The following is a 243,793-nucleotide window of genomic DNA, read 5'->3' as shown; positions in this document are numbered from 1 at the left end:
ATCGGGATCCCCCCGGAAGAGCTGGAGGAAGTGGCTGGGGAGAGGGAAGTCTGGGCGTCCTTGCTAAAGCTACTGCCCTCGCGACCCGACCTAGGATAAGCGGTAGAAAGTGGATGGATGGATGGACATCAGATTTCGGTTGGACCACTTTTGTTGGATACTTGGGGTGGTGTACTGTCCCACAGAACCGGACTGGTTTTGCGATATCTCATAGATTTTTTTTGGAATGAATATTTGAAATCAGTGGTCGTGACAGTGAAATATACCAATTTCAGGGGACTTTTATTTTGAAATGCCACATCACATTTGGATGGGACCTATTTTGTTGGAGACCTGTGGTGGTCTACTGTCCCCCAGAATTGGACTGGTGTTGCGATATCTCAGATTTTTTTAAATGAATATTTGAAATCAGTGGTAGTGATAGTGAAATATACCAATTTCAAGAGACTTTTATTTTGAAATGCCACATCAGATTTGGATGGGACCTCTTTTGTTGGAGACCTGGGGTGGTGCAGTGTCCCCCAGAACTGGACCGGTGTTGCGATATCTCATTAAAAAGATTGAACAGATTTTGTCCGTCAGGGGTAATGACAGCAAAATATGCAGTTTTCAGAGACTTTTATTTTGAAATACAATATCAGATCTTCATCAACCCTCTTTTCGTGGAGTCCTTGGTGGGCTGTCACACAGATCTGGACTTGTCTTGCGATACCAATGGGGTTTTTTTTAGGGTGGCTTTGGCTCAGTAGGTAGAACAGGTTTGAATCCCGGCTACGACTGTCTGCATGTGGAAGTGTCCTTGGGCAAGACACTGAAGCGCAATTTGCTCCCAGTGGGCCTGGCAGCGCCTCGCATGGCAGCAGTCGCCCATCGGTTCATGAATGTGCGTGTGAATGTGTGGTTTTGTAAAGCGCTTTGGGCACGGTGATGGTGTAGATGCAGCGCTATATAAGTGCAGTCCGTTTACCATTTATTTTTCATAAGATATCGAATAAACTTCATTTTTTAAAAATGCATCTCAAGATTCAAATGAACTTTGCTGGTTGCATTCCGTAACCGAAGAGCATTGACGTCGGTATTATTGGGAGGCTTTTATTTTGAAGGTGGCTTTCGCGGCGAGTTGGCGACTTATTACCGTAATGCCGAGTATGACCAAAATTAGGGGCGGCTGGCTTGACCGCAGTGGAGGGACAAGCCTTGCTTTTGCTCCTCATCAGGAATTTTCTGACGGCTGTCGCTGATTTGTCTCAAGTTTCAAACACAAGGGTCGGACAACGTAGAAATCTCGCAGGAATGCAGTGCGAACTGAACGTTCTGCTGGCTGTCTGATGAACCGCACACAAGAAGCGCGCATCAAATCTAATCACACGGCGCGCTGTAACTTGCCCAGTCTTCACCGAGAGCGTTATGCAGTATAAACATTAATAAGGCGGGATGGATCACAAGTGTTGGGACAGTTGGGACGGAAGGTGAAAGAAAACGTGCGAGGTCGGGCAACGCGTGAGCGTGGACTGGCGAGACCACTGTGGCCTCCGTTCGGCAGCAAGCTGTCGATTGAACACCAAACACACGCGCTTGCGCTTTTCAAAGTAAAGGTCCACCACATTTGATGGACGTCAACAGGCACGCGTACTGTAGGGCTGTTATTTTGGTGTTTGCGTGACAAAACGGGCTCTTAAAGATCAGGTATACAGATTTCATATCGGTAAGGTTATACAGTTTAGTCTAGTCTAGTTTAGGTAATTGTTATTAGGTTTCAAAGTTGTAGAGCCCAAGTGTTTAATTGCAACAACAGCAACAGCAACAACAAAAACAACAACGACATTTTAGACCTGATATGTATGTTTTGGGCCGGTGATAGGAAATCCGAAAGCGTACCTTTATTTTGATAGCAGGCCGGATATAAGTGCGCAACTGCGGACTTGACGTATTTCTAGACTGGAGGATGTGTTGCGGTCTTGTCTCCTCTGTCGTCCCTGATCGCGCGCAGCAAGTGATGGGCTTCCCTTAAAGAACACTTCTCGCTCTTTTTTTCTGGATCGGATTTGCTATCCTCTCACTCAGCCAGGATTCGAGCTCGGCGCACCTGACAGAACCTTTTGGGACTGAAGGCAGGGCAAAAGGTGCGTGTCCATTTCGAGCAATATTCAGTTTAACTTTCACTTTATAACTCATTCACTGGAGATGAATGAGTGCGCCGTGTATACACTTAGGCAACGCAATTAGCGGCATCCGAGCCCACGTGGGACATATTGCGTTATAATATAGACACAAGTAGATAGTAACAGAGCAGCAACTAATATGTATTTCAAGTCAAATCCTCGGATTTCAACCCAGGTTTCAATTAAGTCAACTATGACCGCTGAATGTTAACGAATTGTATTCAAAAATGAGGTGTCTGTAAAATGCTGCACACGTTGTATGTGGATTGTGTCTCACTTCAATTCGGCACGGTGACCGACTGGTGAGAGCGTCTGCCTCACAGTTCTGAGGATGGAGGTTCGAATCCCGGCCCCGCGTCTGTTGCTGCGTGGGTTTTCTCCGGGTACTCCGGTTTCCTCCCACACCCCCAAAAACACGCATCCTAGGTTCATTGATTCTCTCCATATGAACACAAATATTGGCATGTTTAGCTGTCTTTTCGAAACGTGCCGCAAACCCCCCCCCCAAAAAAAACAAAACAAAAAACACATGCATATAGTTATTGCAGCGAGATGTAAGTGGCCTCCATACTCTGTTCAAGTACTTTATGATGTAAACCAGACTTTGATTGGAAAGTCCCACGAGCACCTTATTGCACTATGATTTGACGTAGAAGTATTGTTGTTGTTGTTGTTTTATGTCTATTTATGTGTATATGTGTGCGTGTGTATATGTCTATATGTTGTTTGTCTGCATCATCGGTCCACGCACACCTTTTTTGCCTGTTCCCCCCCCCCCCCCCCCCCCAAAAAAAATCATAAAAAATGTTCTCTTTACAAGTCGTGATCAACGAGTTTTATTAATTTACTCAAACTGGATCATGTGCAAGTAAGTCAAACTCAGGCCCGGGGGCCAAATGTGGCCCACGGTGTCATTATATTTGGCCCGCAAGACCATATCAAATATGTATTCGAGCTGGCCCGCCGGTATATAGCACATGCGCCACTAATATTACAAATCCCAGAATGCTTTGCTCGTGTGTTGGCCCATCAGTCTCGACCGGCGGACGCCCCTTCCCTTTCTGGTGCGGTCGTTAGCAACTGTGCTACCAGTCTCCTCGGGCAAATTTACACGTCCCCTTCCCAAAAATGGCCCAACTAAAAAAGGAAAACAGTTAACGTCCGAGGCAGGTGCGAGGCAGATTATGCCCTTCGTCATCTCCGAGGCAGGGACTGCTAATAGTTGGAAGTTTGGCTTTTTATTGAAGAACATCCTTATTTTCTTTGGGTTGTTTTGTTGTTGGCCTTTGAAAGAAGATTTACATGAGACGGAAGAATTCATGTTATCTATTTAAATACAAAACAGCAAACAAATACCAGGCAGCACTTTGGATGACTGGTTAGAGCGTCTGCCTCACAGTTCTGAGGACCGGGGTTCAATCCCCGGCCCCGCCTGTGTGGAGTTTGCACGTTCTCCCCGTGCCGGCGTGGGTTTTTTTCCGGGCACTCCGGTTTCCTCGCACATCCCAAAAACACGCATGAATTGGAGACTCTAAATTGCCCGTAGGTGCGAATGGTTGTTTGTTTGTACGTGCCCCGCGATGGGCTGGCAACCGGTTCCTGCCCGACGACAGCCGGGATCGGCTCCGGCACGCCCGCGACCCGCGTGCGGAGAAGCGGCTCAGAAAATGGATGGATGGAAACAAATACCACTGATGTCTTTTATCGCAAATCTGATTTCTCATGTGTTTATAACATTCAAGTTTTTTTAATTCCAGATTCAGTGTTTCAGCAAAATTTAAGCTTGTCGTCATATGATAAACTTTAAGGCTACGTTTCTGCATAGAAGGGAAACATGCCCATCGCAGTGATTTCCCATTAAATATAGAATTTGGCCCGCCACAAATCCGCCCTTCCCATTCTTAAGCGATGTGCCTTTGCACCTGCGGGTCTGAGCCTTTGTTGTGAAAAATAAGCTTTGCACACTGCTTTCATTGTCTTTGGTAGACGTTGCTATAACAAGAGTTAAACCGGGAAGATGATTTCAGTTCAAGCATTTTCACGCATCGTAAATCATCCGGTAGTTATGAATTCAAAGGATGACAAGGGGTCATTATTTACATGATCCCCCAGACACGTCTGCGCTGTAATTTAGCCATACGAGTGCTGTCCTTTTGTACTCTTGCGCTTTGCAGGATTATCTCAGCTGCAATATCATTATTTTTAAAAGACGCCTATCGGGGGTCGCATGCTGGATACGTTTGAAAAAAGTCGTCCGGAATAAGAAATGCTGCCTTAAGACATAGCAAATCAGATCTCATGACTTCTAGTAGATCTTGACAAAGAAAAATCATCTGTCCTGTTTTGACATTCTCAAATGTTACTGTGGCAAGTCTGAAAAACTGTCGTCCAGCCCTGCTCTTTGTGAAAAGTAAGACATTCTGTTACAATTTGGAGCTACAGAAATCAAATTCAATTGAAGCCACCGACGAAATTATTCTTTGTCACTGGTTCTCCCAAGGCCATTGTCAATATGTGGGTGAAAAGAGTGAGGCAATTGCAAGTTCACGGGCGTAATCCGATGAAGAAAAAGAAGGATTGGACCGCAGACTTTGGGATAATTACAACAAGGGAACGTAGCTAGTGACACCAAAATGACTTCTTTACCTTAAAATAAGGGATTCGCAAAGTTCACATTCAAAATTCCATTTCTGAATATTCAACTCAAAGGTCCAGAACAATGACTAAGACTACTTTTTGTTGGCAAAACAAGTGCTGGAGCTTTTATGTGGCTATACACACTCCGCACTAATATATTAATAAGTAATACTAATAATACGAACAATTAGTTATTACTGCAAATTTGATCACACTGACAAATTATGAGAAAAGAAATTCAATGTATGTGCACAGGATATTGCCGACACGTATTTGGTCACAAAATAAATGGCTCTTTTTTTCAGCACCAAGCTTTGTTGTTTCTTATTTTGCTTGCGCTTGCTGCGTGACGTTGGCGCGGCGCTCGATCCTCGACAGCGAGGTCGGCAAATTCCGTCACGGACATGAGACTTGCCTTGAAAACTTGCCGTTCGGATGGCTGAACATTTCGTGATTGTTCTTTCTTTTTGTAGCGCTTCACTCCTCATGTCTCCTGTTCCTCTACTGAACTACAGTGACTCGCTGGTGGGCTCTTCCGTCACCCATCTGATGCAACCATCTTGTTGTCCATGTAAAAATGGATAGTGTTGAAAATGAACAAAGCTAATCGGTGTATCCATCCAATTGCAGGGCACATATAAACAAACAACCATTCACACTCACATTCACATACATCCATGGGAAATTTTGTTTTCAATTATCCTGCCATGCATGCTTTCTGGATGCGGGAGGAAACCGGAGTACCCGAAGAAAACCCGTGCAGGCACGGGGAGAACATGCAAATGCCACACAGGTGAGGCCGGATTTGAAGCCGGGTCCTCCGAACTGTGAGGCAGATGAGCTAACCGGTCGACCAATATGCCGCCCTAATCAGTCTAAACACATCCAAAACTGAGAAAATTGGGTGAACCGTGCCAAAAATATGATGCCAAAAATCAGGACATTTAATAAGTGCGAACCTATCATGAACGGATGAGGACTGGACCCAAGAGCAGGCGGAGGCTGAGAGGTTGTGAAGAAAGGTTTATTGAAAAAGGGAACTGTAGATGGTCCTTGAGATGCGCTGGCCGGTTACGGAGGCAGGGAACGCGTGGCAGGCGGCGGGAATGGCGTAGCTTATGTGGAGACTGGGGAGCCGTTGTACCGCTGAAGAAGCTGCAATACTCCGGCAAGGATTTCTGGGATCAGGCAGGCTTGAATGCAGGTGGTAACGGGGGCTGATTGGTGAAAGGCGCGTGGCCGAGGAAGGGGCTGGAAAGAGAGAGAGGGGAGAGCGAGAGGGCGAGATGGCGCAAGGCGCCACCCAGGCTCCAACCGCGGTACTGCAGGATGGCTCATGACAGAAACCGTTAATTAACCCGCTAATTATGAAGACTAAACTGTGTGATTTACGTTGAACATCACTCAATGTCGTGGGAAAAACATCACACAGGAAAACTTTGAAAACTCGATTTTTGAGATGTAATATTGTCTCGATGGTGCCTCAGTAAACATGAAGTATAAATTCAAATCGTCCACGCGTTCTGCGGTCCAGACATTTTTCTGACGAGTGGCCTGAAGTCATCCATCCATCCATTTTCTACACCGCATTTCCTCAGTAGGGTCGCGTGTAAGCTGGAGCTTATCCCGGCGAACTGCGGGCGACGGGCGGGGTACACCCTGAACTGGTTGCCAGCTAATCGCTGGGCCTCATATAAACAAACAACCGTAACCACGAGATGACCATCCCAAACGTATGACATTCATACCATATAAACGCAAAGACGTTTGTTATGGTTAGGTTTAGGGCAAGGATTGGGCCTTACGGCAGTTAAGGGTACAACCAATCATAGTGCAGCGCGCTTGTCCTGCCTTGAAACTCTGTGGGAATCCGAATAACGTGTCATCAATACTAGCTAAGATCATGACCAAAGCATACACAAGAAGTCAGTGATTCCATGTTGCAAGTTGGTCACATGACAGTTCACATGCAGTGGATCGACGAACAATTCCACAGAATCAATCACTTCTTAGTAATCGATTATTATGCTCATTGCTAATACAATCGTTGTTTCAATTGTATTCCAATTGTATCTCAGTTCGAGAATGTGACTGAACCTGTTGTAGTATTCACGCCGATTATAGCTGCTAAAATATGCAGTGTTCAGCGTTGATTGCTGTCTGTTTCCTAATCGCACGTCATACTTTGTTTTCAGATTCCCCACGGAAGTACGAGAGACTTCCGTTGCCTTTGCCAGCATGTACCACAATTGCAATGAAGACATGATGTCCCACCACCCATGTTTAGCGCGCTGAACACCCACTGAAGAGGCTCGTAGTGCAGCGGTTTTCCTGACTTGCCCTGCATGTGTGGCCATATATATACATACATATATATACATAGACACATGTATATATGTGTGCTACAAATATATATACACACGCACACTGTGCTGAAGTCACAAGCACTCTGGAGGTGAGGAATTAAAACCAAGAGTATGGTCCAACGGTTCATCTCAGGCCGCCTGCTGGGAGCCCTCTTGGGTAAGATGCAAAAGAAATCCAAAATAAGATGAAAAATGAGGAACCTTTGATGCTGGGGAGATATATATATATATATATATATATATATATATAATGTTAGGAGATATGGTGACAGCAGAAGTAGGATCCACTGACAAATTGACCTTTGCTGTCCACAATAATGTTGTTTCCATTTATTGAAAGAATGTAGTCTGGAACGTTCATGTGACAGGGAAGCTTATGGCCCAACTGGCTGACAGTGGTCTTCAAACAGTAACTGCATCAAGATAAACGTGGGAATGTTTACATAGGAAGCATACATTGAATGAAGAATTTCATAGCCAGAAATAAGCTATTGCGGTTTCTTGTTTGTTCTGTGCGTCACACGACGCGTGCGTTGCAGCTCGAGCAAAGGCAGTAGATTCGAGCCTCATGGACATGACGTAGAAACTTCTACCTCGGTTTAAAACACAATACGGCTGGACCTTCTCTTGAACCCAATGCCCTGAAGTTATACAAATTGATCTTTATTATAAGCATGCCAGTCAGCAAATATCGGGCCACCACAGCTCAGGAGGCGTGAAAGGCTTTTTCTTTGGCTTTTTGCAGCCTCTATTCCAATCGATGGACGCCAGTCATGGATGTCGATATGTAAGACATTGGCAGAGGCACTAAACTACCCAGGGCATATTTAGCTTTTTCTTTGGCTTTCTGGTGACTTGGTACTTCTTCTACAAGAAGGGCAAGACACAATATTTCACAAAGATTTACAAATGTTTTATATGCCCACCACCTGTGTGCCGCAGGACACACGTTTTCCTTTTTTTTTCCTTTTTTTTTTGTGCCATGTCATAATCTGCTTTCGAGTTAGTGTATTTTTATTGAATTTCCTCAAAAGGCACTTTCTTGTTTGCGTTCAAGCATATTCTAACAAGCACGTTGCCTTTCACTGCCATTGTCATGCTTCACCCTGAAAAACAGAGAACGTAAAACATTGAAGTGACATTTCATTTGTACACGTCATTAAAATGTGCGACTATTTGAGTGAGAATTGGCATTTTTATTAGACGACAAAATGAATTTGATGTTTTGCAACACCCTATATTTCCATTATTCTCTATGGGAAATTCTGCTTTGAAGTCTGAACAAATCAGAGGAATGGATCGCGTTTGAATTGAAGCGGGTCCATTGTGTTGCATTGTTTAGCATGGGCACCACTTTGCATTTGGGATGAAGCGTCCTTGTACGATACAGTGCGTCTTGAAAGCGCAACTCTGCTATTGCAACATTTGGTTTGGTATTACTTACCCTCTATTCTTTGTGTTTACAGAGCTATGCTTATTAGAGAAGATGGCTACAACATAGAGACAGTTTTCTTACGGTCTATCAAATGCAATGTATAACGCATGGTGACATTGACTTGCAAATTACAATCACCCCCACATGTCAAGTACCTGATTTGGAAAATATGAGTTCAGGCAATGAACGTTGTAGTTTAGCATCTGACCGGAGTCGCTGGGCCTTGTGTGCATAAGCTACCATAAGCTACGTTTAATACTTTGGAGTGGTTTTGGACCTGACGTTCTCTTCCTCGTTTGAGAGGTACACGGGTGGTCACGGTCGCACTGTTGTTAAACATTTAAGAATTGAAATCCATAACATCAGTTACCACTATAGAGCATGAGAAGACGAAAGACACGTCTCATCACTAGTGCTGTTTTTTTGAGAGACGTTGTTGACAAAACTGACTGTTGTAGAAAGGCCAATTGCTGAGTTGTTTTCTATCTTTCCAGATAGAAACCAGTCAATTCTTTTTGTCTGGATCTGACAAGTCTTGATATACTTTTAGAGTGGATATAAAACGTCTACTCACCCTAGTTCAAATGCCAGGTTTTTGTCATGTAAAAAGGGAGACCAAAGTAATCCTTTTCAAACCTTTCCCACCATTATTGTGTTCTAACCTACACTATACAACTTAATTTGAAAACAAAAAATGAACTGCTTTGCCACAAACAACTGCGATATTGTGGATGCACAAGTGTGCACACCCTCTTAGAACTGGGGATGAGGCTGTGTTCTGAATGAACCAATCACATTTAAACTCATGTCAAATTAGAGTCAGGACACACCTACCGGAATTTAAAATGTGTCTGATTAACCCCCAACACAATTCAGCTCCACAACAGTCCTCCTAATCCTATGAACGTGTGATTTTTGATGCCCAAATCAAGGTACATTTTCATCTTTGTCAGGACCAAAGAAAATCTCGTCTCAATTGAAAACTTCAAAAACAAGGCGGTAAAGGGATTTCCCAACAACGTCACTGGGAAAAAAAACAAGGATTACCTTGCGTTAAACAATGAGAAAACACTATTTAGTGCACCTCCCTTAAATCCAAGTGCCGGATATCCGGCACAGCGAAATGGAAAGAAAATGGCGGCTGGTTTTCTAGATTTAGTAACATACCTAGCAGAGGTGAGAATATGTCACCTATGTGCAAGTCCCAAACAAGTCTCAAGCAATAACCTTCAAGTCTCAAGCAAGTCCCACATCACTATGGGGAAACAAAATCAAGGAAGTCAAGTCGAGTCGCCACTAAATTTCAAGCAAATCCAGTCAAGTCAAATATCTCTCTTTCTTTCAAAACATGGCAAACTGTTTTAATTGAAATTTAATTTCCAACTCTAAACGAGATGACTTGTCAAGTCATGTAGTTGAAGTCAAAGTCAAAGTCAAGTCTCTTGGCTACCAAGTCTAAAGTCAAGTGTTAAGAATTTGAGAAGCAATTCGCCAATCATAAAACTGGCAACCCCCCATCTCTTGATAACTAGATTATGTGAAAAGCATGAAATGCGAGCATCAGTACAATTTGCCAGCGCTCCCGCGACCCTTGTGAGGATAAGCGGCTCAGATAATGGATGGATGGATGGATGGAGGGATGGAGGGATGGATGTTGCCAAAAGCATGTACATGCCGCTACATATGTGCTAATGCTGCGTAGCAAACTCGCTGGAAATAGCTCTCATGTAGTACAGCCACACAGGAAAAAGACAGGTTCGATGGGCAATGGAAAAGGGCTCAAGTCTTTCCCGAATTATCCAGGACCATCTCTCATGATGGAGTCACTTGGACAACGTTGGTGTCTAGGGGAGTAACGATTCGTCTATCCATTTATTTTCTTATTAGGGTCCCCAGTGAGGATATCCCAGCTATCTTCAGGCGCGAGGCGGGGTACACTCTGAACTGGTCGCCAGCCAATTTGAACCCCAGTTCCCAGAACTGTGAGGCAGGTGTGCTAACCAGTCGTCCACCGTGCAGGCGTAACGATTCGTTCGATCAACAATTCAATTCGCATCACAATTTGTGACGTGTGATTTGTGTCAACCGTCGAGACCTTCAAGTTCCTGGGAATTACAGTCTCTCAGTGCCTGAAGTGGGCGACCAACATCAACTCGGTCCTTAAAAAGGCCCAGCAGAGGATGGACTTCCTGCGGCTTCTGAGAAAGCACGGCCTGCCACAGGAGCTGCTGAGGCAGTTCTACACAGCGGCCATCGAATCGGTCCTGCGTTCTTCCGTCACAGTCTGGTTTGGTGTTGCTACAAAAAAGAACAAACTCCGACTGCGACAGACAATCAAAACTGCTGAAAGGATTGTCGGTACCCCCCTGCCCACCCTTGAGGACTTGCACGCTGCCAGAACTAAGACAAGAGCGTGCCAAATCCTCTCGGACCCTCCGCATCCCGGTCACCGGCTCTTTCCCTCAGGTAGGCGCTACCGATCAATGCAAACTAGAACTAGCAGACATTCCAACAGCTTCTGCCCTCTTGCGATCAACGTCTTAAACAGCTAACCTACAATTCCATTGCAACGTGCTGGCAATTTTTTGTCTTGAGTTTGTCGTCACATTTCTGTCGGGCCAATGATACATTACTCGTGCACTCACTGTAGTCGTCTCGCCACGCTGCACTATTTGCATATCTGTTGTTGACCAATACTGGCCACTCATGCCAGAGTAGCTTCTGCTCCATTTGCATACTGATTGAGGAGTATCTGCAACATTTGCACCATCAACATTGTCCCAGATGATCGTCTCGGCGCCCTTTGCACAATGGTAATTTGCACCGGACTATTGCAATATTAGTCTTTCGAACTGCTCTAAGTTCTAGAGGACTCTGCATCTTTTTGTACAATTGTCAAAAAAAATAAATAAAATGTACCGGCATTACCAGATAACTATTAACCCTTTATTGCTCAGTGACCGTTTTTGTCAATGACTTGATGTCTCCAAAGTGTTCTCTGTCAATTGACTGTCTGTTGTCGAACGAGAGCGGCTCCGACTACCGGAGACAAATTGCTTGTGTGTTTTTTGGACATACTTGGCAAATGAAGATGATTCTGATTCTGATTTGTGGTTGCCGAATCGATTCAAGGACGATAATGGTTCATTTAGGACAATACGATCCGAAACGATTCAGTGGCTGGAAATTGATTCAGTAACTCTTTAGCCAAAAATCACCCAGTGTGACTGTGAAATAATTACCTGTACACTGGACAGTGCAGTTGAAATTTCATGTTCAGATTGATGTTTCTTGTCAGGGAATCAGATCAAATTAGTTACGGTCATTAAATATGAAGATATTCCTGGTTTATTTGTATTGCTTTGCAATAAAACAAAGGGGAAGACAGCAACTTGTTGTTATTTATATTATTTAAGCGACTTGTTCGGCCATTTTTGTCTTCAAAAAGAGATATTTAATTGGTGTTAGAATTATGAGGGGATCCTTTGAAAAATGTCTCCACTGTAAGGAGTCCCCAGCTGGACCCAAAGTTTGAAAATACCTGTTCTGTCATCCAAACATAAGTTTGCTGTTTTTTCTTTGCCAGCGGTGTACAGTGAAAGGGAGTACAATGAAATGCTCTTCCACTGGATGGCAAAACGTACAATACACATGTATCCACCTGCTGCAATCCATACAACAGAAGATGTCATGGCGATGTGCTTGGATTCATGCGTACTCACAGATTCGTACATCTGAATATTTTGGTGCGTACCACGTTTCGTGGATTTGAGCGTACGCCATGTTTTAGTAGGAAATCCACGCAAGTCTTTGTACATGAGGCCCATGAAGCCTAGGCTCTCTGAAAGGAAAACACTACCCCCCGGACTAATAACCAGGCAATCACATGGTACTAATGAATGGGGCATTGAGTCGAATTTACCCCCGATTTTTTTCACCACGACAATATATATAGACAGAGCGAGAGAGAGAGAGAGAGAGAGAGATTCACTTCCAGGTGTTGTTTAGACTTTTACCTTGCAACAGTCCTGTCTCTTGCTCTTTGGTTGTCGCTCTGATCTTCTTTGTCAATGGCAGCACGGTAGCCGACGGGTTAGCACATCCACCTTACAGTTCTAAGGGCTCAGGTTCAAATCCGGCGTCGCCTATGTTGAGTTTGCATGTTCTCCCCGTATCCCTGCGTGGGTTTTCTCCAGGTACTCCAAAAACATGCATGGTAGGTGAACTGAGGACTCTATAAATTGTCCATAGTTATGAATGTGAGGGCTAATGGTTGTTTGTTTATATGTGCCCTGCGATTGGCTGAGGGTGTTCCCTACCTCTTGCCCAAAGTCAGCTGGGTTAGGCGCCAGCACACCCTTGTGAGGAGAAGCGGTCAAGAGAATGGATCGATGCTTTGTCAACCTTTCTAACTCATCCATCCATCCATCCAGCCATACATTGTCTATTACGAATCCAGTTCAGAAATCAGGCGAGCTTATTTCCGCTAACTTGGGCGAGAGGTGGGGTACACCCTACCACAACACAAAGACCAAAAAGATGTGGTCAGAAAACATTCTCTTCATGAAATGAAGCTGAGTTGTCCAAATCATGTTATTGAAAGTATACCCCTTAGATCTCGACATGTGGGAAGGGTTACATTGAAATTGGATCTGAGGATGTTCAGAATCAATGTCTTGCGGACATCACCAAGTGATTGTTACTCTTGATCTTAGGAATGGCATTCGGCCGCATTTCATCTGCACACGATTGGTAGTTGGGCTTTGTACCTTTTCTAACGAGGCTTCTGAGAAGCAATACACCAGGGATCTTGTTTGATTTGCGCCCCACATCTGGGACGCACAAAGATTAGCAGGAACACATGAAGCATATTCATTCTACGCCGGTAGACGTATGGTTTAACACCCATCGTATGCGTGCGTGTTTGTGTGTGTTACACGTACAGCCACACACACACAAACACACCACATATGGGAACGTTAACTGTTTAATAAACCATAACCACAAATGCACATGATATCAGAATTCAGGCAGTAGTTGACTTCAACAAACTCATTTTCAGCGTCATTGGATTGACAGGAAAGGGTCTCACATTACAATTAGAGCAGCTCGAGGGTGGCCCTTATTTTACATTTTATTCATCCTTTATTTATTCAGGTCAAAGATTATTGAGAGATACTACTTTTTTTTCTCAAAAGCCAAGATGCAGCAGCAATTATACAGTACATAACACAACAGCATTCATACAATAAATAAAAATAAAGACCAAAAAAACAACAACAGCGATGTTAAAATGTATGGCATCTGATTTAAAAACAGTGACAAAGCCCAAATGCTGTTGAGTACGTACATGGTGTTTTTGTTTTTTTAAATTCAAATTTGTCAGGCTTGAAGACATTTTTGGGCTTCTTTAGTGGGTTAATGACTTCATACCTACTGTATGTGTCAAATATTTCATAATTGTTTAAGTGCAGTTTTTACGGACAGAGCCTGAGTCTGATTTATTTAGATTTTTTACCTAAGATATTTTATTTATTTTTCTACAGTACAATGTTCAATGTTCTTTAAAATTGAAAGTCAACTGTTCTTTAAAAGGATGTACATGAATTATTATCCTCTATATGAGTGGCATAAAAAACAACATCAACGATGCTATTGTTTAGCTTGATAGTTTTTGAGAAAAGATATCGTTTTTTTCAATTTTCTTTTTCAATTTTTTCAAATTCCAGAGGATCTGTATTCTGTGATGATAAAGACTTATTGTTCCAGGGCTAGGACTCATTGTTTCCAGGCATGCGCATCCCGGGACTCACATAGTCTCTCAAGTGTAAAATGATCTATGATATAGTTGTCCAAATCTGGCGGCAGGAATTGACATTTGATCGTTAAAAGGACTCTCAGTTTAATATAACCAGTCCTAAGTAGTACATCCATACAAACGTTGAATGACAGATAATTTGGCAATACAGATGTGGTACACACACAGCGTACATTGTTATTAGGCTGGAGGTTGTTTCTGGAAAGACAGTGACAGTTTCCAAGGAAACTTCAAAAGGTTAAAGGCTTTCGGCTTGGATGGGGCTGGAAGCAAATAGATTACGCTTGCGTGAAGCCACCACGGGTTGATTTATCAATGACTGTTTGCTGATGTGTCTGTGTTGGCGCTGCTTACCTTTTGGACGTCATGAAAATGGCGGCTCTTCTGCCAGCCTACCTTCCAGGTCGTGGGTGGAGAAACACGATGTGGGGGTGGTGGGGTTGTGTAAATTGAATGTACAATTCCTCAAAATTCAGTCAACAAAAGCTTTAGTCGGTTGTTTGATTTCACACTTGATGGTTTGGTAAGGCACTCCAGAGAGCCAACTATTTGTATACAAGCAATTAAAATGTAGCATTTCCAAATGTTCCATTTGGTGTCTGTCAAAAATGCAAGCCACTAAACTTCCTCTGCTCGCGCTTGAGGCCTCCAAGTCTTGCGGCCTTTAACAGCAAAAGGGATTTCGTAAAGATCTCCTCTTAAAAGTTACGTTTTTAAAAGGTCCCTTTCTGTCGGAACAACATTTTTGTACTGTTTAATGTATAACATCGGTCAAACATGAGTCTGGGACATGCTTTAAGTTTGACATGTACGCAATTTGTCGACTGAATGCAAAAAGCAATAAACGGTATAAGGCTTACAAGACGGGTGGGTTTGAAATCACCGTCATTGTGACGTCCATCCATCCATGGGTGACACATCACACTGCCAGTTGGAAAAGACGAACTAGAATAGCTTGAAAAAAGGACATTTTGGGCATTTCCAAGGCAAATTATCTTGCAAACCCCACAAAAGGACATCAAAGATTCTAAAAGTCACACACAAAAATGGATGGATGGGGGCCTTTCATTGGAATAAGTTGATTTCTTGAGATTCTGATAAGGATTGATTTGCCACTCTTCGCATTGTATCTGTTCATGTTGTCCTCATAGGCCTGTTTCTGCTGATGCCTGTTCTGATGGCACCAACACCACCAAGCATGTGTACTCCTTTGAGGACGCTCGATGACAATCTGAGCCACAGGCGACGATACATGGTAAGAGAATAATGGCATGTTTATGACCGTGTGACATGAACTATGGAGTGGAAGGATTCCCAACTGAGGTGGCCAGGTTTAGTTTTCCGGCCCCTTCAACTTTTCACTCTTTGTTATATTTCTTAAAATCATTTAAGTTCATTTTTTTCCTTATTAATGTACACACGGCACCCCATATTGACAAAAAAAAAACCCAACTAAAACGTAATTGTTGACATTTTTGCTGATTTATTCAAAAAGGAAAACTGAAATATCACACAGCCATAAGTAGTCAGTCCCTTTGCGGTGACACTCGTATATTTAACTCGGGTGCTGTCCGTTTCTTCTGATCATCCTTGAGATGGTTCTACACCTTCATTGGAGTCCAGCTGTGTTTGATTTTACTGATTGGATTAGGAAAAGCCACACAAATGGCTTACAGCTCACAGTGCGTGTCAGAGCTAATGAGAATCATGAGGTCAAAGGAACTGCCTAAAGAGCTCAGAGACAGAATTGTGGCAACGCTCAGAACTGCCCAAGGTTACAAAAAAATTTCTGATGCACTTAAGGTTCCTAAGAGCACAGTGGCCTCCGTAATCCTTAAATGGAAGACGTTTGGGTCGATCAGAACCCTCCCTAGACCTGGCCGTCCGGCCAAACTGAGCAATCGGGGGAGAAGAGCCTTGGTGAGAGAGGTAAAGAAGAACCCAAAGAAGACCGTGGCTGAGCTCCAGAGATGCAGTCGGGAGATGGGAGAAAGTTCTAGAAAGTCAACCGTCACTGTAGCCCTCCACCAGTCGGGGCTTTATGGCGGAGTGGCCTGACGGAAGGAAGGCTCTCCTCAGTGCAAGACACATGAAAGTTTGCTAAAAAAAACACCTGAAGGACTCCAAGATGGTGAGAAATAAGATTCTATGGTCTGATGAGACCAAGATAGAAATTGTTGGTGTTAATTCTAAGCGGCATGTGTGGAGAAAACCAGGCACTGCTCATCACCTGTCCAATACAGTCCCAGCAGTGACGCACGGTGGTGGCAGCATCAGGCCGTGGGGGTGTTTTTCAGCTGCAGGGACAGGACGACCGGTTGCAATCGAAGGGAAGATGAAGGCGGCCAGGTACAAGGATATCCTGGACGAAAACCTTCTCCAGAGTGCTCGGTCCTCAGACTGGGCTGAAGGTTCACCTTCCAACAAGACAATGACCCGAAGCACACAGCTAAAATAACGGAGTGGCTTCAGAACAACCTCCGTGACTGATCTTGAATGGCCCGGCCAGAGCCCTGACTTAAACCCAATTGAGCATCTCTGGAGAGACCTGAAAATGGCTGTCCACCAACGTTGACCATCCAACCTGACAGAGCTGGAGAGGATCTGCAAGGAGGAGCGGCAGAGGATCCCCAAATGCAGGTGTGAAAAACTTGTTGCATCATTCCCAAAAAGACTCATGGCCGTATTGGCTCAAAAAGGGTGCTTCGACTAAATACTCAGCAAAGGGTCTGTGTAATATTTCAGTTTGTCTTTTTTATTCAATCTGCAAACATGTCAACAATTCATGTTTTTTTTCTGCCAATATGGGGTGCTCTCTGTACATGCGTGTGGGAAAAAATGAACTTAAACGATTTTAGCAAACGGCTACAATATAAAAAAGAGTGAAAAATTTAAGGGGATCTGAATACTTTCTGTACGACAGACTTTGGCGTGGATGAACTTGACTGGCCTGCACACAGAGTCCTGACATCAACCTGATAAAACACCTTTTGGATGAATTAGAGTGCATACTGAGAGCCAGGCCTTCTCGTCCAACATCACTGTGTGACCTCACAAATACATTTCTAGAAGAGTGAAGAGTGATGAATAATCTTGGTTCTCGTATTGTTCATGTCTTCATTTTTCTTATCCTACTTTTGCTGTGTTTATACTCAAAATGTTAAATCAACCTGCTGAGGGACTACAGATGGAAACTAGCCTACGGCTATATGCTGGCATATTTCCATGCAAATGTTTATTCATGTCCGTTTTTGAACGAACGAATGAATGAATCAACAGATAGCACTGGAATGCCGTCTTTACATAACTTAAGTCATCTTTCATTTTAACGTCCGTAAATGATCTACAGAGGAGAGGCAATTCCAAAGGAGGCATTTATTCAGGGCCCCAGGACAGCATGAGACCAGACAAAGTGTATGAACAAAGTCATATCTTTCACTTCAATTTGTGGAAAATGTGTGCGCAAACAGAAGTTGAAAGAAGAACTGTAAATCTGCTCAGTGTAGTTTGTTGTCTAATACTCACCGCACACCAAGGCAGTCATTGTTGCCGGTCTGTCAATCTGACCACCTCCTTAGTTGAATGTCAAAGCAAAACAAAGAGTAGAGCCAGGAACCTGTGGTGGAACAGTCTTTAATCATCACAAAGACATGCTCTACAAAAGTGTTCCCCAGCCTTCTTTGCACCGCAGACCGTTTAGGAGTCGGCATTTTTCTCACGGACCGGCTACGGTGGCGTGCGTACGTACTTACGCACACGCGCGCGCCACGGGATGTCTGAGACGTTTGAGGGTCGTGCACCTGTAGAGAACGGGGGTACTCGCGTGGCTTCAGCAGGAGACGTCGGGTGTCTGAGATGGTCGACGATCTGGAAAAAAAAGGATTATTTGTGTTTTCTCTGACCACAGGGTTGGGCACCATCAGTGTGGAAAATCCCCTCGCACTGAACAAGCCCAGACATGTTCTTATTATCATATCGAAAACCATGTCCGACATCCAAACAACATGTCCAAAACAACATCAGGATTAGATGGGAAATGAACAGTACGAGACCTTTAAATACTATTTTAAATCCAAACTTGAATTTCCGTGGATATAGTAATTACACAAACACAAGGGAGGAATAATTCCATGAAATGTTAAGCCTGTAATATTGAAGATAATAAAGAAAAGGTATGATTTGCAATAATCGAGTTACTGTCAATTACACAGTTTCATAAAAACATGTCATTGTTTGTATCAATGACAATGTTCGTGTTCTTTATGTGTTGCAGAAACACAACTTCCCTGTCAACTACACCATCAAGGTTCATCGCGAGGAAGTTTTTAAACTATCAAACATCAGCAGAATGGTAAGCGCGTGACTACGTTGCTCGAGTGAACTTTTCATTCCGGTTTGTTTCTTTCTGCTGAATAGTGCGGTCCTCTTCCCCCTCTTCTTTTAGAGGTTAAACGTGGACAACTTAGAAGAGTTTCATTTCCAGAGGATGTGGTTCCTTGTTAACCACGGCGTGTTAAAAAGGGTAAGCGCTAATTATTATTATTTTTTTTTGGGAGCTAACTGTCACATCGATGGCTTTACCGCCACCTGCTTGTGCTTGCGAAAGGTAAAAATAAAGCGGTCCCTACCCGGAAGTTCCCAAACCTTGAAGCCGAGCAGTCATCGTATGTGACGTCATCTGAGCCGACGGTGCGCCGCACCCGACCTCAATTTAGCCACGAGGTGTTTTTCGGGGGGCTTTTTGCGGTACTTTTCTCTGAAGTAGGCCAGTGCAAAGAAAAGAACTTGACGTGCCTTCTAAGCAGAAAAGACTGTTGGTATTCAAGTTCTTTTCCCCAGTGTCAGTATCAATCAATGAGGCGATCGAAACGTTATTCATACAGCACTCTTCGTGCATGTTAAATGCAGCACAAAGTGCTGTACATAATACAAAAGGAACACAACAGACCAAATCTTGTAAGCATACGCACACATATGTGCACACACAAACGCTATTGTGCATTTACACACCCGCCGGACGATAAAATGCAAGAGAATGACAGGAAAGTGAAATAAGGAATTTTACGATCAGCTCTTTAGAGTGAGGAGATACCAGTTTCTCGAATAAATAAAAGCAACTAGACAAAAATAACAGTGGAGAGGACATGAGAATATGAGGTTCAAATCAATAAATATGCAAGAACAGTTCAAATCAATACATGAAATAAAAATATAACTAAAAGGATAGAATCTACTAAAACAAGCAAAACAATATGTCTTAAGTTTACTTGACTAAAACCACCAGACTCTCAGCTGCTCTCAGGTCTTCAGACAGGCTGTTCCGCAGGCAAAAGCTGTGTCACCGTGTGTTTTTGGAATTGTTCAAATGCCTCTATTTGAAGATCTGGGAGTTCTGGAATGATCATAGTTTAAAAGCAGATCAGATAACCATTCCCGTAGACAATGCCGTCCTGAATAGCATCCTTTCATTTCAAGCTCACACAAATAACATCCCATGCTCCGCGTATCGCCATCATTTCATGGTCATTTCCCGACAATTAAATTCAATTTTTGGTATCCCTCACAACTTCCTCAATACACTTCAACTGGATGTTGAAGTGTATTAGATGCTCGGATTATGACAAGAAACTCCTCCTTCCACCGCATCACCCCAGATTTACAACACCCCCCCTGGCTAAGCGCACAAGTGGCCCGGGGGCCAGATCCGGCCCGCCACGTCATTTTAGGTGGCCCGCGAGAGTGTGCATCGACTTTGTGTTTCCTGCTAAAAGATCTGTAAAGAAATAAGCTCTGTGCTCCCCTTCTGCTTTGCTATTAGTTTTACATTTCCCCATTGTGATTTTCAAAGTAGTGCTGGAAGACCAGTGACAACAAGCCATGTGCTGGGTGCCATGATGCGAGTGATATATGAGTCTCATCGAGGCGGCCAAAAGGCGCGTGCGGCTCGGCTCGTGGGCCAGGTGTTGACTGCACCTGAGCTAAGAGAAACGTATTATTGTTTTGTCCCAAAACTGTAACTAATTGGATGAATGGTCTTGTGACACCCAGGATGGGTGGGGTTTGACTTGATGGGGTTTTTTTTGTCAGACGCGTAAAATGTTCTTTTCTCTCAAAATGAATAATTCATTCCAGATCATCTTGAAAGTAAGTTTCCCTTGGTGGACCACAACAAATAGGATACGAATGACGTACAGTCAGCAGTACAGTCAGTGGGCGTGTGTCAACACGCAGATGTTGACTGATATGGAGTGCGAGGTGCATTGAAGGGACACTGTGTAACATTTTCCGTTGTTTGCTCGCCAAAATCGATGTCTGCGTTTGTATGTTATCATTGGTTTATTCTAACCTCTGCTGATAATCTGATGCATTCTTGTAAACGAAAAAATTTTAGATTTATTTATACATAAGAGTGGTGACCCAGTTGGGGAGCGCCATGACAGTCTGCCGTCTTGAAACTGAAGTTGCCAGGTTTCTCCTTGACAAGTAAGTCAACACTGCCTCAATCAGCCGAAAGCTAACTTTTTGTCATTTGTTTTGTTAGACAGTGTTGTTGTTGTTCTTCGAGGTTTTTGGATATATGACGGCTACGGTTGTTGCAACACGTGTTTGAAAAACCGAGGGTCAATAGGGCAGTATTGGTTTGGATGCAATACACAATTCCAACGCTAGATGGGAGTAATTCATACACAGTGTCCCTTAAAATCACTTTTTCATTTGGGGCTGATAAAAAGAAAAGTCCTCTTGCTCTTTTTGATCAGATCTGCTAATGTTCATATTTTGGTTGGAAACACACGATTGTTCAAATTCAAAGTGCTAAATTCCAACCAAGTCGTGGACTTAGAAAGATACATAGTCGCCTCCTCTGCTAAAGTCTTGGGCCACAAATAGATCTTTTTCCTTTTTTCCCCGTGTATCTGGGCCACACCGAGGTGAGAAAAAGCAACGTTGCAAAGCGAATGTTGTAATCCAAACCGGAGTGCCCGGAGAAAACCCACGCAGGCACGGGGAGAACATGCAAACTCCGCACAGGCGGGGCCGGGGGATTGAACCCCGTTCCTCGGAACTGCGAGGCGATGCTACAGTGGCCCTATACTCTGTTGCATGCTGTAATGTATAACATCCTTGTGGAATGTCACTCCGTAATTGAAATCTATCTAAATGATCTACCCATCTATCAGTCCATCCATGTTGGCGGCAACAACCTGCTAGCACACAAACAAACAAGTTGCGCGTGTGCCTGGGGAGGTTACAGATATGCCTGAAAGGTTACGAATCGCTCAAATATATTGACTGAATGTTTGCATGTATCAAAGTAGTGTCTTCTGTCCAAATTCAATTCCCAGATAATCCGAGTGATGCCAGAGAGACATCCTTCGCGTCCCTACACCGCAGAGTTGGAGAAACGCCTCCAAGACGCAGAGGGAGTCTTCGTGCAGTCCCATCCTCCGGAGGTAAGGCGGAGTTGCTGCTTATTTACCACGTCTGTATTAAGTTGCTCCTCGATTGAAGGAATTTCACCCATAATTGAGTTTGTCCCGGAACGCAAGGCTCCGATGACATTTGGAAGAACACGGATGTCACATTGATCCTATTTATGATTATTTGGAAGGAGTAGAGGAAAGGACCCGTGGAATAATTAGAGTACGACAGGCATTAAAGGAAGATAGAAATTGGCCTTTTTTATGATAATATTGGCGTCCAGTGTAGGCGAGCTTGTAAAGTGGTAACTGGGGGAGATTTGTTCAGGATAATGGGACTGAGATAGTCTTCCAATAAGAATCTCAAAACGGATACTTGACTGATACCCAGGCCTGGGACTTCTGAAGTCACAGACCATTTCGGGAGTATTACGTTCAAATTGTGCATTTCCTCTTGCAACATTTATCTATCGATCTATCGATCTATCGATCTAGCTATCGAAAATGAGACTTTTCTCATACTTATGGTATTCTCGTAACATGGCTTTAATAATTCCTTATCATTATTCTTTGGTAATAATTCTTTGCCATATATAAACTTGATGGGTTTGCAATGACCAATTATTTCAAAATTGTAGTTTATACAAGCTCATTTAACTTCAAATCAATGCAGTTTTACATATTTAAAATACAACTTTTCAAAGTCTTGCTACTTCTCCTAGGGCGGACACCTGCAGTGCATACAGTACACCTGGAGCTTCAAATTTGATCTAATCCGATATCGTGAAAATAATGTCGCTGACTGTTAATATGTTTTATTTAGTTTGGATGAGAAGGTGAGGATTTGTATTGAATTTGTCGTACAACGAGCTTGCAATGTCGATGTGTTTCTCATGAGGTATGATGCAAACGAATGGCTCAATACCGTGTGTCTGTGTGCAGGTGTTCCAGCAGGAGCTTCCAGATGCAGTCCAGGACATTTGGGATGGTTTAACAGAAGAGTCAGACAGAGTGCCAGAGTCCAGCTGGAGGTTTGCTTCTCCAAAATCCCTTTTGGACAATTTCTGCCACACGATGTACTGCCTCTTCAGGGAATGCTTTGCCACCCCAGAAACACTGGACTGTGAGTATCAGACGACTTAGTCCATCAGTGACAGCCTACAATTGAATGTCAATTGCGTTTCACCGTATTTGTAGGCATGATGAAAAAATGTCGATGTTGATGTCAATGAAGTCATCCTATTTTTTTTAAATATATATATATATATGTCTATCACTGGCGACCTCAGCTCAGTGCGCCGTGTGAGATATGCTAAAGCAGACTTCAACAATGCCGTTGGATGCTGTACGTGCCGTATATTGTACTCGATCACATTTATTAAACTATCAAAAGATAGATTAATCGTGAAGGAAGATGCAGGTTGCTTAAGAGAGTGGACATGGGCGAGACTAAACGCGAATGTGTGGATATTTTGTAATGGGCTTGCTCGCTCCCATTCATTTGAACTTAAAGACTGCGCGGCAGTGCAGTCCGGTTCAGCCGTGGTGCACTACGAGGCAATGGCAATGGCAATGGCAAAAAGTGTGATGATGGTGACCTTCGAAGAGGGAAAGCGAGGCAAAGCAGCAAAAGCGACGCTTTCAGTTCAATGGGGATAAACTGACAGTCGGTCTACAACAATAACAATAAAAATATATAATAGCGGAACGTAGCAGCAAAGTCGAGGGATGAGTAGTTTGATTGTAATTTAGTTTATTACACAGTGGATAACTTATTTTAACACTTGTATTCCAGTTAAGAATGTTAACTTGTCATTTAAAGCATTGCTTGTTCAGGTGTTCGACGTTTTACGGCGGCGACATTGTGACGCTTAACCGCCACTGTGGGTGTGTTCAGTGCAGTGAAGTTGGACGACTAAAGATTTGCTTGCAAATGGTTTGTTACAGGGCGCCCAAGATGGGCAAATTGGCTATGGAGAAAATAAAGAAGCTGGACAAATACCAGTCCAGTCAGGAATAGTTGTTGTTTTTTTTGGAAAGTTGCTTGATAACATACATTCAATACTGCATCTCAATAGAATGAGTTGAGCAAAGAACGAGCAAAAACCTTGACTGTATCTCAAAGTCAACACGTTCTCCAATTGTTCTTGCTCACAGTCTATGAAAAACACAATCCCACTAATGTTTTGGCAGTGCGCTGGAAAATACACGTGGTATATAGGCCTTTAGTACGAGCTGTCATAGCATTTAATTGATGTAAAAAATTTCCCTCCACATTCCTGATCAAAACTTGAAATTGAAAATAATGAGGCATGCACCACATTTTAGAGCCTTCTATTTGGTTAATTTTGTGCTGGGAACACACTGAGAATTCATGATGAGAAAATAATCGTCTGTGTGGCAAAGACTTTGCAGAACGATTTTAAAAGTCTCCAATTTTCCCCTTGAGCGTGACAATTTAATTGCGCATTCACACTTGGCTCACACTAAAACACACTCAAACCCAGTGAACTGGGGAATATATTTTTTCTGTCATTATTTCTGGGAGAAAAGGCTTCACTTTCAACTCCAGTGACCTATGCAATATGGCTTTGCATTAAACTAAAACATTTGAAATGTGCTTGAGCAAGATTGTCTCTGGAGAAAGGCCCAATTGTTCAAGTGGGCTGTGGTGACGTCTCAGTCAGAGACATGTGACACAACCTAAGGGATATCACCTCACCGCAGAAGCAATCTGCTGAAATTTCTTTTGATGCTTGTTTGGGGCATATTTACACCACATTCTCCAATTCCGATTATTATCATTATTCCCCCCCCCCCCCCCCCCCCCTTTTTTTACTGCTACGAGGCCCAGTTCAGAAATGGGTCATGTTAGCTCCTCAGATTGGAAACAGGCCTGCTATGTATCAGATATCTGCCAATGCGACTGCAACATAAAAAACACGTTGGATAAACCCGATCAATATGAACTGGATGCCAAACCAATGGAAATTGGGGTAGGACACCAGTAGTGGTGTAACCATTCATTCATTATACCGGCGTATCGATTTATATTCCTACGATCGATATGTGCTCGGCAAGTTAGCCTTCCGGACAAAACTATATTGATCGAAATTGTTTTGAAAGGTAATCTAGTGATACTGGGAAATAACGCATTGTATTTACGCACGGCAGACTTTATATGGCGATGTGTGTGTATTGTATTTCCAATTGCTCCGCTTGAATTTTCAGTTAGCACACAGCAGTTAGCACAAGGCTGCTTTCTTTTTTGTCTCTTTTCTTCCCCGTATTCTATTCTACGTCCCACATCTAGCCAAAAAGGCCCGATAGGACTCTTTCTCCAGTTTGACGGCATCCCTGACACCAACGGCTTCGGGGATTGCCGCCACGACAGGCACCGACCACCTTACGGCCTCAGCAATAGAGGCGCGGAACATGGTCCACTCGGACTCGATGTCCCCCGCCTCTCCCGGAATAATACATTTCTGTCGGAGCTGGGAGTTGATACTCCTTCTGACGGGGGATTCTGCCAGACGTTCTCAGCGGACCCTCACAATAAGTTTGGGCCTGCCGCATCAGACCGGCATCTTCCCCCACCATCGGAGCCAACTCACCACCAGGTGGTGATTAGTTGACAGCTCCACTAATCTCTTCACCCGAGCGTCCAAGACATGCGGCCGCAAGTCCGATGACACGACCACAAAGTCGATCGTCGAATTGCGACCTAGGGTGTCCCGGTGCCAAGTGCACGTGTGGACGCCCTTATGCTTGGACATGGTGTTCGTTATGGACAATCTGTGATGAGCACAGAAGTCCAATAACAGAACACCGCTCGGGTTCTGATCGGGTGGGCCGTTCCTCCCAATCACGCCCTTCCGGGTCTCACGTGAGCATTGAAGTCCCCCAGCAGAACGATGGAGTCCCCAGCGGGAGCGCTCTCCAGCACCCCCTCCAAGGACTCCAAAAAGGGTGGGCGCTCTGAACCGCTGACCTCACACACCAGCTCGGGCGCCTTCCCTGCCACTGAGGTGATGTTCCACGGCACTAGAGCCAGCTTCTGTAGCCGGGGATCGGATCGCCAAGGTCCCTGCCTGCGGCCACCGCCCAGCACCCGACCCCTATGGCCCCTCACACAGGCGGTGAGCCCATGGGAAGGGGGACCCACGTTACCCTTTCGAGCTGTGCCCGGCCGGGCCCCATGAGTGCCTTCGACGCCCACCTCCAGGCCTGGTGACCCGCGTCCGGGCAAGGGAAACCTAGATTCATTAATAGGTTTCATCATAGGGGTCTCTTAGCCGTGCTTTGTCCGGTCCCTCACCTAGGACCTGTTTGCCACGGGTGACCCTACCAGGGGCGTGAAGCCCCAGACAACTTAGCTCCTAGGATCATTGGGACACACAAACCCCTCCACCACGATAAGGTGACGGTTTCCTCTCCATGTATTATTAACAAAAAGATTTTCCTCATGAAATCTCACACTGCTTAGTTTCTTGCCATTAGTATTTGACTGTTTAGAACAGGGATTCTCACACTTTGGGTGCAGCTAGGGACCCCTTCATAATTCTAACACCATTGCTAACACCCTCTCTTTTCGAAGAAAAAAATGTCCGAACAAGTGAAATCATACCTGAAATAATATGAATCGCAATAAAGTTGATGTTTTCCCCTTTGTTTGATTGAAAATCAATGCAAGTAAATCAGGAAAATCTTGATATTTAATGACCATAATTAATTTGACCTGATTCCCTTGCAACACAGGTGTCAAAGTCAAGGCCTCTGGGTCCGATCCGGCCGGCCACATCATTTTATGTTGCCTGCGAAAGCAAAGTACGGGTGCCGACTTCCATGATTCTTGTTCAAGTCGTTACCAAAATTTGAAATTGTCATATGTAATAAGTAATAACGTTGAGATATTGCAAGCATTTTGTTTGGTTGCCAAACCCCTATGAATAGTAACTGGAATAATAGTTGAACAAACTATTATGCTTGACTTCTCATTTCAAAACCAGTTATCCCTCAATTGGCTATGTATACTGTATGTAATAATATGATGAGGCAATTCAAAATGTTTATGGTTTCACAGTCACCATGGCCCTCTGAGGAAAACCGTAACTACAATGTGGCCCGCCCGCGACAAAAATGACTTTGACACCCCTGCAACAACAGGAATGTAGGAAATGTCACCTGCACTGTCCTAGACGCAGGAATTTGTTTCACAGTCACACTAGATGAATTTTTGGCTAAAAAAAAAGAAGAAGTGTTTCAGATATCGTTCAAAATGAACCAATATTGTATCGCCGACCACAAATCGTATGACACACCTAGAAACCGGCATTGTGCAAGTAAATCCATCATGAAAGATGGTGCAGGGTAATTTGGGAAAGACCAAAGCCTCTTTTCATTTACCCATTGAAGCTGTCTTTTTCCAACGTGGCTGTACCTTGTGAGAGTTACAGACACAGAACAAGATGGAGGAAGGCGACCCTTCAGTCTCACGGATAGCGTCTGTGTGTAACACCTGACACTGACGACTCCTGCCCTATTTTCCGTCCATCCATTTTTTTTTGATAGCGCTCGTGAAGCTCACAGGTGTGTTGGAGCTGATCCCAACTGACTTTGGGTGAGAGGCAGGCACCGCTGCGATATGTCTTCTTCTTTTGCTTTCGACTTGTCCTTTTAGGGGTCGCCACAGCGTGTCATCCTTTTCCACGTAAAAGCCTATCTCCTGCGAACACCAACCGCCCTCATGTCTTCCCTCACGACATCCATCAAGCTTCTCTTCGGTCTTCCTCTCGCTCTCTTGCCCGGCAGCTCCATCCTCGTCATCCTTCTGCCAATATCCTCACTTTCTCCCCTCCGGACGTGTCCGAACCATCGAACTCTGCTCTCTCTAACTTTGTCTCCAAAACATCGAACCTCGGCCGTCCCTCTGATGAGCTCATTTCTAATTTTTTTTGTATCCACCGCTGCGATATGTAATTTTCCTTTTTGCCATCACCGGTACTCTGAGGTATGATGGCATCACACAATGAAAGACAGTAACGCCCCCCAAAAGAGGAATGTTTTTCCTCCTAATTTTGGTCATTTCAGAATTCGACAGCTTCAGGGGGCATTCAACTTCTCAGATTCCACGTATTCGCAAATACAAACGCACCGTTTCCATTTGAGCTTTTTACATCCATTCGTTACATACAAATCTGAATTTGTTTTGATAAATGTTGTCTTTTATTTTTCAGACTTGGATACCTCCCATTGTCAGAAAGGCAGGAAGAAAGCCTTAAGGGCAAACAGCTGAGAGGAGGCTATAGCGGGGGGAGGTCATGCTAAATAGGTATTATTTCCCTTGACCTTGAGGGAGCTCGAAAGACAATCCATGTCGTCAGCCAAAGCCTGCTGGATGATATGCTACATATCGTTTGGCCCTAATATCTCCTCAAAGAGATTTGCTCATTTTGATGTGTATCAAACTCAATGCATGATCCATGATGTGACTTAAATTATTTGCTAAGCTGGGGTCTTTTTGGAATGGAAGATGTGCCGGACGCTGCCTGATCCGCAGCGAATGGTTAACTTGACCTCTGGAGGACGAGGCTTTCACCAGCCATCTGCCTTGAAAAGACCGCTACGTGCTCTTGTGTGTGCCTGCCTGGTTCATCGCAGATATCTTGATAAAAATGTGCCTCACATTGGAGTTACGATAACTTAAGTAAATAAACCACTGGACAACCACACAAGAATACTCTGCTTAGCAACGCCACCTTCAGTGACTGCAAGTCTGTGGACAACATCTCTAAAGACAGCCTTCGAATTTTCTCTCCCTCCGTTCTGCTGTCAATAGAAGCACATTTGGCTATACATTATGCTTTTATCATACTTTACAGATTTTCCTCCGTGTGTTATCCATGGACTATTTGATTTTGAACATTTGCTGTGCATGAAGAGACTTGGGCACAGATGAAGAATAATAGTTATAAATATGTCCAGCTTTCATGTTTTACCCTGCACTCGCTTTGCATTCGAAGAAGCTTGACCGATAAGAGTGCAAAAATGGCATAACAAGACAGATTCTACACGGATTTATTGCCAGTGTTCAAGCCAATGTTGCATTTTTGAAATATATATGTCACGTATATCAATGTGCACTGGTAATCCAAGTGCTTTTTAAGAACTTCTTTAAATGAATCATCATGCCAAAACTGTATTAGACAAACATAAAAACACACCATATTGCTTTTCATTTATTTTAACTTATGGAATAAAAACAGTATTCTCATTTTTTCCTGTTTAATTCATAGACTATTGATGCTGAAAAAATATATATATATTCCAACTTAAAAGAATTCAAAGTGTAAAAATAAAAGTAGAATGTGATATTGAGAAAAAGCAGGGCACGTCAATTACACTGCAAAGTATGTCGGTTTGTTGAACACTTACTGGTACACCGCAGCGGAATACTTTCATCAGTATTCAGCTGAACCTAAGAAGCCTATGAATAATAACATATCAAATAGAAATTGCTTCTGTCTCATATTAATATGTTGAATATATGACCTTTCCTTTGCGACACCCTAGAGGAGATGAGAGTTTTCAGTCTGAGATAATGCTAGTAGAATGAAGTTGTGTGCATGTTCAAAGAAACATGTTACAAGAATCAGAAGGACACCAGAAGAGTTTATAAAGATTTATTCCAATTGTGTCCATCCATCCATCCATTTTCCGAGCCGCTTCTCCTCACTCGGGTCGCGGTCGCGCCGGAGCCTATCCCAGCTGTCATCGGGCAGGAGGCGGGGTACAGCCTGAACTGAGCAAATAGCTGCAATATAAAAAAAGAGTACAAAATTTAAGGGGGTCCCAACACTTTCTGTACCCACAGCGTATATATGAAGCCATCGTCTGAAGATAGAGAGCAGCAGCGTTGATATCACTGGTTAAAATTACAATTTTAGTTAGGAATATTAAGCCTGTTTTTTTTTTTTTTGTGTAAAATGACAATGCTATTCTTGTAATATTTTTACTTACTTTTTTTCCTAGTAACTTCATTCTCCTAACATGACTTTATTCCCATAATTTACAACCGTATTCATGTAACATTTCACATTATGAGTTTATTTCAGCATTGAGCCAGCGACTTGGAAAATGTCGTGAACTCACCTACAAGTTATTCTACAGTAAATGAAGAAGCTGCCTACCACAGAAATGTAGCATTGTAAGCTACAATAAAGTAACTCAAGTTGCATCAGTTTTTCGTTTTGTTTAACATAGCAAAAACTTCTGCTGAAGTCATTACTATCTCGTGATCAATGAAACTCCGAGACAGGCAGATCAGATGAGTTTTATGAAACTGAGTATTGTTTATTAAACTTTCTCTCTTGACAAACCCTCACAACGGGCCATATTTTCACGTTTGTGCATAACAATGCAACTCTCTTCTCTTCAAAGGATGACTTTTCCCTTGTCAAATTAGAACTTAATTCTCACAACAATATGCCCCTTGTCTCATCCATCCATCCATTTTCTGTACCGCTTCTCCTCACTAGGGTCACGCGCGTGCCGGAGCCTATCCCAGCTATCTTCGGGCGAGAGGCGGGGTACGCCCTGAACTGGTCGCCAGCCAATCGCAGGGCCCGTAGAAACAAACGACCATTCGCACTCGCATTCCCACCCTATGGGCAATTTAGAGTCTTCAATTAACCTGCCACACATGTTTTTGGGATGTGGGAGGAGAAAACCCACGCAGGCACGGGGAGAACATGCAAAGTCCACACAGGCGAGGTTTGTCGTGACAGTGCAAATTATCATTCCCAAAAACTTTGAATGTAAATCTTCACATGGTAAGGACTTGGAGCCCCCCAACCATCCATTTTCTGTACCGCTTATCCACACGAGGGTCACGGACGAGGCAACTAATATAAATCATAAACTGGGCCGAGCCATTGTAACTGGGCCAATGTCATCAAGCTCGGATTAATAGATGATCAATAGATGAATTTATCTTTGCCTAGTCGCATCAAAGGTCACAGTATGTTTGCTGTATTAGACCTTTATAGAAATAACACAAGACATACATTTGAGTGTCAGTTTCAGGAAGTTTCATTTTGATGTGGGGTATTCACTCTTTTAGATGCTGACTTGCTGGTTTAGTCAGTTGGTGGTGTCCTTCTCTTATTTTTCTGTAGTTTCATAGAAATGTTTAAAGTTGGTGTAACAATAGTTGATTGGAGCAACAAATACTGGAAAGTACAATACTCTCCTTGAATGCATATTTAAAAAAAAAAAAACCCTCGATGATTTTTTTGTGGGAAAAAAAGGTCAAACGTTTTTCAAATATTCAGAATTGGCATACAGTGGAAAAAGCATTGAAAGTGCAATGTGTATAATTACATAAGGGTGTGTAAACCTCAGGTACTTTTACCATGCATGTCATAAAGACACATACAGTATTTATTTGTAAAGGCTCACCGAAGGCTTACTTATTTCCAGTTAGCAATCCGAACCTACTTTCATATTTAATGTGTGTTGAAGCCTGAAAGTCAGAGGTGTGTCAGAAAAGTACTATGGCTGGTGTCACAGAAGATATATTGAAAACCCAAACTACGAGTTTTCTTCTTCAACGGGGGCCAGACGTTCAACCAGAAAATGGCTCTATGTGATACCCCACCTCCACCTTTTTTTTTTTAAGCTCACGTAGGTCTTTAAAACAGGTTCAGTTTGAAAGATTTGGATGACATCAAGATGGCAGAGCTGCAGAGGATCCAGGAAGAATCCTTCCATCAGTGCATGACGGTGCAGTAGAGAAGGCTGCGAGTGCATGAGAAACCAGGGGGATCACTTCCAAGGGCAAAACCTGTCGTTAGGATTTGAAATATATATTTTGTGACACCGGGGTGAGAAGCTCGGTCATCCGGGAGGATCTCAGAGTAGAGCCGCTGCTCCTTCACATCGAGAGGAGCCAGACGAGGCGGCCGGGGCATCTGATGCGGATACCTCCCGGACGCCTCCCCGGTGAGGTGTTCCGGGCACGTCCCACCGGGAGGAGACCCCGGGGACGACCCGGGACACGCCGGAGAAACTATATCCTTCGGCTGGCCCGGGAACGCCTCGGGATTCCCCCGGAAGGGCTGGATGAAGTGGCTGGGGAGAGGGAAGTCTGGGCGTCCCTGCTAAAGCTACTGCCCCCGCGACCCGACCTGGGTTAAGCGGTAGAAAATGGGTGGATGGATTTTGTGACACCGGTCCTGGAACTTTCCTGACACAATGTGTCAGTTATTCCATTGACATGGAGTGATGGTCATTGATCATATTTGGGATCTGAAACCAATTCAGTGACACTTTCCATATGTTCGATGGGGTTCAACGCTGCAGAGAAATGTGTACCATGATATAATATAGTAATTGCTGAATTGCGCGTATTTGCATTTCTCTTTGCTCACACAATGAAGCAAATGTAATGATACATGTTTGTAACAACATGAACATTTTAAAAGTGCATCCCCCAAAACAGATTGTCAACATGAAGTGCTATGTGCAACCGCTGAATGACAAAGCACAACAGAAAGATGAGTGCAAATACGTTGATTCTTGCTGTCTGGTTTGAACAGAGATCTTTTTTTTTTTTTTTTTTTTATACACAGGATACTGAATATATTTATTTTTGAAAATGTATAATGCTACTGTATGGGACTACTTTTATGAAAGAAGTATAATAAAATTGCAATTTTATCTGTAGTGCTCTGAATTGATGTCATTGTTTTAATAATATTTCAGTACATAATAAAACGTTGCTCTTTCCACTTTTGATTCTTGTCTAATTTTACATTATTTCATGACAACTACACACTTAGCAGACAGTATTTAGTACTGTGCTTTAAACGTCAGTTTGATGAGCTACTTACAAGATCCATTGACCCAAATATGATACATATTTATAACTGGTGCTGAATGCTAATGCTAAGTATTGTTTCCTTTAAGCACAGTAGGCTGCATACTGTAAGCGTTCACTCCCACAATTGATTTCATATTGACACAGTGAATTTTTCAATGGGTAGTAAAATGTTCATTTTTCTAGAAACTGAAACATGAAAACAATATGTAGCTGCGAAATAACTCGAGTGTACACACACAACTTTTAGCTATCAATACACTCGTAAATAAAGCGAAAGGTATCTGCGCTTTTTTATTTTTACCCTTACGACTCGCCGTGGTAAACCCGGACGTACACAGGAAGTTTAGTTAGGAAACAAAACACATATACATCTATTTTTTAAAGTCATGTAACGTCGGTCACCTATAATTTATTTTGAATTTGTTTTCAAATCATAATGGTATATTTTCCTGTTGCATCCAAACGGCTTGCCAATCACCGTTTTACTTTGAAAATAGGAAGGAGCGAAGCGATTTGACTTCCCGTGACTGGAAAGGCGATTTTGGATATTTGCAACTTAACCTAACTTTGCCAGTGGTGGTACTCGACAACATAAGCATCGCAGGTCACTTTTTGTAGCGTCTAGGTACGACAGCAAGTGTCCTAATCCTTAGAAAAAAATGTCCTCCTTGGGCGGAATGACGGTGCCGAGCCGTCTCCCGTTGCTCCTGTCCCACGAAGGGGTGCTGCTTCCAGGCTCGACCGTCCGCTTCAACGTCGATACTCCTCGGAACATGCACCTGATCAAGCACCGTCTGCTCAAAGGGACCTCGCTCAAAAGCACCATCATCGGAGTGATCCCCAACACCAGGGACCCTGCGAAGGATGCCGATGACCTCCCCACATTGCACAAGTAAAGTTGACAATCACATAGTTGAGACAGGCGTCAGCGACATTGCATTGCATTACAGCTCTTGGCTGAGTACTCGTGACCCCACAAGTAGCTAACTCGAAGTAAATGGACACAACATTAGGTACAGTTGATATCAGTACAAAACAAAACAAATATCTGTCAGTCCTTAGCTAAGAATGATTTGATTGAGAGCTATTCACTGATTCTTTTTGTGACTATTATTATTGCGAGTGCCTGTCCGTCGGCGGGTGGAATCTTTGTAAAGGCTTTGCTTAATGTTGTGACTGGTAAGTGGAGCTGTTCTTTCCGCTCCCAGTCCTAACCCTGAAGGTTAGGATATACACGTATGTAACTGCAGTGCAGGTCTTTGCCATGCAAAACTGCATACCTTCATATCTATTGCAGCCTCTTAAATGTTGTTTTATTGATGTGTTTTCGTTCTGGGGAAATCTAGAGCGGAGTCGTGCAACACAGCCAAGCACACAAAGATGGACTTTAAGCGACCACAAGGCCATTCTGTCGCCCCTCCCTTTTCTACTGGCCTGAACAATCATTCATCCACTTTCTTGAACAATCATTCATCCACTTTCTTGAACAATCATTCATCCACTTTCTTGACTGCTTGTCCTCATGTGGGTCGCGGGGGGCGGGGCGAATCCTCTTGGCGCATCTTTTTATTGAACAGCTAATATATACCAACTTACCTTAATGAGAAACATGCTGTTTTTGAAAGGGCAAATGTTTGTGCAGGTTTTTCCCAGAACACTGAATGATTTCTGCTTGCTTGAAATGGCTAAACTGATTAAATTACACTCATCTTCAAAAGAAGAATCGACACCGCCGACTACCTCGGGCTTGAACTACTTATTGAAGTGGTTGGCCAGTATGTGAAGTGAAGTCTGGATAACATCTCTGGAATCTCATGATGCCGGTCGACTTTGGTCAACTGACAAAAATATTTCCCATTAAGATCAACTAAAGTTGGAATCATTTGTTCCAGAGTTGGGCAGCAAAGCAGTGTTTTGGTGAGCGCACGTGTCGCTGTCTCGGCCTGGGTGGCGTTCGCGTGTTCTTCCCATGTTTGCATACTTTTTTTTCTTTTCCAAAACATTGTTACTGAGGCGATACTCTGGGCTAGTTTGTGTAAGGGGAAACCCTTTAACAAGATGGCGCGCCGGTCAGAGCACAGAGGCGAAGAGACTGGACTCCAATATACACTATATCGCCAAAAGTATTCGCTCACCTGCGTTGCCTCATATGATTTGAAGTGATGTCCCATTCTAAATCCATATGGTGTTGGTCTACCCTTTGCAGCTATAACAGCTTCAACTCTTGGGGAAGTCCTTCAGCAAGGTCGATGGGGATTTTTGCCCATTGTTCCACGAGCATTTTTGTGAGGGGCAAGAAGTGGCAGAGGTCACACTGATGTTGGAAAAGAAGGCCCAGGGCTCAAAGTTAACTTTTTAAACAGTTTAATTTTACAATTTTTGCTTGCCCGTGGCAAACTTGAGCTCGCCCTGTTCGGTCAAATGCACTCAAATGTTTGCTATAGCTCACGGTTCGGTTTTATCACGATATTAATCTCACAGTACGATAATTATTGGGGTATTGTTGGAAAGCTCTCGGTATTGCAGGAAGGTTGACGGTACAGGCGGGGTGAAGAGGTGAAAGCAGGAATACCGAAAAACCTCTTTTTTTTTTTTTTTCTCAATAGGCTTGAGTAGTTTCTGTGCGTTTCCCCACAGGTTTTTTGTGAAAAATACATCTTCACATCATGTATTATTGTGGACTTTTATCCCCGTCCATCCAATGTTTACATTCATATACAGTACCTCCAAACACCTATTGCTGCAGCAATCATCATGCCATGCTCACAATAACAAAACTGAAATTGTCTGTCCACTAATTTAACTGAATTGATTTATTATTATTATTATTATTGTTTTTTTTTTTAAAGTTAGAACATTAGAACTTTCTGTTAGTCACACTAACATGAAAAATGACTGCCTACTAATAGTGATTTATTTGCTTGAGTCCAAAAATTGAAAGGCAGGAACACTTTTAAAGGCTGGATTAGAAACAGCCAAGTAACAATAAATAAAATAATCATGGGACTCTTACGTAGTTTCTTTTCCTCCGCTTAGTGATATTGTAAAATTATTATTTTTCTGAGCAGCCTCTGTGACGTTATGAGCTGAAACGGAACCGCTGAAGCGTTCTGTCACTCACTTATGAATCTTCAGGGAATGACCAATGAGCAGCCAGCCTGCAGGCGGGGCGGGACTTCAATAGATGAAGCAGCCGTTTCTTCAAGCTAACGGCTAATGTTGAGTCAGTCAAGCGCATGAAAACAAGCACACATATTGAAAATAAATCTAAATGAATAATAAATGTATATCCGTACACATACATATCCTTCCCTCTGTGTCTCTAATGCGATTAAAGCTTTTTATATGATAATGATATTATTAATTATAATAATACATTAGCGATTGGCTGGCGACCTCTTCAGCCCGAAGATAGCTGGGATAGGCTCCAGCACGCCCGCGACCCTAGTGAGGAGAAGCGGTACAGAAACTGGATGGATGAGACAAGGGTCAAGCAGGGTCAAGGAAGCACTGGATAGTACTGCCTCAAGGGGACTTTTTATTTTTTTAAATGTTATTTTAGGCTATTTTAAGAAACCATTGATTTATTGTTATAGCTGACCTCCTCTGACTTATATCACCTCTCTCTTTGTGTGCAGGATTGGTACAGCCGGGATCGCAGTGCAGGTCGTGGGCAGTAACTGGCCAAAGCCACACTATACACTACTCATCACTGGATTGTGCCGCTTTAGCGTGTCAAGCCTGTTGACGGAACGGCCCTTTGTTTTGGCAGAGGTGAAAAGATATTAATGGCTTTGTATTACATTTCTATGTCCTGTATCTTTGTAGAAATATAACCAAAGTGTCCTGAGCTGTCGATTAAAATGTCTGTATATTTAACCCAGTGAGGCATGGGAGAGGAGGCTTGTGTTGTACAATGATAGCACACATCCATATGAATGTGATGTGTCTATCAAGAAACAGTTGGTGTCCATCTTGCCTCAAATTTGCAGGTGGAGCATTTGGATAAACTGGAGCATTACACCACCCCGGCAGAGGGTGTCACAGCAGAAGATGGAGAGCTGCAGGAGTTGTCCCAAAAATTCTACCAGACAGCTCTACAGGTGTGTGATGTTTTTAGGACATTGATTTAGTCGTCTTTTATTATTTGAGGGTGTTCTAATTTTGGAATAGCAAGGATGTATTATGATGGACAGTTGAATTGGATTACAGTGGACCTCGCTATTAGCGGGGAGGAGAGACCGAGCCGGACTGCGAAACTGTGGATAATTGACGCCCATTATAATTACATTGAGAGAAAAAAATAAAAACATGTCAACTCCAAATGTTCTTGAATAAGCAAGGATAGATCATCAATGAAAAAAACATTGGGGAAAAATAAGCTACATATAGGTGACCCCCGCAGGTGCTGAACCGCAAGTATGGGGGGGGTCCACTGTATTGGAAAGGGCAACAAATCACGAGTTGAGAAATTTGCAATGACTAATTAAGCATCTTCTTCTGAACAATTGAACCCAATCTTCTGCTCTGAGGTTGTCCACTCATGGATCCAATGTCATTTCTTCCCAAATAGACTCGTGAAGTTGTACAATTTGGCCATTCATCTTGAGAACGTATTCTACCATTTTATTTGTATAATTTCTTAAACCCCTCCTCACTTTCGTGTGGCAGAAGAAAAATAATGCTCAAAGCAGTTACATGTTCAAGGCAAGTAGGACTCCCTGCTGGTTTCATCTGCCCGTAATCGCTGCTTTTGACTCCTTGCCCCCCCAAAAAAAACACAGCATCAGCGAATGTTCAATGGATCACATTCCATAACACCATCACATTACATATTCCTGTGTTTGGATGAAAAGTAATTTATTTAAGGAATACATTTGTCGAAGGTGAACGTTCACTTCCGGGTTGGTTCGATTTACGTTTGAACGTCACAATCGAAGAATGTTTGTCTCGTCAAGGGCACCACGTCTCTTTTTATGTGTGTCAAATTTAGGGAAAAGGCATTCCACGTTTTCAACAGCCGTCCGACTCGCCGTCGGCTTGCTGTGTGAGCCGCGCGCCGGCTCACCACAACAATGACAATTTATCGAGTCCGGAAAAAATATCGCGTCCATTTTATTTATCGAACAATAAGTCGATAACCTGAAAGCCGTAGATACAACCCCAACTCCAATGAATTTGGGACGTTGTGTTAAACATAAATAAAAAGAGAATACAATGATTTGCAAATCATGTTCAAACTATATTTAATGGAATACACTGCAAAGACAAGATATTTCATGTTCAAACTGATCAACTTTATTGATAACAAATAATCATTAACACAGACCAGATTTTTCTCATTTGGTGGTCAGGTGTTCATTAGAAAACATCAACAGGCTCAAAGGTGCATTGCCAGCAGCAACATACAATGATTGATTGGATTATATATTTAAAAAAAAAATGCTTAAAAGTGATACTAATTCTGTTTGCGTGCGTGTAGTTGTTGGGTATGCTGGACATGTCTGTTCCGGTAGTGGCCAAATTCAGACGTCTTTTGGACAGCCTTCCCAAGGAAACTCTGCCCGATGTTGTCGCTTCCATGATCCGCACCTCAAACAAGGAGAAATTACAGGTGAGGTGAAAATTCAAACGCATTACTCCTATCCATCCATTTTCCATAGCACTTGACCTCATTCGGGTCGCCGGTGACTGATTGCCACCCGAGACTGATTGCTAGTCAATCGCAGCGCACGTGTAGACAAATAACCATTTCCGCTCATATTCACGCCTCTTGACAATTTGAAGTCTTCAGTTGTGAGTAAGCAAGAGTAGCGGGAGAAAAACCCACCCAAGCACAGGGAGGCACAGGAGGCAATGTGGCTTAAGTGTCTTGCCTAGGGACACCACGACGACATGTACTCAGGCGGGGATACCAACTGACGACCCTTCGGTGGCGCCACGATGCCAGACAGCTAACCACTCTTCCACAATGCTGACCGTTCTATTCAGTTCTATTTTGGAGTACTCAAAAGTACTTACTTTTTCTAGACTAAAAAACTGATTTCACTGACCCAATGCTTTGCTGAAGTGAGACGAATAGATGGGGTGGCTGGAAAAGAGAGAGCAAGCAGAAGGAAAAATAAAGAAGCAAATTATAACACAGATGTAGAATCATAATTCTGATCATTATCAATGTTTAAATCCTGCCAGTGGTACACGATAACATTTGCAACTGAACTTTAAAGGTCCTGGATGCCGTTAGCTTGGAGGAGCGTTTTAAGAAAACATTGCCCATGCTGACCAGACAGATAGAAGGACTTAAACTGCTGCAGAAAACAAGGAGAATGATGCCTGGCCCAGAAAAGAAGGTAACAAGCATATGAACAGCTGCAGTCAAGAGCATTATTATAGACCACTTGTGTACTGTCTTGGCAGGTGCGCAAAGGGGGGGTGTTTCCAGGCCGTCATTTCAATCTGAACGAGGAAGATGAGGACGAGGATGGTGATGATGCACCCTCCCTGGAGAAGAAAGTTCATGGGGCTAACATGCCAGACGCAGCTCTCAGAGTTTGCTTAAAAGAGCTCAAAAGGTGACTGTCATTATAGCAACCTTTATGCATACTGTGGTTTGTTTAGTTTAGTTTTGGGCAAATAGTGGTGGGACTCTAAAATCGAATTTCGACTTTGAAATGAATCTGGATTTTGGAATACATTTTATTTTATGACTCCAGGATCAATCTATTCTCTACACCACTCATCCTGTTCAGAGTCAGAGGGAGCTGCAGCCTGTTCCAGCTGATTATGGGCAAGAGGGTATCCTCAATACTGAGCACCAGTCAGTAACAGGGCGCATATACAGACCAACCATTTACACTCACATTCACACCTATGGGCAATTTTAAGTCTTCATTTAACCTAACATGCATGTTTTTAGAATCTGGGAGGAAGCAGGAGTAGCTGCAAAAAACCCACACAAGTATAGAAGAATATACACACTCCACACAGGAAGTCCAGAGCCAACAGTCAAACTCTGAACTTCTCGAATATGAGGCAGACAGGCTAATCACTTCTCCACCATGCTACCTGGGGCTCTGGAACAAATGATTCCAAATATCATTGATCTCATTGGCGAATGTTGTTTTGGCAGTCGACCATATCTGAGGTGCGAAAAGTCTCACTTTATAGGAATATTCTTGGGAACAAAGTTGAGATCCAGACTTGACTTAATATGAGTACTCCCAGCAGGAGGCATTTGGTGCTATCCATTTTTCTTTTGATGTATAATTGATTTAGCTGTTTAATAAAAAAAACTAAATGAGGATTTTTCCAGAAATTTGGACAAGTAGAAAAAGGATTAAAAACAAACATGTAACCAAAGCAGCCTGGTGGACTGCCATGATGTCGGCACAAACGTTTGGGGAAAGTCAGTGACGAATTTGTAGGGCCCGGACTCGCCCTCTAAATCCTGATTCGTTATTCGTGTTGACAGTAACTTCCGGATCAAATTGTTCCTCCTTGTTCTATTCCGAAATAGAGATGTCGTAGTCCAACGAGTGAAAAATCCAATCTGTTTATTTGAAGACTATCTATTGAACTGGCGAGAGAGTATGCTGGAGTGTTTTGGCTTCTGCTTCTCCCTCAGGAAAAGTATTTATTTTTCGTTAAAAATGGCTTACTTTAACCAAGATCCCTCGCCTTACCGTGGGCATTGTTGCAAATTTTCATCTTTATATAGACTGAAGAAGATGCCGCAGTCCATGCCTGAATATGCCCTCACGAGAAACTACTTGGACTTGATGGTAGAGCTTCCATGGAACAAAAGCACCAAAGGTAAATAACATTTTTATTCTAGTAATTGCTTCAACGCCTGTCATTTGCTGTTGTAAAAAAATTCTAGAGTGAGAACAGCTTCAAAGTAAGGACTATTAGAAAGAACAGAGGCACCTGTGGTTGGAACCATGTTGCAACAGCTCCACTAATTTTCCTTTTTTTCTACTTGCCACCCTTTTTTACCACTTTTGTATTTGTTTTGGATGGTGCTTTACCGTTTGCACTATTTACAACATTTTAGCCGTGATGTTTTTTGGTCAGAAATATCGGCCCTTGTTGATGTTGTGTGCGCCTGCGAGTCTGCAGCCCGTCATAACAGCTTTGTCCTTTATTTCATCTTTCCAATCTAGTATTCCTTTTTCCTGGTGCTAAACCATCTGGACCATTACAGCGTTTTATTCAAAATATATTTTCGTGGAGATTATCGACGCAAACGGAATGGGGCTGGCAATACAGTAAAGACAGGACTAAATCAAACACGAAATTTGTACTTTTCTCTCCTCAGATCAATATGGGGAATGTTAGGTTGTGCCGTGGACGAACTAGTGGCTGAGGGAAAAACCGCAATGGTTTGTTTAAATTCAACCTTCAGGTTCACGAGATTACAATTTCAGATGGAGGTGCAACAATTGATCAATTAATCAACAACTAATCGATGATCACATTAATCAACAACTATTCTGATCATCAATTACTCGTATAAGACCTTGTTTAAATTTAAATTGTCCAAATCCGCGGAATTTCAGTCTCTCAACCGTAAATATTCTCTGATCTCTTTCGTCCTCCATGAAAGCAGACTATCAGCAGAATATGTGTTATGGTAGTTTGCAGAAGTATGTGTGTCATAAATGTCACAAAGTACAACATAGGTCTTGGACATATGACGAGGACACTGTCCGCCATGTAAACAATCACAAAACAATACGTGTCCATTTCTGCCTAATGGCCAAGGAGGCTGTGTTTTGTGTTATTTGTTGGTGGCAGCATTATTAAGTTTCTTTGGAATGGAGGAAAGGACGGCATTGTAAGTGGGAGAAAGGTGGTGTTGTAAGACACCTCCTTTGTTGAGGGAAGGTCTTTCCACCTTCACATAGATGGCCTCTACCACTCTTTCAAAACATGTCTTCCCTTGACAGAATATGCACATTTGTGTGTGGTTTGGGGCTTGCCTTCTAAGACATCCAGAACAGTCCAGTTGCGATCAATTCAATGCCCTGAGAAATACGCATCCAGACTGACTTTACATTCGGTGAGTCAGCATCACTCACAGCGAGTGTATATCAGTAAGTACGTTATTATTTTGCCATCAAAAACCATTAATAAATGTTGTTTTAGCTGGTTCGAGGATTAAAACACTGCTCAGATGTTTGGAGTAGGGCTGTACCAACATACCAAAGCCACGATTCGATACACGATTTCTGACCCACGGATTGTATTTAGGACACTTAATTATACATAATTGGAATTTTTAAAAAATGTCTCAGAGGCTACAGGTTACTCTGTAATGTTAACTAGAAATTAAATAACCAAATAAACGTTTCTCTTAAAAAATAGCTACTGTTTGAAAAAAATACTCAGAACTAAACTACGCTGTGGAGATCAAACTTGCTGTCTGTTGCATAAACTGCAACATGAAAGTAAACATTGAGGAAAAAAAATAAATCACAAAAGTTTAAAAAAAAAAAAAAAAAAAAAGTTCTATACTGTCTGACTTTGGCGTGTAACCTGCACACCCAGCGCTGTCTGTACAGCCAGGGTAACAGTGCGTGCCAAACATCTCATGTCCATCCACTTCCACAGCATTAGCATTGCATTTTTTAGCATTGTCCGTGGTCACGAACGAACGAGGAGCCAGGACGTCTGACTTTCTGAATTCCCGCTCTTCCACAGGCGCTTACAGTACTTCTGCGACACCACCGAAGAGCTGTGTACACAACGCATGCTGAGAGGACCGGCTTCGGTGTTGTACAATTCTCTGCGATAAAGTGTTCGGTTACGGTCATGGACCTTTGGCACGGAACGTTCATTCATCAGCTGTGATTGCGATTGAGTCAGCCTTTACTTTTACTTTAGCTGTTTTCTTCATGTCTTCCGCTCTCCTCCAGTAGTTGACCTAGCGTTAGTAGCCTCGCTAGCCAGTAAACACAGGCTTGATCATGCACCGGCAAAAGTAGTGCCATGCAGAAGTGGGTAGAAATTACTCAAGTAACATTTTGGAAACATTTTACTTGTCTGAGTGGTTTTAATGAAGCATACTTTTTACTTTTACTCGAGCATTTATGTTCAAAAGAAACATTACTTATACTCCGTTACAATAATCTACATGCCGCTCGCTACTTTCATTTATCAATAATTGCGTGCGCGATCTCGTTTTAAACTTTAGTTTTCGACTTCGCATCAGGCAGCCGTTGCTCCAATCCACCGTGATTACCACAAGGATGTTAGACTCAAGTTCACCAATCAAACGACACGAGAAAGTCACGTCTGCACACAAAGTCTTCTATTGGGCTTCACGGGCCAATCAGAGTAAGTCGTGACAGCCGCGCGCGACTCCTGTTTACATTACAGACTACGAAAAACAACAGCTTTAACATGCATTTATCACTGCCCAAACTTGGATATTTCGGCCCACTTCTAACTTGAGAAACCACCTTGCGCTAAGTTGCAGACATTTTTGCTGTTGTTTTGGCTGTGTATACGGGAACATTAGCACTATTTTATGGTAAAAAGTAACTAACTCTAAAACATGCATCTTCTCTGGTATGTTCTGTGCTCTCTCTCTCTCTATCTCACACACACACAAAATCAATAAGTCTGGTCAGCAAACAGCTTCTTCATTCGGTCATTTTTGTGGATAAATCAAATTATGTTTCTGTTAGGCACGATGCATGTGTTGCTGTTTTTTCACTTAAGATTGAAATGGTGGTAGGTGTGTGTGAGCTCCCATTGAACAGGAGTTTGAATGTGATGCTAGTTGGAAGAGGGAGTGCGTCCTTGTGCAACCAGATTTGATTCATTCATCTTCCGTTCCGCTTCTCCTCACTTGGGTCGCGGGCGTGCTGGAGCCTATCGCAGCCAACTCCGGGCGAGAGGCGGGGTACACCCTGACCTGGTCGCCAGCCAATCGCAGGGCACATATAAACCAACAACCATTCACACTCACATTCATACCTACGGGCAATTTAGAGTCTTCAATTAACCTACCCTGCATGTTTTTGGGATGTGGGAGGAACCCGGATTACCCTGAGAAAACCCACGCAGGCACGGGGAGAACATGCAAACTCCACACAGGCGGGGCCGGGATTCGAACCCCGGTCCTCAGAACTGTGAGGCAGAAGTGCTAACCAGTCGTTCACCGTTCCGCCGGATTGCAATTAATTCGTTAAATTATTATTTTATCAAAATTAAAATGAATTGAATAAAGCAAGTCAAATAAAGCTAAAATACTGTATTTTTTGCTCCGCCAAAGAAAGTGACATAGCCAGAGATCATCAGACAGCGACGTAATGGAGATTACAAACTAGTTGCCAATTGCCGAACGGATTCGGAAGTGAATGGGTTCTTCTTTGGCCCATGATGCTACACCCCTTCACAGGTTTGTGAAAACCACTTTAGCAATTTTCATATCATTCTGGGAATACTCTCCACAGACACAAATATTTGGTTCATTGCGCGGAATTGATTGTTGATTAATCGTGTCTTGAAGCAATTGAGGCAAAATGAAGTGTGCTACTTGGCTGCATTACGAGAATGTCATTGTTCGTTTAAATGTGTGAAAATCTCTATCTTCAACTGAAAAGTATTTACAAATATATTTTGCAGCTCTACAATTCACAAACTGTTTGTGTCATCCTTCCATGAAACGCTACAAACTCCACAGACTGCTTGGATATTCGAGCTGCCCGATTATTGTTGGATAATGACCATTATGCAATGGACAAGCTGAAAAGACGAGTGCTGGAGTACCTGGCTGTTAGACAACTGAGAGCTTCACTGAAGGTTCCTCTAGTAGATGACTTCATACTTGACTGTCTGTTTGAACAGTAAAAACATGACAAGACTTTGGATTTGTCATCAGGGCCCAATCCTGTGCTTTGTGGGACCACCTGGAGTCGGTAAGACCAGTGTGGGGCGCTCCATCGCCAAGACTCTAGGCAGAGAATTCCACCGCATTGCTCTTGGGGGTGTTTGCGACCAGTCGGACATCCGAGGACACAGGTACAGTGGACCCCCACCTTTTCGTTGGGGCTAGGGACCAAGCTTGACCATGAATAATGAATTTGCATGTCTAATTGAGGCTCCCCTAAAAATGATTCTAATTGGTTTTATTAATAGTGTAGACCACAAACATACCTCAAACTATGAGACCAAAACACTTTAGTAGCATTTCAAATGCTTACAAACATTGCTGTATCCTTAAAAATACAGTACAATAAACTGCTCAAAGCTAAGCTACAGTAAGTACACAACCCTACACAACTAACCCGAACTGTAGGTACACGTCCACAAGTCTGGTGATAATGATGAAGAATTACTGTAGTGTAGCAGTCCCGTGTAAATCAATGAGCTTTTGACTGCACAGTAACGCGTAGGAGTTACATTGACTGCAATTTCGGAATCAGCATAAAAGTCTAACTCAACAGAATTTTTTTTTCAAATTGTTCCCCAGTGTTATGGACAAATGTAGTCTTTCTGCTGTGGTGCTACGATTGGTTAGCAACGGCGTTCAAATGGGCTCAACAGTTGACTATTTAATGTATTAAATTGTTGTAACGTCTATTATTACAGTCACAACCTTTTTTTTTTCCTGATTGGAAAACAGAGGCGTTTTCCCATTTGATTTGATGGGTGTTTATTTTTAGATGGCATCCCTCAAATAGATGCCATGCCCCAATTAGTCACCAGGTACAACATGTTAAAAAGTCACAATCATCATAAATTGGAGATTCTGCCTTTTATACAAATAGAATGGATCGAGAAATAATGAAGCAACTCAAATTACTCCGAGTTAAGCCCCGGTCTTTTTATTGAAGTGCATTTCTTAAAAATAATAACAATACTGTCTCTAATATTTATTCTGCCTCCAGACGTACTTATGTAGGCAGCATGCCCGGCCGCATCATCAATGGTTTGAAGACCGTGGGTGTCAATAATCCAGTTTTCCTCCTGGATGAAGTGGACAAACTGGCAAAGAGCCTGCAAGGAGACCCTGCAGCTGCACTGCTGGAGGTCAGCTCTTTTCTTCACATAGCATGTGAATTTGTGTGTCTTTTGTCGCTGCGAATTAAATCCGCAGTAATAACTTCAGACAGCAGTTTTCTCTCGCCTGCCAACATAGCAATGAATGTAATTACACTGTCAAGGTGGGCGGCATGTGTGCGAAACATGTCATGTGCCGAACTTTCAGAACCGCTCTTGCATGGAAGGGATCGTGCAGCATGGGAAGCTCTCAACCGGACAGGATATGAAGATTATAAAGAATGGTCCAACTTCTCTTGAGAGGCTTAATCGGCAGTGCTTGATTTCCTTTTGGCAAACATAAGCAGACTCTTCTTGTTGCTCCTTTAGGTGCTCGACCCGGAGCAGAACCACAGCTTCACAGACCACTATCTCAACGTGGCCTTTGATCTCTCTCAAGTCCTCTTCATCGCCACAGCCAACACCACAGCGACTATCCCCCCCGCCCTGCTGGACAGAATGGAGGTGCTGCAAGTGCCCGGTGAGTTTAACTCCAGAGTCGCTTTTTGGAACACTTTGATCACTTTCCATTGAATGTTGACGGCTCAGTCTTGGCACTGGAAAAGAACTAATATCAAGCAGAGTGCATCAGTACAAATTTGATTGCAGGAACACATGAAATGAACACATGTCCAACCGTGTGTCCAGTCAGCATTAGATACACCAGTTATACATGTATGCGTACAACATGCCACAGCCACTACTGCATGCACTGCAGAGCATTTAGTGTCCATACCATATATTGTCAGAAAATTGTGTTTTGATCATATGGGTAGAAGCAAAATCATGCATTGTAAAAATGCATTATACATCGCTAGAAGGGTTTTCCAGAATTTTGAGGTCAACTTGGAGGGTGCGCATTATACACGGGTGTGCATTATACACGAGAAATTACGGTAATTGCTAGAAGGTATACATTTGGACGCAGGTACAGATTTGGACTTTAACCAGCCAATCGCAATAACGCTTACTGATGACGTCATCGTATCTGTCTCAGTATAAAAATGGCTCATGCACGTCTGTTTCCGGAGCTGGTTAAAAGACCAGTGCATCAACGTACATTACTCCCTGCTTTACCAGCTGCTCAGAAACAAAGGACTGTGGGAATGAATGCTCGCTTGTGTTGGACCAGCCAGCACTGTACGAGCTGCGGCTAGATAGCTAGCGGCGAACACTTTCCTGATCCTCTCGGTGCTGAGCCGCTCCGCTGCCGTGGCTCTGTCCAACTGCGGGGAATGAGGAACTGTTCTGGGAGGGGAAAAAAAAGCTTTTCGTCGAAGAAGGTTACCTAAACTTACCTTTAAACGTTGCTGAGATGGTGTAATACTGCCATGAAAGTGCTGTGTTCACTGGTGCTTAGCAGAGCAGAGTTTATAATGGCATCCTGGTGGGAGAAAGTTCTTGTTCCATGGTGGCCAGTCGGCATCGCTTTCATGAGCCGCAAGGGTAGCGGGCTTCTTTTTCTCACTTGTTACGAATGGATGCCATTGTGAAGGGCTTGACAAAAAAACAACTGTTAAATTTACCAAAATCAGTATAGCATGTTCGGGAGAAATGTACACGACGAGCATCTCAAGTAAATGACAGAGTCTACTTCCGGAAATACGGGTACCAGTCTTTGTCTGTTGATTGCGCCAGTGTGCCACTTCCAAAAATCAGTATAACTGATTTTAAAGTCCTCTCTTATGTAACTGTCTAATTACAAACCCCAATTCGAATGAGGTTGTGTCAAATATAAATAAAAATATTGAAGTGAATACACGACAAAGACAACATATTTAATGTTCAAATTGTTGAACGTGAATATTTTTGCCAATATTCTCTCATTTTGAATTTGGTGCCAGCAACACATTCTCAATCGTTCAAGCAAGCATGGGGCAAGGTTCACCACCTCCACCAACATAGCGCCTTAACGCTTCCCTATCAAAAGACCCGGACTTCAATTCATTTGTGAGGACAGAGTGGGATGATTTTTTGAAATATTTTTTTCACTCGTCACATCTGGGCACATATTCAGGGTTTCTTGGAGGGCTGATGTGGATTCAGGAGGGTGTGGGTGTCGGACCGGGTTTTAGCATGCCGGTGGTGTTTCCCGGTCTAGATGCCCTGCCAACTCCCCAAGATGTTGATGCATTACACACACTCCTCCCCCTTTTTTGTAATGCACCACATACACCCATCTCTGGGAGGCGGCGGGTCTTGGGTGGGTGAGGGTTTGGCCGTGAGGCAGCGGTGCCTGCCGGGTCTCCGGCTGCCAGTCGGGGGACCTGGGAGTCATAGTAACAGGGGGGGTTGTGTCGATTCACTTGCATGCGTTCGCAGTCACACACCCCTGGGAGTTATTCGCTGAGTGTGGGGCCACTCACTCATTGTGACAAATAACCTCTGACAATGTGAATTTCTTGGGTATCCCCTCACTCCCAGTCTGGTCCTATAGACATTTATAATTTACATAGTCACTCCCACCACACTTCAGTTGTACAGCTGGGTCCACGACCCCTGTCCCGCATGCTTCCCCTCCTGTCCTTGTCTTGTCCAGTCCTGTCCTTCCCTCACAGGGTGCAGCACTACAGCCCCATACAACATTCCTATCTAATGTGTCATTGTTCCAGGTATATAATGATTTCCTTTCCTCATCTTGTTTATAGCCAATGCTTTGTCTTTTGTTGTCTTCTTTTACCTCTATTATTTAATCTTTTCACTCTCTCTCTCTCCTTTTTCTTTGTCACTCCCCTCTAAAAACCTTGTTCTGTTCGACTGTGATTCTCAATAAATATCCATCACAATGCAAAGGAAAAAAAAAAAGTGTGCATTTTGAAAGTATGCAATATAATGAGTACTTTAGAAGACATATTATTGACATAGTCTACAAAAACTGACCATGACTTCAAATGAGTGTTTCAGGTTACACGCAGGAGGAGAAGGTGGAGATAAGTCACCGGCACCTGATCGCTAACCAAATGGAGCAGCACGGATTATCACCGCAACAACTGCAAATACCCCCAGATACCACCAAGGATATTATAAACAGGTGCACAGAAGTCCATACAAAAACTCGACAGTATACATACGACATTATGTTTGAAAGTGCATCGGCGTATACGTAGGCTGTTTTCTATGGGAGGATAGATGTAGGCCCCTCTCACAATTACAGCTAGTTGCTCACATCTGTGGCTAACTTGGGATTCCACTATTTGGTATCGGCTGCTATTAAGTTGTCAAGTGCTTGAGTGACTATTTGTTTCACAGCAGAGCTGCAAACATTTGATTTGAACATTTGGAGAGAGCGCCCTTCCAAATAATGACACAGCTTCCATACCCAGTACACATGATTAGGGTAGATTTTGTTTAAAGAAACTGTACAAATTAGAAGGTGTTTTTTGGTGTCCTATTATTATTATTACTATTAGAAGCCACCAGGTCGGCTTAGCCCTTCACTTAGTCGCTGCCCTGCTTACCCGCATGTGGGGTCACACCACGGCAGATAAACTGTAGCCCAAATAACACAAAACACATTACACTTAAGGAAAGTGTATTTTTTTTTCAAGCTGTCGACATAGGTTGATGGCTAACTGCACGCTATAGTGGTTGAACTGGGTAACGTTATTATGAATAAGGAAGTGGTAACTCCACTGAATGGCCACTGCATTGAATATGGATTATATGGATATTTATGGATACAGCTTCTCCATTCTGCTTGACCTAACAGCCGAACAGGACAGGTTTAAAAACAAAACTATGAGGGCGCTTTGTGTTTATTGCTATTGATGTGAATATTTCACCAGATGTTGGGAACAACCCAAGTCATCCCTACATACAAAGAACGTCGAACAAATAAGCTCAGAAATGAAGTTGTGTGTAGAAATGTGAAATGACACAGGGAAAAGTGTGCACATGAAGAAAGGGAGGTGCAAAACAGGCATGGAAAGTCAAGACAACACCTAAAATATATCAATAATCAAACAGCAATTCAGCCCCTTGTCAGTACAAATGAATATCAACTGGTTCAGTCCTCATTGATGGCCAACAAAAAGGTCTCATTGCCAAAATGTGAGTCAAGACACATCTCGTGATGGGTAAGAGCAAAGAGCTGTCTCAAGACCATCGCAGCCTAATTGTTGCAAAACGTAACGAGTAAGTCAGGGGTCGCCGACCTCTTCGAAAGCGAGAGCTACTTCTTGTGTACTGATTAATGCCAAGGTCTGCCCGTTTGATACACACTTCCAGGAAAGACTCATTTGCTCCAATTATTTTGGGGTAAATCTCCCAATCATGGTTGTGCCCGCTAATTAGTCACCACCAACGCTATGGTTGGTTCCTGCGCTACAATTCAGACCTTTGAACTATTTATTTATTTTTTTAGAATAGCAACATAACAAAAAAGTAAAACATATCAGCTATTTTTGTATTGTTTGTATCCCGACAGGTACACGCGTGAGGCCGGTGTGCGCTCGCTGGAGAGGAAGATTGGAGCCATCTGCCGAGCTGTCGCTGTGAAAATCGCTGAAGTCCAAACAGATTCCAAGACTGAAGAGTTGACTCCCGAGGGTCACACACAGCAGGGAGGTAAGACATTGCTGATGACACACACACACACACCAGACGATGGAAAAATACAACACAAAGAAAGGTCCCGATACCGCCTGGAAATAAAAAAAACAACAACCTTTGAATTAATGAAAGAAATCACTTTGTTATTCTAAAATTGCAGACTTGGGAAATGTGGGACACAGCAATAATGTCCGGCCCTTCAGCCTGAGGGAAAATGTTAAAACTGGAAGAACACCGGTGACGTTCATTTGCACGTTACTGTGTATTTTACATTTTTTTACACAAAGACAGCACTGAGCTCCTAAAGACAGCTTGCCACACACCACGTTGTGTAAACAGTTTTCAACAAAATGTGTGCGCGCGCTCGTGCTTGTATGTTGATTTAATTTGTGTTCATTTGATTATTCTTTGAAATTCTTCTGCCGCATACAATAAAAATTAAACAGCAGGTTTGAAATGTACCTGTACAATTAAATTCAAATAAAATTCAAACAACTTGGATTGAAAATGTCAAGGGAAATTCAAATAGATTTGTAACATAAACGAAAACAAGACCAGGCAAAGCAGTTTGGCATCAAATGATCTCCCACGTTGAAGCATATCGCACGACCTTGCGTCAGTGACATTCCCAGAAGATCCTTTTGTCAAATGCACCTTTACCACTGCACATAATGCTGTATTTAGCTCAACGTGGCTCTCTCTACTATTGATTCGCAATATCGCAAATTCATCGCAGTAGCTTTTGTTGACTTGCAGTGACCCTCACATGGTCCAGCAAATGATTCACACGTGCTTCTGGGAATGCTGAATGAATTAATATTCTGCCTGTCATAATTGAATGAAATAATAAAAGCTAATTCCTTTGGTTTGTCTAAATCATGATCATGTGAGATGGGGGTGGTGGGGCTGGCTTCAGGCATGAAGTGGTTCTTTGAAAAAGCAGGGTTTTTTAAATTCAGGTTTATTTTACCCCTCCTTGAGCCGTCACCCTATCGTGGTGGAGGGGTTTGTGTGTCCCAATGATCCGAGGAGCTAAGTTGTCTGGGGCTTTATGCCCCTGGCAGGGTCACCCGTGGCAAACAGGTCCGAGGTGAGGGACCAGACAAAGCACGGCTCCAAAACCCCCTATGACGAGTACAATAAATGGATTCAGGTTTCCCTTGCCCGGACGCGGGACACCGCGGCCCCCCTCTGGAGCCAGGCCCGGAGGTGGGGCTCGAAGGCGAGCGCCCGGTGGCCGGGCCTACACCCATGGGGCCCGGCCGGGCACAGCCCGAAAGGGTAACGTGGGTCCCCCTTCCTATGGGGTCACCACCTGCGGGAGGGGCCACAGGGGTCGGGTGCAGTGCGAGTTGGGCGGTGGCCGAAGGCGGGGACCTTGGCGTTCCGATCCCCGGCTAGAGAAGCTGGCTTTAGGGACGTGGCAGGGAAGCAGCCCGAGCTGCTGTGTGAGGTCGAGAAGTTCCGACTAGATATAGTCGGACTCGCCTCCACGCACAGCTTGGGCTCTGGTACCAGACCTCTCGAGAGGGGTTGGACTCTCTTCCACTCTGGAGTTGACCACGGCCGAGCAGGTGTGGGTATACTTATTGCTCCCCGGCTCGGCGCCCGTACGTTGGGGTTCACCCCGGTGGACGAGAGGGTAGCCTCCCTCCGCCTTCGGGTGGGGGGGGACGTCTCCTGACTGTTGTTTGTGCCTATGCGCCAAACGGCAGTTCAGAGTACCCACCCTTTTTGGAGTCCTTGGAGGGGGTGCTGGAGAGCGCTCCCGCTGGGGACTCCATCGTTCTGCTGGGGGACTTCAATGCTCACGTGGGCAATGACAGTGAGACCCGGAAGGGCGTGATTGGGAGGAACGGCCCCCCCGATCAGAACCCGAGCGGTGTTCTGTTATTGGACTTCTGTGCTCATCACAGATTGTCCATAACGAACACCATGTTCAACCATAAGGGTGTCCACACGTGCACTTGGCACCAGGACACCCTAGGTCGCAGTTCGATGATCGACTTTGTGGTCGTGTCCTCGGACTTGCGGCCGCATGTCTTTGTCACTCGGGTAAAGAGAGGGGCGGAGCTGTCAACTGATCACTACCTGGTGTTGAGTTGGCTCCGATGGTGGGGGAAGATCCCGGTCCGACGTGACCCAAGTGGAGGAGTTCACGAGTGAGGGAAGAATGGAACGGGAGATCGACAGGCGGATCGGTGCGGCGTCTGCAGTGATGCGGACTTTGTATCGGTCCGTTGTGGTAAAGAAGGAGTTAAGCCGAAAGGCGACGCTCTCGATTTACCGGTCGATCTACCTTCCTTCCCTCACCTATGGTCACGAGCTGTGGGTCGTGACCGAAAGAACGTGATCCAGGATACAAGCGGCCGAAATGAGTTTCCTCCGCAGGGTGTCCGGGCTCTCCCTTAGAGAACGGGTGAGAAGCTCGGTCATCCGGGAGGATCTCAGAGTAGAGCTGCTTCTCCTTCACATCGAGAGGAGCCAGACGAGGTGGCCGGGGCATCTGATTCGGATGCCTCCCGGACGCCTCCCCGGCGAGGTGTTCCGGGCACGCTGGAGAGACTACGTCCTTCGGCTGGCCTGGGAACACCTCGGGATCCCCCCGGAAGAGCTAGATGAAGTGGCTGGGGAGAGGTCTGGGCGTCTCTGCTAAAGCTACTGCCCCCGCGACCCGACCTCGGATAAGCGGTAGAAAATGGATGGATGGGTTTATTTTAAGGGATGTTATGATTCTCCTACCCATTGCCCAATCTGTTTACATTTTCATCACAATGTGCATGTACTCCGCCGGCACGGTGTACGACTGGTTAGAGCGTCAGCCTCACAGTTCTGAGGACCGGGGTTCAATCCCCGGCCCCGCCTCTGTGGAGTTTGCATGTTCTCCCGTGCCTCTGTGGGTTTTCTCCGGGCACTCCGGTTTACGAGACATTTTGTTTTCACTTTACTGGTTCTTTAAGCTCATTGCATCAAAAAAAAAAAAAAAAAAAAAAGAGTTCTCTCTCCCAGGTCCCCGATTTGGGAGTTCTCTCAGCTTGCCCTTGATGCATTATTTTTCTGACAACCACTTTGCAATTGGTCAGAAAAATGAAGTGGGCGTGGTTTTGCATGTCACAGTAACGCCACAAAAAAGACAAAGAAAAAGCAATTGCAGAATTAATCCTTTGATGCTCACTAAAAATATATGTTCAAGTCTTGTTTGATTGAAAAACTTCCAAACAGTCCAACGACAGGGACCTTAGACTTAAGAGGTGCCACTGTAGTTATTTTTTGTGGTCATATAAATATAAATCAATATTTGTGTGTGTGGGGGGGGGGGGGGGGGGGAACGTGTAGCACTTCAACGCTGGCACTAGCCACGCTCTCACTTATTCAGCCAGTCACCAGCAGGTGGATACACGGCTTTATTGTACCTTCTGGTATCTGATGGAAGAGCATTTAATTGTTCTGCCTGTAACTATACATCACAGGCATAGACCGATGAAAAAAGATGTAATGGTAATTAATAAATCATATTTTTTGGACAAATTACGTCAATTGGAATCGTTTCCCACTGCAGCCCTGATGATCTGCCACGGCACCCTGGTTTGGAATCACTGACTGCTGTTGGTTATTCAAAGCCTTCAGTTAACTCGACATTCATGTTTTGGTTATGTGAGAGGAAATTTAGATGAACATCCAGAACCTTTGGCTGTGAGGAAGATGTGCTCACCACATGACCCACCTTGATCTGACTGTTTTGTTCTGAGCAGAGAAGGCAGCCCCCCCGGCGATGCCAATCGTGATCGACCACAGGGCCCTAAAAGACATCCTGGGAACTCCCCCCTTCGATATGGAGGTAAGCGGGAGGAAGAGCACATGCAGATCATTACAGTACTCCTAATGCTCCCGGCATGTAGTACATTTTCGAAAACCAGACCTCCACTGATCTTCAAATGTCTCTCATAAGTGGTGGTTCCTGTGAGTCTTTCAGTTTTTACATCTGCTGTCCATCACGTTCATTTCCTCTGTTCCCTTGGTCACATCGTCGTCCTATTCCAAAATCCATCAGCTCCCTTTTGAGACAATGAATTTTGCTCTTGTCCGTGTTCGTGCGCGTGTATGTGTTAGGTGTCGGAGCGGCTTACTCTACCCGGCGTGGCCCTGGGCCTGGCTTGGACCCCTCTGGGTGGCGAGATCATGTTCGTGGAGGCCAGTCGAATGGAGGGTGAAGGTCAGCTGACTCTTACAGGTCAGCTGGGCGACATCATGAAAGAATCAGCACATCTCTCCATCAGCTGGCTGAGAGCCAATGCTAAACGCTACCAGCTCACTAACAGTGAGTCAATCGACCCATACCAAATCATATTCTACCTATATTGTACAGGAATTTTAACATGAAAACTAATGTTGGGAACAGTGGTGGGGGGTCCGGATCCTTTGGAAGGGACAGATATCCATCTTCACTTCCCTGCCGGAGCTGTGACCAAGGATGGTCCTTCTGCTGGTGTTACCATAGTAACCTGCCTGGCCTCTCTGTTCAGTGGACGATTGGTCCGATCTGACGTCGCCATGACTGGAGAGATCACGCTGAGAGGCCTGGTTCTTCCGGTATGTCATCTGCCGCTGGAGCCCCTCGATCCCGTTGCGTTGATTTTATTTATTTATTTTAATGAGCTAAGGTCTTGCTTTACATCATCATTAAAGGTGGTTTTCTACAGAATTTTGGAATTGGACAAACTCAAAAGGGTATTATATATCCATCCATTTTCTTCCGCTTATCCGAGGTCGGAGGAGCAGCGGCTCTACTCTGAGCCCCTCCCGGATGACCGAGCTTCTCACCCGATCTCTAAGGGAGAGCCCGGACACCCTGCGGAGGAAACTCATTCCGGCCCCTTGTATCCGGGATCTCGTTCCTTCGGTCACGACCCACAGCTCGTGACCGTAGGTGAGGGTAGGAACGAAGATCGACCGGTAAATCGAGAGCTTCAATTTAATCGTTGATTTAAACAATTGTGAATGGCTCCTTGGTGGAGTAAATTGAATCACCGTATTAACTAAATTTGAAACAAATTGCCTAATTCAACAAATTAATTTATTTAGCTTTAATCAATAAATTGAATTGAGTTATGATTAGGTAAAAATGCAGCCCTATGGGGGGCACAAGCCAGTGCAAACTGTAGGCCGGTCCCAAGCCCGGATAAATGCAGAGGGTTGCGTCAGGACGGGCATCCGGCTTAAAACTTTGCCAAACAAATATGAGCGTTCATCCAGAGAATTTCATACCGGATCGGTCGTGGCCCGAGCTAACAATGTCCGCCACCGGTGCCGTGAACCTGCAGGGCGCCGTTGGAAATTCAGCTACTGTGGGTCGAAGTCAAAGAAGAAGAGGAGGTGGAAAGCGGGTTCTTCGGCAGAAAGAGAAGAGGAAAGCACAGAGCCTCGAACTGAATGCGGGGACTTTGAATGTCGGGACTATGGCAGGAAAATCTCGGGAGTCGGTTGACACGATGATTTGGAGAAAGGGTGATATATTGTGTGTCCAGGAGAGCTGGTGGAAAGGCCGTAAGGCTAGACGTTTAGGGGCAGGGTTTCAATTATTTGACCAGGGTGTAGATGGGAAGAGAAATGGAGCAATGGTTATTTTAAAGGAAGCATTAGCAACAAATGTCTCGGAGGTGAAAAGAGTATCAGATCGAGCGATGAGGCTGAAACTTGCAATTGAGGGTGTTACGTATCATGTGATTAGTGGCTATGCCCCACAGGTGGGACGTGACCTAGAGGTGAAAGAGAAATTCTGGAAGGAGCTAGACAAAGTGGTTCTGAGCATCCCAGACAGAGAGAGAGTTGTGATTGGTGCAGATTGTAATGGACATGTTGGTGAAGGAAACAGGGGTGATGGAGGAGTGATGGGTAAGGTCGGCATCCATGAAAGGACCCTCGAGGGACAAATGGTGGTAGACTTTGCAACAAGGATGCAAATGGCTGTAGTGAACACTTTTTTCCAGAAGAGGCAGGAACATAGGGTGACCTACAAGAGCGGAGGTAGAAGCACGCAGGTGGATTACATCTTGTGCAGACGATGTAATCTGAAGGAGGTTACCAACTGTAAGGTGGTGGTAGTGGAGAGTGTGGCTAGACAGCATAGGATGGTGGTGTGTAAGATGACTCTGGGGGTGGGGAGGAAGATTAGGAAGACAAAGGCAGAGCAGAGAACCATGTGGTGGAAGCTGAGACAGGACGAGTGTTTTGCAGCTTTTCGGGAAGAGGTGAGACAGGCTCTCGGTGGACCGGAGGAGCTTCCAGAAGACTGGACCACTGCAGCCAAGGTGATCAGAGAGGCAGGTAGGAGAGAAGGAGACTTGGTGGTGGAACCTCAAAGTATAGGCAATCATACAAGGAAAGAGGTTCGCTCAGAAGAAGTGGGACACCGAGAGGACCGAGGAGAGGCGAAAGGAATACATTGAGATGCGACGTAGGGAAAAGGTCGAGGTGGCAAAGGCCAAACGAGGCATATGATGACATGTATGCCAGGTTGGACACTAAAGAAGGAGAAAAGGATCTATACAGGTTGGCCAGAGAGAGGGACAGAGATGGGAAGGATCTGCAGCAGGTTAGGGTGATTAAGGATAGAGATGGAAATATGTCGACTGGGGCCAGTAGTGTGCTAGGTAGATGGAAAGAATACTTTGAGGAGTTGATGAATGAGGAAAATGAGAGAGAAGGGAGAGTAGAAGAGACTAGTGTGGTGGACCAGGAAGTGGCAATGATGAGTAAGGGGGAAGTTAGAAAGGCATAAAAGAGGATGAAAAATGGAAAGGCAGTTGGTCCTGATGACATTCCTGAGGAGGTATGGAAGCATCTAGGAGAGGAGGCTGTGGAGGTTTTGACCAGCTTGTTCAATGGAATTCTAGCATGTGAGAAGATGCCTGAGGAATGGAGGAAAAGTGTGCCGGTGCCCATTTTAAAGAACAAGGGTGATGTGCAGAGCTGTGGTAACTATAGAGGAATAAAGTTGATGAGCCACACAATGAAGTTATGGGAAAGAGTAGCGGAAGCTAGACTCAGGACAGAAGTGAGTATTTGCGAGCAACAGTATGGTTTCATGCCGAGAAAGAGCACCGCGGATGCGTTGTTTGCCTTGAGGATGTTGATGGAAAAGTAAAGAGAAGGTCAGAAGGAGCTACATGGTGTCTTTGTAGATCTAGAGAAAGCCTATGACAGAGTACCCAGAGAGGAAGTATGTTAGAATAATACAGGACATGTCTGCTCGTGGGACACAATTTGTTTGTCGTATCGCGCAACTGTCTGTCCGTTTACATGAAGCGGACTGTGCCGAACCGTGATCAGAAATAAATGCACGTGCCCGCTGAGCCACAATTCCCAAGCAAAATGGAATATTTAACAATGATAAGTCATGATAAATGCACACACAACATTAAACAAAACGTGTTAATCGCAGATATATTTGTGAATTTGAACAACTCGTGCAAATAATTTGCGGGTTTGAAAAAGACACGTGCAAATGATTTCGAGACATATGTCTCCACATGCATTTCAAATTGTTTTGGGAAATCATGGACATCGTGTCCTCCGGGCCAAAGACCACACAACACGCCGAGCGGACGCCACGAGGCGTTGGACCGGGGCGGCCCCACTATTCTCTGGGATAGAATGTATACTTCGCATGCATGTTTTTGCCTTTTATACGAGTAAGGTGACAAGATTTCCCAAAACGACGGTCCGGTTCGAATAGCCACACCACTTCGGCCCGAGTACAGCGCACCAAGAGGTTTTGAAAATCACTCGATGGCTTGTCTGAAAAAGGGGGAAGGTTTTGGTGTGGGTTTCGTAACGTCACCCACCTACCTGAACTCCGGCATTGATTGGTTTACCGTCAAAATTTACTCTACTTTTAGCCAATCATCATTCCTGATACTGAATATCATAGAAGAATTTCATGAGTTGCCCTACAATGGAAAAGTAGTGGAATCACGTTATAACACAAAAGAAAATAACACAAAAGAAAATAATGAATAAAAACAATTCGCTTTTTGTGTTGTAATAAAAACTAAATAAAATCAAATGATTTTTTCATTTCCTATTTGGTAGTTTCGAGCAATCGTATGGCAGATTTTGCACGTATTCACATGTATTTATTTTTTGGCCCACACAATGGTAAGTAATTTTGATACGACCAGCAAGCTTTGATTTATTGAACCATAAAAGATTCATAGCAGAATATACAGACCCTTTTCCAAAAATTTGAATATCATGGAAACGTTTATTTATTTCCATAATTCCATTCAAAATGTTCAACTTTCCTAGATTATAGATTCATGGCCCACAATTGAAATAATTTCAAGTATTTGCTTATTTGTACATGATTTGGGCTTCCAGCTCATAAAACCCACGAAAAAGGAATTCCAAAAATTTGAATACTGTGAAGAAATCAGCCCAAATTATCAGAGTGGAATGAGGCGGGAGTCGCAGCTTCATAAGTATTCTCTTTTTTTTTTTTTTTTTTTTTTTTTTGAATTCCTGATTTTGTGGCTTTTATAAGTTGGAACCCCAAATTATGTAAAAATAAACAAACAAATACTTGTTTCAATTGTGGGACCTCCCTCTATAATCTATGAAAGTTCAACTTTTTGAATGGAATGAGGGAAATAAAACGGTCTGCCGGACCACAGAAATTCCTCTTGCATAAAGTGCACACAACTGTCTCCTCCTTATGTCCTGATCATGTGATCAGTCATCAGAGCCACAACATATTTGTACTCCGCATCACATCGAAGCACATAATCATATAATAAATAGGAAGTTTTAAGTTTTGCCCAAGGGGTTTTCTCTTCATTACGATACAAATCATATAATTATTACAATGAATGTCATGCTACCCCATATCTTGTCCAAAGTAAGCTGGAATAGGCTCCAGCTCGCCTGCAACCTTCGTAAGGATATGCCGTTGAGAAAATGGATGGCCGGATCCTGCTAATTGCAAAAGACTGGTAAACGCAGGAGTCCTGATTCAACTCCTTGAATCATAAAAAAAGTACAGACTCTGAAATTTACTTAGGTGTATAAAGCCAGTTTCGATAATGTGGTACAATGGGAAAAAAAATGACTCACAGATTCAATTAGATGTGTTTGTGGTCATCTTCAGGTGGGCGGTATCAAAGACAAGGTGCTGGCGGCCCACCGGGCGGGGGTCAAGCGAGTCATTGTGCCCAAACGCAACGAGAAGGACCTGGAGGAGCTTCCGGCAAACGTGCGAGACGACCTGGACTTCGTCACCGCCGCCGACCTGGACCAGGTGCTGAACGCCGCCTTCGACGGGGGCTTCCCCGGGGCGGCGCGTATGCGAGAACACCCGCAGATCAGCAGCAAGCTGTAACCGTGTGACGCCGTAGGCCGTGATTAAGGGTTGCGCCTCCAGCACGTGTGTGTCCGCTGCACGTGGCGAATACATGAATCTTCACTCAAAGTGTTTGAAGTGTAGTGCATCAAGAGTTGAAATGCCTTTTTGGGCGCTTATGTTTTTTTCCATCAACTGGTTCATTTTCATGAAACAAGCTAATTTCACAATAAAAGAGGGTAGTTTTACACAATAATGTCACAGACAGGTTATGATGACACCTGGGGCCTCATGTACGACGACTTGCGTGAATTTCCCCCGAAAACGTCGTACGCACAAAAATATTCAGATGTATGAAACTGCGTACTCATGAATCCAAGCACATTTCCTTCGTACATTCCAATCAACGTGGAAATGAGCGCACATGCTGGAGTCGCCGACTCCTCCCTGTCCACGCCCACATTTGAATATGCAAATCACATTTAAATGAACCCTGCCCCTGAGATGCCAAACTCTACGTGAGCAGAAAAAAAGGAAAATGCTGTGGAGACAGAACAGCGCGCGCACGCTGAACTAAAAAAAGAAGTGGTCAGACATTAAGGTGGATGCGAAGCGGGGGACAGCTGCCCACCGCCAAAGTGTGCCCAAAACAGGCGGAAGAACCGCCGCCGAGGCCCCCCATCCTGTTCGAGGAGAGAATCGCTGCGATCGTGGGTGACATTACTCTTTCGGGTGCTGGGAGCACGTGTGGCTGACTCTGTTCACCCCACGAGGTTAATATCATGCATCTTTATGACTCATAACAAATGTGATCATACAGTAACCTACACTCAACCCTGTGAGATAAAGGTTCATGCGTAAATGTTGTATGTGTGGTCCATCCATCCATCCATTTTCTGAGCCGCTTCTCCTCACTAGGGTCGCGGGCGTGCTGGAGCCAATCCCAGCTGTCATCGGGCAGGAGGCGGGGTACACCCTGAACTGGTTGCCAGCCAATCGCAGGGCACACAGAAACAAACAACCATTTTCACTCACATTCACACCTACGGGCAATTTAGAGTCTCCAATTCATGCATGTTTTTGGGATGTGGGAGGAAACCGGAGTGCCCGGAGAAAACCCACGCAGGCACGGGGAGAACATGCAAACTCCACACAGGCGGGGCCGGGGATTGAACCCCGGTCCTGAGAACTGTGAGGCAGACGCTCTAACCGGTCGTCCACTGTGCGGTATTTGTAATAAATATTTTGAATTCAAATAGAAGCACATCACCATATCAAAGAGGATATCAAAAACTTTGACTCCTTTTGGATGACTCACTTTTATTATTTTAATCCACAGGAGTGAACACGCACGCTGAAAAAATTGTGTTTTTTATTTTTTTGAAGAGGGGTGTTTATGTTATTATGTCAATTTAAACACATTTTAATCATGTGCAACGGATGTCCATGTTCAAATTAAGTACATTCAAAGGACTCTTTTTTTTTCAGTGCATGTGCTGGAGACACAAGAAGCGATTATGAGGGCAATAGGCGCCATAAATGATCGCCTTGATCGATTAATAGGTGTCCTCACAAATATCAGTGATTCATTAGATACACTGGTCAACAAATGAATTGTCAGTCCTTACCTCAATTACATTGTTGAAATCAAATGTTGCCGGGCATGAATTGTTCATCAGTGCTAATTATTCATGATTCTCTGGTGTGCAGATTTATGAGAACAGTTTCCCATCATCACCTCTAAGTGTCGCCAAAGCACCAAAAGCTGCAGAAACGTGCGTACGCCGGCCAAGCAGTTGGCGTGAGGCACTTTGCCGTGAAAAAGAACGTACGCCACGTTTCTGTGCGTACGCACCTTTTGTACATGAGGCCCCTGGAGAGGCAGGTTACACCCTGGACTGGTCATCAGGAAATTGTGGGCCGCATATAGTATGAACACATTCGTTAGGAGTTCTTAAAAAAAAAAAAAAAAAAAAAATACATATCATCCTTGCGGGGTGATCATTGTCAGTCACATGTCCTCCCATCACCCCCGAGAGAGCAGCGTCACCCACGATCGCAGCAACTCTCTCCTCGAACGGGGTGAGGCCCTCCGCGCCGGTTCTTCCGCCTGTTTTGGCCACACTTTGGCGGTGGGCAGCTGTCCTCCGCTTCACATCCACCTTTATGTCTGACCACTTCTTTTTTTTTTAGTTGAGCATGCGCGCGCTGTTCCGACCCCACGGCATTGACAGCCGCTCACGCGCTGCCCCATTCGCTCCTCTTTCGCGTGTTGTTAACGCCGGAGGACAGCGTGCCGAAGAGGATTTTCTTGCGCGCCTCCACTTCATTGAGCAACTTCACATTCAGAAAAAATATTTTGCTTCATTACCTTGCTCAGTTTCCTTTTTTTTCTGATCATGCGGAGATCAGCATCTCAGGTGCAGGGTTCATTTAAATGTGATTTGCATATTCAAATGTGGGCGTAGACAGGGAGGGGTCAGCTACTCCAACATGTGCGCTCATTTCCACGTTGAGTGGAACGTATGAAGGAAATGTGCTTGGATTCATGCGTACGCACAGATGCATACATCTGGATATTTTTGTGTGTACGGCGTTTTCTGGATTTGAGCGTACCTCATGTTTCAGGAGGAAATCCACGCAAGTCTTTGTACATGAGGCCCCAGGTCACCTGTGAGTTTAGTGGATAGCATATAGAAATGGATGGTTAAGTGCACAATAAGCATATTGGTAAATTGTCTGACAGTGTCAAGCAAAAAAAAAAAATCACAATTATCTTTGTTAACGGAGAAATTTTGATATATTAAATTGGATGGCATTAGATTGCGCATTTGACTTCTGGTCGTGAATTTCCTTTGCATTACGTGAAAGGTCTCAACTCAGCTTGCCCGCGATGTAATTATATTTGGCCCGCGAGACCGTAACAAATGCGTATTAGAGCTGGCCGGCAAGCGCTCCCACCTCCTTTTCCGTTGCGGTCACGAGCAACTATGTAAACAGTCTCCTTGGGCGAGATGGAAATCCGGAGCTTCCAAAACAGGTGGGAGGCAGATTATATGTTCACGAAAGTAGAGACCTGCTTGTCTTGCGTGCAGTCAACGTGGCTGTAAGAAAATAACACAACATAGCTTGTATGAATGTTTTCTTCACTCACTTTTCTACTCCAAGGAAGGGGCTGTTTATGGTTTAAAGGTTGGATTTTGATTGAAGGACTTTTGCTGTTGGCCTTGTCAGGAAGTCCATTTATCACCTTGTTTTGAGACTGTGACACTTAACATCTTCACTCTGTTTGAATTGGAACAAGAATAAAGCGGCACTCCAGATGTGTGCTGTTAAGAGTGAAATGGAGCGTAAACTACAACGCCGTTTCCTGTGGCTGAAAATAAAGGTTAACAAGGAAATGATTAAGAGCTTTGAGTAGAAGGGGGAAACATCAAATCAAGAAATTGAATAAAAGGTCTAGAATGGATGAAACTGAATGTTGTTGGGCAACTAAGGACATGTGAATTTCATTTAGCACAGAAAAACCTACAACATTCTTCCATCCTTTTCTTTTATAGCAGTTGTCCTTATTAGAGTCACCAGTCAGATGAAGCTTATCCCAGCAGAGTTTGTGCAAAAAAGAAGGGAACGCCCTGGACTGGTCACCAGCCAATCGTAAGGGGCAGACTCTCGTTCGCACAGAGACAATTTCAAACATGGTTTTTGGAATGTGGGAGGAAAGCGGAGTACCTGGAGAGAACGTGCAAACTCCAGACAAGGACTTCACAACTGTGGGGCAGTTGTGCTAAACACTAGGGTACAATGCCGCCTGCGGCTACAACTTAAACCGTGATTAACCCTCAGAGGTATAGAATTAAAAAAAATACGTAACAGGCGGAGACTCTGTATGAAAAAGATAAATTTATTTAATGACATGTTAAAACAGAAAAGGTAAAGGGAGTGACCAGTTGAGGGAGAGCAGCAAGATGACAGAGACTCCACATGAAAATAATGTTTATTAAAAAAAAAAAAAAAAAAAAAAAGGAAAACTTACCACAAGAGGACAGACAAACAAATAGATGAAGGGAGAAAACAATCCAACTGGGTGGAGGAGGAGGAGAGGAGAATACAACTTGCTTTTACCTACAAAAACACTGTTTAGCCACAAGTTTGACCACCGCCTTTTTGTTTTTGGAAATTCATTAGACAAACGATAATGAGGGTGATCGCCATGTAATAACAATAATAATAGCATCCTGCTCACGGAGGAGAAAAGAGTCCTGCTCGGATGCTCAGAGGAGAAAGCGATGGAGGAGGTAAGCAGGCCAGTTTGTTCACCTTTCATTCTCTCTCACACACACGCTGCTAGATTTCAGAAAACCCACAAAGAAAATTTGTCTCAACTGAAACACTGATTTCTTTTTCCGTCCTTCAAAACAAAGTTCTCGGTTACACACACTCGCGCACACGGGCATTCACAACTTATCGGGGAAACCGTCGATCACTTTTTGGGTGGAAAATCACTCGGTGTCATCACACCCATGTGATTAAACACGTGTCCGGCCGACGCACAGTCGCCAGGAATCCACGTTGAGGGAGGCGAGCCGGAGGACGTCCTGAGTTCCGGGGCTTGGGACTCCTAGACAGAACCGGGAGCTACATAACTTCCATCACACCTACACGGTGACGAGGGGTCCAGTCCCACACCTGCGACTGCAGAACTAGAGGTGTCAGTCGCGAGACGGGGGCCCGGGAGGGGCCGTTCCGACGAGACTAGATAGCTTGCCAACTGCCTAGCTTGTTTCAGGGAGCCCGTGATAACGGGTAGTGTGGGCGGTGTGGAAGTGAGAGACTGGGCAGACAGACATGAAAACAAGAACAGAGAAGGAGAAGACACTGACAGATGACGCATTTACGACGAAAGAGGTGAAATCGCAAGCTCGAACCTTACATTTACGTTTGTTTTGTGTGCGATTATAAGGCTATGGCCACCTTGACACAGTTCTATCCTCATGTCCGTCCACCCGCTCCCGGGCCCTCGTGGCTGCCTGACAAGACAGTCCAATTCCACATCTATACCGTCTTCAAGGGGTCCTGCGGAGACTGAGCCGAGCTGCTCCGACCCCCTCAAAATGCCCGCTGAACCAGTCTGGAAACTTGTTGACCCCCCTCGCTTATCCGATGAGTTCTTAACACATGGAGATGGTCACATTGATACCAAGGTTGCCGTTCTCGGCGAAGAGCTGCGCGATGGACGTGTCGAAGACCAGACAGTCGCTGTTCATGATGGCGGTGGCGATGCCCTCGTGGATGGAGCGCGGCGTGGCCTCCCAGGTCAGGCGGCGCCGATGGCCGTTGAGCTCCAGCCGGTACGCAAAGTTTTCCGCTTGCTTGCGTGTCCCAATGAGCTGCACGATGGCAAAGAACTGTTGGTGGCCGTCGTACTTCTCCTGCTTCTCCAGCACCAGCATGAAGTGGAAGCCGAAGCATGACTGCATCATAACCCAGTCCACTGCGCCAGGCAGGTTTATGTCTGTGGCCAAAAACACAATGTCCTCCCCCTGGAAAAGACAACAGGGACGCTCATTATTGGTTCATCAGGGCCGAACAAATAGTATTTGCAATAATGTCATTCAAAAAGTGCCCGATACTAATTTCATGCCTGTATCAGTTCTTCCTTCCATTTCCATATACATTCCCAGTGACGCATATCCGATCCGGTAATATCCGCATTACTCCACTGGCCGCCATCCCTCATGATTGCCACACCTCTCATGTGACATATTTAGACTATATTTAATTGCCTATGCTTTCGCTGTAGTTCACCTCCAAATGGCAATGACATTATACGAAATCAATTTTGCTTCCCCCCCCCCCCAGTAAGTTCCCCCCACCGTTAACTTGGATCAGCTTGGAAAAACAAGTTTTTCTTCATCAATAAGGAGTGATTCCTCTTAAAAAAGGGGTAAATAAATAAAATTATTTTTTTAAAATTCACATTTTAAGGCCCAGACTGTTCATCATGAAGCTCCACGACAAACAGTGTGTCATGAATGAAGCCCATAGTCTGGGATTGGATCCACAGCTACGTATGCGTCCTGGACTGGGCATTTCATTCTTTAATGATGACTCCGCAGCAATTGTCGAAAAACACAGGTCATTTGACAGCGTGAAAGAGCAACTAAGAAAGAAGATCGTCATTTACACGCTGGTCTACCCCACGACACTTAAGATGACAGTTAATGGAACGGAAAAGAGGTTTGATACACCGGAGAATGCCGCGGCTTCGGTGGACCCGCTGGGCTCGAGTGTCTTGCGCAACATAAATCCTAAATCAAAAAGGGATTTCTTCCTCCTCCCCTCGCCAATTACCAGACCGATTCAAGCATACGTAAGTAGGTGTTTATGAGACTCTGTTGACCATTATGGCAGTCTATTCTTCCTCATACATGACACGAACTGAAATTATATCTCCAGGCACTAGATGGAGCCACTGTTACTTTTATGATAAGGTTTGAATGTGTTGTTAGTGGGAGTTGAAAATTGTAATGTCCTGCATGGTTGCTAGGGATGTTCCTCTCGTTTTTGAGGTTTGTTAAAAAAAATATATTTTGGTACCGCTTGTTGTTTCAAACTGCTCATTCATTTTTTTCAGCATTTTAAGGGAATGTGTTCCAGTTAAAACGGTAACTGGATATTGCAATGGCGCAAGAAACTCTCCTCCATGACAGAACATTTAAAACTACAACGGGGTGGTCGGTCAACTATTTTTTTTTTTAAATCTACAACTAGAAATGGGGAGGTCGTTGTGCTTATTAGACGTTCACTACCATTTGTCCTGACTAACAATATTAAAGATCAAAATTGACAATAGGTTATTGTTTACAAGGACAAGAAATTGTAATAATGAATGATATTATCCACCGGCACACCCACCTGATTGTATTACTAAAATATTTTTGGGCCTGACAGGAATTCAATCAGAAACCGTTACTGTCGGAGGAGATTTTAATTACATGTTAAATCCGCTCAATAGATGGGTTTCCCCGTAGTACCATCGCTCCTTCTTCCCAAGCAAAAGCTCTTGCGCTATCTGTAAGGATCTCAGATTGGAGGATGTTTGGAGAAGTCTCCACCCTTCTAACAAGGAATATACTCTCCTCATAAATGTCAGTCAAGAATTGACCATTTCTTTATTCCCAAGCTCAACTGTATTCGCTTTTGTCTTGTGACATAGGTAGTGTAGTTCTATCAGACCAAGCCAATGTGGTTACAGAGCTGCCATCCTATAAAAATTCACTTCGTGAACAATTTGTCCAAATTTCCAGGTTTTCAAAATTTTGTCAAGAACATTACCGCAGGACAGTTATTGCAGTATATTTTGTAATAGGATCAAAAAAAATAAAAAAATAAAACAAATCTGCATAGTGTTCAATAGTGCAACTTAATCATACATTATGGGTTCAATATTTGTTATGTTAATGTGTTTATTGCATCAACCTTCTAATGGTGGATGCAGTCGCAGCCTGAATCAAAGTTATGAGATTTTGACATGCCATCGTCAAAAATTTGCCTATCAATTCTGTTTAACCTTGGTTTAAAAAAAAACAAAAAAAAAAACAGAACAGAACATCTATTAAATCAGATGAATTAGATCTCAAATGTCAAAATTATAACTCAGCACTTAAGAAGATCAGACTGGTTTTATAAAAGGAAGGAACTCTTCCAACAATATTAAGTCAATGTTATCCAGATTTTTGAACAGCAAAACAGAAGGTCTTGTGCTTTCCCTGGACGCTGAAAAAGCGTTTGACAGAGTTGAGTAGTCATTTTTAATTTGCACATGAGAAAAATTTGGTCTTGGGAATAGTTTTGTAAAATGGGAAGTTATAGATACAGTGGGGCAAAAAAAGTATTTAGTAAGCCAACAATTGTGCAGGTTTTCCCACTTAAAACGACGAGGCCTGTAATTTTCATCATAGGTATACCTCACCTATGAGAGACAAAATGAGGAAGAGAGAAAAAAAAATCAAAATACAAAAAAAAATCCAGAGAAATCACACAGTCTGATTCTTAAAGAATTTATGTGCAAATTATGGTGGGAAATAAGTATTTGGTCACCTACAAACAAGATTTCTGGCGCTCACAGACATGTAACAACAAACCAAAATAGAACTTTTTGGTAAAAACTTAAATTGTCGTGTTTGGAGGAGAAAAAATGCAGAGTTGCATCCAAAGAACACCATACCTACTGTGAAGCATGGGGATGGAAACATCATGCTTCGGGGCTGCTTTTATGCAAAGGGACCAGGACGACTGATCCGTGTCAAGGAAAGAATGAAAGGGGCCATGTATGGGGAAATTTTAAGTGAAACCCTCCTTCCATCAGCAAGGGAATTGAAGATGAAACGTGGCTCGGTCTTTCAGCACGACACTGAACCCAAACACACCGCCCGGGCAACGAAGGAGTGGCTTCCTAAGAGACTTTTCAAGGTCCTGCAGTGGCCTAGCCAGTCTCCAGATCTCAACCCCATAGAAAATCTTTGGAGGGAGTTGAAAGTCTGTGTTGCCCAGCGACAGGCCCAAAACATCCACTGCTCTAGAGGAGATCTGCATGGAGGAATGGGCCAAAATACCTGCAACAGTGTGTGAAAACTTACAGAAAACGTTTGACCTCTGTCATTGCCAACAAAGGGTATATAACAAAGTATTGAGATGAACTTTTGTTATTGACCAAATACTTATTTTCCACCATAATTTGCTAATAAATTCTTTAAATATCAGACAATGTGATTTTCTGGATTTCTTTCCTCATTTGGTCTCTCAATACCTATGATGAAAATGACATGGCTCTCTCATCTTTTTAAGTGGGAGAACTTGCATACTTGGCGGCTGACTAAATACTTTTCTGCCCCACTGTAATCCTCAAACTGCATTTGTAACTGTCAGATTAGAATGTTTCCCCATCCGTAAAGGTACAAGACAGGGCTGTCCACTGTCGTGTCACCTGTTTGCACTGGCCATAGATCCTCTGACCGAAGCAATCCGCATGGACCCCACTATACACGGTCTTCAGGTCAGAGAAAGATGTCCTAAAATTAACATTTGAAATAGGGCCCAATCAATTAACCAATATAAAAAAGAAAAAAAAGGAAAATGTTTCAATTGCATATCAAATCCTAATCCCAATATGGGCGCAGGGGGTCAATTGGACCTTTCATAGATTTCCGCCCTAGTTTAGAAATCCATAGCATAATGTTTCACTATCATGTATGAAGTATGATGCTTACAAAGTGAAACATAAGAGATGGTGGTTTACGAGGGATCTGGTTGTATTTTACAAGGCCATGGAACAATAAACGCACTTATTTCATATATTTTCATCTACATGTAATAGTCAATGAAAGAAAGGATAGTTACATGCCTTAAATATTGCAAAACGGCTACTACTTTCATCATGCTAGAAACATGGCATTAAAACATTGACAAAAGCACCACCGTGTGGACGCTCTGCACGATGCAAGCTGAAGGCTGACCTGCAGTGTGGTGATGGACTTGTGTTGGTGCATCAAGTGAGGCATGACGGCGTCCAGGGAGCCCTGCCATTTGCAGGAGGCGCCGGGGCAAGGGCACGAGTACGGCCGAAACTCGCACAGCTCCTCGTGTTCCGTCTTGTCGGTGTGCGGCAGCGTGACTTCGCAGCCCGACGAGGCGTATTTGCATGGGAAGAGCACGGAGTTGGCCACCTTCTCCATAGCCAGATTCCTGATGGAGCCCAGCGGCCCTCGACAAGTGGGACAGCAGGTGAGTTTGGGCCGACAATTGGAGCATACCTGAGAAAGGCAGCGCAGAAAAGGCAATACATGTTATGCATCTAAAAGCTTAGAATTTATTTCTAAGCTTTTTATTTTATGGTTATTAAAAAGGAAGTCTGGTAGTTGGTCAATCGGGCCGGAATACTAAAAACAGTTTATAGAGCAAAATGCTATGCAATATGCATTTTTACACATATTGTGGACAGTTTAAAGATCCCATGTCATATTCCCCCCCCCCCCATCATCTTTTGTCCTTTTATTGGGTTTTCAAAATAATTTGGGTTGAAAATTCCTAGAATGTCCCTATTCAAGCTATTCTAGTTGATGTTTTACACCTGGCAATTGAGACAGCTGGATTTAGCATTAATAATTGATATGTAAATGAGCTTTGCTCTAATTACATCACTGTTATTGTTCATTTAAATATGCAAAATAGCTTTGCTCTAAATGGTACTTGGCGATATCACAGAGTCTTGTGGCCGCCAAGCATTCATAGAGACTTTGCGTTTGGATCCTTGGATTGTGGTCATTGGATTGTTGGCCCGCTTATAGGGAACGTGAGCTGAAAGGGGTTGTGTGTGAAAATAAAAAGAGTGTGGGGTATTTTGAGTAGGTCTGAACAATTAATCAAATTCAAACCGAAATTGCAAAGTATGTTTTCTTTTAAAAAAAAAATAAAAAATAAATAAAAATAAGCGAGTGCGATGGATGGAGGCGTGCGCTGTAAAAACGTTTACCGTACACTTTGTATGGTTATCTTATATTTCCTTCTCACCGCTACTGAGGAGTAGTTCACTTGAGTTTTTCCTCTGAGTGGGGTGGCGCCGCTGCTTGCTGAGGCCTCGGCAGACAGGCTCACTGGCTTTCACACGAGCAGCCATGAGTACCTCACAATTGATTGGTAAAGAGAAGCCAACAGGTTGGGGGAGTCTGTCTATGGGCAGCCCTCGGCGGCCAGGCCCCCACTCTGCGCCAAATTAAAGCATATAACTGCAAAGTAGGTACATTTGAAGCGTCAATGATCATTCTCCACCCTGCAGCAACCGCGCTAGCTAGCTGCCTTCTTCATCAACGCACAAGCAGAGTGAGCCACCATTACACTGTCACAGTTTGGTTATGTGGGCTGGCGGTTGCTGGCTGGGCACAGTGGTGTAACTTGCCACACACGCTTTCCACATCCACATGAACTCAAGTATTATACTTTAGTTCAGTTTTGACAAATGGCAAGTACTGTATATCATTTAGGCCACTTTGTCCTGCTTTGGAAATCTGTTACAATTATCTGAAAGCTGAAGCTACAGTTACTGTACATCACTGTTTTTTATGCTCCCCCAGAATCGTTACCCCCCAAAATTTTGAATATTAATGTTTATTATCAACTAAAAAGTGTGAATGGAAAAATTATATTTCCTGATCTCTATGAAGTCCTTTTAAGACCTTCTTGCAGGTTAGTATCCAACAAGTAAATCATCTTAACACTTCTACTGTAACTGACAAGATCAACATTTAATATAGTCTACCATTTGGACTGCTTGAATTCGCACATCTTTATGAAAAGCATCACTCGTGTCACTATTCATCCTCAGCTGACACGGACTTTACAATTCAACAAAATAAATGTATGCTATTCATATCAATTCATCATAACATTTAGGCCTGACCTAAAAGAAAGACGTGTTTATATGTTGATTGTAAGGTTGTAACGATTTGTTTTACCAACCATTTGATTTATATCATGACTCCTGCTTGCGATTCGACTCAAGGACGATATTGGTTCATTTTTAGAACGATACAATCCAAAACGATTTAATGGCTTCAAATCAATTCAGTAACCTTTTAGCCAAAAATTCAACCAGTGTGACTTTGACATACATATCTGCATTCTGAACACTACAGATGAAATTTCCTTGATTCCTGTTGTTTCTTGTAAGGGAATCAGGTTAAAATTATTTATGCTCATTAAATATACATATTTTCCTGATGTAATTGTATTGCTTTACAATAAAACAAAAGGGGGAAAGGGCAACTTATTATTATTTATATTACTGGTTCGGCTGTTTTTTATTTCCTCCTTGGAAAGAGATGTTTAATTGGAGTTAGAATTAGGAGTGGGTCCTTGGGAAAAATGTCTCCACTCTGGACCCAAAGTTTGAGAATCCATTTTAAACAGTCAAATAATAATTACTAAAAGCGAAGCACCATGAGGTTTCCACGTGGAAAAGCTTTTAGGAATAGTGGTAATAATACACAAGGAAACAAACCTGCTTTTTGTAACAAAAAAAGTGAGGCTTGAAAATAGCGCCTCGTAGTTGACATCGTTCGTTCTCTTTTGTCCAAAGTTCACCTTGTACTCTATCACTTTCAGAATATTTCTTCGATGGCCACACTTGGTCGTGCAATCTGCAAAACTCAGCATTTTTACTCTACACATTTTCAAACAATCACATTCACAACACTTGATACTCAAACTTGATCCCTGCTGAGTGATGTATTATGTTAGCAGCTAGCAAGCTTGAAAGGCTTCAATGTGCATGGCGAGGCGAGTCACACACATGGATCCCTATTGATAATTTTTCGCTCGTTGCCTTCTATCTGCCATCCACTAGACAAGCCGATGTCTTTGTCAATAAAAGTACTGAAAAAAAACAAAAAAAACCCCATACAAACTATGGAGTCTCAGTCCAACCACTGGGGGCACTACAGAAAGGAGTTTCTCGATTTGGGGCTTATATAGGATACGAGGAAAAAAAGATGGGTAAAGAATTGTACCCATCTTACAAATTCTGCGTGGGTAATCAACCATGAGCACAACTGTGTGTTTTCTAATTTATTAAATAAAAGTAGGGCTGTGAATTTCAAAATAGAGCAAGTAAATTTAAAAAAGTATTACGTATTCAAATAAAGTGCTAGGTAGAAGCAAAAGCATGCATTGTAAAAATACATTACACATGGGTAGAAGGGTTTTCCAGAATTTTTAGGTCAACTTTGGGGGTAGGGTATTATACATGAGAAATTACGGTACCTTTGCTTAAAATTTTTTATTTTAATGGCATGGGACCTTTAACAACAAATATCCAAGAAAGTGTTTCCATACCAGGTGTCCCGACTGGCACTGAAGGATAGGGGGGAGGACATAGTCGAAGCACACTGGGCACTCGAACAGACTGGCCAGGTCACTGTTGGAGGCAGTGGTCCCTGATAAGGTGGGCACGCGCTGGGAGGCAGGGCACTTGGAGTTTCCTGTGGGCAGCGCGGTGGCAGTCTGGCGACTCATTTCTGGTCAAGAGACACACAGAGGGAGGAAAGGCATTAGTGAAAGACACGTCTTGATTATTGATTGTCAGCAGGAATATTGTTAGCGTTTTTGTCTTTGTAAACCTAAACCTGTTTTTATCAACTACCTAAAACAAAGTAACCCATTTTTGAGTGCATATTTCCTTTCTGTGTAGAGAACATTCAAACATGTTGATGACCCTTCTAATTTGTAACCATACAGTGGTACCTTGACTTATGTGTGAACAAACTTATGGGTTTTCCAGCTTTTGGAGCACAAATGGTATGAAATGTGACAATTTGTACATCAAGGATGATTCTGATTCGGACAAACAAGAAACACCTGGTTCAGCTAGGAAAAGAAAGGAGGAAAGTAGTACAACTGACTAATTAATCTAATGCACAGTAGTATTTATTTAGTCAAAGGAATTAAAAATGTACAATTAGGTAAAGAAAGGATTAAGAAGGGTGGCACAACTGTGACCCTGCATAGCTCATCCTTTTATAGACCTGCCCCCACTCTGACAACATAAAACAACCCAGAGCACAGCGCAGGGCTGTCAAACTAATTTTTGTCGTGGACCACATTGTTGGTATGGTTTTCCCTCAGAGGGATTTTATGACTGTGAAACCTGTATAAATATTACTGTATACTGTAAATGTTTCATCGCCACATCATAGTATTACACATACACAACAAATTGATGGATAACCAGTTTTGAAATCACAAGTCAATTGTTTAAGTTATTGTAAAAAGGGGGTCAACAAAAAAAATAAGGAAATATCTTAAGGTAATTACTTATTACATATGACGACTTGAAATTTGTTACCAAGAACCATGGAAGTTGATGTAAATGATTTGCTTTCGCGGGCCAAAAAAAGTGGCAGGCTGGATGTGGTCCCCGGTTTGACAACTGTGGCATAGAGCAGTGGTGCCCAATCCCAATCGGTACCAGTCGGTGAGGTATTTGTTACCGGGCCGCATAGAAGGAATGACCAATTTATATAATTTCCGTTGCATTACGTTTTCGCATGTCAAAAAAAAATTACCAGATCTTCTCCGCTGCAACAGCTGCGCGTTATTATTGACACGTCAAGACTGCACAGACCGCTGCAGCAGTTCCGTTTCCGCTCCCGGCCGTCTCGCTCATGGCAGCGGCCAAGCTAGAAGAACGAGTATTTTCATAACCTGATTCAATTCATTATGTTCACTGAAAAGATTTGTTCTTTTGAACAAAACAACACTAGACTGCACGTCGGTCACGTGATGCGTTACTAAAAATAAGTCCGCAAACTAGCAAAAAAAAAACATCTTTGGAGAGATTCTTTTCAAAAGGAAAGGCCACCTGAGGAGCCAGAAGAAGAGCCTACGACAAAGAAAAAGAAAGCTTCTTTTATCTGCTATATTTATGGTGAGTTGTATTTTTCATGCATTTAACATTTGTTTGTAAGCCGGTCCTGTTAATTTATTTTTGCTGTTTATACATGCCATACCTTGACAGCCAGTCCATGGGGGGGGGGGGGGGGGGGGGGGGGGGTATAAATTAAAAATAATAATAATAATAAATGCCTACTCTAAACCGGTCCGTAGTGCAAAAAAGGTTGGGGGACCACTGGCATAGAGGATCAAATATGTGGACATTAGAGGATAATGTGTGGGATGTGAGGACTGAAAATAATTGGGTGATGGCACAGTAACATGGACCATCAGCAAAGCAACCTCAACCTAACCTCAATTCCAACGAAGTAGGGACATTGTGTAAAACAAAATACAGAATACAATAATTCGCAAATCCTTTTCAACCTATATTCAATTTAATACACAACAAGACGATATTTAATGTTCTCACTGACAAACTTTGTTTTTTGCAATGCATGAAATTCATGTTTGACTGATGGTATGATAACAGTCATACATGGTGGTGGTAGTTTTGCTCCTTTCAGGACGTGGACGGCTTGCTGTGATTGATGGACAGTGTTGATAAAGTTCCTTTTCTACGTGAACTAGTTCGAAGTTCGTTACACCATTACAAAAATTTTCGTAGTTCATAAATTTAAATTAAGTTCACTGCTCAAAAAATTAACTAGTTCATAGTTGTTGTTTTTCCCCTCAATATGTTGCTGATGGGCTATGATTGTTGCCACCCATTCAGACTGGTTCTGTAGCAGGACAGTGATCCAAAACACACCAACACACACTTCTGAATGGCTTTAAAAAAAAAACTAAAAGGTTTTGGGGTGGCCTAGTCAAAGTCCGGACTTGAATCCGACTGAAATGTTGTGGCATGACCTTAAAAAGTTTGCTCTGTCAATTGCTAGGAAAAATGAGTCATTTTCGATTGTACATCTTTTTTGGTGTGACAGCAAACATGGAACAGAGGAATGTCGCCGGTCGACACAAAATAAAGATAAAATAATTAAGAACAGAGGATCTTAAGAGGAGCTCATAGGCTTAATCAGCATTGTGTTATTTCTTATAGCAGTGGCTTGGCTGAAAATCACAAACAAAAAAAAAAAAGATATGCATTGCAGCTTTAAAAGATTCTGCTAGCTAGCTGATATAAAAGAGTCTGCTAGCTAGCTGATATAACCAGTCAAGGCAGGTCCTTGCAGGCAATGACTCAGTTGGCGAATCCATTTTAAGGACACTGCTATGACCACATCAAGGATAAGAGTGACAATGAAGGATTAAGCGGACATGCAAGCAACACACCAAAGGCATGAAAAAAAATTACAAAATAAAAAAAAAAACTAATTAAAAACATTGCAAGGGGATCCCCCGGGGCCCCGCAGAGAATTTTTAAAATTATTTTAAAAATGGTGCAATCTGGAAGACTGAAGAGTACAATAAGGCAAAACAAATGTTATTCACACAGAAAAACACCGCTCAAGTACATGTTGTACAAATTTAAGATTAAAATTTGCCTCATTTCTTTGCTTTTTTTGTTTTGGCCTCCAACTTGAGCCAGGCCCATATCCACCTGCACCTGATACCTGCGCCACATGAATAGCATCCTCCTCTTTAAGCATTCTCATTCTGGAAAATAATTGACTGTTTCACTTCATTTTTCACCATTACCAACTTCAAAGGCTAATCCCAAATGCATCCTCCAGGAAAATATTAAGTACAATATATTTCTGTTTTCATTGGCCATTTCAGAATTTGATGTTTGTTCATTCTGTGTTGTGACAGAATCTCTAACATCGCTTCGTCGCTAACAGATTTAACATTAACATCCGTAAACTAATTCGATAATTGTAGGCGCATTTCCTAATTAATTAATGTACTAGCGGAACACCTCGTCGCCGATGTTACGTGTGCTTCGCTGTTCCGCTGGGACCACAACCAGGGCCACGACCCACAGTACTTAAACGCGAAAATACAAAAGAACAGTGCAATAAATACAACACTAGCTGATCTGATGAGCAAAAATGTTGCTTAAACGTAAGAGTAGCAAAAGAGGATGTCCGCTCCAGAGGTGGGTAGAGTAGCCAAACATAGTACTCGAGTAAGATCCTACTTTGCGGTTTTTCACCTTTCGCGGGGTTGTGGTCCCCATTAACCGCGAAAAACAAGGGAACACTGTATATGAAAGCTGTTGTTTTCGTTCATCTAAATGTAAACAAGATTAGCGCGCCGTTGCCTTCATGGTAATGACGACATTCCCAAAATGGTGGCCACGTAGGCCCGACGATCAGCCGGACTGTCTTATCTAGTGTTAATACCCATGCCTGGGAAGACAATAGAAGATGTTGTGTGAGGTCATGTGACTTTGTGTCATTTGATTGGTGAACTAGACTTAAACGTCACTAGTGCTTACATTGGATTGGCGCAAACAGCACACAATGCGGAGGTCGTAGTCTTGCGCACTAAATAGTTAAGCAATAATTGATCAATAAAAGTAGACCGCGACATTTAGATCATTGTAACGGCGTAAAAGTACCATTACTTCTTAACAGCAGAAGTTTTTTCTCTGGTCTTGTCAACTCCTGTGACTTATCCAAAGCAGGTGCCGAGCGCACAGGCGGAACTTCAGGCCAATGCGTTTGCATATTAGTCCGCCTCGGAGTAACATTCACAATTACATTTGTGTGTGGATAATGGATGTGTGGAATGGATCTATCTGCCAGCGTTCAACGAGTACAAAACAGCCTATGACGACACCGACGGCGAGGGTCTTTTGCAGTTTATGTGTGATCGCCAAGCCTCTGGATAACTGCAATGAGGAATGGCACCCTGTAGAGGGCAACAATGCCTTGAGGTGAGTGTCCCTCCCTCAGAGGAAGAAGAAGAAGGAGAAGGTGGTGTGCAAGAAACAATGAGAGAAGGCAAACATAATGGCAGAAAAGAGGGAAGACAAAATAAAAATGAAAAAAAAAAAAACTTTTTGGTGCTAGAAGTTTATTGCGCCAAGGAAAGAAAAATATTCCTGTGACCGACAGGAATGCCGCCTTAGATCATGCGGGGGAATAAAGGATGACGCTCCAAGCCAATCGCATTTGTTGCAAAGTTATTGCGCAAAATGCCGGCCCATAGATATGGCGAGATCCTCTCGGCCGCTCGCCAGCTGATCGTCTGCCGACCAGGATTTGAGTAAATGGGATCCCAAATGATAGAAGTGACGTTCCCTTTTGGGGGACTATTTCTGAATCGCTAGCTGCAAGAGTCTTCTCCTCCATGTCTCCACGCAACAAAAGCTACTGCGGAAGTCTCACGGAAAGACAAGATCTCACAGAGTAGCGAAAAGTACAGAAAATAGAGGAGAGGAGAGGAAGAGGGGGGTGAGGGAGAAAGAGAGAGAATAGAACATACCCCAGAAGTATGTATGTTTTACCGTTCTGGCCATAAAATAGGGCTAATGTTGCCATGTGCAATCTCAGCTGACTTTGGGCGAGAGGCAGGGCACAGCCTGAACTGGTCGCCAGATAATTACAGCAACGGGTTGGACAGTTTTCAAAAACCGTTCCAACCCTACCCAGTATGTACTTTTTTTGCATGTCCCAACTATGAGTGACATTATAGCCAATCACAAGCAACATTATAAGATCTTGACCACGTGATTAACATCTGGGTACCGAAACATGGAGTATATTTTAATACTTTGTACTACTGAAGCATTTCGGTCAGTGCCATAAGCGAACCGAAGTTTATTAATAAGCCCTATGCCAGTGTGTAATTATATGCCTCTATATGGTGAAATTAAGTTCTTAAAAGGGTGCATTAAGTTCTTAAAAGGGTGCACTGGCAACACTTGGGTGACAGTTGCATCCGGGAGGCTCAAGACTGTAGAGATGATCGTGGACTTCAGGAGGCATCCTTCGCCACAGCTGCCCCTCACGTTGTCCACCTGCCTTGTGTCAACTGTCAAGACCTTCAAGTTCCTGGGAATTACAGTCTCTGACGACCTAAAGTGGGCGACCAACATCAATTCCGTCCTTAAAAAGGCCCAGCAGAGGATGTACTTCCTGCGGCTTCTGAGAAAGCACGGCCTGCCACAGGAGCTGCTGAGGTAGTTCTACACAGCGGTCATCGAATCAGTCCTGTGTTCTTCCATCACAGTCTGGTTTGGTGCTGCTTCAAAAAAGGACAAACTGCGACTGCAACGGACAATCAAAACTGCTGAAAGGATTGTTGGTACACCCCTACCCAGCCTTGAGGACTTGCATGCTGCCAGAACTAAGACAAGAGCGTGGAAAATTCTCTCAGACCTCCAAATCTCGGTCACCGGCTCTTCCGGCTTCTTCCCTCAGGTAGGCGCTACCGATCAAAGCAAACTAGAACTAGCAGACATTCCAACAGCTTCTTCCCTCTAGGGATTAACTTCTTAAACACCTAACCTACAATTCCATTACAACATGCTGCCAATTTTTTTTTGTCTTGAGTTTGTTGTCACATTTCTGTCAGGCCAATTATATTTTACTCGTGAATTCACTTTAGTAGTCTCGCCACGCTGCACTATTTGCATATCTGTTGTTGACCAATACTGGCCACTCATGCCAGAGTAGCATCTGCACCACTTGCACACTGACTGAGGAGTATCTGCAACATTTGCACAATCAACATTGTCCCAGATTATCGCGCTACTCGTCACTTTAAACCGCATAAACTCCTTGAAGTCTCGGCGCCCTTTGCACAATGGTCATTGCAATATTAGTCATTCGAACTGCTCTAAGTGCTAGAGGACTCCATCTTTTGCACAATTGTCAAAAAAAAGGTACCGGCATTACCAGATAACTATTAACCCTTTATTGCTCAGTGACTGTTTTTTGTCAATGTCTTTATGTCTCAAAAGTTTTCCCTGTCAATTGACTGTCTGTTGTCGTATTAGAGCGGCTCCAACTACCGGAGACAAATTCATTGTGTGTTTTTTGGACATACTTGACAAATAAAGATGATTCTGATAAACTGCTTCTCCACAACACAATTACACAATTAAGATTAAGAAAAACCTTTACCATGAGTCAGCAGAAAATGGCAGTACCATAGACCCAAACGCAAAATAGAAAGTGAGTGGAGTAGATTTCAAACACCGGGAAAATGACTATTTCTTCAAAGATATCAATGGAAAGTGTGTGTTTAATTGGAAATGAAGCTGTTGCTGCGATGAAAGAGTATAATGTCCGTAGGCACTATGAGACCAAACATGAGAACTATACTTGTACACAGGCGCCGAATGAACACAGAAAATCAAGCAAATGGCAGCTAGCCTGCAAGCGCAACAGTTTTTTTCCCCCCCGTGCTAACAAGATACAGGAAAACGCCACAACAGCAAGCTATGAAGTCGCTAAACTTATTGCCTAAGATGCCACACCGTTTACCGACGGTGATTTCATTAAGCAGTACCTCATCAAAGTCATAGAAAACGTGCCCAGAAAAAGTACAGGATTTCAAAGTGAGTTTATCCTGAAATATAGTGGCACGGAGAATCGAAGACTGGTCAGCTAACTTGAAAATTCAGCTGAGAGACAAAGCTAGTGCTTTTGATTTTTACTTGATCACATGCGATGAGAATGTGAAGAAACATTTTCTCTGTTAAATCAGAACAAAAACAGACTGAGAACCAGAATGACTGATCTCTGTGAAGTCCTTCGTGTCTCAGCCACCAAACGTTCTCCTGACATGTCAGCCATCCTTAAATCCGAAGGATCACTGCTCCCACTGAGTACAATGTTCTTCACATTATAGGAGAGTTGCAAATACACACAGTATTCATGTGTCAATATTTCACCTTAAGTGTGTGGCCCGGCCCATTGTTAATTTTTCTGTATTTGGCGCTCATTAAAAAAAACTTTGGACACCCCTGTCAATGAGATACGCAAAGTTCCTGATATAATTAATGAATAAAGAATTTCCCATGTTGCTTCCTAAAAATCCAACGTCTTCCTGTCATATACTATAGCTTTTATTTTCATGTCACAATCAACGCACATCAGCCAAACAACCACACCACAAAACTCGAATAAATCTGCTATTCTGGGTTGATTCATTTTGCAGTGCTAAACGAGACTCAACTAGCCATTAGTAACTGTGCTCAAGTAACTGACCATTAGAAATCATCCACTTCTAAAGCAAACAAGTTGAGAGTCAAAGCCAATGCATTTAGAAACAAAGGTTCGCTTCAAAAGTTAATTTATGAGAAGGATATGCCTTAAAATTACATTAGGGGGGAGCACTCACCTTCGTCCATAAGATTTCCAAATAAGGCTTTTTCGTCTTCTATGAAATGAGGGGACCTCTGGAAAAAACAAAACACAGAATTAGTTTGATAATTGAATAACAATTAGATATACAGCGGCTGAAATAAGTATTCAACACGTCCCCATTTTTATCACTAAATATATTTCTAAAGGTGCTATTGACATGAAAATTTCACCAGATGTTGGGAACAATCAAAGTAATCCATACATAAAGAAAGTAGAACAAATATGCTCAGAAATTAAATTATGTGGAATAATGTGAAATGACACGCCAACTCGTATTTATTTAATACTTTGTACAAAAGTCTTTGTTTGCAATGACTGGTTCAAGTCGCTTCCTGTATGGAGAAACCAGTCGCATGCATTACTCTGGTGTGATTTTGGTCCATTCTTCCGCACAAGCAGTCTTCAAATCGTGAAGGTTCCGTGAGCATTTTATGGACCTTGAGTTTCAGTTCTTTCCATAGATTTTCGATTGGATTCAAGTAGGGTGATTGGCTGGGGCATTCTAGACTCTTCATTTTTGTTCTTTGAAATCAATTGAGAGTTTCCTTGGCAGAATGTCTTGGATCATTATCCTGCTGAAATGTCCACCCTCGTTTCATTTTTATCATCCTCGTAGATGGCAGCAGATTGTCAAAAATCTCTCGGTAGATTTGCCAAGTCATCCCTCCTTCAATAATGTCAAGTTTATCAGTACCATTTGCTGAAAAGCAGCCCCCCACCATGTTCCCACCTCTGAACTTCACTGTTGGTATGGCATTTTAGGGTGATGTGCAGTGCTATTTCTCCTCCAAACGAGGTGTGCATTATGGCATCCAAACAGTTCAATTTTGCTCTCATCCGATCAGTCTATATTCTCCCAGAATTTAACTGGCTTGTTCAAATGTTGTTTAGCAAACTTTAAACGAGCTTTGACGTTTTGTTTTTTCCCCCCAGTGATATGGTCTTGTGAGTGTGCATACAGGCCACGGTGGCGGAGTGCATTACTCACTGTTTTACTTGTGATAACAGTACCTGCTAATTCCAGGTCTTTTTGAAGCTCCCCACAGGTGGTCGTTGGCTCTTCTGATTATTCTTTGGACGCCTCTGTCAGAAACCTTGCGAGGAGCACCTGATCGAGGCAAATTTATGCTGGTGGGATTGGCTTTCCACTTACGTATTATGGCCCCAACCATGCTCACTGGAACATTCAGGAGCTTAGATCTGTTTCTGTAACCAATGCAATCGTTATGTTTTGCAACAATTACTTTGCGATGGTCTTGAGACAGCTCTTCGCTCTTACCCGTCATGAGATGTGTCCTGACTCACACCTTGGCAATGAGACCTTTTTGTGGGCCATCAATTAGGACTGAACCAGCTGATATTCATTTGCACTGACACGGGGCTGGATTGCTGTCTGAATATTGATAGATTTTAGGTGTTTACTTGGCTTTCCGTGCCTTTTTGCGCCTCCCTTTCTTCATGTGTTCAATACTTTTTCCCTGTGTCATTTCACATTACTACACACAACTTAATTTCTGATCTTATTTCTTCTACTTTCGTTGTATGTATGGATTACTTGGGTTGTTCCCAAAATCTGGTGAAATTTCATTTCAGTAGCACTGTTGGAAATATATTTAGTGAGAAAAATGGTGACATGTTAAATACTTCAGTCGCTGTATATTGTGTAACCAGACAAACACACACACACACACACACACACACACACACAAATACATATATATCAAAAATACACACAAATACATACACGTGTGTATACACACACACACATCACGCAAAAAAAACTGGAGAATTTGAAATTATGGGTAAACTGTAATGAATTGTGAACAAAATGCCTACCAAATCAATACTAGTCATACATGATGAAACTTGTCTGGAATGCTAATCACCCACCAAAACCTCATGCCAATTGCAAAATGTTTTATTTTAACATTTGCGTATGAACTGTAGCTTAAACTACGACACATTTACATAAGTAAAAAAAAATTCCCTATCGTGCATAAAGCATAAAAACAATGTTTGGGGAAATAAATACTGTAATTTTTTTGTTTTATTTTTTTTCTAAACAATAACACCGCTGGATACATGCTTTAAGGACCTTAGCCACTGACCGCACACTAAAAGATTTGGTGTTGGCTCAAAGTTAGAAAAAGATGTAATTACTTCCGCAGATATTTTGAAGGTACCTGTATTTCAATTCACCTAGTGTTCAGTACATGGTATAAGACTTATCTAGCAAAGTAGAGATAAAGTTACAAATATCTGAGTACAGTGTGTAAATTCTTACTTTGTTTTAAGTTGAGCAAACACCATGTTTTACAGTGCGTGTAGTGAGATTAATGACTCATGACGGTGTATACAATTTTCACATAGTCGGAATTTATAAAGCTCACGACATTTAAATCCACTATTGTGTGCTCCCAGCGCTTCTCAGCCTTACAAATGTACAACAAAACATAACTATACAGGTAGTGTTTTACATGAGAAGCAGATAGCACAAGTTTCATGTCATGCTTGTAAGAGTCATCTCCCTTGCAGAGTTGGAGATCTGACTTCAAGAAGAGGGGCTGATTAACAAAGTGGGGTGGCCAGCTCGGTCACATCATTATGAATCTGAGTGGGTATCCGTACTACATGCGCCCTTTTCAGCGGCACCTTCTTGCCTGACGATGCAGGGAACTGCTCTGCCACGCAAGGCTCGCTTTCACCGGGCTAAATGCACCCGTTGGCGGTTCATAATAACGAGGTGGTGTCCTTTCATCAGAAAGAAGAGCAAGCAGGTGGAGGAGAAGGACGGAAGGAAAAAAAAATTTAAAAAAATAAATAAAATACTTTCAACCACCATGTCTTATATAGTGTGACTGTGTTAAGGGAGCATTAAAACATGCACTCCAAAAGAGCGACCACAAACTTTCACTTACATGCACTTTAAAAAAAGTGTCGCAATCCGAGCCCTGGTACGCTATATCGACTAGATGTTTCTTTCCTTTCTTGGACAATCAAGGAGATGAGAAAATGTTTTGGGCCATTTTGAGACTATTTTTATTCTGAACAATATGCAAAACACCATACTATTATAACTTACTATAAAGGTAAATAGTATTGTATCAAAAAGGAACAAACAATGTTTTAAAAAAATAAATAAAATAAAAACATGGTTCCGGGTGGAATTCACGTCCTTTTGTTAAAGTTGATTTAGCAGAGTTACTCGATTTTTATTGACCCTGGCCCACTACTTACCGCAATTTCTAGTGTATAATGCGCAACAATGTATAATACGCACCCCCAAAGTTGACCTCAAAATTCTGGAAAACTCTTCAACCAATATAAAATGCATTTTTACAATGCATGACTTTGCCTCGACCCATATGATCAAAGCATGAAGTATTATCTGTATTTTGTTAGTTTTTTCAAATAATTATTCTGGTAAAGCACTTTATTTGAACTCGTAATACTTTTTTTTTAAATTATTTACTTGCTCTTATTTTGAAATTCACTGCCCTACTTTTATTTAGTTATTTTAAATGAGAAAGCACACAGTTTTGCTCATATGTTTGATTACCCAGGCAGAATTTGCAAGATGGGTACTATTATTTTATATATTTAAAAAAAACAAAAAAAAAAGGGCCAGGCGAAACACATTTTAATAGGATTCAAATTAAACTGGCAAGCATTTCAGAACAGCATCATCATTAAACAAAACATAACCATAAAGAAATTAATGATGGTTGTTGTTCAGTCATCAGTCGCATTTTAAAAAAAATGAATAAAAATATTTCACAAAATTCTGCCAGGGTATGTAAACTTCTGAGTACAACTGTACATATATGCAGTCATACGTACTCCTGTCATATTGGAATGAAAGTGTAGGCTACACCTTTCTCATAACCTCTAGGTGGCGGTAGCATATTTGAATGAAAGTGTATAGCTTAATCACAACATCTAGATGGCGGCATCCATTTATAAAATGTGAAAGTTTCTTTCATTTTCCCCTTTAGCTATCTATAATGCACTATTGATTTTTGACAATTTCATTGGGGGGGAAAATGTGCATTAGACACGATAAATTACGGTATTCCTTTTAAATGACAAGTACGAGCTGTCAACTCATCTGGACTGCTGGCAAGCAAGCAAGCCCGTGGCTACCTTGTAAAGTCTGGTAAACACCACCCGCCGGAAGTCACCCACAGCTTTTCTTTTTACACACAATATCCATGCTGCTACATTTGTCACGGGTATAAAACCAAAGTTGTTGCGCCGAGTGATGTCATGTATGATTGACTCAATATTACGAGTGTGTGTGTGTTTGTTTGGGGGAGGGGGGACTTTACCGCTAATTACAAAGATACATCCATCCATTTCTGTATCGATTTTCCTCACTAGGGTCGCAGGCGTGCTGGACTATCCCAGCTATCTTCGGCTAGAGGCAGGGTACACCCTAAACTGGTCGCAGCCAATCGCAGGGCACATATAGTCAAACAACCATTTGCACTCACGTTCACACCTACGGGCAACTTAGAGTCTTCAATTAACCTACTATGCATGTTTTTGGGATGTGGGAGGACATTTCTTGACAAAAATCTGCTGCCATCTACGAGGATGATGAAAATGATGATTGCCTGCTTAATTTGTCTCGTTTTCATTTCACTCATAAACAGTCGTGCAAAGGTTTTAGACTTTACACCCATTTTATCTGCCTTATCAGCCGATAATTAGCATTTTATTCTGATCGGCTTTAATGTCATAATTCGCCGATCCGATCAACACGTCTGAGAGAGACAACACGTAATGCCCGGATCAGACTACAAGACAAATTTGGTCTTTCACAATTGCACTATATCAGACTACTGCAATAAAATCTTGTATTCCGATACCACCACATCCCGTTTTTTCCGATCACTGGGCTTCATCATGTCAACGCAAACATGACCGGATACACTTGCTACCATGGCGACATCAACAATAATGGATCGCGGCGTGTGTTTGTAAGAACAAAATGGGGAAAAACCTTCGTTGGTGGTCACCGGTGCTCAAGAGAGGACGTTCATTTAAGGCTTGCTTCAGGTATGTTCCCGTACTTTTAATACGATAGGGCTCGCAAGCAGGCAACAAAAACATTATGTAGCCTAGCAAACTAATGCTAGCATTATATATAGATTATACACACACACACCTATATATATATATATATATATATATATATATATATATATATATATATATATATATATATATATATACATATACATACACACACACACACACACACACACACACACACACACATCTATATCGATATATCTATCTCGATAGATCTCTCTCTTTTTTGGTTTTGTTTTTATTTAATGGACCCGTTTTGTCTTTTACTGCTTGGTGCAAAATATGTAACAGATCTTCTGTTACATATTTTGCAAATATATCTGGAGTTACTGTCAATCGAAACTATCGCACGCCATGATCAAATCATGTGCTGGTGCGATCGACAAAGAAAAGTTGGCCGCACCAGTGCAAAAGTTAGTGTCGAGCCCCGTATCCATCAAGTCCTGTCTAAGCATAAACACAGGACAAGAACACCAAATAAGTTATGCCGTGCACTGCAGAAAAATAAGGGAATACCACAGACTGATTCCTGCTACAAATCATTTTGCAAATGAAGTCTGAAGCTAATAAGTCTGTTAACATGGTCAAAACGACCAATGTCACAAGTATACAGTAATAATAATATACAGTAATGACAAACCACTGAGGCTTGTTTTCAAACCATGTTTTTTAGCAACCATGTGACAAAGGGGAATAGCAGTTACATTGCAATCTCAGAGGGCTATATCCTTCATCCAAAGGAAAAACACAATCCCAAAGTAAAACAGTGCAGTTATGTAGAAGGATTGGAAAACAGAGCTCACATCACGTGGTGTTCCATGGGGGGGGGGGGGGGGGGGGGTTGGGAGTTTGGTAAGAGAAAGAAGAGGGAAATTCCCAAACTGACTTGTTCCCATTCCTGGAGTGCAGTAGGTGTCACTGCAGGGTGTGGAGCTGAGCCAGTGTCAGCACTAGCATCGTATGCACGCACACACACACACACTCCCTACCACATTCCCCATCTAAACGCTAGCCAAACTAATAACTCCATCTCCACTTGGTTTGCTTTTCTTTATGCACCTACTCATGCCAGTAGCTCCATTTTCAGCGGCACAACTGTTAATTGGACATTCTCGCTCACTCTTTGCCTCTGCCACCCCCACCCGCCATTCCCTCCACCAAACTGGATATGCAGTGCTCAGATTTCAGCCTCGTCTGTCTGCAGGCTCCACCACCAGCTGCCCTCACTGACACCATACCTCATTTTCTATTCACGGTGTACTGCTCATTGTAAACATCATCCTAACTAATTCCTGCCCAAATGTGTGCATAATTGCATTAAAATTAAAACCTACAACAGCTGATGCCTGGTTCAAAACAGTGTACATTAAAGGAGCTGCTGGTGGAATACTTAAAAGCCAGATTGAGACATTTCACCAAATATTGAACACTAGGCTTTACACGATCAATTGTAAAATATGTGCCTTTCCTCAATAAAGGTTGGAACTCACTGCTCTAGTCTGGTCATGTATTCTAATCAGTCAGGTCAAACCAACATTACATCATGACAGAAATAATGAGTGCTAACTTACTGCAATTAATTACTTTATTGTAATTACTTGTTATTAAATTACTTCACACACACACCAAAACTTTATAGCGCATGATTCGACAACGCTGGCATGTTTGCGCACAACCGATAGTGCTAGCACTAGCTTGCTAGGCTACATAAGGTTTTGTTGCTTGCTTGCGAGCCGTATCGTATTAAAAGTACGTGAACATCTCAACAAACCTCAAGCAATCCTTATATGAACGTAATCTCCCAAGCACCGGTGACCACCACCACATGTTTTCCCCCATTTTGTTCTTATAATATCCACATTGCGATGTTGTCGCCATGGTAACGTTTGTATCATGTCGCGTGTGAGTTGACAAGATAAAGCCCAGTGATCGTAAAAGACGGGATGCAAAGATTTTATTGCAGTACTCTGACATAGTGCTACTGTGAAAGACCAAATTTGTCTTGTAGTCTGACCCAGATATTACGTGTTGTCTCAGACCTGTTGTCTGTCCCACACCGCCAACATGTTTTAAAAAAAATTACTTTCTTGGCTGTCAGATATTTACATTAGTACGTCAAAAGACACACGACAAGACTAAAAATAAACTAGCCTTTGGATTCAAATATACTGCACACAATGGCGACAGACTAAATGTCTTGAGGAACCGATCAAATCAGCAAATTTATGACATAAAAGCCGATCAGCATAAAATGTCAATTATCGGTTGATCAAGCCGATCAGATCGGTGGAAAGTCTACTGAACATTTTCAAAATAGTTGCAAGCCAAAGCCCTTAAAAACAAAAAGTTGGTGGTTTACTGTAACAGTGGAATGCAAGGCAAATGATTTAAATAGCTTAAATTTTATCACGTTTCAATTCCCATGATCCTTCACTGCCACAGATTATGCTTTCTTATGTTTACTTCTGTTCCGTGTGCGCTGACAAGCCTGGATTTATAGTACTGCAGGTGTTAGTATTCAATTTGAATTTGGTGCCTTTATTTAGTCTATTGACATGTACACTTCAAGTGACACATATTCAATATCACGGTGGTTACATTCACTGAACAAATTAAACAATCCACATGGGCAGTCGTCCAAAATGCAGGTAAGGTAAACAACTCCACCAACAACATTGGACAGCAACAACATGGAAGTAAACTAGACTAAGAAGAACACAAAATGCGTACCAAAACACCATGACACTCTACGGCACGACTGCAGGTAAGGTAAACAACTACACCAACAACATTGGACAGTGACAACATGGAAGTAAACTATACTAAGGCGGACACAAAACGCCCACCAAAACACCATGACATTTTATGGCACTGTGTCGTTACTGCCCAGTTTAAAAAGATGAGCTAGCTAGCTAGACAGACAGAAACTCCTCGTTACAAAAAAATTCCTCCGCCAGCACATTCAATTCGTCCCAAAAATGGAAAAACAACATAGGTCCACTCGATACAAATACAGACATCAATGCAAAAATAAATCTTACATATGGTACATCCCTCTCTTCAACTGGAAGAGACCGTGGCCGCTCAGAAAAATAAAATCATTCTACAATATCAATTAGCGGATGAAAAGAGGGACTAGGATTCCCATGATTATTTTATTTATTGTTACTTGGCTGTTTCTAAACATGCGTTGCCTTTAAGAGTGTTCCTGACTTGAATTTTTGGACTCAAGCAAAGAAATTACTGATAGTATGCAGTATCCAATTTCTAATGCTATAAATAAAAAAATACTTTTAAACGAGTGAACAGACATGAATATTGCTGCAGCAATAATAGTATTTTGGACGTACAGAATGAAAATATTGTATGGAAAGGATGGAAGTGCACGGTACATATGATTTGAAGAGGTGTTTTTCACAAAAGCCTGTGGGAAATTGCACAGAAACTACTAAAGCCTATCGACAAGGACTTGGTTAGCAAGAGGGGTCTTTTGGTTCTCCTGCTGTAGCCTCTTCACCCCACCTGTACCGTAAATCTTCCTGCGATACCATGAGTCTGAATGCTTTTTTTCTTTTAAACACCGCCCTTGCTCTATGTGAAAGGACGGCGCGTCAGAGCGGCAACAACAAAGGCACCCGGATCCAGTGTGCCCAAATTTGGAAAATCTCACGTAGCAGCCTAACAGGAAGTAACTGGAAAGCTTTTCTGCGGGAGAAGTAGACCGCAACTTGGAAACTTCAAGATTTATCGCATTATCCATCAATCATCAAAAATATCTGTCTATGGATTCATTCGGATTTTGCCAATTCTGTTTTCAACCCTGGTCATGAAAAGTCTATTAAAGCAGATTAATCAGAAACGGAGTTCCAGCCAGACCTATGTGACAACTGTACTGTATCACAAAATCCCTTAATTCGATGTTTTGCGACTGCATGACACGATAGCTTAGTAAGTAGCATGGCTTTGACATCTCGATTCTGATTATTTTTGGGGGCTGGATCAAAAAAGTTTGCATGGTTTAAATAAAGGTTGTCCAAATTATAAATTTCCATTTTCTTAGCAGCCCGCAGCTTAGACTAAAATGAACATTTGTTTCTTTATAACAAGTATCAATATATCAAACCTATGAATGAAAAGGCGATGGGAGTGGAACTAACCCAATTGACTTAATATTCATTAATTAATGTTTCAGCTAAAAGTCAAATATAGCATCGTTAAAATAGTGATTTGCGATTGTTTTGTGACGTCAAATGTTTTATATGTGCAAGTTTAAACTTGATTTCCTTTTTTAAGCTTGTAGGCTTTTATTTTGAAAGGTACGCACCGGAACTCATAATTTTGGCATGAAAACTAACTTCACACGACACCGGTGAATTTTGAAAACCAAAGTAACCTAAAATACAAGAAAAAGAGTTATGAACGGAGCCAAATGCTACAAAATGTTGATTCCATTACCTACCCACCGATGAGGAACAAGGTTCGTGTTTGTGATACGTTTTTGTGACTTTTGAACAAATTCATTGGTATGTAAAGCTGCTAGTTTTACCTTTGGTGAAGTTTTAGCTCAAGGTTAATTAAGCTTTTTTTAATTATTATTCTGTCATCAGCTCTCACATTAGTTTGAAGACCAAAATAAACGCTAAAAACCATCAGTGCAAAAGTGCAACCAACCGTTTACCTTGTTAGCTGCCTCTCAATGTTGGCAGAAACGTATTCTTTGTTGGTTTTTGCCACTTTCTTCTTTGGGGTCGGCAGACTGCAGGCATCGAAACTCTGAAGTCAAATTTTTTCATTTTCACGATTCCGTGAAAACCGGAACGTTAGTGCCGGATCCAATCGGTTCTCGATGCCGAACCCTACTTATAGGTAGTTAAAAACAAGATCATCGCATACGAGCGCCGTTGGTAGCCGCAATATTTGCATCGTGCGTAAACTATGTCACCACCCATTCACGTCAAGACGAAGCATGCGCAGACAGAGCTTTTCCCGACTATTCTGAATGACAGTATAGATGGCGAAAATTTACTTCTGATCGATTTGGCAAAAGGAATATTCCACCGCTGTGAAACAATGATATTCCATTCGGATTCGGTCTGTTTATTCTGATTGAGGTGTATATATGGAGCATTTTCATTCTGTTTGGGCTTCTAAACCGATTATAATTGAAATAAACCATGATGGTCTTGCAGCTCTTTATTCTTCATTTCAGACTCAGGGGATCCATATCACAGAGTAAAGAAAAACTATTTAATAGTGAAACAAGAAAGGAAATTATAATTATTACAACAATAATGATTTAAAAGCAAAAAATAAAACAATGCATTAAAAAGAATTATACAGGCAGGCCTTCTTTTCCATGATTTCAGAGGCATTAAAAAAATCGCCTATCGTGAAAGTTTTGGGGAAAATATGTTATCGTGACAGGCATAGTTGGAGGGTTGTTCGATCAGGCAACAACACTCCTCAGTTACAGACATGCAAACACTAAAAGGCATGAAAAATGTGATCCAAAATACAACATTGTAGGGGTGTATGGGGGATCCCCCGGCAGAGAATTATTATTATTGTTTTTATAACAAATTAAGCAATCTGGAAGACTCTGAAAGAGTACAATAAGGCAAAATAAATTTTCGTCACACAGAAAAACATTTACACCGCTCCAGTACATGTTGATGCACAAATTTAATTTGCCTCATTTCTTTGCTTGTTTGTTTTGACCTCCAACTTGAGCCAGGCCCATCTCCACCTGCACCTGATGCCTGCTTCGAGCTGTGACACATTAATAGCATCCTACTCTTTAAGCACTCTCATTTTGGAAAATAATTGACTAAAATCATTGTCTGTTTCACTTCAATTTTCACTATTACCAACTTCAAATGCTTATCCCAAATGCATCCTCCAGGAAAATATTAAGTAAAGTATTTGTCTGTTTTTATTGGCCATTTCTGAATTTGAAATGAGCTGTGTGTGTGTTAGGTGTATCTCTAACGAAAACAAAAGTTTGCAAACTTTGCAAAAGTTTGTTAGGTGTATCCCTAACACACCGCTGCACTATGATTGGTGCGTGTATGTTTGTGTGCGTTGGTACAAACATTCACTCGCAACGTGGCAGGTAGCGCTCTGAGATCCACTCGCCATTTTAGTCGCATTTGGCGCCTGCCGAGTATTAATTTCGGACCCTGCCTAATCGTTACGCCACTACAGTGACAGCACTGTATTGAAAAAGGTACATGTACACTTTTTTTTATTTTTTTTAAATACTACTATTTATTAGGCAATGTGACAATTGCTGGTACTTTTTGCCAAACCCTGTTCATTCAGTCGCTGCATTGCGCCCTGTGTGGCTTCCATGCAGGGCTCTCGTCTGCAGAAATTTGTCACCAACTAGTTTAATCAGCATCATTTTATATACACGTCGCAGCTGACAACTCATGCGCGCATCATCAAACCAAAGCATTTGTCAAGCAGCAATAATCACATTTCATTAAGACACTTTCAGCCATGAGCAAAGAAAAAATAAATGGATGAATGGAGAAGAATGAGAACAAAGCCCCCCATCCATAGGGCAGAAGATGTCACAAAATAGGCTCTGTGAGGACATCTGAGTACCAAGCACACAAGCAGCAGCTGCACATCCACATGATCATTCATTCAATACAGATACAAACACATTTACATGATGTCAGTTATAAAGTGGCTGTAAGATTGCTGCCAGCGGGCTACAGTTTTAAACATAAAACATTTCTCACCATATTGTAATCACGATGGATAACTTAGCAGGCCTGAATATTTGGTTTCACCCGCTAGTTGTGAACCATGATCAGGGTTTTCCCCTCCCCACACATGAACTACACTTTCCTTTGCTCACTATGTACGTGATGGGCGACTGACAACTGTGGTGAGGCCTGCCACTAAAGCTTTAAGTCACTGTCATGCACTTAGAATGTTGTCATCCGCAAAGCCAAAGAGAAAAGCCTGCCCGGAATGCTTTGGCATGGATATAAGCTTTGAATAGTTTGCAAACTTTTAATTTTTGTTTTAATTTTCAAATCACACTTGCACTGCTTTCTAGCAACACACGACACTTGTAGTTATGTCATTGTGTTTTGGTTCAAGATTATTCAAGGTTTAAAGTAATAAGCAAAGCAAGTGTATTTATATAGTGCATTTCATACACACGGTAATTCAATGTGCTTTACATGATTAAAAGTATTTAAAAACAAAGACAAAAACTGCTTATAAACATTTAAAACAAAGAGAAAAAAATAAGTATAATTAAAACAACATACAGTGCAAGAAATGTCATTTAAAAGTGGAAATGCTCTTAAGAGCAGGAGAAAAAAAGTTTAACCTGGACTTAAAAACATTCACACTTAGTGCTTATGTCACTTCTGTTAGCATGTTATTCCATTTGTGTGCAGCATAATAGCTAAATACTGCTTCACCATGTTTGCTTTGGACTCTGTGCTCCACTATTTGACCTGAGTCTGTCGATCTCAGAGCTCTACTGGGTTTATATTCCATTAGCATTTCTTTCATGTATTCAGGACCTAAACCCTTCAGTGATTTATAGACCAGTAGCAGAACTTTAAAATCTATTCTAAAGCTGACTGGAAGCCATTGTAAAGACGTTAGTGCTCTTTTTGGGTAGCCCAGTCAGAAGCCCATTAGAATAGTCAAGTCTACTTGAGATAAAAGCATGGATTAGCTTCTCCTGGTCTGCTTGAGACATGCAAGCCTTCAGTCTGGATATGTTCTTCAGATGGTAGAAGGCAGTTTTAATAATTGATTTGACTGTTGAAAGTCAGGTGGAAATCTACCCAGAACACCAAGGTAATAGTGTTCTGTGCAGTGTAAGGTCAGCTGCAGTGACTGGAACTGAGGTAGCATTTTATTCGACCTGACGGTCATAGTGTGTCTTTTATTTGAGAACATACAGTTGAGCTAGATTATGGAAAAATAACCCAATCCGCTCCTTGGTTGTTGCTTGTTAGTGCGTCTCCCACTTATGCCCTTACTGACGCAAGAGCAGTTTTCCGCCACAATTGAGGCCGTTCTCTTTTGTAATGGAAAAAAAAATAAGAAACTCAACTAGTGTTCTCCAAACTGAAGAGAGAAGGGTCAAGTACACCCATGGCAAACACAGAACGTACAATGCAGTAGAAATGGGTTTACAATGTTGTGGGTGGTCAGTGTATACCAACAGAGACTGCTTCATTTGGGAGACTGAACAGTTTGTTGCGCATGCTTGGAGTATTTATTTTTTTGCGCATGCATGGAGTATTTTATTTTTTTAACAACGTGCTCCAAATTACAGCCCTGGACACCCACTTAACACTGCGTACTCACAAAGAAATCGCCTGACAGATGTGTATGCAAGTTCCTGTGAAAAGTATGTGACCTATCAAAAATAATTAAATAAATAAATAAATCCGAACTGGGACACTAACCCATCCGCACGCACAATTTGGAGACAAGGAAACAGAGCGACGCATGAGGTAGAGAATTGCCTCGCACATTTCCAGTTTAACATAATATCAAATGTAAATTATGGATTAGATTTTGTGTACGCCTTTGCTGTTGTTTAGGCTGTCCTTTTTAAATAATGATACGCCTCATAACTTTAAAATTGCCACAGGGGATAAATAAAGTAAATTCATTGATTCATCGATTGAGATGGAGCTGATGCAAAATTACACTGGTCGTTTTTTTTTTCCCCCTCTCATTTATTGATTTTAGCCCAGATATCGCCCTGATTAGCCATCGCAGCCGATTTCCTAGATCGGGCCCGACATATTTTGTCAGGAACGACAAAATTTCTTGTAGTGTGACATAATCCACGACCAACGATTTGGCCCTACGACACCAAAATTAAAAGTCTAGCATGTAAGATTTTTTTTATATCGTCCATGTCGTGTGACATTACTACAACGACAGCGCAGCTTGACTTCAACCAATAGGATTGCGTATTGTGACTGGCGCATCGCCACCCGTGCCTGCCGTTGTCTACATACTTGGTCGCTGTCGTCAACAATTATTCACACGCACAAACCAAAGTTTACTGAAGCTTTAGAGCACGATTCGACAGAACGCTGGCATGTTTACATACAACTGTGCTAGCACTTGCTTGCTAGGTTAATTATAGCTTTGTTGCCTGCTTGCGAGCCATATGTTGAAAGTACATGAACATAGCTCAAGCAATCCTTGAATAAACGTCCTCTCCCGAGCACCGGTGATGACCACCACACGTTTTTCCTCATTTTGTTCTCCCCCCCAACACAATACATTGAAGCGGTGCATTGTTGTTGTCGTCGCCACGGTAACGAGTGTATCCTGTCGCGTTGACCGGTCACACGTTCTCTGGTTCCGCCTCCCCGACAGTGCTTGATTTGACAAGATAAAACCCAGTGATCGTAAATGGGGTGGTATGACAATACATGTTGTGTAGCGTGGCCACTGTCTGACCAGCAAGATTTTAAATGGTAAATGGGCTGCACTTATATAGCGCTTTATCTATGTTATCACAGTGCCCAAAGCGCTTTACAAAGCCTCATATTCACCCACTCAAATTCATACACCAATGGGCAACTGTTGCCATGCAAGGCGCTGCCAGGCCCACTGGGAGCAAATTAGGGTTCAGTGTCTTGCCCAAGGACACTTCGACATCCGGACAGTCATACACGGGATTCGAACCAGTTACCCTTCAGTCACTGGACGACCTGCTCTACCAACTGGGCACAGCTGCCCCTATGTCACCAGATTGCACTAGTCTAACATAGTGCAATCTGGATAGACCAAATTTGTCTTTTAGTCTGATGCAGGCATTAGGCCACCTCCACGTTTGCAGCAATTGCAACCACTTCGTTTTCATCCTTTTTGGTTTAAAGTTATTTCAAAACCTGGAAATCCTCCATCTACAGCAGTGTATTCCAGCAGCGCTCCCAAGCTCCGAACCATAGATATGAAGACTAGGTAGGCCAGCGCTGTTGCAGTTCGACTGTCGTGTCTCAGTGGTGGCCATGTTGGGGGGGGGGGGTCATGACGTTGCATTCCATTACTTTCGTTGTCAAAATTCACCACTGTCGTGTGAAGTTACTTTTCATGCCAAAATGCTGAGTTCTGGTGTGTACCCTTCAATATAAAAGGCTACATGCTAAAAACAGGAATTCAAGTTAAAACTTGCACATAAACCATTTGACTTGATAAAACAGTCACAAATAACTATTTTAACAACGCTGTATTTAACTTTTAGCTGAAACAATAATGAATATTCAGTCAATAGGGTTAGTTCCACACACATTGCCTTTTAGTTCATAGGTTTGATATTGATACTGGTTATAACCCAGACTAAAACGTTCATTTTAGTTTATGCAGCAGGCTGCTAAGATGCGGATGTTCATAATTTGAACACCCCTTATTTAAACCATGCAAACGTTTTTGATCCAGCCCCCGAAAAGAATCGGTATTGAGAATCGTTTGGAACCGGAATCGAAATGAGGAAGCGCAATCGGAACCGGAATCACTTGCATTGAAACGATGCCCAACCCTAGTTGCAGGTGCGCTGGATCTATCCCAGCTATCTTTGGGCGAGAGACGGGGTACACCCTGAACTGGTCGCTAGCCAATCGCAGGGCACATACAAACAACCAACCAGTCACACTCACAGTAACCAGTAACACTCGTGCTATGTTCGTATTGCATGGAGCGGTTCTGCTTATTACTTGACGCGAATGATGCATCATTCACACAGATGAATATTGAAAATTCTTTCAAGCAAATCATGAAAAAGCATCATCTTGAGGACACAAGCCAAAATACTGTCGAGTCTACTAGTTCAGAAGCAACAGGTGAGACCTGGTGACCCAGAGTGGCTCAAAATGCCTCCGTTTAAGTCACGGCTGTATGTGACACAACACTGTAAATTTAGTAGCTGCATTATATCTTCAGTTATTAATAACCACGTTCCAGCCATCAGTTTCCTCACGTTTTTTTATTTTATTATTGCTACATTTTTAGAGATTTTTTGTCAATTGTGCAGAATACACAAGTGTACAGCTAAGAAAGGCCCAGGAAGCTAGGACCTTGTTGAGTTTGGAGCCGAAGTTTACAGGAAAGACTACTTGGAACCGCCAGCATATTAACATAGAGCACCGCAAGGAGTAAGCAGCTCTCTCACTCACTCACTTTTCAAAAATGAATAGGGTAAGAGCATCATTTTAATGATTAAAACAAAAAAACAACAAACAAAACCTGTTTTTATTGGTCCAGTTTTAACAGTTACATTTTCAATTAATCCTTAGGTGAAAACAGACCTCCGCAAATGTTTACAAGGAGAACACCTGGCTGCTTGCTTCAAAATATCTGTTAATGGACATGATCCTGTGGACTTAAATTTTGAAAAGGCTTTGCAATATATTTTTAGGAAGCCATGTAAAATACAATACTCTAGTGAACAGTGCAAACTCTGCAAGAAAAATGTAACACGTGTTATTTCTTTTGATTTATTACCTACCTTATTTCTTATTTAGGTAATGGATCATACTTTATTGAAATTTATTTTATTTGGCGTTTGATATTACAATAAAATTTGAGTTAGTGAATGTCATTTTTTATTGAATTTCTTGTTTTTTTTTTACTTAACATTAATTTATTGTTAAATGTATTTTACTCTAAGCTTCAATTAAAAGAAAAGTACAGTGTTCCACTAAAACCCAGTTCAGACTTTTTTTTTGGGGGGGGGGGGGGTCATAAATGATGCACAAAAAGAGAAACCCCTCCTCCCACCAACGCTTGCGGGTACCCACCACCACAAATAGATTCCGGTCCTGTGGGTAACACTGTAATTAACTTGTATTTTCACAGATTTAAAAGAATATATGCCCGTGAGCTTTGTTATATTTCCTGCTTGTATGTGTTACTACGCCGTTTGTGTGTGAATATTCGTTATTTGAAGGTAAATCCTTCCCATGACCAAATGTCAAGTCAAGCTAGGTCATCTATAGCATTTTTCATTGACTGTTAGCATTAATTTGGCGATTTCTAAAACGGTGTGTCTTTATTTACGTATAAGATATGTGGTAATAATTTTTTGTTGTGTGCTTAGTTTTACAGTAAATTCCACCTTGGGGTGTCAATAAACAGCTTAAAGCACACACAGGGAGGGCAGATTAACATTCTTCAGGCTGCAAAGTACGAGCTACTGCATGTGGCTAGCGGCGTTAGCTTTGGCTATTGTCTTGAGGCTAACCCAAAAGCATGCCCGTTTATCCAGTCAGGCGATGCTGGTCGCAAATTCTCCTTACGTAATCACATCCTGTCCTTGATGGGATGTTACAGTGATAAAAGAATTTCAGAAAGACACCGAAAAGGCAGTTTTGGGCCATTTTCAGCATTTTTCAGTTACTTTTTAATTTGTATTGGCCCGAGCCGGCCAGTGTCCATATGTCGGTGGTGGCCCGACACAGCGGCAAAGTGGCCCCGGGCCACCATTACAGACAGACTCTGCTTGATGATTAGTGACTGATGCCGTGTTGGCACTGGACACGAAGCCAACTTTCACCTCTGTAGCTCGGGATTGTATTTAGCCGCATTAGCTGTAGCGACACAAAATAGCGTGCAACAAGCATTCCACTGTAGTATCCAAACCAGGGAGGTTGGGCAATGTGTGTTGTTTTGGTTTTTACAACGTAGCCTAAACAACCGCGTACTGGCTGTGGTTTTGGCTTGCGTCATAACATTATATTTCGGCAGTTTTATTTTGGTGACCGAAGTATTTCAGTCTGAAACAGAAAATGCAGAAAATGCACTACTGGGTCATTTTCGGCTGAAAATTTTCAGTTAGTGAAAATTTGGTGCATCACTAAATCACATCCATTACACTGTTGGCTGCTTAAAAAACAAAACAGTAATTCAACAAGTATAAGAGAACATATACTCGTTTTAATTTCACTTCAGTTTTATTATTTGCAAACAACAAAATTTGGCTACATTACTAACAACCCTGTGTTGCCTTACAAGACATTGCACAAGTGACAGACAACTAATCTAAGCAGGTATATTGCCACTGCAAGAATACGAACACCAAGACAAATCATTGCTGCTGCAATTTTTGGGGTGTCACATGACGGGGAACACACACACACACACACACACACACACACAAAACACTTCAAGCAGTGTTAAAGCACCACTGTTGATGCTTGACTCACCGAGTGTTGTTATGGCAACAGCCTACTCAGCTGATCACGAACAGTTATTCGTGAGCCAAATGAAGAGGGAGAGTAGTGTGGCAGTCTGATGCCACCTCTTTGCTGCTACGTCTTTTCTAAATTACATAAAAGCAATAATGTAATAATTGTTAGCCCATCTAATTTCAGTAACATACAAAAAGCATGACAATGTCGTCCATCTTAAGCATGGACAACTGTTTGTTGCTCGTATTATTGCTGAGGCATTGAATAAAATAAAGATTCTCTTACACAGAAGCATTAATCTCTACAAGCATAGGACGCTAAATGACCAAATTCAGCCGAGAATATACCTCCCGTGCTTAATGTTCATCATTACACATATCCAGGTCCGCATGTTACGACCACTTCTGCTCACAGTAGCCGATTAAAATGGACGAGACCAGACTATGTTCCAGCACGGAGATGTTTCAATGACAGTTTATGCTTAATGCTGACTTTATAAGCCTCCACTTCGGAGCCAGGTCACTCACGGCAACCACAACCAAATAATCGGTGTTTATTCCCCCCCATCTCGCTCACAGAAGTAACTCGTAACTAACCCAGACACGCTAAAACATGCATTTAGGTTGATTCAAACTGAGCCAAGTCCAAATGATGCGTGCTTTTCGGGATATTCGTAGCTATCTAGTGTTACAGCCACACAAGGCCTCGTCGTGACGGAGAGCAGGAGCAGCAGCAGCAGCAGCAGCAGCAGCAGCCTTACTTAGCCTGTCATCTCACGAAATCGACTATTTGTGAGCTTAGCAAGCCTACTACCTCCCAAACAAACGAAAACATCTCCATTCCCAAGAAGTAACGGGTAACGTGCATTTGAACGCCACAATTAAAGGCTAATTTGACATGTGAAGCTCGCAAACAAGGCTAGCTTATGTTAGCTTCACCCCCCCTTTGCTAATAGAAGGGAAGCTAAAGTCCGCTAACACCGCTGTTGTTTTGACCACACCGCACACACTCGTTCACACTCCCGAAACATCCCCTCTTTTCGCCATCAACAGCACAAGGGAGCTTACCTCGGACGAAATATCCTGGATTTCACAGCGGATAAAACGACGAACAGGCGGCGAGGGGGTCGACAGCGACTCACCGCAGTCTGGTCGTGGAGCAGCAGAGGCAAGACGCCAGGCGCTAAATAGTAGCAGCAGCCGCTCGGGCGCGCGCACAGTTGTTGAAGTTTGCCTCGGGAGCGCGCCCCTCACGCGCCGTCGCCTCACAAGCTCGCACAAAAGGAAAGTTTTGCAGTTCTTCTGTACCTTCACGAGGCTCGCCCAGTTGGTTTGTTTAGCACTATTCATACACAAGGCAAGTCCCCAACAGCTTCTTCCCTCTTGCAATCAACGTCTTAAACAGCTAACCAACAATTCCATTGCAACATGCGGCCAATTTCTTTGTCTTGAGTTTGTTGTCCCATTTCTGTCGGGCCAATTATATATTACTCGTGCACTCACTGTCGTCTCGCCACGCTGCACTATTTGCAAATCTGTTGTTGACCAATACTGGACACTCATGCCAGAGTAGCAACTGCCCCATTTGAACACTGATTGAGGAGTATCTGCAACATTTGCACAATCAACACTGTCCCAGATTATCGCACTACTAGTCACTTTAAACTGCATACGTTCCTTGAAGTCTCCAAACGACACTTTTCAATGATTGGATATGGATACATGCATGTGAAGCATGTGGCGAACACAAATACAACCTGCCTTAATGTCGACAACTCCTCGGAACATTTGAGTATGTGCCGCTAATGCAGTTTTTGTAGAATAAAAAAGGCATTTCTTATCAGCCCCGACTCCTCTATGTTAAATTTGGAAGGTGAAAGTGATTTGCAGGTTCGCTTTGGGAGTCTGCAAAATACCGTCGGGGGCCCCTGCCGTCAAGCCGCGGCCAGCCTCAAACCGGGTGGGAAGATGTCCGAGGAGACAGATTCACCGTCAAATTTAATGTCGGAAAGTGGTGATAAGAGAACCTTAGACCCGAGGAGCCTTCTCTGAGAGGAGTTCTTCACGCCCTACGAAATACACTTTATTGCCAAAGGTATTCGCTCACCTGCCTTGACTCAGATGTGAATTTAAGTGACATCCCATTCTTAATCCATAGGGTCTAATATGACATTGGTCCACCCTGCAATTATAATACCCTAAACTCTTCTGGGAAGGTTTTCCACACGGTTTAGGAGTGTGTTTATGGGAATTTATGACCATTTTCCCACAAGCGGATTTGTGAGGTTACACGCTGATGTTGGACGAGAAGGCCTGGCTCAGTCTCCCCTCTAATACATCCAAAGGTTGTTCGATAGGGTTTTGAGGTCAGGATTGTGCAGGCCAGTCAAGTTCATCCACATCAAACTCTCTCATCCATGTCTTTATGAACTTTGATTTGTGCATCGATGCACAGTCATGCTGGAACAGGAAGAGGGCTATCTGTACAAAATATTAGCCTCTGAGCTCCAGTGCAAGGAACTTTGAATCCTTAAGCATACCAATAGATTTTGGACATTCAAACAGTTAAGGGAGTACTCCTTCTTGTTCCAACATGTCTGTGCATCCGTGCACAAAGCAAGGTCCATAGACATGGATGAGAGAATTTGGTATGGATGAACTTGACTGGCCTGCACGGAGTCCTGCCCTCAACCCGATAGAAAAACCTTTGGGTTGATTTCGAGTTGACAGTGAGCCAGGCCTTATTGGCCAACATCAGTGTGTGACCTCATAAATATGCTCCTGGAAGAATGGACAAAAATTCCCATAAACACACTCCTAAACCTTGTTGAAGGTTATAATTTCTTTACACTAAAATAATGACTTAAAAATAACAGCAATACCACCGCCTTTTTTCCCCCCTATTTGACACTTGTTCATAAAATACAAAAATGCTGGTGTTGCCTCATATAGGATGGTGTTACAGCTACTTTCTGTTAACCGCTTTTCATTTGGCAGCAAAAAGTCTCGACCATAGGTTAAACGTTGATGTCATTAATCAACATTGATTTTTTACTCAGTGACCTGATATTGAAAAGAGCTAGTCTTGCAGAGATAACTGGAGACAATGGTTTGATAGATTCACATTTTATCCTCACTAAGTTTGTAGTTCTACTTTTTTTGTGCCATATTTCTTTGACCAACTTTCTGTCCCTTGTAATTACAGGGATACAAAATGCCTGATCTCCATAGGGGTCTGACTTATTCTGGAAAAGACCCCCCACATTTCAGTCAGATTTGGAGATAAGATTATTCATGGGTGAAGGAAGGACCCTTCACATTTCAATGGATTTTGGATTCAGGCGAGGGGGGGTGGGAGGAAGATCTTGGTGTGGTGTGTGTTGGATTCCAATATTGGCAATAGCCTTCATCCTGTCCGTCACATCTAACAGGGCATTTAGGCTAGTCGAGAGTGAGTTTTTGCCATTTCCTCCAATGGGGCAGGGAGGGGTGTGGGAGATTCAAAGTGCTGCCTCATCTCGTTCCTCATTCGTTCCTCTGATTGTCTGGGTGACCATGGTGACTCCATCTGCGCCTCGTGTCGCCTTATCTCTTGTTCCTCCTATTGTTTGGGAACAACAGGAGACTCCTGCAGTTTTTGTCCTTCGGCCGCGTCAACAAGGCCAATATTTTCCTTTCGGGCCATTGAATGACGTACGCAGTAAAAAAATGTTGGCAGCCAATAACTTAACCCCTTGCCTATTTAGACAGAAACCATTTGCCTTGTAAAGATGTCTGCGCTCCCAAAAAATGCAGAAATTGTCAATGAGGCTCACGGATAGCGCAGTACACACTTCTTTGAGCCACTTATTTAATGGATTAAGCCTACTGAAACGTTTATCTCCCAATTGTACCACTGGGAGAGGTCCACTTATGAAAACCTCAGCATCTAAACATTGCACATTCATTAGAAGATCAATGAAATCTCGCTTCAGTACCTCTGATTGCTGCTTGTGTATAATGACAGATTTCATAATTGGGTGCTCATTAGTGATCTCCAGGATTATTATTTTTTTAGAGATATCAGACACCATATCATTGGTAAAACACAGAACGTTGGTGTTCCTCTCCATGCAAAAACGTTTGACATCCTTGACAGCTCCATCACCAACTATTAACGTTTGGGGGGGCCATTTTTTTCTTGTATGATTGAGTTTCATACCTTTCAGTGGTGGTGGGGGATGAGTATTATTGGCCAGGGTCTTTTAAAAGTGCCTCAAATCCATTTGTAAGTCTGATGTCAATTTTCTTGCCCTTCGGTGTTGCGACCGTCCACGGCCGCTCTCTCTGGTTTGAAGAAGGACGCAACGCAGGCCAGCCGGATTCCTCTGTAATCTGCTGGTGTGCTGTCTTCCCTTTTAGATGTTGTGCCATATGTTTAGGCTTTGCTCCCAGTAAATTCCAGGGAGAACTGCTGGATGTTCCATTACCGTTTCCACAGTCCATATCCGTCCTCTTTGTGGAGCTAAGTGGCTGTCTGTTAGCATGCTTCTGCTCACCATTTTGAGACATCGGTAGAGTGGTTTCACTCTCCAACTGTCCATTTACGTCCACACGCACTACAAGACGGTGTATTTTCGTATCCAGGAGCGCCCTCTTCTGTAGCAGTTTGTGATAGTCTTCAATGGAAAATGGAGGACTCTTGTTGCTGGTCTCGTTGCTAATAGCAGGATTATGCTAATTAGCAGGCCACGCTCACGTCATGGTAAGGGGGTATCAAAAAATATTGGAATATGGCAACAACTGACCGTATCTACAAAAAAAAGTACAGTCCCACAGTATTTAAAAATATTCAGGAGTTGCTGCTTCTAATTTCTTTGGGAGAAGAAAAACAAGCTTATCGGCAAGAAAAATGTAAACAGAGGCGAAGCAAACAGAAAAGTGTCTGCACTGTAGCGTCTGCGTTAATTTTGGGTAAGTTCGGTCATGGTATCGAGGTATGCGTACATAATGCTTGAAAATAACACAGACATTCCCTCACTTTCCCTAACACGTCTCAAAATTGTCAAGTAGTTATTGCAAGTAGTGACAGTGAAGCAAATGTTCTTACACGTCTCAAACGACAGTGTATGGTGGAAAGAAGAGGGGTACAAGTCACACAAATGCTTATAAAGTTTTTAAACTAAATCTGAGGGTCGAGGGAGACTAGTTACAAATAGAAAGGGCAAACGTTTGTCACGCTTTGAGTTACTCCATTCTCCCACGTTCGTCACCTCTTCATAGGCCCTTCCCCATATTCCTCCTGATTTATGATCTCTGGCAAAGAAGGTGTTCAGGTGTCGGATCCTTCTGTAATCTTTGTGGAAAAAGACTTGTTTCCTAACAATGTATTCTTTCCAACTTTCCCCAGACATGGCAAAATACTTCACCATTGGGATTATTATTGTTTTGGCAAATCTTTTTCTGACAGAATAAGTAAGGAAGCAATCTTGTCTTTGTGGGTTTTTTATTACAAGGAAAAAAGAGAGGAAAAGGTACAAGTCATGATGAGTTGTCCCCCCTTACTAAAGAGCAAGCAAAGAAACACCTTCATGGTATCGAAGTGAGAGAGACAGAAAAGAAAAGGAAGAACACAATTATCTTTGTTCAGCTGCACTCGAATTTCTCTTTCTCGGAATGGACTCACGACATGGCCAGGAAGAGCTAGTACGCACAACATGGCCGAAGAAAACAGCTAATAGTCACAACGTGGCTGGAACAATGGAACAAGAAAGCATGTGAAGGTCTTCATTGTCAACTCATTAGCAAATTCCTAGTTTGAATTATCCATCCATCCATTTTCTGTACCGCTTAGCCTCACTAGGGTCACGGCATGCTGGAGCCTATCCCAGCTATCTTCGGGCGAGAGGCGGGGTACACCCTGAATTGGTCGCCAGCCAATCACAGGGCACATATAAACAAACAACCATTCACAGTCACATTCACATTCATACCTACGGGCAATTTAGAGTCTTTAATTAACCTACCATGCATGTTATTGGGATGTGGGAGGAAACCGGAGTACCCGGAGAAAACCCACGCAGGCACGGGCAGAACATGCAAATTCCACACAGGCGAGGCTGGGTTTCGAACCCGGGTTCTCAGAACTGTGAGGTGGCAGTGTGTTCTATTAGTCATTAAAACTGCTCTAATTGCTAGAGGACTCTGCATCTTTTTGCACAATTGCCCCCCAAAAATGATCATTTTTAACGGCATTACCAGATTACTAGCAACCTTTTATTGCTCAGTGATTGTTCTTGTCAATGTCTTTATGTCTCAAAAGTGTTCGCTGTCAATTGTCTGTCTGTTGCCGTACTAGAGCGGCTCCAGCTAGCGGAGACAAAGTCCTTGTGTGTTTTTGACATACTTGGCAAATAAAGATGATTCTGACTCTGATTCTGATTGGTCATTGCTAAATCACAGGGTAGATGGAGACAATCAATCATACACTCACATTTGCGGATAATTTAGAGTATTCATAGAACCCAAAAGGCATGTTTTGGGAATGTAAGAGGAAGCCGGAGAACCCAGAGAACGCCCACGCAAGCAAGCGAGGAGGACTTGCAAAAGCCACACAGGAAGAACGTGTGGAAGTTGGTTTTGAAAGCTTGTTGGACTTAGCAACAGTAACCCCGGGCGCTTCAGCTGCCCGGGGTTACTGTACTACTCCAGTCTGTTCCACTAACTTGTGTAGGTGTTCACTGTGATGGGTTAAATGCAGAGAACAAATTCCGTGTGCATGCATGCATGTGCATGACAATAAAAGGTGATTCTGTTCTATTCTATTCTATTCTATTCTAAGGAGTAAGGTCATTACACTTGTTGCATTGCAGATCATGAATATAAAATGAAAGTAGTAGGAGCAGAAACGAGAATGGAGGTGGGGGGTTGGTGGTCGTGGGGAGATCCAAATCGCGGTGAATGTTAAGCTGTTCTGGCATGCTGGAATTTGAATTTCTGCTTGGACATAACATCACATGTATTGTTTAAATCCTTCTACTGTAATCCCCAGGGGAAAGAAGAAAACTGTGGGGGAAAGCCACAGACAGAGGTTTCGAGCAGGATGCGTGCACGGAGGATAGGCTGAGGTCTCAAGAAACAAGAGCGAGAAAGGTGACAGAGAGGCAGCGCTGTTCCCACTGTCATCAGCAAATTCCTCACATAACTCTGCTTGGCAGCAGACTCTCATCCAAGAAGCGACACAAATTCCTGACTCTGGCTCTCACTGGCTCCTTCCAGGGATTTAATGAATTCCTTATGGAGAACAAACCCGAGGCCCTTAAACTGACGTGGGGGGAAATGCCTTGGAGAAATAGAGCGGAATGAGACCCTCTACTGTAGAATGCACCTGAAGTTGGACAGTTTGGCATTCCATCCCCATCCATCCATCCAGTTTCCCCTGACTCCCGGAGACAAATTCCTCGTGTGTTTTGGACATACTTGGCAAATAAAGATGATTCTGATTCTGATTCTGATGATAAGGGGAAAAAAAGTGGAGGAAACAATTTTTGCTTACCATTTTTATTCACTCTGGCACGTTGACCAACTGGTTAGCACATCTGCCTCACTTTTCTGAGGACCGGGGTTCAAATCCCAGCTCCGCCTGTGTGGAGTTTGCATGTTCTCCCCCTGCCTGCGTGGGTTTTCTCCGGGTACTCCGGTTTCCTCCCACATCCCAAAAACATGCATGGTAGGTATGAATGTGAATGTGACTGTGAATGGTTGTTTGTTTCTATGTGCCCTGCGATTGGCTGGTGACCAGTTCAGGGTGTACCCCGCCTTCTCGCCCTAAGATAGCTGGGATAGGCTCCAGCACGCCCGTGACGCTAGTGAGGATAAGCGGTAAAGAAGATGGATGGATTGATCTTTATTCACCTTAAGGAAGAGACATTTTGTTACTATTTTAGTTGTAAATAGTTTCTTTGCCTCTTTGAATATTGTTTGCCTAATAGCATAATAGCTGAGTTAATTTTAACTTACTGTCACAATATAAATACAAATGTAGTTTTTTTTATTCATGGCTCTGGAGACTGTCTGTCATCCAGGTCATGGTAATCTGAATCAAGGCAACTGGATTCTAATTGTGTGTGGAATTATTGAATTTTTTTCAGCAGTAGCTGTCGTTGCCTTGAATTCGGGATGTGGGTGTCGCAACCCCGCCACGTTTTCGGAGTTCAACACTCAAACTTTGCACGCTGAGTGTAAGCCTCAAAAGATTCGCTGACTTTTCTGACCATTTTCTGAGCCGCTTCTCCTCACTCGGGTCGCGGACGTGCCGGAGCCTATCCCAGCTATCATCGGTCAGGGGGCGGGGTACACCCTGAACTGGTCGCCAGTCAATCGCAGGGTGTGCCGTCATGTGTGATAAAAATTTGAGACCGATTTTGTTTTTCCATAAAATTTGGAATCATTATTATTTATGAACTTATTTTGTTAAAAAACAAATGTCAGTAATAGAAATACAGTACTCATTCCACGGTGCTGCAGGAACAAGTTCAAACCCAGTATAAATGACATAACTTGCCAAATTCTTGTAATGCTCTATTAGCCCTTAGTGTAAACACAATTTGCTCCCACTTTTCAAGTGCGAATGTAAATAACGCATGCACAGTGCATTTTATTTTTGCACCCTCTCATCAAAAGAGCGACCCGAGGTTGCAGGGAGTGCATACAGACGTGGAGGCCATACATGAGGAAATTGTTTTGTTTTCCACAAATTACATTAATCAAGAAAAAAGAAAAAGGTCAACCTTCCGCAAAAATAAAGAAATAAATCGGATGTATGATTTAGGAGTTCCTTAATTTTTAGGAGCAGTTATGTGCATTCAGACAGAAGCTGACCAGCTCACTGTAGTCATACATATGATAGCAATATTCTTTATTGATCCTGCAAGGAAATGATTATTTACATTCTCCTGTTGGCATTCTGTACAATCAATAAAGCTCAAGAAATTGAAGCTACCGCTGCAAGAGGTTGGACCTGTACCTTAGCCATCACAGCACCCTTCAAAAAAAGAAAAGTGGAGTAGCTCAGAAGCTAACTGTGGACTGTGGCATTTATTTAGCTTCTTCGCATACATAAAACCACATCCAAAAATAATCAGATTTACAAAACAATAAAATACACAAGAAAAATATAATACAGCAAAAGAAAATCCTTCAGCAATGCTTACAACTACATGGTGAACAACACATTTGTTTTTATACATATTTGCGTTGGTATGTTACACAACTGATGCACAGATCACATATGCATGCAGGGGAAACTTCCTGTCCACATTCTGCTTGGAGGGTGAAAGAAACACAAGGAGCAATTGCTCAAATGCCTGCAATTTAGCATTTTAACATGAATAAAGAGAACCTATGTACATCTTTCATTGTTACAAAAGTACATTGAAAACAAACTATGCAGTTCTGCTTTGTGACTGCAATTTTTTTAACATAATCCAACAAAAGCTAGCTACACAACTGAGCGTAGTGTTTAAAAACAAGATGGAGTGACTAAAGCAGTTAACACCCATTCACTGCGAGCCTTCCCAGTTAACAGATATTTGACTTCTAAAGCAGTCAATGGCAGCGAATGTGTTAAGTGGCTCCAAAACAACCAACACCGTTAACCTCAGAATCCTAAAAAAAAAAGTGATCCTAGGAACACATTTGACCAGAGTGCAACAACTTTAGATTCAGAGCTTGAATTTTGAACACTCATATCAAAAACATTGGCAAGATACGAGAGGGTTAAAGAATAAAAGCGGCAAACGTTGACGGCCACATCCTTCCCAATGTTAAGGCTGCAAACCAAACCCATATAAGCAAATGGAAAAGAGAATGTCGGTGGTTATTTCCATGAATTTGAAGGTGTCCTTGTAGTGTATAAAGTATGATGTCCACATATACATTTTGAAGTGATGCTAATGGGCCCATTATTTGCAAACTATGTTGTTTTATTTTTGGCAACTCTATTATGTATTTTGAATATATACAAAAATGTATGTTTTCTTCACAACTGCCCTGTTTTCAAATGATAGACTGTACTGTAAGTTTTTTTTTTTTGAATGTGCTTAAAAACAACTGTCATTTTGTGTTATGCGTTCTAAAGTGTGCGTGTATGAAGTCTGGTTGTTGGGCCAGTGAATCATCCCAGAAGCAGCCCTGACAGGGCGTTTAAGTCTCTCATGTACGGGTTGTCGCTGAGGATGCGATCAATCTGTTGCTTCTGGTCCGGGAAAATCACGCACAGCTGCCTCTTCAGCTCGGACGTCTCCCCCGGTGAGCGCTGGGAAGGGGGCGACGGCGAGGGAGAGGCGGTGCGGCGTCGGCCCGGGTGGGGCCACTGCGCACTGGGTTGGGGCACGAGGGACGACGGAGGCTGGGGTGCGACGGCTGGGGTCCGCGGAGTGGAGTGGATGGCCTGCACGTAGACTGGATGCTGCTGGTTGTTGGATGGACGCAGGTCGGGGGGCCTCAGAGGGGGAGGGGCCAAAGGAAGATGCCTGGACGGGCACGGTAAGGGAAGGAGAAAAGGTGTAAATAATGATGTCCGAACTTTTTTTTTCTTCTTTTAACAGCAGGTCACATACAGAAAAATGCAAGGGGGGGGCACCTCCCCATGGATTTTTGAAACACGCTAAAACCAAATTCCATACGATGTAGATCAAAATATGCTATGCAGGTATTACTGTGATATCAAATAAAACCTTTTTATGAAAGAATTGGGTGATGTAACGTTCAACTTAAACCATTTTTAAAACAAATAATTACTTGATCAATCCTCCGCTCTTTGCGGGGGATTACTGTGTAGTTCATATTTATGACCGCAAATCCTTATGTGTGCGGTCAACAGTGTTGCCACAGTTACCTTGAAAAAGTAACAACTGTGCGCGCATGTACGTAAACGTGAAAGTGAGACGCACGCACGCACACCACAGTAATTTGGATGTGAAGAGCGAGAAAACTTTTTTTCCCCTGACTGCGTGACGTCACCCGTGCAGCACATTCAACCAGTTGGAAGTTCTCACTTTTCATTGTAAATATTATTTAAGCCAAGTATTGTAAGTTCTTCAGTGAGTCCGTACTTACCCTCTGTGACCGATTTAAGACCGCACACTTTGCTATGAATAATTAACCCACAATGCATTTCACATTCAACACGCCAGTAAAACTGGATTCTTAATGTGTAAATAAAAAGTAACAACAATCAAATACACTTTTTGCTCAAGAAAATAGTGTTGCGATAGTGAAATTGTGCATTTCTTTGCACTTTTATGGTACTGCACTGTGCTTTGTGTAATAAACGATCACTTCCCAATCGCTTTCTTCTTCGCTCTTTGTTCGAATCACTAACTACCAATTAGTATTTAGTGAGAGACATTAATGATGCAAAAGCAACTAATGATGGTTTGAAGAAGTAACTGTAGTCTGACTACTTTGCTGGGGAAAGTAACGCGGTACTTTGCCCGTAACTCAAAATGGCGTTTTTTTTTGGCATCACTGGCGGTCAACCCCGAGATTACCCGAGCCGCAGACTCCGTGACTGTGACGTGAAACGGAACGATAGGCAATAACGAAGCGACATGAAGTTCAAGCAGAGGAGCAACAGCTTGTGTTGAGTGTTGTAGAACCTGTCTCAAAAGTCCGTCACCATTATATTAATGAAAAATTAGCCAAGAGTTCTATGTCTTCTACTGTTATTTATTTGTAATGTGTGTGGTCAGCTGGCGTACACCACACATAACAATTTTCTCCTTGTCATTTGTGGGCTCCATCACAATGTTAACACTTTGTTTAGGCGTCCCAATTAAGGAAGCAAATACCTGTTGATTTTACGAAGGAAGATGTCCAGATGAGGTCCGTTTTTCCCCAAAGGGTCATCAGGGATCATGAAGTGGTCTTCCACAAAAGTAAACTGGAGTAACCTGTTAGTGGGGGGAAAAAAAGAGATTTGAATTTTTGAGTCAAATAACATCTGCTTGTGTCATGCGAGGTTTGAGCAAATGACCAATGACCTCTCCTGAATGATTCTGCGCCACGTGTCTGAAGAGTTGACAAAGTCTCGCAGGTTGTCGTTTGTTACAATGACACCGTCTGTTTTTTCCGCTAAGTGGAGCAGGAATCTAAAGGAGAGTGCATGTGTTAGACAATCCGGAGTTCCTTGGTCATTTTATTCTAATAGCTATTTTCATCTTTTATTGCTCATACTGTTCTATACGTGTTGAGACTGTAACTGTATATGCATGCTCAAAACTTTATTTCCTGCTCCTTCATGTGGAAAAAGTGCCTTCCATATTAAATGTATGACCACAATTCAAACGGTGTACGTGCGTAGTATGTGTGCACCTGTCGTCATGCGAGGCTATCCTTTTGCCACAGACTTCTCTGGAGGGGGTGAAAGAGAGCAGCCGCAAGTCTTCTAGTTGATTTAAGAAATGTTGTTCTGCAGAAATAAATGGACATATGGAATCAGAAAACAGATAACCAGACAAAAACAAAACAAAAGACAAAAAAAACAGCACTGGATCCTGAATCTGTGTTCGGATCTTTAATTCACTTCAAAAGCCCCGATTCATTCATTAGCGTCAAGGTTGTTTTCTTGTCATTCATAAACGCGACACATGCCGTGAGTACCTGTTGTGAATGGGTCTCTCTTCTGGCGCCACTGAGGAACAAATACAGTGATCTCCCTGTGGCCCCGCCTCCAAAATGTCTCCACTGCGAGCGCTATCCCTCGACAGGAGAAGAACCGATTTAGGCCGTGACTAAAGAGACAAAAAGACAAACTGGTGACAACAAGGAACAAAATGTGCAGTTTCTATTTTTTTTTTTAACGACGCTGTCCCTTATTCAGGTCAGCTGGTGAGCTGGAGCCTATCCTAGCTGACGTTGGGCGGGAACCAGATGGACCCTGGAATGCTTGCCAGCCAATCACAGGGCACAGGCAAACAACCATGTGGGAGGGAGCACGAGTGCAGGCATGTGGAGCACATGCACACACGCCACACAGGGAGGCTTGCTGAGATTTGAACCTCAGAACTGAGGCAAACCTGCAAACTCCTACCACACCGTGCTGCCCAGTGTGCAATAACAAAAAACACCACATGCCCCTTCATCCCTTCTCTAAGACAAATCTAATGCAGTCCTCCTTCGTATGTGTATACAAATCTAAGGACCGCATTTCCTCAAATATTGGCTACGTCACTACAGAGAATACCTAACGTTATTACAAATAATTTAAACAAATATTTATTAAAAGATATGTACAAATTAAAAAAAAAAAAGATTGAAATATGTACCACATTTGAATTAAAATGGTGTGAAAAATGTCTGCCCCTTAAGACGAGATCATCATTATTTCAGTTTACAGTATATACTTTTGAAAAGCAGTACAAATTTTGACTCAAAACAGGTTGCTTTGATCTACTTGTGTCATTTAGGTTGCTACTTGGCAGTTTTTCTTTAGCAACTAGAAACTTGATTGCAGTATATTGCCTGCTAAGTCATTAATGACTGTCTATACCTCTGTGCCAAATCTTGTTTAAGCGCAATTGTTCCACAAAAACATTTACAATTTACTGCACGGTGTTTTCTCAAGTTATAAGTGAGCTGAAATATCCGCGTTTGGGCAGACAGCGCCAGACAAATACTACAATACGCGAAAGCTGTTGTTTTTCTTCGTCTATTGCAGGGGTGGCCAACCCACGGCTCGCGAGCCTCATGCGGCTCTTTAACTAGTTTCAAGCGGCTCTTCAGGAGCTGTCACATGACTTGCGTCAAAAATGAACGGAGAGTTTGTGTGTGTGAGACAGTGCACACAATGTTAACTGTTGAAAATTACTGATATTATCATGTTGGTGTGGTTATTTTCATTAGATCTGGCTGAGCAGAGGTCTGTGTATGCGTGCATACATGATTAAAAGATGATGTTCATGTGTATGATGTGGCTCTTTGCAGTAACACAGGGAAAAAAAAGTGGCTCTTCGTCTCTGACTAGTTGGCCACCCCTGGCCTATATATATACACATACTTGGCAAATAAAGATGATTCAGATTTTGATTCTGATTCAAACTTACGCCATTGCCACATTGCTGCCATCTATGATGATGTGGCGGAGTTCCGGTCGTCCCGGCTCATTGGGTAGCTTCAGTCTATACGGAGTCTTCAATGATTGGTGAAAACGGGCCAAACCAGTCACAGGGGGCGCGGGTGGGTTGCTTGATGGAGGACTCCTGGCTCCGCTGCCGTGAAAGCCGAAGTGGCCGAGGGTCTGGTAGGCAGAGGAACGGCTTGTGGTCAGGGCCGACTGAGGGGTACAATCAAGTCCTTTACATCATTTCAGTAAAATATTGTGAATGAGAAAGGTGATAGTAAACATGAAATGCGTCTTAAAATGTACCATGACATAAAACAAGTGGAGTAAAGCTGTCAAAACGAGAAAACCTCCATATTAATGTAATACCTACATTGGGTGCGGAAGCCACACAGGCGGTGCTGGCCGTCAGCCACTGGGGTGTACTGCGCAGTGCAGTCACACTCTCAACTTTCACTGATCCACCCAAAGTCCGAGTCCCACCTCTCGACAGGTGATCCCGATGTGAAACGCTCCCACCTCCCCGTGCCAAGTAGTCTGTTCTGGATCCGGTCTGGGTGTCAGCGTGTGCCATCGTCATCCTTGATGTCCGAGTATCGGCTGTTTTGCTGTTTGTTACGCCGACGTCGTCGTCATCGTCAATGGTAATCACCTCGTAGTTCCCCGCTCCTCCTTGGGCACTAGAGCTCCTCTTGATGGTAATAGCCTGTTTTTTTTTTTTTTTCACCAAAGTAGCACCATGAAAAACAAAATACATGACATAATGCAAATATGAAGAGACTACCAACTAGAATGGTTTGGCACCATCCATTTGCTATCGGCTGTCCTAGAGTCTCTGGTTAGAACCTGTCCAAGCTGATTTTGAGTGAGAGGCGGTGTAGACTATGGACTGGTCAGCAGCCAATCACAGGGCACCTCAACATTCACACTCACACCTACGGACAATTTGGAGTCTTTAATTAACGTAAAATGGCTGCTTTTGGAATGTGGGAGTAAGCCAGAGTACCTGCGGAAATCTCACACAAGCACAGAGCCAAAATTCAAACGCTGAGCATGCGAATTATGAGGCCAATGTGCCAACCACTATGTAATAGGCTTGGGACGTTATCAGATTCTGACGGTATGATAGCCTTGAGCAAAAATACCACAGTATTTAAATTAAAAACATCCCCCCACCCCCCAATTTAACACAATCTATTTTATTTTTAAACAAAAACGTAGGATACAGGAAGTCCTCGAGTTACGACATACTCCACCTATGACGTTTCGACTTTACGATGCCCGTGCCTCGTCCGCCGTTTTGTCCCCAGCACCATAGTGTTTCTGCTTAGCTAGCCTGTTTGTGTGCCGCGAGTATCTTTGCCTTTTTCGCCCTCCCTTTTACACACTCTCAGCAGTAATGGTATGTACAGCATCTTATTTTTTTTATTTTAATGGATTTTAGTTTCTTTATACGAAGTGTTAACCTTTCCTGCTACAGTCACCTGACCGCGGTCGGGAGACGCCTTCTCCAGGGCCGAGGTCGTCCTCCTCGGGGTTAACTCCCTTCTCTCGTTGCACAGCCGAGCTGGGTGGCGGCAACAATAAAGGCACGAAGCACCGATTTGCTGCTTTAATGGCTTTTTTTAGCTCGTCTGCACATTCAACGGCTAATCAATACTCTTCCCCGGTCGCCGTCACTACACTTGCCACTGTACACACTCGCACCTGCGCGCACTCCTTCCTCCTTCAGTCTCGCCGGATGACGCCTGCGCAGTCCTGTCTCACTCACGGATCGACGCACACGCCCACACACACCGAGCTTGCTGTCACAATCACGTGGGCCAATACCCGTAACAGAAGTATTTCGACGTAAATTTCGACTAACGGTGAAATCTGACTTACGCCGAAATGTGGGTTACGTCACCAGCCTAGGAACGGAACTCGAGGACTTCCCGTATTTGGTACATTAAATATCATTTCCATGTGGAGTTTACACAAATAAATAAATATTAGCACTTCGTAAATCACAATCACACTGTTGCATCAGTGGTGAGCTATTTTTTGAAGAGACCCGCTGGCTACTTATGTGTTCCTTGAGGGCTACATGGTGACTGCGGGCACCATGGACGTGATTCCTGCTCTTGCATAGTCCTATGTAATATATATAAAATGCAAGAACAAACGTATTTACAATTCAACTTAACTATTTTGGGCTTTTGCTACTAAATTCTCAAGTGAAAAAACAATCACTACAAAACACAAAAGTAAGTTAAATTATGTACAAAAAAATCAGCGTCCCCTTAACTTGTCTGAAACACCAAGTGCCTCAAGCTTTGAGGAGCTTGTCCGGTTTCTTCTGTCTGGCTGTGATCTGCCCGGTTTTGGAGAAGATTCTCTCAGAATGGACTGAATTTGCTGCTATGCAGAGTCATTGTATGAACAGCAAGTCAGCAACAGTTCCATGAACTGACACCATCATTAATATATTTTTCTCAATTTGTATTGTCAATAAAATGTATCCTCTGCGTGTACGCACACTGGCGCCCCAAGTCGGCTCTCATTAAGATGAACTGAGTTGACTGGTTCGTGCGCGAGTCTCGTCTTAGCTTTGCTTTTCCTTTCCACCCCATACTTTGGCTAACCGACTCGAACCGTAACATTGCGGCTTAAGATGGGCGTACGTTACCTGTTGAGTGTTGGTTTCGCTGCCACTGCAATGCCTCCGGTGGCCAAATCCATTACTACTGGCTCCGTGATGGTTGGGCTTAATATTTTCTTTGGACCGCCCTGGATCCCGCTCCCTTTCCCCCTCGATGGCTAGAGAGGAGGTCGTTGAGGAAGCCGCGGGAAAGTCGGAGGAGCGCACATTGTTCAGTTTGGTTTCTTTTATTCCTCTTTTTGTTTCCTCCTCACAACTGTTTGTTTCTGCCACAATTTTTTCAAGAATAAGGAAGGTGTCTTCTGTTTGTCCCGTATCCTTGATGACACGCTCGACCACATCCTGCTGATAACCCATGGTTCTAAAGGAAATTTGGTTGAAAAAAAATGTGTTCATTAAAATTGAAATGAAACTGCATTATCATGATTTTTATTACTGTGATGTTCACCTGAAGAAATTGACCAAACAACGGAGGTTGGTTTCTGGGCTGACTGCCTCGCTTTCGTCTGCGATACCCTCACAAGGGTCCAGCAGGATTGGACCAGCAACTGTGTTTGCTTTAGTGGAAGAGGATGAGGAGATTGTGCACGAAGCAGATGTGTTTTTGGCTCGATAACCACTACCGGCCCCGTGGCCTTCTCTGTCCCGGTGTCGCTCCCTATCCCTCGACCTCTCTGGGGACTCATCTCTCCGCTCTAGAGAGTACTGTCTCTTAGTGTCCCGAGTTTCGCTCTCAGAAGAGCGCCGCTTGTGCGATGGCCTGATGCCATTCAGCAGGATGGCCTCGGGACCCAAACAGATGCCGCCTACTGCTTTTCCGGCGCTATCGCCAAAAGATGTCGTCCGTGTCCCTCTGTCCTCAAAGCTGGTGTCAAGGATGCGATTAGAAAGCTCTGTCACAGGGGTGCTACTCTGTGAGCGGTCTTGCTCAAACTCCGCCATGCTGGGATGCAGGTTCTGGTTCAGGAGAGCCAAAGATACACAACACAATGTCAGATTTGGGCTTAGCTTGATCTTAAAGGCACAACATGATCAATGCATAAGATGTATGCTGTCAAGACATATTGGACAAATTGTGTCCAAATGTTTACTCGTAATTTTGTTGTTTATTGTTCACACTTTTAACAGAAATTAAGATGGGAAATTCTGCTCGCTTACTATACATGAAAAATTCTGTTCCACCACGGATGTAGAATTCGGTCCTCCAAGAAAGAAATCTCGCGCGATCAAACAAAAACGAAGAAGAGAAATAGCAACAACCGTATGACACAAGACGTAACTTTGCAGAGGACACATGAGAGGATGCAATGATGGTGGTCTCGGGATTAATTTTTAAAAGGAAAAATCATAAACTAAAACCCGAGGAAACACTTGGCGGAGACGTTAAGGAAGCACTCTCGGGCTTCCCAAAGCTCCAGGAGCTGGTCTTCCATTTCTGAGGTCCACAGGGACTGTGTTTTAAGTGTGGTGTAACCATATTATTTTAATAGTATGCTTGTATTTTGAAGGCCTGATTGTACTTCTTGACAGGTTGCGTTGTAATTTTGTTAAATTAAAGGCAAATTAAATCAAATGTTAGTTTCTACAGAGAAACCAACAGCTAGAAAACGCCACAAAACACGCCCCAGGAAATCAATTTGGAGGGGGCAATAGGGAGGCCCTAGCCGTCTTGTGTTTTTTTAGGGGAGTCTGATTGTGTCACACTTTGAAAGTCCCTACTGTAAAGAATGTCACACACAGACTTGATAGGTACATTTCCTCTTCATAACAGCATTTTTTCCCCCCTGCATTACACAAAAGCTGCCATTTTCACTTCTTGTGTGTTCAGTCACGTCACTTGGTGTGCGGCGGCCCGAATCTAAAGCGGTTTGTCTGTTACAAACACTGTCTCCTTAAATGATAAGAACAAGAGGTAAATAAAACATGCGCACTCAAGATAGAACAGAAAAGGGCCTTCCACAAACTGCATAATGGAAGCAGGGAATTCTACAAACTGTCTTGTACAGTTGAAGACTTAAGAGTCTGAAATAAACTTTAAAACCCCTGTTTGAATAATCAATTAAGAAAGGTGTGCCCCCCCCACACACACTTCTATCCCTATAGTCCCTATAGTCGATTATTGTACAGTAAATCCTGTAATCCTGTATTTATGTGGAAGTTGATTAGAAGACAACGATTCTCAGTCTTTAAGTACCCGGGATATGATTTGAAAACACAAACCAGTGGTGTGTGTGAGCTGGTAGGACTGTGAACCAGTCCCAGTAACTCTTCTTTCAGCGCACTGGGTAGTAGAAGAAGCTCCATGGTGTACTTATCATCCCTTTCCTCCACAAAGGATTTGAATGCTCGTTTCACTACCTGCTCTCTGTCACTCAGTAGACTTCGCTTTTCCTGCATAAAAAGGACAGGGAGGCAAAATTCTGACATAAAATAATCTTGCTCGTTAAAAGTGTTTTGGTTATCCAAAGGGGTGGTGGATAAACCTTGATCTATTTTATATCCCCTGTAAATTGTTGGATATCAACCTCACCTGGAAAAGTGCCACGAACTGCTGAACCCTGCTTTGTGCCATCACAACAGGCTCAGCGCGGCCCAACAAGCGCAGGCGTCCTGGCTCAGGAACCAAAACCTCAGCGCTTGTATCCCGTATGAGTTTATCCAGGAAGAGTCCCCGGGCTCCGGCAAAAATACAGTGCATGTCCACTGGGTAGCGCTCTTCTTTCTGCAGCTCTGGGTCACACAGTCCCCTGACATACTCCTGTAAAACATGAAAAAGCAACATTATAGGAGAAATATCATGCTCCCCCCCCCCCCTCACTATATATATATATATATATATATATATATATATATATATATAAAACCCAATCACAATGACTACTCAAGCAAACAGTTGCTGCAGCAGCAGCAGCGTGCGACTTCTGCTTTTTAAATTTGACGTTTGGGGTAATTTTGGATTCCCTGTAAATCCGGAACACAGAAATGGACAAAAGAAACTCCAACCATGATACGCAATTGCAACACGAAAACACACAAGAAGTTGCTGTCCTGGACTTTTTCTAGTATATGGGATGTAATATTGTCTCTTCGATGCCCCAGTAAACATGAAATATGAATTAAAATCGTCCGCGCGTTTCCGAGTCCCAGTCGTTTTTCTGCCGAGAGGCCTGAAATCAGGTCATTTAAATTTTTCGAGCTTATCGATGTCACTAGCGAAGATCTCCGCCTACCTCTCCGGTCTCGAGCCAACGTGGGTCTTCTACACAGAGGCAACCAATCAGAAGAAAGGGGGCAGTCTTAGCCAAATATTTACAAAGCGGATACAAAACTGGGTTAAACAAAAGTAGCTGTCAGAGGCGCCTTTTCTGGACACTTGTGTGACAAAAACAAGGTGTTTTTTAAAAAAGGAAATTGACACTTGTATATTACGTCCATATTAGAAACTCACTCTATGAAGGTCTATTACATGATAATATTTCTTAAAACAAATTGCTGATTCTGTTCGGGTAATTAAGTCAGATTTCTTATATTATCAGCGCTGTCGGGGGGAGTTGCGGGGACCACGAATATCCCAACATGTCCAACTTCATATTGTTTTTCACAAATCGATACGTTTCTCTTTTTCACATTTATTTTTGTGTTTTGCTAGCTAAATATTGGCCCATGAAAAGCAACAGGCAAGCATGGCAGGAGGGAGGGACTCCGTGCGGACTTATAAAAGACTATTTGTGCAGTGTATATCAATGGTATACGCATTACAAAACTGCTCGCAAGTACAGTACAGTTACAGTATGGACGAAACAAGTCCACAACTTCCACTAGAGAGGGAAAAACTTATATTTTTGTTGCTGCTGAGATGACCAACGAGCAAAATATCTTCTAAAGGACTGAGAGAAACATCTGGACCAAGTCGAAAAGCTGTTGCTTGTTTGGATAAACGAAAAACAGCTCGTGAATTATTGCATTTCTGAGACTATCAGGAACTTCCATGGTGACTTTTGTTAAGAGAAGAGGAAGCTGCAAGCCAGTAAGTAAAGGTAGGGTGGATTTTTTTTTCTCCACCATATTGGAGTCCCCTGGTTTAACTGTACCTTCCCCCAACCAAATGAAGACAATTGAATTGTTCAGCCTGTCACTAAACGCCACCGGCATAGATAGATGAACAAACATATAAACAAATAATTACCAATTGACCAATTGGATAATTTCCTGCAGCATACCTGACTGTATCCAGAACAGTGATTGGGAATCACTGCTCTACTCGGTAGTGAATTTGGAAAGTTCAAAAGCAGGCAAAAAGGATATTTACCACTCAACTAAAAGGAACATGATTGACACGGCTATACTGTCTAACCATCTCACCATAACTATCCCTGGCAGCTGACAGGGAAGTAAGCAATGTCATCTTATGAGAGCTATGAAGCGTTACTTGAAAGGGGTGACCCCTTAACGCTCGCACGCATACACAGCTCAAGACACAAGATGCAAAAGTGACAAACTCGGTGCTCTTGAACGGGGAAACTACTGCACACAGACGGAGCAAGCTAGCAACCACTGAGCACTCTGAATGACCTGTTCATAAAAGGGTCACGTTGGCCCGCTGGTTTATTGAAAAATGAAGCGCTCACCTTTGCTTTCGAAACGTCGTCAGTGTTTCCTCTGAGCTGTAGCCATATCTGACGCGTGCTACCGTGTGCTTGTCCCGTGTGGTCTAACAGCCCGATAATCGTGAACGTCACTTTGAAAACGTGCTCCACTCGGGGTCGGGCACATTTCAGTTCGTCTTCCTTATTCTCCAGGACCGTAAACTCGTCCACCGTGGGGGTGTCTTGCTGTTGCCTCGCAGCCGAGGCGGAAAGGCTGCTGGTCGGCTGCTCGATGCACGTGAGCTCGGTGACTCGCTTCATACCGAGAAGGGGCCGCGTTGTTGACATAGCGTCTCTCGGCGTTAGCGTCGCCTCGGACAAGCGCGTCTTAATATTCCAACCTGTCGGCGTTGCTGGGGCCCTTTGGCGTCTACATGGTATGCTCGGGAAGTAATACGAGGCGACACAACGAGTTTTATAACGTCTAATATAAAGAACACCACGGTCGGGTTAGCTAAGAAGTCGGAAGCACCGAATGACGTATGCGGAAAGTCCCACATACTACGTCATCAAAGGCCGACAGTTGAGTGTTTACTCCACTGTTTATCGGTTGACTTGTGGCGAGTGGCTTTGCGCAAGCATCACATTGACCTTTCGTCTTACGACATAGAAAAGCGTAGACGTCGGTCTTTTGAGGTAAAGGAAGGATGTTTTTATTCCGCAGCAGATGTCTGAACGCGGCCACCTTAGTCTAGACTAACTACTGCGTTGACAAATGTAAACGATTGTGCAGAAGTGTCCCGTATGCCAGTCATAGTGGAGTTGTCTTGGCGTCGGGGGACGGATTTCGGTCAAATCGCTCCAAAAACTATAATACCCTCGTGTAGTGTGAAAATATTACCGTGCTGTGTGTAAGTCTTGGGTACCACAAGACTTTTTGTTTGCCATAATACGAGGTGGAAAAGAAAGTAGCCTACTCAAGACTCCTTACAAATACAAGTGTGTGTGTGTGTGTGTGTATATATATATATATGTATGTATATATATGTATGTATGTGTATATATATATATATATATATATATATATATATATATATATATATATATATGTATGTGTGTGTATATATGCAAAAGTAAAATACTTTTGTATAAAACTAAAAACATGATTTACTATCAATTATGAAGAATATTCCTTTGCATAATTAGGTATTACTTATGTATGGTATGTTACTAAATCCGCCCCTAAACGGCCGCCATTTTCTTTTCATTTTGGTGTGCCGGATTTTGGGCACGTGAATTTTGTGGAGGTTCACCAAAATCTTTTTTTTTTTTTTTTTCATGGTTTTGTGCAAAGTAATACTTGGGTCTTTTCAGATTACATTGTTGGGAAATCCCCACCTTGGGTGACATTTTCTGTGGTTCTGACAAAGATGAAAATGGTCCTCGATTTCTGCATCGAAAAGCACACGTTAGCACACGCTAAGAAGACTATATGTCCATGATCCACTATTATTATTATTGCTTTCTGTGAAGGTTGAAGTAATTCTGATGATACGTTTACTCTCAGTTTCACCCAGAAAATGAGATGGTTTGAGCGGACGCTACTGAAAAATCTGATCATGGCCTAAATATCTAATTTACAACTAATAAGACTAACATACAGGCATTCTTCTAACAACGAGTCAAGGTTTTGGTCACAAATTTGGGCCGATTTGCGACATGAAATGTAGCATAAAATCCTTACAGTTTTTCTCAGTTGTAAAAACACATTTCTTGAAACCGACACGCATTTTTTCTCAAACTCAAATGCAAAAATTGAAGCCAAATTCACAAAACTCCTGACTCTTCCTGCAAGACCAAACTATTGCTTCAGAACAGACCCTGAGTCAGTCGAAATGAAAAACCTCACCGAACAGTCATCACACACAGCATCGGGAAATAAAAAAAGGAAAACACACCGATCAGATCGTAAAGCTGCAGAAATAATAAATAAAACTTTGTGGTTGACAATATCAATACGTTTTTGAAAAAAAAAAAAAAAATCCTGTTTAGCACAGGTAAAAAAAAAATAAAATATATCTATATATATAGATACAGACATTTTTGTTTACAACTCTGTATTGTAGCTCACTGAACTGTCTTCTATTGGTTTCGTCACATCATTAGCCACGTGTGATCAATTTTGCGCTGCTGCGTTTAAGCTCAGACACCTGTGCATCATTTGAGTTTCACTTTTGCTACCTAATCCTTATCCGATTCTTACAAACTTGGGCTCATTTTGTTCGTGTATCACTCCTATTATTTACTCTTTTACTCAAAATGATCGCAGAGAAAAGGGTAACGAAAAAAAAGCTTGTGCGTAAGACCATTGCATAGTACGGTATAAATACTGTATAAATTAAAAAGAATATTCTTCCATTTCCTTTTAATGCCTGTGTAGCAGTGCCATTCTCGATATAAGAGCATAACGAAGTACAGGATTTGCACAAAAATGTGACAAAATGTATATTAGTAGTACATTGAAATCACGATGACCCCGTTGTTGAACGCAAAGTTATTATTCTGTTGTATGAATGGCAACGGGTGGATATGCAGGTAGGTTGTACCTTCAGTTACCTAGTTGAAGAACCTTTAATTGTTTTGCCTCTCTGTATATCGCTGGCACAGATAGATGAACAAATATACACTATTTGTAATCATATTTCTTGTGAAAATGTAATGGGAAAAAAGGTGAAATCGGATAACTTTTCCCGACTCACTAAACGAGCCAATGATCACATTTATCATTTCCTGAGGTTGAGTGTTTTCGGTTTTACTTCTTGGTAACAGTGATTGAGTTCCACTATATGGAAGTTAAAAAATTGACTTGCAAAATCTTAAAAGTTGCATTTAATTTTGTTTGAGTGGTGAGGTTTAATTTGGAACAGATTATTGCCCCCAAGCCCCAGCCACCAAAAGCTGAGCACATTCCAGCACACTGACCATTGTGCTGGAATGGCTTACATACTGTATTCCGACTTTAAGATTCTACCAGAAACATTGTAAAGAAAGAGATTGTGATGATGATTAAAAAAAAAAAAAGGCCCTATGACTGACAGGGCCCTGCCTGGATAATAGCGACGTGCAGGGACACAAAGTGATTTTTATTGTAATTTGTTTTAGTAATGGGGCCTAAATACCTTGCGGTACGCGTCCCTGAGTTCTAGTGTACTGAGTCTATACGTTTTTATGTTGTAAGGTTAACATTTTAATTCTCAATTTAGTTCGATGACTTCTGTGTCACCGCATTGACAGAGGAATTGCAAATTCTAGTTGCAAAGGAATATTTCTAAGTGCTTAAATATTCTAAAAATAAACTTTCAGTGCAGCTCCCGCGAACCCAGATGAACGATAAATAAGAAATATTCAGATCAAGAGCCCTTAGAGCCATATGAATTTTAATTTAGTCCTCTCTATCACAGGAGTCCCACTGGCAAGGGATACACAACAGCTGCAAATTGACACAACCATTAAAAGTGCGTAAAAATGAATATGTTTAAAATAATTGCAATTGTGTACAATCAAACCTTCTACCAACCAGAGCCACTAGATGGTAGTCTCAGCTTCAACATGGCAGTGTGACGTTGAGCTTGCTTTCTTCTTGGTCTAGACGCACAAGAATACATTTTTTGTCATTCCTCACTTCATTGTGTTGCAGTATGTGAAAGGAACCTGCGTTCCCTTTTATTAGCAGGGAAGGTTCACTGGCGAGAAAGTAATTCATTGATGCACGCTACCTCCATTTGAGTTGAAGTTTTAAACAAAGCATCAAATGTCTGAACAGACTGCTTGTTGGGAGGCACTGTGCTATCGCTCCACAGGGAAACAGGAAAGCTTGACTTACAAGAAGTGAACCAAGACCAAAAAAAGGCCAACATTTAACCAAACATAACTGTGGTTGCACATTGGAATATCTTTGTTCAAGTGTCTTAGAAGTGAGTCAAGTGACACGTGCGAAGAAGCAAAGAAGCAAAGCCTTGTTGAACCGAACTCTTGAGAAGTTTGTTGTCTCGCGTGACGTTATGCAGTGCTAAATTAGAGTGAAAAATATGCCAAACCTTTTTAGTTGAATTGGATGCATCATCACGTGTCACGAGTCTGCAAATCTTCCGAAACTTTATCCTATCTTTTGACACCTGCTGACGACTGAGCAGACCGTTGTCTTTATTCGACTCTGCCTCAGACAAAAGCAGAGCAACAACTCTTCGTGAACTCAAGGCCTTGATTTAGATCTCCTGTGACTGCTGTCCGGAAATAAAATCAATCTCTTTGTGCGCCATTCCACCGATTTAGTGCCATTTGCTTGTTGTAACAAAATAATCCTATATTTTTTGTCTTTTTTCCATGATAAATCTGATAACACACATCCAGTATTAACTGTTAAAAATGTGTATTGGCCCATTTCAGCCAACTTATTTTTTTTTTTAGGTCATTGTTTTATTGTAGTGAAATTCCTCTGAGTAACAGGACTGAAGGTAACAGGAGTAAGTTTTTAGCATGGATGAAATCGAGCCACATGGCATTTATTCTAATAGCATGTTGGTACTGAGCACATTATAGTGGTTAAACAAACAAATACAAATAAGAAAACAATTCCAAAATTGTATGTATGCAAAAAAAAAAAGTCTGAATTTTAAATTGATTGTTTTTTGTTCTTTTTTTTCCACAAAAAAAGTAATTTTACTTAAAGTGTAGTTGGGATAAGGAGTAACACAAATATGTAAACATGTATTTTAATTTTATGTCATGGTAAACAGTTGTAGGAAGTGGGCACAAGGTAGTTTAAATGAATCTTTTCAATTGTGTTAACTATGTAATCAGATCAATGCACACACAAAAAAAAGTCTTTCTACAGTTCATTTGATTGTGCAATTATACATTTTGTTCCCTAGCGATGCAAATTGCACCAATTGGGTGGAATGGTCCGCGTGTTGTTTGACAAGAAGGAGCACAGACTGAAGATGTGGACTGTTGTGTTACAAATGGTTGACTTTTACTTGTTTGACAACGAATAATGTCGAATGTTGCTGAAAGGGGACATATTCCTTTTCATCCCAATTGAAAACAGTTCTCCAGATGTTTTAAAAGAATGTCTGTGACATGCTTTTTGCTAATTATCGAGTTATAGCACGCTCCCCCACCCCCTTTTTTCTTGTCTCGCTGAAATGAGTCAGATTGAGAGGGCGGCCCTGTCCAATGCAGGTCAGGAACGTATGCCTCGCCCCATATACTGCTGTGCCTATGGCGAGTCCAGCTTTCGTTACCATGATAACTGGGGGCGGCGCTTTCTACTCGCAGGAGCAGAGCGCCGAGGACAAAAGCATCTTTACTCACGGAGGCACCGTTTCATACAGTACACTTGGTGTATGTGGCACGTAGACCCTCACCAAACATACTGTAAACGACCTACCACCCTGTCCACTACTTAGGTGTGCCGCTTATCAAAAGTGAATGCTTTTAGCTCATGCTGATCTGTGCATCCCATAACATTTATTGCAACCCTGCTTACCTTTTGGCTTTCCTGTGACACGCAGGGGTGTCGAACTAGTGAAGCGCATGGGTGTTTTTGCATGCTAAACGATTGAGACAGTGTTGTCAAAAGCGGGCCTGGATCTTCCCCGTGACGACCTGGCCACGTCGTGGTGTGGGGGCGGTTATTATGTAAATGAGCAACCACTGCAATGTAACAGAGGAACACGCATGCGTAACGGCTCACTTGCAGACACATTTTCAGAAATAAGACAAGCGTCAAAATATTTACGCGGTTGTATAATTTCACAATTGATGGGTGGCCCAACTATTTTCGTAACAGCCATTAAAAAGTGTCCATTTAAAGAGCAATTGCCAAGTTGAACTTGCCATGAGTGCTAATTTGAGCGTTAACCACCAATTATATACATTACGGTTTGCTCTCATGTCTTCAGCCACTTCATTTTTATGTGGCTTCTCATCTATATGGCAGGAAAATAGAAGGTAAAACGCACACTAATTCCCAACCACACCCACCCACTTAACAAATGTATTGATGTGCACATCAACGAAACCCTCCCACCCCTTTCCAAACAAACTGACTTGGCCCACTCTCCTCTTTCTCCTCCCTCATCCCTCTTTCTCTTGCAGGTCAAGGCAGATAGTGAATAGATAAATATCAGTGGCAATAAAAGGCCTGCATCATGAATAATAAAACAGCAGTAATCTTCTACCCGTGATTTATATATCTACACCCACTGATGGCTGCACACGCACAACGCGAGCGCGGGGGGAGTCGCGTATTGAGCGCTGTTAAATTGAGACGAATGGTGATGCAGAGTGTGGAAGTGGCTCGGGCGCTCACACACGTACACACGCACACACATACGGCAACAGCCACTTACCTAGACACACACAGACAAGACATCCACACGTGTCAAAAAAGAACACGAGAGATTCATGCCGAATATATAAAGACATGGAAAGACTCACAGCGTCTCAGGGATTGGCAAGACGTCGGCAAAGAGAAGCGGGACTTTACAGGCTTTTATTTTGTCAAGAGTCAAACTCACTTTGGCTGACAGAGGAGAAGAGGTGGGGATAAATATAGCTGACCAGGGCGCATCTTCTCCTGCTGCTTTGTGTGCTGGCCAGGACTCGAGATGAGAGGTCACTTTAGCTGTCAAAAGAGAAAGCTTGCCCTACATGTAACAACACCAGCATCACATTTCAATGTTTCAATTTGATTCTTTTTTTTTTTTTTTTTTTTAACACGCCATCTCTGCTGATGAGCCAGATCCAGAAATCTGCAATCCTTGTGATGTGTAATGTTAAATGTTAATGTGTAACAAAAATGAAGTAACAGAGGTGAGTCCGTTGTACAGTAGAAGGTATTTGCAAATTAAAGGGATAAATGCTGTTTTGATGTGCACTTGAATGTATGCATTTATTAGCCTAAAGAGGGCCTATATTTTTTTAAATCCTCAAATTGAAAACCTCGATATCAGTCGTAATATGGACTTTTCCCATTATCATTTTACGTGCTAATAACATGTCTATGACATGGTTTTGCCAAAATACACCAAGGAATAGAGAATTATTAATTACTGACGTTGTGACAGTAAGTTAAAAATGACTTAGGTAATTATGCTATCAGTCTAACCATAGATTGGTACACATGCTCATCCAGGACTGAAATAAAGTAAGAAAATCTTATTATTACCCGTGATTGCAACCGGCGAGTGATTGCAGCACTACCAACAATGTTAATGCAAGATAATAAACAGCTTTTTGTTACTAGTTTGTACAATAGGTTGTTAGTGCCTCATGGTCGATGAACTCTAAAAAATGCTCTGTTTGATTTCCATTGAGAGAACAGCTTTCACCTGATCTTAATGGAGGCAGATGCTATACCGAAAATAGATGAATAATTTACAACCCCAATTCCAATGAAGTTGGGACGTTGTGATAAACAAATAAAAACAGAACACAATGATTTGCAAATCGTGTTCGACCGATATTTAATTGAATGCACTACAAAGACAAGATATTTCATGTTCAAACTGATAAACTTGATTGTGTTTAGCAAATAATCATTCACTTAGAATTTTATGGCTGCAACACGTTCCAAAAAAGCTGGGACAGGGTCATGCTTACCACTGTGTTACATCACCTTTTCTTTTAACAACATTCAATGAACGTTTGGGAACTGAGGACACTAATTGTTGAAGCTTTGTAGGTGAAACTCTTTCCCATTCTTGCTTGATGTACAGTTTCAGCTGTTCAACAGTCCGAGGTGTCCGTTGTCGTATTTTACCAGACCTGTCTCCCATTTTCAATGGGAGACAGGTCTGGACTCCAGGCAGACCAGTCTAGTACCCGCACTCTTTTACTACAAAGCCACGCTGTTGTAACACCTGCAGAATGTGGTTTGGCATTGTCTTGCTGAAATAAGCAGGGGCCTCCGTGAAAAAGACGTTGCTTGGATGGCAGCATCTGTTTCTCCAAAACCTGTATGTACCTTTCAGCATAAAAGGTGCCTTCACGGATGTGTAAATTACCCATGCCGTTGGCACTAACACAGCGCCATACCATCACAGATGCTGGCTTTTGAACTTTGCGTCCATAACAGTCTGGATGGTTCTTTTCCTCTTTGGAGGAAAAGAACCATCCAATGTTGGTTTTTGTCTTTGTCGCTTCCATGCAGTGATTTCTCCAGACTCTCTGAACCTTTTGATGACATTATGGACCGTAGATGATGAAATCCCTAAATTCCTTGCAATTGTACGTTGAGGAACATTGTCCTTAAACTGTTCAACTATTTTCCCACACACTTGTTCACAAAGAGGTGAACCTCGCCCCATCTTTGCTTGTGAATGGCTGAGCAATTCAGGGAAGCTCCTTTTCTACCCAATCACGGCACCCACCTGTTCCCAATGAGCCTGTTCACCTGTGGGATGTTCCAAACAGGTGTTTGATGAGCATTCCTCAACTTTCTCAGTCTTTTTTGCCACCTGTCCCAGCTTTTTTAGAACGTGTTCTAAGTTAATAATTATTTGCTATTTATCAGTTTGAACATTAAACATCTCGTCTTTGTAGTGTATTCAATGAAATATAGGTTGAACATGATTTGCAAATCATTGTATTCGGTTTTTATTTATGTTTAACACAACGTCCCAACTTCATTAGAATTGGGGTTGCATTTTAAAAATCAGAAATCTCTGTTGCATAACAACAATTATGAAATGATTAGGCTTAAGATCATTGCATTAAGCTGTGTAGCAAATAACTTGTTTTCATTCTCACCCATTACTGGCCTTTATTTTCGCTTTTAATTCCTTGCTCTATCCCTTCATCCTCTTCTCCTTCTCTCACTCGTGCCCCACTTTTCACCGGCTCACACACAATCCGCTGACTATTTGCAATATTAACGTGCAACACGCAAGTCATTCTTCGTTGTCTCTGCCCTTCTTTGTCCACTCAACATCTGTATCTTTATTCCCCCTCCTGGCTGCCTGACACTTATCTTCTGTCCTCTTCCTCAGCCAAACAAATGTCTTTTTCATCCTCTTATTCTCAGTCTTCATCTCTTCAGCAAAGCGCTCCTCTTCCTTCCTCCATCTCTTGTCTCCCCCCTCCCACTGTGTGATCCGTTGCAGACATGCCGATTTGGTGCTACAACCTATTTAGGGTTCTGCTGCTGTAGCTACAAAGTAATTGGAAGTGGAGTCACAGCCAGCACAGACAACATCGTATGCACATAGGTGTGCATGTGTGCATGCGTGTGTGCATGCGCGTGCTCATGTACGTGTGTCAGGGGGATGCCAAGTCTCTTTGTGTCGGGAAGAACACAAAAAAGGAAAGATAAAAACCTCAGTTCAAAGTTCGCGGTGATGATGTCCATCCATTTTCTGAGCCGCTTATCCCCACTAGGGTCGCGGGAGTGCCGGAGCCTATCCCAGCCGTCATCGGGCAGGAGGCGGGGCACACCCTGAACTGGTTGCCAGCCAATCGCAGGGCACATAGAAACAAACAACCATTCGCACTCACGGTCACACCTACGGGCAATTTAGAGTCTTCAATTAACCTACCGTGCATGTTTTTGGGATGTGGGAGGAAAGCGGAGTGCCCGGAGAGAACCCACGCAGGCACGGGGAGAACATGCAAACTCCACACAGGCGGGGCCGGGGATTGAACCCCGGTCCCTAGAACTGTCAATTAACCTACCGTGCATGTTTTTGGGATGTGGGAGGAAAGCGGAGTGCCCGGAGAGAACCCACGCAGGCACGGGGAGAACATGCAAACTCCACACAGGCGGGGCCGGGGATTGAACCCCGGTCCCTAGAACTGTGAGGCAGACGCTCTAACCAGTCGCCCACCGTGCCGCCGGTGATGAAAGAACATAAGTCATCATAAGTCATTTCAGTGAGAAGTGGAATACCTCTGGCATAATCTCAGTAAATGTTGAACTGTAACAAAACAAAACAAACAAAAAAGTTGTGATTTTCTGACTATACTGTAGTAATGGAAAGAATTGTGGCAAACTGTACAGTGGAACCTTCATTTAATACGGGTGATGGGGTCCTCTGTAAAATCTGATCGTCTGTTAAATTGAAGCGCTTTTTTTGCGGCCCAAAAACACCTGTATGGTACAAAATGACTGTTTTGTACTTTTTCCATGGCCCACAAACACCCAGTAGAGTACATTACTGTAAATAAATGTTAAAAAGCTAAAAAAAAAAAACGTTTGAAAAGGTTGAAAGTTATATCCAAACTTACTTTGCTGGTGCTTGGGAGGGGTGATTTTCAGTTCCAACCGGACACTATTTGCTGTCCGTTAAATCCCAAATCTGTTAAATTGGGGTCCGTTAAATCGAAGTCCCACTGTATTTTGGTTTGTTATTGTCCATGTTAGTTGGCAATAAAGATGAGATGGCTACCGTTTACAGTCTTGGTTAGGGGGGGACTGTTGGTGAATAGAGCAAATAGATGAAAACAAATTAATGAATAGATCTGCATGCCTATCTGGATTTGCACCCAAATGTACTGAGCACAGAGTTCCTGAGCATATGCCAACCTCCTATAAAGGGAGTTAATTGTATTGTTTTTGTGCAATCCTACTAACAAGCAAATCAATAAACCAAAGAATGTAGATCCACCAGCACATTTTCGCCACCACCTTTCTTCATTAGGGTCACAGCCGAGCTGGACCCTAACCTAGTTGAGAAAATCATTCGAGCGCTGTTACGGCGCAGCCTCAAATAACATTTGCCAACCATTAGCCACTCTGTCGTGTACTCACTAAATAGTTACACTTGTACAATCAAATCATGAGTACAGTATATATGAATGTGTTGTCATATACCTGCACAGCAACAATTGCATTGCCATACTTTTTCATACATCAAAATGGTTTCTGATTATGAGGTATAAAACCATGGAGTCATGCTTTGTAATACACAACAATGGTTTCTGGTTTTTAAGCCTAAAACCAGAGTTTCTATGGTTACAGCAGTACACTCTTAAAGGTCAGATGACAAAGATGTTATGGGGCCAATTCAAATTGATGCAACGTATTTGCATTGTTTGTATGTTATGTAATACATGCACATAAATTCCAGCAAGTTTTCAACGAACAGTTTTGCTAAACTTCGCTCGAGTTGCGTTATAAAACGCCCCACAGAAAGTCTTTGCCGTGTCTGTTGGCTTGTCACGTAAGGCAAATGTGCAAAAACGACAGTAGTGAAAAGTGCTGCGTGGGTCGTTTTGTTTTCCGCTGCCTCGTGCATTGTAACCATAATAAGAGTCGTAGGTACATACAACCCCAATCCCAAGGAAGTTGGGACGTTGTGTTAAACATAAATAAAAACAGAATGCAATGATTTGCAAATCATGTTCAACCTATATTTCATTGAATACACTCCAAAGACAAGATATTTGATGTTCAAACCTTTATGGCTGCGACACGTTCCAAAAAAGCTGGGACAGGGTCATGTTTAGCACTGTGTTACATCACCTTCAGGGAAGCTCCTTTTCTCGCCAATCATGGCACCCGCCTGTTCCCAATGAACCTGACCGGAAGGCGCCGGATGCAAAAAGCAGCAGGTGCATTCTGAATCATATTCATCGATTTAACTGCTGAATATCTGCTATATAATCACTTCAAAATGGCAGATGTGGTTTGTAAAGGGGTTCCAGAGTTATCAATAAAACGTTTCACATCTTTGTCATCTGACCGTTAAATAACTTTCTCGTAATTTCTAAACACAATCGCACAACTGCCTTTGCTCATGTCAATCATGATGAACATACTTTTGAGTATCAAAATGTTTGACCGTCCAACTAGGCTTTTCAAATGCAGCATATGCTGCTGCTGATGATGAATACAAAAACAAAATGGGGGCTGGACTGCTTCAGTAACTCCTTGTTATATATGAAGTGCACGTGATGGAAAGACTTTTAGCTCACGTTAACCAAAAGGCAACATGTCTGAAGTCATTGTCTGGTGAATAAAGATGGTTCGTGGATAATCCGTCACAAAAACAGGAGTTCAAATGTTTTGAGTGCACCAAGAAGAGACATAAAACACAATAAAACAAAGCAGAAGTCAATTTTATTCCCCTCTTTACACACAACACATAAAACGAGGGGAGCCATCTTCTAAAACAAATTTCCTTGCAGGATTGAATACTCATCTTGTTACTATACATGTCAAAGTCTGTCACGATGAAGATTTGCAGTGAGCGTAACTTCAGTGTGACTGCGGTGACTTCCTAACAAAATGTACGTGAACCTGCAAGCGATAAGTTACATTCAAGTCGGGAAAAAAAAAACACATTCATAGCACAATTGAAGACCAACAAACATTCCAGCCGCACATTCTCTCTTTCAATGTTAGTCATTTATTTTTTTCCCTCTCATCTTGTCCCTCCCTTCCTCATCCCCTCGCTAATATGTCCATCGCTCACCCCCTATTCAGCGCAGTAGGGAAGAGCTCCATTTGGAGCTCATTAAGTATAGACCTCCTAGAGAGCTTTTGCGCGCTCGCGTGCGTGCGTGTGAGAGATGTTGCAGACGTGTCTTTTTTTTCTTTTCTTTTTAAAGAATGACTTAGAATTTATGACAGAATTCAGAATACCTCCCTCCGGATATATTGATGAATCCAACCTTAAATCTACAGCAAAAGTGGCTAAAAAAAAAAAAAAAAAAAAGAATTTGAAAATGAAAAATGACGTAAGACCCGTGGCGGTTTCTGATAGGAGCGATATGGGCAGCCACCCACGGCGTCATTCTGTGGGAGCGGCATTCAGGCCGCCTCGTTGTCAAGTCAAGTTTATAACGGCTTCACAGACCCCCTAGTTGACAATCGGTGACATCCCCTGATCCAAGCCCCCCAATCGTGATCATATTTAACTATCCAAATTTGGTCTGTTAATTTGAAATGAAAGGTAGACAGTGTTAATAAAAAAAAAAACCAAGCAATTGTAAAAACAGAAAATGTGACTGAGTGTAAAAATGTATTACTAAATTACTTATCAGGTTTTTTTTTTATTTTCAAGTTATATCAAACATCTTCTCATCGCCACTATATCATTGATTTTTGTTATTGGTTTTGTACTAATGTTGTACTTGGCTGATTTATTTCTGCAGGCTTCTTTTTACCAGCTCATATTTTAGATTTTGTTGAGAGAGAAGAAATTGAGGCAGATTTACTGCCATTCATATTTTGAGTCCTCCTTACTCCACTTCATTTTGATTATTGGGCCTCAGTGACAGAATATCTCGTGGCTCGCTCCAATCTCCTCCTTTACTGCCTCCTATGGAATATGATCATAATTTCCCACTCCTGTTCTTCCGACGTGTATATGAACTGTGGGCAGTGACACAGCAAAGATGACTACAGTCACCCTGTAGGCTGAGGCTTGTTTACCGTAGAAGCACCTGGATGCTATGCTGTTTGCAGGTGGCCTGAAAGCTTGCTTTAAGTCCTCTCCAGAAATGAACATTGGAGAAGAATACAATACAGTATAAACAGCCTGAAGGCCTTGCTGTCTGTGTGTGCCAGTCACCATGTGATGCTCAACGAAAAAGCTTCGCTCTGAAACTTGAGGTTTCCATGACGTTAGCCATAAGCAACGTGCCCAGTATTACACAGCGGGCCTATAACACACACTAAACCTCAAGGCAAATTGTGCAAGAATTATATATAACCCCAATTCCAATGAAGTTGTGTTAAACATAAATAAAAACAGAATACAATGATTTGCAAATCATGTTCAACCTATATTTCATTGAATACACTACAAATACAAGAGATTTAATGTTCAAACTGATAAACCTTGTTGTTTATCACCATTACCTTCGAATTTGATGGCTGCAACACGTTCCCAAAAAGCTGGGACAGGGTCATGTTTACCGCTGTGTTACATCACCTTTTCTTTTGCAACATTCCATAAACGTTTGGGAACCGAGGACGGCTTTTGCTTCGCATAGTAGAGTTTCAAGTTGCACTTACGGACGTGGCGCCGAACTGTATTGACTGACATTGGGTTTCTGAAGTGTTCCTGAGCCCGTGCGGCGATATCCTTTATATACCGAAGAGACAACAGGAAGCAGAGCCGGAGGTGGCGGAAATGAAGATGTTGAGGTTCTCACTGGGAGTGACCAGGTTGGATAGGACTTGAAATGAGCGCATCGGAGGGACGGCCAAGGTTAGATGTTTTGGACACAAAGTTAGAGAGGGCAGACTTCGATGGTTTGGACACGTCCAGAGGTGAGAGAGTGAGTATATTGGTAGAAGGATGGTGACGATGGAGCTGCCAGGCAAGAGAGCAGGAGGAAGACCAAAGAGAAGGTTGATGGATGTCGTGAGGCAAGACGTGAGGGCAGTTGGTGTTAGCGAGGAGGATGTAGAAGATGATGATGTCATTGTTGACACTGTGCGTACATTTGTTGGAATTTGTTTTGAATCCAAAATTGTGTTTTTCAAAATGATTTTGAGAAGTAAGAGGACTCTGGACTCATGGCGAGGTGACTCACTTAAGAAGTTCGTTTGCATTCTGAAGAGTACGTACACATTAGGGCTGTGCCATCAAGCTGAAAATGCAAACTTCAAAATCAGGCATGGAGTAAACAGTCCGTCCAAGCGAAGCTCCTGACACTTAAGAAGCGAGCAACAGAACATTGCTGGGTGAAGCGCTCATCAACAACTGATGGAGTTACATTATTGGAGCTTTCCCACAATAATACAAAGGCAGGAAGGCTGCAGAGTGTAGGCCAGTAGTTCTTTCATTGTGATTTTACCACAGCGGCTTAGTAACCCCATGAGACAAACACACGTGGCAACTCATCTCAATTGAAAATAATATGATCAAACCACTGGGATAAATTACGACGTGCAGTCCTCAAAAAACACAAATGAAATGGTATAGAAAGAATGAATTCTTAAAAAAGATGCTTGTGTTTGTGAGGATATGAATACGTATAAACAGCAGGAGGTCTATAACAGCTCCCTGAAGGCCACATTTCAGGGGAAGCGTGTGTTTGCTATCACCATCAACTGACCTGGTGGCTTGGTGGATGGATGCTGCCCGGGCAGCTTTGTTGAAACTTCTTTTTTTTTTCCCCCCCTCTCCGCCCTTCTCACTTTGATCTGCTCGCATCTCCCTTCTTTCTTCTCACCCCCCACAGCGCTCGGTTCCCCTTATTACGTTCTGTTTGTTTAACATTCCCCCCCCCGCCCCCCACTCTGCTCACCTTTCTCCCACATCTTTGTTCTTTGGCATTCTCTCTATTCTCTACCTTTCCTTACTTCTCCCACCCTCAAGTTCTGCATCCTCATGTTTCATATTTCTAAAGTCAAAAGGTGTTGCCCGCCATGCTAAATATAGCACCACAGACAATCTTATATCAGTGCTCAGGGGTTGCCATTTTGTCGGTGAAACAATCCAAATAATATAATACCTGGTTTGAGACATGGATGTCATGTGTGTTCTCGCTCCTGCTGTACTTCACGGCTCCCCCCCTCTGCAAGTGGGAGAGCAGGCGCCACAGCCGGGTAGCGCCTTAATTGTGTGTTTGGGATTGATGAGAGCGGAGTTCGACATACCACAGTGTGTTTTTGAGTGTGTGTGCGTGTGCGTGTGCGTGCGTGCGTGCGTGTGTGCATGTGTGTGTGTATGTGTGGGTACTCTGAAGAGGCGGCAGCAACAAATAATTGGAGAGGCACACCTGGACACTGGTCACCTCTCAACCTTGCCCCCTCTGCCCTTCAAGCAGTTCCATTCACTTTGGATGCATACTGTGTGCGTGTGTGTGTATGTGTGTGTGCGTGCGTGCGTGCGTGCGTGTGTGTGTGTGTGTGTCCTGATCCAATCCCTACAGTCCTTCTTTTGGAGCTCGGGCGGCGCCTTCGCCTGGTCTCTGCCACTCCCCCTCTTTCTCCCCAGCCATCAACCTGTCTTCAAGAAGCACTGATTACTGCCCGCATTTAAGCCCGTCAAGTCCTGCAAGCCTTCGCCTGAGCATTAACGCTTGTCTGCGGCTCACCGGCCGACGCTCGTACTTCCAGGTCTTGTGATATACAAGTAACTATCAGATGACCCGAATCTGTACTCTCTTCCATCTCCAGCGTTCCTGACGTGGCTTCGGCGCCTCGCTGTCTGCTCCAGCCCCGCCGCCAAGCTTCATCACCTGCTCACGTTCCTTGTCCTGCTGGTCCAACACCTCGCCTCGGATATCCTTCCCAGAGCCAACCCGCAATAGACCATTCTAAATCTACTCCCTCTGCCTTAGTCTGCTCCGCTCCAATTCGCATGCGACTTCGAACCGCGACCGTGTGTGTGCTGAAATTGTACTGCAAGTCCTGAGTCAAGTCTCAAGTCAAGACACGCAAGTCCCGAGTTAAGTCGCAAGTCCTACACTTTGGGTTTCGTCTCCTTTTGAGTCATTTTACCAACAAAATAAAAAATATATTTTAATATATGATATTTGTATTTCAATAATATGTATATATTATATACCGCATTAATATATTTCATGTATTTTAAAGGCCACATTTATTTATCAAAACAAATTTGACAAACAATTGCACCGAACCTTTATCAGAAAACTAAGGGGCTGATGACAATTTTTGCACCTTCAAAGCCAACAGTCAACTGGGGGGCTTAGTTTATTTTGCCCCTTCAAAACCCATTGATAGCACGTTTTCAGTTATTCTATGAAAATGCTATGCTATGACTTACTTTTCCACACTCTATTTCTGAAGTAACGTTAAACATACCTGTCACAAATAAGAATTTGCACCCAGTAGTGCTGCAATTAGTAATTCAGTTATTCTACTGACAATTCGATCAGAATAACGAAATACAGCATAAGCATGAAATCTATTTTTGCTTTGTTGAAGAGCAATTATGAATACACAAGAGAAGATGAGACATTTCACTTCATAATGAATGACCAATTGGTTTCCCCTTTTAGATGACAGCGTCAACATTATTTGTTGCATGTGCATAAAGCAGGAAACTGCATTTTCTGGTCTACAAACATTTCAAGCGAGGCAATTTCAAGCAAATATAAATAGATTTCAGTTTAAACTTGCTATTTCTTGTGAGTATCAGAAACATAAGGCATTAATTAAAAAAAGAGGAACACATCTTGTTATAAAGGACCGCACGATTCCCACAATGCAATGCCCCCCCCCCCCCCCGCAATAATGAATGGCCTTAGTGTGACGTCAAATGTCTTTGTTGATTCTGTGGATGTTAGCAGTGGTTCTTGGAATGTATACCTTATTTAGCTGTCGCACTTATTGTTGATTTATGTTTTATGTTTTTTTTTTTTTTTTTGAATGAACAGGAATACTTAATAATAATAAGCATAATTATGAATTATGATTATTATTATGCCTCTGATACTATCTTGGAAGGCGGCTTATTCATTGAACAAATAAGAATGTCCTTCAATGAAAACCCAAACTTTAAACGATTAATCGTCCCTGCCTTGGAGGAGAAAAAGTGCTGAAAGTAAACATTCAGCCAAGCTATGTTATATTTTTTTCGTCGCTGCCATGTTGACTACACACACAAGACGAACAGATCTGCCCTTTACTTTCGTGAACAGATAATCTGCCTCCCACCTGTCTTGAAAGCTCCTGCTTTCCATCTTTTGATTGGCCATTTTTGGGGAAGGGGAGGTGCAAATTTGCCCGTAGCGTGGTTGCTCATGACTGCAACAGAAAAGGAACAGAAAAAGAGCGACACACTCGCAAAGCATTCTGGGATTTGTAGTATTAGTATACACTGGCTGGCCAGTTCTAATACACATTTGATGTGGTCTCATAAATGACTGATATGATGTACGCTGACTTTTTCGCGGCTTTATCCTTGCCCTCCTGCGTGTACGGAACTGATGCGAGGTGGTCGACCAACAAATTTGACTGCGTCTGACTGAGCATCAAGAGTGGAATGCCGCCTTGCGTGTGAGGAGTACACTCGTGTTTGCTCCCTGTAAGTCTCTCTGCGGAGATGCTTAAATTAAATTAAATTCTATGTCCTCCTGGTTTTTCCATCCGAAAAACATTATTAACAGAAGATCAAAACAGAGGTGGGACCAAGTCATTGCTTTGCAAGTCACAAGTAGGTCTCAAGTTTTTGCCCTCAAGTCCCGAGTCAAGTCTCTCACCTCTGGTCCTACACCTTGAGTTTTGAGTCCTTTTGAGTCCTTTTAGCAACAAAATTAAAACACATTTTAATATATATAGCTGGGATAGGCTCCAGCACGCCTGCGGCCCTAGTGAGGATAAGCGGGAAAGAAAATGGATGGATGGATGGATATTTATATTTAATTAATATGTACAGTGGGTACGGAAAGTATTCAGACCCGCTTAAATTTCTCACTCTTTGTTATATTGCAGCATTTACTAACATCATTTAAGCAAATTTCCCCCCCCCTCATCAATGTACACACGGCACCCCATATTGACAAAAAAAAAAAAAAAAAGGATTGATGGAATCAGGTTGCAGTTCAAAGCAAGACATGGTTTATTCGTTCCCTTACTTGGGGTGCTGGTACTGCATCTACTCCTGTAATCCTTTCATGTGACCTCTGCACACTTTTCTTAACCGACTGTGTAAGCCGTATTGAAACGAGACTCGGTGAGGGGGTTGGTGTTACAACGCTGTTTTTACAGTGCTACTACTGCTCTCTCTCTCTTTTTTTTAATCCTCATCCTGCCTGCTCGTGTGTCTTGATCCTCCAGCGCATGCCCCTCGCTTTAACCTTATTACCCATCACGACCCCTGGGACATGTAATGAGACACTGCTCTCATTCACTGGGTCAATTTGCTCCATTTCCCTTATGAAATCCAAATTCGTCCTCATCTCTTCCACATACGGACATGCCTGTCTGACTCTCTTCTGCAAAGAGTAACTTTAATTAGCCCATGTGCTGTTGTTGAAGAGAAATACTGTAAAATAATTCCTGTCTTGCACTTACCTTATTGATTTCAGCTTTGCACTTTGAGCTTTGGCGTAATCCCCCTCTCTCATAAAATCCTAAAATGACATAGTATGACTGTTTGCTGTGCCTGGCTGATTCTGGAACAAGATAATCATACATTTCCAGTTACAGAGGACACACAGGGCCCTTAGCTGTCATCTAATTTAGTCTTAACTGTCAAAGATTCCAAAGAGATCAAATGCGCCGTCATAAAGTGCCACAAAAAAGACATTTCGCCTGGCAGTGATGAACAATCTGTTCATCAGAAGCTTTGTATGACGTGATCATTGCAGGATGCTACATATCTACAAGACTTGTCAGATAATTCAATTATTTTGTATTATTATTTGAAAAACACACAATACTATGCCGCTCATGCAAGTATCATCTGCTAATCAGAAGTTAACACTCTGAACAGGGGTTTCAAAGTTGCTCTGGATCTTCGTCCAGCCGAGCTGTTCACAGTGGGCGGGCACGATAGAGACCTCATCTATTTGTATAAAACAATAAAAAAGTCAATTTTCAATAAAATCTCTCTTTTAAAAGTGTCACCTTTATCACTTTCTGTTAAGAAAATACTGTACAGAGGTGTAATAGCCCGAAACATTACAATTAGACCAAACGTTTCATTTAAAGTTAAGTTAAAGGTAAAGTTGATCACAGGAGACTTTTTTTTTTTTTTTGGTCAGAGAACGCCCTCTTTCAAGTGCAGATCCCAGTGTCTACCTTATCTTTCACACAGACATGCATGAACTCAGGAATACATACGGTACCGTAATTTATCATGTATCATGCGCATTTACCCCCCCTCCCAAAAAAAATTGTCAAAAGTCAATAGTGCGCATTATACATGGGTATAGGGGCAAATGGAAAAAAAAAAACTTCCACGTTATAAATATATGCTGCCATCTAGTGGTTATGAAAAAGCTGTACACTTTCATTCCAAAATGTCACCGCCACCTAGTGGTTATAAAAAAATGTGTAGCCTACACTTTCATTCCAATATGACAGAGGTACGTATGACTGCATATATGTACAGTTGTGCTCATACGTTTACAGACTCTGGCAGAATTTGTGAAATGTTTTTTGTTATTTTTAAAATATGACTGACGACTGAACAACAACCATCATTAATTTCTTTATGGTTATGTTTTGTTTAATTATACTGCTTTTCTGAAATGCTTGACCGTTTCATTTGAATCCCATTGAAATAAAAATGTCGCTTGGTCCGTCATGTTTTCTTTGAAGAATTGAACCCATCATACAAATTCTGCCTGGCTAATCAAACATATGAGCACAAATATATATATTTTTTTATTTATTAAATAAAAGTAGGGCTGCGAATTTCAAAATAAGAGGAAGTAAACAAAATTTAAAAAAGGATTATGTGTTCCAATAAAGAGCTTAACTTCAGAATAATTCTTTGAAAAAAACTAACAAAATACAGATAATACTTCATGTTTTGATCATATGGGTCGAAGCAAAATCATGCACTGAAAAAATGCATTATACATAGGTAGAACGGTTTTCCAGAATTTTGAGGTCAACTTTGCGGGTGCGGATTATACATGGGTGCCTCATTATACACGAGAAATGACGGTACTTGTCGAACAGTGGACAATTGCTTTCAACACAAATTAACGGGGAATGTGAATGTCTGATGTGAAACGTCACACCCCCGTTCTGACTTTCAGCTGTTCCCTTTCAAACAGGTACCTTCCGAAGCTGAGAAACTGACAGGTTTTCTTCGTCTTCCTTCTTCTGTGTCAGTACCTTTCAAATCGAACAGCAACACAAGGGGAAAAGCTGGCATTCTGGCATTCCCTTCAACATATATATGTGCTGTCCTTCCTTCTGTTATAGCTCCGAAACTATCTCAGAGGGCCGAATATTGGTGGAGTGATTCTGAAGGTTATTTAAACATACCTGTGCTAATAAGATTTTATGATGGCCATTGTTTGACCCACAGATTTCCTCATTGCTCTGAGGACATTGTTTTTGAAAGCCAAACAAATAGTACCACATTCCTGTTCGACCTCAGAGGTTCAAATGTAGCAGTCAGGGGGAAACTCTTTGCTCCTCTTTCTCACTCGCTGCACGGGTGTCCATCTTTCCTTCCTTCCTGTCTTGTTCTGTGCGTGTGAACAACAAAGACTGATGTGGTCTGGCTGAGGGTCAGTGTGGTATTTAGGTGTGATATTTCCATCGTCTGCTTTAATGTCTGAACTCAACCAGTTTACGATCCTGGGCAAGAGGCAGAATAAGTGAAAAACATACAGAGGCTACAAAGACGAGAAGGGTGAAAAGGGCAGGGCTTACTATCTATGTACAAGGTGTGTTGGGGGAAAAGAAATCCTGCACTGATGTCACAAAAGATATATTTCAAACCCAAACTACAAACTCCAAGTTTTCCCCTTCAATATGGGCCAGATAATTAACCAGCATGTCTATAAAGACATCCAGCGGCGTTTGCTGGGTTTAGTGTGCGAGAAGAGGCAAGCATCGTGCCAGGCCGATTTATTGCTGCTTCTGCTTCAACAGGAGAATCCGCTTGTTCAAAAGAGCATCCAAAAGCTCCTGGCCCAGAGGAACATCGCTGCACTGGTGCAAACTCCCTTCTTACCAGACCTGGCACCGTGTAAGCTCAAGGGGGTCATCAAAGGGACCCATTGTAAAGATGTGGACAACATCGAGAAGGCCGTGACAACTTCTTCCAGGAGTGCACGAAGGCGTGGCAGAGAAGGCTCGGAATGTGAATTCGACTCCAGGGGGGATTCGTTGGGTTTGTTGTTTGGAATTGAAATGTATCTTTTCTGTCCCAGAACCTTTCTGACAAACGTCGTCTATGGGAACTCTCACAGAAGTGGATATCTTTAAAAACATACTGAGCACTGAAATGCTTTTCGAATATTTGATTCCTTTCAGTGCAGTTTGAGAAAATCCAAACACAATAATACCCAAATTGATAAATTGATACCCCTCTGACAATATCGTTTAATACTGAGCATTATTTTTTTGTCCCGTTTTTGAACTGGGTTGCATCCAATTTTTGGCACCAAGGATAGTAACTCTACATTGACGTGCTTGTCCACAGTCAATCACAGGGCACAGACACACAAACATCCACGCTCACGTACAGATTCAAACGCAGAACCGGCCGACTGTGAGACAGACATGCGAACCGCCAGTCAACCGTGCTGCCGACGCGCGAATATATCATATTTAAACGAGCAGGTCTGAAAATAATCATGGATTTTTATTAGTATTTACAGCACACAATCATACTACAGTACAATATATTTATTGTATTTCAGACATTATTCTTAACTTCTGAAAATTTTAATGCCTAATGTTTTTTTTAAAAATGTTTTATTTCTTTTGGCACTTGCGAGTTTCAGTACCAGGACCTACTTGCTACAGTATCTGAAAACATGCACTACTGATATTGACTCCTATATATGAAGACAATATGAATCATTTTCATGGATCACTCTGTACCACAACAAAATGTATTCAAAAAAGTGTTCCTTCAGCCAGCTATTTTTTTGCCTGAGGCCAATCAATAGACATGGCTACCTATTTAAAAATGAGATGATTTTAATGTTTTATTTTCGACAGGGTACCTACGAAAATGGTCTCTGCCCAACTCCTTATGGGCCTCACTGTACAGCAATAGTATTTCAACTCTTCGTATGACCTGAAGAATGAGTGTAAGTAATATAACTTATGTATCTAAAGTGACAATTTGCTCCAGAATGACCCAGTCGAGATGAAATATTGTGTTTCGTGGTGATTATCTTTGCACCTGGCAAAATCCATCATTCATCTGGGAGGGCATAATGACTGTTACCCTGTCTACACCCCACTAAAACAACGGTTATAAATGAACCATAAAAACATTAAAAAACCCACATGAGATCATTCATCACGACACACAGGGTCCAAATGATCCGAGTGGCAGTGTTTTCACTGAATGTGTTTAATGCAAAGTGGAAAAACATGAAACACCTTTCACACTTAAAAACAAACAAAACTTATTTTCTTAAATTTCTGCATAAATTGGTCATTAAATGTAGTGTGATCTTCATTCAAAGCACAGGAATAAACAGAGTCTGCTTAAGCTAATAACACACCATTATATTTTTTCATATTTTCCTTGAAAATAACAGGTAAACATTCAAAGGACAAGGCGGAGGAGGAAATGAAACCTCGGATCTAATCGGTGGTTTCGCAGCAATAACCTCAACCAAACGTTTCCTGGAGTTGCAGATCAGATGTGCCCAAAAATCACGATGAATTTTGAACAATTCCTCTTTCCAAAGCTGTTGCAGTTCAACAAGATTCCCGGGATGCGTGGCGTGAATAGCTCTCGTCAGGTCATGCAACAGCAGCTCGATCGGGTTGAGGTCAGGACTTCATATGCAAACTTGTATAAAGCTGGAAAATGTTACAAAAGTATCATGGTTAGACAAAATCTTCTACAAATGGAGAAAGTTCAGCACTGTTGCTTCTCTTCCAAGGAGTGGCCGTCCTATAAAGATGACTGCAACCTCACAGTGCAGAATGCTCAATAAACTGATGAAAAAAAACAAAGCAACCTCCTGTGTCAGCCGAAGACTTACAGAAATCACTGGGACATGCCAACCTCTTTGTTGACAAATCTGCCATACGTAAAACATAAAAAAAAAAAATGGCGTTCATGCGAGAACACCAAGGGAGAAGCCGATGCTGTCTAAAAAAACCATTGCTGCGTGTGTGAAGTTTGCTCAAGAGCACTTGGATATTCTACAGCACTACTGGCAAAACATTCTGTGGACAGATGAAACCAAAGTAGAATTGTTAGCGAGGAGCGCACGATGCGTTGTGTGGAGGAAAAATGGCACAGCACACCAACATAAAAACCTTTATTATTATTATTATTATTATTATTATTTATTTATTTTTTTTGTCCTGTTCGGCTGCTAGGTCAAGCAGAAAGGAGGATCTTTATCCATTTTATGCCAGAACACTTTACTGTGCCACAGTGGAGTTTTTAAGGTGCCACTGTAGTCCTTTGTATTCTGATGGATATTTATTGAAACTTGCAGTCGGACAAAACAAAGTTTTAATAGGATTTTTTTCACTCCGCTGATCTTTTTTTCTAAGGCAATATGTTCTATGATGAGATTTAACTAGTGATTAATATCGACGGTTTATTTTTCCAATTTAATAAACGTTTTTTCTTTGCAGCAGGTATCGCAACGAGTATTGATTGTGAATATCTACGTGGGGGGGGGGGGTCGATTATGCTTAAGTCACCAAGTGTGCACAATCTTTGGGAAAGTGGAATCCTGCAGTGAAAAATATATGAGAATTTCTGAGTAACCAAAGTCCAAAAGCATTGAATTGGTGTCCATTGCCATAAAGCATAAAAATAGGTTTTGGGGTATTTTTAGCGCATTTCGAGCCTATATTAAAAGGTTTATCTTAACTGTGAAGGATGGTGGAGGGAACATCATGTTGTGGGCGTGCTTTTCACACTCAGGGCCTGGACAGCTTGCTATCATCAATGGGTATGTACAATGTATGTACAGTCCATTGACTGACTAACACAAAGAAGCATTTGCATGTTTCTCTCATTCCCTCTGTCTCTTCTAAACAGACAAGGTGAATTTCCAGCTTTGGTTAGCAAAAATGTTCAGCGATGTGCGTGCATTTGATCCAGTCTCAATATGAAAAGTAAATCTCAGAGGTGGCTGGCGGAATGTGAGGAGGGGAGAGAGGTAGCGAAAACACAAACATGCAATGAGAGGGAGAATAGTTGCCAGGCATTCTTCTGCTTTTAATAACACCCCTTCATCCTTGGAGATTCCCTAAACCAGTCTATATATATATATACATATATATATATATATATAATATCTCTTCTTCCTTATCATCACACTACTCTACATCCATTTCAGATATATATTAACTGTAATGCTTCGTTGCAGAAGGAAAGAAGCCGCGGGACATACAGTATGAAGGTAAGTGCCGCAGATTCTTTTCTGCCTATAAACATGTTTAGTCAGCTCATTGTTGTAACGATTGCATCGCTCACCTTTGAAAAAGAGTTTGAGAAGAAGACGTAACACAGGTGTTTGCTTTTGTAACGTTAAAGGCTTTTTTTTTTTTTTTTTATACGGTCTGTGACATCGTGAGACCACGGCGGAAATTAATGGACACACTCATCACTCGTCACTTTATCAAGACCAATTGTCAGTGAGAAATGTTTGGGAAATGCCCTCCTTTTCGCAGTGCACACAGCAAGTCCATCAAAGCATGCTTGAATTTGTTTATGATTACAGTCTTGAACTGAACTCCTTTGAAGACCTTTGGGATTGAGAGAGAGAGTCACATCCAACACCTTGTGCAAAGCAAGAGCGAAGGTTTTCCAACACTACATTTTCTTTTTTCCTTTTTTTTGGCCCTGTTTGTGCAGGTGAAATGGCCACGTGTCCTGTTGCTTTTGTTCCTAGAATGTCCTTCTCCTAGACCTGTTTTGGGGCGTCACTGAGCTTAGAAAGTGCAGGTTTACCTAATGCTATGTTCGGTATTTGCATTTGAAACTCATTTATTATGCTTAGACTCTTCAGATGGGAGGCCCGAGCTAATACACATCAGCACACCTGCGGTATTAAATAAACAGACATAAGCGAACGCCAGGACTTTTAACTTTCAGCACACCACTCTCACCATCACTCACTTCCCCTCTGGTGGTATGAACACTTTATTGGATGCCAGCAGGACCCTTAAGGGAAACATTTTAAATGTCTCTGCAATTATACTTCTAATAATGGACATACACAGGCACACGCACGTGCCGATGCTCACACACACACACACACATTTGCTCGCACGCACACAAACATGCACATTTTCTGCCATGGGCTGACATTGACACAAAGGAATTAAGTGGAAGTTACTCGCCCCGCGTTCTGCGAGGCTATTAATCTCTGTCACCCGAAGCAATGTGCAGTTAGCAAGAAGCGTGCGTGTGCGTGTGTTACAATTGGCAGTTTATCAACTGTTGGTTAAGACACTCTCAAGTCCAACTTCATGGCTTATTATATCAGAAGAATCAAGAAAAATGAGCGGGGTAATCATCCAACATCTAAACAGCAATTGCCAATATTGATTTTTAAGGCGGGCAGCACAGTGTCTAGTTGTTAGCGCACCTGCCCCACCGTTCTGAGGTTCAGGGTTCGAACTTCAGCTCTGGCCTTCTCCCCTGTACTTGCATACGTTCTCTCCTGGTACTTTGACTTTATCACACATTCTAAAAAGAATGACATTAGGTCAACTCAAAACTCTTAATTGTCCACAGGTACGAATCTGAACGTGAGTAGTTGTTTGTCTCTTCAGGATGTGCCCTGTGATTGGCTGATAGCCAGCCCAGTCCAGGGCTTACCCCGCCTCTTGCCCGGCATCAGCCGGGATAGGCTGCAGCTCGCCCGTCAGCCTAATAAGGGCAAGCGGTATGGAAAATTATACGATGGATGGATTTGTAGAGGCTCACTTGCCGTGATTCCAAATAATGTGCTGCATATCCACTGCACAAACATACGTAAATCTACTATGAAAAGTTGAACTACAGACAGACCCTCTATCTTTCTGTCTTTCTACCGATATTATGGCGCTAAATGTAAAATCATGATCATATTGACAGCACGTTGATGTGTTTCTTCCTTGCAGTTGGAGTTAATACCAACATCTACGTATACAATCAGGTCTTTCTTTGATTGTCGTCATGAAAAACAAACAAACAAGCAAAGGAAAGACAAAACAATGAAAGCAGAAAGTCTGTGGGGGGGAATACAACGATAGATGGCACATTTAATGACTTAAAGGAAAAATAATCAAAATATCAGTGAAGACGGAGAACAAACCCAAGGGTGGTCTAAGAAGCGGTCAGAATGACGGCAAGGAACGTAATGGCGGTGCAGAGAAAAACACAGAGACAAAAACAGGCAGAAGTGTGGACTTGAGTCACATGACTCGGACTCGACTCGTGACTTCACTCGGACTTGAACCCATTGACTTAAAGACTCAAAGCTACTTTGAACAAAGCACTGAGAAACTAGCACTTCTCTTACTACAGCTACATGTTGCAGCATACGGACTTATTTTAAGAAAATATGGTTTGTAAACACCTTCGCAATTCCTGCAAAAATTGCCTTCATAGGATGAATTTGTCCTATTTTAAATTTTCACGTTATATCACACAGTGAGTCGTGGAAAGGTTTAAAAACACGGTTACGGTTAGGCAGCACCGTGTTTTAGTGGTTTTGGATCCATGGCAGGGTCACGTTTTGTTTGATTTAACGGTTGATTTTGATTTGTGTCAAGGTAGAAATGGCATTTTATTTCAGTTGGTGTTTTTGTTGATATAAATGATGATAAATAATCTTGCTCTCCGTTGACTCACGTGACGTGCTCACGCCACATACAGCCCAATAAACGAATCGCTCTAGCAATGATTATTACGAATGAAAGTACCATGCTTAGGAGTCTTTAAAAAATATGAACTGATCAGAGACCGTTGCCACAAAAAAGATTGAAGTTGGCTTGACAAGTAATGGTGGCCCAACGACTATGGAACATTTTACGTAAGATACCAACGGGGTACAACTAAATTGCTAAATGATGACAACTGTCTTCAGTAAACATGTCAATTAGCTATAACAATACAGAAGTGCTATTCTTTGTGATTATTTAGTCGCTGGTCAACATGAGTTTGAAAGATGGACTGGTGTTTGTGTTCATCCAGATGAGCCTCGTAATTGCCGTCTGTTACATCATAGTCAGATGTCTGCGCAATATGGTTGCCAGACGCTGTGTCCGTTTAATCCGATCTCACTTTATGGTTTATTTTATCGGCCGCTGTGCTCTGCATTCAGACATGTAATTTCCATACAGTGAATTTTACAGCATACGTTACTATCGAGCTTCCTTTATTTTCTAACAGTTGCTTTGACAATCCATTATTTTCCATTCATTGAGTCCATTGTAATAAACCAAAGAAATGCTCACTGTCTCGTTTCTTTCTCTTAAAAGAGAAAAATGCTCACATTTGAGTGTTGGGGCCCACCTGAATTTGAAATTCGGATTGCCTCTCTGAGCTGTGTTTTCGACCGTATGGAGCCGTGCTGCGTTGTGCAGCTAATATCGCGCGGCTGTTCACACACCGCTCTGCTTGTTATCTGCATCGACTGGAGAAATGCTATTCAAATACTGTACCAGGCAGTGAAAGCAGTGGCTGAGCGAATTCTGCCACATCGTCGCAACACACAAACGGGTGAAAATCTAGAACTGGTCCATATATTAATGTTTGCTTTTCCTGAGAATATTGAAAAAGAGTAAAATAACTCATCTGAGGTGTCTTTGCAGAGTGAAGAAGCAGGGGCTGGAGATAAATGTTGGCCCTGGTGCCGCTCGCTTCTCTCATATATCTGTGTTAGACTACAGCAGCCATGACTGCACAAGACAAGGCCAATCTGAATCCTCCACGCGTTTGTGGCCCATATCATTGTTTATTAGAATAGATGGGACAGGTCGGCTTTCTCGGTTGCAGATAAGTCATCGGAGTTGCTGTGACGGCGTTGGCGAGCAAGGCCAACGAGCACATTGGCAGATATTTCCTCTGGCGTTACATACTGTATCTTTTTTATACTTTACCGTTTATATGCCAAAGTCAAGTGTAATTAGGCGTACCTGAAAGGTGTCACAAAACAAAAATTCCAAAATGCAGATGTTTATTTAAAGTTTACATTTCAAATGTGGACTGGTTTGTGTTTTAACTTCTGCTGCTGTTGAGCTTTTTCCTTTTTCTTTTAAAAGTTCAAGTGACCTCAAGAAACGAGCATCTTATCCTTTGCCGGCACGAATCACGACACTTGTCAGCTCTCATTTTAGGTCACATATTACCCATCGGCCCCTTTCCGCAATGATTCATAAAATGCAATATTTTGGACACATTTAGTAAACAACAACGTATGTTAGCTCTCTCACTTCACGCTGGTCGGCACAGCGCCAGTTAGATGCGCAGACTGTTGATCTGGTCGTATTTTCTCATGCCAAAAGGCATCCGCCGATTATCTGTAAAAGCTGCTAAATGCTCTCAGTCGTCAAAGAGAGAGAATATACGACTGAACAACTCAAACTCTGTGTGCGTCGTCCTGCAGCCTCGCATTGAATTGAAGTACACTTTTCACGGCGGTATTTGATAAGAACATACACTCACGATGCCACAATTTGGCCCCTCACCGTCGCTGTATTTCCTCACTCTTTTTAAATCCCCATCTCCTCCTCGCCACGCAAAAATCCATTACGCCTCCTGCCTGCAGCTTTGTGTTTATGCGCTCCCTCTCGCACGTTCCCTGACTCTGCCGTGGACTCCACACTATCTCGTCATTATTCTGCTCAAATCAGATCTGATGTCCTTTCTTCATTGCTGATTTTCTTCATCATCTCACACTCCATGTGTCTCCAGCCACGTCTCCTCACCATTTATATTTGTCTCTTTGCAGCTGCTCTCTGCCCAGCACTTTGGCCTTCCTAAATATTCCAAAGTCCTCTCTCGCTTTTAAATCTGCGTCATCCGTGCTCTTCATCACTTTTAGGGAATTTTTTAAAAAGTGATGCAGATTTTGGGCCTGAAAAATCAGCGTACACCTCCAATGCATTGTGTTGGGTAAAAAAAAAAAAATATAATGGATAAATAAAATTCATGTCAAGTGAAAAATAAATATCAAAATCGCACAAAGTAACTCAAGACACAAAATCTTGCAGACATTGGATGCAGGTTAAATATTTCCAAGTACTTTGTGACTACTGAGAATTGACCCATTTTTTCAGTCCCAAATTGTCAAGTATCCACACACATATTTAAATTATATATAGTAATACATTTTTAGAGTAGGTCTTATTGAATTATACATGTGAAAACCTCCGGGTGGTCCTGATGTGCTTATTTAGACTGGCATCTATTAACGAGAACAAGGGCTTTGCAAGTATTTTGCAACTCTTAACAAGCCCTAAATTTGCTTCTAACCACTATACACACGACAGCCAAAAGGTTATTTGCTATATTTGCCGGAGTTTATATCCTTCATTGCTGTTCATACAAGGCTGTTTTCGAAAATATTTTGGTTGACTTCGTGAGAGGGCAAACGAGTAAGACATCGCACCTTAACCTACGAGTTCAATTTGTTCCTTGACCTAGATCGTAACTTCATTTACTTGTATATCAAATCAATTTTCTCCATTGAGATGAATTGAAATGCCGTTAATCTGTTTTCGTCAGGTGCTTATGTGAGAAATAGCATTTTATTGTCGAAAGAAATAGATGGACGATTAAATCACATGTAATTAAGCTTGCTATAAATAGTTTTGTTTTAAGTGCGAGGCATAAAATCACGAGAATTATGACAAGACTCCCTTCAATATACAGGATACATCCGTATGCATTACACACTGTGGAAGCCCTCGCCTCTCCTGTCACCTCGTGGTTCGAGGTTCCGGTCCCATAAGTGGATTATCTCAGCGGGTTAGCTGTCATCTGTCTGTATGCTGCTGACAGGCCAAACAGCGAAGTGTCAGGGGTTAAAGCTACAGAGGCCAGAATGTGAACGTCTCCTCTTGACACATGGGCAGACTTGCATATCTACTCCAAACACATGATATGTGACAAACTTCGAAAGAAATAATGTGGAGCTACTTCATTGTACAATTTTGTGACATTTTGGAAAGTTTGATCGTCAACCCATCCTTTTTCTATTAACACCGTAACCTGTCTCAGTGTCACGCGGTGAGGTTCACGTTCAGGTGAGGCTACAGTACGGGACGTGAGGTGCCCGTACTGTAGCTGCTGTTGTGCTCTCTTATGCCCGTTCAGTAAGGCAGAATATTGTCTGCCTCACCTCACACTTTTAAGTCTAATTAATTACACGCCTGACTATGAAAATTAGAGTGCACATTAAAAATGTCTGAAAACATATTGGAAATGGGAAGCGAGACAGGAACAGGCATTTGCCTTTTGAACCCAGTGAGGGATTGCGCAATCTGAGGTGAGTCAACTGAAGCTCATCCGCTCGCTGCTGCACTTCGCATCTCGCCCATTGATTTGAACAGGAAATACTATAATTCCTAGGAAAAGAATTGCTATGAAATAATGGACAGTTAAAATGTAAAGCCCAGACGAGAGGACGTGCATGCAAACTGCACACAGGCGATTCAAACCTTGGAACTCTGAGACAGGAACCCTAACCACTAGGTCACACCATGCTGCCCAAGTTTGTTCATAACTTTGAAAATAAATGGATGCCCAAACACCACTTCTGAACAATGCGTTCATACGTTGCATTCATCAATAAATAGATTGGCCAGAAATATATGGAAAGCAGAAGAAAAATAATGGCCAATTTACTCTTGTCTTCTTCAATCTACACCCTGACATTTTAGATTTTGCCTGGCTATTGTCCTTTTCTTGACACTTGTTATATTGTGAATGCGGAGAAGGTTCACTTCCTTTTAAAATAGCTTGTTAGCTCAGGAGAATGCGTCACTGAAACCAAAGCGGGACACACTAAGCAATCCCATTAGAAGCCTGAAAGGAAAGCGCGAGGAGGATCGCAGAGTAAAAGGAGGACCGAGAGGAACGAAGGGTCGCCGAGCGTGTCCTCGTTCCATTTTCTGTCTGCCGCTGCTTTCCGTGGTGAAAGAGGATAATAACGAGAGATTCCTTGGGAGCAAGGAAGGTACACGTGGGGATGGATGAGTGGCCAGATTGCATGTAAATGTTAAAAACAATGTGTGCAGAGTAAAAACAACAACAACAAAACAACAGCTGAAAGAAGTGCCAGGGCATGGCTTACACAAATAACGCACATAGACGTGCCTCTGTGTTTGTCTGTGAGGCATCTTGATTGGAAGAAAAATGTGTTGGATGTGTGAGTGCCGAACATCTGTTGAATGCTGCGTTAGTCTGTGCGTGTAGGTGTGTGCGTGTGCGTGCGTACTGTTTATGCAAGCCAGCATTTCAGTTTAATCCTGAAAGCAGTCTTTTGTTGCGGATACTGTTGAGGGGAGTGAAAGACGGAATGAAGCATATTTACTCTATTCAAACATTCGGATGGAACGAAAGAGAAAAATTCAATTTGCCCGTGTCGTGTCTGACTTGCCCGAAGGACAAACTCTTTTCACTCGGTGCCGACACGCGCACACACGCTCGTGAACTACACACCTTCAACCCCACACGCACATGCACACACAATTATTCCAGAAACAAAAATGGGAGGCAGACTCTTGTCTCTGCGGTAAATCTGCATGCTGCAGCTAAACTAATAACGCAGGCTTCAAACTTTATTTAACTGTAATAACTATTGAAATCCAGTTGGGGAGAAAGTGCTTCTTCAAGATATGAAAGTGTAACTCTTTCACAAGGAAATCATAGACTTCACGCTGGTACATTTGATGCTCAATTGTCTAACCTAATATCACAGTGTGCAGTCTTCGTTCAGTGAGGGGGACCTGCAGCTTACAGATTTGACTTTTTGGGGCGAAACTCATTCAGTTCACTCTGGTTTGAGATTCCATCACAAGCTGGCGTGTTGCCTTTTCATTTCACTGCGATGTCTTGAGCTTGAATGCACATCTGACCTTCCATAATCCACGTTTCTCTTTCATGAAGATGTCTCACACTGAGCTCTGTTTATGAATCGGCTGTATCGAGGCCGCAGAGGTACAGTAAGTAACATGCTTGTTGAAAGCACTTCATTCATGACTGACATCACTCACCCTCTGCGTATGTTTTTTTTTTTTTTTTACATTTTATTTAAAATTTCATTTTGTTTCATTTTATGCGGCGTGAACACTCAGTCAAAGCACTATACAGTGGAGGAAATGATTATTTGACACCTGCTGGCTTTGCGAGTGTTCTCACTGAGAAAAATGTCTCAAATTTGTGATACCTGTCGTTTTATTACTGGGAAAAAAAAGGACAGAATATAAGTAACTAATGCATCAGAAAATACATATTAAAAGTTACAAAATGTGTATTTTATTGAGTGAAATATGTAGTTGATCCCGTTCAACTCCAGAATTTTGGCTTCCACAGATTGGCTGGTGCCCACGGCACAGAGCGGAGCACAATGTCACGATGCGATGGTATTAATTTTAACTGGACCCAGAATCAGGCGGAGGCTGAAGAAGTTTGCGGAGAATGGATTATTGCGAAGGGAGTTGGAGGTGGTGGAAAAGGTCAGCAAGACAGAGAACACGGAAGGACACGGAAGAACGTGGAGGTCAGAAATATCGCGAGGACCGGCGTAGCTTACGTGTAAGTCGAGAGCCGTTGTACCACGGCTGAACATTAATATTCAGTGGAGTCTTGGATCTGGCAGGCTTAAATGCAGGTGAGGATGAAGGCTGATTGACAACAGGTGCGCGGCCGACGTAGTGTTGAATACTGGAAAGAGAGAGAGAGAGAGAGAGGGCGCGATGGACACAAAGCTCCACCCAAGCTCCAACAAGGGAACTGCAGGGCACAGCTCATGACACACAATCAACCAATTGCCAATACTCCTGATCACGATTTTTCATGCGTTTAAAGCACACCTGTAGCAGGAATCCATTTCTCACCTTCCGATCTATGTACCACCTTTGGTGAGACTGACTCGCTCTCTAAGATGTAAAGGACATGATTGTAGACGTGCACAAGGCCAAATTGGGTTCCAAGACAAGCAGCCAAAGGCTTATGAAGGTGAAAACTGTTGATGCCATCTTGGTCATTTGATTTCGACCCTCAAAATGACCGTGATTGGCCATCGGTCCGGAGCTCCATGCAAGATCCAGCCTCGTTAAATGAGGATGATTAGGAGCAATCTCAAAGCACACAGCAAGAAATCTGATGGCAATTGGGACCTAACATACTGCTCCACAATGGACTGAACTCGCGCAGTGCCCCAAGGCCCCCCGACTCAAGAAGGCACATGTACAGGTTCCGCCTAAAGTTGGCCAGTGAATGTCTAAATGTTTAAAGGTGGTGCGGTCATAGACCTAAAAAAACAACATGTATTGGCACTGCCAAAAGATCACAACATTGTAATTTAGAAAGAATGTTGGGGAAACCAGCGTACTCGCCCTTAATTCATTTCTGTCATTGTTATTTTGCTCAGTATAGATGGCAAGATTGTTCAAGCAATTCCCCATTCACAAAGAGTGGAAAAAACTGAACATTTAAAAACTTTCCCTTTGAGCCACGTCTTCAATTTTTTACTTTCCAAAACACAACTGTCTTAAAATGAGTCGCTATAGTGAGAGGTTTCAGTTAAAAGCAGTCCTGTGTCAACATTCTGTATCTTGGGAATGACTTCACCATGTGCCAGTTGCTCAATTAGAAAAGCTCATAACTGGACCAGAGGGGGTTGAAAGTATCGGGGATGGAAATGGGGAAAATTGATTTGGTCCATTCACATCACAGTTTGTCATACTGAGTAGTGGCCAAAATGTCCTCCCCACAGAGGCAGACCCACAGAGCCAGACCTTTAGATAACATTGAAAGACAATAAATAGTTTTATTCTGAGATTTTTGCTTTACCGGCATCAGAAAGTATACACACCAATATTCATTATTTTGAGAGATATGCTGTATGTGCAGCGAGTCCGATGCTAATTTTCCTTAGCTCCACCTCTGCATTTAACCTACTTAATGCTTACACAACCATTGTATGTAAACTAATACTTCAAAACACAGTAGGTATAGTGACCCAAACAGCTTTTTTATTTTACCATTTTTTTAATTCTCATCTAGAAGCTGCATTTTGGACCAATTTAACCTGTTGTTTCAAAAACTCTTTGAGTATGCCCTATTGAAGTGACCATCTCTGTTAAATACACCACAGACATTTATTCATAAATCAGATAACATTTTGGAGTAGCATTATTGTCAGTTTACATACAGAGCAGTGAAGGTAAAATGAGACGTTTCTCTGGGACTCCAACAACATTGCAAGACACATGCACTCACATGAACCCCACCCCCATACAAGCACCCACTCACACATACCTACCTCCCTGAGACGTGTAGCAGCTAATAAATAATATAAAAATTAATAATTTAAAACTGCAACTAAGGTAGTGCAGTTCAATAGCTCATCATTCTTGTCATATCCTGTTTTGTTTTGCCCTCTGCTGGTTGTTTTTTCCTTGTGTTGCAGTTTCTTGGCCATGATTGGGCAGAGTCCCCTGTGTCGCCAGCTGCCAGCCATCATCATCATCCGTTGGGTATTTAGATGCAGGGGAGGCAGGAGGAAGTTGCTGAGTTATTGTTCATTGCTCGTCGCCATGGTCAGTTGCCTACTTTCTTACTATCTCGTGCATTCTAGTGTTTTCTGTCTTTCTGCCAGTAGTTCCTCTCGTCATCCGAATTTTTGTAAATACGACTGTGTTTTCTGTTATCGGGGTCTTACCCAGCCTTGTGTAGGAGGCTTTTGAGTTTTTTTCCCCTCTCATACTGCAACTTCCTCCTGTGGCACTCTATCGAACCTTTTTAGCTTGTTCTTCTGGTTAATTTTGTTTTTCACGTCGAACTTTTGTCATGGCGCTTTTTGCTGTTTGCATTATCACGCTTCCGTGCATCTTTTGTTTAATAAATTCTGTTACACCTGCTCAATTTGCGGTGTTTGATTTGGGGTTCAACTCATTGCATGTTTACGCACCCGTGACTATTCTAACAGCTCCTGAAATGGAAACCGTTGATCATTCTGGCGGTCCTACTTTTGATGCTCCGGAAACATTTGGCAGCAGCTCAAAGAGATTGTGGAGAGGGTGCGAGGAGTCCCTGACAATTGACAGGGCTCTGCTCCTGCAGTGGCTCTGAAAGATTTCTTGGACAGAGGGGAGAGAAACTCCAATTACCCTCTCAGCTCCCCTAGCTATTGTCCGCAGGGCTTTTTTGATCTAACGTGCTGCAGCCGGAGTACCATGTTGAGAAACAATATGTCACTATGTATGTTCTCAATCACACCTCTGTAGAAGGTCCTGAGGATGTTTATGGGGAGAGAGGCTTGTGTCAGCTTCCTCAGGAAGTGCAGTCTCTGCTGACCCCGCTTCACAATCCTAGAGCTCTTCTTATTCCACCTCAGGTCCTGCGAGATCTAGACTCTGAGGAACTTGATGTTTTCCACGCTATCCACTGCACAGTGGCTGATGTGCTGAAGGGGCATGCTTGGGTCGTGACCTCCGTAAGTCGATGATCATCTCCGTCATCTTTTCCAGGTTGAGGAGCAGGTTGTTCTCGCTGCACCAGCCCTCCAGGTGTCAAACCTCCTTCCCTATACATTGATTCCTCATTTCCATCATTGAGTCCCACTACTGTGGTGTCATCCACAAACTTGATGTTCTGGATACACAGTCGTGTGCAAGCAGTGTAAACAGCAATGGACTGAGTAGACAGCCTTGAGGAGATCCAGTGTCAGACAGACTGAGGTCTCTCAATCAGAAAGTCCAGGATGCAGAGACATGTGGCGATGTCCAGGCCATGTCAGAGAAGTTTCTCCATTAATCTCTGGGAGATGATAGCATTAAACGCCGAACTGAAATCAATATGCAGCGTTCTGGCGTAAGTGTCCTGATGGTCCAGATGTGTAATAACTGTGTACAAGGTGGCATCTTCTGTGGAGCGGTTGGGGCTGTAAGTGAGCTGGAGCAGGTCAAGTGATGCAGGGAGGTTGGCTGTGATGTGTGGTTTGACCAACTGTTAAATTACTTCCTCACAACTGGTGTCAGCGCGATGGGGCGGTAGTCATTTGTTTCCCACCGGTACTACGGTGGATGTTTTGAAGCATATGGGGACTATTGCCCGACTGAGGGAGATGTTGAAGATGTCTTTCAGGACATCTTCCAGCTCTCCTCCACAAGGAAAAGGAAATGTGATGAGATTTTAAGTGATGAAACTATAGTCAACCTGTTCACATCCATCCTACTTCTAGTTCCGTTTTACTTTGATTGAGGGTCTCCCATCTTGTACACCAGAGTAAACGTTATTACAATATTTTTAAAATGACATTTTTTTTGTGTCGTGAAACACAACACAAGGACTTCGCGCATTGCAAGTCTTTGCATTTTCCTGTCTTTCTCTCTCCCTGTCGTTTACAGCACCTGGTTTCCCAAGACAGTCGTCAATCCGAGCACTAACTTGCAAAGTAACTAGAATCCCTTACCTTGCTACTCCAAACATCTCACAGCCTTCATTTCCTGTCATCCCTCCTTTCTCCAATAAACATGCTGCTCAGCTCTCATGTCTCCATAAGCACATTAGTGGACTCTTAGCATACAATTAAGAGGTCTTAATTTAGGCACAGGTAAACATCCCATCATAATAACAAGGTGGGTGGGAACATCTGCGATACTTTCGACTACAACTGTGCAAATGGATCATTTAATCATGAAGACTTACAGTACGTGGATCATAGTGCTTTGAGCATGTAAAAAGTCACTGTCCATTCGTCAAGCTGGCAATTTTCTGATCAGGAGTGTTAAATGTCCCACTGGCAGGTCAGCTAATTATAAAGTGCTGGGTCTCAGGAGCAGTTAATGCTGTTCAATTATGAATCTGAGAGACGGGTGGAGAGAGCAGCACAATAAATGAAGGGGAATGCCATCAGGGGGGTGGGCTACACAAAGGAAAGAACCTGAAATGACAGGACATGCAAAATATTGGCTAGGATCTTGAAAAAAAAGGCAACAAGAGGAGATTTGGAGAATATGGTAGAGGGTCTATTGTAATGTAAGCCTAAAACAAGGTTGGTGGAGACGAGGCCTCCAGCATTTGTTTTTGTTCTTGCAAGAACCAGAAGCCCGCCCGTCATTCCCACTGTGTGACTGTCTCTTGTCATATTATGAGTTTGCATAGCAGCTCTTCCTCCCTGCCGCTGTCACCTGTCTCACACTTTGCCGTCTCTGCATGGAGAACTGCCGGTGAAAATGCTCCTTTCACTTTCACGGGTTTTGAGGAGCAGAGGGAAGAATACATTTCCCTTTTGCCGCTCAATTCACGTGACTCATTTGTCTTCTAAATGATTCTTACCTTATTCTGCAGATCACATTGAACCCTATGGAGAATTTAGAGTCTTTAATCTGCATTACGTACATGTTTTTGGAATGTGGGAGGAAGCTGAAGTACTTGCAGAAAATAAAGACCGACAGTTCCGTCATGTTGTGTGTGTGTGGCTCCACCAACACAACTCGAGACGCCCCGAGTGTGGGAGAATGAAATAAAACTTCTTCAGCAGCTTCTGTAGCATGTTGTGTCATGCTGAATTCATCACAGGATGGATTTACGCTGCATGTCTAAAGAGGGCTACACACCCACAAGCTGAATTTAAGGCCATTCCCCCCCCCCCCCTCCGATGAAATCAGCAAAGGCCCAATTATCTGATGTCTCTAAAAGGGTATGCCCAGCGATTATCCTGTGCGGGGGTGTGATCAGAGTGATTTTTCTTCCCCCGATCTGCTTGTAAAACAGCCCGGCCCGATTATCGTAAATGTTAAACCTGTTCAATCTTATGATCGCAAATCCTTGTGTGTGTGTGTGTGTGTGTGTGTGTGTGTGTGTGTGTGTGTGGTCAACAATGAGTTCGTCTGAGTTAGGGACTCCATAATTGTGACGTGAAAGGACAATGATAGCCAATTAGGAAGTGACCTGAAGCTTTCGATGCTCGAGTTTGTTGAGCGGAGACTCAAATTAGCCCCGTTACACTGTAAAAACGATTTTGGCGAGTGGTAAATATAATCCATGAAAATCATCTAAAAGTGACATTATTTTTTAGAGAAGTAGAGAACCCTAAAATGCAGGGTACATTTTTCTTACACTACCCATTTGACAACAGTAAAAAGTATTACCAAGAAAATTTGAGTAAAATCCACCTATAAGCCATTAGTACTACAATATGCATCACGTGACGCGTGCCTGCCGCACTAATTGGCTGACAAAATGGCGTCACCCATCAGTGACAATTGGTCACTGATCAATTGATTGATCAGTTGATTGGTTGTTAGCGAGCGAATCAGCACAAAAGCAACCAAACGACAATAAATAAAGAAATACATAAATACATTTTCAAAAAGCACTGTATGGTAAAATCTTGAGCATTACTTAGATTTGTTCCTGCTTGTATGATGAGTGTGTCAGGTAAGGTTAGCAGGCAATATGTGGATTTCTTTTCGTGAAACCATGACTGTGGATAGATAGTATGGAAACGAATGATTTCTCGGCCATCGTCACTCGAACGTGGAAGATGTACGAGTATGCCTCTCGCTGAGTGGTCAGTTGAGTCGTTTGAGCTTTGCGAGACTTGATTCTGTCAAAGTAGGTAGACCTGCATCAGTGAAATAGATATATGAATTGAGAACATCAATATTGAGGAACCCAAAGTGTATTGGCGCCCCTCCAGCTCACCTTCTGTGGTTGAAATGTAATCATAAATGTGTGGTAAACTTTATCCAAGTTTTCTAAGTATTGTATAGCTGTTGAATTAAGGTATTCTTCACCCAAAATATGTGGTTTAAATTCACCCAATTAAAGTGGCTGCAAATATATATATATATATTTTTTTATCAGTGCATGTATGTGTGTATTCGAGAAGATGCTTCAAAAAAGCTGAGCAAAAACAATTCCGACGCCCGGCATTGATCCTAATTGTCTAAATAAAGTACATTTTTCAGCTTGTTGATCATTTACACTTTGAATTTGCGTCATTCTTTTGTGTGTCTGTCCTCGTAAACGTCATTTATCCAGTTATGGACGACAGTGTAGCCGTTTTTCCAAAAGTATCTCTGCACAACAGAAGTGTTATATACGGTATACACTTTCACATATTCTGTACAACACAACATTGCACAGCAAATAAAATCAGGGTTTAACACCACCCCAGTTCTGTTTCCCTGGGCTCCTAGCGTCTGGCTGATTCAATTGTCAGGGCAGATCTGCTGACAATGACCGCGACATTCACCTTGTACATGACGGAGAGGGCGAGTCAAGGAATGAGGAAAAAAAGGAAGAGAAAGCCACAAAGAGGTGCTGAGAGAAAAGGGATCTTCAACTGCATTATTTGAGAGTTGGAGCGGGCATGAGGAGGTGGAGAGGCTGCCGACAGGTTTACTTCACACAGACCCTTCTTGTCCTGACAGTAGAAATGTAAAAACATGTTATATCATTCATTCAACCATAGTCATTGTGAGAATGCTGAGAGACACTGCTGTGCCAGAAGAATATCGACTTTTCCCTGATTATTCGCCTCCTTTTTTTACGTCATAGCGGCGCGGTTGGCTTAAAACTCAACTAACGAACAAATTAAGCAACTCGTTTGGGTCGGGTGGACTAATATAATCCACAGAACCCAAACAAGTTGCTCAATTTGTATGAACACTTTTCCCCTCAGTGTAAATTCAACCAAAGCACCCAATTCCGATTGAAAGTGTGGTATGCTGAGGAGGCGCTTTCCTGTGTCAGAATTTTCCAACAAATATTCTTGATGTGTGAACAATGACCATGTGGACTATGAGGTCACCAATATGCATCACAACGATCTCATGTTTGATAAAAACAAACAAAACATCCCGAAACACTACGAGGTGCTTAAAAGGAATATGTTCTTGTGGGGGTTACCACACATACACACATTATTAGAGGACCACCAAGAAACATACAGTACAGGTATAAATAATACAGTGTTGTGACTACAATGTAAGCTTTCTGTAATGAGCACTCCTGTTAATATTATTGAATTAATATAATATTAGGTACACCTGCACAATTGAATGCAGCCCAATACATAAAATAATAATAATAATAATACTGTTATGGCTAAATAAGCTAACCAAAATATTAGAGACACCACCAAAATTCTAGGACGTTGTGACAATGGAAATTTGCAGGTCTAGAGTGGAACTTTCCAAATTGCAGGTTTGTATCTTAATTAGAACTTGAATATATTTGGGAAAATGTTGCATAATCAGCATAACATGGGCCAGAACATCCAAATTCAATGTAAATTCAGTTTGCACTGTGCATCCCTCAAATCCATGCAAACTGCTTTCCTCCTCCATCAGATACACATTTTTTTTTTTTTTTTTTAATCCTGCACACTGTAGCTTGCGATTTAAAGCCCCAGTGTCATGAGTGTGCTGTAGCCTATCCCAGCTGACTTTGAGCGAGAGAGAACTTTGAATTGGGCGCCAGCCAATCACAGGGCGCATATAGACAATCAATCAATCAAATCAATCAATTCATCAATCAATCAATCACACAGATGCACAGGGAGAACATGCAAAGTCAACACAGGAAGACCCGAGCTCGGATCTCAGCCCACAACCTCTGAACTGTGACTTGGATGTGCTGAGCAGTCACCCACCGTGCCACCTTCTGTACTATCTGTCCATCCGTTTGTTTCATTAGAGTCGGAAGAGCTGGAGCCCATCTCAGCCGATTGGGCGAGAGGTGGGCTACACCCTGGATTGGTCACCAGCCAATTAAAGGCCAGGTTTTGTACTATACTTGAGTGATTACTGGGCCATGAAAAAGTATTTTTTTTTTGACTTAGTTTCCTTGCTTTAATGTTTACGATCATCAAACAAATGATCCTTTTTGAAGATATTCTAGTTGGTCTTTTCCGTCTGGCATTTGACACAGTCGGAATTCTCATTATCATGCCACATTTGGCCAAGCAGTCACAGAGACGTTGATCGGTCGATGCAATTTTCGGATTCACGCCCCTTGCAAGTGTTTGAACGTGGGAGTTATTTATACACACTGACCCAGAGAACACCCACGCAAACACGGGGAGAACAAGCAACTCTGCTGGACACGAGCACGCCGACAACCCGCTGATGCGGACTGAGGTGGGAGAAGCATATCAATGTGGCGCAAATGAAATGAATGCGTTTTCAGTGCGTGGAAATCACTGTGAAGCACAATTCACCAAAAGTTGGGTTACTGGCCCACTAAAAAGGAACATGAGCCTGAGAGGGGTCGTGGGTGAAAATAAAACGTGAGGGGATATTTTGAGCTTTTCGTGCGCTCCCGTTCATGCCAATTGAAACTGCCTTATGTGTATCATATTAAGTGGACAGACTGATTCTGTGTTGACGGGAGGATAGTAAGATGGGAGAGGAAGTTGTCTCACATTGTACATTGTGCATACACAGACTGACTGCCAGGCAGGCGCTGAGGATTGCTTTTAAAAAACAGGTAAGGTCGCATATGCTCACTTCCACAGACATAAGCCCTGATTAAATTGAATGTGTGCTCGCTGTCTGCATGTCAGGTGTTTGTACGAGTGCAGGCGAGAGACACAGAGAGAGTAAGTGTGTGTGTGTGTGTGTCCTGTAATATTGTCTTCAGTCCCATGGGCTGTCTCTGAGCAAACTCAATCAACTCCCACTCACCTCTGTGGCCCTCCCTATACTACTATCAGGACAGGACTAACTTCTCCTCTGGCTTGAGAGTGAAAGAGATACACACTGTGTTTGCCTCTCTCTCTCTCTCTGTGTGTGTGTGTGCGTGTCTCTCGCTCTCTCTCTCTGTCCCTCTCTCTCTATTTGTGTGTGTGTGTGTGTGTGTGTGTGTGTGTGTGTGTGTGCGTGCATGCATGCATGCATGTTGGTCTGTGGTCCAGCCTGTAAGAAAAGCCTCAGCATATTGAATAAATAGTATCCGTGTGTGTGTTTAGCTGTAATGCATATGTGGTGGCATGTAGATATTCAAATAACATGATACAGTTATGCATATTGGGGCATTTGTATTCTTTGCGCCATTCTCAAACCTGGTTTCTATATGAAATATATTCATCAAGTGGCCAGATGCACTTAAGTACGACGCGTACACACTTGTCAATCAGCACCATTGGCCATGACAAACTGCTATCATGGTAATTGTGGCTCACGGGAGGTGGTAACACCGGCAGACAGACAAGACCAATCAATCATCAGATCAATCATAAATTGTCTGCTTTGCATATTTGCTACCTATTCGTGATCATCATTCATGTATGCAAATTAGCAGCGGGTTATTGGGTCCAGTGGGAGAGAGAGGTCAGGACTGAAGTTGGACCTGTTGCTGGGTGAGAGATCAATTTAGGCCTTTATTTAGATTTATGCAGATGTTAACAGTAATGATATACAGCCACCTACTACAACGTCCTTCTTTGTCACTAAAGTATTCCCCCCCCCCCCCCACCGCTCACATACTGCAGGGTTGAAGAGGAGACTAACTCGTTAGTCTTGCTCGAATTGCACCTTATCCTACTCTGGGCGATGAATTTAAAAACAACCAAATCAACTTTTGGACTTCCTGTTTTAAGAGGCAACAGTCCCAGGCTTTTTTTCTAGTTTCTGTATCGCGGTAACAAAGACGGAGACTGATTACTCCGCTATGAACAAGAGCTCTACGTTCGTCAGTAAGTAGCCTACAGCATCTTTCACCATTATCACATTGATAACTCGGATAATCCAATCACTCTGGGCTCTCCTATAACGTAGAGGAGAGTGAAAAGTTCTTCACTTGTCCTAGAGACAAGGGGTACTCATCAACCACTTCCATGACCCTGACATCTTAACAACATTGTTCACCCAAATTTGTGTAGGCAATGTCAATGTGTCTTTCAACCAACTAAATGTGATGCCAAACACATCCAACCATCCATTTTCTGTACACGTTATCCTGTTGATGGTCTTGGGGAGCTGCTACATTCTGGACTGGCCCCCCCATTGATCATCATGTCATTTAACATTTTCCCACAAAGCAAAGCATGTTTTTATTTACTACAATCAAATGTGGTTTAACAATTTTGGGACCAGTTTTATTTCCGTTGTACATTTTTGCCTGAAGTCATCTTTGAGTTGGTTCTATGCTGATGACCTGCTAATATGCATTCTGACCATGACGGGAAATGGTCAAACTGTGTATTCAGTATTTTATTGTCAGCTCAAGTATGTAAGTCTCAACAATCCTTGAGTGTTAATGAACCCTATGTGGCCTTTGGTGAGATTCTTTATAAGGTTGTTGTCCAAGACATGCTGAAAGGGCATTGGCTTCAAAATGTTTCAATATGTCAAGTAATAACACGGCTCTGTGAATAACTGGAGAGCGATAGAAGGACACAGATGAGAAGGAAGCGAGAACGTTTGTACAAAACATGAAAGTAGGTTTTTTTCAGAGTCAACTAAGGGGTCTAACCTAGCTCCGCATCGAATTAACTGACTTATATAAACATAAGCGGTATTGACATTCAATACTTATTTGAGAGTAGTTTGGGTTTGAAGCCCCTGACTAAGCATTTGTATTTAATGAGGTAGGAATGTTGACTATACTGACACGAGAGTGGTAAAGGACCGAGTAGTGGACTCGAGTCACGTGATTTGGACTCGAGTCAGACTCAATTTGATGACTTCAGATTTGACTTGACAATATGTTTATGTTTGTATGTGCCCTGCAATTGTCTGGCGACCAGTTCAGATAGCTGGGATAGCATGCAGCCCGCTCGTGAGCCTAGTGAGGATAAGCGGTACGGAAGATGAATGAATGAATGAGTATATAATATATACATATAAAAATACATTTTTATTTTGTTTATTGAAATGACTCAAAAGGACTCAAGGTGTGATTTGACTCGGGATTTGCCTGTCTGGAATTGCGACTTGACACGGGTCTTGAGGGCAAAAACTTGAGACTTACTTCTGACTTGCAAAGCAATGACGTTGTCCCACCTCTGGTAAATGATGCAGTATATTGTGAGCAAAAAATCATTTTGTTGGGGCAAGGTGGTCAGTGTGAGATTAGAGACCATGGGTCTCATCCTTTGTCTGTCACGTCCGAGTAACAGCCATTGTACCATCTGGTTATTAGCTCGTTGATGAGTCACCGACTAACACCAAGGATATCCTCGTAATAGGATAATATATGTACAAAGTACCATTCACATTCACACCTACAGACAATTTAGTCTTCAACCAACCTAAGAAACACGTTTTTTGGAATATGGGAGGAAGCCGGCATACCTGAAAAAAACAAAAACATGCAAGTACAGGGAAAACATGCAAACTACACACAAGAAGGCCACTGCCTGGATTCGAATCCCCAACCTCAGAACTATGAGGCGGATGTGCTAACAATTCCTCCACGGTGCCACCATAGGATCAGTGAGGCAGGGCGACATAAGGTTAAAACTGTACAAACTTGCTATGCGTAGGAGCGTTTTGTGGGCTTAACAAAATGTTCTCATCAACTTTCTCTTTTGTACAATGTGGTGGGTGTCTACAGTGAAATTCTCACCATGAGCAACCTTGGTGACTTTTGCTTGAATCCAGGAAGGTTTCCAGAATTTTTAAAGAAATTGCTCGTTGTGCATTTCAATATGTAGTTGAAAAGGGTTTATACTGTACAGGTGAGTAATTTTATCTATTCGATTGAAGCTCCACCAACGCTATTCTTTCTTTCTTTCTTTCTTTTTCTTTCTTTCCTCTGCGGCAGAGAAAACACACTTAAAAGGCCTTGCTTTTCAACAGTGAGAGAGGAAAGATTTGTGTGCGTGTGTGTGAAGGGTGCTTGTAGGTGCGGGATTGTTTCAGCACCCTGCACCTACGTAAACATGCAAAGGATAAGGCATGAGGAATACGTTTTTTTTTAAATGTCAATCCATCCATCCATCTTCTGTATTACGTATCTTGTTGAAAGGTCATGGGGAGCTGGCGCCCATCCCAGCTGATTTTGAGCGAAAGGCAGACTGCACCCTGGAATGGTCGCCAGGTCAATGGAATGGTCAATCACAGGCCACATAGAGAGACAAGACACCCATTCACACATTGTTACTGACTGGGAACTGGACCCATGCAAGTCAGGCAAATGAACTACTACACCATCCGTGAGATATTTTAAACGTCCTTCATTTCATTCATGCAAATATGACATTTTGTTGTTTTGTTGTGCTTTTTATTTTAAAGTTATTGAGCCAACCCACCTGTCTTTGGGTGAGAGGTGGGCTACACTATGGGGACTAGATGTGAGCCAATTGGTGGGCACATATAGACAAATATCTTTGGGCAATTAAGAGCATATGTGTCAAACTCCCGCCTCATGGGACGCATCTGTCCAGGTCTGCAAGAACTGTGGGAACTTCTGTAACCAGGACCTAAATGCAACAATGCTTAAAAACAACGGATCATATATTTTGGGCCCCTTGAGAATGACAAAAGAAAACAAACAAACAAAAGAAAAAAAAGAATCAAACCATACTGATTGGTGGAAATTAAGCTTTATAAGTTGTAAAATTTCAGATCTCAGAATTGCCTGCAAGCAGGTCCAGTTTGGTGTAGTTCATGTCATCAGTCTTGTTGAGTCTTGTTATCCAGACAATCAAAATGGCATAAGATATTTGTATGTGTTGAAATGTTCATTGTATTTACAATTTTAGTTGTCTCACAGGGAAGATGCATAAAATCACTGAAGAGAAAGCAGCCATCATAGCTAAAACAAAAACGCCACAAAACAGTAAATCTCACAGTGAAATTGAGAGATATCGGCACACAGCATTCTGCCTCTCGCTGCCGCTACAGTCGTCGTCAACGAACCCCCCAAAGCAAGACAGCATTAAACGTCAAGAATATCACCTCGTCCACACAGTCATTCCCAACATCAACAGTGAAAAAAGGAAGACGAGGAAATGTTCTACGTGAGACACAAATAGAGGTGTGCTGCGATCATGTTAGGTTCTTTTAATTCAATGCACACAAAACATTATAATGTGGTGCTCGATTTTGGCTTACTGTAGCCATGACAACAACATGAGGTGAAGAAACTGCTGATGCCAGAGTCTGAAATTCACTCCGCCATAGCTAAAATTCAATATGTTTCATGGCACAGTGTGAACACCTGATAGATTAATGAGCCAAACATTTCATGCTGTGCAGTGTGCTCGGCATTAATCTTGGAGACTGCAAAAAAAAAAAAAAAAAAAATTAATAAAAAAATATAATTGTGTAGAACAGGCAGTGCAACATGTAGGTCAAAGCAGAGGCTAGATCTGCTGTTAGCTTCTCTTTCTAACGTTAGACTTCTTGCGTCCTCTCAGAGATACTGAAGAGTGACTGAAAGAAAGTTGAAAGAAATTGTGCATGTGTGCGACAGACAGAGAGAGAGAGAGTGAGAGGGATATGCCATGGCTGGCAAAGGAGGATGAGGAGAAGAAAAAACAGAGCAGATGGTTACTCAGCACCAGCCCGTCTCCTCTTCTTCCTGTGTCACCGCCCTTTTCTTCTTCTCACTCACTGGACCCACTCGCGTTAACGTCGCTGCTGGATGCTTTCGATGGCCACAGCACACATCTAATTCAAAACTAAAAGAGGCTGCATTGTCGTGTTGTCCATTTTACATATGTGTTGTTAGTCATGAGTTGATGGTGACACAAGTGGTCCACTCATGGTCAAGTAATTGAATGCCTTCCATGTGATTCATGGTCGTAGCTAATGAGCTTTGCACCACCAGCAGACCTGAATGAGGTCTTCCGGGTTCCACAGGTTTTAGTGCGAGACTTACATGTGTGAATGAAGTCACATGCAAAGGGTCTCAACACAGTCAAGAATGGAACTGATCGTCTTTATAATGCACCAATTAGTTTACCTTTTTTTCAGTTGCATATATACAACCCCAATTCCAATAAAGTCGGGACGTTGTGTTAAACAGAAATAAAAACAGAATAAAATGATTTGAAAATCATGTTCAACCTATATTTAATTGAATACACTACAAAGACAAGATGTTTAATGTTCAAACTGATCAACTTTATTGTTTTTAGAAAATAATCATTAACTTTGGCTGCAACACCTTCCAAAAAAGCTGGGACAGGGCATGTTTACCACTGTGTTACATCACCTTTTCTTTTAACAACATTCAATAAACGTTTGGGAACTGAAGACACTAATTGTTGAAGCTTTGTAGGTGGAATTCTTTCCCATTCTTGCTTGCCAGTCCGGGGACTCCGTTGTCGTATTTTACGCTTCATAATGCGCCACACATTTTCAATGGGAGACAGGTCTGGACTGCAGGCATGCCAGTCTAGTACCTGCACACTTTTACTACGAAGGCACGCTGTTATAACATGTGCAGAATGTGGTTTGGCATTGTCTTGCTGAAATAAGCAGGGATGTCCATGATCAAGACGTTGCTTGGATGGCAGCATGTTTCTCCAAAACCTGTATGTACCTTTCATCATTAATGGTGCCTTCACAGATGTGTAAGTTACTCATGCCATTGGCACTAACACAGCCCCATACCATCACAGACGCTGGCTTTTCAACTTTGCGTCCATAACAGTCCAGGTGGTTCTTTTCCTCTTTGGCCTGGAGGAACATGACGTCCACAATTTCTAAAAACAATTTGAAATGTGGACTCGTCAGACCTGGGTGTTGTTGATAAATGGCTTTTGCTTTGCATAGTAGAGTTTCAAGTTGCACTTACGGATGTACCGCCGAACTGTATTTACTGACGTTGGTTTTCTGAAGTGTTTCTGAGCCCATGTGGTGATATCCTTTACACCTTGATGTTGGCTTTTGATGCAGTGCAGCCTGAGGGATTGAAGGTCAAAGGCATTCAATATTGTTTTTCGGCCTTGCCATGCAGTGATTTCTCCAGATTCTCTGAACCTTTTGATGATATTATGGACTCAGATGATGAAATCCCTAAATTCCTTGCAATTGAACTTTGAGGAACATTGTCCTTAAACTGTTCGACTATCTTCTCACGCACTTTGATGGGAATTCCTCATCTTTCTTTTTTGCCACCTGTCCCAGCTTTTTTGGAACGTGTTGCAACCATAAAATTCCAAGTTAATGATTATTTGCTAAAACCAATAAAGTTTATCAGTTTGAACATTTAATATATTGTCTTTGTAGCATATTCAATTAAATATAGGTTGAACATGATTTGCAAATCATTGTATTCTGTATTCTGTTTAACACAATGTCCCAACTTCATTGGAATTGGGGTTGTAAGTTGCATCTGTGTTTTTTCTTAATAACCATTATAAAATATCAGAAATACTCTGTGACATACTCACAACAGCATGTCTTCATAGTAAGTGTGTGAGTACGAGACTGGCCTGCCAGCAGTCCAGACTTGGCTCCCATTGAAAATTAGCAGCGCATTATGAAGTACAAAGCACGGCCATGGAGACCCCGGACTGTTCCGCAACTGAAGTTGTTCATCAAGCAAGAATTGGAAAGAATTCCGCCTACAAGCGTCAACAATTAGTGTCCTCAGTTCCCAAACATTTTTTGAGTCTTGTTAAAAGGAAAGGTGATGCAACACAGTGGTATTCTGTACATGCACTTGTCCCAGCCTTTTTGGAACGTGTTGCAGGCATCAAATTCAAAAGGAGGAAATGTTTACAAAAAATACTATCTATCTACTATCTACAACATTTTACTATCTAAAATATTCAAGTAGATTTTAGATGGTTTTCATGGTTTATAGTTACCATTCTATATTCTATATTTACCGTTTCAAGTCATTGTTCAATCTCGGACTATGTCAAGATGAGATTCATAGATAGGGGCAATGCAACCAACTTTCCAAGAGGGATGCAAAATATGTGAGCTCACAAAGTTTGTGGGAGAAACTTCATGTGCCCTGCGATTGACAGGTGACCAGGTTGTACGCTCTGACCCAGCTGAGATAGGCTCCAACTCACCCGTGACCCTGAGGACAATCGGTATAGGAAAAGGATGGATGGAAGGCCTAACAGTATCCTGAATCTATTTATCTGCTAATTGTAAGTAACCAAATGAAATGTAAGGGCAACAAAGTCCCCACAAATCCAATGGAGCAGTGATCCATTTAAAAGGCTGCATGCATACATATGCTCAGGCTCTAAAGCCTCTGGGTTGGTGTGTCAGTGATCACGGTCTGAATGTTCAACACTGCTTTCTGTCAACTCGCATTAGTGTCCTTAATGTGGCATTTATCAGCTGGGCCACACCAGGTCACTGCTTCCCAATTAGTTGGAAAATGCACACTTGCCTTCGTTCCTCACACCATGACTCATTGCATAGAGAGGGGGAAATGCTGACTTTAAAGGACCAATTGTGTCTAAATTGTCCACAATCTTTTTTTGCTGAAGAATATGAAACTGACAGTCATTTCAAATAATATCAATCCATTTTGGAGCAATTGTTAAATATTAATCACATTTCGAACACCACTTTTTCATCATCGCCAAAATCGATAAGCCCCTGTCTTGGTGAGACCAAATTCACTGCGTAGCCGGTGTGAATAAAGGAATGTACTACAGTCCTGAAATGGTTCAGGTTCTACCGGCCGGAAGGGAGTTATTTTGTAACCATTGGAAGTGTTCAATCTCATTGAATGGCAGTGACCTATGGGGTCCCTCAAGGGTCTGTTGTTGGACCCCTCCTGTTCAGCCTGTATATGCTACCCTTGGGTCAAATTCTTCAGAACTTTAATTTTGACTATCATAGTTATGCAGATGACACACAATTATATCTAGCAGTGTCTCCAGATGACTACAGTTCAACTGAGGTGTTGTGTCACTGTCTAAAACACAAATAACGAGATGAGCCAAAATTGTCTTCAATTAAACCACAACAAAACTTTGCTGTGAGAAAATACCTGCAGTCACTCTCTTTAAAAACCAAAGACCAAGTCTGTTGGTGTTCTGATAGATTCCGACCTGACTTTCAACAGTTACATCAAATCAATTGCTAAAACTGCCTCCTACCATCTGAAGAACATATCCAGAGTGTATTCATCTCATACAATCATACTTGTATGATTTCCTGTTCTGCCAGGTTCCAGCACCAAGTCTCCTTCTCTCCTTTCCTACCAGAAGATACACCAAGTACTCTCCTGCCTGCCTCTCTGATCATCTTGGCTGGTGTGGTCCAGTCTTCTGGAAGCTCCTCCTGTCCACCGAGAGCCTGTCTCAGCTCTTCTCGAAAAGCTGCACAACACTCTTCCTTTCTCAGCTTCCACCACATGGTTCTCTGCTCTGCCTTTGTATTCTTAATCTTCCTCCCCACCACCAGAGTCATCTTACACACCACCATCCTATGCTGTCACCAAAATATTTATGCTATGGTCTCTTAAATCCAAAATGCATTAAATCTTAATGACTTCATTTCGATACATCTTGATCAAACAAAATTTTAATTTGTTGACAAATGAATTAGTAAAATAGTAAGCTAGACAAATTAATTTTGGAAGTAGTTAAAGATTTAAATGTATTCTAAGAATGGTCTCTTTTAAAATGTCAACACTCCATGGTGAGATTTAAAGTAGCTATTAATACAGCTTACTTATTCAGTGGCACCTCGACTTACAAGTGCCCCACTTATGAGTTTTTGCACTCCAGTGAAGGAAACAAAATATGGAGCAACCCTAAACCTAACCAGTGAAACCTTGGTTCACTAAAACATCAGTTTACAAACACATTTTTCGGATAAATACTGTTTGGGTTCACAAGCTATGCTTCGAGTGATCCGCACGGAACTTTCAATTGTGTGTTCTCTCACACTACATAAACGTCAATGGATCCGCACATTCTGCTTGTGCAAATGAGAGTGCTGCAGTACAGGTTTTTGGAACGTAACATTACCTAAAGAAAGATTAGCAGCTGAGGTGAGGAGACATAGACTACACTCACTCGGCCATGCCGTGTAATGGCACAAAACATGAATATACTACTAGTGTGGACACGTGACTTTCAGAATAATTACATTTATCAAAGCAGTTTATTTATTGTGTCGGGACGATAGCTGACTGGTTAGCACATCTTACGCACAGTTCTGAGGACTCGGGTTCAAATCCGGCCTCACCTGTTTGGAGTTTGCATGTTCTCCCAGTGCCTGTGTGGGTTTTCTCTGGGTACTCTGGTTTCCTTCCACATCCCAAAAACATGCATGGCAGGTGAATTGAAGACTATAAATTGCCTGCAGGTGTGGATGTGTGCGCAAATGGTTATTTGTTTATATGTGCCCTGCGATTGGCTGGCGACCAGTTTAGGGTGTTCTTGCCCAGAGTCAGCTGCGATAGACTCCAGCACGCCCGCAAACCTTGTGAGGATAAGCGGTACAGAAAATGGATGGATGGACAGTTTATTTAGTTACAAACAGACATTCTCTTTTACTAGGTTTACATATTTATATTTTACAATTTGGTGCTGTTTTTCTTTATTAAAAACAAAGTACTTATGTTTTTCTGGGGGCTGTGGAACAGATTAATAGCATTTACGTTCATTTCAATGGGAAAAGTCAATTTGAGATACGAGCGTGGTCATGGAATGAATTAATGTCATAAGTCAAGGCACCACTTTATGGCTACGCAAACAAAGAGTATTCACACTCATTCTGCGGACTAGTTCTCACTATACCGCTACTAATGTTATAATATAAATACAACTATACTACTTTTACCATTATTACTACGTCTACTAATAATACTAAGGATAGTAATTTTTATCATCATCATCATCATCATTGTCATCATCATCATCATCATCATCATCGTCATCATCACATATATTATTATTATCATTAACAATAATAATAACAATGATAATAACAATAATATTAACTATAATAATAAATAATCATGCTAATGATTATTTTAATGATAAATTATTATTATACATTATCATTCTGCATTATTATTGTTATTTCTATTATTATTATTCATCCATCCATTTTCTGAGCCGCTTCTCCTCACTAGGGTCGCGGGCGTGCTGGAGCCAATCCCAGCTGTCATCGGGCAGGAGGCGGGGTACACCCTGAACTGGTTGCCAGCCAATCGCAGGGCACACAGAAACAAACAACCATTTTCACTCACATTCACACCTACGGGCAATTTAGAGTCTCCAATTAATGCATGTTTTTGGGATGTGGGAGGAGACCGGAGTGCCCGGAGAAAACCCACGCAGGCACGGGGAGAACATGCTCAACTCCACACAGGCGGGGCCGGGGATTGAACCCGGGTCCTCAGAACTGTGAGGCTGACGCTCTAACCAGTCGTCCACCGTGCCGCCTATTATTATTATTATTATTATTATTATTAGTAGTAGTAGTAGTAGTAGTAGTAGTAGTAGTAGTAGTAGTAGTAGTAGTAGTAGTAGTAGTAGTAGTAGTAGTAGTAGTAGTAGTAGTAGTAGTAGTAGTAGTAGCTTGGGTGGTGCTTTGCGGCCCCTCTCGCCCTCTCTCTCTCTCTCTCTCTCTCTCTCTCTCTCTCACTTCCAGTCCTTGCGATATTTCTGACCTCCATGTTCTTCATTGTCCTCAGTGCTCCCTCCGTGTTCCCCGCCTTGCTGACCTTTCCACCACGCCGCCAAGCCATCCACCTGCTCACGCCACCGCCTGCTGCACGCTCCCTGTCTCGACGACCCGCCAGTACGCCTTAACCGTTTTTTTTTTTTTTTTTTTTTAAATATCTTTAGCTCACTGTTAGTTGTATTAACGGATTTACACATATATTCAGAAATATAACGTGTAAAGAAATGGCTACACTGCAGGAGGCAGTGGGGATTACAGGAAGTCATGTTGGGGAGCATTGCGCATGAATGCATCCCCATGATGCCAACACTGCAGTGACGATACCCAAATTTGAACGCAAGTAGGAACATGCCATAGTCTATCACTAACACAGTAGTGAAGTCATAATTACAGTAATTGTTGGTATGAAAAACACTTCTACGTACGTATCATTGCGCAGCTGCACGAACTAGTTGATTGTTCTCCATTCCTAACCTTGCAATGCATGTCTGCAGCAACTACTGCTATTGGAGCTGTGAGATTTTTTTTTTTTTACATATTCATGACTAAAACCGACATTAAGCAAATTATGTCGTTGAACTCCTGATGGTTCCTCTCAGGTCGACACTCCTGTTTCAACGACTACTTCATGGATCATCGTTTGGTACAAGAAAAAAAGTTGCTGAAAGCTTTGAGTCACTGTCCATTTATTCCCTTTAAAACATTTTGAAAGAAGCAGGAATATACAGGATTATCTCTTACACATACTAGAGACAAGGGAAATCAAAGGTGAATGTCTTTCTTCTTTGTCTTTCAAGCACCAGAGTACGTCATACTGTCTACTTTGGCAAATACGTGATGCGGAAACGAGCAGTGGATCAGTCAGTTGCAACCCCTTACTGCAGTATAAGGAGTTCTCTGTATCAAAGTGATGTAATGTGATCTGAAGAGTGAGGCTGAGTTCCTTCCTTGATGTATACTTTTCTTAAAAAACAAAAAATTAAAGAAAAAAAAAAAAAAACAAGGTGAGTAGTTATGCAGAGTAGTTCTCAAAGCATTAAGGCCACTAGGAAATGATAATTCTATGTGAAAGAAAGAGGGAAGGAGCCACATGTCCAGAAATAAAACCAGAATGAGTTTCAGGTACATTAAGGAAGAGAGGGCCACTTGGTGACATAACAGACAAGAAATAAAAACGGAGACAAAAGCACATGCAAGTGTAAAAACCACAGAGAAAATCTATTTAAATAAACAGGACATAAACATAAGAAGGGGAGAGGGACATTAAATATAAGTTTAAAAAAAACAGAGAAATATTATAATACATAAAAAAAATTGGGTGGGGGGGGAAGAGATAAGTGAGAAAGAGGATGAATAGACAGCTGACATTTACCTTTCAGAACAAAGGAGACCTAGAAAGGTAGGGTGAGATACAGTATATTTACTGTGTGTGTGTGCATTGTAAAGCTCTCTGTAATTATCTCCAGTATCTATATAGTCTTTAAAATATGTTCAACGTCATTGCGTGAATTTAGTGCAAACCAGAGAATTGCTTTACAAATGTAAACACAGCCTGAGCACGTCTCAGTTGTCCAAATGATGTGGTACACTGACTATTGGATTGTTTCTTGGACTCTACTTTTCTGTCGTACCTTTTCTCACCCACTTGCCCTTTCCGATGAATTCCCTGAGTATCGGCTCTTGACCTCTGATTCATTTCAACTCTGTCTGGGTTATGTAACCTCTTGTGGACTCAGCAGTTTTAGGGGTCCACAGTCTGCCTTTTATTTTTTCACGCTACTGGGTGCTACAATAATAATAATTAAAAAAAAAATACAAAAACAAACATAACTATTTAGAGTGGAACTAATAAATATTTGAAGCTTTTAATTTTGTTCTATTAAACAAATTTAAAGTGAAACAACACAAAATCACTGCAAAACACACAACACAACAATATCTTAATTAAAATATGTCATACAAAATCTGCATTCTCTAGTTAAGATTGGCATTGAGAAACCAAGTTGCTCAGCTTTGAGGAGCTGATCTGGTTTCTTCTGTCGTAACTAATTTGTTGTCTCCTGTTTTGGAGAAGGTTCTCTCAGTAGGGGCTGACATTGCTACAATGTGCAACAGTTGCATTAGGCACACTGGACCCTCCATTAATAGCAGGTTCAAATGCTTGTCTTTTATTCTTCTCATTGCACGGATGGGTGCCTAAGCAAGTTGTGCAGCCAGATATTTTTTTTCCCTGCAGACTTAACACTGCCTTTGTATTGTCAATAAAGTTTAAATGTGTCCAGATTTGACTCCTTGTCCTGCTATCACTCATTTTGCTAACTATTCCTTCCCAGCACGTTCATGTTTTCTCTTATGGCCCCTTGCTCTATTTCTCACTCATCTTCCTTCCTCCATCTGTGTGTGCTCCCGCCCCTCCCCATCTCTGCTTGGCACAGTCAGAGAGAGAGAGAGAGAGAGAGAGAGAGATGGCACCACACATCATAACCAATAACGTGCGGGCTGTCTCTTAAGTGAACAATGAATGCGGCTCCCAATCACGAGCCGGCTGTCATCGTTCGCTTCAAAGATCCGAATCTGAGAGCCGTTTTTCCTTCGGGACCGACACCTCACTGCAAACAAGCCAACCCTTGAGAGGAACAATGCAGTGACATCACAAAGGCAGAGAATAGACAGAATAGGATAGTTTTTCCATTCAAGCTTTAAATCTGCCCCTCTTTAGCTGAGGCCCTAACTAGTCGGTTATGCAAATCAAATGCATCTTTAAGACTGATTCATTCCCACAAGGGGTTTTTGACTTTTAGATGTAATCCATCGGAGTATGTAATGTTAGAAGACTTCTTTGAGTGAGAACAGAAGCAAGCTGGCTGCTGTGGAAACAACAAGGCCTTCAGGGCAATGTGCCAGCGCTAAGTCACACCTGTTCCCCTTTTGGAAGGTAAAATGCCCTTTCAATGTCCAATTTGACTTTGTTCTTGTCCTCTCGTGTTCCCTCTCACCTCCTCCTTCTCTGTTTTGTCTCACATCCACAGGTGGCAAACAGCTGGGCACAGAGAAGCAAACGACGCTGATGTCGACAAGCATCTGGCATAGATAAAACAAAAAAAACAACAACGTGTTGACGAATGGTTTACATTGAGGAGAAACATAATTCTAGTTTAGTAATTTCACAAAGCAACAAAAGTAGAATAAATGCTTGAATGATAACATTCTCAAAAGCCTTGATTTTCTTTGGGTAGAGATGAAAATGATCACCGATCATTCTCTTTTGGCACATCAACAGGGATACTTAATTCACTAAAACCGTCTGTTCTTAAAGTACGTCTTGAAATGGGGAAAAAGGAGTTTCACAGATGCGGCTCCTGCAGCGTGGACCCTCTTGTAGGAAAAATTGGGCCTAAAGGAGGGGTTCTCTACTGTTTTAAAAAGTCAATAGAAATGCTTTGATGGCTGACCTTTTGAGATCACTGGTTATGTTGATGTGCCCTATGTATTTATTTTGTATTGTTTATGTTTGGGCGGCACGGTGAACGACTGGTTAGAGCGTCAGCCTCACAGTTCTGAGGACCGGGGTTCAATCCCCGGCCCCGCCTGTGTGGAGCTTTATGGTAAAAGTCGGATTGCGCTCCAGATTTGTTGCCGGTCAATCCCAAGGTGATCGTCAACGGGGCTTTGGAAGGAATTGAAGCTGTAGCCAAGCCCTGAAAGCAAACGAAGTGAACCAGTACTCGACCGACAGTACAGAAATATACTGCCCAGAGCACAGAGTAGATTTGAGCTGCTATAACTTGACCATCAAACTGAACTTCTAAAAGCATTGTGTCACAATATCTCTACAGTATGTTAAACGTATACGAGGACATGCTTGTGAGCATGGATTTTTAAGGATGTGCGTGTGTGCATGTGGCACGGTTGATGCGTGTGCGCATGTGGCACGGTTGAGGGGCAAAGGTTAATTTAGCCCCGCAGTGAAGAGCCCTTGATCAAGAGCAGACTGATCCCTGTTTAATTACCTTCCGTCTACATTTGAGCGGTTCACACTCGGTCATAGGTGTGCATCACTGAGCGTGTGGGGAATGGATGATTTTGGCTTCTGGGGCACGCACTCACATGAACACACACTGACCAAGTGAGGTGGAAGGATGAATTAAGTCTAAAATTTACATTAAGATGGATCAGGGCTGGTTTGTTGTGCGAGGGCTTGTTGTTTGTTAGTGCAATACTTGTAGAGAAGTGTGATGGGTTGTTTGTGCATTCAGGTTGACGAGTGGACACGGGGAGACGCTAAGTGATTAAAACGTTGGGGTGTGAAATGAGTGAAATTGTCATTTTTGACCTCGCCGTGCAGATTACGCATGCCCTCTTACTATCCATTTTTAAAATTTGTCTGAATTTTTTTTTTTTTATTACTTGGCTTTCAACACAGCATGAGATTCTGCCCTTGTTTTAGTGTCTTATTTTATTTTGTTGTAAATTATTTTTAGCTTTGTCAGTTTTTAATTGTGTGTTTGTTTTGTGTTTTAGGTTTAATTTTTATTATACACTGCACTGTTTCTGTAGCTGTTCTTTCAATCCATCCATCCGTCCATCCATTTTCTGTACCACTCATCCTCTCTAGGGTCGCGGGCGCACTGGAGCCTATCCCAGCTATCTTCGGGCGAGAGGCGGGGTACACCCTGAACTGGCCGGGGACGACCTAGGACACGCTGGAGAGACTTCGTCTCTCGGCTGGCCTCGAAATGCCTCGGATCCCCTCAAAAGACCTGTATGAAGTGGGTGGGGAGAGGGAAGTCTGGGCTTCCCTACTCAGCTGCTGCCCCTGCGGCCTGACCATGGATAAGCGAAGGAAAATGGATGGATGGCTGGATAATAGATGAGGGGAAGCAGTGCACCATCAACACTCTGTATAGTGGGGATGGGCACTGGTGACCTGGACTCGGGATGTTGTGAGTCGGTACACATCAATTCCACCGACACGTCATCCCATGAGGAAGCAGAGTCTGGGGTCTCTGAGGCGGGCTCTCTTATCTCTGGGGTTAAGGTCAACGAGGTGGTTAAAAAGCTCCTTGGTGGCAAGGCCCTGGGGGTGGGTGAGATTCGTCCGGAGTTCCTAAAGGCTCTGGATGTTGTGGCGCTGTCCTGGTTGACATACCTCTGCAACATTGCGTGGACATCAGGTACAGTGCCTCTGGACTGGCAGACTGGGGTGGTGGTCCCCTTTTTAAGAAGGGAGACCGGAGGTTGTGTTCCAGGTACACGGGGATCACACTCCTCAGCCTCCCTTGTAATGTCTATTAAGGGGTGCTGGAGAGGAGGGTCCGTCGGGACGTCGAGTCTCAGATTCAGGAGAAGCAGTGTGGTTTTGTTCCTGGCCGTGGAACAGTGGACCAGCTCTACACCCTCGGCGGGATCCTCGAGGGTACATGAGAGTTTGCTCTACCAATGTGTTTTGTGGACTTGGAGAAGGCGTTTGACCGTGTCCCTCGGGGGAGTCCGCTGGTGGGGGGAATGCTTCAGGAGGATGGGGTACCGAACCCCTTTATACAGGCGGTTCGGTCCCTGTACGACCAGTGCCAGAGTTTAGTCCGCATTGCTGGCAATAAGTCGAATTTGTTTCCGTTGAGGGTTGGACTCCGCCAAGGCTGCCTTTTGTCTATACCTTTTCTGGACAGAATTGCTAGGCGCAACCGAGGTGTAGAGGGGATCCAGTTTGTTGGCCTCAGTATTGAATCTCTGCTTTTTGCAGATGATGTGATTTTGTTGGCTTCATCAAGCCGTGATCTCCAGCTCTCACTGGAGGGGTTCGCAGCTGGGTGTGATGAAGTTGGGATGAAAATCAGCACCTACAAATCTCACACCATGGTCCTCATTCGGAAAAGGGTGGAGTACCCTCTCCAGGTCGGCGATGAGATCCTGCCCCAAGTGAAGGAGGTCAAGTATCTCGGGGTTTTGTCCACAAATGAAGTAAGAATGGAACGGGTGATCGACAGATGGATCGGTACAGCGTCTCCAGTGGTGCGGAGTTTGTATCGATCCGCTGTGCTGAAGAAGGAGATAAGCCAAAAGGCAACCCTCTCAATTTATCATTCGATCTACATTCCTACCCTCACCTATGGTCACAAGCTGCGGCTCGTGACTGAAAGAACAAGATCCCGGATACAAGCGGCCGGAATGAGTTTGCTCCGCAGGGTGTCCGGGTTCTCCCTTAGAGTTGGGTGAGAAGCACGGTCATCCAGGAGGAGCTCAGGGTCGCGCCGCTTCTCCTTCGAATTGAGAGGAGTCAGATGAGGTGGCTCAGGCATCTGATTAGGGTGCCTCATGGACGCCTCCCTGGTGGGGTGTTCCCGGCATGTCCCATCAGGAGGAGTTGCTGGGGATGACCCAGGACACGCTGGACAGACTGTCTCCCAGCTGACCTGGGAACGCCTCGGGATCCCTCCGGAAGAGCTGGATGAAGTGGGTGGGGAGAGGGAAATTTGGGCTTCCCTGCTTCCCCCGTGACCCGACCTCGGATAAGCGGAAGAAAATGGGTGGACGGACGGATAGATAGATAGCTAGCTGCATGAACAGTGACTGAAGAGCAGACCATTCCTAGATGATATATTGCATATTTAATTACATTTTTCACATACTTTTCCATGATCCGTCCATGTTCTTCAGGATACACGGCTGGTACATTGTCGATTGTTTGCAGTCAAATTTCGCACCAATTTACTGAATTATTATGCCGAATAGCAGTCACAGTGATAAACAGAAAAGCTACAAAGCTCAGTTTGTATCTCCAAATGCTTATTATCGCCTTTAAACGCAACACAACTTTCACACACACACACACACACACACACGGGCTCCCAGCGCACGCGCACACAAACCGGAATGAGTTTGGTGCGAACAAAAGGATTTACAGAATGTCAAAGCAATATATGTCTCTTCACTGTGGCCTACGTCTTTATTTTCAGCTCAAGGACGGCCAAACAAGGCAGAAGAGAACGAAGCAGACATTGATGGAGAGAGCTGAAGTGAAGGGAAAAGAAAGTAGAAAAGTGACAGAAGGGAAGTAATGAATGAAATCATACAGATAAAGCCTTGAAAATGTTGAAAATCAAATTTCGCTCATTTCACCACACAAACATCTAAAATGTTTTCGAAATATATTGCATGGGACATCAATAGAATATGAGGGGCATAATTCAGGATTAACTCTCACACACTCTCATAAACACTACTGAAAGGTTCTCATACACAATACTGAAATGCTTTTGCTCATAAACACTTGACATGCTCTCTCATAACACTGGTGAAACACTCTCATTCACAAATCTAAATGCCCTGCTCTCATACACACTACTGAAATGCTGTTATACATTCTTGTTAAATGTGCTGACACAAAATTGTCAAACAATCGTATCCACGCTTGTCAAATGCACTCACACATGCTGAAAATACATGCTTGTGCTTGTAAAAAATGCTCACGCGCTCGTCAAACGTTCAATCGCACTTCTCAAACGTACTCACACGTGCTTATCGAACACGCTCACATGCATTTGTCAAATGCAATCACAAATGCTTGTCAAACGCATTCTAAGCACCTGTCAAATGGGCTCACACTCTTTTGAAGCACTCTTAAAACCACATTTCAATAAATTAGAATATTGTCAAAAACTTAATTTAGTTAGGTTGATTAATTCAAGAAGTGAAACTCATATGCACTACACCCACTCAGAGTGAAATATTTCATGATTTCTGTATTTATGTGTATAATTTTGATGCTTCTAGCTTACAGCAAACAAAAGCCCCAAACTCACCATCTCTAGAAACTAGAATATTACATAAAAAGCAATCAAGAAAAAAAAATAATTTTTTTTTTTAAATGTGGAAATTAAGCAGTAATTTGCCCTCCACTTTACGAAGTGTTTAATGAAACTATATAATTTGTGAGTACAAAAATAAATGGACTTTTCTACCATATTCTTATTTATTAGGATGCACCTGTATCCACACTTTTTTAAAATCTTATTTTGATTTTTCTTATTTTCTTATTCTATGCCATGGTCATGCTGTACCTCAAAACATGAGAGAGAAAGAAGGCTAGAACAGGCAAGTGTGGTGGACCAGGAAGTAGCAATGATTAGTAAGGGGGACGTTAGGTCCTGATGACATAGCTGTAGAGGTATGGAAGCATCTTGGAGAGGTGGCTGTGGAGTTTTTGACCAGCTTGTTCAACAGAATTCTTGCGGATGAGAAGATGCATGAGGAATGGAGGAAAAGTGTGTTGTGCCCATTTTTATGACCAAGGGTGATGTGCAGAGTTGTTGAGCCACACAACGAAGTTATGGGAAAGAGTAGTGGAGGCTTGACTCAGGGCAGATGCGAGTCTTGGCAAGCAACAGTATAGTTTCATGCCTAGAAAGAGAAGGATGGAACTGCCAGGCAAGAGAGCTGGAGGAAGACCAAAGAGAAGGTTGATAGATGTAGTGAGGGAAGACATGAGGGCAGTAGGTGTTCGCGAGGAGGATGCAAGTGATAGACTTACATGGAAAAGGATGACACGCTGCGGCGACACCTAGCGGGACAAGCTCAAAGGAAAAGATCGATTCATTCCATGAAGGTGTTTTTACTTAATTGCGCATCAAAAGAAACAAACTCTATCTAGCCATGTTAAAATAAAATATATCTCCCCCCCCCCAAAAAAAATAATTTTCCTGTAGTATGCATGGGAGCATTTCAGATTGATGTGTGAAAGGGTTTCAGTAAATTTTTTTGTTTACGCCATCTTATTTCACCTCAATGTGCACGCCATTTGATCTGAGTGTATATGAATGCAGTTGATATGTGTATGAACGGTATTTATATTAGGTGAAATAGATTTTTTTGGGGGGTATTTCAAAATCAAACATTGGCAGACAGTCAAAGTACAATAGCAAGCCTAACTCAAGCAGCAGGAGCGTTATGTGGCAATATCCTGTCGAGTATATACATATAATGTACATATACCGTCGTACGCTTGATTATTATGTAAGGATTGGCTGGCGACCAGTTCAGGGTGTACCCCGCCTCTCGCCCGAAGATAGCTGGGATAGGCTCCGGCACGCCCACGACCCCAGTGCGGATAAGCGGAATGTAAGAAGGAATGAATGAATGTAGGATATGAGGCGATGGTTGGCCAATAAGAAGCTGTGTTGTAGTGTATGACTCAGTGCCCAGGTTGTTGCAGACCGGTCGGTCTGCAAGTCTTGTGCTTGTTCTTGCATGAAAATCAGAATCCGCCGCAAATGTGGGCGTGTGGGTGTGTGTGTGTCTCCGTGTTTTCATGGAGATGCTCAGTGAGCAGACTCAAGGCTGGAGACGCTTCCAAAAGCGGTGAACTATATGGCAGATTTCTATGAACATAAATGAACATGTGAACAACAGAAGGGTAGAAAAACAGTATTGATGTGGTGAGGTAACAGTTGCTAGGCAATTTCGATAACCTTGATGGGTGGATGTATCTTTTTCTACAAGTACACTGCCATATGTTTATGAACCAATTGAATGACGCTTCATTAAGTATTCTAAGACCAGAATGACACTGACACACTAGTGTTTCGAATATTTGGACCGGAAGCAAACATATTACAACCACATGGAGAAACTTCTTATGAAAATACCTCCCTGACGCAGATCTCCTATCTCATCCGATTGTTTTTCGATGCACACACTGTGCTTTATCGTCTTAATCCCCCTGTTTTAACCCCCCGGTCAGTGGAGATCATGCGTCAACACCATTTATTTCATCATTGTACGCTTTTGAGTCACTTTCGCTGTCCCTGATCAATCTTTCTTTAAAGCACAGCCTAATCCCCACTTTCTCTCCTCCATCCCTCTTCATCCTGCCCTCTAGCATTTCCCCCCTTTCCTCTTGTCCCCCTTGTCCCTGTTGCTTATTAATGGTTTTAATTTACACAGACAAAAGACCACGGTGCCAGCAGAGGCTCAAACTCTGCCCCCCCAGTGTGTACTTGTGCGTTTAAAGGACGGAGCCCCACTCGTCCCGGCATAACCGAGGCGCAATGATGCTTTGTCTTCTTTAACTGTGCTGCTCCTTCAAGGTGTCCCACGTCTTTCTAGTGCCATTCTCACACCAACTTTCTGCGTTTCGCTCTCTTTTTCCTTTCTTCCTCTCTGTGTTTTTTTAAGGAGACACTTTGAAAACAGACAACATTCTTTCATCCCCCCCCCCCCAAAAAAAAAACCAAACAAACAACGACAACATAAAAAAGCCAAAACAAACCATGAACCGAGAATTGCGACATACACTCAATGCAGCGCTGCTTACCTTTTGACTTTGACGTGATAGAAGAGTGTTGGGTGTTGCTGACAGTTTCGTTTAGTTGCCAGACTTTGGCTGTCACTTGAAAGTGTCACTGGATCTTCAAACAGCCTAGCTGATCGTGTCATGTTATCGGTCAGGCAGTTTTGATCTGCTGAATGGGAGCTGTCTTTCTTAAGTCATTGGCTAATCAAAAAAAAAAAAAAGACAAGAATAAAAATGTAATCAGTGGACGCTACACTTTTCAAGCCGCTATGTTGCACAGATAATGAACAAGAAAACATTTCATAAAAAGGGCTATGAGGGTCACACTAACGTGCTATGAGAATGAAATGAAAACCAAAGGAATAATTTCATCAGCATTTTACAAGAAAAATGTGGGATTATTATCAAGTTACACTTTAGTATAAATTTCACAAACAACTAAATTACCACAAGTTATTCTCGAAGCAGTACTAGTACCACAAGTGGTACACAGGCTCACTCTGGTGGTATGTGCCAAAGTACAGTTCAGTTGTATTTAACTTTTTAGTACAATGCAATTCATTTAGTTTTTAAGAACGTTTAGTTTTTATGCTTTTACGTATTTATTTTTAATTTAACTTCTGTGCAATTCATTTGGAATGAGTTGTTATTTCCAGTAAGTACAGTTTTTTTTTCTTCCTCTATGTAAGCGCAGTGTAAATGTTCAAACTGTGCATAATGCTACAGGGGCTTCCAATAATATTCAATTAATTAAATCAAATTACAAATTTCAGGGATAAAACATCTGTCTCATTTTTGAGACGTCGTGTTACTCCTTATGGTGGTACTCGGAGAGCAAAAGATGTTTTTTTTAACGTGGTCTAGGTACTTGCTGTAAAGGTTTGCGAACCACTCACTCACTATACAAAATTCATTATCTTATGTCGGTAATTTCAGTCATGAATTTTTTCCCCCATCACATTGTTTTTTTTTTTCATTTCTGTGTGGCTTTAGTCATTTAGAATTTGACCATCGCAACCAAATTGCATTCTTAATAATACCTACTATATGTGTTTAACAGCATATTGTCGGTCTTAATGCAATGGTTCACCTGCCTGTCTTCCGTGCAGGCAGCGTGGGCTCAGTTCCTACTGAGTGACAGTGTGAATTTTAGTGTCAATGGTTTGTCTGTCTCTATATGTACCCCGAGATTGACGGGTGACGTTGTAGTCTGACTCCCTGTCACCCTAAAAAGGGCAGATACATGTAATATTACATTATAGCGTATACACCATCCACATACCTGCCTGGCTGTACTTTTTTGAGGGGCACATGATCTCATGAATTCTCATAACCTTCCATTCATCCACCTATCCTGCTCAGGGTCACGGGGAGCAGGAGCCTATCCCGGCTGACTTTGGGCCAAAGGCAGACCACGCCCTGGACTGGTCGCCAGTCGAACACATGGCACATACGGAAGAAAGACAGACAACCATTCATTCTGCCATTCATACCGTCACTGAGTGGGAACTAAACCCAAGCTATTTGCACCGAAGTCGGGCGAATGTACCAGGACACAAACAGGGAGTGCCACGTAACTTTCTGTTTTTCCATTTTCCTCTTCTGTAGCTCTTCTCCTTATTTTCTTACCTTTACCACCACTGCTGGAACCTTCCCTCTCGCCCCCAATTACCGCAGGCTTCTTTTACATGAGATTCTTTTTTCTAATAAGCTGACAATCATGCACGCACACTCGCAGACACACACGACTTGTATGTGACTGCCCAGTTCTCTGGTTCAGCAGCTATGCATTTAGAAACGTCCCCACAAATGAGATGACAGGAAACACAATTAAAGAGAAAGTGAAAGGCAAAAGAGAACACACCCCGGCTCCCAACACGCTTTGTTTGCCCTCATTAAAAGTGATGGCTGCACATCACACACACGCAACACATCATAAATCACATCATACGCAATTGTCATATTTGTAAAATATTGATAGTGCATTGTTATTGTAGACCTCATTTTAAGACCAACAACCCTATGATAAAGTAGCTTAAAAAAACTAAATAAAAATAAGTCTTAAATACTTAGTTTGTGGCGAAATGATGGTTAGCGCGTCAGTCTCACAGTTCTGAGTTTCAGGGGTTGAAACTCAGCTCTGACCTTGCTAAGTGGAGTTTCCGCTCACATTCCCAAAACATGCGTGTTTAGTTCATTATGGATTCTACATTGTCCATAGGTCCGAATGATGAGTGTGAGATGAGTATGAGATTGTTTGTGAATGTTTATTTTGCCATTGGCTGGAGACCAATCCAGTGGGTACCCGGTGTACCTAACATCAGTTGGGATAGACTCCAGCTTCGCAATGACCCCAAGATATGGAGGTAGTGCTTCACGCGCTTTACTAGCTATACCGCTTATTACACTTTTAGGAAAGAAAATTAAACTGTGTGGCCATTTCCATTCATCATTCAAGTTAAAATTTGAGTGTTGTGTTGTTTTTACATAATCCTAATGTTATTTAGCTTGACACCTAGGTTAGAGTAAATAAAAAACAAATCCTTTACCGTAAATATGTTTTATGTTTGTGGCATTTTTACCCTTATGCTGTCCCCCCGGGGATTTTTGCAATCTTGAAGGCTACACTTTCATGACAAAAATTGTGACAATGCAACAGTATAGTGAAACATTGAAGTTAAAATTATATAGTGTGTGTGAAAAAAATAATAATAATACAAAAATATATATGTATTATCAATCAAATTTTGAATTTTTGGAAAAAGCCTAGAGAACTAGTAGCACAGGCTACCGGTAGGTATATTTAAAAAAAAGTTTTATTTTGACGATAAGCGGGTTAATCCAGGACCATTGCATGTCAAAACATTCTGCTTTACCAATTGAAATCTCGCAACCTTCAATATTGAGTGTCGCTAACTGTTTGGAAATATCAAAAACCCAATTCACTTTTTTTTTTTCTGCAGCCACTGAAACTAGGGAAATAGGGTTCTGGTAAATGTCAGTATGTGTTTATGTGGTCTACAATGTGTGTTTGGATCGGACAAAGACGAGTGCACACACACTCTGACCATCACCGTGTGTCTTTCACGTGTACACAATTGCGGTACCGTACGTGTTGAAAAACTAACATCACTGTGTAGAGATTAACATAGCTACCTTTCTATCTGGGTTTTATGTCTTGAGAGCAAACAATCGGTCGTGTGACACGCACGTTCGGTGTCTAGGTCAAACGCACCTGAGGGAAAGCAATGCCGCAGTCTGTCGCACAGTCAAAGTCATGTGCAGCTGCGTGTAAACAAAACCAACACGGCACAGTAGAATAGATTCTGAACTCATCCTGTGGAGCAGCAGCACGCATCTTTTTATATACTGTACAATGTGTGTCTCTATGTGCAGTGCTGCTGGTGTCGCCCGGTGCTGTTTAATCCACCCCGCTAATGTCACTACACTGATTGGCCGCTCTGGTCATTCGGATGTTTGTTCGGAGAACCACCAGTGACCACGTGACTAGGTGCTGTGACTGACTCATGTCACTTGGCTGTCAGCGCACAAGCTTGCCTGGCACGCCTTATGGCCTTTTCCTCACATTGATAAGCATACGTGGATGATGTGTGGATACACTCGCATATTTAGAGAGAGGAAAAGAGACGGAAAAACAAAGGGAATGGAGGTTAGGAGACGGGAAAGCAGATGAGGGAGAACACAGGGGTGGTCTTTTTGAAAATAAATGAATGAACCGTGCAGACACACACACACACACAGTAGCTAGCAGAGGTTCGCTGTAATTGGAAATTCTTGAAAAATAATTGCAGCCTGCATTTATTTCTTCCTGGATTGATGATTTTAAAAGCTCCTTTTGCTATTTACTTTAAGAAACTGGGAAATGGAGATCCACACTCATTATTATTGTACGTGTTTACCTCCTGCTTTTGCTGACTTGCTTCTGACACAAATATGACGTTTGACCTCAGCTGCGCATTCTTGGGTTTAATTAACAGTCAACGTGGTTCCTGTGTTGGTGACGCACTGTTGTTTCGAAAAGTTTGAGGAGGATCAGATCAGCAGAAATCTGACGCAAGCTGTTCCAACCAAAGTGTTCCAACGTTTTTGAAGACCCTGTAAAGTGAATTCTGAGATTTGCTTATACATCTATTTTACATTTGAAGATATAGCGCACAGTGACACACTTGGGCCCCGGTGTGAGTCGCCCCTCCCGCACTATTTTAGATCAAATGTGACCCCGTCAAGACACTAAAAGCGTTTTTACACACGGAGCCAGCAGTTCAGGCACTACACTGTGTTCATGTGCTGCATGGACACTAAACACAAAACAAATAGATAGCAGATGACGAAAACGTTACTCGGTTGATTAATCTTGACGGGTGGGCAGGCACTCCGGAGACCCTACCATTTGTGTAGTTGCGTGTCTCTGTCTTCAGAAAATAAAACATATTATAAGCTGCCTCTCATCTCATTTGTACCACACCGAGATAACCAAAATGGTGCTAATAATGATCACACTTCATTATTGCATACCTATGTTTTCTTGTGCGTTGCACGCCAAGAAAATGTGAATTTAAAGGACTTAATTTGTGAACTGCATTGAACTTGAAGATTTTTCTTGCGCAAGCCAACTCTGTTGTGTGTTGTCTCTCAGGCTCAAGGTCTCTTCAACACAGAAGGCCTCCCATTGAAATGGTGAGAAAAATATGTGATGGCCAAACGAGGTGGTGAGAAAGGATGCTTTTTTTTTTTTTTTTTTCTCTCTCTCTCCAAGAGATGAGAAAAGTTTTGCCTCTTACAAACCTTGACCTGAGCTTAACTGACAAAAGAGAAGTACATTTGAGTTAGCAGTGACGATTGCATGTGGTGTATACTGTATACCTGAAATGTCACCTTTTCTCTTCTCAAAATGTATTTAAATGCACAGCTTCGTGCATAAAGATTGATGTTCTTTCAGTCAACTTTGCAACGTTTCATCCTAATCTTTCACCGAGCCACCGTAAAAGCAATTATAGTCGGTAGGACTCGTATCCTCGTAACTTCATTGACCACAGCACGTGTGCTAATTAGGTCGACAGATTGAAGAAAAAAATAATGAACCATCATGAATAGATGATATTCCCCGCCGAGCACGAGCCAACACAATTGTATGTGTTAATTTGCTGGGCTAGTGTTCTTGTCACGTCACTTTCCTCAAACGCGAATACAGTCTGAAGGATGAACACACACACCGCACACATGACAATTTGGTTTGGGGTAGGACTGACCTACTGTATGAGAGGCAGCGTGGTACCACAAGGCGTCCCGACCTCGAAACTACATTGCGGTTGCAAACTCTTCTCCTTGTCATTTTTGTGAATGACTTGTGAAGGCCATTATACCAACACTCAAAACAACCAGTTGCTTCTCTATTTGGGTCTGGCAACAGCGCAAGCATCAGATCACTTGCGAATTGGCTATCATTGCGTTTCACACCACAGTCACGGAGGACGTGGCACAGCCAAATTCGGACCGTTTTCTGAGTAAATGGGGAAGGAAAAATACATCTTAACACAGTTCACACCAGGCTCAGGATAATCATCTGATCATTAAGCCATTGCTGACATTGATCGGAAGGGAGGAAAAATGCTCAAATGAAGCCCGATTATCATAAAATTGACTTTTGCTACACTCTATAACAATTGGGGGGGGTCATAGAAGTGTCTGCAGTATGGCTTTGAAGATAGCATCCACCAACCTAACTCAAGGAAATAATGCAAAACAAAACAAGACTGATGTTTACGCATACAGAAACTGAACCACCACGTCACCTGACGGTTGAGACAGGTACACACCGAAACCAGAAATAAACAAACCGGAGCGTTATCGTACACACATTGAGACCACATTGTCCACATTCCCCCGCAGACTGCCTCAGAAAGAGGTTAATAAATGGCTATTATTAGCTGGGCTGATCAATAAGGTCTGAAATGAAACACACTTATCATTGCAACTCCCTTGCACATGGCAGCCAGTTTTGCTTGTAGCTTCCAACACGGTTCAGATGCATTGCACAGGGTTAAAAGTGTGAAGGGAGCTTGCTTTGTCTCCCCAGAGAAGACAACCGGCACCACCGGGAGATCTTCATGTTTATTAATGGCTCATGCTATGACCATGCAGAATGTTGATTTGACATTCTTGAATAATAGCTTGAGAACAGCTTAAATGAATGAAACATGGATTTCTGACCTATCAACGCTCCATCATTTCATGAGGATCAGTGTCCATGACGATGTAGCTTAAATTGGACAGAGATTCAATTTCTCCTAGACATTAAAGGAGACCTTTTAATTATTTTTTACAATTTAAAATAGTTCCCAGGTGTTTATACTTCTAGAACATCTCATCCCACACCACATATTGCTGGGCCAATAGCGAGCCAGCTTTTGTAACCATGACGACCAGGGGCAGGGTCTGAGTTTTGCGACTAAAGAGGCTTTTTGGGTTGCCTCGTGTCATCCCAGCAGCCAGTGCATGCGTAACAGTGGTCTAAATCGCGCCGGTGAGCGCTTGTGTCGGCAGGGTCTTGCCAGCAAGTGTGCCTGTCCCCCCATTTTTAGGCCGTTTTCACTTCTCCGTCTCTCCGTTGGCTGAGTTGAGTCTGATCATCTTGCCAGCAATGGACACATATTCAAACATAAATATGTCCCAGTATGTGGAACTTCGCCGGACCTAACGGATCCTGTCATGGGTGGAAAATTGCAATACATTAGTATTTTGTACATTAGCCTCGCTGTTACATAACAGTTGAGGGGAAGTGAAAAATGGCTGACTCCGATACACATTTTCAGAAATAGGTAGCGCTTACTTTCAATTCATGCTTAATGGGTGGGCAGGCACGCCAGAGACCCAACTATTTCTATAAATAAATCACTTTACCGTAATATGTTCTGTCTGTGACTCAAAATGGGCAAATCAAGACAATATAAGGCTCTATGATTGAGATCTATTTATAACTGTGTAACAAGCAGTAAAGGGGAAACATTTTTGTTCCCTTCATGCCTGTGCGAGGAATCTCAGCTTAGTGATATTACACACATCTGGGGGGAAAATGAAGTTCAAGACATGAAAATTGTGAATGCAAAAAATGAGTCTACAAAGGAGGGATTTGGCATATGACTAAAATAAGAAAAATGGGCAACACAAGATAATGGCTAAAGGGAGGGTGTCAGAAAAAGATGGCACAGAGAGTTGGTGATTGGCCAGGGAAAGAGAGAGCTGTGGTCTCCAGAAAAACAAGTGGAGGATCAACAAATCGAAGGAGAGAAAGCAGCAAAAGCAGGCTAGAGCCAGATTGCGGCTGCAGGGAAACTCAGCGTGAGCGCTTCAGAGCAGATAGAGGCCGACGAAGGGAGGGAAATAATGAAGAACTAAATAGAAGGTTGGAAAACACATGAAACAAAGCAACCCAAAGTGTATGTGTTATGTGCAAAGGCAAATAGCAAGACAGAAGAGACATTTTTTAGACACACTGTCAAAATTCTGAGTTGAGAGAACACTCGAGTGATGCGAAAAGTGAATTAGAAATGAAATAAGTAGAGGAGATGTTTGAATTGAGTGTTGCAGCTCCCACGTGTCATTATTACTTTTCAAAGGAGCTGTTTGGGCTCCACAAAGGACGAATGTGTCTTCAATGTGAGTGGGTCCTGCATGCCCAAGGCTACGAAGAACCTGTGTGTGTGTGTGTGTGTGTGTGTGTGTGTGTGTGTGTGTGTGTGCGCGCGCATGTGTGTCCATTTCTATGTCTATCTGTTTGGTGTGTGCGCTAAAGATTCGTGGAGAGGAACAGGGTGTTCACTACTCTCCAATGGTGTCTTTTCATTGAATCTCAAGTAGCAGCCTTGACCTTACATAAGAGAAACCCAAGGCCAGTGAGTCATTGGAAGACTCCCATACACAGTACACAACAAACCGTCAACACCCGTGCGAATATACAGTATAAAGAGATGTTCATTGAAGCCACAGAGATGAACTCTTGAATCAGTGTTAAATCATTTTGTTTAGCCGATCACTGACTTGTATGAACTTCTCTCGAACAAGAGTATGATGTAAGGTTGTAGATAATATTCTGCCAGATGACTTATCTCATAGGCGGAACGGTGGGCGACTGGTTAGCACATCTGCCTCACAGTTCTGAGGACCCGCGTTCAAATGTGCCAAGTTTGCATGTTCTCCGCGTGCCTGCGTGGGTTTTCTCCTGGTACTCCGGTCTCCTCCCACATCCCAAAAACATGCACGGTAGATTAATTGAAAACTCTAAATTTCCCATAGGTGCGAATGTGAGTGCGAATGGCTGTTTGTTTATATGTGCCCTGCGATTAGCCAGCGACCAGTTCAGGGTGTACCCCACCTCTCGTCCGAATGGGCCCGTGACCCTGGTGAGGATAAGCGCTGGAGAAAGCGGATGTGGATGGACGGACTTATCTCATGAGTCTCATTGGTCAAAGAACACATTTTTAAAATTCAGTCTTTGTCACGGTCATAAACAATTGAATGAACAATTTGAAAAAAAAACCAATTCTGTTGAGTTGGATTTTTATGCTGATTAAAACTAAAATTGGCATGCTGATTCAAAAATTGCAGTCAGTTTTTTTTTCTAGCACATCAAGTTTGTTTCTCCACAGTTTACCCTCCAGATAAGCAAAATTGCACTGATTATCTGTAGTAAGACTTGCCAGCTGATGACAATTGGACTCATCTCCAGCTACGTGGCAACTTGTTTGTACAGTCACAATCGAGACTGGGTGAGAGGTGCGTGCAGCTCCCAATAGGTCAGTACTATCAATATCTGCAAACAGAAAGCTAGCATAGTAGGAATTAAAAGGAATTGTGCTGGCTTTTCTCTTAACCTTGTAACCGTGGGCATACCGTTGTAAGTTCTATTTCGTTTTATGCTGTTTTTTTTTTTTTGATTTGATTTTTATTTTTCAAAGCTTGTAACTATGCCATCTTCGTGTTTTATTTACATAGGTATATATTTCCTTTGTTCGACGTGATAGAGAGAAAATGAGATCAGTTTTGGATTCCGCACCCAAAAATTAGTTAAAAACAGCTGTCAGACCTAAATCAAGAAACATTTTGTTCCCCAGCGCTATCGACCTGTCTAGTGTCTACGCGTCTATCGAGCAGTCGAGCTGTCTGTCTTTCTTTCCACAGTGCTACTCCTCAATTTTTGACATGGGTCAAACTTCAATTTGTTCAACTTTTATTAAATAAATAAATAAAGATGTCCCATTGAGATAAACCACATTTGGAATAATTGATTCCAGAATCAAAATTGTCGCCATCATGAAATCTTTGAACATAGCTTTTATTTTGCAGGCCTTAGTTCCAAGTAACATTTTTATAGAATGCATTGTCACACCATTATAAGCATATGTTTTGAAAGAACACAACTTTAAACAATCTCTTGACTCGAATGAGAAATGATGTAGAAGGTATATTAAACATGCCACTGATGTACCTTAGACGTAGTTCTTTAACATTGTCGCACACCTGAAAGATGACATAACATCCGTGGTTGATGTCAAACATTAACGCCAAACAATCATCTACCTTTTGCTAGCTGGTCAGTGAAAAGTCAGCTGGTGTCTCGCATGAGAAACTAACATCGCAGACTGCATCGTCACTCAGTGCTCCTTCTTGTCAAACAGCACAAATAGACAGACTGAAATGCACATCATCAGCCACACAAGATCCAAATCCTTTTTCATCAAAAAGTTGGTCAATACCAGCTGAGAGTCTTAAACAAAACGAGGAAAAGCACTAAACACAGTTTAACACATCATCTCTGAGGCGGGACTAGGGTTGGGCATCGTTTGAATTGGAGCGATTCCAGTCCTGGTTCCAGTTGGCTGGGTCAAAAAAGTTTGCATGGTTTAAATAAAGGCTGTCCAAATTATGAACATCCATTTTGTTAGCAGCCCGCAGCATAGACTGAAATGAACATTTGACTTGGGCTTCTTTACAACCAGTATTCATACCAAACCGAGGACCTAAAAGGCAATGTGTGTGGAGCGGTGAGACGTACGTCATGGTAACTTCGACTGGATATTCTTGTTTTTTTTTTTTCTTTGCTTGTGACATTCTTCTCTTTCTACTGCCGTCCTTTCCTAAAAAGCCACCGAAGCATTTGACGTTAATCCCGTTGGCTGAAACGATGTCGAGCAAGATGGTTAAACATTTTGGTCCAATCTCATCTGCACCTGTGATGAAAAGGAACCTGCAAAAATGCACTTTCCATTCTCTATGAAACATTAAGGATTAATCATCAGATGCTAAATAGTTACCTAGCATGCAATGATAGCAGTGGAGTTGCTGTACGACTCCACAACTCAAGTGCCTGCTCACACGTGTACTATAATTAATACAGATCCATAACCAGTGTTGGGGAGTGACTAATTACATGTATCAAGATTATGTAATTTAATGACAACATTTATGTAAGTGTAATCCATTACATTACTGGGAAACATGTGTAATGAAATTGCAGTTGCTTTTGGAAAGTTCTGTGATGACAATTTTAGTTACATTTGAAAAATAGCTGCAAAAGCTCAGATTTTTATTTCATCTCACTTCCTCCTAAAGCCGATGCTTGTTATTGGAGTTCTCTTTTCATGTGTCACTCTGCGATAGTCTCAAACATGACCTAATTTTCCAAATATGACCTTGAAGCTCCACCTTTCAAAATGAAGAAAAGTCATCGAAATGTAATCAAATGTAATGAGGTATTTATTATTATTTAAGGAGGGGAATGAAGATGAGCCAAAGTAAGACGGAATATACGTGCATGAATGAGAGAGGTGGAGGGGGAAGAGAGAGGCTATAGAGAGAAGAACTAGGGAGGGTGGAGGTCCAGAGCAATGGTGAGGGTGGTAAAGAAGTGAAGAAACGGGTCCAAGCGGGTTGGAACGGGTGGAGGAAGGCGTCAGGTGTGTTACGTAACAGACGCGTCTCTGCCAGGATGAAGGGCAAAGTTGATAAGACAGTGGTGAGGTCAGCCATGATGGACGGATGAGAGACAGTGGCACTGAGCCGAAAGGAAAAGAAGACGACTTTGAGAAAGTAATTGAAATAGTTACACTACTATTACATTTTCAACAGGGTAACCTGTAATTGTAACCCAACTATATTTCCCAACAATGTCCACAACTTGCACTTAATCTGTGTGCTGTGTGTCACAGAGAGACACAACTACAGAGACTTACAAAGAAGAGCTTTTCATATTTTTACACAGCTGGTAATCAGACTAGTACTGTGTTTCATGAAGGGCCAATTGATCGTGAGCATCATACAGGGACACACGCATGTGCACACGTACACACACACATTTCCCTCACCTTTAGCGTACCCCCTCATCCTCAATTCTCCTTTCTCCGAGGTGCGTGTGTGCTTGCCTCTGTCCTTCTCCAATCTTCCTCCCCCGTGTGTGTCCACTGGTACCATGGCGACAACACAAACATACATTCAGACTCTCATTACTTGGGAGGACTTTTTGTTTGCCCGTCTTTTTCTGGTGTCACACCTTATAACTTCAACCTCACACATGGCTTCACCCTAAAATAGAACTGTAAAGGGGGCTTGTTCTGTTCCAAATCAGTAGTATGTCCAAAAATTTGTATTTTTCCACATGTCACGTGTTCTTATCAAGTGTCCTCCATGTCTTCTTCAACTCCTGCTTAATATTTGTTGTCCGAGCACAGGATTCAGATTTTCAAGGCTGATTCACGACTGTCACCATGACAACTCACACCACTTATAATGGTCAAACCTTGAGCGTGTTATTATTGCACCGAAATAATTTTTGGAGGACTTCTGGCGAGGTACCCGACAGCAGTTAGTTTGCAATGTAGCCACACACTACTGAGAGTATGATTTGACTCTGAAGGGTTTGAAATGAACACAGGTTTTCAAAATGTGTGCCCTGGTATCAAAAGTGACCAATGTCACATAGCGCCATATGAAATGTCTTTAAAATAAAAGATATGTTCAACAGATGAAACTTGTGTTGATTTAAATTTAGAGCCTGTTTTCAGCTTTTTTTTGGTTTTTTTTTTTTTTTTTTTTTTTTGCTTTTGTCAAAATGCCCCAAGGATGAATGAAAAGAGCTCATCAGAGGGAAAAACATAATTAATTTAGGAGAAAAGAACAAGCCGGAAGCGAGGCATTTAGAGATGATTTCTATCGTCATTTCGTCATCCAATAGCCGTGTGGCCTTTAAGTGAAATCGCAGCTTCCAAATGCACACGATTAAATGACAAATTGAATCGTCTGTCCGGTTTTACAGAGCTTCTAGCTTATTTCTGTTTTCTAATTGAGTCTTGAGAAATGGACTTAATTCCAATGAAATATTGAGTTGTTTACAAAATGTGCCAATCTCTCGTCTTTCACTCCCCTTTCGCCTCTCTCTCTCTCTCTCTCTCCATGCCCTCTGCTGCCAATCATCTGCCACGATTTATGCACAATTTCCCTGCTGAAAACAAGCTGCATTCACAATGTACACGCCTCCCTCAGCCCCTGCGAAGTGGCTTAGAAAAAAGCCAATGACCTCGCCTTTATTTAGAGGAGCAATATTTTCCATCCATTTCCTCTCTCTTGCGTGGATCTCCTTCTTTTCAGCATCATTAAAGCCTGGCCTGACCAAGAGGCGTGGTGTGCAAGGATGAAGGATCAGTTTTTCGCGTCCTTGCTTGCTTGTGTCAGGAAATGTCAGCGTTGTGGCCTGATAGTGTACCCCTCTGTGTGTTCACGTGCCTATCTGTGTGTGTGTGTGTGTGTGTGTGTGTGTGAGTTCATTGAATTATTTTACAGGTGTATTTATAACAAGCAATGAGATCTCAATTTTGGATTCATTTTTCTTTTCACCATATCCACAATGAATTCTGTTTTGTTTCAGTATCATTTGTTGTTTTTCTTCCAAATAGTACATTTTCATCTTAGTGAAGTTGGAAATTTTGGAATGTCCCATTTAGAACCCTGACCTGATTCCAATAAGATAATATGTGAGTTGTGCACAATTGATGCCCTCGAAGGCGACTAAATCATGTAATTAATGCAAAGGTGCTTCAACAAAGAATTGTGATGTACTGTTGAGGTGTGCACACAAACATCTTATTGTACATTTGTTCATTTATATACAGTAGTTTCCTCTAAAACACAGTTTTCCCTTTTCCATTGAATTGTACAGATTTTAGGTCACACTATTTTATGATGTTCAATTTTACTCTCCTCTGATGTAAGCAAGTATACATCAGCAAAATTATGCTGACATTTAACCCTTACGCTTCAAAATGAACAGCTGTGTGCACAGCTACTGTAACAATGACAAACAATGTACTATATGTAATTCAAATATGAGCTCTTGGCGGTGCAAATTGTATGATTTAAAAAAAACTAATAATAATGTAAAGCCAAGATAGCACCAAACATTTAATGTAGTTGGATTTACTGTACAATCGTAGGATGACAATGTTGCGATGTTTTGTTATAAGGGCAAAATCTTTGGTGCGGGCCCTCCCCAGTTGCAGCAAGACGTTGCATTTAGCAAGCAAAATCTTTTCGTGAAATTTAATAGCCCATTTTGGAGCCAACGTAACGCTTTAAATAATCAAATAGAAGAAATCAAAGCAAAGTCTGTCAAAAATATACACGATCGACAGGCCTGTACTGCACCACTCCCCATTGTGCGTGTTTGTGTGTCTCTACGTGTGTGTGAGCTTTTCCATCCCCAGTACTTGACAGTCCATTGGCGGCTGACCCACACTGACTGCATGACTAATGAAAACCGCACACAAATACTCACAGTTCCTGAAAGTTCTTCATCGCTGTGCTTTCCACTTCTGCTCTTCCTTCTCCGTTGTCTGCACATTATGCCGGTCACTTTCGTGTGTGTGTCTGTGTGTGAGCGTGTTTGATTCGACAGCTGTGCATCACCGATCTTCCTGTCCTGTGGACAGTTCACACTGTGCAGGTGTGCACTAGTTCTCCTCTAGATGTCCTACACAAACACACACGCACGCACGCACACGCACGAGCATGCGCACACACACGTCACAGATATGAGAGAAGGTAACAGTGGAACAGGAAGAAAGCAGGTTGAAAGGAGTGTTTAAAAATCTAACTCTTTGTTCTACATTTATACTGTCATCATGACACTAGGTCCTAATGGGCATTCCAGGATGTATCTTCTTGATATCCATCCCTCCATTTTCAAGGGAAAACATTTTCCAATGTTTTTATACATCACAGTAGTCTTCTGAGCCGTGCTTTGTCTGGTCCCCCAACTAGGACCTGTTTGCCATGGGCGACCCTGCCAGGGGCATAAAGCCCCAGACAACTTAGCTCCCGGGATCATTGGGACACACAAACCCCTCCACCATGATAAGGTGACGGCTCAAGGAGGGGTGTTCTTGAGATCCAAATTGTACTTTGTCAAGGAGTAAACGAATGAAAATAAATACAATTTGTTGTGTTTGTACATGACATTTGTACGTACTACCCATTTAGTATGACAACACCGGAAGCACTATACAAGCTATCACAAGAGCTACTGTACTGCATGATTTAATCAGATCCAATACAACAGTTGTATGCAAAATTCTTGCTTTCCTGTTCAACTATGGTCTGGGGTCGGTAATGCACACAGTGGGTTCCAACTACTGCATCAAGGAAGATTTTCTCCTCATTACAACTCCACGTGTTGATAGCTGGGATAGGCTCCAGCAGCCCGCGGCCCTAGTGAGGAGAAGCGGCTCAGAAAATGGATGGATGGATATTATTCTGAAGCAGGGGTGTCAAACTAATTTTTGTCGCGGGCCACATCGTAGTTATGGTTTCTCTTGGAGGGCCGTTATGGCTGTGAACCCATATGAATGTATGATCGCTTCATATTATTTCATATACACAAATTGACGGATAGCTACTTTTAAGATCAGCAGGTAGTAAAAACTTTGTTCGACGACAGTATTATTGAATTTATTTTAAAAAGAGCATCGGTAACAAACAAAATGCTTGCAATATCTCAATATTTTGAAAGTGAAGGCAATTTGCAGTTTTGGTATTTTAGCTGGAAACATGAAGTAGATGCACATGATTTGGTTTCGCGGGCCAGAGGATCTGGGCCAGACCAAGGTGATGCTTATATGACTTGGTGAAGGCGTCCAAAACGCACTAGGGGGTCCTGCTCTGACACACCTACACCTCACACACGCGCACACACGCGCGCACACACACACACACACACACACACATCCCTGTCTTTCCTGTGAGGGCAGAGTCAAGTGTTCCGCTGATGTTTTCCTGTCTTCATGAATATTAATGAATCACTTTCTCCATCAGAACACAATCTCATTTAAGCAGGACCTCCGTGAACAATCTCACACACATTGATCTGCATGCGTGCCCACATTGAGGGAATATATAGAGGTATTAGGGTCACACACGTGTCGTTTACTATATGCTGTCAAGTGTTTTTGACATGACTTGTTGATAAACGTTTAATCCCAAATGCATGCAAAAGGCTTCTGTTAGAGGAATAGGAAACACACTACATTAATGTATGGGCTTTTTGCAATGTTAATGAAACAGGTTATAGAGAAAAGACAACACGACATTGTTTATCTAAAAAGGATTCAGTGCTTAACGCAGGTGGATTGTGAGAGTTGCTTAGCAGGCATCCTCAGATTTGTGGTCAATTAAGTTGGATTTAGTACGCCCATCATGAGATCCTCAGTGCCTTAGCACGTTTATATTGGACTGGGCTCCTGGTAAGCCTCCTGCATTTTTCCTCTAAATTCCCCCTTTCCTTCTGCAGCTCTTTTCTCACTGACCCCTGCTCGCACTCTGCTGTGTGCGTCCAGGAAAACTGGCCACAAAAACCACCACCACTTTAACCTACAGTTAAATGATGTTGGTTATTCCCAACATCTCTTTATATTTCTGAATGCACATGGAGACCTAATTTGGTAAAACTGCACAATTGAATAAGATCCAATGTAAGAGCTGTATCAATAATTCTGCTGTTGCAAAGAAAATGATGTTCAGTTTGGATTTAAACGGTCAGAGATGTATTACTTTAACATTATGTTTATTATTATGGTTTTAGTTTGCAGTCATGTAGAACTGCACTGAGTCAACAAGGTGCAATATTTTGCCCCAGGTGTGCATATGCAGTTCTATGTCTACATTTATGATCATCTGCACTCATTATATTAAAGGTGCATAAAAGTCGACCTGATAGTGTTGTGGTGCGACTCTCACCGGGGCTCACTTTAAGGCGCGGGAGGTTCTGAAGGCTTGTGTAATTAGGTTTCCTGCCACAGAGGGAATGAATGAATAATGAGTGAATAGTATTGCTAAGCATGCTCCATCCGTGTCGGTAATACAGAAATGGACCATTGTCGCTACTGATGAGCAACTCTACCAAAGATTCTGAGAGGCAAACTGACAGAGGAATTACATTAAATGGCGTTCAAGAGCCTGAGAATTGTCTTTGTTGCATATCAATTTGAAATTCCAACAAGACCTTTAAATTGAGAACATAATCACAACACTGAGGTTGGCCATTTTCAGGCCCATGACCAGGCCTGACAATAAGGCTGGTGGAGAGTGCTACGTTTTTTTATTGGTGCCTTATACGACAAATTGCATTTTTGTAACCTTTCCGTCTAACCTTATGCAACATGTGTTGCCAGTTGCTGTGCATGTGAAAGAAGGTATGATCATTTCACACTTCCAAATCAAATATTGGGTGTCCTCGGTTTACGACGCAGTTTTGTTCCCATAACTTTGGAGTAACCTGAACTTGTACATACTGTAAGTTTGAATATGGTGTTTATTTATGAAACCAATCTACAAAAGTGGAGAGAAACATCGATTCACCATCGAGAGACCAATATCAATCTTGACAAATTTATTGACGAACAGTCTTTTAAGTTTTAGAGTTTTCGCTTTAGAGTAGAAAAGTCCACCTCAATGGCAGGCATAGAGCTGGTAGAGGGGATATCGACTAACAATAAAGGTTTTTATAGACTTTTAAAAAAGCATTGCAAGCATAATTAATTGGTGAATAAATCAGAGCGATGTGGCATACGAGGTCTGGCATACAAGTGGAGGAAAAGTTGGATGAAAGATTTCAATCAGTGCAATTTAATAAGGAAAACTCAAATCAATTAAAGATCACTTGTGGGGTTCCCCAAGGGTCTGTGTCGGGCCCCAAATTATTCATACTATATATTAATATCTCCAGTGTCTCCCAAGTCTTGTTTGCAGATGAAACAACTCTCTACAGCTCAGGGAAAAACCATACAGGTGAGGCCGGATTTGAACCCCGGCCCCCAGAACCATGAGGCAGATGTGCTAACCAGTCGTCCACTGTGCCGCCTTAGGTCAAGTCATACAGGCTAATTAATTGGAGCAATTTTAATTAGCACCATATTTTAGCAGTCACTGTGGTACAATATTGAGGGGATGAGTGCACTTTAATTGTGTTCACAGTGTTGCCCATGAAAGTTTTAGAGGATGCTTCCAAAAGTCAGCTATGTCATTCTGCAGTATGCTGGCACCAAGACTGACTGCACTGACTGCTTGACCCCAACAGATGTGGAGGCCTCTGCGGTAATGTGAGACAAAGGTTGCTCTGCGGGCCAGAACAAACCAGCCTGCTGTATAGACAAAATGTCCATGTATTGCTGAATATAGCTGAGCAAAGTAGTCATAAAGGGCGTGTGGATAAAAGTTGCCGATTGGACTCTCAAATCGCAAATATGTAAGTCATACGAGGATGGAAGATAACAGCATAACCTTAAAATCACATTGGAAGCTACTGTGCAATTCTCAGGGGAAAAAAAACTGATATAGTACTACAATCGGAATGCGTAAACTAACAAGATTACATTTTGTACAAGCATAAGATTGTTGCAGTCACTGATGGTGTAGGTGTCCAAACCTTTTCTTCCAAGGGCCACATACAGAAAAAAATGAAGGATGCAAGGGCCACTTTGACATTTTTACCTTTAATTTATTGACCATGCTAAAACCAACCCATCGTTGTCAGTCAAGAATGTGAAGCAAATCTAAAATGTTCATAAATATTATATATACTTAAAAAAAACAGCTAAGTGATAAAGCAAAGTGTGTTTCAGAATTTGTGGGAGACCAGTGGCCCTATATCCCACTCGCAATGGCAGTTTCTGGCATGTGTGATATGTGCAATTTCATTCAATTGAATTATAACTGCAGTTTTTTTTAAAAATACATACTGGAAAATTGTTGATTTCACTTATAAATATATTGTATTTGGATTATTTATAATAAATAATTTCCCCAATCCATCTGATCAATAAAAATAAATACAGATTAATTAACCAATTTTAGAAAGAAGGACTGTACCTCCAAACATCCCTCCATTTTCCATACCGCCTATCCTCACTAGGGTCGCAGGTATGCTGGCGCCAACCCCCACCTGACTCTGGGCGAGAGGCGTAGTACGCCCTGAACTGGTCGCCAGCCAATCGCAGGCCACACATAGAAAAACAACAATTCCCACTCACATTCACCACCTATGGGCAATTTGAGTCTTCAATTAACTTACCATGCATGATTTTGGAATGTGGGAGGAAACTGCAGTACTCAGAGAAAACCCACGCAGGCACGGGCAGATCATGCAAACTCCACACAGACAAGGCCAGATTTGAACCCAGGTCCTCAAAACTCTGAGGCAGATGTGGGAACCAGTCGTTCACCATGCCGCTGGAATAGAATACAGCTAAATTAAAGTATCATATGTTACATGACTCTTGATAATGTAAATGCTCGTTAGCTAGATGAACGAACATGTGCCCGTGGGTCATATTTTGCTCACCCCTGTTCTAACTTGTCCATATATATGAATGTGAGTATAAATGGTCTTTGTGTCCTGCGATTGGCTGGCGACTAGCCCAGGGTGTGCCCTGTAGCTCCCGCAAGGTGAGCTGACCCTGATGAGGATAAGCGTTATAGAAAATGGATTCATGCAAGTCAACAAATGTGCGCTAGGCGAAATGTGATCCTGTTTTTCCCAGGAGGGACCACAGAGCACATCTGTTCACATCCATCCGCTCATCTGTCTGTGTGTCCCTGCGTGGGAAGCCCCAGTCACTCTGTGTATCCCCTGTGTCCAATCAGCACCGTTGACCCACTCACACAGTGTCAGCACCTGGTGCCGCGTGACCACATATAATTGGAAGGCTGCCTCCTGTCTAACTACTGCACAGTGTGTGGGTACAATGTTAGTGAAGGACTTGGACCTTTACACAACAATTGTTTGTTCACTGACAATGGCCAAGCACAAAAATATCATCGCCATCGAATAGCAATTTTAAAACTTGTGATAAATGTAGCTTCATGACTTTTAGCATCAAAATTCAACTCTCGTGCAAAATGAGGTCCTATCCTCTGCCAGGGCTGATGGAAGGATCATCCAAAGTCAGGCCAACCGAGCCATACTTGGTTTCAAAACAGAATCGTGTCCAACTCGGTTCAACTTTGTGTCACGAGGCCGGGAATATTGTTTTTATCGTTTCTTGTTTGTCAGAAATTAAACAAATGAGACAAGATAAACATGAAATAAAATAATAATAATAACAGTAAAAAATCCATTTAAATTATGCATATTTGAAAAGAAGTAGGAAGAAGTAAATGTATTTATTCCTACCCTTATCTCCTCTCCATTATGATCCGATATAATTTCTATAACTATATAACTCCGTTTTCGTGATTGAGATACAGTACGTTAAAGATATATTGATACACACATTGAACACATTGCATGTGTCAAGCAGACCAGGAGAAGCTCATCCATGCTTTTATCTCAAGTAGACTTGACTCTTGTAATGGTCTTCTGACTGGACTCCCTAAAAAGAGCATGAAACAGCTGCAGCTCATTCAGAATGCTTCAGCTCGGGTTCTGACCAGAACAAAGAGGTCAGAGCAATTTTACTCCAATTCTAAAGTCTTAGTGTCTTTAGTGTCTCCAATTTATGCATGTTTTTTGGGATGTGGGAGGAAACCGGAGTGCCCGGAGAAAACCCACGCAGGCACGGGGAGAACATGCAAACTCCACACAGGCGGGGCCGGGGATTGAACCCGGGTCCTCAGAACTGTGAGGCTGACGCTCTAACCGGTCGGCCACCGTGCCGCCGCCTTTGGGAATATATTTAATGAAAAGAAAGGGGACGTGTTGAATACTTATTTCAGCCGCTGTATTTATTACAGTTAAAAAAAAGAAAAAAAACAAAATTCAAACAAGGTTGACTAGTTCCCTTGAACACACTTAAAAAAAATTAAAACAAATCCTCACTATATATTTATTGTCGTCCTCATCCGCACATGCAGTAGTTCGCACACAAAGTTATCTCACCTTCTCGGTAATATTATTAGTTGAAGATATAATAAAGATTGGTTGATGATCACCAGCGGAGGTAGACCTCTGCTTGACGGAACTCAAGTGTCTACAGCGAGGAGGATGAAGCCACAAAATAAAGGAGAGAAAAGCATGAACTCCCATTTCCTCTGCGCAGATGACAGGGGTGAAATAATTATTATCATAACACAAACAATAATCTGTCTTCCCCGCGCTGTCTCCCCTATATCGCCTTCATAGCTCCAGGCAGATAATACACTGGACTGCCTCAGAAACATTTGAATATTTCTTTGGCAGGAAATCACATTAGCAGCTATTAAAAAGTAATTATTTGTACATAAATTCCCGGCATGTCTGAGCCAAGACTTGGCAGATGCCTATGTGTGTGTGTGCGTGTGTGTGTACGGGTGTGTATGTGTGTGGGTGTGTATAAGGGAGTTCGATGCTAAGCCACTTATAGTGTGATGTTGTGTTTATTAAAGAAAAGAAAAAACCGACGGCCGCTCCATCATAAACTACGCACCCACACCCACACGCACACGCACGCGCGCACACACACACACACACACACACACAAAGCTGAGTTGTCAGTGTAAGTATATTTCACAAGGGTAGCACAATCTAATGTCATTGACAATACTTAGCATAACATACTGTACATCGTGGGGGGATTTCAGAGTAAAGATGAAGATGAGTTTAATCATTAACCTTTAATTCATAATAGTAGTACTGTGTATAATTTCATTATGTTTTATTCTTACATTTCAATGACTGGCTAAGAGAAATCACGTTTTTTTTTTTTTTTACGAAAACAGCTCATGCCCTCTATTTTAACACTAGTTTAAATTGCCAAATAAAGTCCCCAGCATGGTGTCAAGTGGTTAGCACGTCTGCCTCACAGTTCTGAGACTCGGAGTCTGAATCTCAGCTCATGCCTTCCTTGTGCTTGCATTGGTTTTCTCCAGCTTCTTCAACTTCCTTCCACATTCCAACACATGCACCTTAGGTTCATTGAAGACATTTTTGAAAATTGTCAATATAGGTGAGAATGGTTGTTCGTCTATGTGTACCCTGCGATTGGCTGGCCACCAGCCTTTCACCTGAAGTCAGCTGGGATAGGCTCCATCAAAATAGAAAATGGTTCAGAAAATGGATGGTTGGATGGATGGGTTCCATGCCCTGTCTAAAGTCTGTGTTATGTATACAAGAACTGAAAAGTTTGCAGTCATGTACAACTGCACTGCATCATTCTGAAGAGGTTTCTAATAATTTGAAATATACATATTGCCAGAAGTATTCGCTCACCTGCCTTGACTCACATATGATTTGAAGTGATATCCCTTTCCAAATCCATATGGTGTTGGTCTACCCTTTGCAGCTGTAAGAACTTCAGCTCTAAACATATTGTTACATATCTGTGTCCAGTAATTGCAGTCAGCAGACATAGATCTTCTTCCCATTTAGTGATTGGTAAATGCATTGATTTAGTGCATGAGATTAATTTATAAACCGTTGAGAGATTTTTTTTTTTCCCTTTACGGGAGAACCTTCACTATTTGCTTAACAAACTCCGGTGGTTCAAGGCAGCTCTGGAGTGTTGGTATTCTTTTTATTTATTCATTTTTTATTTATTTATTGCTGCATTTAATTTATTGTATTGAGGGAAGTTTCGGCCTGTTATTTGAAATTCTTGGAACAGTTCATCACGTGTCATGAAAATATTATTATGAAATAGTTATTGTAGGTGGTCAATTCCACATTGTTCCCATGTGCTAAAATGAAGGAGTATATTGGTCATTTCCAATGCAGCCCTATGGGGGGCACAAGCCAGTGCAAACTGGAGGCCGGTCCCAAGCCCGGATAAATGCAGAGGGTTGCGTCAGGAAGGGCATCCGGCTTAAAACCTTGCCAAACAAATAGGAGCGTTCATCCAAAGAATTCCATACCGGATCGGTCGTGGTAAAATTTGTATCGACAAACTATTGGTGTGTGTGCGTGTGTGTGTGTGTGTGCGTGTTGGTTAATGACCTGTGAAAGGAAGATCCTGCTCAAACTAAACCTCAGGGAGTCAAAATGCTTGCTGCGCTGTGTTGCTTTGAATGAGTGCGTGCACGCGTGTGTGTAGTTTGTCTGCGTGTAACTCCAGCCAAACTGCCGCTCTGTCATCTACACATAAACAAATTACAGCACGTTGATGCGATACTATCCAGAAAGCTCCCACAGAGAGAATAAAAGACGTGAAATGGGATATGAGTTATTGACAAATAAGAAGGGAAAAATACAATGGCTCACTTATTTTCATTCTTATTTTCACCCGTCTTCTTCCTCCATTTGTCTGTCTTGAAATGTGTGTAGCACATCAAAACTGTGTAACTGTGCGCTTGTGTGTCAAGGGACAGATTAGTGTGTGTGTGTGTGTGTGTGTGTGCGTGCGCGTGCGCTTGTGTGGATACAGGTAGCTGTGAGTGTGTATGACAAGGTGATAATAGGACTGGCTTTGGGCTACACCACCTACCCGGAAACACACTATGTCTGCCTCAGGGGAACACACGCACACATGCACACACGCACACACAATAGGTGTTATCACAATGGCAGCCTAGCCAAGAGGAGTCAGATCACTTACAGCCACGGATCAGCACACAGGCCGAGCACGCTCACACACACGTACGGTACATACTGTAGCTGCGATGACTGTGCGCTATCAGTGGCTCGCTAAAGATGATCCTTTCAAATCTTCCTCTGACCTCACTGATGCTATCAGACACATGAGGTACCTTCTGGCTGTCTAAATGACAAACTGTATTCTTTGCTGTCTCAAAGGATTAAATGAATGCAATACAAAACACAAAACATCCTATTTATTCCACAACTTAAGACGATGACAAAGACACAAAAACAAAAAGACATACTGATAATTTGAGCATCCCATCCCCAATCTGTCCCTTTAAGATTATCCTGAGTGTTTCTTTTGTAATCGGGGTTAAGAGTGATTTTATTTTTATCTTTTTCATCCTCCCCATTCTGCTAGGAATCGTCAACATTTTAGTTGAACCATAGTAATTTTCGTGTTTTCTTTCGAAAAACAGTGGAACCTTGGGTTACCAATTTAATTGGTTCCATGACCCTGTTTGTAACCCGAAACGTTCTTAACCCAGGGTAATGTTTCCCATTGAAATGAATGCAAATTCAATTCATCATTTCCAGCTCCAAAATGAAGCTATAGTTAGCTTTTTGTGTGTGTATGGTTGAAATTAAACATCCAATAGAAAAAAATAAGTGAAAGCCACTATTTTAAAGAACTAAAACATTAATATGATAACAGTTTATTGCTCATTAACTCTAAGGAGGGGAAAGAGGAGGAAGACTACAGCTCCTCAATGAAGAAGAGCCTTCTTCCATAATGGGCAAATTCTGATCGACTGATTTTTCTTTTGCGTGTTTCTTTTCTAATTCACTGGTCAATTTTGGCACGAGAAACTCATTCAGGGAAACTTGTCTTTTTCTGTTCAGGAGCGTAAACCTGAATCTGTGACGTCGCATAAAATAAACAACAACAACAAAGATACAGTGCCTACCTTTTCAGGTCCATGCCTCGATATCCCACCTACTTTCATTTTCATTTATAAAGAACGCGGCGCTGCTCGTCGCATCCGGATTGGCTGAATGTGTGCAGGCGGAACTTCTGCTGAATGAATGCATGAGTGGAGAGCTATTTTGACATAATTACACCAACATTAACTGTTTGTTAATGGTACGCTACAATTCAATAAATAACATGCATACTGTAAATAGAATTTTTTTTTGATGAAAATAAAATGATTTCCAGAATTCTTTTTTTTTTTTTTAACCACGTCAATCACAAACACTATTAGATTTGTGATTGGATGATCGAGGATGCAGAGGCGGAATTTCCACCACAAGCGTAACAGATTTCCGCCTATGCTGCGGCGCATTTTCAGCTTACAGCAATGCCTTATGCACTGTCTGTAAATGCGTTATGCGCTGTCTGCGCACGAGTAGAAGCACAGCAGATGCTTCCGTTCGTCCATACCAAGAATGTTCGCAAACCCAAAACAATACGTAACTAGAGGTAATTGTTCTAGGAAAATTTTAGACGGAACCCGAATTGTACATAAACTGGGTCGTTCGTAACCCGAGGTTCCATTGTATATTAAATATGTTTGAAGTGCTGAAAACACGTGCAAAGACCGAGAACAATATAGTACTGAATTGTAGAGATATAGTTTAGAACTCTTTTTCACCATCTTAGTTGTCCGTCTTTTGTGGGCGGGGCTAAAACAGGGTCGTGCTGACGTTACTCGGGAACAGCATGAGTCGGCCCGCCCCCACTATATAAACACTAAGAGCCTTGATTCAATGCAGTGGCCATTCGGCGGACTTGCCACTTGCTTATTCATACTAACTTGACCCATTACCACCGTGCAATTGGCCATCAAACTATGCCTACAACTTGAAAAACAAATACATGTTGTTTTGGTTATTCGGGCTCCAGTTTCTCTGCATCTGCCCCATGCGCGTCGCATAGCGAGGCAGCATCAAAGCGGATTGGATCCGCCACACGGGGGGCCCCGTCGCCAGCCCGCCAGCTGCTAGAGTAACCACCGGAGGCTCGGCACAACGGCGTTAGGGCCGTCAGCCTCACACGTGCTCACTGCGACATCGCAAGGCGAAGAGTGGGAGGGAAAGAAATCTTCCAGGGGGACTGCTATTCATCGCACTGCTGTGGCCGCATGTGGTGCACGCAACCACAGCAACGCGGTTAATGGCCCACTGAATTTCAACGGAGGCAAAGGATGGAAAACTGTCCTGTCTGCCACAGAATGCGTCTCTGCGGCCTGTGGGAACGTGTGCAATGTGTATCGCTGGGAATTCTCTGCATGTATTTAATTGACAGCTGAAGGGGAGGCGGGGTTTTCAGAGCATTTAGTGACACGCCCACAACATCCGGAAGCTGAGAGAATGTCTCAGTTCTTGACCATTTTGAAGCCTAATGTCACATACTTTGCAATTTTTGTATTCATTTAAATGTGTCAAATTTGTTAACAATACTCTTTTCTGTGGTGTGTCAAATTTACAATACATTTTTGTGAGCCTCGTTGGTGCATCTTTAAAGACTTAACATTATGAATGCAAATCCTTATGTGTACTGTCAACACTGCTTGGCCGAGCTATAGATTGCGATTGTGAAGCGAAATGACCCGACGCTTGCGGTGTTGTTGGACACAAATAGAGGAAAAACTGCTTGTGTTGAGTCTTTGTAAAATGTGACTTACCACGAAGAAAATCACAAGAAGAAGAGTTTGCAACTGCAATGAACTGTCGTTACTAAATAAGCTAACAGTTAGCCTTGCGTCTTCTATTCTACTTCTACGTCTTCACTTTCTTCCTCTTTGTAATTTCTGATAGACTGGATGCCTCGTTGCACCAGGCTGCCTCTCACCGGTCAGTATTGGTACTGCAACTGACATCCGGTTTAGGAGCTATCCTTATGTGTGCGGTGCGCTGCGTTGGTCATATAGAGTACGAGAAATCAAAGCCTACATTGGTCGAAAGAATTATTTAAGCCCATGAAGAAAAAGGACAATTTGCGCATGGCATGACTGCTCATGCACAGGCACACAATCTATCTGCCACCTTGAACAGAAATGAGCAGAACGACTGAAAAATAAGACCAAGTCTGGAAAGTTGCTTCAGCACGTTTAGTGCAACACAGCATGAGTGCGGGCGGGCAGAAGCTGAAGACGGGGAAGGGGTAACTGCGCTGAAGCATGGTAGAATACAATTATGCGGTCCCTGTAAACACACAGGACCATCAACACTTTGTGATTGAGAACAGAACTGGGAAAAATATTTTGGGCATACCTTTTAATATTTGCTGTAGGGTGTGTAAAAGTAAAAACGCGACTTCAAGCATGTTTTCCCAAAATATTATTGAGATTTGGTATCACAGTGAGAGTGCCGATTTTGAGTGGAAAAGTACAGGAGATGACGACAGTGTATCGTTCCCACAAAGAGATCACTGATTATTATGTACGGCAATTTGTAGAAAATAATCTTTTAAACATGAACAACCCAGAAATCCCAATGGATTGGCATTCAAAAGCTTTAGTCTCGTACCAACATCATGCCCTTTCTCCCGTATCCACTACTCCCTTTAGTTCATCTTTTTGTTCTTTTTTTTTCCATCCTTGTCCGATTTTGTCTTCACCTAAAAGACAAGATCTATTTTTTTTTTAGATCTACTTTGATTTCTTCTCACTACCTCATGCTAATGATTCATTCTGCACTCATGATGGGAAGCCCCTGGCACGAACACATATTGCAAACATTCATCACTGCCACAACCCAACTTCTACATTGTTATACAGTCACACACATGTATTGGCATGCCTTTGGTCATGCATGTTTGACAAAGACAGATTATGTATTGTACTCTATATAGTAGGAAGGAAAAATAATTTTTAAAAACAATGTCCTTCCAATAATTATTCACTGCATTAAAACCAGCACTATTAAGCCAGTGTCTTAGTCTTCAACATTTTTTTAACAGGCTGACTATTTTAACAGACAAGAAAGTTGAGCAAAAGAGTGACAAAGGTTGTATATTATTGAAGACTTTCTGATGAATGATGATGTAAGCTGAGGGCTGCCTGCAGCTATTAAATACTGATGTCACCTTCAGGCTTACTCCCCAGGTGAACCTTTTCCGTATTGTAGTTTTGTTGTTTTATATTTGTCTTGGAGTTTTCTGGGAACAGGGACTAAACACACACTGTTCTTCTTTTTTTCAAATCAGTTTAAAATGTACATAAAGGCAAGTCTTGTTTTGACTGGTAATTGATACCAAAGTAGCTATACCAAGCTAATTACATGGAGTCAATTAATTAGCTCCCTCACCGCCCCTGTATTTGGCCAGGAGATGGCCCTGATTCTTCTTGTTCCCCTTAGCTAAAATCAATAGACACAACAACAGTTTCTTTCTTTCAGTTACAAGCATCTTGGGAGTTAATTTGTTGTCAAAAAGCGTTTGGATGCGAGGCAGATGATAATATGTCCTCCAAGGATACGCGCAGAGAAAGCCCGCTAACCGCAGCAGCTTTAAACTTGACTGACTGTTCAATGAAGTAAGTGATCACCAGCCTGAAGGCGTCCTCTTTAAGATCACCACGCACTCTGCAACACCAAATGTTCTTAACGCAAGAAGGTTGACGTCGATCCTTCTGCTCTGATATACCGAAAGGTTTGAACACGCACAGCCCTACGGCGATCTATATAAATAATATACCGCTCCCGCATTTTCATGGTTCGGCATTCGCAAAATTGCCTATTCAAGGATTTTCGGGGGACCTATCCTCCCGTGGTAGACATAAAAGCTCTGGACTATTATTAGCACTTCAATGTCTGTCGAGAAGTAGTTTTCCATCACCTGAACGTCTGCACACACACAAACATACATGCGCACACACACACACACACACGCACACACACTGTAGCTGGATAGCTGAGTCTGGTATGTTATTTCATGTCTGTAGTTAGAGCCTTTAGCTTAGCAAGTAGCCCGCCTCTCTTGCCGCCCTTGGTTACCTCGGCTGACAGCTACTCTATCCACTCGCTTGGTGCTTCAGCGGCATGTCGAATAATTCTTAGAAGCACTAAAGCTGCTCATGTGAGGCTAAGACCTTTGCTACAATAGCAAGTTGCCAATAATAACTGGTGGTTGGTAAGGTCCCGGCGTAGCATAAACGATAGTCGGCGGTCAGAGGAAAGCTCATGGTGAGCTTTTCCGATGTTGAAAAGCACTTCTCTGTCATATGTTATCTTTGAGTGTGTGTGTGTGTGTGTGTGTGTGTGTGTGAGACACAATACTGGGGTGCTTTTATTTTATTACAGGCTACAGGAGGTTATGCACCAATGTTGCTGCAGAACACACCCAAAAGGTCTTGCGACCCCGAGTTGTGAATAAAAGCTTGCATAGTTGAATGGGCCTTGCCTTCTGATTAAACACCTTGAAACACAATACGACAATATGATAGCAGGAGGAAAATATTAAACTATGACAGACCCCACACGCGACGTATGTGCTCTTATAGTGTATGGTGTACTCGAGATGACCAACACAGCACACCACACACAAAACGATATCTCCACAGACAATCATTATCTTCTTCCCCAACCCAGATGTCTGACATAGTAGCCTACCAAGACTGACCTTTAACGGGCGTGGTGCCACAGCACATCCGGACTGCCAGAAAGCACAAAGAAAATGAAAGAGTTGTCATGATCTGTTTTTATATTTGGTTTTGTCTGATGTTATGTTTACGTTCTTGTGTCCCAGCTCGTTAGGTTTTCGTTTCTACCTGTCTTCCTTAGCCTTGTTCCTTGTGTCTACCAGTTAGCTCGCGTCTGTTAGCTTGTACTGTATTTCGTTCTCTCGTTTCTTTCAGTTTGCGTCTGTTCATTGTTGTTGCTGTCATGTGTCAAGTACCTTTAGTTTTGTCATTTATCGTGTGGTGGTGAGTGTTTAGTTTCTTAGTATGTCTTTGTTACTTTGCTACTCGAGTTTCTGGAGCTTAAGTTTAAATTAATCATGAATGTATTTAGATTTTTTTTCATCATCCTTATTTGCCCGTCTTGTGTTTGAAAATACGTTTTCCTGAGACTCCTGCACTCTCCCCTTGCCCCCTTGCTTACCTGCACTTGGGTCCGCCACCTTTTTGCCACCAACTCCTCCACGCAAACCTGTAACCCTGACAAGAGTAATAGTAGAAAAATAGAAGCAGCCAGTGTTAATTGCTTATCTGCTGAACATTGCAGTTGCAAACTCTGATCATTTTATTGTAAAGAATGACTTGGGGAGAAATTACCAGATTTGTAGCAATAACTAGTTTAGCAAAGGTTTTTTTTTTTTTTGTCAGCCAAAACAATCAATTTTCATGAAACTTCAGCAAATGACTAACCTGTGGCTCGAGACGGAGCAAATCTGTCCCAAAAAATCACAGAGGAATTTATTTTTGATTTGCAATGGAACCGTTTCTCCTGCCGAAAACTGCAAATGATTGAGAGGCGTCAGTCCCTTACATTATTCTTCATGTTGTTCATTATTCTTCACTGTTGCGATGTCACGAACTTTGGGGACACAAAACAATGCAATGCAAATTCCACTGGCTGTCCTTGACATCATCAACCAAGGACAGGTCAATACTAACCAAGTCAGAGTGAGGACATAGAATATGATTACAGTATCCTCCTCCCTATTCTTATTAAAAGTTTAGACAAGGGGAAAGAGAATAGGACTGTTTTTTGAAATAGAAATATTTGACATCAACATTGAACTTGTTCGTGCTATTCAGAAACTGTATACAAAAGAACCTGAAAAAAACACACACAAAAACACAAATGGTGGAAATTGTTGTTATCAAACGTAATAATGAAAAATACTGTGAAGTTAAGAGAATTGACAGTTTACGAAAACAGACTCAAGCGAGCTTTTGTTCAAAGAAAGAAGATCGAAAAAGCCACATTTCTTTCTTTCTGACAGACAATCGGGATTTATGTTGTTTCCTTTGCGTCTTGTTACTTCTTGACATGCCCCTGTTGTTTGTATTTTTTTGTGACAACATTCACTTACCAGTCAAATGTTTGGAAACGCTTTCTCGTGCTATTGAATGAGAAACCCGGGGTGCTGCACAAACCATTTATAAGCTTTATCGTGCTTCGTTTTAAATAGAAGTGTTCATTTAATAATATGTGTATTATTGTGGATTTAGTTTGCAGTGGGCAGCATAGTTCATGTCTGCCTCAAAGTTCTAAGGTTCAGGATTTGAATCTCTGCTCCAGCCTGCCGGTTTTCGTGTTCTCCCAGTGCTTGGATGGATTTTATCCAGGTACTCCGACTTCCACCCACATTCCAGAAACACACAAATTAGGTTTTATTGAGGACTCTAAATTGTCCATAGGTGTCAATGTGCAACTGAATGGTAGTTTGTCTATCTGTGCCCTGTGATTGACTGGCAACCAGTCTAGGGTGTACCCTTCCTCTCGCCCAAAGTCAACTGGGATAGGCTGTAAACGGGACAGAAAATGAATGGACAGTTTGCATTGGTGTACAACTGCATTGCATCACTTTTTTATCCCAAAATATGAGAAGCTCCTCTCAGCTTGGTGCAGTGCAACAAAACACCACTCTTCACTAAATACCTATCCAATAGTGTCAGTCAAAATGTGTTATTATTATTATTACTACTATTATTATAATGTCTGGAATGTATGAATGTATTTGTGATACAGCTCTGGTATTCAGACTCATTTGTCTGTGCTTATGTTGTGGCTCGTTTATTTAAATCTGTTCTTTGAAAGCTTTTAGAGAGACACAAACGTCTCATTTGATGATGTTAAAGATAATGTATACGCTACTCATCTCTGCATGCAAGGTAAAGTGCAGAAATGTTGGCTATTCCACCATGACACAAAATCTACGATCCACTCACAGTATCGCTAAAGGTGAAAGCAAATATGTGGGTGACAAATCACCCTGATAGGTGAAGACACGACCTGCACACAGCTGCTCTTCTCAGAATTTACTCACATCATTTCAATACATTTAGACATGCACGCGCGCGCACACACACACACACACACACACACCCGCACACACACACACGCACACAGCCCTGGTGCAGCAGCTGCGATCTCCGCAGTAAATTCAGGCAGTCTGCAGGGGCTGCAGTCAATTATAAACACATTAGATTGTGTTTCCCATAATGCAGAGCGACAGAAATACCTGTAATATAATAATTGGCATGGCATGGATCATTTTCTCCTCCACAAGCACACTTACTGGTCACTTCAATAAGTATAGCATTTAAAAAATTTTTTTTTTTTTTTATGTACGTGGTCCCTCAAATTCCTGCTGATTTTCTAAGGCAGGGTACGCACGTACTAATTTGTGCAGTTTTCTACCCTTGCGATCAAAGTCAGTAAAGAAGCAAACCCCCTGATGTCGATGAAAACTTATCCTCAGCGATTATCCTGAGGTGTGGGATTGTCCATACCCTTTCTCCTCAGAAAACAGCCGAGACGGACTACCCTAACTGTTAAACCTGTTCAATATTTATGACAACAAATCATATTTTGAAGGATGAAAAGGGGAGTTTTTTTTTAAAACACTTCTACTACCGGTACTACTACTCTTTCTTCTTCTTTTTATCTTTTGTCAGTCTGGATGCCGTGTGGCCTGGTGCTGCGTCTCAAAGGTTAGTCTTGATATTACGACAGGCATCTGGTTTGGGGGAGGTGACTCGTGATTGTCGATGGAGATATCATTTCGTGTTGTGTTGGTCATTTCAAGTACACCACACACGATAAGCACAGTAACTAAACCCTCATGAAGTGTGGAATGTGTCTGTCAAATTTGAAGTCTCTTTAGATGTTAAAAATTGGAATGTGTGTACCCTGCTTTAGAGGCGCACGCCATAACATGGTTGGGCACGCTCGACACCTTGAGTCCTGTTCGTTTTTCTAGTGTGGGTCAGTGTTGGGTCAGCGGGGCGATGTCGACCAATGTCAGCTTATTGTCTGAGCTGTTATAAACCCGTATGCCTTCATTAATCAATTCAAATTCAAAGTCTTTATCTGTTATCATCAAATAATCGATCTTTAAACTTGCTATCTCCATACTTGAATACACACACGCAGATAACTGTATGGGTAACGTTACTAAAGCCAGAAAACCGGCTGCCATTTTCTTTCCATTTCGCTGGGCCGGAAACTTTAGCGAATGTTCGTTTTCTCATTGTTTCACGCAAGCTAAAACATGTCAGATTACAGATTACGTTGTTGGGAAATCCCTTTAACACTTTGTTTTTGAATTTTTGAATTCATTTTAGATTTTCTGGGGTTTTGACAAAGATGAAAATGTTCCTCGAATTTGGCGTCAAATATCACATCTTCACATCACATTCACTGACGATAGAAATATAGATGACAGTCCTTCACTATTATTCTTGTTTTTTTTGGTGAAGTTTAAAGTAATTCTGACAATTTGATTGCTCTCAGTTTGATCATCAAAATGAGATGCTCAGATGGCTCGAGCAGACAACGCAATAGAAAAACTAAAGATTACATTTTCTATTACGAAGACTAACATCCGGGCATTTTTTTTTTTTACCAAAGAGCCAAGGTTTTGGTCACACGTTTCCTAATGATTTACATACATTTCTGCATAGAAAACCTTGGCAAATTCAACATAAAAGGTGTCATAAAATCCTTAATCCTTATCCGATTTTTCCAATCTACAGCTCATTTTATTTGTGTAACACTCCTCTATCCAGGGAAATTGTCTACTTCGATATAAAGGTATTGAAAAAATGTTTGTAACATTGCTAAACTTAATATTTATATGTATAATAATCGATTGACTGATTAATTTATTAATGCAGATACGCTAGCTTATAACGCTCAAACAGTAAGCCGCCATTGGCTGACATTGCCCTCTGGTTAGCCTCCTGGGATGCAATTTTTTACGGTCGCAGATTTTTCTGCAACACGGGCGGGCACAGGTCCCATCGCGAGCTAAGCTAACATAGTTCAACTTTCTGTTCGGAACTTTCTAAATCTGTCCCACACTATTTAAACTGCACAACGACCGTGACGTCATTAGCCACGGAGGACGACCCAAGGATTAGCTGCCAGAACGTCGCCTGCCTAAAAACACAAGCATGTGTCTTTTGTACAGCATGCATTTGGAACGTCTGACAGACCACGCACTAACATTTTTGTCGAGTCTCAACGAATTCCGGCTCAGGTCTCATCATAATTTAGCCATTAAAGAGCCTTGTTTTGTTTCGTCACCATCATGTTGTCGTCATGAAAAAAAGGGGAGTCAACAAAATCATTTCGTCATCATCATCGTCATCGTCGATGAAAACAACACTGGTGTGGGTACTTCGTGTAGCTCCCCCAGCATGGTTGGAAGACATTTTTTCGAATGCTAAAACATCTCAATACTTGTTTGGTCAAAATACACAAGTATTTGTTATTAATAGTAAAACTTAAAAACAATCTAATGTACAGTACCTACTCAGTTTAGGAGTACTTCTTTTGTAGTTATATCGTTGTCATAGCCATATTTTCTTTGGCTTCTCATCAAGCTCAAGAAGATACACAATAATTACTTTCATCTTGTTGTAGTCACATATTCGTTTGATTATCGTTTATGAATATGTGTTGGTCTCTCGGATCCCATTTCTTTCATTAAAAACAGGAAATTTGACTGAAATTTACATGTGTTGACATGTAGTATCGTGCAGGTCCAGTTTAAGTTTGAGTACAATTGGCCGTTTGAAAAACATGATGTGGGCTGGTGAGTCCATTTGTGATAGAACTTGGACATTAAATTTTGGTTGATATTTTCTTGACACTCTCCGGCCTTTTAGTACTAACTGAATGCTATTTAAATACAAGCAAAATTGTGCAGCTATAACCAGATGCGAGTGTAATGCCTTGCCTATGATGAGCGTATAACTAGTGATTCCTCTCATTAGAGAAAGAAAGAGAAAGAAAACATGATAAAGACAGTTTCTTGTAATACACTAGGGGTACGCAGACTTTTTGATACAAATAAAGACTGACTTCACAATTGAGAAATTCAAACTCAATTCGTTGAAGAGCCCTCAAAATAACAGGCATGAGTTGTCAGTTCCCAGCACTCGTGTTGCCTTTAACGCTACCAAAGTATCAGAGATCTGCACTAGACAGATGAAACTGTAACTGACAGACAAGCTGAACGGAAAAGAATGTCTTTGTATTACTTTGCACTTTCATCCATAAAAACACTGGAGGCGCGTTCAACGGGGAGGTATATGGAGGCACGAGGCATGAAGAGGTGTGGGTGACAAGCTTCTTCGAGGATTAAGCACATGCAACGTGCAGCATACACCCACTGGCCACAGCAGTAGACATGCCTGGTACTTACACTGATAATGCTCGGTTTTGATTGACATTATCTAAGAGAGATTCATTTTAAAAGGAAAGACAACTTTTGCTGTGTTGTGATTTTAAAATATACTGCATGTCTTTTGCGCTCACTAGCTTTGTTTTTATCCATACTTCCTCATTAGGGTCGTGGGTGAACTTAAGCCTTTGAGTGAAAGGCAGAGTACACCCTAGACTGGTTGCCAGTTCAACACAGGGCACATTGAGTCCTGACAAACAAAACGTCATATTCACACCTATGGAGAATTTAGTCTTCGATTAACCTAACATGCATGTTTTTGAAATGTGGGACGAAGATGAAGTTCCCAAGAGATAGCCGAGCCGAGATTCTAACAGCCGAACCTCAGAACTGGGAGGTAAACGTGCTAACCACTTAACCAAGGTACTGCCTGCGTTGTTTGTTTTTTTAATGAGCATTTTTACAGCTGTCATTTTGATGTCCAACTAGTCTTTTTCTTCGTTAGGGTTGCAAATGGACCGCAGCTTATCAAAATTGCATTTGAGAGAGAGACCGGGTACACCCTGGACTGGTCTCCGGTCAATTACAGGATCTATTACAGACAAAAAAAAAAACAATCACACTCACATTCTCACTAATTCCGTAAACCTGACATGTATGTTTTTGGAATCACGGAACATGCAAACTCCACGCAGGAAGCTGAGATTCAAACCCCGAATTTCAGAACTTTGTGGAAGACATGCTAATCGCTAGCTCACTATGCTGCACTCATTTTGACATTTCAAATATTAAATAGGACATAGTCAGCAGCAGGAATACACAAAGAATGGTGAACCAACTTCTTCTGACTGGACTCCCCAAAAAGAGCATTAAACAGCTGCAGCTCATTCAGAATGCTGCAGCTCGGGTTCTGATCAGAACAAAGAGGTCAGAGTATATGACTCCAATTCTAAAGTCTTTACACTGGCTTCCAGTCAGCTTCAGAATATATTTTAAAGTTCTGCTACTGGTCTATAAATCACTAAACGGTTTAGGTCCTGAATACTTGAATGAAATGCTAATGGTATGTCAACGCAGTAGGGCTCTGAGATCGACAGACTCAGGTCAAATAGTGGAGCACAGAGTCCAAAGCAAACATGGTGAAGCAGCATTTAGCTATTATGCTGCACACAAATGGAATAACATGCTAACAGAAGTGACATAAGCCCTAAGTGTGAATGTTTTTAAGTCCAGGTTAAAAACCTTTTAGAGAATTTACACTTTTAAATTATATTTCTTGCACTCTACGCTGTTTTAATTGTATTTTTATTTTTTTCCCTTTGTTTTAAATGTTTATAAGCCGTTTTTTCTCTCTTTTTAAATGCTTTTAATCATGTAAAGCACATTGAGTTACCTTGTGTATGAAATGCGCGAGATAAATACATTTTGCTTTGCTGACACCATTTCATTCTCTAGGGTATTATTGGAACTGTATTCCAGCCTGAAATATCATGGTATTTTTCTTCTGGATGTTATCTTCCATGAACTAGGAAATGGCCCGCTAACTAATTAACAGATGAGCAAACAAATAAAATGTGTATATTATGATTTGTTTTAAATTATGAAGACTGTAAGGATGATTTTTTTCTCCAAAGCAACTTCATTCATTCATTTTCCATACAGCTTATCCTCACTAGGGTCGCGGGCGTGCTGGAGCCTACCCTGGCTGTCTTTGGGCGAGAGGCGGGGTACACCCTGAACAGGTCGCGAGCCAATTGCAGGGCACGTAGAAGCAAACAGCCATTCACGCTCACATTGACACCAATGGGAAATCTAGAGTTTTCAATGAACCCAGCATGCGTGATTTTGGGATGTGGGAGGAAAACGCAGTACCCGGAGAAAACCCAGGCAGGCACGGGGAGGACATGCAAACTCCACACAGGCGGGGCCGGATTTTGAACCCAAGCCCTCAGAACTGTGAGGCAGATGTGCTAACCAGTCGTCCACACAACTTATATTTTACTCTCATTTATTCATCGATGCATCCATTTTCTATATGGCTATGTTGGAGCCTATCCAGCTGACTATGGGCGATTATTTCAGTTGCATATTTCTTACCCTGAGAAACCTAATACATTGTCAATACCGAAAACACAGAACCTCTGTATGAATAGACCAAAACATTTTAATCAGCCTCTTTACACCACATGACAGTAAAATGTCTTTTTAAAAAAAAAATGTAATTTTTATTTTTTTTGTATTGTTTTTATCAATACTCATTCCCTTCAGACAGAAAGAAATGATGGTGAACTTTACCCTGCTGAAGGTGGGACATTATTCATGGTAGTCCACATGACAAGCCATTCAACACGCTGCGCCTCGCAAACATAAGACCTACACACCAAGATCACTTATTTACTCGCATCGCAAGAAAAGGACATTCACCTATTTTTGCACACACTACAAACTCATGTTAAAAGCAGACTAATACATACTACAACATCACCAGTTAAGGTGATTTGTTTTATTGTTGTTTTACTATTAACAATAATAGAAATGTAAGACCAAAAAAAAAAGTGTGATGATGGGCACATCTGCCATCTCCACAAGAGTCATTATTTTAGTTAAGACTGAACTTCGCATTGTGTTTAAATTTGAATATTAACATTGGTTGACTTACTTTCTTCTTCTTTTCCTTACGACTTGTCCCGTTAAGGGTCGCAACGGTGTGTCACCCTTGTCCATGTAAGCCTATCTCCTGCATCCTCCTCTCTAACCCTCACGACATCTCTCAACCTTCTCTTTGGTCTTCCTCTCGCACTCTTGCCTGGCAGCTCCATCCTCATCATCCTTCTACCAATATATTCCCTATCTCTCCTCTGGATGTGTCCAAACCATCGAAGTCAGCTCTCTCTAACTTTGTCTCCAAAACATCTAACCTTGGCTGTCCCTCTGATGAGCTCATTTCTAATTTTATTCAACATGGTCACTCCGAGAGCGAACCTCAACATCTTCATTTCCGCCACTTCCAGCTCTGCTTCCTGTTGTCTCTTCAGTGCCACTGTCTCTAATCCGTACATCATGGCTGGCCTCACCACTGTTTTATAAACTTTGCCCTTCATCCTCGCGGAGACTCTTCTGTCATGTAACACACCCGACACCTTCAACCACCCGTTCCAACCTGCTTGGATCCTTTTCTTCACTTCCTGATCACACTCACCGTTGCTCTGGACTGTTGAGCCCAAGTATTTCAAGTCATCCACCCTTATTATCTCTTCTCACTGGAGCCTCACTCTTCCCCCTCCACCCCTCTCATTCATGCACGTATATTCTGTCTTACTTCGGCTAATCTTCATTCCTCTCCTTTCCAGTGCATGCCTCCACCTTTCTAACTGTTCCTCCACCTGCTCCGTGCTTTCACTGCAGTTCACAATGTCATCTGCGAACAGGGATTCACACAGGGATTCCAGTCTAACCTCATCTGTCAGCCTATCCATCACCACTGCAAAAAGGAAGGGGTTCAGGGCTGATCCCTGATGCAGTCCCGCCTCCACAATAAATTCATCTGCCACACCTACAGCACACCTCACCTCTGACATACATGTCTTGTATTATTCTAACATACCTCTCTGCCACTCCAGACTTCTGCATGCAGTACCACAGTTCCTCTCTGGGTACTCTGTCATAGGCTTTCTCGAGATCTACAAAGATCTACTTTTCCATCAATATCTTCAAGGCAAGTAATGCATCTGTGGTACTCTTTCTAGGCATGAAACCATACCGTTGCTCACAAATACTCACATCTGTCCTGAGTCTAGCCTCCACTACGCTTTCCCATAACTTCCTTGTGCGGCTCATCAACTTTATTCCTCTATAGTTACCACAGCTCTGCACATCACCTTTGTTCTGCACATCACCTTTGTTCTTAAAAACTTTTCCTCCATTCCTCAGGCATCTTCTCACCCGCTAGAATTCTGTTGAACAAACTGGTCAAAAACTCCACAGCCACCTCTCCTAGATGCTTTCATACTCCACAGGTATGTCATCAGGACCAACTTTCCATTGTTTTCATCCTCTGTAATGCCTTTCTAACTTTCCCCTTACTAATCATTGCCACTTCCCGGTCCACCACATTTGCCTCTTCTACTCTTCCTTCTCTCTGAATTTCCTCATTCATCAACTCCTCAAAGTGCTCTTTCCATCTATCCAGCACACTACTAGCACCAGTCAACACATTTCCATCTCTATCCTTAATCACCCTAACCTGCTGCACATCCTTTCCATCTCTATCCTTAATCACCCTAACCTGCTGCACATCCTTTCCATCTCTATCCTTCTGTCTGGCCAACCTGTGCAGATCCTTTTCTCCTTCTTTAGGGTCCAACCTGGCATACATGTCATCATATGCCTCTTGTTTGGCCTTTGCCACCTCTACCTTTGCCCTACGTCGCATCTCAATGTATTCCTTTCGCCTGTCCTCGGTCCTCTCAGTGTCCCATTTCTTCTTAGCTAACCTCTTTCCCCGTATGATTTCCTGTACTTTGAGGTTCCACCACCAAGTCTCCTTCTCACCTTTCCTGCCAGAAGATACACCAAGTATTCTCCTGCCTGTCTCTCTGATCACCTTGGCTGAAGTAGTCCAGTCTTTCGGAAGCTCCTCCTGTCCACCGAGAGCCTGTCTCAGCTCTTCCCAAAAAGCAGCACAACACACTTCCTTTCTCATCTTCCACCACATGGTTCTCTGCTCTGCCTTTGTCTTCTGACAATAAAAGCTTTCTATTTTATCTATCAATATTAATACCAATGTTGGTATTATTATTGATATTTGAGTCAATTCTACTGCGATTGGCTGGCGACCAGTTCAGGGTGTAACCCGCCTCTTGCCCAGAGTCAGCTGGGATAGGCTCCAGCATGCCCGTGACCCTCGTGAGGATAAGCAGTACGGAAAATAGATGGATGGATGGAGTCAATTCTATAATTACAATCTATCTACAACAGCCGGCTTGAGAAAACATATACTTACTGCATATTCATACTGTGTCTGTAGTGGGTGGCCAACATAAAACTAGCAGAAATGATGCTGAGCAAAAATGTATGACCCTATCAGAAGAAGAGACGATGGTGGGAAGACGAGGACAACAAATGGAGTGACAGACATGCATGGAGGGAAGGAGAGGAAGAGAGAGAGAAATGCTAAAGGGAATAACTGAGTGATGCTCATTAAAACTGATTATTAAAGCAGCAACACTGAAGAGCAGCATTCAGGCATAGCCTCAGTATCCCAAATGTGTCTAAGTGTGTGCGTGCATGTGTGCACACACGCGTGTATAAAGTGTGCGTGCAGTTCTTGTTGCCATCAAGAGATAAATGATGAAAGTATGACAAATGAAGTGTGCATGCAGATAAAATGCACTGCTGGTGTTCATAAAACAAATATTGATCTTGTTTGCACAATGTTTCAGTGCACCTGTGTCTGCCAAACCTGAAGTGACAAATATAGTTTTGAATATTAGATGAGTGCTGTCAAAACATTCTTCAACAGGGCACTTCAAATAAGTTTGACAAATTCCTCCATTTTCGTAAAATGGACTTGGTATCCCTCTGGATAAAGCAAGAACCAAATATAGTATATACTCTGTGTTTTTATCTCTTTCGTAGAAATTCTGCCAAATATCTATTAATTTAAAATATTTCTAAACTAAAATCTCAAAAAAGATACAGCGATGGCTAAAATCTATTCAGAAGTCATGTTTCTTATTTCAACAAAGACACAAAAACATTTTTTGATGCTGCTTTGCCATATATATTTGATTGGGAGAACTCAGTGTTGCGCCCCGGTAGGTCTAGTGTTGTGTGGAGAGTAGTGTTGTGAAATTACAAGAAAAAAGTAATGAGAAAAAAAATAGTTAATGAGAAAGAAAAAAGGCATACAGCAATGAGAGTAACATATTATTGTTATACACATTTTAAACTCAATTTTACAAGTGTAAAGTCAAGCCGTGGTAAGTTTCTTTGGGGGTCCAACCAGATTCCAGTTTCTATGTGTTCAGAATCAGAATCATCTTTTTTTGCCAAGTAAGTAAAAAAAAACACAAGGAATTTGTCTTCGGTAGTTGGAGCCGCTATAGTACGAAAACAGAGAGCCATTTGAAAGAAAATACTTTCACTAACCAAGGAAAGGCCACCGGTAATGTGGTAATGCTGATACGATTTTGTTATTTTATTTATTTGTTTTTGACAATTGTGCAAAAAGATGCGGAGTCCTCTAGCAATTTAGAACAGTTTGAAATGACCAATAGAGCAATAATCTGGTGCAGTGACCATTGTGCAAATGGTGCAGAGTCTTCAAGACATTTAAGCAGTTTAAAGTAGTAGGTAGGTAAAGGTAGTACGATAATCTGGAAGTGTCAATTGTGCAGATACTTCTCACGCACATGACTGGCCAGTATTGGTCAACAACAGATATGCAAATAGTGCAGAGTGGCGATACTATGACAGTGAGTGCACGAATAAAGTATAATTGGTCTGACAGAGATGTGACAACAATCTCAAGACAAAATTGGCAGCATGATACTGTGGAAATTTAAGTTAACTGTTTAAAGGTTAATGGCAAGAGGGAAGAAGCTGTTGCAATGTCTGCTAGTTTTAGTTTGCATTGTTCAATAGCGCCTACCTAAGGGAAGGAGCCGGAAGAGCTGGTGACCAGGATGTGGAGGGTCCAAGAGGATTTTGCAAGCTCTTGTCTTAGTTCTGGTAGCCTGCAAGTTCTCAAGGGTAGATAGGGGGTACTGACAATTCTTTCAGCAGTTTTGATTGTTCGTTGCAGACGGAGTTGGTCCTTTTTTTCTGGCAGCACCAAACCAGACAGTGATGGATGAACACAGGACTGATGCGATGACTGCTGTGTAGAACTGCCTCAACAGCTCCTGGAGCAGCCCGTGCTTCCTCAGAAGCCGCAGGAAGTACATCCTCTGCTGGGCATTTTTGAGGATGGAGTTGATGTTGGTCTCCAACTTCAGGTCCTGAGAGACTGTAATTCCCAGGAACATGAAGGTCTTGACGGTTGACACAGGGCAGTTGGACAGCGTGAGTGGCAGCTGAACTCCGTGATCATCTCTACAGTCTTGAGCGTGTTCAGCTCCAGGTTGTTTCGGCGGCACCACAGCTCCAGCTGCTCCAATTCCTGTCGGTACAAGACTTATTACCTTCTTTGATGATCCACAGACCTGTTTGCTCGGTAGGTAAACTGCAGGGGTCCTGTGACGCTCTTGAGGTGGTCCAACATGAAGTATTCAAAGGACTTCATGACCACAGATGTCAGGGTGACAGGCCTGTAGTCATTCATACCCGGATTGCAGGTTTCTTGGGGACTGGGATGATGGTGGAGTGTTTGAAACAGGATGGTACTTCACAGAGAAGTATTGACGATCTGTGTGAAGACTGTAGCGAGCTGGTCCACGCCGACTTTGAGGCAGGATGGGGTCAGAGGTGTGATGGTGGTCGGTGGTGCACTTGGGTGGGTGTGGGGTGTGAAAGTGTCCTTTTCAAATCTGCAGTAGAAGATGTTAAAGTCGTCCGCTTGTCCTTTATTGTTCTCTGCTTGGGTGGATGGTCGCTTGTAGTTGGTTAGCGTTTGTAATGCACGCCAGAGTGCTCTATCCCCCTTCGATAGGCGTCCTCTTTAGCCTGCCGAAGTTGCTGAAGTTTGGCAGTGAACCACGGCTTGTTGTTATTGAATGTGCGAAATGTCTTTGTTGGTACACACACATCTTCACAGAAACTGATAGAGGATGTGACACAGTCTGCATATTCATCTAGGCTGCCAGTTGAAGTTTCAAAGACACTCCAATCTGTGCAGTCTAAACAGTCTTGTAGTTCCATCTTAGCTTCATAGGTCCACTTCTTCAGTGTTTTCACCACAGGCTTCACACATTTATGTGTTTGCCTTTATATTGGTATAAAGTGAATTAAGCAGTGATCAGACGAGCCCAGGTATAGCAGTGTCCTCGAATATTGTTTTCCCTGGTAGGAAAGTCAATGTGTTGCTTGTATTTAGGGAGTTTGTGGTTGAGTTTAGCTTTGTTCAAGTCCCCAAGAATAATGAGTGGTGAATCTGGGTGCTTTTTTTTCCAAGTTTATTTACTTGTTCAGCGAGCGTTAGCAGTGCGGCATTGGTTTTAGCTTGAGGAGGAATGTATACACCGGCGAGTATGAATCAAGTGAACTTGCACGGCAAATTAAATGACTTACAGTTCAAAAACAGTGACTCCAAGTCCGGGCTGCAGTTTGTGTTGAGCTCCGTGACGACTATATCAACAAAACACAATGTTTTGTTGATATAGAAGCATATTCCGCCGCTATTTGCATGTCCTCCCCGTGCCTGCGTGGGTTTTCTCCGGGCACTCGGGTTTCCTCCCACATCCCAAAAACATGCATGGTAGGTTAATTGAAGACTCTAAAATGTGAGTGTGAATGGTTGTTTGTTTCTATGTGCCCTGCGATTGGCTGGCAACCAGTTCAGGGTGTACCCCGCCTCCTGCTCTAAGATAGCTGAGATAGGCTCCAGCACTCCGCGACCCTTGTGTGGATAAGCGGCTCAGAAAATGGATGGATGGATGGATGATTTCTGCTCTCAGTTTGGATTTCCTCATCTATTAACATCCAAAGGACAAGACATACTTTTATCTATCAAGATAATAATCTCACTTCTTATGTACATAATCTCTCTCCAAACTACTCCCATTTACTCCTCATCATCCGTTCTCTTCATCAGTCTTTCAATTGACCCCTCACGCTTATGTTTGACTCCCCTCTGATGGTGGTTAACTCGTTCAAGCTATCTCAGCACACGCGGACTTGATGGGGAGCTCACAGTGTTTGCTCTTACCTAATTGGTTTAAAGGATGGAACAGAGCAAGGAGCGGTTTTGAAATAAATGCCGGGGGGGGCAAAAAGATCCAGGAATAATTTTTAAATAGAAGTCAGACATCCACACTTCATCAGATAAGTTTTCATCATGTTTAAAGCAATGTCGATAGATCTAGGCAGGGGACTATTCAAAGGCAAGAAGTAAATTGTACTCACATTCACCACCAACTAGTGAAGGTTTTTATTTGTACTTGAAATTGGAGGTGGGGGGTTACCCACAGGAAATAATGCAATAGAAGTAAGTAATCTGTTCCACCATCAAACATCTATAAACTGTACAAATGATGTCAAGTAATGCTCTTCAGTGAACTTTTATGGAATAAAACTGGTCTCAATTAAAACCACACACCCTCTGACAGTGCATGATGATGGAAAGGCACAGAATCAACACAGCGAGTCACTTGCATGATTTTCTGCCGGATTCCCTTCCTGACTCAACCCACTCGTTTTTTTTTTGGCCGGGCTTGGGACTGCTGATGGCGAATAATAATGGAGAATAAATGCATCGCGCTTTTCAACATTCTGACTCTCTCCTTCACTGCCATGAAATAAGTTAAACAAAGTTCCCAATGTTAAAAATAAATAAATAAATCAATACATAAATAAATAAATAAATAAAAGACGACGTTTGACCTGTCGAAAACATTAACTGAAGTTGAGTCACGTTGCAGATGAGGATTCCCCGTCTCTTGCCTGAAGTCATCTGAGAGGTTCATTTATCCATTTTCCGTACCACTTATTCTGACGAGGGTCGCGGGCGTGCTCGAGCCTATCCCAACTGACTCTGGGCAAGAATAAACAAACAAGCATTCACACCTACGGGCAATTTAGAGTCTTCAATTAAGCTACCATACATGTTTTTGGGATGTGGGAGGAAACCGGAGTACCCAGAGAAAACCTGCACAAACGTGAAAACTCCACAGAGGCGAGGCTGGATTTGAACCCGGGTCCTCAGAAACGTGAGGCAGATATGCAGATGTGCCACTGTCAGTTGAGAAGTGCTGTAGAAAACAGATGGACATGTAGTTGAGACTATTTCGCCCAAAGTATTAATTGAACTCTAAATCGTGGACCACCAGTATAATAAAGCAAGTGATACATGGTCACCTTGGCAACAACAGAATGTTTTATCTAAACCAATGTGTCATCCACATGACTGAGAAGGAGTTTTCATCATGCCAAACAAGTGCATGAAACTACTTGTGGAGCCAGAGCACCCTTTTGTATTGACAGTATGTAGATTCGTCTTCATTTCCTGCTCACTTCACCACTGTGTGCCTTCAACAGCTTCGTCACTGACTGATGGGCCACAGTAAAAGCTCATTTTGCCTGGAGCAGCGAAAATCAAGATGAGAGGATGAGGGGATTAAGAACTATTATTTACTTAGATTACTTGGAAATTCATGGAGAATCGTATAAATGTGTCTCAGTCACGTTTGCCATTTTTGTACACAATGACTGCAATCCAATAATCTTAACATTTAGTTTACAAATTTGTGTCTGTCATTATTGTTTATATAAATATATAAACAGTGTGTGTGTGTGTGTGTGTGTGTGTGTGTGTGTGCTCGCGCGCGCGTGTGCGTTCATGTCTGTCTTTATCAAGAAAGACTGCATTAATTGTTAGTGACTGGGCACTGATTTTTATTTCACAGACACACATTGTGTGGCACAGCCTCGTGCAATTTCTGAAGGACGTCACTTTAAAGCCTTTAAAAAAAAACAGTAACAAAAGCTTTTTGTGCACAATATGATGGTCAAAGGAAGAGAAAACAGGAATGTCATGCTTCCACCTCCAAACAAACACGCACGCTTTCACGCACGCACATGCACACACACACACACACACACGCACACACACACGCACACACACACACACACACACACACACACACACGCACACTGTCTTTCTGTCCCCCTCGTCCATCCTTATTTCTCTACCCAAAAGGTTAGTAAATGTCAGATGGGAGTTGTCATCATCTTCAATGGCGTCATCTTTCTTCATAGAAGCACTCTGTCTCTTTGAGCATCTTTGTGTGTGTGTGTGCGTGTGTGTGTGTGTGTGTGTGTGTGTGAGTGTGCGTGACAAGTTGAAGGGAATAATAACTGAGCAGAATAGGGTAGCATATTGAAAATTGGCATGCAACAAATACAAACATGCATGCGCAAAGTCGATGTAGCATCCTGAGTAACACACACACACACACACAGTCATATACTGTGCTGCATCTTCACTATATTTTATGACTAATAGAAGGAGCAAGCCTACGTGGCGATGACAAATCCCTACACAGCGACACTTTTACGAGCCCTAAAGAGCCCCTTGACAAACGACTGGGCTGTTACCCAAATATTCTAATGCGTTGTTGTAATGGCGTGTGTCTGTGCGTGTGTACAAATGACTCTTTCTGAGCTGTTCAGTATCACCTAACTACAATGACAATAAACAAGCTTTAGAACTGAGAACAAATGAAGAATTTGCACACACGAGCATGTTTGCATCATGTTTTCTGTACTTTAAATGTATCATTCATCAATTTTCCGTACCGCTTATCATCACTAGGGTCACGGACGTGCTATAGCCTAACCCAGCAGTTACGATGGGGGGGCGGGGGGCGCGACCAGACCGGAAACCAGCACATATGTGCCAGCACCTGGCTCGGCGCCCACCCCGCCGAACCTGGTGCCAGTCCCCCAGGGGACCCTGAATGAAATATGAGTGTGCCCATGTGCGGAGTGTGTGTAATAAAAAATGTGCAGAGTGCGTGAAGTAAGAGGCTTGACTCCTGCGGGCCCGACCCGACTTGCCGCCATACCAAAGAGAAAAGGGGAGAAGGCCCCCCACCCCCAAACCAACCATAGCCTTGTGACAAGAACAGGGGCAGGAGGCAGGCCCGACCGAAGCGGGAAGCGCTGACACCCGCCATGTGCTCCAAGTCAGCCAGGGACACCACACAGCCCGAGGTAGAGAAGGGTGACGACCACGGTGGCGCACCCCGGGGAGAGGTAAGAGGAGGGCACAGGCCGGGGATGCAGCAGCACGGCCCCCGAGCCCCCACCCGGAGACCAGGACGAAACCCCCGCAGTGAGCCCAACAGGCACCGCCTCGGCACCCGGGGACGGAGATTAGCTCCAGGATCGGCATCCCTCAGGAGGGCAACACGGAAACAACCATACCCAAGAGGAGGAGGGAGAACAGGCATAGCATCCCCAATTCTTAAGACTTGGCAGAGGTCTGCATTATTCTAGTTGTCTTTGTAAAGCTGTTGATGATACAGCTTTTCTATCAGATCCGATGAAATTGTACACTCTTCCCATGATACAGTGTCAATAGCTGTGCTCGTATTACGTACATCAAATATAGTTATATTTATTAGTTCAAATGAAATGTGTAATTACTGCTTTTATTTTGTGTGGTGTACTCAAGATGGCCAGCAAAGCACACCACACTCACAACAACGACTCAACAACGACAATCACGAATCTCCTCCCCCGAACCAGTCGTAATACCAGGCCCTGTGAAAGACAGCATGGTGCCACAGGGCATCCAGGCAGTAGAAGAAGAACTGAAGAAGCTAGCAGTACATGCTATCTACATTGCGCTAGCAAAGTATTCTTGTCATTTTATTGTTGTAAATAACCTGTGAGATGTTCCACAACCCCTCAACACAACCTGTTGCTCCTTTCTTTGTGTCAGCGTGAACTTCAGGTGGCTTACAAATTAGCAATCGTTCAATTTCACATCACAAACACCGAGTTGGATTTGAGGAACTTGGTGTTGATCATACGCACCTAAAGATTTGCAATCGTGAATAAGTTTAACATTTACGAGTGTCGGCCCCTGCCATTTTCTGAGCAGATGGACGAGAAAAACATTCCTTGCAACACATCCTACACAAGAGGATAATTTCTCAGGATAATCTTGCAAAGACAACCAAGAGTTCTGACTTAGATCCAGGGGAGGGAAAATGCTCAAATTTGGCACGAAAGTGTGTGGGGGTTGGAGTGTGTACCCTGCTTGAGTTGCATCTTCACTGGCTTCACTGTAGTACGGCTCATTGTTGCATGGCCTATAGAACTCGATGGACTTAATCATTTTGAAGACTGCTTAAAAGGTCTGAAAACACGGATGGACTCCATCCCGTTTATTCTTTACAAATCATGAGTCCTCTACTTTGAGTAAGGCCAGGCGTCCCACATGCTTTCTCGTCATCGCATAGATCTTGAAGGAGTACGTCTCACACCTTTTCCTTGCTCTTCTCATCCATAATCCCCTAACGGCCACGTGCGGTTATTTCCCCCGAGGCCCAGGCGGGCCAGGCACTGTTGCAGGAATGCATTAAATTCAAGAGTTGTTGACGCACGCTTAACAGAAAGCAATAACCTGTGCAGGGTCATTTTTCCCCGCTTTTCTTTCATTTTCTGAGGGTGGAACTGAATTGCCTTTCAGAGTGTGCACGATTATGTTGCGTTTAGCATGGGAATTATGAGAAGGATGCACACCTCGACGAGATTAAAACCTGCAGTGGAGCGAGAAAATAAGGGGTCAAATGGGGGGAAGAGAGTGATGAGCGTGACATGTAGCTTTACTATTTTTAATAACACCTTTCCTTGTACCTCCTTGTAGCGTGAGCTCCAGTGATGATTCCAGGTGTCAATCCTGTACCCTGCAGTCAAAACAATGACCGCTGACTTGAGACAAAATAGGAGAAGCCTTACAAGCATTTAGTCTCCTAATTCTCAAGTGTCTAGTTGGGAGCATACAGTATGTTTTATAATAACAAGAGTACCTCCCTCCCTTGCCACCTGTTAAAAAAATCTTGGGCAGATCAGAGACTGCATTGTACAGAAGGTTTAGCTACTTGCGGGCTCCTGCACCGAGCCATGCCATAATAACCTCGGAAAGTAAAACATAAGTTGACTCAGTCACTTGCCTTCTCTTACAGTCTGCACCAGGAGGAAATCTCTCTGTCCTTGTGAGGGTATGCCAAACCTGAAAATCCCAAGTCACACACCCACAGTGACGGCTGGTGGAGTTCTCTGTATACCTTCCTGGGATACCATGAAAGCTATCCCAGAAAGGTACTTTACCATGATGCAAGATGAAATCTGACCAGTTACCAGTGTTTGGGAGCATGTGAAAGATTAGTAACCCTTCCACATTTTGCTAATATTGTCGGTGAATGGCTGAATGCCTACCTCCTTAGCAGATGGGTGGGATAGTGGTTGGTATGAGTGGTCATCTTTGGGCTTGGTTACAGGAGTAAGTCTGCTGTACCATAACAAAGACTATGGAAGAACTTGACGTTTGAGTATGAGAAGTTATGGCTTCCATCCCACAAGGGGGAACTCCTTCTGTGCCATCCGCAGACGACAAGTTATGAGCCTATCTTTGACGAAGATATCTGTTTTCAAATGTGTGGAAAACAATTAAACAATAAAAACAGAAAACGGATGGATAAATAAAAATACAAGCTGGCATTCAATATAAACGGTTCACACACACACACACACACATATATATATATATATATATATATATATATATATATATATATATGTATATATGGATGAATGAATTTATATTGAGTATCACACCATCGCTGTACCACAGTAATGTCGATATTTTTGTCAAACATTGTTATATATTAATATTTTCTTCATCAAGATTCCCATCCATGCTCCCGATCAACTGAAGCAAATCCTGTGTATGAACTATTCTGTTGAAAAATTATTTTATTATATTTTCAAATAATCTAAGAGTAAAAAGTAAGCATAATATTTTTGATAAAGATTATCTTCCGTACTCCATCAGCAGTATCAAATATATGAAATATTGAGTTAAAAAAAACCATCCAAATTATTCTTTTTTAATAGCTTAATCATTAAAGTAATTCACATTTTTGGGATAAAGATTCCCATCCATACTCCCCATTAGCATGAGCAAATCTGTAAAATATTTGTTTTATTTTATTTTAAAATGAACTGTGATATCTGATTTGCATTATCCAAATTAGACATAAAGCGTTTCCAAGGGAGCGGCACACATCAGTTCATCAAGCAGGCCGTCACCTTGTTACCCCGGCAACAGGCGGGGATCGATGTGTAATGTGTTTTTTGTTGATTGGAGGGAGGACACACTCTGCTAATTAAGCGCTTCCAATTATGCTTGACAAGGACTCAAGCTCAACTTGAAGACAAGCAGGTGCAGTGGAGTTTATCGGAACACGAGCAATTATAGGTGCTTGTTTTAGCATTCACATCGATTTTGCAGGTATCTATACTTGCGTATTTATTTTTCTGATGACTCTTTACTTTTACTCCCTGCAGTTGAAAACAGATATCTGTACATTCTACCTCTTACTTTGTCAACATAGGCTTGTTACTTTTTCCAACCTCCGCAATGACTAAATGGTGTGAAAGGAAATGTAATCAATAAAAATGAAAATAAAGACATAAATAAACATAAATAAAAACAGAATGCAAAGATTTGCAAATCATGTTCAACCTACATTTCATTGAATACACTACAAAGACAAGATATTTCATGTTCAAACTGATCAACTTTATTGTTTTTAGCAAATAATCATTCACTTTGGCTGCAACACGTTGATGTTTGGCTGTTGACAGGGTGATGTTTACCACTGTGTTACATCACCTTTTCTTTGAACAACATTCAATAAACGTTTGGGAACTGAGGACGCTTAACTGTTGAAGCTCTGTAGGTGGAATTCTTTCTCATTCTTCAAAAATCAGAGTCAAAGTCAATCAAATCAAAGGCAGTGAAAAGTCAAAAATCATTTTCACTTTTGTACTTTTTTGTACATTTCACACTCGGCCATGCTTTTTATTTTTACTCAAGTAATTGTGCTTCTACTTAAGTACAGAGTTTGAGTACTGTTGCCACCGCTGTTAGGATGCTGGGTGAGCTGGAGCCTATTGCAGCTGATTTGGGGGGCGAGAGGCGGGGTACACCCCGGACGGGTTGCCAGCCAGTCGCAAAGCGCTAAAAGGCAACAAGCGAAATATCTCGACGCTGATGACGGGTAAAATTGAAGCTCACCATCATCATTCGTACAAATAGCCATGTCTCCCACACAATAATTACACAAGCTGCTCAACCCCTTTTAGTTTTAATTGCCCCTCTCCTCCCGTCCATTCATGTTTGCTCTTCCTCCTCCCTCCATCCCAGTGCCTGTCGCCCCTCCCCCTTCTCCGCACCAACCATTTGAAGAATTAGCCGCTCTCATGTCGGCCCTAATTGGCTGTCACTGTGTGCTCAAAAATGTGAAGCCACTTCCCGGATATAATCATGTTTACATGCGAGCACCAGGTGCCAGACTGCCGGGCCTGTCTCTCTCCAGCTTGTACCGGGACTAATTTAGTGTAAAATTGTCCACGATTGTCCGTCAACCGGGGCGAGAGAAAGGAACTGGCTCAGCGTAATAAAATAAATAAATGTTGAGACACAGTGAATGACTCATTTTTTTCCCCTTGCTGTTAATTTGCCAGAGGGGTTGCATTGCAGGAGCAAGACAAGTCAGCCTCATTATCACCTTGTTATTTCGAATCACTAGCAAATAATTACAACAGCTTTGGATTTCAAGTACAAGGAAATCACGGAGGTGTAACCGCGTAGGTTGTGTCTATTTACAGTGACATCTAACGAAGTCCGACAATTTAGAAAATTTGAATATTTAACTGTTGTCGTGCATGAAATCACTTAAGGAATCTCACGACTAGACATGAACATACGTTTTTCTTCTTATTATGCTCTTTTTTAGAAATCTTTGCAACTCTTATTCAAAAAGATGGACTGCCGCCATGTCAACTTACCTGGTGGGACCTTAGTTCAGCGAGCATCAAAGGATTACATTTGGGCATCTTTTGCAAAGTTTTTTTTTTTTTTTTAACTAAACATATTCAAAAGGAAGGAACACCAACAACAATAATGATTGTTAAAGGAGACATACTGCATTGTACATATTTTTTCACAATTTAAAATTAGGTGTGTGAATAACATGTTTGTGACTCATCAAAATAACCAAGAGCAGGAGTCAGCAACCTCAAATACTCCGAGCCATTTGTACCCTCTCCCACAGAAAACAAAACAAACAAAAACACCTGAAGCCACAAAACCCTTTTGACATCTTAAGCGAGGATAACACTGCATATATATATATATATATATATATATATATATATATATATATTGGAGTGTGGCAGAGATGGAGAACAGCTCACTCACAGACACAGTTTCAGAAATAGGCAGATCATAGAATTACTTGGTTATTTAAACCAATGTAAGAAAAAACAAAATCGTACAGACCTATTGCTGATTGAGGCACAATGTTTCCAGAAGCATTATTAATAATTCACAGCATTCACTATTGAACAAATGTAGCTGACACCAGAGGAGGAAAACTATGTAAACATATGATCACTCATCTTCCTGCTGTCTGAATCACTTAAATGGTCTTACACCAATCATTCTAAATTTGTGCTTTTGTGTGTGTGTGTGTGTGTGTGTGTGTGCGCGCGTGTGGCCACTTGGTATTTGGAATTGTCCTCTCATAACTGCTGATCCATGAATAGCCCAGATAGCTGTTTCACCACATGTCCTGTCATTGAGTGCCTAATTGGCAAAAAAACATGCACACAAATAGAGAGATGAATGAATGTGTCTGAATTCACACATTCAAAGAGAAATAATAAACACACATGCGCGTACACACACACACACACACACACACAAAACCCAGAAAAGGAAAGAGGAAAACACAATTAAAGTTACAAAAAAAAAAAGTGTGTCTCAAGTGGGTCCCTCTCAACACACCCAGCCCTCACTATGTTGGGAATAGGAATTAACAGAATGTGCTCCTTGGAGAATTGCCTTCTGGTCACCTCGCTTTCAAACCAAGACACTTGGAATCGGAAATATTCTTGACACTTAAGCAAAGCACCTCCTGTTGTCCTGTACATCCCACTTTGCCATGATGGCAGTGTGACCTTGCCCTACGAGTTGAATTTGTTCCGCAACTAAGCTCTGAACTGAATTTGCTCATTTATCAAATAGATTTTCCCCAGTGAAATGAATTCAAATTCCGTGATTCCATCCCAGCCCCCGAAAAAACACCGTAACGTTTTTGTTTCACATAAGGGGAAATAGCATATTTGTATAAAAACATAATAAAAGAGTACATCCGCCTCACAATTCTGAGGTCCTGGGTTCAAATCCGGCCTCGCCAGTGTGGCGTTTGCATGTTCACCAGGTGCCTGTGTGGGTTTCCTCCGGGTCCTCCGGTTTCCTCCCATATCCAAAAAACATGCACGGTAGGTTAAATGAAGACTCAAAATTGTCCGCCGGTGTGAATGTGAGTACAAATCGTTGTGTGTCTGTATGTGCCCTGCGATTGGATGGCGACCAGTTCAGGGTGTACCCCGCCGCGACCCTAGTGAGGATAAGCGGTTAAGAGAATGGATGGATGGATGGATGGATGGTCAAGCAGCGCAATAAAGCTGAAGGCATCTCACACACACACACACAGGTGCGCACACACACACTCCTCTCTCTCTCTCTCTATCTCTCTCTCTCTCTCTCTCTCTCTCTCTCTCTCTCACACACACACACACACACACAACCATTCAATGGCATGGTGTTCTATCCCTTTAGGCAACAAATGTCGATAGACAATATACCAATATGAACAGGCATATATTCTTTATCCTCTGCAAAAAACAACTCATATTACTGCAGTTTATTGAGCAGTTGTGACCTACAGTTTGTATGCATGTGTTATACTGCCTCCTGGTGGCCAAGGCTCACGCTCGATGAATGAATCGTGATGGACAAACAGTTTATTTACTTCTTTACGTTCTATGAAGTTATCTTATTACTGTATGGATGTTGGTTCCATCATGTTTTGCTGCTGTTTTCATGAGCTGGAAATGGGGCCTTAGTCAAGCTGGAGGGAGTTCTACACAGTTTGAAATAGAAGTCAGTGTTAGCATTAAACCTTTATGCTTCTGCTAGAAACAAACAAAAGCAAGAGCAAGGGAAAAGCCTACCAGAACAGCTGATTTTTTTTTGGTGGTTAATCAGAAGCACTTTAAATGGTTGCAGGTGTGTGCTGACTCCCATTTATCATGAGTTTGAATGCGATTGTTTATTCTCAGAGCTGCACCCCAGTTATAAGTAGGTCTGCATAGTTGCACAACCAGATTTTCAGTTGTTTAGTTTTACTTCCCCTCTCAAAAAGATTTTCAGAAATTCTATTGAGTTGAGTTTTGAAAGGATGCATTTTGGTTTCCTTTATTTATATTACAAAAACCTGGCATTTGAACAAGGGTGTGTAGACTTTTCATATCCACTCTAAATGAACATTCCAGGATAGTGATGTGGCCATGGAACTTTAGCAGAGTCCTTTATCCCGTGTCCTTGCCTGGTACAAATTAGGAAAAGTGGGATGAGGCCCATATGGTATCCCTACAGGAGAGGAAGGCAAACTCTTGGAACAGGTGACTAAAACCACATGAATCCAGTGGGAAAACGTTGGAGCAACCGGCACTAAACATATTTTCCTCCCACCTGTATCGAATTGTTAATATACAAAAAGCAAAAAAAAATGGATGAACTTCATTGATAATTGACAGATGGACATTGCAGTGATAGCTGCTCATCAAAGTGCTCATTGGCTGTACCATATATTTCTCCTTGTTCTCCACTCTCCAAAGTCCTTCACCAGGCTCTGGTGCTCCCCCTCCTCACCCTTTCTGATGCATACCACAGTTTAACACACAAATACTAAATGGAACGCCAGTCAGTCAAAACTCACACGCAGACCCCAGCAAAGCAAAGCAAAGCAAAGCTCATTTATTTATATGGCGTATTTCAATGTAACTCAATGTGCTTTACATAATTAGAAGCATTTAAAAACAAAGAAAAAAAAGCAGGTTATAACCATTTAAAACAAAGAGAAAAAGAGTGTACAATTAAAACAGCGTACAGTGCAAGAAATATCATTTAAAAGTGGAAATGCTCTAAAAAGCATGAGGAAAAAGAAGCGTTTTTAACCTGGACTTAAAAACATTCACACTTGGGGCTGATGTCGCTTTTGTTGGCAACTTATTCCATTTGTGTGCAGCATAGGTGCTAAATGCTGCTTCACCATGTTTGCTTTTGATCTCCGTGTTTCACTATTTGACCTGAGTCTTGTCGAGCCCTACTGGGTTTATATCCCATTAGCATTTCTTTCATGTATTCAGGACCTAAGCCATTTAGTGATTTATAGACCAGTAGCAGAACTTTAAAATATATTCTAAAGCTGATTGGAAGCCAATGTAAAGACTTTAAAATTGGAGTAACATGCTCTGACCTCTTTGTTTGTCAAATTCAGAAATGCCCAATATATATATATATATATATATATATATATATATATATATATATATATATATATTTGCCTTATTGTACTCATCAGAGTCTTCCAGATTGCTTAATTTATGTTAAAATAAAAACAAATCTCTGCGTGGGCCCGCGTGTTTTTATTTTTGTCACCTTTTTCATGCCTTTGGTGTTTGCATGTCTGTTAAAGGCGGTAGATTTCTAAGCTCATTTTAAAAATTAGAGCCAAGCCAATTTTTGCTTAACCCACTGGCAGATTTTATTTTATTTTTTCTGCTTAAAATCAGAAAGTTTGACCAAATTTAAGAAACTTTTGCTTACTTTCTAGACCTCTGAACTGTGACGGTGGCTGTGCTATCCAGATGGTCAACATGGCCGCTGGAAATATAAATGGTAAAACAAAATTAGAAGCAGCCTTTAAATTCACATAAATTAATGAACATTCCCAAAAATGTCTCAAGTGAGCCAATTTTTTCCCCCTGTATTTTTAAAGTGTGCTGACATTATGCACACCAACCCCTCATATTAGCCGCTCCTAGTTAAGGCTCCCAAATCATTAACAGGGAGGGAAAACTCTCTCCACCGTGCAGCCAATAAGAATGTTGATAACATGGGGGAACACTGTTGGAATAAGTGCTGGTTGCTTATTTGAAAAATTGTTGCTAGACTGAAAAAATATATATATTGAAATTTACATACTGAATTTGAACAGGTACGTATTTTATTTCATTAATTTCGAGACGAGGGGGAAATTATGTCAGTTTACTACATTTTGATCATGTGCAGCCGACGTTCATGATCAAATGAAGGACTTTTTTTCAGTGTTGAGTTGTCGTAAAAGTAGCTAAGCATATATAATAAACAAACAAACAACGAAAATGGATGGATGGATGGATGGATGTGTCTAAATATAGCCACAAAGTTTCTAAATTGGCAAAATTAAAGGCACAAGTCTTTGCTTTTGCTCGCCTGAACACACGTGAACATGAATATAAAATCAAGGTAGATTTTTTTTTTTACGTTTTACTTTGACTGGTCAGTCAACTGCGGACTGCATACTTGGCCCAGTTCTGTGCTAACCACCAGTCCGCCATGCGGAGTTCACATTACTATCCCCATAATAATCAGTCACCCTGCACTGCACACTGACTTGACGTTGAGCAACAGTTCGATTCCATGATCAGTCAGGATGCATAGGAATCTTAATGCCACTGTTGCATGGTCTCTTTCCTGGTAAAGAAAGTCACGCGATGATGTACAAAGTCATTCGTAGCGAGTTTCGGTCCAGATCTGCCAAAAGAACCTTTGTATTATTAAATCCAAACATGAAACCCCTCAGCCACATTCAGTGTGCTCTTCTCTGAACATCGCTGCTGGAAATAAGCTCTCTGTGTTCATTATCTTCTTTTCTTTGCTCTGTCATCTGCACTCCCTCGTCACCTCAGCTCATAACACAAAATCTACAGTCCACATTCAAGTCAGCTGCAGCAACGCGCATCCCGCTTGACATTCCAGTATGTTTCCATTGGGGCACTATGGTTCCTGCTTGGTCTTAGACTTGACCTTCAGTCTTTTGATGTCGTCTTCACATGTCCACTGTTGATGTCAGCTATGAACATTTGTTGGAGCACCATCTTAACGTAGATGTAACTGCAGAATGCCAACCGTCCAGATATTTGTATGATGCATTTTGGGCCATAATTTGGGTGGAACATGAGAGCAGGTTTTTTGATGTATAAACGATACATTTTTTGGATGGATGGCTAGATAGTCACTGATGTGTGTACGGATATATATTTGGGCGGATGGAAGGAGAGAGAGATCGTTGGATTGATGGAGAGATACAACAAATAATCAATTGCTCACTTCAGTCAGGCGAGTTTCAGCTAGACTCCCTGTCGGCTTGTGCTCCTTCACCCAGGTGAGGATGTCTGCAGGGAAGACGCGTAGAAGCTGCTCCAGGATGATCTGGCCGCTGATCTGCTGCTTGGTGTGCTGCTCTGGACTAACCCATCGTCGGTAGACATCCTTGAAGCGGTGGTAGGTCTCGTTTGGGTTTTCCCCAGGTGGAACTGCCATGGACCGGAACTGCTGACAGTACGTCTCTGGTGAGATGGCAAACATGGTCAGGAGCGCTGCCTTCAGTTCCAGGTATGAATGAGCCCTGTCTTCATCCATAGCCATGTAAGCCTGTAGGCACCAGGTGAGACACCCACCGACCCTCTGGCCACCCCCAAGTTCTGGCCATACGCTCAAAGAGAAGCTCCGTGGGCTGCCTGCCATGTTGGAGCAGCAGCACCCTCTTCATCCTCTTCCTCTGAGGCCCAGGCTCCCTTCTCTTCGACTACGTCCTGAACTGTTTCCTGCTTCTGTGAGCCCAGACCGTTTTGCACCCTCGTAGACTGGCCAGCCCACTTCTGGCACCAAAATATCACGGTTTCGGTTTTGGGAATGGAAGAAACATGATGGACCAGTCGGAAAACTTCACTACGGGGATTGTTTTATTGATACAAAGTTCTCAAAACAGGTGCAAAAATTTATTATTTCGCAGTGGAAGATAGTTTAGACAAATCAAAATATGTTCAATGCATGTTTTAGTAGCGATGTTACGAGATGTGCCGAGTCTTCGAGATGCCATCTTGTGTCAAATGAATGTTACGATTATAAATTGCTTTCTTGAAATGTCTGTTTATGCAGTTTGTTTATAGCTTTGCGGGTTCCCGTGTTTGCTGTGTCCGCCCCTCAAAAAAAGAATCATTGTCTTTCAAAAACAAGGCACGCTCTCATGGGAATTATTCATATTCTGTCATTTGTTGTAATATTAATTGGGCATTGCTTAACGTCTCATTCTATGTCAGCGTTCCTATTTTCAGAGTTACTAGCAATAACTAGTTTTAATATAATAACACTATTTTAAAGGTACCTTCTTCCCCAATTTTGTGGTGCTCCCTGAAGCCCTTAGCATTCGCCTATTCCGCTGATTGAGCGGGCCAGCCATGCACACACACACGCACGCACGCACGCACGCACGCACACACACACACACACACACACACACACACACACTCTCGCTCTCAGGGCCAGCCCTAGCCAATGTGACGCCCTAGGCCAGATTTTATTTGCCGCGCCACCCCCAAAAGAATTAGAATAAGATTGCTTTTAACATTGTCTTTAATTTAAAATGAAAAAATGTCAAAACTCAATAGGTACATGTTGTCTACCATGCATGTATAATATAGATTGTGATTTTGTTGTATATCCATGTTAGTAGCATAGATTAGGCCAATGGAGACATCGAATGAGTATGATTAATCTCCACAAATGATCTATAATAGTTAAGACACCTCAATGGCCATATCTAGAAATATACAGTAAAACTGGTAATTTACTGATTAGCATACCATATTGAGGCTAATCGCTCAGAAGCAACATATCAAGCAAGTACATAGTGCTAAATGACGACACAAGGGACTTATTTGCACATGTAGGAGCAAGTCACAGTATGAGGCTTGCAAGTTTGGAACAGGTCCCAAGTTACTTTGGCAAAAATTAAACAAATCTATCCCAACTACATTTAATGCGTGTCAAGTCATTACTTGATTTAAGTCACAAAATTGCTCACATATATTGGAGTGATAATCAAAAAAAATTACACTGACCATACCACAAAATACATTTATACCCATAAAAGCTGAATGAACTACAACAACTAGAGTATGAAATGAAATTTAGATTTGTTATATTGTACGTATGTTGCTTTTTTTTCTTTTTAAACCTGTCCGGTTCAGCTGGATGGCTATGCAGAATGGTGGATCTGTATGCCTTTGTGCTGGAACAGTTTTACTGTGTTTGAAATACTCCCTCTGCTTATTTGAAAAAAGTTTGTATTATTCTGATGTTTATTGAAAATGCAGCCGGACAGAAAATGGTTTTAGTGGACAGACGGCGGGACAGAGTGGAGAAGTGGACTAGGGGTGAGAACCACAGCAGAACAATAGTGAGACAGTCTAGACATTTGGACACAAGTAACATTACAACAGTCATTTGTAGATTGGGGGGACGACACCTGGTGAGGACATGCAATAACTAACCAAGAGAAGAAGACAAGAGAGGAGAGAAAAGAAAAGGGCAGGACAGGATGTGGGAAAATGAGCAAGGCAGTGCTACTGACGAGCGGCGCGGTGGGATTTCCAAACACCTGTAAGAACCTGGGTCTTTGTTAGTGATCCCAGGACATGTAATTATAGTGTGTCTATCGAACTTATGAGTGAATGGACACCGTATCGCATGCATGTTAGTCCACTGGTGTACGGGGTTGCTGAATGTTGTCCTACCAGTGCAGGAACTTACTGCCATGATACATTTTTGGAGCTTTTTGGGAGTAAAAGTATGTCCATCCATTCATCCATTTTCTGTACCGCTTATCCTCACAGGGGATGCGGGCATGCTAGAGCTTAGCCCAGTTATTTTCGGGTGGGAGTCGGGGTTCACCCTGAACTGGTCGCCAGCCAATCGCAGGGCACATAGAAACAAACAACCGTTCAACTCACATTCACAGCTAAGGGCAATTTAGAGTCTTCAATTAAGTTGTTTTAGATGTCTGTATGTTTCCCCAAATATATTTGTGTGTGTGATGACTAGATAAGAGACATTTCGATTATACACTTGGTATGTTGCCCCTTTATGAAGTTCAGTACATTGCCTTGCTTTGCGGACGGATCTGCCACACAGCAACGAGGTAAACCCGCTCACGGCGTCGTTTACATATACATGCGTGCTAACACGTTCACAATCGTAGTTTTGAATGGCATAGTTTCCACAGAGAGAGTCATGGAATGACGGCCATTCACAGGTGACCTGTCACTGTGTGTGTGTGTGTGTGTGTGTGTGTGTGTGTGTGCGTGCGTGCGTGCGTGCGTGCGTGCATGTGTGTGTGTGTGTGTGTGTGTGTGTGTCCTGACAAATGGGAAGGACTTTTGGGACACGAGATCCAAACATGGAACGCAGAAAGCACAACGTGAAGATGTAAAGAAATATTTGTGCTTGCGTGCGTGCATGCATATCTGTGTGTGTGTGTGTGTGTGTATCCTGACAAATAGGAGTGTTGCTGAAGATTGTGTGTTCCCAGTCCCTAACATGACCATCCCCCTGTGTTGATGTCCGTCTGATGGTCGAGACAAGGAGGTGAAGAGAAGGTTTTGGTGTGATGTATAAGGGATAACAAACTGACATTGTTTTGTTTGTCATGCAGTGACCCGTTGAAGACGAGTTAGTCTCTGTGTGTCTGCCACAATCCCATTCGAACTGGAGGCCTCTCAGCACATGGCCACAGACACACTCACTTTGCACAATCGCACTGTGGAAAGATGAATTGTC

The 243,793-nt window shown here is 42.3% G+C and overlaps 4 protein-coding genes and 1 long non-coding RNA gene across 11 annotated transcripts; 2 read left to right on the top strand and 3 right to left on the bottom strand.

Moving 5' to 3' along the window:
* The first annotated feature begins 1,956 nt into the window (after positions 1 to 1,956).
* On the top strand, positions 1,957 to 32,570 carry il34 (interleukin 34). Of its 5 annotated transcripts, XM_061676250.1 has the most exons (9): positions 1,957 to 2,123; positions 5,273 to 5,324; positions 6,995 to 7,322; positions 15,570 to 15,673; positions 18,692 to 18,769; positions 18,863 to 18,940; positions 21,762 to 21,869; positions 22,779 to 22,959; positions 28,073 to 32,570. In XM_061676250.1, the coding sequence occupies exons 3-9, from the start codon at positions 7,277 to 7,279 to the stop codon at positions 28,129 to 28,131; spliced, it is 654 nt and encodes a 217-aa protein (XP_061532234.1). In that variant the 5' UTR covers positions 1,957 to 2,123; positions 5,273 to 5,324; positions 6,995 to 7,276; the 3' UTR covers positions 28,132 to 32,570. The 5 variants fall into 5 exon arrangements, with proteins under 5 accessions (XP_061532234.1, XP_061532233.1, XP_061532235.1 ...); XM_061676249.1 differs by lacking the exon at positions 5,273 to 5,324; XM_061676251.1 differs by lacking the exons at positions 1,957 to 2,123; positions 5,273 to 5,324 and adding an exon at positions 5,532 to 5,592.
* Positions 32,571 to 33,042: 472 nt separating this feature from the next.
* lonp2 (lon peptidase 2, peroxisomal) lies at positions 33,043 to 61,773 on the top strand. The gene is made up of 17 exons (XM_061676245.1): positions 33,043 to 33,610; positions 36,357 to 36,492; positions 36,711 to 36,821; positions 38,201 to 38,332; positions 38,946 to 39,068; positions 39,136 to 39,290; positions 40,436 to 40,530; positions 44,411 to 44,529; positions 44,609 to 44,748; positions 45,618 to 45,759; positions 46,099 to 46,249; positions 48,673 to 48,799; positions 50,195 to 50,334; positions 54,072 to 54,157; positions 54,430 to 54,637; positions 54,719 to 54,909; positions 59,465 to 61,773. The coding sequence occupies exons 1-17, from the start codon at positions 33,378 to 33,380 to the stop codon at positions 59,693 to 59,695; spliced, it is 2,520 nt and encodes an 839-aa protein (XP_061532229.1). The 5' UTR covers positions 33,043 to 33,377; the 3' UTR covers positions 59,696 to 61,773.
* Positions 61,774 to 63,545: 1,772 nt separating this feature from the next.
* siah1 (siah E3 ubiquitin protein ligase 1) lies at positions 63,546 to 99,897 on the bottom strand. Of its 2 annotated transcripts, XM_061677068.1 has the most exons (6): positions 99,788 to 99,877; positions 98,736 to 98,851; positions 80,405 to 80,462; positions 72,548 to 72,729; positions 69,175 to 69,471; positions 63,546 to 65,199 (listed from the first exon to the last, which is right to left on the bottom strand). In XM_061677068.1, exons 3-6 carry the CDS (start codon positions 80,412 to 80,414, stop codon positions 64,828 to 64,830), a joined length of 861 nt encoding a protein of 286 aa, XP_061533052.1. In that variant the 5' UTR covers positions 80,415 to 80,462; positions 98,736 to 98,851; positions 99,788 to 99,877; the 3' UTR covers positions 63,546 to 64,827. The 2 variants fall into 2 exon arrangements, with proteins under 2 accessions (XP_061533052.1, XP_061533053.1); XM_061677069.1 differs by lacking the exon at positions 98,736 to 98,851 and having other exon boundaries at positions 99,788 to 99,897.
* Positions 99,898 to 107,594: 7,697 nt separating this feature from the next.
* On the bottom strand, positions 107,595 to 120,599 carry n4bp1 (nedd4 binding protein 1). 2 transcript variants are annotated; one of them, XM_061676243.1, is made up of 12 exons: positions 120,090 to 120,599; positions 117,992 to 118,219; positions 117,682 to 117,852; positions 115,910 to 116,418; positions 115,489 to 115,822; positions 113,194 to 113,526; positions 112,804 to 113,033; positions 111,362 to 111,492; positions 111,074 to 111,170; positions 110,743 to 110,850; positions 110,551 to 110,652; positions 107,595 to 109,230 (listed from the first exon to the last, which is right to left on the bottom strand). In XM_061676243.1, the coding sequence occupies exons 1-12, from the start codon at positions 120,393 to 120,395 to the stop codon at positions 108,873 to 108,875; spliced, it is 2,907 nt and encodes a 968-aa protein (XP_061532227.1). In that variant the 5' UTR covers positions 120,396 to 120,599; the 3' UTR covers positions 107,595 to 108,872. The 2 variants fall into 2 exon arrangements, with proteins under 2 accessions (XP_061532227.1, XP_061532228.1); XM_061676244.1 differs by having other exon boundaries at positions 112,804 to 112,997.
* Positions 120,600 to 193,059: 72,460 nt separating this feature from the next.
* On the bottom strand, positions 193,060 to 197,682 carry LOC133402907 (uncharacterized). The gene is made up of 3 exons (XR_009768582.1): positions 197,535 to 197,682; positions 195,073 to 195,168; positions 193,060 to 193,845 (listed from the first exon to the last, which is right to left on the bottom strand). It is a non-coding gene; the product is annotated as an uncharacterized LOC133402907 (long non-coding RNA).
* Between the last annotated feature and the right edge of the window lie 46,111 nt (positions 197,683 to 243,793).

The sequence above is a fragment of the Phycodurus eques genome, chromosome 5 (genome assembly GCF_024500275.1).
Source record: "Phycodurus eques isolate BA_2022a chromosome 5, UOR_Pequ_1.1, whole genome shotgun sequence".
In the NCBI taxonomy this organism is placed as follows: domain Eukaryota; kingdom Metazoa; phylum Chordata; class Actinopteri; order Syngnathiformes; family Syngnathidae; genus Phycodurus; species Phycodurus eques.
This window is presented reverse-complemented; position numbering and strand designations above follow the sequence as displayed.

What these genes read in the sequence shown, in the direction of transcription:
- il34 (XM_061676248.1), top strand. Translation starts at nt 10,781, where the DNA reads ATGGACTTCCTGCGGCTTCTGAGAAAGCACGGCCTGCCACAGGAGCTG. An exon ending in TATCAAACATCAGCAGAATG is followed by an intron (nt 18,770 to 18,862) that starts GTAAGCGCGTGA and finishes CTCTTCTTTTAG; the next exon opens with AGGTTAAACGTGGACAACTT. An exon ending in TGCAGTCCCATCCTCCGGAG is followed by an intron (nt 21,870 to 22,778) that starts GTAAGGCGGAGT and finishes GTCTGTGTGCAG; the next exon opens with GTGTTCCAGCAGGAGCTTCC.
- lonp2 (XM_061676245.1), top strand. Translation starts at nt 33,378, where the DNA reads ATGTCCTCCTTGGGCGGAATGACGGTGCCGAGCCGTCTCCCGTTGCTC. An exon ending in TGCTTAAAAGAGCTCAAAAG is followed by an intron (nt 39,291 to 40,435) that starts GTGACTGTCATT and finishes ATCTTTATATAG; the next exon opens with ACTGAAGAAGATGCCGCAGT. An exon ending in CTCCCCCCTTCGATATGGAG is followed by an intron (nt 54,158 to 54,429) that starts GTAAGCGGGAGG and finishes TGTATGTGTTAG; the next exon opens with GTGTCGGAGCGGCTTACTCT.
- siah1 (XM_061677069.1), bottom strand. An exon ending in AGTGCCAGTCGGGACACCTG is followed by an intron (nt 69,472 to 72,547) that starts GTATGGAAACAC and finishes TGCCTTTCTCAG; the next exon opens with GTATGCTCCAATTGTCGGCC. An exon ending in AGTCCATCACCACACTGCAG is followed by an intron (nt 65,200 to 69,174) that starts GTCAGCCTTCAG and finishes TGTCTTTTCCAG; the next exon opens with GGGGAGGACATTGTGTTTTT.
- n4bp1 (XM_061676243.1), bottom strand. Translation starts at nt 120,395, where the DNA reads ATGTCAACAACGCGGCCCCTTCTCGGTATGAAGCGAGTCACCGAGCTC. An exon ending in AGTTCGTGGCACTTTTCCAG is followed by an intron (nt 117,853 to 117,991) that starts GTGAGGTTGATA and finishes CTTTTTATGCAG; the next exon opens with GAAAAGCGAAGTCTACTGAG. An exon ending in GCGAAACCAACACTCAACAG is followed by an intron (nt 113,527 to 115,488) that starts GTAACGTACGCC and finishes AAAAAAAAACAG; the next exon opens with GCTATTACCATCAAGAGGAG.